Here is a 288,358-nt window from a genome sequence, read left to right on the forward strand (position 1 = left end):
CCATGGAACAATGCAACAATCATTTACGATAATAAATTCTCAGTCAAAAAGTTTGTCCGTATATCGATGACTCTGATATTTACTATAAAGTTTCATAGATCTCGAATTGAAGATTTGATTCCAATCGAGAAAAAAATGTAATATTACACCACCAATCGTCATTATGTTATTCCCCAAAATTATTCTCGTTTGAGAATGAGGCATTCAGTTCAATGAGCAAGGAAAGTTGTGTGTGTGTATTTTTTAACAAGTACTCAACGTTTCAATGAAATACACAAACATTATCTACAAACAATGACTGGCAATTTACAAGATATTTGACTGAATTATTTCAAACGCAAGCAGCTGATTGCCTCTAGAAAGGTTGTACTGAAACACTGCTTGGATTATATGAGGCGAGGTTGTCATTTTCACTATTTATAATCATGTAGCTTGTAGTTGCTGAATTTTTCAATCGGTCTGTATTTTGTTTTTGTTGATCCCGGCTATTGATAGCATATGGTGGCACACCATTCAGCCGCTATCCTTGACTTTGAAACTCCTGAGAGGCCAAAATACGCTCTTCCGAGTACGTTTGACAATTGGAAAAAATTTTCAATTATTTCTAAGAAACTTTCTCTCTTTCACCACCTTCTTATCTTTTGATGAAACAGAAAAGTTTCTAGGATGTCGAAAATTTCATGTTTTCTGCTTGAAATGTCTCGACATTGACGAACATAATCATCAATTAAAAAAAAAACTATAAGTCGAATAAAAATGATCCAGACACCAATAGAAGGGAGACATTCTCCCCGTTAATTTGATATATAATTATTACGCATTACGACGCCCCATGATTCAGAGAGAAGTGATAGTTAAATTCCCTTTTAATCCTTCAACCCTGATGCTTTTTGAGTACTACAAGGATATCGGGAATGATACTCTACATACAATTCTGATGTTGAATCGAAAATTGAGAAAGTTGCAATTTTAAACGATTTGGCAACCCTGTAATTTCTTCGGATGGAGGGCCAAATCTCAACTTATTCTACACAAACTATACACAATGATACAATTTTCAACCTTCTTTCTTACTTGGAAGCTGAGCTTTGACAGGGGGGGGGAAGGTACACTGTGAAGTTAGCCCCACCCAAGGTTTTTTCATGATAACTCCTGAACGGAACAAGCACTAACGATGAGGATTGGTGCATCTGACAGCACTAACGAAGCACTAACCAATAATACCATTTACGACCTTGTATCTTACTTGGGGGCCGAGATCTGACAGGGTGAGGCCAAATTCGCTGTGAAGCTAGCCCTACCCAAGGTTTTTTCATCATAACTCCTGAACGGGACAAGCACTAACGATGGGGATTGGTGCTCCTGCCAGCACTAACCAATGATACCATTTACGACCTTGTATCTTATTTGGGGACTGAGATCTGGCTGGGTGGGGCCAAGTTCACTGTGAAGTTAGCCCTACCCAAGGTTTTTTCATGATAACTCCTGAACGAGAAAAGCACTAACGTTGGGGATTAAAGCACTATTCAGCACTAATCAATGGTACCATTTTTAACGTTAGTGCTTTCATGGGTGGGGCCAACTTCACGGACCTTTTTAGATAGCTTGGAAAATAATTTGTATTGTAAACATTAATTTCTCCCATACGCTTTGGAACTCTATGCATTCCAAATCATATGACCAAAATTATTTATGTTTATGTTTTGTTTCTGATTCAAAATATGAGGAATATTTTTATTAGACACCCAAAGTTGTGCTTCAATGAAGCCGTTCAACTAAACATTCAAATCGTTTCTAATCAGCATACCGATTGGTGGTTTAAACGGCGTTTAAAATCAACTCTAGACGCAGTTTAAGGCCCGCCGCAAAGTAGTCCCACGCTAATCCACGCCGTGGGATGTTTTGTAAACCATTGCTAGGCTTCTCCAGACATCTGTGTAATACATGTAATGAATAATCCACTTGTCAGCTGATTGATTATAATTCTATAGAAATGGTTTACAAAACATCTCACGGCGTGGGTTGCTTTTCGTGGGTCTACTTTGCGGCGGGCCTAAACCGAGCATATGCATACGGACTTAAAGTATATTTCAGAACTATTTTTATCCGAGACAGTTATAAACGTTTTTCTTCTATGAAACTTGTGGTATCTCTAAGTTTATTTATTGAACAAAAAACAGTCATACATTTATGTAACAATTTTTTAATGCATTTGAAATTATTGTTTCCTATTAAACTTTTGAGAAGTTAGTTGTTTTAAAAACTATAAGGCGATTCTTTCGAAAAATTGTATTATTTTCATTTCTAATAATAATAATAAATAAATTTATTTCCTTTAAAAAATACAATAGGTCTATAAAAAAATATGGAATTTAATTCTATTGGAAATTAGCCTACTCAACTATGCGAAACCCATGTACTAGAGTAGGTGTTAGTAGTAGTTATAGATTCTGTGTGGGTGTGCAAACTGCAAATACGTTGGGTAAGTGAGCTCACTTATTGTTTGAGATTATGTTTTCTATGATGTCTTCCAGTTGAAATAATCCAGTTCTTAGCGGCAGTTTTGAATCTTCTTGGGTTTTCTATTGTCTTGATTTGTGCAGGAAGTAGAGTGTGGAGTTTTGGTGCTAGGTGGTTGAAGTGTCGTTGATATGTTTGTTTCAATGACAGCTGTGCTGAATAATAAGTTACTAAATTTCAGAAAAGTGGAATCATAACCTCATTTTGGACTTTTGAACTATTATCTAAATTTGGGAGAGAAATAGTACAAGGAGTATCCTTAGTTTTTCTCTCCCGGTCAGTGCTTCTTGTAAAAATTATAATGATAAAATAATAAATAAATATTGCCTTCCTAGCCACGTTCGTAATAAGAAGGTTTCTGTTTCTTGTGTTATGACTGATAATGATACTTTTTTCTTAATACTGAATATTATAAAACAGAATGAAATATAACGGTATTATCACAAAAATAACGCTTGAAGAAGCTTGGTTTAAAAAATAGGGAGTATGAATTAAAATCTCAAATCTCTTATTACAAACTTAAATTATTTATTATCAAGTATTTTAAATACAAGAATTTGATGGAACATACACAGGTGTTTGGATTAGATTTTGTTGAATGCTGCAATATCAACTGATTGAACAAAGTCTTCGAATGCTTGGATTTCCTCGGTGAGCAGATCAACGGACACCTTCTCGTCTTCAACTACACACATAATCTGCAGCTTCTTGATACCATAGCCGACAGGTACCAATTTTGCTGCAATTACAACAAATGCCGTATGTTAATGAATTGAAAATAATACCAACCAGTCATATTACACAGCAATCTAAATTCAATCTTACATTGATGATAAAAATTAGTTTTATACATACTATATTATGTAGTGTTGAATTTATCGAACAAATATTTACAAAGTGAATCATTTTATAATCTGCAGCTTTTTGATACCATAGCCGACAGGTACCAATTTTGCTGCAATTACAACAAATGCCGTATGTTAATGAATTGAAAATAATACCAACCAGTCATATTACACAGCAATCTAAATTCAATCTTACATTGATGATAATAATTAGTTTTATATATACTATATTATATAGTGTTGAATTTATCGAACAAATATTTACAAAGTGAATCATTTTAAAGAAGTAGAAAAATACTGAGAATTCTCGTGCAGTAAATCATAAATTTGAACGAACATTGAAAAATCTGGGTGAAGATATACATTTATTGGAAAATTCACTAACTCGTTCCTAAAAACACACAGTGTTGAAATTTTCATAAATTTCAATACAGTAACAACACTTTATTGTTTCCTTCGCCACATTTAGAAACACAAAGGAAAATTTATTCTTAATTGATTCAAAATTTTATATAAATGGAGCTGGAATTATTTTTCATTCAAAAAAATAATTTTTTGCTGTTCACTGAATTCCGGTTAAAAAAGAGAACTGAGAAAATATAGGAAACTGCTGGTTGATACTACGGTGAGCTAAATAATACATTCACATGATGTAAAATGTGTAGGATACAGTTTTTCTACCTTATAAACTAGGCCATTTGTGCCTAACACAGCTCCATAATGCGCATGCACAGGTAATGTTTTCTTTGGATCAGTTTCTGTGATTACTAAGTAGTACGGTGACTGAGCGTAACGGTGGCTTATGGTGAAGCAGATGATACGCGTGAGATTTATGTTTATTGTTTATTACAGTTAATTATAGAAATACTTCTAATAGTATCAGCATATTGCCATTTAAAAGCAAAAACCTAACCTACCCGTTCAAGTTTGAAACATCAAGAAACTTTTCTCCTTTACTTAGTATTTGGTACTCGGTATGGTAGGTCGCAATGATGTAATCATTATACAACTTCTTGATTTTCATAAGACAGGCCAGTAGGATAGTTAAGGTGATAAAATACTGTAGTTGAGATGAAGTTTGAAGTATTCAAACAATAAGAACATTAAATAATTTTACTTCACTTTTTAAATTTTCATATTCTGTTGAGAATTTCTTTCAAATTGCTTTGAGAATTATTTCTACGCTACATATTATAAGTTGAAGTTTGAACAAACAAAAGAATAGATCACAATGATTGATTTTTATTGATGTGCTTTGTCTGGGAAGGCCCATTGCACAAACAACAGCATTACAATATACGAGTTCAAATAATATGTTAAATAAAAATAGTACACTATAAATTGAAGTGAATAGGCTATATGAACAAACTTGGAAATTATATTATCTAGAAAAATCAGCGAAAGGAAGATAACATATGAACTAAGCATATTATTATTAAGAAGTAGTAGTCATATTAATTTGTAAGTGAATTTTGCCATTAAAAGAATTAAAAAAAACTGTAAATGTCCACAAATAAAGATTTGTATAAATTAAATAATTCAAATTCAATAAATTAAGACAGTATACTCACAGGCTCCCCAGACAAGTCCGTCCATTGCGATGGATCTAACTTTGGCCTCCATTTCTTGCATGTTGGTTTCGTCATCCCAAGGCTTTACATCCATCACTATACTTGATTTCGCAATCAGTGTTGGCTTTTTCGATTTCTTCTCAGAATACGCTTTCAACCTTTCCTCTCTAATTCTCGCTGCTTCCGCATCCTGGTAAAGTATAAAAATTATTTGCAATACTGTTTTCAAATCTGTATATTGATAAAGGAAATAACATCGAGAAAAACAAATTAAAAAAAGAAAAAGAAACTAGTTCAGATTAAAATTCCAAAAAAATCCTCAATCTCTCCCGGTGAACGACTCATCAACCACACCCTATTAATTTAGATTTAAAAGAAGCAATACCAGCTACACTTTTGACTTCAGTGGGAAGACAGTTGAAAAATTTCGGGCCCAAAAAATGAAGCTCTTCTGAAACAAAGTAGGCTACAATGAGAACGAGGCAATGTTATGAACCCCCTCTCAGCATTCCTAGTGTAATAGGGTACATTAGGTCCATGATTACCACTTTTCTTATAAAATAGTGCCAGAACCTTGAAGACATACAGATATCTCAATGGCAGGATGGATCTTGCTTTAAAAAGTGGGAATAAGTGAAACCGCTCACCCTCACCCCAAATTACGTATTTTGTATCAGGGTTTTTCTCATGAAATATGAAATTGTAAAATCCACATTGTGTAAAAGTCAGATCGATATCTCGACAGAATAGATATTCATCCAACATTATCAAAATATAATTATGTAGGTATGAGACTCAAAGTAATGCTGAATCTCACTATTAATTAGTGAAGTTGTCTCACCTCTTCATCGTCAGATCCGAACAAATCGAGGTCGTCATCGTCGTCCTTGTTGGCAGCGGGTGCGGGGGCGGCACCTCCGGCTGAACCAAAGGCGGCGGGCACTTTCTTCTCGCCTGGCAGCTTCTTCTTCTCATCGTTGTTGTACGACTTGATGTGTTTGTACCACCTGAGTGCGTGGGGTGTTGTCGAGTCGGGGCACTTGCCCAATCCATCGAATACAGCGACATCGGCTTGTGTGGCTTGGTAACTGACAACAAACATTTAATTGATAAATTGGTTGGCGTTCGTTAGTTCGCTTCGCTTACTATTAATAGAGTGATTTTTTAATCCTGTTAGTAATAATTACCCTATTGTTCAAGTGTGTGGTAATTTATTTCTAATAAATGAAAATTTTGTTTTGTTGCACAAATTTGGTACACCTAGTCAATCAGTAAACACACGTCAGTGTGAATTCATTATCTTTGAGCTGTTCAACATTCTGTGTAGATTCCGGTCATCTTATGAACAGAATGTCTTATACCAAAGAACATGAATATTATGAAGTGTCAAAACGTGTATAACAATAATGGATAGGCATTTTGAACATATTCTTTAATAATCTTTAGTAACTAGTGACCTCCCCCCACGTGCCTGAGTACTCGCTCAGATTTTGAAATCTGAATTATATTGTAATGTGGATCAATGGAGGGAGCTTTACTTGATGGAGCTTCTCCTGAATGGATGAATGGAGATTCTTGTTTAATCTCGCTAACCCTAGTTCAACTAAGAAATTATATATATATATATTATATAAATTTTAATAAGCCTAACAATTATTATAAGCTTATAGGATCTGATCAGATCGATTTAACCGGGTGTATTTTAATTACCGCTATCTACTGTAAAATACGGTGGAATAGAAACAGTGACAGCAATCCAAATGACTAAAATACCTATATAGATAGATATTGAATGCGGTCAATAAAAAAGTTTTTTATTGAGCTTAACGCCCACATAAGCTTTTCGCTTGCGCGTGAGTAGCGGAGAGTTATTATTTGATGGGATGATCACACGTCCATGCCTGCCGGCGGGATTTCAACCCACAAGGTAGCGCTAGCAGACGCCTTAGTTGACTCGGTTATTCCGGCTGGTTATTATAACTGTATAACACAGGATTTTTGAATAATAATGAATGTAAAGTTTCTATTTTCATGATAATTTTAGTTGAATTAAAAACATATATCTTGATTTACGTTTATTATAATTAGAAAGGGCAATGACCTTAATATTATGTCTACATAACCTCCATTTGGACAATTTATCAACCTTAAAAAGTTGAGTAGTTTAGTCTCTCGTAGATCAATCAATCACCATTCATTAGTAATTTTTACTGATGATTATAGCATCATCATGAGCCAACGAAATTTTTAAGGGTAAAAGGTACAGCCGCAAGCTAATATCGAAGCCGGAATCTAAAGATGAATACTGACTTAGCATAAAGAGGAATGATACAGTTATATTACATCAAAAACTATAGTCTTTGCAATAAATACCAGATACTATTAAACCATGATTGCAATTGATTTGAAGTGGAAACCAATATTTTATTATTTTTCAAGAAAACATTTACGGTACTAGGTTATGTGACACGTGGTTCATAGAATGGTTAATGTTTTTAATTACCCTTCAATATAGCTCCTATCTTGAAGATAATTGTTAAGAGCTTCAACTCCTTGCTTTGATTTTAAATCTCCAATGGCCATTTTTGTAAAAAATTAATAACTTTTTGGCTACCAAGACTCAACACTTTTCACAACCTCACAATCTCCAGCAAGTCCCAAAAAAGGAAGAATGAGAAGGGGAGCGATGAACGAGAAATGGAATGTTTCGTTGTAGTAGATAATAGACTGGGTAGCTTGCTCCGTGGAGAATTTTGATACTAACGTGTTCAAAAGCGCGTATTAGTCTATGCTGTACAAACTCTCCCAAAAGTGGTTGATCGGTTTTTCGTCTTGGGAGTTGACTACATTTTGATGTACCAGAAATAATTCATATACAAAACTACAGTTTTCCTTGGACAACAGAGGAAGATGAAGACTTCTATGATAGTTTTCAAAATCAAATCCAAATTAATAATATATTTCTTCATTCTTAACTTATTGTTCCAGTTTTTGTTACAACTACTCTATCATCATACTGGTTGGCTGAAGACGGTTGAATACCGGTTGGCTGGTGCTGGTACATTATGCATATATTTTTCTAGAGACTTTCATTCGTTAATTCTTTTTGCGAATGAACATTTTTCTGGTCATATCATAGCTGCTATATTTAATAATATACTTCAAATGTTCCAATATTTGAAAACTAATAATTAATAATTTAGTATATTCGACATGTCTGTTAATTTATAATACTTTACTTTACTTTTCTTTTTACCACCTATATCATTGAGATCAGGTGCACGTCAGGTAAGGTAGGAGGGTGATGTCAGGGTATCAGTGGAAGATCCGTTGAGCGCTTAGCTCCATGAATTCTTGTATTGAATACAGGGGGTTCTCAGTCAGATACTTTTTGAGAGCCTTTTTACTTTCCTTGCCCTATTACAATAGGTAAGGAAAGTATCGCTTTCCAAAAAAAATTAAGGTACCCTGATTTCAAGTTTTCTATACGTTTCAAGTCCCCCTGAGTCCAAAAACATGATTTTTGGGTGTTAGTCTGTGTGTGTGTGTGTATGTGTGTGTGTGTGTGTATATGTGTGTGTGTGTGTGTGTTGTGTGTGTGTGTGGTGTGTGTGTGTGTGTGTGTGTGTGTGTGTTGTGTGTGTGTGTGTGTATGTCTGTGAACACGATAACTCCATTCCTAATCAACCGATTGACTTGAAATTTTAAACTTAAGGTCCTTATACCATAAGGATCCGACAATAAGAAATTCAATTCAAGATGGCGGAAAAAATGGCGGATAATTACTAAAAAAACATGTTTTTCTCGAAAACGGCTCTAACGATTTTCTTCAAATTCATACCATGGATAGCTATTTACAAGCCCTATCAACTGGCATGAGTCTCATTTCTGGGAAAATTTCAGGAGCTCTGTAATATTCTTGAGAAAAATGGCGGATAATGACGAAAAAACCATGTCTTTCACGGTTTTCTCGAAAACGGCTCTAACGATTTTCTTCAAATTTATACCATGGATAGCTATTTATAAGCCCTATCAACTGACATGAGTCTCATTTCTGGGAAAATTTCAGGAGCTCTGTAATATTCTTGAGAAAAATGGCGGATAATGACGAAAAAACCATGTTTTTCACGGTTTTCTCGAAAACGGCTCTAACGATTTTCTTCAAATTTATATCATAGATAGCTATCTATAAGCACTATCAACTGGCATGAGTCTCATTTCTGGAAAAATTTCAGGAGCTCCGTAATATTATTGAGAAAAATGGCGGATAATGACTAAAAACCATGTTTTCACGATTTTCTCAAAACGGCTCTAACGATTTTTCTCAAATTCATACCCTGTATAGTTATTTATCAGATCTATCAACTGGCATGAATCTTTTTCCTGGGAAACTAATGGGGGGTCCACCCTATCCTTGAGAAATGGACTTTGTAACCTCCATCTCGTGCATGAGGTAGGTAGGTAGGTAGAGCAATTTATAAAAAGTACACAGTCATAGTCAAGATATTTCATCTGTAGAACAGCTGTTTTGACGACTTCAAAAAAAATCATCTAATTTCACAATTTCTCTCTCTCTCTTGGGTTAACAGCCGTAGGGCTGGTTGGCAGCAGCTCTCCATGCTTTTCTGTCGTCCGCTTTCCTCTTCAGCTCGTAGTATGATCCACATCTCATATCCCGTAGCAATTGTTTCATATACTCCAGCCTAGGTCTTCCTCTCATATTCCTTCCCTCAACCATTCCCTCCATTATCCTTGTCAGTAGAGTGTCATGTCTGATGATGTGGCCAATCAGCTGTGCTCTTCTTTGCTTGATCCACTTCAAGAAGTTCCGGTTCTCTCCCACTCTTTCAAAAACTTGCTCATTTGTAATCATATCTCTCCAACTGATCTTCATCATTCTTCTGTAGCACCATGCCTCGAATGCAGCCAATCTTCTTTCCTCTCTCACCCCCATTGTCCACGCCTCACTTCCATATGTTGCAGTACTCCATAGGTACATACGTTTTCAACATGTTTTTTCTTACGTCGAGACTTATGTTTTTTGAGGTGAATAGATTTTTCTTCTTATTGAAGGCAATCTTAGCCTGGGCAATCTTAGCCTGGGCAATTCTGCTGGCAATGTCCTTGCAGCTTCTTCCATCACTTGTGATTTTGCTACCCAGGTAATAGAATCTATATACCATAAGGATTAAGTTATTAACATTTTGTTAATAACTTTGGTGTAATCCCAGCTTTACATTGTTATACTGTGAAAATCTTTCAGTTATCTTTGATCTAAGAAAATTTAATATTTCCTATTAATTTATGAAAAATTTCAACACTCGGCCTCTGCGCTCAGGTTTTCTTAACCTTGCAGAGACCCTTCTTATAATTATGCAGTATTATATAATAACTTATTATACCTACTATTTAACTATTATGTTATGTATTTCATACTTCAGTTTCAAACTTTGTAAGTTATTCAAGTAAATCTAATATCATTGATGATTCTTCTTAAAATTCATTGATTTTATTTCAAATATTTTTTATTCATCAAGAAAGTATATTCTGTAGTGATTCAATTGAAATTTTCATAATAGATAACATTTTTTGTAGTTCATTATATTTCTATCCAGTTCACAAACGAATAGATATCTTGGTGTGAAGTTGAAAAATGATACAGCTACTGTATCTAATGAAAAATGTTCTCATACATTTTTTAAATTTTCAACATGATTGAACCAATCCTTTGTGATATTTTATGTTCCAGCCACTAAAAGGGTGCACAATAGCACAGCTATCAAGAAAGAAACGAACCCTATCATTGCACCTTGGTTTGTGGAAGCAAAATTGAGGATCAGCAGGAGTAGCAAGTAAGTTGACAAATTAATTTCAACCAGCAATAGCCTATTTGTCACTTTTGATTTCCTAGTTACCATTTTTGTTCAGTCCTAATGGTGCATTTTTTAGTCCTAATGATGCATTCTTCAGTCCTAATGATGCAATGGTGTGTTTCTTAGTGGGCAGGCAGTGCAACAAGCTGGAAAAATTTCTAATTTACAAGCTATAACAATAAAAAAGCTGAAAGAAAAAGACGTTGATGTCAATACCACTATATTCGTTAAAAATTATTCTACATTTCAGAACCAGGTTTCATGGTAACACCTACAACATCTTCACCACACATTCCTCCAACCACTTCCCCTCAACATATTTCCTGTTACCATGAAACCTGGTTCTGTAATGTAAATTAATTTCAAACAAATATTGTGGTATTGACAACATCAATGTCTCCTCCTTTCAATTATGGAGAGAGAAATGAGAGAAATTCTACATATCTTACCATACAATCAAATTATTGAATAAAAAAGTTTTCTCCGATTAGTAATTTTTCAGTTATGAGCTTCTAAAGTAAAAATTTTTGGGACAGATCATTTCAAATTCGGTAAAAAATGAATTCATGAAATGATGAGGATACATTTTTCATGGTATTGAAAAAAATGGTTGATTGAATAAAGTGAAAATTTCCTGACAATATACATTTTCGAGAATGTTATTGCATTCACAAAAAATGCCCGAAAATAGCTCAACTGAAAGATACTTATATAATGGAAGAACTCTCTCAAAAAATGTATCTCTTACCGAATTTGAAATAATCTGTCCCAAAAAAATGAAACTTTAGGCGCTCATATCTCAAAAAGTGATAATCAGAAAACAAATCTTATCCTGAGAAAACACTATACCTACCGGTATTTCATTTTGATAGCTTTCTATTATGCTAATCGAAAAACTTAAAAAGTTATCACCATTAAATTGTTTTTTCAGCCTGTTGCACAGACGTAAAAGCTTGATGTTTCATTGATATAATTATAATTTTCAAGTGTAATTGAAGACTGTCGGTGATTCACTTTTGTTCAAAATACCCTTGGATCTTTTATACATTAAATTTTTATGTTTGTTACTCTTTTCAAATTATATAATTAAATCGATTTAATAATTCATCCATGCTCATATTCTATTGATTAATTATTATTATCCTTCAATCCTCTAGCCCATATATATTATAATATTAACATTTTCAAATTGTATTCTGATACCTGTAAAGTATAAAACTACAAAAATGTAATAAAAAAAGTTACTGTATGTACAAGATGATACATAACTGATAGGTATATAATGTGTACATTGTTTACATATCTGGTACATACCTGATCTATATCAGTCTGTTATGTATCAGATAGGTAGAAATGTCCACTTTTGTGATATGTACCAAATGAGTATCAGTGATACATATCAGTTATGCATCACTGATATGTAACCGATACTTATCAATGAAACATATCAGTTATGTATCACTGTTACATAACCGACATGTATCAATGAAATGTATCAGTTACATATCATTGATACTTGTTTGGTACATATCACAAAAGCGGACATTTCTACCTATCTGATACATAACTGATATATATCAGATATGCATCCCTATGTTTCTGATATGTATTGTAGGTTTCAAGGATACGTATCTGATACCCATCAGATACCTACATAACCGTGCTGAGTGGGTATGTATAGGGATATTACAGTGAGGATCCTATCCTGTATGAAGTATGGTTTGCAGTGTGTATCGTGTGGTAAACCATTTATTATTTTTATTATTTTCTTTTGGAGAATCAGAACTTGCACAATGTAGGTCTGCGGGGCTGCTCCCCTTGCTATAATCCCATAGCCCATATGTGATGCAAATAGAGAGTAGTAAGCTATCAGAGCAGATTTTTTGTCAGCTATTGCCTTTATACGTTTGATGGCATAGAGGGCTGAGGATAGTTTACCTACCAACTTTTCAATGTGTTTGTCCCATGTCAGGTGTGCATCAAGTGTAATTCCCAAAAATCGAGCTGTATCTGTCACCTCTTCATCAGTATTTAGTTGGTTTTCGGTTGATTTTTAATGGCATATAACCAAAGAGATGAAACGAATACTATGTATTAATAAATACATAATAGATAAATTGCTATAACCTAGGATTAAACTTCGTGGTCTTGTTCACTTTAATTTACTTACAGCGGTATTTTGTGACAGCTTTGTTTGTAATTTTACAAGAATTGACTATTGAATCTCGGGTCATAAATTTAATAATGTTCCTATTATAAGAACACTATAGGATGAGATACCAGAAAGACATCAGTGTCACAGCAAATATGGTACTGAGGCAGTAATAGATATATTATACCGGTATCGCTTATTAGCCTACACGGTACACAAACGACACCGGTTCTGAGACACCACTGGTGTACCAGTCCAAGAAAAATCACAGAGCATTGGTCAGAATTGCTGCTATTGTAGCTTAATTAAACGCAATGCAATTGAGCCTTCACCCGCAATTGCTGAAATATTGCTAAAATGCAAGGCATTCTCAAGAAATTCTTTTTTGTTTCAAATAATTGTATATAAACATTGTCACTCACTCACTTTTTTCAACTTTCATTCAGGTTGTGTCTTTGTAATAATTAAATATCACATTTCGTATTGTCATAGAATACCATAGTTTTCAGTAGAACTTGTGATTAAAAAACCTTAAATATACAAAACCACACCAGCAACAAGAAACAAACACGAAAATTAATCTTTTCATCGGTAAATAGTTGGATACTTGACAATAATTATATCGCTATAATTAAAAGCACTGTACAACATTTATCTGTTATTTGGAATAACATACCCATACCTGTAATTTTCGATTAATTTAAGGCTTGCCACTAACAGTAGAAAATGCATGATACATTTTTTTTGTCATCACAGAAAAAGACTTTGGGGTTAGGTTTTTGTATCTCCAATTTCTTGTAGCTTATTTTTTCTTCATTGCTTCATTTGAGGTTAAATCATTTTTCTATCATCAATTTGTAATTTTCCATTGGTTTATTTATTTCAGTTGGTTGTTCATTTTATGTCAAAAGCCTCTCTCTCACTTATTTGTATGTACATACATGTTTATCATGCACATACATTTTTATCATGCACACACATTTTCATCATGCACACACATGTTTTTGGTTGTTTATCTTATGTTAAAAGCTTCTCGCTGATGTATGTAGGCTACATGTATGTTTATGATGTTTTTGGTTGTTTATTTTATTTTGAAAGCCTTTTGCTGATAACAAAACATACATGTGCCTACATGTACATGTTTATTATGCATGTTCTACCGTAAGTGGCCAGACTAATACGAGTTATTAAAACCCAATTGGATTCTCATTAGACCTATACATTTATTTGAAGTGTGAATTTAGTTGTATCAATAGATATTCAAGATCAATCAATTGTTGAGTCGATATGTGTGACTGACTCTAATGAAATAATGGGTGTGTCCTTGCTCCAAATTTTCATCCTCAAATTACAATAGTAGTAGTGTCCGTGAATAATCTTCTCCATTACTATTTATATACTGACGATTTAGTTCAATTTCCCTATCAGCTCTCAACCTTTTTTCATCTCAAGAGAGGGATATTAGAATAATAAAGGCTACTTATATAATGATACTCATGAGAAATGAAAGGACAATCTAAAAAAATCGGAGATTGTTGTTGAATATATTTTGTACAATTAGTACCGTATGTCTACAAAATATACCGTAGTATATTGTATATCAAGTTAGGATATATTAAGTGTAGGAGAAAAATAATTTTATATCTGGGTGTTTGAATTTCGATTCTGGGATCATTTGTAAAAATATATGAGATTTTTATACTCAATAGGTACACAAAATTACAATGAGATGCGCTGTTATGTAGTTTTCAGTAATGGAATACTTTAATGGTACGGCGGTATTCGAATTTATTTGTGGAATTACAAGTCTGAACAACGACAAAGCACGTTCAATGCCAAAAAGAAGAATATTTTTTCAGGTCAATGTGTGGGCCTGATGATGAGTGGACCTAAATTTTTAGGTGAGTTTCGAACCACTTGAGAATGATTTGCAGCTCATAAATGATAAATGTCTGCTTGTTAGCAAAACTGAGCCCAAGCAGACAGCGAAACAAAATAGCACCGGTAGACCGGCGTTGGCCCGGTTCATCAAACAAAGTTCAAAAGTTGGCAGATGTGTGAAAATGTGAAATTTCAACTTTCTCAAAAAATGGAACTGACTCAACCAAAGATCTGTAGCGTATATATTTTCCCCCTACATTTGGATGTTTCAAGAGTTGCCGGTACTTTACAACTTTGAAAATTCATATAAATTCAATGAAGCGTGCGTGGATGTATGTTTGTGTATGTTATTGTGTTCCATTTCGCAGTGAGTGGAAATCTCATGCTCAGTCATTTTTATCGATACTGTATTTGTTATCAAAAACTGTTGCATTTGATCATGCTATTTTTTATTATTTAGATAAAGATATGGGATGTTTGAGCACCCTGCTCAGGTCCAGAAAAAGCCTCTTTTAAAAGCCACTTTTTTATGCTCACTTTCGCACTATCACACAAATATTCTAATAGAAACTTGAAGTCTTCACCTTTAAACACCAAAACCAGCTCTGTGCCTTGTTCCATTGAATTGATATAACTTTTTAACGTTGCGAAGTTACTTTTGAAACTTTCTAAATTTCAGTAGTGATGAGAGAAGTGTTAGGGTTAAAGGGTTTGAAGGACGTGATGTTTAAGTACCTGCAGTAGGTGGGTTATTCATATCAAAATAAACAGAGATTTTTTCCTATTGGTATCTAGGTATTTTAATATATTGGTATATCTAGACCAGAGAGCCAAAGCTGGGATAGGTATGCTTATCCAGAAAAAACTTAGAAGGTTCATAAAGTCATGGAGCGAATAATTAAGTAGAGATGGAAATTTATGGCAGAGAGATAGTAATCCTGGGAGTATTATGGTCCTAATGATGACAGTCTAATGCAAGATAAAGAAAAGTTTTTTGAATGCATGAGAGTAAACATTGGAAAAATAAAGGTGTAGCATTTTTGAAAAACACGTTTGACTCAAAATTCAAACAGCCCAGAAATAAAATTCGTTTGTTTCTATTACAGGCCTACCTATAAAACTAATTTTTTCACTAATTGAACAATATATGAATTAAAAAAAAACTTCTATAGGTTGTCATTTTATTTCTCATCCTTTTTATGTTCTATCCAGTTCTATCTGAGAGTTGGCTAGAGGCAGTCGCTAATCGTTTCTCTCTCTTATCAGCTACCGTTCAGGTTATGAATCGTTCGGCTTCAACGTCCTGCGGGGAGTTCATGTATCGATCACTTTTTTGAAAAAAATGATAGAAATATGGAAGTAAAATCTGCAATCATGGAAACAGCTATAACTGACCATTATCCGACATTTATTCAATTAGCTTCCGGGGTGCCTGTAGACTCGAACAATTGTTGGCCAAACATACCTACATACAGTGACCCAGTGGAATAATGTTGCGGCCGATCTGTTAGAAAAAGATTGGGGTGGTATCACTGCTGTTACAGACAACGTTGATTACTGTGCTGATACTTTCATAAATGAAATTACATCAACAATCAAACGATTTACTCAAATTAAATTAGTTTCAGCCAGGAATAGAAAGATTAAACCATGGATTACACAGGGGCTTATTAATTCAATAAGACATAGAGACAAATTGAGCAAAAAGGTGTTGAGGCAGCCGTTTAATGTAGGATTAAAAGAGGAGTACAGGATTTATAGGAATGCACTCAATGTCGCTATAAAGAATGCTAAAATACATTATTATAAGGATAAGGTGGATAGTGTAGGGGGTGATTGTAGAAAATTTTGGTCTATAGTTAATGAGCTGGCTTGTAGGCCAGGTTCAGCTGAGCGATTCCCCTTGCGCAGTTTCATCAGGGGGGCGCACCTTCTGATTAAGAAATAAAAGAAATAGGTAACTCCTTTAATAATTTTTTCCAAATGTAGGTGCTGGATTGGCTGATGCAATTCCTGAAAGGGGCCCTGAAGTGGTAAATGATGATGATTACATTGTTAATTCCACTTTCAGGCTGCAACCACTTGACGAACAGGACATCCGGGAGATCTTGAAGGGGATGCGTGGTGGCTCTGCTCCGGGGCTTGATAACATTGATTCAAAATTCATAAAAGAACACATTGACGTGGTGATTGAGCATCTTCTTCACATTATTAATGTCAGTATCCGAACAGGCCAGTTTCCAAATGCTTTTAAAATGGCAAAAGTCATCCCTATTTTTAAATCTGGTACTAAAAATCTTATAAGTAATTACAGACCTATTTCTATGCTAAGCATATTTTCAAAGATCCTCGAAAAAGCAGTGAAAAACCAATTACAGAATTATTTAGAAACAAATAACATCATAGCAAATAATCAATATGGCTTTAGAATGGATAAAAATACATCACATGCTCTGTTTGATATAACAAAAGAGATCACGCAGAGGGTGGAAGATCGGAAACATGTTTCAATCACGTTTCTAGATCTTGCAAAAGCATTTGACTCTGTGGATAGACTGAAGCTTTTGAGAAAAATGGAGCTCTATGGAATCAGAGATGGTTCATTGAGGTGGTTTGAGAGTTACTTCCAGAGCAGGAAACAGTCAGTTTATATAAATGGAATTGGTAGTGACTCTATGCCCGTTGATTATGGAGTTATACAAGGAAGCACACTAGGTCCTATACTATTCCTAATTTATATAAATAATATAAGTAAATTGCAGTTGAATGGCAAACTGTTCCTGTTTGCCGACGATACTGCATTGGTTTCCTGTGGACGTACTTGGCGGGACGCTTTCAGTGAGGCCTCAAAATACCTTTTACATGTGAAGAAGTGGCTCGATCAAAATAAACTCACACTCAATGTTGTTAAAACCAAATATTTGCCAATATATTTTATGAAAAATAGTATGCCAGTTCAAGAATGTCTCAAGCTTCACTCATGTAATGACCACCTGTCACTTACCTGTAATTGTGAGATGCTTGAACAGGTGGAAAAATAAAAATATCTTGGAGTCTTCATAGATTGCAGGCTTTGTTGGACTCATCATATGGAATACCTCAAATGTCACATTCGTAGACTAATATATGCCTTTCGACAGTTGAGGGAGGTTCTTTCAGTCAATCAATTGAGAAGGACATACTTCACCTATGTTCAATCAATTATAAATTATGGAATCCTGGCATGGGGTGGAGCATCCTCGTTCACTTTGAGAGCTGTCGGAATTGCACAGCGAGCAATCATAAAGACTTGCTTGAACCAGGATAGTCGCTATCCGACAGAACTGGCCTATCAAGAATTTCAGGTCCTTGATGTGCGACAGCTATACATAAAATCACTTTTAATTTTCATCCGAAGTAATAAAAATGCAATATTTAATCCTCTTATCCATCCCTATCAAACACGAAATATGAATATATTTGGAATTCTACAACCCAGATTAGTTAGCAATTGCAATAGATTTAATAGTCATTACATGCCACATTCTTTATAGAAATATACCCGCCTACATAAAGCAAATAGAACCCCTTAGCCTTAACATATACAAACGATTTTTAAATATGTGGTTATTTGAAACCGGCAGGGATGTCGCTGATCAGCTCATCTACTCCTCTTACCGATTTTGATACTATGTTTATATTTTTCTTGTATTCATCATCATATATATGAAAGTATATTTATCATCAATATATTGCTCATAATTTATCATTGTTCAAGTTCTAAATTTTATTTTGTGTGCCATGTTAAAGCTATATACCATAATAGTTACATAATAGTAACATATACTTTCTCCACTACATTTAATCAACTTTTATTTTTCAAATTATACTGTATTGTAAATATTTATAATTTTCTTTTTAGTATCAAGTTGTTTTTCATTAGAACTCTTTCCCCACACACATACTTGTCTATGTGGGGAAAATTCCCCACAAAGCATTAAAGTATTTATATTATTTATACATGTGTACTGTATTTGTAATGATTTCTGTGAATAAACTCAATTTGAATTTCAATTTGAATTATATTAAGCGAGCAATTTCTGTATTCATATACTGTATCTGGTTATTTTTATATCTGGCTATTTTTATATCTGGTTATTTATGGTTGTTTTATATCTGGTTATATATCTGGTTGTTTAACGGATCTTGAAAACGGCTCTAACGTTTTTCACGAAATTTGGAACATATAGTAGATTTATGATATGAAGATTCGATTGCACTAGGTCTCATCATTGAGAAAACTCGCTGAACGATATTTAAAAGGATAATTAATCCTTGGCTGAAACAGCTGTCGATAGTAAAAAAGTGAGTATGTGAAAAATCAAAATATCACATCCCCGAAATTTATAAGATGATGTATATAGCCACCTGTGAAATATAAACAAGATCATTTTAGAGAATTATGTTCTGTTTATCAATAAATAAAAATAGCGAGCGAAGCTCGGTGCCCCGATATTATTACCGTAAGCGAGCAATTTCTGTATATCTGTTCATATTTATCCTATACTATTAAACGAGCAACTTCTGTTTATATCTTTATATGCTTAGATGTTTATATGTTTGTATTTCACCGATCTCGAAAACGGCTCTAACGATTCTCATGTTATTCAGAACATAGTAGGTTATCTCGAAAATGGCTCTAACTTTTTTTTTAAATCAGGAATATAGTGGATTTGCGATGAAAAAAAATATTCTGTAACAGGTCTCAACTCTGGGATAATCTGCTGATGTTCCTTGAGAAAGGATTATTTGTCCCTCAAGTAGCAGCTGATCAAAGAAAAAGTTTCCATACTCTGTTGAAAACTTGAGAAAGAGTGGGTGAGCAAAGTGAAAAAAATTATAATAGCTGTAGTTGAATTACCAAATCTGTCGACCTTATTTTAAACATTGCAGTATCCATGAACATCTGGAAGAATAGGTACGGGAAGTGACCGGATAATAGCAAAATAGATTTAAAATCGATCTCTCCAAATATATGGTAGTTGAATGTAATATTCATGTTGAGGTGATAGAAATGCGACTAATTTCTTCAGCTTCTTTTCTATTGGTTCCTATGTTGCTCTATGTTTGTACGCAGCCATGGCCTTGAGAAAGGCCCTGTGAATTCCTAATCCGGACTAAATACCACAAAAACCAATCAGAGAAGCCTTCTTTAAAAAAAACCCTGCTCTGATTAGTTCTTATGGAATGTAATCATGATTAAAATTGAACAGGCTTTTGTGCAACTGGGCTTAATATTTTCATGTTCCAAAATCAGCTGAAAACTAAATCGAAAAAAACACAATATTCTATCAGCTGGTCCTATTACTTTCATGATGTCATGACATAAGACAAACCTGTTAATACTAAAGTTGTCAATTTAGATGGAAATCAAATTATGTTAATTTTTAACCCTAAGCTTTTGGTTTCAAGCGAAGATTGGAGAAAGAAATCATATAATGGTAGTCAATAATCGATTGAGTAGAGTGATTGAATAAACTCTATTCAGAATTATGCAAATTCACATTAAAATGATCCCACTTCGACATTCATGATAGTAGATTTTGGGACATAAGAAATCAGCCACAATAAATGTTTTACTAACTAATATGAATGGACTCTTAAGTATAAATGTACTTCCATGGAAGAAAGAATCAGTGGATTGGATGCTTTCACACTTTTGAATAAGTGAAACGAAGAGTAAGCTATAGGCTATCTGAAGATGCCTGAAATTCCAGAATAAGCAAGAGATCCATGGATACCAGAGTCAACAAATTCCAAATAGACTTTATTTGGAATTTAATTTTTAATTGCATCAAGCAAAAGCAAAAATAACATGATCACTGCTAATTTGATAACTGTCAATGGGGAAAATTGATTGACAATGGTTCAAGTCGAGGTCAACAAGCCCCGCCCAGTATTCCACAAAATTTGCTGTAATTAGTCCTACTATTCTACAAAGCACTTCCAACACATCAATTTATTCAAATGATTTGACTCAATAATTTTCATGTCAAGTTATGGCCTAATTTCTTTATTTATTGCCGATAGAGGGTAGATCATAAGATACTCCTAGCAAATAGTGGGTTGGTGATACAAAAATTCGAGCTGAGTCTCATCTCTGAGATAACTTGAGAGGAAAAATTGATCCTCCAAGTGGCAGCTAATTGAAACAGAAATTTCCATCATTTGTTAAAAACGAAGGAGAGAGGAAAGGGAAAAATTAACGGCTGTGGTTATATTACTTTCCTTGCCCTATTACTATAGGTAAGGAAAGTATTGCTTTCCGAAAAAAATTAAGGTACCCAAATTTCTAAATTTCTATACGTTTCAAGGTCCCGTGAGTCCGAAAAAGTGGTTTTTGGGTATTGGTCTGTGTGTGTGTGTGTGTGTGTGTGTGTGTGTGTGTGTGTGTGTGTGTGTGTGTGTGTGTGTGTGTGTGTGTGTGTGTGTGTGTGTGTGTGTGTGTGTGTGTGTGTGTGTGTGTGTGTGTGTATGAGTGTATGTGCGTCTGTGTACACGATATCTCATCTCCCAGTTGACGGAATGACTTGAAATTTGGAACGTAATGTCCTTACACTATAAGGATCCGACACGAACAATTCCAATCAAATGAAATTCAAGATGGCTGCTAAAATGGTGAAAATGTTGTCAAAAACAGGGTTTTTCGTGATTTTCTCGAAAACGGCTCCAACGATTTTGATCAAATTTATACCTGGAATAGTCATTGATAAGCTCTATCAACTGCAACAAGTCCTATATCTGTAAAAATTTCAGGAGCTTTGCCCCATCTATGCAAAGTTTGATTTTAGATTCTCAATTATCAGCCTTCATATACAATTTAAACAAAAAATTTCAAGTGGAAAAGATTGAGCATGAAAATCTCTGCAATTAATGTCCAGTAACATTTCCACCTAGAATTGAAAATAAGCTTGAAATCCGAGAAAATGTGATTATTAAAGTGCAAACTGTTGGCAACTGTTGGTTCTATTAAATCATTCACTACTAAGAGATAGCAGACCTCGTGTTTTTCCAGCGTTATTGACCTATCACCAGCTGTCTCATATCTTTGAATTGACTTGACTTGACTTTGACTTGAGATGCGCGAGTACACTAGCGTCAGGTGATCAATTTTCATAACGGCAAGGAAAGTTGTGTGAGTGCGCCACACCAGATTTTTTTCTATGTAATTCGAAAACATTGCATGATTCAAGAAACATAATTATTCTCTGATGTCAAAATGAGAGCAACTGGGTGACACCATAAGGCGTCGCTAACTTGGTTGCTTTTTAAAATACACAGTTGAATCTATATCTTTCAACAGTGTCGAATGGGTTCAAAGTGAGGTGATAGCAACGCAACTAATAATCACACTTACTGACCACGATTTTTGGATATTTGAATGAAACTTGAAACGGACCTATATATAATGACATTTTCATCTAGGGAGAGCACCTTTCCGGATACGAAATTCTATGACAGTGACGAGACTATATCTATTCATTATTATAGTTAGGATATTCAGCAAGCAATTTATGTTTGTATGATGGATCTCAAAAACGATTATAACGACTTTGGTAGAATTTGGTAGCGAAGCACGGGTGCCCTGCTAGTCGATAAATAAAAATAACGAGCGAAGCTCGGTGCCCCGATATTGAGTATTATATGAATAAAATAAGTATTATAACTCATCTCTTTTGAGATGAAAAATGTGTCAAGATTATTCACGGACTCGACTACTATTACTACTGTTATTTGAGAAGGATGAAAAATTGAAGTAGGCCTAAGGATACCCCTTTTTGAGCATGCATCGCCTGTAATGTCTAAACTCTACAGTATGTGCGATATACGGCGGTAGGCTACAGCTTGCAAGATTCCTAGAAAAAATGACGATTAAGATGATCCTTGTTCCATAGTTACCATGATATTAATACCCAATTCAATATATCTATAATCCATTATTATCAGCCTAATCTTGAATACATCATTCGTGTTAGTTATAGTTTAATGAATAATAAATTATAATAACTGAGGAATGAAGCATCAAATAAGTTGAGTAGCCCAACTATTTTAATTGCATACACAATAGGCTACAGCACGAATTAATTGAGGACTGACAAAAATGAGCCACTTTAATAAAAACGAATATAGTCTCCATTCGAATGAATCGGATGGTGAGCATGCATTTTTGACAAAAAAGATTGAAAATTCAATAAAGATGTGTAACAAATTCAAATGCTTCGAAAGATGAACTCATTCATTCAGTAGTCAGTACTAGGCTCTGATACTTCAAGAGAATGCGGGGCACCATTTAAATATATCCCACTATGTTTATTGAGGACTGTGACTGAGATTAATAAGACTCCATAAAAGAATACTCTGTAAAGAAAAACTTCATAAATAGAAATAGACTCCCATCCAGATTGATAGACTCCATATAAATAAACTATCGAAAACTCGTTCCAATTGATCTATATCGTATTACACATATATCGAGGACTGAGGATTGATACTTTATAAAAAGTTGTGCATAATAAGATTGCATTTAATAGTGCACGCATTTATCGAGGACCGAGGAGTGAAGACCACCTCCACCACAACCTGGAGGCAGCAGGCAGCAGTGACCATTGACATGACACCGGCCGTCCTTGCAGGTTGGAGGTTGGAGGCTACTGTTGGCGAGGAAGGAAGTGGCGCGGACAGTACAGAGCAGCGACCTTGGGAGTGGAGTGTAGGCCTACATCACCCGGAAGCGCACTAACACTACAAAGGCACCAGCGGAAACGTTTCCACAGCGGCCTGCCACCATATATATATATATATATATATATATACACCCTACTACAAATAGTTTTATTAATATAAAGAGAAAAATATATATATGTTATGGTTATGAACATATATCTGTGCACATACTCGAATAGTTCTATAAATCTGTTTTCAAAGCTGGCTGCCCTACAACCATAATATGCAATGACGTTGAGCTTAGCATATAGCTACATTCATATATGAATAATAGCTAGGCCCATATTATGAATAATCCTTGCTACGTTTTCATCCATTTAAAATATATGTTTAAGTAGGCTAGTGTGATTTGAAACGCTTGTTCAGAGATATTAGTTATTGAGAGGGGGGGGGGGGTTAGCGAGACGCGATACCTCATCTTACAGATCTTGTAATAGAATTTGAAAAGTAAATGATAAGTGAGATGTGGTAGTAATAAAATCTGATAATAGTAGCTGGTGATAACACACACACGCTGATGATACACGAGGAACGACGAGGTTCGAAAAACATGCTTTTTAAATACCGCATTAATAGAGAATGTACTGTAGCCTATAGTCTGGTCCACGTTATAATGGCAGTGAATAAAGATAGAAGAATAGCGATGCCGATTCTCTGCATTAACTAATTATATTTCTACACTGTCAAAAACATAATATTGTCATCGTTGTGGACCAAGAAAAGGATAGTACCACCGTCTTTGTCGAATGATAGACAAGGATAGCAAAACCAAAGTTGATCAAATACTGTCATTATAACGTGGACCTCACTATAAGTATCGGCGCAAGTACATTATTTCATCCCCAGGACGCATGAATTGAACGTATAGTAGGACTATAATGGAATTTGTACGGTAAAAACTGAGTTCTCAATATTCAATGTGTGACAAAAGAAAATGAAGGAAAATGGGAAAGTCCAGTAGACCTATTTAAATAGTGACGAGAATGTTTTAAATTCTATCATCAGTACGGTAGTCTAATATTTATTCAATCTGCAACTTTTTTCAACCTCTTCAAACTGTCTACTACCCCACATGATTCGTTTTATTGTTATTACATTTCTGAAGAAAAGGAGTTTCTTGTAAACGACTGTATGGATTAAAAATTGTGAGGGACCGTCTATGTTGAGATCGAAGTTCGAAATTAGTTACATAATAGTGGAAACTTCATGTGGAGAGTAACGATTCTAAAATTGTATAAGGGACAAGGTAAGCATTCTTATTTAGGGGATTTCGCTATTTGTAGGTTCGTTAGATAGAGGTTCAATTGTAGTTGTGTAGTAGCTGTGTTACCTCTGCCCCTCAACCACCCCTACCATCAGCTCGCACACGGCAGCACCATCTCACCTGTGGGCTATGAGCTATGGCTCACCTCTGTGGCTGGAGTTGAGTTGTGCTTGTGAGGTGAGCTCAGTTCGCAGTTGTTGCGTCAAGTCACACCTATGGCTCTCCTCTCTGGCTGGAGTTGAATTCATGAGTTGTGAGTTCAGTCAGCAGTTGTTGCGTCTAGTGACTGATTGAGTGCGCGATGGCGTTTGCCCGCTTCAGATGTCGTTGGCTGCAGCTGGTAGGCTGCCTCAGCACCGGCGTTTTTTTGGCGGTCGCTATCTCTGTCGGCGCGCAGGATCCATCTGTCGTATTGCGTCAGGGTCCTCTTAGAGGGGTGAGTTTTGTTACAAATAATACAATAATAGATGTGAAATATTATTGCATAAAAATATATTGTATAGAATAATATAGCAATCGTTAACATTTTATTATATACATATAGATGATTAAACATAGCTAAAATACCAATTGATATGTCTTTAACCACCCTACAGACTTCAAAATTCAATAAGGGCTAACTTGAAACCCAAGAGGCTATGGATCAGCACCTAGGATGATTATTGATTAACAAGAGCTAGTTTACCTCTTTGCACTTTTTGTATTTGTTTTATTGGATTCATTTAGCTTTAGTTTAAAATTTGTGTTGTTGTCTTCAAGTATAAATTATCTGGCACTTTCAATGTTGTTGAGTGTTAATGAACGATAATTCAAATAATGAATAGTCTATCAACCACTTCAAAGACTTCGATGACTGCAAATATATTGACCACAAGGAGAAAATATAGGACGAATAATTTTTGGAGAATAGCGCTCATCAAGTTTCCTTTTAGCTAATCTCTCTCTAGTCGAAATTTGCAGTCGCAGAAGTCTTCAGGGTGGTTGATATCATATTCATTTGGATTTGTGTTTGAAATTATCATTCTTTGTTATTTATCATATTCATTTGGATTTGTGTTTGAAATTATCATTCTTTGTTATTTTATAATTATGAATATTATTTCATTTTTAATAGAACAATAAAATTAATGTGTCTTTGAGAAGTATTTCATCATGAGAGATGAGGTAGGATACACAGTAGATCTCATCATTCAGAGCAAAAAAAAAACACAAACAAAAAAAACACTACTTACCGTACTATTAGGGTTAACAGGCATATGTAAACACATGAATATATAAAATAATGATAGGACAACTATCTAAAAAGATGATTCTCATTAATACTGTTCATTTTGAAAATATATGAATACTTAGAATGATAAAATTTCTATCTTCATGATTTTGAAATAATTATATGAAGAATAAAATATGAATACATGCATGAATATCGCCAAAATGAATACAGTATTTTGTAATCATCAAATGATTCTCATTATTTGCTCAATATACATTTACAGTTACTGTATTGTACCAACCCGTATTGTATTAGTCATAATATGACCTGCAGAAATTCATCCAAATAATTAATTCCTAGCTTTCATCTCATGAATAAATATTATGAGGGATTCTTATATGCTTGAAAAAGTGGCAAACAACTCACATCCCTATCTAATAACAATTAGGTATTGGATAAATGACGAGTGCGAATTTAATACTAGGTAATATGGATGGAGTTGTCGTAGTAGGCTGGGTGGTCGTCGGTCTCGACTGTCGCGCCCCCAGGCTAGGTACTTCCAATGTCTGATGATATTGTTATGCATGTTATTACATTTACTCTCTCATGCTATTGCCTCAATTAAAAACACTACCGTACTTCTTTTATGATGTTTACAGCAACCATATATTTCCTCAATAATCAGTTTCACTCAATCATAATAAGGCTACTTTCTATTCTTCAAAATTACAACACTACTCTGTATTAATTGTATCATTCTGATGATATTTTATGTTCTCTTTCGAAATTGTTATACCGTACCTATTTGTATATATTTTGATATTTTGTCTCAGTTAATCTTAATAAATCTAAACAGTTGAGAACATTCAGCATCGTATATGAGTTCCTAAATATACAATAATCACGGTAATCATTAAACCTGGCTTCACTGGTAGGCTAACAATAAGTTTAGTGACTTCTACATCCTGCATGAAAAAGTAATAGGCTAGTGGATGTGAATCTCATGAATTTTAATCACGTTTCTGATTATCTCTGAAATTAAAAGCATCGGTAATAGAAACGTCGCAAATATAATAAGGACATCTTCATAATATCGTACCGTATATTTAGGATTTCTCTAGCACTGGCCTAACTTGTCAATGACCTGAAAAAACAGCTTTATGTTATGAGACGCTGTCAAAAGATTGATTTGTATTTTTATTTTTGATCCTTGAGGTGTCCTCAAAAGCGCCTCCCTTTGGGAAATCTTGAAATTAATGCATCTATCGGGTGGTTCTGATAGAACATAACTCATCTAAATCAATGTGATCGAAAATATTGATTCGATTGGTTAGGGAGGCCTTGAAAAGTTACTACAATGAAAAATGTGTATTTTGGCTGCAGGACATGGTTTTCTATTTTTGCTACTATTTCCCCTCCCCCAAATACAAAATATAAAAATGTACGGTATATGGAATCTTTTTCAGAATTGATTGTACTTCCACATGATATGTGATTTTCAATCATTACTTTATAATACTCCAAATTGTATAAGTTGTATAGAGTAGAAGTACTGATTTTCAAGAATTTAAAAAAAACCTTGAAAAATACTCCTTTTTTTGAAGATTTGTAGCTCCAAAACCAGAAATCATAGAATCCTGCGCGATCACTCGTTTTATTGGAAATTTTATTTTAGAGAATGGTTTTTCTTGATAAACCCGAGGTTTTCGAAATAAATGGAAAAATTGAAAAACATCATACAATTTGGGGGTTTAGGGGTGAAGCCGCCCTTTGGCGTGTCAACAAATTCCAGATTCGAACTCAGCGCCCCAAATATACATATATAACCATATAAAAATTCTTTCGGGGCTGTTTTCTGAAAAATGACTATTTTTGACTATCAATAGTTTATTCAAATAGGTACTTTAGTATTAGCGAAAATGTTGGTGTAATAGGTAAAATTCCTGAATTATTATTCTCAATAAAAATACCTTTTCAAGTTGGTCAATAAATGTAAAAATGAACATCAATGAAAATTAAACTGCCTACCTCATCCTTATTCATTTATAATTTTCCCTGTCAATTTCTCTTGTCACAAAGGAGCATCCACCATCGACTCAAATTTAATTATGACTCACCTTTGTAGCAATAATTATGTTGTCCCATATGATTGATTTTAAATAATTTATAAGTTGATATGAATAACCAAATGAATTTAATCCCTAGATTAATTTCGATTAATCCCCTGCTAATTTAGAGATTTCTCAAAATAGTTACTGTGTTATTTATTTATACAATTACCTCACAGATATGCCTCCACCAGTTATTTTTTTGTCTGTGGAAATCCTTTTAAAATGAACAATTCTGAGTTACACAAGGTATTTCAATTTTTAGTGAAAGGATGGAATGAGAAGATAAGATTGGAAAGTAAAAATTTAATCAGATTTTATTAAAACAAAATTTGCATTATTATTTCGAACAAATTAAACTGGTACAGAGTTAGGTGAAAAAAATACTATGTCAATTAAACAAACAAATTATATTTTGAAACGTGTTAAGCCACTACCTCCATAAACAAAGCGGAGGTAGTGGTTAAGCCCTTCTTTCTTTCGAAACCTAGATATTTGAACTTTTACGAGTATAATAAATTACGATTTTATCTAATGTGAAAATCGAACAGATTTAATTTTTCTGCTCAAAATTTTCAAGTTTATTTCAATATTATTGAAACTTTCGGATTGTTTAGTGTTATTTCCGGCTCTTATCAACCCTTCGAAATTCAAAATTCATCAGTCATATCTCGAATACGTATTCTCTGAGTGTTAATCTTTGGTGAAAACAGAAATCTTAAACTTAACTTGACTTTGGACTATTTATGTGCCAAAATCAAGGAATTGAAGAAGTTTTGGGCAATTGCCTGTTTCTCTTTCCAAATATCGTGTTTGTGACTGTTCTAATAAATAAATAAATAAATAAACAGAATGTGATTGGAAAGTTACACCATTTCTTTCAAAACCGTTGGTTGATATATATTATAAATTTAATAACAAAAATGAAAATTATTGGAATTGGTTGTTTAGATAATAATATATTTCAACTCATTTTTTCCATGACTTTCCATTCCATTCCTCTCAAGCATTTATTTATTTATAAGGTTAGCAAAAAAATACAAGAATCGGAAAAGAAAAAACAGACTATTGCCTAAAACTTCTTCAATTTCCTAATTTAGTTTTAAATTGTCCAAATATTATAGGTTATGTCCATTCAAATTTCTACACCAAATCACAATCTAAAATATAAATTAGAATAAAACAAACAATTTCAAATTTGGATGGATTAATAATAAAAGTTTCTTAAAAACATGAAACAAACTAAATTCACAAAATAAAGAATAAAAACACTTAAATTTTGAGCTCGAAAATATCACATTCAATATCAAAATGTCTCATTGAGAACTTGAAAAGAGTAAATCAAACCATGTACATCGTCGACCAGTAGGCCTACCAAGCAACTCTCTGGAGCATCAGTCGATGTAAAATGTGAGTAGGCCTACTGTATTAAAAGGAGTCAGAAAGAGTAGGTCTATGAAATTTCTCCATTGTTTGAAACTTAAATAATTTCTCAAGGAGAAGTTTCTTTGATTGTGAATTAACACTTATCGAATGTACACTTAGTCCATATGAGAAAGTACATCAATCTTTCTGTAAAGAGAAATTAAAAACAATACGGTACATGATTGACCTTCAAGAGGAACAATTACGGTATGATATAACTAGCTCTGATTTTTATAGTACATCCATGAATTCAATCCTTTGTTCACATTGGTAGGCCTTTTGTCGCCTCTTTTGCGGTTTTGAACAATTACAAGTATATTTTACGCAATGTCAAAATGTCTCAATAACCTTCGACTGATATTATAATAAGTCAATTTAATCTGGTTATCTGATCATAATAAGAGTTTTCTATTGAAAACATAGCTGAAGATTTCATTTTATTTCGCCTATATCAATGTAATAGTAATGATATAGGCTACATTTATGTTATGTATAGTAACATAAATAAAGAACATTTCTACATTGAAACTTGAGGATGCAATGTTTTCACATCAAGATTTATTTATTCATAGACAATAGATACAATTCAGGTGTAGGTAAACAACAGGCATTCGCCCAAAACTGCTTTCAACCTTAATTTGAAATAAACAGTCCAGAGGTAGAGTGTAGAATAGAATTAAAGATTGACTGACAACATCTCTTTGCAGCTCACTGCTTAGCACTAAACTTATATAGCCCACCACACAAATCTAGTTTGATAATAGAATAATAGTCCTGATGGAGAAAATACAACTTATTTAGACTGAGAGTTGTGCGTAGGTAAGATTTTATTTATTTAATTTATGTGCTTTATTGATTTTCCAACAATATAAACAAAAAAAAATCTCTTCCAATACAATGCAATATCAAAAATGAAATTGAAGTACCGTAATATTAGAGATGATATCGTAGGTATTGGAAATATGTTTGTGATTTTCTCAAAATAAATAATAAGAAACTAACGGACAGTGTCTCAAGTTATAAGATCAATGTTCTAGAGAACCTAATAGAGCTACATAACAGTGAATGACAACCTATTTGATAAAAACAATAACCCACAGTAATAGCAACCTGGATTCTAGAAGAGATTCCTGTGTGAATTGAACGACAAAAAATATTGGGCCTGCCTACAACATGTGCTGGGATGTAATGTATGCACCTAAGTTCATTGTTATTCCAGTACCTGCTGAGGGTGGCCAATTCAATGAACACAAAACACATAAAAACACCTGCTGCAACTTCCTGCATTGAGTGTACGCGTGGTAGGCCTATGATAGTAGAACAGTGATTGTACCGGTAGGCCTATGCTTGTATCGCGTATACTGAATTCAAAAATAATTCCACATACATAAAGTGACCAGATTTTGAGGTACTGAAAACGGGACGGCCACATAACCATGAGGGGGGGGGGTTGGCTTGTTGGGGTTTGGTTGTGTTTGTTGCAATGATGAAAATTTGAAGAAAAATTTGAAATTCTCCTCCATTAATATCTCAGTAATAAAGCATTTTAGGACCCATACTTATTAGAACAGTTTTCTTTATTTTTATGCAAGGAAACTACTCACCAAGTTTGTCGGTTTGTTTCAGAAACACTCTGTATAGTTTTTTTTACCAAACAGTGTAGAAAATAAATTGAAAAGCCACATATAGTCTTCCACTTGAACTTCAATTGATGTGTACTCATGTCTCAATACATTTCTCATGAATGAATCTTCTTTAAAATGTCAGGTTTGTCAACTACTACTACATTCCCCTATTCCACTCTTTCTTCCAGCTTGTTCTAATGTGATATATGGTGTAAAAAGTCATTTATATAAAAAAATTAAAAACTTTGAAATTGAAGGTAGAAACTATAATATAGTATTTAAAAAATGATACTTGCAAGAGCAAAAATAACTCTAAAATGCTAAAACGGGACAAGTCTCCAGAAAACGGGACGTCTGGTCACCTTACACATACAGTAGGCTACACAGTATAACTTACGCACCTGCTGCTGTTTTTAAATTAATAAAATAGAATTTAAACACGGTATTAGAACTTTCAACAATACCGTACTTTCCTTTGCTAAATACAAGCAGTCTCCTATATAAGAAATATTTTACTCCCTAATATATAGCTTACAAGAGTAAGAATATTTTAATATTCAATTTGTTATATAGGACTTATATTGGAATAAAAATACTGCAAGGTACATTATTGCATGACATGCAGTCATTATAAAATGCCTTTTTGATTCTACCCTGATACTTTTTTAATTATTCATTGTTCTACAAAATATTGGCTATGGTACCATGCATAAATTATTATTGATTGCTGAATTAGTCCGTGAGCTACGTCCGCTCACAGGTGTAAATTTATGGCAAAGACAAAATACCGGTTGTAAATCAGTTGCAACTGAAGACTGCAACTCAACGGCCCACAGTTGTATGCGACTGGGTTCAGACTGATTCGAGACCGATCAAGAACTAAAAGGAGATGCATCCTTTGCATCTCTCCACTCAAATACCTACATTGCCAAGTTTGCAAAGCAGTTGCGATGATTTGAAAAATTACGGTACCAGTAATGAGTTTATATCTTACAAAAAAAAGGTTAAATATATCAATCTGTCGCAGTTGCAAATTTGTCGATTAGAATGAGTTGAGTCAGTGCTTGCAGAGAGGAAACTTCGTAAGTTTAACATGACGCTTGAATACTCACTAGAAGTTAGAGAACGTTGGCCGGTTCAGAACGGTAACATCGCCGCCGTTCTATCCCTACAACCTTCCACTCTTTCTCTGCTGCGCATGTCCATCCCAAAAGTCAAAAGTAATTTTGCACAGAGTATAATAAGTTTATAAGATAAATAATATACCGTATAGTTTAAACAGAGTTTTTGAAGTTGACAGCCTCTAGTGAAAAAGTGTAGCATTATAGACGATGTTGAATAATTTAGCCTACTTTGAACCAGAGCAGAGTAGGCTACTTTTTATACTCTCCGGTTTAATTATTGTTCTAATTAGCATGAATTTAAATATTTCTTGTCGCTTTAAATCAAAATGTGTTATCTTAATATTATATAATCTGGAATTTATAAGGAAGAGGCTATTATAAATAAAATAGTTAGTGCAAACCAGATATCCCTTGATTGCTATCACGTATAATATTGAGATTGACTGTCGTTTAAAAATTTTACTGGATAAATTTAGATATTATCTCATCTTATTCATGTATGATAATATCAAGCCAATTTATTGTAGCGCATCAATTAGGTAGATATTCATATTGTACAGTATTTATAAACACATAATCTATTATTATCATGAACTGTACATCTACTGTACACACTGGTATCACTATCAAATTGGAAGCTTCAAATTTATGCATTTTATTCTAAATGCAGGCTACTCAAGCATTGTGGATAATATATGAATTAATCGGTTAATTAGGATAATAATGCTAAAGTACCGTATAATACTTACGGTATACTTTTATCTTTTAATCTAGATATCTGGAACATTATTCAGAAGGAACCTTTTCGAGAAATACCGTACCTATCTGACCTCATCCTTTGATTTTATTGTTTCAGATCAAAATCTATACAGAGTCGAGAACCAGTATAATTGCATATTTGGGAATTCCGTACGCAAAGCCACCAGTTGGTGAGTTGAGGTTTATGGTGAGTGTGAAAAAAGTATGGAATCAGGCCTGTGAATGAGTATTATTGAAAAAACAATCTCACGACTCATATTGTCTATAGCCTATAGCAGTCGCAGTGGTTCCCAATATTTTCTGGTCTGTCGCCCCCCTCAGAAGACATGAGAAACTCAAATCGCTCCCCTCCATTTCCCATATTCATTGTTATTCCTATTTCGCATTAAAATTTTTCTTGTCTGATGTAAAAGTAATCAACTTTGAGTGAACAAAACTTTTAGAACATTTAAAATGGAACATTATGAATCACCGGCCGGGTTGATCTAGTGTGGTAAGGAGCGCTTTGAACTTCGGTCTGCTTAGCACCGCCTGGTTCGTGAGTTCGAATCCCACCTATATAGCATAGACGCTTGATTATTTCATCAACTCACCATCGCACTTTCCATTACCCACACACAGCAAAAAAGCTCATGTAGGCATCATCCTCAATAATTTTGTTTTTATTGGAATGAGATTAATCAAATAGCCTATATAGGTTAAAATATAAAATTAATTAAAATGAGTTTATTTCGGAATATTGTAGGTAGGCTTTTGTCTTAAATCAAGTTACCCTGATTGAGTTAAAATGATAATTAAGGCTATTATTTTCTTCTATCTTCTTCTAAAGCCAAAGGCTATTGTATCCATCGCATGTTAAAAAAATGTAGGTACTAAAAACTTCACAGATTCAACATTCAAATAATTATCAATAAGATTGGAAAACATAGATTAGTTCACTCAAAATTGTGGTAAAACTGGAAATTGGTACAAGCGGCGGGACGTTGAATTTCTATTTTGAATAAATGTAACTTTTGATTGAAGGCTCCAGAGCGTCATGAAGGCTGGGACAGAGTTCTATTCGCTGCGAGTTTCGCTCCAGCTTGCTCGCAACCGGTGCAACAGCTCATGCCCAACCTGGCTCCTGTCTCTCAACAGGATGAAGACTGCCTTTATCTCAATATTTGGACGACTGAGGTGATCATTATCAAAATAAAAAATAGTTGACTCATTTAGTCAGTTGCATCGTTTATAAGTTAATCTGCTAGATTTTATCAACCTAGGAAAATTGCAATAGGCTAGATAGATAGATAGATAGATAGATAGATAGGCTGCCTTTATTTTAACCTGGAGGGCGAAGTTAGGGCGCAGCCGGCCCTCTCTCCCACTTAACCCTCCTAACTTAATACTGTAATCTTAGCCTACAGCGTAAGGCTACTAGAAAATATTGCTTATTTAACTTTTTCAAAACATAATATTATATACCGTAGGTACCGGTACCCATCATTTATGATATAATATAATACTATAAGGAATGAGATAGAACAGTATTATCATAGATATTGATGTATACGTAGCCTACTCACATTACTATTTCCTGAGAGTCACACTATAGTGAGGTCCATGTTATAATGGCAGTGGAGAAAGATAGGAGAACAACGTTGCCGATCCTCACTGTCTTGTCAATGCCTTCTTGACGGTAGCTGATACAGGTTAATTAATGTATAATATTAATTGTTCATTCTCGTTTAAAATAATCAATTATATTTTATTAAGCAAGAAATTTTATTTTTCAATAATTTCATAATGAATTTTCACAATTAGGTTGAAATATTTTTTTAATAATTAATTCTACATTGTTAAAAGCGGATCTGGCAATAGAGCAATGCTGGAGAGAGATAGTGCTATCCGCTTTGTTGAATGATAGACAAGGACAACAAAATACCATTGCTAATAAAACACTGCCATTATAACGCGGACCTCACTTTTTTTAATAGAACTATCTGTACAGCCACCTCCAATAAATTAATAATACCTTTGTTACGCTCTGGAGAATGACAAACGTTGCACATACTTGGTTCAGTAAAGCTGCCAGTTTAAGTAGAAAGCTAAAGCTGGTTGATGTCAGAGGCCCTGAAATTGATCAGCTGCGACCTGAAAACTCTGACACCAGACCTGAGCCAGCCAGGTCACTCGATATTATTATTTTAGTAGAAAGCTCTGAAAAGCGAGTGGTAAGTTCAAGATATAGCCTGAAGTGCATTGATTTATGAATTGAATGTCCCAGCTCATTTTAAACCTACATTTACTGTGTTGTCAGCTCATTGGGCAAGGCAATTCATTTGAGGTGGTTATGTGCTACTGGGCTATCATTATTAATCCTTTAAAGACTGAAATCTTGTCACGTTGTAATATATTATATTACAAGCAATTGTGAACAAGTTACTGAAAATTGAAAAATTTCAAACTAACTACATTCATTCACTATGGACTTTATTTTTTATCGAATTAAATTTCAATGTAGGCCTACCGTATTTCCATTTCACTATAGTCCACTTCCAAATTATATTATAGCTTTCATTCATGGTCTACTCTAATGGTTTTGAAACTACTTTATTACTTCACCTCTGTTTCAGATAGCTTTGAACTATCGCAATGCTCCCGTAGTAGTTTTCCTAGAAGGAGAGGGCTTCATTTCTGGCTCTCCGAACCGATTTCCCGGACAAGACTTGGCAGCAGAGGGAGTGGTCGTTGTCTCTGTTGGCTACAGGATGAATGTTTTCGGTAAGCTCCTATTACGGTTTATTGAAGAAAATAAAATATAAAAAGAAAACGAAAATGATATTCACCAAAAATTCCTAATTTAAAATAGAATTGTTCAAGTTGTGCGATTTCTCTCTGCCTGTGAAAATTATTGAAAAACAGTATTAATCAACTTGATCCAATTACAGGATAGCAGTTTCTTGTTGAAACCAACCTAGGCCTATACTGATGCATCTGCTAACTTTGGTGGCATCAGCATTTTCAGAATTTGATTTTTTAAGTATCCTCAGTGGATATTTTTGTTTATGTTATGTTTATGTTTTGAAGGGATGGATTCAAAGATCCAAAGGTTCGAAGAACCTCACACATCAACCGAAGCTTATTGTGTGTCCCAAAAGTATGTTAGTTAGGCAAACCAACTCCCGTGTTCTTTACAAGATCCAGGAGTTTCTTCCCTATACCTACATCCAATTCCTCACCTGGTTGCTTACAGCCAAACAGAGCCCTTCTTCTAGCTCAAAGACTTCTGCAATCCCGTATGATATGCTTAGCAGTCTCTTCAGAGACTGATTACAAAGCCTACACATCTGGCTTCCATTTCTGAGTCCAATTGTGTGGAGATGTTTCCTGAAGTGGCCATGTCCAGTTATCAGGGCAATTACCTGCTTGACCTGACCTCTACCCAGACTCACCAGCCACCTGATGAAGCGAGGGCATGTGTCTGCCAGCAGTCTTTTGCCAAGTGCTTGACCAGGGTGACCCTGCCATTGCTGGTGGTGCAATGTCCCTGGACCATTTATTTATTGTGTGGGAGGCAGTTGTTTTACTTAAGTCACAGCACGGCTCTGGGCCAAGGAATGGCATACTAGAACCCCGCTTAGCAAGCTCATCTACACGCTCATTACCTCCTATGCCTACATGGCCAGGTACCCAACCAAGATGCACAGAGTTGAGCGTTGCAAGCCTGCTGAGCGTTTTGTGGCACTCCCAAACCAATTTGGACTTGATTTCGTTGGAGTCAAGAGCCTTGAGGGCTGCCTGACAGTCTGACAGGATTACTATATGCTTATTGCAGTAGCGCCTGGCAATGCCTATGTTGGCACAAGCCATGATGCCCCAAATCTCTGCCAGAAAGATGGTGCAGTGTTGTCCCAGACTTGCATAGACTTGTGTTCTAGGTGAATCACTGTACACCCCGTAGCCAGATTTCCCTTCAATGAGAGAACCGTCTGTGTACCAGACAAGGCTGCCTCTTTTAGGATAGGGCCCTTCCTCAGACTTCCACTCCTCTCTAGAGCAGAATTTAACAGAGAAAGGTTTAGTAAAAACCAAATCCGTGCTCATGACATCTGACGTCATCTCAAGCACAGGGCTGTGAGCAACAGCTTTGGCGATTGTGCAGTGGCCTGTTCCAGACAGGCCTTCTCTCCATTGGCCTGCAAGTTTCAGTCAATAGGCTGATTTCCGTGCCTCTGTCATAATAAAAATGTTCAATGACAGTGAGCCAAGAGCAACTTGAAGAGTTGCTGACGGGCTGCTCGTGAAAGCTGCAGTGACTAGAAGTGTTTGCATCCTTTGTAGACTTGTGAGTTGGCTGTGGCTGTAGCCTGGTTCACCTTGTCCACCAGACTAGTGATCCATAAGTTACCTGAGGATCTAGGCAGATTACTGCCTTGTACAGCCACAGAGCTATGTGAGGCTTTATCCCCCACATGGAGCCTGCAAATCTTCTGTTCTTCATAAGCGCCCATTTGGCTTTATGCAGTGTATTGTTTAAATGATTGTTCCAAGTCAGCTTTGAGTCAATGGTCAGCCCTGAATATTTGACTGTACTTGATACTTCAAGCCGTGTAAATCCAAGTTTCAACCTGGAGAGAGACTCCAGATTATTTTTCCTTGTAAATGGAATGACTGCAGTCTTCGAGGGATTTATACTTAGTCCCTCTCCAAGACACCAGTCATTAACAGTTTTGAGGTTGACGTTCATGACGTCAGCAACAATGTTGGTGAACTTTCCCTGTACCATGAGGACTATGTCATCAGCATAGCCCTGTACAAAGACACCTTTACTTGTGAGTTCATTAAGGAGACCATTGACCACAAGGTTCCACAGAAGAGGTGAAAGCACACCTCCCTGTGGACAGCCCCTCGCAGGCGCAATCACCATTGACTCACCTCAAAGATCAGCCATGATCCGCCTGGAGCAGAGCATGGCCTCAACCCACCTACATATGGCAGGCTCAAGACCACGCCCCCGCACCGCACGGACCATGGCCTTGTAAATGACATTGTCAAATGCGCCCTCAATGTCCATGAAGGCACACAAGGTAATCTCCCTGGCAGCAAGGCTGTCCTCCACCCTGCTCACAAGCTAATGCAGGGCTGTTCCACAGGACTTGCCAGGCTGATAAGCATGCTGATTCCTGTGGAGAGGAGTGTCTGAAAGCACTCCCTTCCTTAGATGTCTTTCCACCAGTCTTTCCAGCCATCCCCCCCAGGAGATTTGAAGGGGCCAAACTTGGATATGGCCCATTTAACTTTGGAGAGTGTGACAATTCGCCTGGCTAAAGTCCAGCTTCCACGATCAGCTCTTGGCCATGAGCTCATTTTGCTGTTGCCAGACATGCCTGAGCAATCACTCTCGAAGGTACAATCTGGAAAGTGAATCTCAAGAAGAAGTTTGAGACTTCCATAAATTCCAGTGGTATATTGTCCCCCTGGTGACCTAAGAGTTCCAAAGGCCAATTGGGCTTGAAGCTAAAACACGCTGCAGTCTCACTGCTGTACTGAGACTGTTTACCTCTTGTGTAAATTGTCTCCAGGAGTTTTCTATAGCTTTCTTGATTGCAAGACTGTATTCTGTGAGTGCCCTGTGGTATGGCTCCCAAATACTGCTCCGTTTGCAATGGTTATGAAGCTTCCTTATAGCCGCCCTTTTGTGGTCAAGGTCAGCAGTCCACCACTTAGTATTGATGGGACTATTTCCCCGCCGCAATGGGCAACTGTCCTGAAAGCAGCTCATTATTGCATTCTGAAGGTCAGAAGCAATCTGATCAATGTCTGCAAAGCACATAACCCTCCTGCCCAGTGACCCAAGTTGAGACAGAAGGTCAGACTTATAGAGTGACCAATCTGTTTTCCTCAGATTCCGATAGCAGGAAGAGCTGCCCTCGCTTTGCATGTCGAAACAGACATACCTGTGATCAGACAAAGAGGCCTCATGACTTATGTGCCAGTTGTCAATGACCCTTAGGAGTCATTCTGAGCAGAATGTGATGTCAATAACCTCACTCCAGTTTCGTGTAATGAATGTCGGACGGTTTCCAACATTACAGACATAAAGATTCTTGGATATGAGAAACAAACTGAAGAAGAGCCTCACCTCGTGGGTTCGTGTCTGAGCTTCCCCATCCAGTTGTGTGGTAAGCATTGGTGTCAAAACCTACAAGGAGTTGTCGACCGCCAGCACAAGATGACTCCACCAGGAGTTCAAGTTCTCTTGATGGAGGAAGATCTCCAGAGTCATAGGGCAAGTAGGCTGAGCATGCAGTTGGTGCTCCATTTCTTGCCCTCATAGCTCCAGGTTAATGAGATCACAGTAAGATCTCTGGAACAGAATTCATTAAGAGTTAGGTAGTCCATACCCTTTCTCAAAAGTATGCAGGTTCTGACATTCTTGAGAGAGGTACAGTATATCAACCCACCCTTGGTATCACCCAGGCCTGCAACTCTTCCTCGGTGAAGCCATGGTTCTTGGATCAGTGCCAGGTCAAATGCCTCTCTGAGGAAGAACTGGCAGAAAGCAGCAGATGCTGCTTTACTGTGGTGGAGATTGATTTGAAGGACCCTGGGCATTATCCTTAGCTGGTGTTGAGATAATTGAAACCTGCCAGAGTCCTAGGTTGGCTCTAGAGTTGGCTGACCTGACAGCACTAAAGCAGGCCTCATCCAGGAAACAGACAAATCCATAACCTTTTGGGTCCGGCTTGGCTGGCAGGACATTCCACTCCTTCACCTTCAAGGTGGGGTTTTGCTTGTCGAGCATCTCAATGATCTTTTCTGGAGTTTTCTTCAGAAGCAACGAATGAGCTCTAAAGAACACCCTCACTGACCTCAAGATTTCTTTTCTCAGACCGACAATGAGTTTCGTTTCCCCAAACGGTTTGAGTCTGAGGATGAGTGCCTCCAGCCAATGCTTAGTAGCATCGTTGATGCAGGATATGATCAAGGCACCCTTCTCCATGTAGGTGCCTGCAAACGATGGAATGCATCCATCCTCAAGGGGTAGGAGCTCATCTATGATGGTTTCTTGAATGACTTCTCCTTGCTCTGCTGAAAGCTTAGACACCGAGACTGCCTTCCAAGACAATAGCCATTTTGGTGGCAGAAGTGTCCCTGTAAGAGGCTCCTCTATTGGAAGTCTCTAGATTCAGGGTTTGGTCCTCGTGACCTGCGTGAGTTCCACTCCTGACCTTTTTTGTAGGTCCTTCCACTGCGGGAGGGATCGCCAATTCACATCTAGGGCGCTTGGCCGCCCTCGTCTCAGCTTCATGACCCACGTTTTTGCCTGGAGTTTCTCCCCGCTCTGGTCTCTTAGGTTTTTTCTTTTTGGCCCTGCGAAACTTTGCAGGGTCAAAAGCCTCGCCCCTCTCATGAAGTTTAGCCTGAATGGCCACCCTTCTTTGAGCATTGGTGAGATTTGATCTCTTCACCCGCAAACCGCTCAGTTGCTGTATTGCATCCTCGAGCATTTGTGAGGGTTCTTGTTTTTCTGGACTTTTGAGGAGCTCATCCTCCTCCTCCAATTGAGATGGTGTGATAGAGCTTACCTCATCCATATTATGATCAGTAGAAGCCTTCTCAAGGTTAGCCTCTATGTAAGAGTGCAACAGTACCTCCTGTGTACCTGAAGCAACCATTTTGAGGAATCTGATTGAGGAATCTGCCCTGATGGGGCAGATCCCGATGGGTTTGAGGTCGAGGCAACTTCCAAAGTTGCCTCGGGGTTTGGTTTTGGTTTTGTAGTTTTTTCTTTGTCCATGTGATTCCCACGAGCAGCTAGGGAAGTACAGTCGACCCAGACAGAGCCCCGCATGTCCAGGCAAGGCTAGGCACTGCAGGAGGGCAACTGGTATCCTGCAGGCACCGTTAGTGGCACCATGTATAGAAGGCCTGGTACCATCCATCCATCAGCACGGTCCACATAACACCTTGGGTTGGCCTGAAACAAGAAAGAGGGAAAGGAAGAAAGAAAGAGAGAAGAGTGAATGGCCAAGGAAGGCCAACAGATGGAAAAGGTAGGAAAGAAAGAATGGCACACAGTTATTTTTAGTAGACTTTATATTAAAGAGGTCTCAATGGAAAAAGTGCCATTCTAGAAATTGACAGATCCAAAGCATACTAAGAAGGAGAAGAAGGGTTTTGGATGAAGGGCTTTTTGGTAAGGGGACCCCTTTTAGTCGCCTCCTACGACGAGCAGGGATACTGTGGGCAAATTCTGGCTTCAACAGATTCTTGAGTGCTATGTTCGACTCAAAGCTCCCCCAGTCCACAGGGGGTATATTTTTGTTAGTATTATTTCCAGTATCATATTTTGTTAGTAATCTAGTAGTTAGTATCATATTTTGGTTTTAGTAATTTGGTTAATTTTATGATAATTATTCATTCAATTAATTCTTATTCATTGAATTATTATTTGTATCAGGTTTCTTGTGCTTGGAGGACACCGAGGTGAGAGGTAATATGGGTCTGCTGGACCAGTACTTGGCACTGCTGTGGGTGAGGGAGAACATAGACAAGTTCGGTGGAGACAGCCGCAGCGTCACACTCATGGGCCACTCGGCAGGGGCCGCCAGTGTCCTCTTCCACATGATCTCCCCTCGCACTACTGGTTAGCATCACTCACATTCTAATTCAATTATACCTATTTTTGTGTGTGAATAGGCGGGCGTGTTTGAGTAGTAAGTTAGTGAGTGTAGCGAGCTCTACTGTTCTCCGAGCTACTAGTATTAAAGAGTTTGCAGCCAAGTAAGCTTCTGGTTTCTAATCAAGAGAAGTATAATTTATTCATCTATGGAAATATATATAAGCATACAGGATTTCTTCCAAAAATTGCTTCCATAACAAAGTAATTACAACTATTCGTTATACATAGTAAGATTACGAAAAAGTAAGAATGTTGAAAATAAAATTAAAATCATATAACGTTCAATTGAATTCTCAAATGGATTCAAATTGATGTGAGTTGTTAGCTTGCAGCAGACTTATCAAAAATCTGCTAATAATCAATATACCTATTAGTTTTTCTTTTTTTGTCTTATATATTAGTATTTGGGGTATTGGTATCAATATTTTCAATATAATAGCCTAATCGTTCAATATTCTAATAGCCCAATTATAGCCCAATTGTTCAATGAGTAACTTAGTCTCATTCAAAATTAAGATTCAATATATTGCTCCAACTCTAGAATAGATTCATATATGCTTGATCTATTAAGTTTCTATTAGTTATCAGCGGAGTTTGCTTATAATTTAACAATATTCAATATTATACACAATTTTTCAAACTTTGAACAAGTTTAGTCATCGACTTCTGTGAAGCATTTTCCACTTCAAAGTTTCCAAATTTTTTTATTATAGCATATTCTACTACAGGAAAAAGAATTGGATCAATAAGACAAAAAATATCAACTGCATGGATGATTGGATGTTTTATTTTTTCTAAATTTTATTTGTATTTATATTTCTAGTTCTTACTAGCCTACAGTTAAATAGTTATTAATACTGTAGCCTATTCCTTTTCTAAATCACTCTGCTTGTTTTTAATATCAAATTTATCAACCTTGATTTCACATTTTAATTAGAATTAAAAGGTGACCTTTTAAAGGTAAATAGTCACCTTTTAATACCGTAAATTTCAATATACAATAATTTATAATTTCAATATGAGTAAATACAATATTTCACTCAAAAGTGGTCTACTCCAAGTAATTACTTCTGAATAATGGTACCTATAGACAATTTGAATTTGATTTCGAATTTTTCAATTTGATTTCAAAATCATGAATTTCATTTTCATTTAATGCATTCATCACTCAATCAATCAATAGTTCTCAAAATGTATTTTTCAATCTGTAATTTAGATTCTTGTTTCAAGTTTTTTTTTCAAATAGAATACAGTGGGACCCCGATTTAACGTATTTGAAGGGACCAAGAAACTCGTACGTTATGTAGGGGTTTACTTAAAAACAAGGCAAATACGTTATATAGGGGTTAGTTATAACCTCCATATAAAGTATATTGAACACGTTCAACCTCTATTTGAAGTAGATTTTTAGGTATACAGTTTACAGTACTGTACAAATACTGTACTGTAATATGAAACTTACAGTACAGTACTGTACTGCTACAGAAGGTGGAAGAGAATAGGATATTGAAATTATTAATTGCTATTATATAATAGAAATACTGTATTGAAAATAGCAATTAAATAAATGCTATTATTTAATAGCAGTTTATAATTGTAATACAGTACCCATTTTCCTTCCACCTTTGTAACTAGCCAACTTGGCTTCTTAAAAATGAATGCAGATTTGTTAACTACTCTTTAAAGGTGGAAGGAAATAGGATACCGGTATTGCAATTATTCAATTGCTATTGAATAATAGAAATACCGTATTAAAAATAGCAATTGAGTAAAAAATGCTATAATTCGATAGTAGTTGAATAATAGCAATACTGTACTGTATCCTATTTCTTTTCACCTATACTGTATAGCTCAATCAATTAGGAAATTTGTTCAGTATATATTTTCAGAATAAAATATGCATACAGTATTATTTTCAATAGTTTTTAAATAGCAAGTTCAATCAATCAAATTAGCAAGCAAACAAAAACTCACGTACGGCTGCTGCCTGGCCCAAAGTAATCAATAATTTTTGATTGTGTATTTGCTGTATAGAGTCTCACTTGGTCCAATGCACAGTCTAGCTTGGTGATGGATTCCATAGTATTTTCGGATACAGCACTCTTCTTTAAAAAGAAACACTTGAACACGTTCAGAGCTTGACGAGCATCTTCTGAAGAAGGGTCCGGTCGATCGGCAACAGCTGCATCAGCTTGGACGTCTTCTTCTTCCTCGCCTTCACCGTCATCATCTGCCTCTGGATCTGCGGTTACTTTGGAGATGATTTCATAATCAGTAAGCTCCCCACATACTGCAACATCTTCATCAAAGTTTGCAAATTCCTCAAACTCGATGTTGATATCCAATGCTTCTTGAATTCTTGGCCAGGAGGCTTCGACATTCAAACCAGGCTGTGCGGGTAACGGGTTATCCAACTCCTCTTCATCCGTGGCTTCCTCTTGCACACTGAGTTTGAAACCACTTTTTTTGAAACAATTTGCAATTGTTTGTTGAGAAAAATTATTCCATGCTTTCATCACTATCCACATGGCGTCGAGAAGGTTGATGTTAGTTGAAGTTTGGAGATCCATGTCGTTCAGGTATTGTCTAACCACTTCCCGTCTGTAGAGTGTTTTGAAATTCTGTATTATCCCTTGATCCATGGGCTGAAGTTTTGATGTTGTATTACACGGCAAGAACTGGAGATTAATATGGGTCAACTTCGGGATGTCCTTGTGGGCCAAACAGTTGTCTATAAATAACAAGATTTTCTTCTTTCTCAGTTTCATTTGCATGTTTGTTTCTTTTAGCCAGTTGCTGAAAATTTCTCCTGTCATCCAAGCTTCTTTATTAACAACGTACTTTGTTGGCAGAGACGTAATTTTTTGATTTTCCGATTATTAAGGGCTTCAGCTTATGTGTACCTGATGCATTAGCCCCAAGCATCACCGTAAGCCGTTCCTTGCTGTTTTTCCCTCCACTGCAGGGATCACCCTTGAAAGTCAAAGTTTTTTCTGGTAGGCATTTGAAGAATAAGCCTGTTTCGTCTACATTGTGAATATCATCTTCATTTAATCCTTGAGTCAAGTATATCAGTTTTTTCTTCCATTCCGCGCACACTGCATCATCAACACTACCGCTTTCACCAAACACTTTTTTAAAAGTTACTTCATTCCTCTTCTTGAAGCGGTCCAACAAGCCATTGCTTGCTCGAAAAGAATTATGGCCCAACTGCTCGGCAAATTGTTGAGCTTTTTCCCGAAGTATAGGTCCCGAAATGGATACGTTTTTGTCACGACACTGTTTAAGCCATAACATGACAGCAGTTTCAACGTCCTGTAATTCGGCTGGTTTAGCCCTTTTACACTGACCACAAAGTCCACCTTCGTCTTCATATCTGTTTTTATTTCTAAGAATTGTTGAAAGAGTTGTTGGTGTAATGTTGAATTCCTTTGCAATGTCCACTTTCTTCTTATGAGGGTTTTCTTCTATGAATTTTAAAACTTTACGTTTGAAGTCAACACTCAAAGACTCTTTTCTTGGCCATGACGCACTCAAAAACAAACTTGCAAAAAAAACACAAAAACACACTTTCAGTCACACAAAAACTTTTCATTCAAAATCTGCAACCGTACACTTCACTGTCTGAGAATACACAAGAATACATAGAACATTACAGACAGTACTGTACTCTATTATGGGCGGTGAGCGGAAGGGGGGTAAATGAAAACTTTCATGTTCAATCATGCTCAAGTGATGGCCTAGATAAGAATAAAATACTTTATACAGGGGTCTGAACCGTAGGAATACGTTATATAGAGGTTATCTACGTTATGTAGGGGTTTCTTAATTTCTATATACGTTATAATTTCTATACGTGATTAGATTTCTAGACGTAATTTCTATACGTTCTTAATTTCTATATACGTTATACACTAAAAACACACCAAAAATATAGTTATCGTTATATAGAGGTTCTAATACGTATTTTGTACGCTACATAGGGGTTAGTTTTCTATTAAGGTTTACGGGGTTTTCAAGGGACCGGAAAAATACTTTATACCGGGTTATTCGTTATCGAGGTTGCACTGTATTGTTATGAAAGGTTTATAGGGCCATTACATTATAGAGTTTATAGACATTACATTTTGGAAACTACTGTAGACTATTGATGACTTCATTACAGATGAAAGAAGAACTTTTTTAATTTGTTTGGTGATTTCAAAATTATGTCTTTCAATTCGATGAGGATAGAAGAAATGTGGATGATTTCATATTATTATTGAAATTAATTTGAAAATATAATCAATTATTATAATCAATTATTGATTTCATATTATTATGGAAATTAATTTCATTAATTTGAAAATATAATCAATCGAAAAATAAAATTGAAGTAAATTGATAGAATAATATTATAGACGAGTAGTCATAGAATAATATTATTAAAATCACTGGAAGCATTAAAATTGTAAGTAAAATTAGTTGATCAAAATTATTCATATTATAATCAGTTACTGATTAGGATACCAACATGTTTCGCAGGTCTCTTCCATCGAGCCATCCTAATGTCAGGAAGTATCACATCACCGTGGGCGCACTCCCAAAACCCAAGTAATGCGTCTCGAGCCATCGCCCGCAGTCTCGGCTGTCACACTAGTAACAATTCAAAGGTTATAGTAACTTGCCTTCGAAATAAATCGACATCAGAAATACTTAGGGCGTATGAGGCGCAGTATATGGTAAGAACATTGAATGATTAAATGGTTTCATACTTCATTCAATAATCTTTAGATCATCTATTACCATATAAAGCCGGAGACACACTTGTCATGCAGCTTTCCGATCCGACTCATGTCCGATTTTTTTTGTGGGATGGTAATAGTACAGGTCATATGATGGATTGCAGCATTCGGTCTGTATGATAGGAGTGGGATAGGAACGCTGCATTGAACAGGTGTGTCCCCGGCATATATCGCTGTAAAGACTTAGTTGTGAACTATTTGATGCTTTGAAAGGAATTCTTGTACACTATAAAAAGCTCTATCAACTAAATATTTTTTAATTTGTTTTTTGAAAATCTTCAAATCATCATTACTTTTCAAGATTTGAGATTTGAGGTAGCTTGTTATAAAATTTCCTACCAATATAATCTGGTTTTTGTTCAAATAACCTACTATTGTGACCCATTATATGATAATCTGCTCTGTTTCGCGTATTATACTCATGAACATCTGAATTCTGGATCACACCACTCGTTTTCACATGCATTACAACTTCATATACATACAAAGATGGCACAGTTAATAGACCAAGCTTTTTAAATAAAGGCCTACAAGAGTCTAACCTATTCACTTTCTCTATACATCTGAGTGCCTTCTTTTGAATCTTAAACACCCTGTCCATATTTTGTTGAGATGAATTACCCCATACTAAAATAGCATACCTAATATGAGATAGTATAAGTCCATGGTAAGCAGTTAACAGTAGTTTTTTATCATTCAGCCTAGCAAGCTGCCGCAGGACAAATACCCCAGATGATATCTTATTACATATCCTCTCAATGTAAGGATGCCATGTTAATTTCCTGTCCAATAAAATTCCCAAGAATGCTACTTTCTCTTCTTGGTCTAATTCATTTTCCTCTACAAACACATTTATTTCTCTATCCTCTACTGAATTATATTTACTTTTGAATTGTAGGAATTGACATTTCTTACTATTTATTGTTAATTGCCTTTGCTTCAAGAATTGGACAATTGACTGTACTCCAGTAAAAGCATTTATTTCTAGACTATCTAATAAATAATTGTTAAAGATAAGCGATGTGTCATCAGCAAACAACAGAGCTCTGTGATCTTTTAACTCTTTTGGTAATTGGTTCACATACAACAGAAACAGTAAGGGACCCAGAATTGAGCCTTGAGGTACTCCAGCCTGGACCTCCAGTTTTTGAGATTTAATTTTTACTATTTCATTCCCATCCACCTTGGTAAGCTCAACACACTGGTTTCTACCTATGAGATATGATTCAAACCATTTTAGTTCTATACCATTCACACCTACAGTTTTTAGTATTTCCAATAATATTCTATGGTTCACACAATCAAAAGCTTTGGATAAATCAAGAAATATTGCGGCTGCCTTCTCACCTGAATCTATTATATCTATTAGTCTTTCAACAAGGGATACTATTGCAGTCTTAGTAGATTTCCCTTTCTGGAACCCATGCTGTTCATCACATATGAAATTAATTTCTTCCAGGTGCATCAATAGCCTATTTAAAACTACTCTTTCAAAAATTTTACTTATTACATTTAGAATACTAATGGGTCTATAATTTTCAACTCTTTCAGAATCACCGCTCTTGAAAATTGGCAAAATTTTTCCTTGTTTCAGATCATCAGGGAAAATACCCTGCTCTAGTGAAGTATTAAGGAGATGCAATAAAGGGTCCAGTAATTCATTTTCACATTCTTTTAAAATTTTGCTTGAGACCCCATCCAATCCTACTGTTTTTTTGTTATTCAAATTTTTTATTATTCTTGACAACTCATCTCTTGATAATGGATGAAATTTAAATACCTTTTCAATTGGCTCAGCATTTAATGTAGTTGTATTATAAGTATTAGTGTTCAGTGACTTTTGGAGATTATATGCAACCTGTTGATAATACTTATTGAAAAAGTTACAAATGTCTATACTATCATCCATATAATTTCCATGTTCATCGATTATCCTAGGGACATTAGTAACTGTATCTTTTTGAGCTGCTCTCCTATTTCTATTAATTACCTCCCAAACAGCAGAGTTAAAATTGGTACTAGTTGTTAATATTTCAGCTGTTTTCTTACACTTAGCTTTCCTCACTTCTTTTGCATAGTTTTTCTTTAGACATTTGTATTTGACTTCACTCGGAACATCCCTCACTAATTTAAATTCCTCATAAGCTTCCCTAACAATATTTCTTTGAGTAAGAATATCTTCAGTTATCCATTCATCTACTTTGTTTAATTTACTTTTTACTTTGACTTTTTTTATTGGACAGCATACACTAATGTGAAATCTTAGAGTATCAATGAATTGCTTATATTTGTAATTTAGGTTACAACTGTTATAAACACTACTCCAATTTTCTTGAAGCAGTTCCTGCTTCAAACAATTTATATTTCCTAGCTCATATTGCTGAATTTCTTTCACAAAAGTTTTTTTCTGCTTGGATTCTGGCCCTGCAACTTAACATCTAAAATTTGATAGTTATGATCTGATAGATCTGAGCTACCTAACCTGACATTACAACCTTCTATATTTGTGAGGATATTATCAATAATTGTCTGTGAAGTTCGAGTTACTCTTGTATATTCGTGGACCTTAATTTCTAAATTATTCATATTAATAATATCTCTAATATCCTCTGTCATTTTATCCTGCCTGGCAAAATCGGTATTGAAATCTCCTACTACTATAACATTTGTGAAACGAGCGGTTGTAATTTCCAAAAGTGTATGGAGCAGCTCACAAAATTTTTGCCAGTCTCCATTTGGTGACCTATAGATACCTAACACTGCTACCTCAAATCGATCATCAATTTTTAACCTTAGTCCCGTCACCTCTAAATCCATCTCAACAGAAAATCTCTTAACAAAATCCAGTTCATAAGTTTGGGTATGTTTAGCATTGCTAGTGAATATACATACACCACCACTTCTATGAGCTATTCTACAAAATTCTGATCTCAGTGAATAGCCTGGAATCCTAACTTGATTTATTTCCTTTATTTTTAAGCCATGCTCTGTGAAAATAACAATGTCAGGATCCTCCTGTTTAAGAAATACTTCTAATCTGTCAATTTTGTTGCGAAGATACTGAATATTTTGATGATAAATACTAAAAACCTTACCATCTTGTGCTACTCTATCTCTAGCATTTGTAGCTATTTCCCTTTCCCTGTTTTGAGCCAATTTACTAAAAAATCGTTATTTGTTTTTTTGACTGTTTTTAAACCAGAGGATTGCAAACGGCTTTCAATCAGCTCTGCCAATCTATTACAAAAGATTACTTTGCCAGATCGATTTAGATGCAACCCATGATTAGTGAAGTTATGTCTTTTCAGCCTTTCATTTAGAAAACAAATCCCCAGTTGTTTAGAATTCTTATTTTTTAGGCTGTTGATTGTATTATGGATTGATTTGTTTGTCGAATTGATTGCTTCATTTAATTCTGGCCTATCAAACCTATTAGGAATAGTACTTATTATTAAGTTTGTTTTTTTGCTGAGTGGCACAATTTCCTTGATTTTTTCTGTTACTTGAGGAAGATGATTCAAGTTAGGTTCATTTATATTATTTGAGCCACCCAGTACAATTAGATAGTCATTTTCATCAAAGTCTTTAGTTTGTTCCCTAGCTGACTCTACAACTGCATTAATTGATGCACTTGGCTTGAAAAAACATTGGACATCAAATTATTTTTCAATCTTTTATCAAGGAGATCACTGCAATCACGTCCATGACTGGACGTCAGTAGCAGAACTCTCCCTTTCCTATCTTTATTTCCCTCAGCTATATTTTTGGTTGCTGTCTTCAAAACCTCACTGTACGTTTTATTTCGACCATTTTCAGAGCATTTCCCATCATTTAGGTTAGATTCTATTTTTTTGCATTTGGACGGAGGTTCTATCATACATTTAGTATTATCAAATTTAGATTTTAGTTTCTTTATTTCCTCCGACATTAGACTACATTGATTTTTTAGATTTAGTATTTCTTTTTTATGGTCTTCATCTTGTAATTTTATAATCAGTTCCAAAGATTTAATTTCTTCTACCATCCCTAACCTTTCTTCCTCAGACGTTTTTAGAGTTACTTCTAATTGGTTTTTTAAATTAGTGTGGCTACTTTGTAGTTGAGCAACTTTTTCGGCTAAAGTAGTTTGAGGAACTGGGGTTTTTGGTTTTGGCGTTTTTGAATTTTGGTTTTGGGAACGCGTAAGTACTCCCGCTATGTTTACATTTCTATTAATAACCTTCGGTGTTCTACTTGAGCTCATCTTCCTATCTAAGAAATTATATTACTTGCAATAATAATAATTGATTTATAAATGATAGGATTTTAATTTGGTTATAATTTTAGTCAAGTAAACTATCTATGTTTATTTTTAAATCTCGAAAACCTAACCTCAAAATAACCTCTAAACGATGTTTGGCTTATAAAATAGAATTAAGAATTAAAATCTAAAACAAAATGATAAAACGTGATCAAGAAACAATTAATAATGAAATTAATACAAAATTTGTACTTATCCGTGACTATTTATAACACAAAATCTTCCAAAACCCAGGAGCGAAATTATGTATGACTTTCATTCACAACCTCAAGGTCAGATATATAGGTTTTGAGCAATGCAGTATATTTTTGAATAAAATATTACGAAATCATGATCACAGTTTGAGCAGTGATAGCACTTTAAATTTGTTATGATGAACTGGATAAAGAGTGCCCACTCCCTACAAGATCATACCCATGGACGCACCCCCCCTCCCAGACCCTAATTTAAAGAAAATAAAAATAAGCTTTCACCCTCCTTCTCCCTTGAATTGGGATCCCAAAAAATGAAATGTCTTCAGTAGCTAGTAAATTTAAAATATTAAACACTGATGACTTTTTTGGGACGCCCCAAGATTTGATTATTTGATTTTGAGCCACCACCAACGAATTTTAAGGACACAATCTGCGTCCTAAACCCCCCTGGGAGCATCCCTGGCTTATCTATTCTGTTTGTATTTTTAGAAATACAAGGTAGATATACAGTATTTGGAAATACTAGAGATAGAATCATAGAGAAAAGATAGCGTAAGATATACTTGTATCAGTTGTCTCTGATAGAATACAGTGAAATATAACTATTTTATTTGTAGAATGGAAATTGGAGTTTCCTAGCACTGCCGGTTATCGACTCATTCCTTCCAGAGATCGAACAGTATCTGCCAAAACAACCAGAAGAGGCTCTGGCGTCCGGATTATTCTTGAAAGTTCCAATTCTAACAGGAATAACTAGTCATGAAGGAAGCATCGCTGTATGTGAGTGCTAACATTTTTTATTGTCAATTCGTTACTATTTTATTATATCTTGAACGGCAACAATCAATTGTTCTTAAGTCAGTTATTTCAGTGATAAATAGGCCTCCTTGTAATTCAAATAATACCAGTAACATATTGATAGGAAAAGAAAACAGGTCTATCCAATATGACAGAAATTGCAATTGAAAGTCTGTAATCTGATGATAACTGATGAAACATAAAGGAAGACCTTATCAGTTCTGGTTAATATTGTAATAGCTTTCAAATAAAGGATCTTGTTGATATTATAAACAATAAATTATTGCGTGCGATTATGAGGAAGACGAACGTTTTAAATTATGTTTTGTTTTTACTTTCCTTGCCCTATTACCGTAGGTAAGGAAAGTATTGCTTTCCGAAAAAAATTGAGGTACCCCAATTTCTAAATTTCTATACGTTTCAAGGTCCCCTGAGTCCAAAAAAGTGGTTTTTGGGTATTGGTCTGTATGTGTGTGTGAGTGTGTGTATGAGTGTATGTGTGTCTGTGTACACGATATCTCATCTCCCAATTAACGGAATGACTTTAAATTTGGAACTTAAGGTCCTTACACTTTAAGGATCCGACACGAACATTCTTGATCAAATGCAATTCAAGATGGCGGCTAAAATGGCGAAAATGTTGTCAAAAACAGGGTTTTTCGCGATTTTCTCGAAAACGGCTTCAACGATTTTGATCAAATTCATACCTAGAAAAGTCATTGATAAGCTTTATCAACTGCCACAAGTCCCATAACTGTAAAAATTTCAGGAGCACTGCACCATCTATGCAAAGTTTGATTTTAGATTCCCAATTATCAGGCTTCAGATACAAATTAAACAAAAAATTTCAAGTGGAAAAGATTGAGCTTAAAAATCTCTACAATTAATTTCTGGTAACATTTTCACCTAAAATTGAAAATAAGCTCAAAATTCGAGAAAATAAGATTATTCAATTGCAAAACTGTTGGCAACTGTTGATTCTATTAAATCATTCACTATGAAGAGATAGCAGACTTTGTGTGTCTGCAGCGTTATTGTCCTGTCACCAGCTGGCTCAGATCTTAGAAAAGTAGACTTGAGATGCGCGGGAACACTATCGTCAGTTAATCAATTTTCATAACGGCAAGGAAAGTTGTGTGAGTGCACCACACCAGATTTTTCGAATTGCTTCCTATTCTATTTATCAAATATACAGAGTGAGTTCTACTACTCATATAGGATAACTCATAAATTTCAAATTTCATTCAAAACTTTATTATGTTGAAATATTCATTATAAATGAGTACTCATATTTCATGTTATATTCAAATATAAGACGTCTCAAAATACTTTCCACTTCTTGATACAGGATCATTAGATTACAAATGTAATATTTCTTTCCAAGCGAATCAAATAAATAGTATGAGTTGAATTGATAGAGAAACTGCTTGTGATCGTTAGTTCCAACAGAGTACGGAAGCTGAATTATTTTTAATTATATTAAACTTATAACTGACTCTTATGATAGGTAGCCGATAAAAAATGTAATGGGATATTATAAATATAACTTTTAGGTTTGCTTCACTGTTTTTCAATTTTAGTTAACAAACACAAGTTCACTCAAATCTTCTTTATACATAAAATAACTTGTTACATGTATATAAAAGTGAAATATGGCACTGATTCATTCACTCACTCACTCACTCACTGATTCATAACTAACAGAACTAATCTACTGAACCAAATACGTCCATATTTGGCATGTTCAGTTGGTCTTCTAGAGGCGTACGCGAACAGATTAAAAAAAACAACAAACAATTGTACGCTCAAAATCTGCGAAATCGGCTTTTTCTCAGCTGAGGTGTAAAAGTTTTTTATTGGAAGGAGTTTAAAATAACGCCAAAAATCTGCCCGAAATTGGCTGGTTTTGAGCGTTTTTCCCGTTTTTTAGACTTTTTCAAGAATTAATTATTGACAGCGAATGTTTAAATTTTGTACAGGAGTCTAGCCATAAGGACTAGCAATTCTGTCTTAAGAGGACTTTTAGAATCACGCTGAAGATAGACGGTTTAAAAGCGTTTTCCTAGCGTCCCCTAGCGGCTTTTTGCGTTTTCTTAGATTTTTCAAGAACTAATCGAGATAATATGCTCAAATTTGGTACGTAGCTTCAGCTGAGATGTACAGAGTTGTATTAGGTGTTGTTGTTAAACGACTTGAAAATTACCTACGTCAACGATATAAGGCGAGCGAAACGAGCCTGCCAGCTAGTAACATGAAAAATGTAACTTATATCAAATTTTCAGCTCAACTGGGTGATTTGCTATCTCAAGGCTACTCACAGATGAAACAGTTCATAGTGTCATCAGTGATACCGTCCATCCTGAATCGCTACGGATTCACCAACCATCATACGTTTCCCACGGTTGCTGCTCTTCTGGAATGGCAGTATGTGGACAGCGCCCCCACTGGAGATTCCAACGCTCTTTTGTCCCAACTTTTAGATGTGAGTTCAACTTTTTTCCAATTGTCTCGCTCAACAATTGATGAACTACTCTCGTATACAGAGTGAAGGTGAGACAACGGGTGTTCTCTTATATTGAGTATCCCAGTCATTGACTATATTAAATGTCATCAAAAAATCTTGGTAATACAAAACTTATAACTATAAATAGTGGCACCACACACTGATTTTAAATTTTAATAAATTCACCTCGTAACTTAATGTTTTCTGATGTATGTAGTGGCTACATTTGAGAATTAAATTAAAATCTAATGAAGAAATTAAATATATATAATATTATGATGCTTGAGTCTACTGATTACTCAAGACAAAATTTAAAAAAGTATTTCGATTTTATCCTACCCTTATTTTAGTAGGCTTATTATGATATTAAGAAACTGTTGACGTTTTGATTGATGTTACTATAATCATACAAAATGATTTGAACAGTTATGGTCTCTAATATTTCCATGGTAGTGAATAAATTAATAGTAGACTATCAAGTCAACTTTTCTTTTAAAGAAATACAATAGTACTAAATAGTACCTAATAAATAAATTCTTTATTGTTGTCTTCCATCACGAACTACTTACCGTACCGTGTTTTCCATCACTTTTTATTGTTATTGAATAGAACGAATAGCAGTCAAATTTCTATAACAGAATTTATTTATGACAATGTCACAGTAAGTGAATTAATTCATTTATTGAAGAAATTTGACTGCTATTCGTTCTATCCAATAACAGAAAAGTGAAATAAATAAATTGAAATCCTCCCAGTGCTGTTAACTACTCTGATGAGGACTTTTGTTATTATTTCCAACTTTTGGCAAACTACAAACTAGTGGACTATGCGTAAAAGAAGGTCTTTTTTTTTTTTTTTTGACTTTTATTTACACTTTACAATAAAAGTGATGTGGGCGAAATTGAGGCAATAGAAGCCCCCTCTTCCATTTAACCCACGATGATGAGTACAAAAAAATAATAATATACATTACAATTTGAAATTAAATGGTAATTAAAAATTATAAGGAAACTACTAAATCAATTTGCTACAAATTGAATAAATTAAGAGGAAAAAAAAGAGAAAACTAAAAGCAAGAAATCTTAATAGTGAAAAAATCTCACTCACACAAAACATTCACACACACACACACACACACCCACACAATCACACTTACACTCACACCTCTAAAGAACATAGAGTAAAACCGCCTAGTTAAGCCCTCCCCCCCTGATCCACGCCACGACAGCCGCACTGAACCGGCGTTGACTGTCAAGCAGCCTAATATGAGCTGGCAGTGAATTCCATAATCTAATCGCACTAACATGGAATGACTTATTATATAGCTCAGTTCTGTGAATTGGAATGGACAATGAGCAAGCTCCATGACGCGTCCCACCCCCGCCAACATCACCCATGAAGCAAAACCCTGCTGCCAAGTAATTGGGAGACCGAGATTTCAAGAGTTTGAAGAGGAACATGAGTGCATGGAGACTCCTGTATTCGTGCAGTCTTAGAAGTTTGAGCTGTCCAAAGTATTGAGTATATGTTCGTCGCGTCGTAAACCAAAGATGAAGCGCACACAGTAATTCTGAGCGCGCTGCAATCTCTGAGTAAGTTGAACAGTCATGTCCATAGTCACTAAGTCACAGTAGAAAAAAAAGGGGAATACCAATGTTTTAACTAACATGATTTTAGTAGGAAAAGGTAAAAGGTGTCCAATCCTTTTCAAAGAGTTAATCCCAGCTACAACTTTGTTACTGGTCGAGTTTACATGGTCTGTCCAGTCGAGAGTATTTGTAAAAGTCAAACCAAGATTCTTCACCCTGGTGCTGTAGTCAAGTTGAACATTGTTTATTCTTATGCGGGGTAAGTCATTAAGGCTTAGTCTAGTCAAGAGTCTTGAGTGACCTACAACCATGACCTGCGATTTGCTCTCATTAATTTTTAAACCATTATTCTCCGTCCAGGTTATCACACGGGCAAGGTCATGGTTCATGTTACTCACAGCTGTCGCCGCATCACCAAGCTTGAAATGCTTATACAGCTGCAAGTCGTCAGCATACAAGTGATGCTCTGTAGTATTTAGTACATGAGTCAAGTTGTCAATGTATGCACTGAATAGCAGAGGATCCAAGATTGAACCCTGAGGGACACCTCATCCCACTGGTCGCCAGCGCGAAGAGGAACCCCCAAGTCTCACACACTGACGTCTATTCTGCAAGTAGGACCGCACCCATGCCACCGTCGAACGAGAGAAACCCATACCCTCCAGTCTGTACAATAGGATGGGATGGAACACACAGTGAAAGGCCTTGCTGAAATCAACAAGGACAATGAGTGTGAGCTCCCTGCCATCCATTGCTCTGCGAACGTCATCAGCCACCTTGAGAAGAGCAGAATTGGTGCTGTGACCAGACCTGAATCCTGACTGGAAGTCGCTAATAAGCCCCCTACTGCAAATAATTCACTCATCTGTTTGTGGACAATCACCTCTAGTACTTTGGAGAGCACAGATAGTAAGCTGATGGGTCTGTAGTCTGAAAGGGAGGACGGGTTGGAGTTTTGTTTAAGGGTATGACTATAGATGACTTCCAATTTTCAGGAAAAACGGAAGTCATGAGAGATGTATTTATGATGTGGGTGATGAAGGGAAGTATGAGGGGAAGCATAATTTTATGAATTTCAATGGTAGATCATCACCCCAATAGCATTGCTCTTTATTTTCAGTACAGCGGCCAAAACGTCACTTGCTGAGACACCTGAAAAGTAGAATGGCTCTCCAGTTACTTGAGCTGGCAAAGAGTTGATGTAGTCATGGGCACGATCCAAGCCAACTGGTATGTCAGTAAAAAAGTTGTTCAGATCGTCCAGTGAGTGAGACACAACAGGCCCGCCCCCCTCTCCACCAACTCCAACAGACCTCAGTCTACGCCACTTACAAGCAGATGAACCAGCAGAGGAGATCAGATTTTGGAAATATCTGGATTTGGCGTTTCTGATGGTCTGCTTGCACAAATTTCTCATTCGCTTGTAGCTATTGAAATCCACAGAGCTCTTTGTGCGTCGTGCAACTCTACTACACCGATCGCGCTCGGCCATAATCCGACGTATTTCTCTTGAAATCCATGGAGCAGGATCCCTTGTCACTCTGCGCTGCACAAGTGGAATATACTTATTGAATAAATAGGATACACCATTATGCAACTCATTCACCATGTAATTAACATCATTAGTTGCGTAAATGGTTTGCCAGTTCAATGTCATCCCCTCATTGAATAACTCATGGTAGTTGATGTTTTTGTAATCTCTGTATTCAATGATTTTCGGCTTCTGTTTGGGACTTTTTAAGCCATATACATGTAAACCATATCATGAGCAGACAGTGCAGGGAAAGGGATCTGCCCATGGCCAACAGCCGACCGCTCATCACAAACAGCAATCAGGTCCAAGAGCGTATCAGACGTAGCGGTATGATGAGTCGCCTGGAGGGGGAGCAGGGTCATGCCACCAGTATAAAACATAGTCGTGAGTTGAGTCTTGTCATAGGTGTCACGTCCTAGTAAGTCAGTGTTAAAGTCTCCCATTACAGCTATATGGCTGTACGGCAGCATGAGACGCAACAGGGTATCTCCAAAGTCACTCATGAATCCTATATGAGGTGGTCGATAACATACTCCAATCAGCATTTTAACATTATGAGATTTAATTTCAAGGAACATGTATTCGGGTCTATTTGGAATCGATGAATCGGATGAATACTTATGACTCGGCAGCAAGGTGCGCTTAACAAACGCAGCAACACCTCCACCGTTTTTATGTAAGCGATCATTACGAAGGAGTACATACCCATCAAGTTGCACAAGCCTATTTGAAACGTCAGGTTTCAGCCAAGACTCCGATACCAAGACAACGTCACAATCCTGGCCTCCGAATACATGCCTGAATTCGTCGATGTGACAGAGGAGGGATTGTGCATTCACATGAGCAATCTTCAGTCGGCCGGGAAATGGAGTGACCGCCCGCCTAAGCAGCTCGCCGTTGCTCAGCGCGGCAGCATCGTTATACTGCTGTGTCATTCAAGTTGTAGAATAGATTGGGCATTAATGACGCAGAGAACAAGAAGAAAAAGGCAAAAACTAGGCAGCTTAAAATTAAAAGATTCAAGTTTAAAAAAGATCTATGATAGAGTATAAGTTAATATATTCACATGATATAAATAGAAGAAACATACCTCGTCATTAATCTTCCATTACTCATCTCAATATAGTACTGTCTTGATCTTGTGATGAATTAATAAATATGAATCTACAGATAGGAATTAATGAGAAATTATATTTATTAAAATGCTTATTAATGAATAATAATTATTAAACGAAAATCCAGATTGAGCTGCATATCACTTTTGCTTCTGCAAATATTGACAACATGGCTAACAGCTAGATGGAAATTCGATGAGTTTCGAAGCTGTGGCTTCGTATAAAATGAGCGCTGCTATCAGGAGATTGTCAGTTTGGTGTATGGGCAAGTTTACTTGACTGGCAATTGAGATATAACCTATAATTTTTATCCATTCATAACTCTACCTTCATTGTAGTATCATTCATCTCATCATCACCTAGGCTTAAAATACTTCTTGAGAGTCGCCATTGTAAAATAATAAATAAATAGATTCTACCGGATAGATTCCCGGGCTGGCAAATGATATTTTTGGGTAGTGGCTCTCATAGAACTCCCATCTAGCTGTTAACCTTGTTGTCAATAGGGTTCAGAAGTATTCGGGGTGATATGCAGCATTCAATTTGGATTTTCGTTTGATGATAATTAAATATGAATTTGTTACAGATGTACTCTGACGCTCAATTCAAAGCACCCCATGAGAAACAACTGAAACTGCTTTCTCATTCCGTCTCTGATCAAGTGAATTTTGTTTATGCCTATCGATTTGAACAACAAGGCGTGGATATGTATGCTAAAACACTGAATGTCTCAGGTGAGGTCTCAATATAATTTCAATTTCTATCTAGGCCTGCTTCATAGCCTTCCAATTATCAGAAGAGAAAATTAGTAGGGCAATCAGAGAATATTGAATCTCATACATGTCTTTCATAAAAGCATCATGAGAAAGTTTTGTTAACAAACATAATTATTGTGTGTGAAGATTTTTCAACAATATGATACAGTAGTCTGTAGGAAGTTGATACAACAAAAGTTGACAAACTTTAAAAACCATCATTATTCAAGAAATTACCGGACTTTGTCACCACATAGTCTTTCACTATAGATTCTATGACAGTGGAAACTAGTTAAAATGAATATAATACGAATGTCAATAGATTTAATCATGATTATATAAAGTTCTAGCTCATCTCTACTTAAGCTATTGTGAGATTCACTTTAAACTGTCAGCATTGCTTGAATGGGAGAGATATTGATGTTATTTATATAAGGAGTGATGGCAGTTTGCAGAAAATCTCAAATCTCACTACATACTCTATATTGTTTTTTGTAGTTTGTCATGCAACTCTTGAAAAATTCAAACGATCAAATATTGTTTTTAACTTATAGTAAGTGAAATCTATTCCCATCTTTAACACTTTAACAGTATTTTTTCAGATTCCTGAATGTATCCATTAATTTCATTTTTGTATGATTTATTAGTATCTTTGAATGTGAATATCTTATTGGAAATGGTTTGAGATATCGATTTGTGATTTTCGCCATTCATTTTCCCTTGAAATTCTGTATCGATATCATGTATCTCATTACCATCTTGCACCTTCCTATTTAGAAAAATGAAGTTGAATTCAATATGGCGGATAATCTATCCCAAACTACTGTTCATTATTGCTCGAATAATGGAAGGAAGATTGAATTTATTTAGAACTGTCAAAGTGATTAAAATGAGAGAATTTCTTGTATTCTCTTTCTTTTCTTTCATAGTATCTCAATCCAAGGTACCGTACCTTATATTAGGATGATAATTTAATTCCAATTATATTGTCTCAATCTATTTGACAGTGAATTCCATATTCCATCTGTTCTATATAAAAACTAGACCCATATTAGTGCTGATAATACGACAGCTTGGAATTGAATTAATATTTTCTGGTTCTATTTTTAGAAATCTAAGCCCCAGTCCGTATGGTTACGGTGTAACTTGGCGGCGTTACACTCCTGAGGAAGGAAATTACATAATTCTGAAAACTGACAGCACACAGCCTCCCCAGCAGCCGGTGCTGTGGGCCCCTCCCACCAATGCTAACTCCAAGTACCAGATACGCTTGTGGAACGATCTGCTGCCTAAATTCACAAATATATCCAATGCCTTCGCTTTGAGGAATTTCAGGGCAAATATCACTGATCTTCATCTTCCTAATGGTAAATATTTGCAGTGGATACCTATAGTTCGTTATTAGACAAAAAATGTAGGTATCGTACCACTTTGATTTGTAACGGAATGTATCGATTCTTAGTGAAAAAAGGTCAAATAAGTGAAATTGATAAGTTATTGTTTTCTGTCATATAACTTTTTCACCATGAAGCTTGGAATATAGAGCCTACATTAAACTTGAAAGTGAGAGTTTGAATAAGATGAGTCTTATGCTCGCTCACACCTCACAAATATCTTATTGAATGAAAAAATACATTAAATTTTCTTATTCAAACATAATGATATTATGTGATTTCCTGAAGATATCAAATGCGTCTTGGGTCTTGTTTAACAAATTATGAATAAAGTACCTATAAGGTTTGCCAAAGTTACATAATTATCAATGGAAATTAACAGATCACTATCGGACACACCTCTTTTATGACGAAAATGTGATTTATTGTTATAAAATGTGACGTGCAGCGTGCAGGTGCCGGTAGTGGCCATGAAAAAGTTGAGAATCAATTATTGATGTCAGATCTATAGCCAGACAAATATATTTTTTTACAAAGCTGCAAACTCAATAACAGAATCAAACTATTTTTGGATCAAATATATATCAGTAGGGTTATTGTTCTTGCCAAATATAATCCTTTCAGCAAATGAATCAATAATTGAGGGTCAAGGATTATCTGAAGCTATATAACAAGCGAAGGTTTTAGGCTATTAGCAAATACATTACTCAGATAATCACGATTTATGTGGCCCAGTCAACAATAAATTTATCGCTGACTCAATGAACTCAGATAAACCTGGAAAGCAATATTGTTCTGATGAAGATAAGATTTTAAAATAATTAATTGAGTTTGGGAGTCAATATACATAAACATAGTATAGCAAAGATATAATTTTTAGAGTGATTTGAAGATTTCCACAAAAACTTTATGTCGTAGTTAATAATATTTTTTATGGAAAACCACGAATGATGTAATATGGGTGTCCGTTACATAAACGGTTTTTCAAATTTATTTTTAAATCTCACGTTGAAAAACATGTTAAATAGAAAAAACTCATTATCAAAATATTAAAAAATTCTCACTGAAAGTACCACATGAATTCAAACGATCCACTTTGTCTTCCCTGTTTGTGCTTGAACGTAATAATTTAATATAGCCTAGTTAGTTCTTATTATAAATAATTTATCCATTAAAGTTTTATTACATTCCAGTTTAGATCATTCACAGTTTTTGAAATATTGTGATTCCATTCTATCATCAATGCATGATACAATTCTTCATTTCTGAAAAGTGTTGAATTAATTTAATTATTCATTTGTATCTATCAATATAATATTAATACCGAAAGTTAATTTTCTGAACTGAATAATAAAGGTGTTGGGCTTCATCATGTTGTTTCTTTCCGCAAGTGATTAGTGATAAATGAATGAATAAATTGGTGTAAATCAATTTTAATGTAATATCTTGCAAGTTCATATTCTTTGAAAATAAATAATAAATGTGATGTCTCTGTGTTGTTGCGCACAGATCAACCGTACAGGAACGCCATGTACACACTGATCGCATTTGTGATAGTGCTGTTGATACTGTTGATAGTGTGCGTGGTTCTACTGAAGCGTCGAGCCAAAGAGAGGGAACGAGACCTTTTTTGACAATCAAAAGGCAGATCTGAAGATAAGACACCGACAGGGGAAGTGACGGGGCCGGCTGATTCAACAGCAGCTGGCAGTATTGTGCGAATCCCACCTCATGCGTGGCAGTACAATCTAACGGCTAACAAGCTCTGACAAAATTACAAAATTGAATAAATGTACTTTGAGCTTTAATGGTAGGCAAGATAATTAATTATTATTATTCAAGTACCAAATTTACTCATTTTTCACAAGACTTATTGAGAGAAACAGGAAATTATTGACAAATTTCCAAATATCCAAAATGTCTAAACTACAAAAAAATCTGGTGTGGTGCACTCACACAACTTTCCTTGCCGTTATGGAAAATGATCCCCTGACGCTAGTGTTCCCGCGCATCTCAAGTCTGCTATTCAAAGATTTGAGCCAGCTGGTGACAGGGCAATAACGTTAAAGACACACGAGGTGTGCTATCTCTTCATAGTGAATCATTTGATAGAATCAACAGTTGCCAACAGTTTGCAATTGGATAATCACATTTTCTCGAACTTTGAGCTTTTTTTTAATTTTAAGTGAAAATGTTACTAAACATTAGTTGTAGAGATTCTCATGCTGAATCTCTTCCACTCGAAATTTTTTGTTTAAATTGTATCTGATGCCTGATAATTGGGAAACTAAATTCAAACTTTGCATAGATGGGGCGGAGCTCCTGAAAATTTTTAAAGATATGGGACTTGTGGCAGTTGATAGAGCTTATCAATAACTATTCTAGGTATAAATTTGAACAAAATCGTTGGAGCCGTTCTCGAGATAATCGCGAAAAACACTGTTTTGACAACATTTTCGCCATTTTAGCCGCCATCTTGAATTTCATTTGATCGAAATTGTTCGTGTCGGATCCTTGTATTGTAAGGACCTCAAGTTACAAATTTCAAGTCATTCCGTTGATTGGGAGATGAGATATCGTGTACACACACACACACACACACATACAGACCAATACCCAAAAACCACTTTTTTGGACTCAGGGGACCTTGAAACGTATAGAAATTTAGAAATCGGGGTACCTTAATTTTTCTCGGAAAGCAATACTTTCCTTACCTAGGGAAAGGAAAGTAAAAAATCTGTTGGGAATGATAGACATGTGTTAATTTCATATGATTCAAATGCTGATAAAATTAGAGAATTATATTTCTTTCTTTTTTACTAGCAAATTTTATAATCCAATTTCATTTCAAATCTTAAATTCTTATCAATCAAATTTTGACGAATAATGTGAATTTGTCATTGTAATTTCAAATAAAAGATGGCTTATTTTAGTTGCTGTTTTAATACAGATAAGTCCCTATAATTCATAAACTTACACTATTTGCTGTTTAGACTTGAAAATTCTATAACTAAAGTAGAAGAACCTATAAAAATTGAATTAAAAAAAAGAATAAATGATAAGAAATTGAACTGAAGTGAGTGTAATACAGGCTACGCTTTTATATAAATTCATCCTGTTATCAATTGAGTAGACAACTAAGGATCAGAGAATTGCTTTGAAATTCTGGGATCTAAGACAGCAACTATGCTACTGTAGTTGAAGAAAGATAAACCTTCCCAGGTTGAATTTCAATTATATCATGAATTTGAAAAGCCATTAGGAAACATAAAAATCTGTTAAGAATATTGCGATGAGACCCTTGAAAGGTTTCCCAAAGTTTAAACACGTAGAAACCTATCAATAAATTTTCAAAAAATATATTTAATCAATAGCATTATATTAGACGATTCCTGGGTTCTTATTCTATTACTGGAGTTCTCCAAGACTCAAATTATAATGTGAATTACATTGAATTTTAGATGTCACTCTGGAATGTTTCAACCCTATTATATTGATAAATTGTTTCACACAAGATTGTGAGAAATCAATGATAGGTGAGTTTGATGAGCCAAAACCCCTAACTATCTCATTCTTCAGATCTTCTTGACGATATAGTCTTCTATATTATTCTCTTTGTATATTATTTATGTAACTAGCTGTGTGACTATTATAAACTTTAAAAATTATTTACCTATTGTAATAGTACTTATATGTATAATAATAATAATGACATTAAAATGAATCTTAATGCTATTTAAGATTTGCAAAACTTTACAAAAAACCAATGAATAGAATTGAATCTAGTATTAATTGGATAATTCACTCATTTGATGATATTAATTCATAAATAGGCCTATAATAATTATGTTATAGTTCATTGAAAATTTTGGTATGAATAATTTTTATATCCATTCAATAGCAATTAGAGGGGTGCCTCCAAGGCCAAAAGGACGCACCCCCCCCCCGTAAATATACCAAATTTAGTACTAGCCGCCCGTCTAGTATTTAGCGGTCGTCAATCGCTATTTTAAATATTTGTAACTTTTTTTGAACCCCGAAAAAATGTTTTGAACCCCTTCCCCCCTGTGGGCACCCCTGACATTCATCTATCTATGAAAATAACATATATGTTGCTAATTTACCGCCTAAAAATATCGACGTGTTTCCAAACATTTGTGTAGATACTATCAGTGCAATCTTTCACAACAATCATTAATGTTAGTAGGCTACTATATAATATTGATGATGACTAAAATTTCTATACTTCACATTTGTATTATAGTGATGAAAATTATTCGATTCAGCTGGCCTAAATTAGACTATGTTTTTCTAATAATACCATAGATGAGATATTATCTTTTGCCTAATCTATGATAAAAAACTTTGGGAAACGTTATTATGGTAATCTACCCACCTTAAACTCTTGTGAATAGCTATTATCATGATCATAATTAAGATTTAGATTAATAATTATAAGACTTATCCAAAATCGTTAATGTAAATTCAAACATTATGAACTTATTCCAAGATTGAAACACCAGTGTACCAGGAGTTATACATTTTGTTTCTTTATTATAATTTTTTTGTCGTACCTTATTTGCTATAAGATTGAATAAGTTTATCATAATGAATAGAAATTCATTATATATAGTGAGAAATAATTATTTGTAACTATGCCCACGTTATTGTTATTTATTTTGTTGATAATAAATATTGATCTTAATTTTTATGTTATTTCTTTTTCACATCATCCTTTGTAAAGCTATTCACAGGCTATAAAATGTGAGAAACTCCTCTTAAAAATTCACGAGAATGCCCGTTGTAAAATAGATTTTACAAATAAAGCAATAATAGCAAATGAGATAGTTTTCTAATTAAAAGTACAGACAGTAGGCCTAGCTACAATAATAATCAATCTATTAATATGGCGAAGGCTTGCTTTGCACGGGGGAGAATGTTGTGTAGTAAAATGTAATCTCCTTATGTCCAGGAAACATAAAACATAGAATAATTATTTATATTTTGTCAGAATTAAGTAAATAGGCTTAATCTTCAAGAGAGTTGAAAATTCTCAGAAAAAAGAGTTTGATCGGTTTCGAACTAGCAACCTACGATTCATGAGCCGCGTGTGCTACGAATCACGCTAGGAGTCACTTGGAGAAAGCTCTGTTCTGTTGGGTTTTTGCTGCGTAAACTTCGAATCACAATTTGAATAAATTCGTTTCGATTATTATTAATTGGTTAATAGCAATGAGAATGAGCCTACATCCTTCCTTGGTAAATTCAGAATCTTTATGTAAAATTGCAAGTTAATCAGTACATAAGTGATATTGCGCCAATCCCGTACATATGTAAGCCAATTACCTTCCTTCATAATATTATACTGTATATTATATATAAAACCTAAAGCAAAGTATCATGAACTGGAAACTTGAAAAACTGAAAACCTGACGGATTGTAAGCTTGAAACTGAAAACTTAACATATTGGAATCTTGAAGAACTGAAAGTAGGCCTATAACTTAGGTACTATTGCAAAATTTCAAGCTAAATAGTTCATTAGTTCAAATGTGAGGATGCGTCATTTGTGTATTTCCTATCCTTACATGTATAAGCCGATTCTTCCCTTTATAATACTCGTATTATAGATTATAGAAATGAATTAGTTGAGTATGTGATGGAATAAGATGCATCAGATTGGGAGAGGATCCTAAAGTTCTCTCAGGCATGGTATCAATAAATTAATTGATTATGAGGCCGATAATATCATGCTAGAGTTTTCAATTAGCCTAGGCTTTGAAAAACATCATCTTGCTTGGAACATAATTTATAAAGAGTATAGGCTACAATTTGAACATCAACATGCTTGAATTGACTATTCTCAATGGAACTCAAATTTCTAATCATGGGTAGCCTACTTGTTAACAGACTAGTTTATTAATAGTTTGAACGGACATTTCTTAAAAAAATATTAATCTTACTTCTATTGTTTGATAATATTGGCAATAGGCAGTATCGAATTGATTAATTGATGCTAAAATGAATGGCCCGAAGAGACGAGGTTTTTTCAATCAACATGATTTATGATAGCTGAAATATAATTAATTATTTCTCACGAGAGAAACTCGTGCTGATATTACAAACGGTTGAATTCTTCAATTATCCCATATTTAGAACACTTGATAAAAATGAAAATGTGGAATCATCGAAATCCAAGTAGTTTGATTTGTATTCTAAATGGGTTTCTTCTTGTTTCAAAAGTGGCATAACCCAATCTACTGACCTTTCTGATCCCTCCTTTATAGGAGCAATAATATTATTGAACCAATCTGATAAATACCGTACTTATGAAACAGAATTTCAGATAGGATGTCTATAATATAACGGAGAAAACATATTGATTAATTTTACGTCATTAACTGTAATGTAAATATGAACTCACGTGTATGGGAGGAATTTCTTAGGATATGAAACTCTTTTGACACATTGAGATCAATTTGTGCCACATAACGCTATTTCAACTTGCGTAGTTATTATTAGTTTCCCAATCATGATTGAGGAAGGAATATGAGAGAAAGATAAGTTTTTTCCGATAGAGTGAGTTTTGTTCAATTAGATTATAATCTGATTTTAATATGTCCCTAGGAGCCAAGGGAGCACTTGATTGGTTTTTTTATGAAAATATTATTTGAAATTTAATATTGATCTGTCCTACCTAAAGGAAGGCTTACCATTCCAATAGCTCTCCTTTTCCATAAATCAAAAGTGTTTCATTTTTGAATCACTGACTTGCATTGAATACCGAATCACTGAATCATTGCATTGGATACCGGTAGGCCTACATTACTATATATTCTCATTGAGTAGTCTATGGACTCATTGCTATACATAACTGATTTTTCAAAAAAATATAGGGATTAAAAACTACCCACTTGGCATTATGATAGTGCAGGCAATCAATGCTCAAAAAAAGTATAGAGGGGAATGTTTGGGCCACAATGATTGACTTGGAAGCTTTGTTTGGGATGGTTAGGAGGTCCTTGGGAATTTTCAGATTATTTGTACCTTATAAAATTCTCACAATGTATAGAAAAGTATAATGGGCGTGTAGATTATTAAGTTCTTTATTAATATGAATAATAATTATTGCACAATATTTTTTTTTAATTTTTCATCAGAGTGTTGAGTGGAAAATCTTATCTCCAGTTTTGCAACAACAAATCAGTAGAGGAACAATTTCAGAGGGAATGTTATACGGGATAAAATTTTTGACATTAAAGCCTTATTGTTTGAGCTAATCAAAGGAAGTGAGAGAATAAATCTCCTATTCGATGTTTAAATTGCCATCAATTTGTGTTCAGAAATAAGTTTTCTTAATTTTAAACTCTATAAAATAGAAACTCAGGAAGTGAAAGTGCAAATTTTTAGTGAGAATACATGAAGAACCCAATATATAACCTATAAACTTATGAGTGTTAATGGGAAATGATATTGGGTAATACGGCAATAAGGCAGAACATCCAAAAGGATCTCTCTGCCGATAAAAGCCATATGAATAATTAAATAAATCGCCATCAATCAAAATAATTAAAGCAGGAATGCTTTTTCTTTAAAGAGTTAATGTTTCACCAATAATTGGAGTTTTCAGAGCAGTCATTTCCTTGATTGAGATTATTGAAAATTCTGGCCCTTTCGATTATGTCCTCACCAACTCCGAGGATAAGTTCCCGATAGGTGGCAGAAAGTTATCAGAGTTGGATCAATCAGAGTTATCAGTTAGCGGTTGTGTGAGGTGACTAGTCAGTAAGAGAGTACCAGGTTTAAACTCAACTGAGATTGTTTATCGTACGGTACTAAATGTATGTGTAGTAATATTATTCAGATCAATATTACTCAATTATACTGTGGATTCAATATATTGTACATTGTAGTAGGTATATTTCCAACAATATTATTCGTGTCTATATTTCGTCCATAGAAGAGCATTTTCTAAAATTATAGTTGATGAAACTCAGACGAAAGGATTCCTGTTCTAATATTTTTTATGGATTCTTAAAATCTTCTCCTGCTGGAGGTGTGTCAGTGAAATTAACTTTCAGACTCAGCAACTCACTACGATGGAATTTGAGCAAGTAGCTGGCTAACAAAGAAAATGACGCAAGATCCAGTTCAAAATGCAACAGGTCAGCGTCATTTTATTCTTGATTACAGTTGCTTCAAGCAGAAAATCCGAGGAAGAGCAAGATCTTCCCAGATTGGCGTCGAACTGTCAGCAATCCTTCAAAATAACAGAAACGTTTCTCTTCCATTCAACCTATGCTGACAGCTTGAAGTGAATCTAAGCTAATATGTATTTGCTCATTGTTCTAGTAAAGTTATACGCAATTCCGCATGAACGCACGTATAATATTGCTTGAAAAATACATGTTAACAATGCATTTTTTGCTCAAGTTTTTTCTACGTAGTCATTAAAAGATCCGTTAAATGTGTTCAAGGTGATGAGTGACGTTTGCCTACATCATAGGGGGCTCGCCTTCCACCGGACTTTAAACTGGTTATCGTGTAATATCGCTCTCATTCATAGATATACCCATTCATATCATTCATTCATTAATGAAAAATAATCATTGGAACGTCAATGTGGATTTATAAGTCGAAACCCATAAGTTATACAGCGACTTGTGTAATTGTCACTATTCCTCAATAATGTAAACTACTAGTATAACAAATAAATTTTGCAAAAAAATCAATTGCGATTGAAGGTGCATCCTCATTATCTAATTTCCAATCAGGAGTTCAGTAACCTCCACTCTTCAGAGAAGCAAAAATTGTTAAATTGTTAGTCTCACTGGTCATTGCTAGAAAATTTGTTCAATAGCTCCAACAAATACTTGTGAAAAATTAGGAATAAATACAGTATCACAAACTCAATGGCACAGGCTCAGTTATACTCGTAGATGGTTCAACCGAAAAATACTCGGCCATTTTGCCATTAAGGCTGCTATGTTAGGCTTTTCCTCGTGAGTAAACCCCCTCCTCTCAAAAGATAAAAGAAGCAATAAATCGTAGGATTCTAAACATATTAACATGAAGAGAAATCCATAACCGTCGTCTTGAATCTTAGACCTCACTTCGCTCTGAGTTAAATTTCTAAAGAAATTAATGTCTTCTCTCAACCTCTCTATTTGAAGATGCTTGAGCTTCGACAATTTATTTTGAATGGGAAATTGATCCACCAATTGTTATCTAGAAACTACAGAATTTATTTTTTTTAGAAAGGATTGAACACAGAAAGGTATGCAAAAAACTCATGAAGTAAAATGCCTCTCCTCAAAAAGAAAATTAATATTCTTCAATGTTGTTTTCCATCACGAACTGCATTTTATTAGATCACTTTTTGCTATTAAAAAGAACGACTAGCAGTCGGATTTTTTACAATAAATGAATTAATCACTCACAGTGACAACGAGATCTTTCGGCAGGTCCGCCATCATTCTTTTTAATAGCAAAAAATTAATATGCTGATGGAAGAATGAAGATGGGATATTCTAAATTAAGCAAAATACTTGGGATAGTCTCCTCGATGTAGGAGAAAACAATCTGATTTTATAGGATAGAATGGTTCCTCTATTTTTGGAGATTATAATGAACTCAATGAACAATACTTTTTATACAAAATGGTTTGATAATAATTGTCATTCAGTTAGGGATCTAGAGCGAAATCAGGATTATTAACATGTTCTTATAATTCTTTTGTAGGCATTTATAGGCTTACTCAGAACGTTTTCCTGTTGTAAACTCACATTGTTACCGCTCTGGTCAACTTACAACGTAGTTATTGCAAGAATTCAGACAGTGATTAGGCTACTATCACGCCACTTTGTTCTAGCAATTATTATTATCAACGTCATACTTTGAGATCAGGCGATATCATATTTAATAATGTTCTAAGAAATCTGGAGGCTCGTCTGTAATGAGTTCAACTTGTTTGTTTTCAAGTTCAACTAGATGAGGGAAGAAATACATGATGAAAAATTGCCAGTGTGTGTCGATAAGGTAAACAAAAGTCCAATGACTTAATCACTCATTTGATCTATCAGATCTATCGATAGATACTAATCTAGATAGTTGAGGAGTGCAGAGAAGATAATCGAAAGTTATCACTTTACTATTCTGATGAATATAGATTTGATTTTACATAGTTTATCTATAATATTATTCAGTTTTCAGTTAGGTCACTCCCGAGTTTTCGTATGGCCAGGTTGAGATGAAACAGTCGTAAGGCCAATTGACGGCCGAAATGATCATATAAAAATTGACTCCTCACAGAAATAAGCCATACGAATCACTTTTCTTAATTATTATTCGAATATTGATTCTGAGAGGATTCAAAAGATAGACTGATTACAATCATTCATGGACAAATCATATCATCGATTGTTTGAATAGAGCGTAGAACCCCATAAGCCCATATCAATAATAATAAAGCTGCGGATGTGATGATTTCCTTGACCAGGTACGGTGTGAATTTTTATTGAAGAAGATAAACCACACACTTATTTCCGCGAAGATAATCAGGCTCATTGATTTCCTTGTTTCTTCAGAATTGTTTACGGATTAGAAAACTAAAAAAAATGTAGCAAGTTTATCAAAGTTTTCATAACATTGCAGTACTTTAGCTCAATTCAGTCCGAGCAGGAAAATAAACGCTGTATGTAGCTTTCCAATGGGATATGGACCTACCAAAAACGTTAGGTTCTTTCACCATCGATCAATATTATAATATCAAGTTAAATGGGAGTATTCCCGATATCATGATGTAATGTGATGAAAAATAATAGATAAATTATATATTGAATATATAATAATAATATATCAATCAATAAGATTGATGAAGGAATATGAGAGAATCTGGTGGGAAAATGTCCATGAGCAACGTAAGCATAAACTGCATTAAAAGAATTGATTTTACTTTTCGATGTGACATTCTGTGATGTTATTGTGGACTTTGATGTTGACGATGGGGATTGAAAATAACGGAAAACAAATTAACAATGGGAAGTACCTGGCAAATGTGAGAAATGTACAGAATTTTTCACAATTGAGAGATAACAAGACAAAGTAACACGTAAACGAGGCCCTTGAGCTTTTGAAAGCGAAAAGTCACATGCTACAAAACTATGTATTTCATGAATAGTTTTCAGTTAGTCAATTCTTCAGAATTTATTTGAAATAATTATCCTGAAGTTGATTTTATGATAATAACAAACAAACAATTAAAAGTATTGAATGTGGCGTGACTCAAATTATTAAGGTTTTTGTTACAATATTAATGACGCTAACCGTGTTGACGCATGTAATCTACAATATTCAAGTGTTTTGCAAAAACAATATAATTATTTATGTTGAGCGTTATTCTTCAGCTAATGCATGCAAGTTGAAAACATCCATACCCAATCATCTTCTACTTAGTACACTCATTTTCACGTCAGCGATTAGATTTGCAAGCTTCAAACTCCAAGTTGTTTGGATCCTCAACTGTTATGATAGCGAGTCTCACCTTATCAAATAGAATCGCTAGCTATTGAACTATTGTGACATAGTATGTTTTCAAATGTACCGTATTAGTGAGATTGAAAATTGATGATGTAATGAAAAAACCCTGATGATTTCAACACACACAACATTTTCTATTGAACATGAGCTGAAGTTTTAATTGCCTAGCAATGGTACAATGTTCAATATTAATAGAAATATGAATTATTATTTAAATTAATATTAAAAATCGTGCATCAGTTTGTGCATTACAGCATCGGTCACTTCCGATAAAAGGAAACATAGAGTTTCTGGTAGTGGGGGGGGGGAGCAGTAAGGAGGAGCAAGGCCTCTGGTTTCAGCTTGACCTTTTCTGATATAAATTTTGACATTCAGTCATTAATGTCCAACAAACACTATTTATATCCATTTAATGAACCACAAATGGATATTTAGATAAGCCACTGATACAGTACAGGTCTTTTCTAATAAAGGTGATAAAATATCTATTATCTAAGAGATAGTGGATGAAGTGAAAGATGACCAGAAAATTTATAAAAAGTTCAATGGGGGATTTTTTCAAAAAATATATATATGAAAGAAAGACAGGCGCCAGCTCTTACACGGCTGGTGTAAGAATGGAATCATGGGAAAATGAAGAAAATCAAAGATTATTAACCCAGTTTAAGAATGGGATACTTTTATTACTATAGTATGCTACTTTTTCCAAGTTTACCACAAGCTCCAAGAGCATACGAAGCAATCTTTTCTGTATAGGGCTACTTGTAATATAAATATAAAGAAAATAAAAATCTCAGTACCCAAAATGTCCGAAACATGTGATAAAATATTTTAAAAAAGGGTACTGAGATTTTTATTTTCTTTATATTCATACGAAGCAACTATAGGCAGTGTTCATGTTGGTTAGCATGGTAGCCTACACAGCCCCTTCATTCTTTTCACTCTTAATTCGAAAAAAACGTTCCACTTATTTTACCACAACTCTTTAGTTTGGTAAGATATTTTTTCAGAATCATAATAATTAAGTTGCTGATAATAAAAATATGAGAAGTAGAGAGTTAATGCTCAGTGAGGTAGACTGTCACAAGCTCATGTTTTGCTTACTTACGTGCCTTTGGAAAATAATGTAATGTTTCATGAGATCAAAAATCAATGATGTAATGTAAAAACCCTAAAAAAAATCTATTTAACTAGAGTGAAGATATTTGGGTAATTCATTGTTATCTCTAGTTGTTAAATGATGCTGTAAAGAAGGTTCATTAACATGTCCTTACTGGGATTGGAATTTTTAGGCTACTTTACGGTGTGTTGAAATAGAGATCGGTCAGGTAGACCTATTCCGAGTTCTGCGGTCCACGTTCTTACCAAGGACTAATCACAAGCGTTCCATTTAGATTCCTCAATTAAAGATAAATTGAAGTAAAACAATATACTATCAGGCAGAAATTATCTGTATCTTCAATTGAATAATATACAGGGTGGGTGAAGATATTCACATTATTAATCAATACCATGCAAATCAGAAAATGAATTACATAATTGTTATTTATTGATTTAATATGAATATCTTCTAAACGGTTTGAGTTATCGATGTGCGGTTTTCACCATTCATTTTTTCTTAGAATTCCGTATCGAAATTATGTATAGCATGACCACCTTCCTATTTGAAAAAATAAAGTTACATTCAAAATGGTGGATCCAAGATGGTGGACTAGATTTCTAAAGTCATAGAAAAGTAGTATTTTCAATTTGAGAAGGATTCCCAATCACACCCACCTTGGAATCAATTTTTTATGAGATACTAAGCCGTTCTCAGACTTTTTCTCTCCTTTCTGCTTTGAATAGTATTGATTAATAATGTGAATATCTTCGAAACGGTTAAAGATATCGTTATGCGGTTTCCGCCATTCTTTTTTTATTGAAATTCCGTATTGAAATAATGTATCGCATGACCACCTCCCTATTTGAAAAAAAGAAAGTTGCATTCAATATGGCGGATCCAAGATGGTGGACCAGATTTCTAAAGTCATAGAAACGTAGTTTTTTCAATTTGAATAGGATCCTCAATCACACCCACCTTTGTGTATGAGATATTAAACCGTTCTCGGACTTTTCACCCACTCTGTATGATAAAGCGTATCTTTCTGGTACTAATATAATTTTCATGTATTCAGTTTCCAAGGATGTGGAACTCGGAAGCCTGGCCGCTGTCTGTGTCTTAATCGTACCTTCTTTGGTGGGATAGGCTACTTTTTCAACTCCTCTAAGTACGGTCATATTATTCAAGTAATTCTTATATTCAAATTATTTTGAGGAATACAAAGTTTTAGTTCAAACATTAAACATTTTTTCACTTACGTGATCGACGACGATAAGCTATTCGAAATAGAATACCGGTACGGTTATGATTTTGGGAAAAGGCTATACGGCACAGCCTATTCTATTTTATTAGGTCTCGAAATAAAGGAAAAATATACAAATTGGGGATTAAAGTTCTATTTAATCCGAGATAACAGTTATTATTCAGCTGACTGTTCGGATACAATATCGTCGACGATAATTCGGTAATTATGTACTGGATAATCTATTTTTGGGTGATTCCTGACTTTAAATAGAACTGTAACGTGAGGGCATACAAGATAAGAATGCCAAAGGACAGATCACAGGCCAACCATAATCATTTATCACTTCAAATGAGCTCCATCATCACCAGATAGCAATAATCAATCAATTTGATTTTATTGAATCGTTATCATGATTTTTTTCCCAAATAGTGTTGTAGCCGATGATCTGAACACATTATTGTGTGCTGCGTTACTCAAGCACACGTTTCAATTGAAGGGTTCTACATGGGGTAGAAGGTCAATGAATGAATTAATGAAGGAACAAATCGTCAATCCAAGTGAAATATTACCGGTACAGCAAGAGCTTGAAGAAATAATTAACCAGCTAATCATCTTTAGCGCATATTCTATTATATGAAGCAACAAAATCATATTCTGATAACATTTGAAGCTATAATAGAAAGATGATACAATCAATTATATAAATTATGTATTTAGTATTGAGATCGCCATTTATTCCGAGTAGACATTAAAATTTCAATTCTCCAAGAGAGTAGAATTCAACTAATAATATTACTGCATAATGATATACAAGAATCCCTCTTTTCAAAATTTGATGGCCTTCAAATGACAGTTTTTATAGTTGTTGAAATGATATAAAATATATTTCATAGCAGAGTTTAGTGTGTTCAAATTCTATATATATATATATATATATACCAAAGAGAATGAATTTCAATACAATAGAGTACAATATATACAATGAATTAAAAGAAACAAGAATAATGTGATTAAAAGTAGCCCAGTTATCAAGGATGTATTTTTCTTTTGTCCATTTGCGATATTGAGTCAGGGTCAGGCGCGGATCCAGGGATGGGCGATCCATCACACCCCTACCCCCCCACCACTTAGCAAGTGGTGTTTGAAAAACAATGTTGTAGAAATAAGTATCATGACATTGTCATTTGAATGAACAAATCGAATATTAATATTAGAATATAATTATAGCCCCCCCCCCAGGTCAGATTCCTGGATCCGCGCCTGATTTTAGAACACTCCACCATGAAGCCTGTTTTTGTGCTTAATTAGAACTTTATTTTTTATCGTGATTTTTTGTATTTTGATTTCTTTTATGTATATTGTGTTGAATTAAATAAAATTATTGATTGATTTCAGGTGTCACTGAGCTTCAAGGTCCCTCTTAAGCAAATCCCCTAGACCTATGGTTACGGTTTCGCAAATCACACTCGAAGATCATTTTCTTGAAATTAACATAAATAGTGACTCCCTGGGGTTGGAGAACTCGCTCATGAGCTGTTGTAGCCTATATTGTAACCCGCAATAATAATCTTTGAAACTCGCAACTTTTAATTAGAAGTTGGAGAAAATAATTATGAAAGCAGCTAAATATTTCTTTTACAACAATAATTTGACAATAGGTTTCATTGGGGTTCATTTGAGATGAAAAATTACTCTCCAAAAATTACTCTGTCGCTTCAACATCTTAGACCATCATATGAATTTAAATATTTTTTTTTTAATGAGGAAATGGCATGATCATGTGTCAATCGTGAATTTCCAATCCCGTACATGTATGAGCCAATACCTTCCTTTATAATATTATAGATAGATGAACACTCAAGCAAAGTACCACAAACTGGAAACTTGACAAACTGAAAAATTGACGAACTGAAAAATTGACAAACTGAAAAACTGACGAATTGTAAGCTTGACAAACTGTAAACTGGACCCACTGAGATCTTGAAGAATTGAAAATAGGCCTATAACCATCCACAGTAAATCTATATGCACGGAATCTATATGCAAAATTTCAAGTTGATCAGTCCAGTAGTTGTCGTTCAGACGTGATGGTGCGTCAATCGTGAATTTCCTATCCCGTACGTATATGAGCGATATGAGCCACTTCTTTCCTTTATTATAATAGTATAGATTAACAAAGTATCCACTATTCTGAAGTAGTATATTCATAAATACATAACTTAGTTCAATCGCAGTATATACAAATAAATAATATAAGTATTTTTAAGACCCAACTCAATCATACGTTTCTATATCCAAAAACGTGAATCGGTAATATTGTTCGACCAATACTGCGTACTTTACACACAGAATCAACTGCACCCAGTGTTTTAATTATGCAAATATGTAGTAACTTGTGGATATAAAAATGCGAGTGAAGCATTTTCAAGTCGGTCTATTTTGATCTCATCCGAAGCGAGCCAATAAGCAACATGAAGCGATTTTCAGACGAGTTGAAAGGGCAGGAAGCTCTCCGATTGGCTGATCATTGGCTGATTTACGAACGCCAATTCAATCAGCCAATCGGAGAGCTTCCTGCCTGCCGACTCGTCTGAAAAACGTATCATGTGGCTCGGCCCTTATTCCAGGAATTTGATGTTTCAATGACAAATTGGAATATGCTTTTCACACCGCATTTCCTATTTGAGTCTCTTTAGTTCGGGCGCAAATGTAATTCCGTGGTAATTTTCGGGTAACAACCGTGGAAGATGTCTTAATTTCTTCCTTAGGACTAGTATAATATGTGAAACGTAATGATGATCAGTCGAAATCACTGGCAAACACCTCGAAAACAAGATGACCGCCAAAATTTTCAGGGTTCTGTTATATCGGTTGTATTTTGATAATCGTTCAAGATATTCCACCGTTTTTTGCATGAAAATATTTGGAAAGCCTTCCTCTACAATTTGTTTTCCATGAAGGTTTCCTCTTAGACGTATATTTTATTGGTTAGCCTATAACATTCTAAAGCTCTAAAAAAATTTCATTCCATTTTCTCACTAATGCAATCAGCTAATTAAAGTTTTATTCAACTTAAAATTTTGAATAAACATTCTCAATTTACCAAGGATCGTTAAGGTCTATTTTAATTGTTATTAATCAATTAATAATAATTTCAATAATTGAAACAAAACTAGTATGCAATTCATGATACATAAATTGAATGGATTTGTAAGATAAATAACCGAATAAAATGAGTTTTCTATTGTATATTGTTAAAGTTATTAAAACTTTTAATATCAGCATGGAACTATAAAACTCAATTCAAACTATTTGTGCTTTTAACAGATCCTTGCGGAGTACGGGCAACACCTGCTCATCTTATTATAGGTGTTCATATTACCATCTTTCTATAGACTATAATCAGTTATCTTTTCTCTTATCCTTTTTCTATGCTCTTTGTGGGCTTGCATATATTTTTACTCTATTTGTGTACTCTCCATGCACAGTCTCCTCCTTTCTAAGCGCGGTTGCTCTTCTTCATATTTGCCTTCTTCCAAAACCTTGATTGATGTGCCCTGGGCTGGGAAGCTTGCCTTCCTACAATTTATGATAATAGGAAGAGCATTCACGATTCACCAAACTTTCTGGAATGCTGAGGCTTGATCTAACAGCGGAGATTAACAGACAACTCATTTTCCCCCAGATTACTCATGTACAATCCAAACCTCTGAAAAGTGAAATGATTCCAGGTGAATACAGTAAGGTAAATGTGATGAGTAGTGTCTGATTATGGATTCGATCAAGGATAAGTTGCTCAATGGCCAATTAATAGATTGTTACTGTATACCATTACCTTTGATTTTTTTCCTAGCCTAGGCCTATCACCCAGTTTTCTGAGAACTGGGAGGACGCTTCAGGAAACGTAGACAATTAAAATCAGAAAATTCTCAAGTCAGAAATATGTCAATAACACTATTTTAATCCAATTCTGTATTGACCATGAGCAGAAAACGTCAACTAGATCATTATTATGGTATCTATTGTCTTAGCAAGGATCGAATGATAGAGTACGTACGTCATGTAGTAGCCTCCAAACATTCGTTGAGGCAATCAGCATGAAACAGTGTCATAAAGAAAGCCTCCAAAAGAATATTTAGGATGTAGACAACAAGCGTGAACCATAAACGTTGAAAATCGGTCAAAAATAGATCGTCAGTGGTGGGTTTCAAGGAAGGGTGATCGTCATTGTTTAAAAATAAGGTCTGTTTGCCAGGGCTATTTCTAGAGTGCGTTTAGATAGAGAATTTTCATAAAACGTGATTATAAACAAATTGTGTCATAGTTGACGAGTCACGTGAGATGTTGCTCTGTTGGTGCGGTCACGAGGGAAGCGCCTCTTATCTGAATGGAAAAACACTACGGGCTAGATGCGGCATGAACTTTCAGCCGATTGTCTTTTTTAATTGAATAAAATTTATGTAATCGGCCGTTGCCGATAACCCCGGTTGCCAATAACATTAGTCATTAATAGGCCGGGGCACGAGCTGTCATTTCATTAAGATAGGTTATTGCCGAACCCTACTAACGCATGTTTTTGCGTAGGAAAGAAGGGTGACGAGCGACCGACGCCTAGTGTGTCGCTGTCGTCGACTACTTTTCCCCCTCCACCGCACCTGTTTACCACGGCATCGCGTCGTCTGCCGATTAAAGGAAATCGACGCATCGCTCTCCCTATATATGTTGCGGGAAACTCGAGCATTTTCATTCAAGCAACAACTACTTACGGAATTAGGTACCTAAGCAACTCATCAGCCTACTCCACTTGGAGCGCCTGCGCCACCATCATCAAGTGTTTTCAATTGTTTATCTTCTCTCGACCAACTAGTTCTGTGCAATCATGAGGGACCTCACCAAAATGATGATGGTGAGTTGATACTACTTTTACCTTTATACGTATTCATACATGGAATCAATAAAACATTAATAAAGAAACAGAAAATAGGAGAAATATTTTATTGTTGTAATATTTGAAGTACCTTACCAGTATAGAATATTGATTCTCCTTTAAAATTAAACGAGAATACTCACATAGCCATTAACCATTTTGAATTGTATTTTGTTATCTCAGAATCATTTATCCACCTAAATTTTCTTTTCAGAAGTCTCTTCTTTCAATTTTTGTCTTTTTAGATAGTTAAAAGTTGTTTATGAGACATCAAGATCAGAATATTGAACAAAGAATTTAAATTTCTATTGTGGGAAAATAATTATCATTAAGTCCACTAGTGTTTTACGAAATAAGCTTTCTTGTGAAAATAGAAGAATTTATCATTTATCCATGATTTATAATTGAAATTTCCAAGAGCTTCTTTTTTGAGTGAGAAATTCAAGATAGTCCAGTCAATATAGACATAAAAAAGGGGGTGTGCTTGCAATTTATATTGTAGTTCTGATTTTTTAATATATTATTTGGGTACATAAAAGAAGTCCAGAACCAATTTCTCCATGCAAAATTTCCTTGTGCTAGATACAGGGTGGCCCAAAAACCTCGTATTTTCGGCTCATTTTCCAGTTTTCAGCTATTTCTGCCAAATCTCGTAATCGGACAGAAAAATTTACACTCACCTTTTTTCTGTCTTTTTTCACTTATATGAAATTCTGAATAGAATGAGATAATTCGGAACTCTCTATCTCCAATGAGTACTGAGTTATGATTTTTCAAAAATGAGTGAAATTTGAGGAGAAAATCAATTCTGGATGAATTTTAGATTTTGATCAACAATATCTTCCGATTGTTACCATTTAGATGTATAATTCAAAATCCCTCTGGGCGTATTTCCATGTACATCTGACAACAATGCTCCTTGTATTGTGAAAAACACAAAATTTTCAGCTTCAACCATCATCACCATAGTCATCACATTGATATTTCGCACAACGAAATAATTTCATGAGATTATGTTCTATGAGAATCACCCGTTAGATGCACTTCATTTCAGTATTTCCTAGTGGAGAGGCGCGCTTAAGGACACCTCAAGGATAAAAAATTCAAACACTTATAGCTTCTGACACAATGCTCAGATTTCATCGTACTACACTTCATTCTTCTCGGCTCGTCAAGGCGGTCCAAAATCATGCACATTAAGTCAAATTCGAGCGAAAAGTGGAAAATTTATTGTTGAGTGTACTAAAGCCCATATTCCAATACACAAAAAATGGCCAATTTCTATATTCAAAGCTATGTATCTCGGTAACCCCTCATTATAAAAATAATTACTTGATCTTGAAATGTACAATATAATCTCCTCTTTTACCTGCTGTGAACGATCTATGGAAAAATATTTTCGTAGAGTGAGATTTGATTGTTGAAAAAAATCCGGAAATTGTAGATACTTTTATCATATATTAACGGTTTTAGCAGTACTATGGTAGGGAAAAGTTATTCAAGATGGATTGTAGACAGCTGAGCTCGTAGAGGATGAATTTATCTACAATTTGGAATCAATCGAGAGTTTCTATGATGTATCAGACTCGTTTTAGAGACTTGATCAAAAGTAAAATCACGGAAAAAATGTGAAAACTGAAATCACCTTTTTTGAAATCTTCTGTAACTTTCGAATGTTATTGGAAATGGAAGTATTATTTATTGGAGTGGGTAGAGGGGGACAATTTTCACATCCTCACTAGATTTGGAAATTTTATAAGAAGTATTTCAAAAGATATGCAGCTTTGAATATAGAAATTGGCCATTTTTTGTGTATTGGAATATGGGCTTTAGTACACTCAACAATAAATTTTTCACTTTTTGACCGAATTTGACTTATGATGCATGATTTTGGACCGCCTTGACGAGCCGAGAAGAATGAATTGTAGTACGATGAAATCTGAGCATTGTGTCAGAAGTTATAAGTGTTTGAAATTTTGATCCTTGAGGTGTCCTTAAGCGCGCCTGTCCACTAGGAAATACTGAAATGAAGTGCATCTAACGGGTGATTCTCATAGAACATAATCTTATGAACTTATTTCGTTGTGCGAGATATCAATGTGAAGACTATGTAGTTGGTGATGATGGTTGAAGATGAAAATTTGGTGTTTTTCACAATACAAGGAGCATTGTTGTCAGGTGTACATGGAAATCTATATGAGATAGAGCGCTTTACCTGATCTCAGATTGTAGAGCACAAAAATACGCCCAGAGGGATTTTGAATTATACATCTAAATGGTAACAATCGGAAGATATTGTTGATCAAAATCTAAAATTCATCCAGACTTGATTTTCTCCTCAAATTTCACTCATTTTTGAAAAATCATAACTCAGTACTCATTGGAGATAGAGAATTCCGAATGATCTCATTCTATTCAGAATTTCATATTCTAGAAAAAAGGCGAGTGTAAATTTTTTTGACCGATTACGAGATTTGGCAGAAATAGCTGAAAACTGGAAAATGAGCCGAAAATATGAGGTTTTTGGGCTACTCTGTATCTAGCACAAGGAAATTTTGCAAGAATAAATTGGTTCTGGACTTCTCTTATGTACCCAAATAATATATTAAAAAATCAGAACTACAATATAAATTGCATGCACCAATGTATATAGTGACTGGACTAAGAGTTCTTGTTCAAATAATAATTTGTCCCAGGAGATAAAATACTGTTGAATGAAAAAGACTAAGAAGTTGTCAAAAAACCACTGATTCATTGATAATTAGAAAGACCGGTTTCGGTTATTACACCATTGTCAATCTCTGATAAACTAAAACTAAATACAAGAGCAGCAGAATTTATACTAGTAGGCGAGTACTGCTATTGGTCGAGGGCATGAACGCCTGCCATTGGCCTAGCTAGACAGTCTCCTCCCACTCAACGGTGTGACAAATGGCGGCTTAAGCAACAGAATCGCCATGATAATAAAATTACTTTCAGTACAAAATAAGAACCAAGAAAACAAGTGTGAAAGATAATAAAACAAATATGTAAATGGAGAAACTATTGACTAATGTATGCTTACAATTTTATGATAAAACTAAATTCGTAGTGTTGTATTGGTTGAAATGAATCTGGTCATTTAAACTATACTGGGAATTTTCCTTAATTACTCTTGTTATTTCTAAAGCCTCCAAAATATTCAAAGATCTGCCTTTGTTATTAACATGCAGAAACTCAACATTCTCCTTAACTGTGAACTTGTGATTGTTATCAAATGTTCTGCAAAGTTAGATTCCCCATATTTTGTTTATTTCAATCTCTGATGTGTCCTTTAATTCTACTTTTGAAACTTTTACCAGTCTGACCCACATAACAAACATTACAATCATCACATTTAAGTTTGTACACCCCGCTTTTATCCCAAATATCAATTTTGTCTTTACTCCAGCTAAATAGACTATTTAAAATCGGTTTGGTCTTGAAAGCAACATGAAATCCATTCCTCTTCAATTCCCTACCTATGTTATCAGATACAAGGCCTAAATATGGGATTGTTATCCAAGTCTTCTCCTCACAGTTTGAGCCTACAAAGCTAGAATTGATTGAAATTTGTCTATTCATTTTACTCAATAATCTGTTCACCATACTTTCATCATACCCATTTGGGACAGCTATCTGTTTAATTTTAGTGATCTCAATATCAAAATCATGATGGCTCATAGGTATTGTTAGTGCTCTATAGACCATGCTATTGAAAGCAGCAAGTTTGTGAGAAAATTCCCAGTATCGTTTAAATGACCAGATTCATTTCAACCAATACAACACCATACTTTCATCATACCCATTTGTGACAGCTATCTGTTTAATTTTAGTGATCTCAATATCAAAATCATGATGGCTCATAGGTATTGTTAGTGCTCTATAGACCATGCTATTGAAAGCAGCAAGTTTGTGAGAAAATTCTTAGTATAGTTTAAATGACCAGATTCATTTCAACCAATACAACACTACGAATTTAGTTTTATCATAAAATTGTAAGCATACATTAGTCAATAGTTTCTCCATTTACATATTTGTTTTATTATCTTTCACACTTGTTTTCTTGGTTCTTATTTTGTACTGAAAGTAAATTTTATTATCATGGCGATTCTGTTGCTTAAGCCGCCATTTTGTCACACCGTTGAGTGGGAGAGACTGTCTAGCTAGACCAATGGCAGGCGTTCATGCCCTCGACCAATAGCAGTACTCGCCTACTAGTATAAATTCTGCTGCTCTTGTATTTAGTTTTAGTTTATCAGAGATTGACAATGGTGTAATAACCGAAACCGGTCTTTCTAATTATCAATAAATCACAACTTTTTATTATGACACCAATCTTATAAATCTGGTTTTTTGACAACTTCTTAGTCTTTTTCATTCAATATGATATTTTGATTGCTCACACTGTTGGAAGAAAACTAAAAGTTTCAGGCCAGATTTGATCATTAGTCTATTAGAGTTCATTAATCAATGATAATATTGAGAAAATTCCATAGTTCAATGCATCCATTTATAGAACCAACTCAAATTCTACTTAATTAGCAATGACTTTATTATCTCAATAGGAAACTGTTTTTTGTTGTCCCAGGGATTTAATCATAAAGATGACAGCAAATTGAGTAATTAGAGATTAGTATCTCCAGTATCTAAATTTCAATCATGAGAAAAAGTTTACGGTAGCTGAATATAATTTCATCATTTTACTCTATTTCAGAAAAGGCGCGAAATTTTCGATCCCTCAGAGCTTCTGAGGCCCGAGCCAAAATTCGCTGACAAGCCAATTTCAGAGTTCAGGGACTACAGCATCAACGAGAATGATCCGATGAAGGAGAGAGTGAGGCAGACCTATTTGCAGATGCATACTCATCAAACTGTCGGATTCGTTCAGGGTCAGTAACTCCAATAATATTGTTGATAACAATCATATATTTGAATAAATAAATCACATAATTCTCAATTAATATTTTTTAGAATGAAATCATTCACGTTAAATATTCAATTCGACTCGGGAAAATAACGTAAGGTTCTTTACTGTGGAAATAGGGATACTGTACTAGGGGTTCTTTGGAGAATTGATTTCATAATTTACTCAAAATATTAGTGAATCAGTGAATTTTTTTATTCTGTATTTCTAGTATTTCAATTCAAAAAATGGGAAGGAATTAAAAAAAATTATTCCGTTTTTTATTAAACTGGTTCCTACCATCTCAAAAAAATAATTGTAAAATATTTTAAAAAAGCTATTATAGCCTACCATGCACTATAGAACTTCTATATATTGTCTCTACGATTTATATTGCTCTGTTGACACAACACACTTAATTTTGATAGATAGAAGTTTTTGTTATTTAGGATAATCCTGAAACATTTCGGGGAAGGGAGTATAGAGTGTATGAAATTGGTATGAGAAAAACAAGTTTTCATCCAATGAATGTATGCATTGGGTTAAAAGAGTTACAAATGTGTTTCTCCTACCTTTATCATTGTAAAACAAAACTCAATATCTCTGCATAACAAATCTTGATACCTCAATATTGTAGAAAAAACCTTGATATCTCACTTGCAGAAATATAAAAATTTCAAATTCTGTATAAATCTCATCGTCGACAAATGCAACATATTTATTTCGGTTTCGACTTGCAGGAAGAATGGACAGATGGCTGAAGTTTGACACGTTCGAAGCGACCATAATGGAGGCTCTGTTCAAGCTGAATGATCTAGTGGATGAGAGTGACCCTGACGTGGACATCCCCAATGTGGTGCATGCCTTCCAGACAGCCGAGCGAATTAGGGCAGAGCACCCTGACGACGACTGGTTCCACCTCACAGGACTCATCCATGATCTCGGCAAGGTAATCAATTGTTCTTAATCATCTCAAATTTACATTGGAAAAGATAATGTATTGGTTTTTTAATATTTTTCAATTAGAGGCTTTTTATTAAAAAAAATAGAACAAGGCTTTTTTGAGGTTTTTTATTTAATCTCAGGAGGTCTCAACCCTCAGATATTTCTGTAATGGTGTATTTTAAATTATACATTGAAAAGAGAATATAAGCTGTGCACTAGGTCTGCTGTCAGATTCATATATTCCAAAAAATTGTAACTCATACCGCGAGTTATGAGTAAAAATAACTTTATAAATAATACATATTAAATATTAATATTAGTTATATTTTGTGTGAATTCAAAATACTTATTCCAAATATGTAAAATTGCACTATAATAAAATAAAAACATAATTCACATTTTCATAAGCATTAGGCCTTCTAATTTTGTATAAATTGAACCAATAAAAATATAGAAAAGCATAAGCAACAAGACAAGTTATTGTGTTTTTTATCATATATATTTTTAGCCGAACATCTTAAATAGATTTCCAGGAACACAAAATAATAGAGATTGAATAATGAATTTAACCATTACTTAATCATGATAGACATTGAATCGTAAATATACTTTTATGATAGTGTGCGGTATATCTGTACATGGATAAATTCCGTTGATATGTTTTGTTAGTTGTTATTATTTTAAGTGAATATTGAATTTGTATGTTTTTGGTTTGCTGCAGGTGTTGGCATTCTACGACGAGCCACAGTGGGCCGTGGTGGGAGACACATTCCCGGTCGGCTGCGCCTGGGCTGACAGCATTGTGTACAGGGACACCAGTTTCCAGGCCAATCCCGACAGATTCAATCCCAAATACAAGTGAGTAGGCTATCAAGTGTCACTTCTAATGAACATTATCATAACAGACTTTCATTGAATATTGCATGTGTTTTCCTATGACTGTGTATGATGCCATCATGAGTTTAAGCTTGTGTGACGAAAGGCTGCATAGGCCTACTGTCAGTCTTAAGACCAGAATGATGAATAGCCTATAATACGTGAGTAGATTTAAAGTTTTGGGATATTGGATTCCCGTTTACAGCATTCACGGTGCAATTCAAACCAAATTGATCTTGGCTGAGTGGAATGCATGCATTGAATACTTGATTGATCGAAATGAATCTATATATACAATTAGCTTGGTTTCTTCAGCTTATCTCTCAGTCTTTGTTTAAAGGTAGGTTGGAGATAGATTATGAATTATTCAACAAACAATTTAACCTGCAGAGAAAAAACAGTCAAAATTTCACTCTAAACTTATTTATTTCTGGATATCTCCATGAAAGTTCTAAAGTAGGCCTATGTAAAAACTATCTAGCTCATGAGTAATAACAGTACGGTATATAAATCTGAATGTCTACCAACATCTATGTAAAATATCTAGGTATTTTGTTAAATCTCTTCCAGATTTCTATATAAATTTAGAGGCGAGTATTATTGATAACTAATTTTGTTTTGTTTTTCACATTTTCAGCTCCAAGTACGGAGTTTACAAACCTAACTGTGGCCTGAATAGCGTTATGATGTCTTGGGGACATGACGAGTACATGTACAGATTCCTCAAGTACAACAACACAAGGCTACCTGAGGTCGCTCTCTACATGATCAGGTAGGTTCATTTAAGTCATTCGATAAAAAAGACAAAGTACCGTAATCACTTTTCTTCTAAGGGCTACTGATACTATTGGAACATAATGTGTATTATGGAATGTAAAAAAATAATAATAAAAGTTACTTGATAAATTTTATTGTGTTTCAAAGACGAAGAAATATACAATCGATTATTCACTGAGTTGATTGCTTCAAACTATACATTAACATTCCTTCTCAACTAATTTTTGCTAGACAAAGAATTAAATTATTTCTCAGGACTTTTCCAAAGTAATAGGCCTACATCTGAGTCTTCGATTGAACGAGTTTAACTTCTGATTCGAGACACGTATCAAATGATACATCTTTATTTTTAATTATATCAATTTAAAAGAATAGAAATCTTCCACTGCAATAGTGTGATGGACTTCCAATACACTGAGGAATGAGCCTCTATTACACAATTTGCTTCTCAATAATTCTCAAGTTCAATAATTTTGCTTCATTTTCCCAGGTCTCGACATAGAAATGCATTGTTTTTTTTAGAAATTATTTTACTTATTTGTTCGTAGGATATGTATGTGATAGGATGTATAATTTTAATTTGTTTGCCTTTTCAGATTCCACTCATTCTACCCATGGCACTCAGGTGGAAGTTACGATTACCTCTGCTCGGAGAAGGACTTGGAAATGAAGAAGTGGGTTTTGGAGTTCAAGTGAGTACATTCTCTCTGTTCATTGATATATTATTGCTATTTAATCTAGGAAATTAATGATGAGAAATGAAAAATAGAAAAAAGTATGATGACTGTATTGAAAATTTAGGTGTGTAGGAGTATCGGTAGGACATTGAAGAAAATGCCAGTAGTTCTCATGGATCGCCGTTTGCATTGAACAATGTTCAGGAGAATCGAACAGAAAATGATATTTATGTGATGATTTTGTGAAAAATTAATGATGATTGTCGAACAGGAAATTTAGTCGATTAGAAAAATGGGTGTGACTGTCCAGATCAAAATCGAAATTACAACTGATTACTTGTCCAAAATTCAAATAGGTACGGTACTAATTTGTTCTTGTTTGATGGATTATGATATTCGCTTTCAATTATTGATAAATGATTAAGAAATTCACAAGTTATAAAGTTTTTCAAATAAAATACCTTAGGTAGGTCTACTCAAGTGGAGATGTTCAATTTTAATTCACTGTAATCTAGCTACAGGAATTTATTATTACAATCAGCTCGAATTCTTCATGAAAGTGATTCCAAACCTTTATGTATAATATATTACAACACAAATAAACTGACTATCGTAATTTGTTTCCACAGCAAATACGACCTCTACACGAAGAGCACAAAATTGCCAGACATCGAGTCACTGATTCCCTATTACCAGGGCCTGATTGATAAGTACATTCCTGGTGAGCTGAAGTGGTGAAATACCCTCTTTGTTAAGACCCTAGTAGCTCAACACTGAAGCTCTTCCTATTTGTATCAAATCGATCACTCAGCATATATATGTTTCGCAACATATAGTGATTATTTTTGCTTATAGCAAATGTATTCTTAAAGTATTATAATGGGAAAGTTTTCCATTAGTAACAACTACAAGCTTTGCTGTTTATTATACTACTAAAGCCACGTTTACACCATACTGGTCAGCAATAAAATAAAGTTGACGAATGGTTTTCTTCAAAAAAGTTGTGAATTTCTCTGTAGAAAACAAGTTAATGCTGCTGTGCTATTCAAGAAATTGGCTACAAATTGCCGGAGTTTGTTGAAATCTCAGCTAATAGCTGTGGTTTAAGCGTGGCTCAAGTGTATAATTCCTATTTAATAAATTATATACTACTGTATGATATCAGATTAGTTTATGATAATTTATTATTTATAGGCTACCTAAAAACGATTAGAAAATCGTTCTATTCAATAACATTATTTTCACTTGTAAATGTAACAGATTACTAGTGGAAGTGTATTCACATATGAATGTAAACATAATATTATTCTCTTAGAATAGAATTTAACCTACTTACAATCTATAAGCTATTATGCCAATATTATTATGTATGTTATTTGCACAGTGATTTTCTACTCGCCTATTGTTATCAAACTGGAAATTTTATTTCTATTAAGTTATTATTTGAAAATGATTCAATATTGTTTGAAACAGATATTCTTATTAAAAATGTGATTCATCTTCGCATTATGTATTGTACCAAGTATTGAAAAGTTTGATATTGCACAGTTGAAGTAATTCATTATGATTCATGAATGAATTATTTCAGCTTCGGGAAATTCTCCTAAAAACTTGTTATAAATTGAATATATTTGTATAGAGATGGAATGATTTTTTCATTATTGACTCGTGCAAGTTACAAAGACCCTGAGCTGTCATTCTGCACGTTGAAAGCCTTATTATTATTATTAGCCTTTATTATTTTTATTATTATTAGCATTATGCAGTTGATAATTTGAATAACAATAATTTATGTAGACAGACATTTCTGTCATAGAATAGCTTATAATTTTTTATATTGTGAATGCTATTTTTATAATAAAAAATATCTGAATATACAATAATGCACATTTCCTTTGAAAAACCTCATAACCAAACAATTTGTAAACATGTGATCAACTGACATTGACCCACATTCTCCTAAAAATAGTGAAAGAGAGCAGATTGGAGAGAGTTACAGCCTTTTCATTAAGCACAGAAAATTGTAAAATGATTCAGATAAGTTGTTGGAGAAGAGTTGCACCAAATTGAAAAAGAAAAACATTGATACTGGTTCTTATGAAATGAAAAGTTGAAGCTTCTATAGGTAGCAATTTTCAATTATGCTATTGCTCTTGAATGATATCAACTTCCATTTTATTATGGTACTATACCGTGGTATAACCATCCCTTCTTTTTCATCAGGCCTAGAAGGCTGGAAAAGTTGATAACTAGAAGCCAGCTTATTAAATTGAAAGTCATAAGGGTTGTAAAAGCATATCATCAACTAGGCCCACCCGTTGATTTCAAAGTTTTTATTTCTAGTCATGTAATAATGAAAGTATTTTTTCTTCCATGCTTCTAGTTAGTTAGCATAGATTGGAATCGATCCAGGAAAAAGTTTTTTTTATCAGGAAACTGTATAAGAAACTGGAAGATACGTTATTTTGAGTGCCTTTAATAGAAGAAAATCATATGTTCAGAATACATTAATTATTAAACTGTTCAATACAAGCTGATCAAACTTCTGACTCGCGGCAATTTTCTCTGCACCAAATTTCAAAACACATTATTTTTGAGGTTTTTGGTCACACATTTGAAAAAATAAATGTAAACAAGGTATGACATTTTTTCTATATCAAAGAAGAAGGCAGTCAACATTTATAATTTTTGTAAAATTTAGTAAAAATCAAAAAGTTTACGATCGTGAATATTAAAAAAAAATCCTTTATGCAAAACATATTAATTACAATTGCACAGAAATGTAAATAATTGAAGTTTACCCTTCTTGCATATTTTTGTTCCAAGGTACGTTTTTAGAACTCCATTCTGCAGTTGTTCAAATACAATAGATTAACTTTGAATTTTAATTTAAGGCAGTTACATAAAAATAGATAATATATTTATTCATGAATAAAAAAGATAAACAGATCTTTTAACTAAATCCTATAGTATTACGGTGCACAATATTCAACAAATTTAGTTTTTACGATTCTTAATTTTATGATTTTTATTTGATAATTCTTTATCAGTATACTAAATATAGCCTACTATAACTAGTTTATTTAGTAGTATTTTTCAGATTTATATATTGTAATCTTTTTTATTGGCACATCAACTGAAAAATTAATTGCTAACTCAGGCTAGCTAACTGATAAACTGCTCATAGCTAGCATAAGAAATTAAGCTATGAGATGATTATGTTGAGGCAAACGATCATCTCTTTTATCTTGAAAGCCTACATTGGAGATTAGCAGAGCTGCCGATTGTTGAATAAACTTGATAAAGGCCATAGCTTACAGAATCAATTACAAAATTGAATAGATTTTGGTTTTATCTACACTGTATTTTACTGAACCTATTAGCCGAAGAATAAAACACTTGGGTAAACCATTTTTTTAAATAGTAATAATGGCTTGACAGTAAGTTTTCTGCCTCTCATTTTTTCACTCTTCTTTTTTACATCATACTTCATTTTTCCATATCTCTCATTTCAATCTTTTCCATCTTTTACATAATTATATTGTCATGTTTGTCATTATGTTTACTTATTATGAACTTTTTAGATTGCTACTGTTTCCTGCACACATTCATTTTGCTCATGCATAGAAAAAAATGTTTATTATTTTTATTTGAAATGTATTTGGTTTGTAACATGAAATAAATAATGAATGAATGAGTAAATTAGCGTAAGTTACTTGAAATAAATATTGAATATGATATATTAAGATTTGTTAAATGCCTGCTTAAAGTTAATAATAGTCTAATAAAAACTGTTTTAATTTGTTAATATTTATCAATTACTGTATTCATCTATAAACCTCTTCAATAATAATATATGATGTTTATAAGATATCCATAAGAATTTTTTTTCATTGCGAAAGATGCCTAAATGACCTTTTAGCTTGTGGATGGGTAATGGAAAGTGCTTTGGTGATTTAATCATCAAATGATCAAATTAATGTCTATGCCTACAGCGAGATTTGAACTTACTACTAGGTAGCGCTAGCAGACTATAAAGGGTGCAACGCCTAAGTAGTATCGGCTATCCTGGCCGGCAATAGTTTTTATGTTTTATTATGATCATATTAAATGATAATTTCGTCGTGACTTGAAATATTCAAAACTCTCTTACGAATTTCAACAGAAAAATAAATGCGGTGCTTTTATTGTTGCCAATGGCTTGCTTATATGTTGATCAACTTTTCAGTAATGGCAAATAAATACATGGATGAAAGAAAGTACCTTCAGAATGGTGGCAAGTATGACTGCCAACAGGCTTCAAGAGGATACAGGCAGAGTCAAGATACAAGTAGACTCACTGTGAAACAGAGAACGAGCCAAAAGTCTTCAGGTGACATCCCTTGCCCTTCACCAAATCACGGCAAAGAGCACGGTGAGTTGATTTGATCACGATCCCCTCCCCTCGCCTACTAATCACATCACCTAACCAACATTTTCAAATAAATGAGAGAATAAGGTTCAAAAGTATATAATAAAGATCAGAAAATAATGATAGTTTCCAATAAAATAGAATAATAATTTCTTCTAGATTGACATTTTTTTATAACTTTATGCAAGACTAATTTTGCACAGAAAACAAATAATTATTGCAGTATTAATGCAAAGAGATAATTTATTTCTATTTTGGATTAGAGCAATGCTGAGTGGATAAATCTAGATACTTGATCTCTTACGTGTTTCTACCCAGAGAAAGTAGTATCATAGAGAAAATATATAGAATAAAAAGATGTCCCAGGTATAGGTCGTTCCAAATTGCATAAGATTTTTTTGTTTATTACACTATTACTGTTATGACCGGGTGAGATTGTAAGAACGGCAGTGTGAGATTATCAGTGTTTCATAGCTTCTCAAAAAAGAACTACAGTAGAACATCGATAATTCGGATCTCTATAATTTGTAATTCTCTATAATTCGTAGTGTATGTGGTGAGAGGAAACTTGGAAAGTTTAAAAAGAGGACAAGGTGGTTGTCAGAAGAAGTGAAGAGAAGAAAAAGCATATGAGAAATATATGATCCCTAAGAGGCAGCAAGATTTCAGAACGTATGTGGAGACATGGAATGATGCTGAAAGAAGTGTTGGATTGGCAAAGATACAGGCTTGGGAAGAGTTTTATATAGATCTACAGGATCAGCATCGACAGGATAATGGCCGAGCCTCCTGGAAAACAGAAAACACCTGAGAGGAAAGTTTGGAAAGAAGCTAAGAACAATAGTGAATGAAGATGGGATACTGGTGTCACAGATGGATGAAGTATTGGAGAGATGGAGAAGATTCGATGAAGTTAAATTCCGGGAGAATAATGAGCATATGGATGAAAAAATGATCAGAATGAAGATGCCTATGCTGAACGAAATTGAGGGGATTACATCAGACATTACCAGAGATGAAGCTGAAAAATCTTTAAAGAAAATGAAGGTCGGTAAGGCAGCAGGGGGCGATGGAATTGCTCCAGAATTGATGAAATAATGGAGAGGGGATATACTGACAGGAAAACTGCTGATCTTGTTGAATTTAATATGGCAGCATGAAAGAGCTCCTTCACAATGGAAGGAAAAAATTACCATTCCTCTCCAAAAAAAGGCTGCACTCCAGACTGTGAAAACTATATGTAACTAGCTGTATGTTTGCCCCAGCTGGGTATGAAGCTTTACACAGTCATTCTGGAGAAACACTTATATGTTTAAACACTTATGAGCAGGGTGGTGGAACAGGATATGGAAGAGGAACAAGCAGCGTTCAGACCAGGTGGGCAGACCCAGAAGCATATTTCCTCTCTCCGAAATATATGCTCGAAATTCATTGAGAGAGGGAAGAATGTTTACTTGGCTTTTCTGGATCTGAGGGCTGAATTCGACACAATTCCAAGGAAGTGGATATGGAAGGTATTGAGTAATAGACGAGTACCTTCCAAACTTGTGAAAGCCATCAGAAGTGTAAATGAAGGAATGTCAGCCAAAGTACGAATTGGAGGAGATGTATCAAGAGCATTTCAAATGAAAAAGGGTGTGAAACAGGGAGACAGCCTCAGTCCTCTTCTATTCATCTTAGTGATGGATGATATACACAAGATATGCAGGAGGACACAGAACATGGTAGTAGGATATTGGAATATGAGGCCAATTGGTACAAGAGCCCTCCTATATGCTGACGATATTGTCCTGATCTCTGAGTCTTTAGAAAAACTCCAACAAGCTGTGACGGAATGGTCAGAAGAACTAAAAGGAGAAGGAATGGTAAGGAAGAGCAAAGTGATGGTGGTCTCAAAGGTAGGAGGAGAGAATGTGGAAATTAGGGTTGACGGAGAGGTGCTTGACCAGGTGTCGAAATATGAGTATTTGGGTGCATGGTTCTCAGAGGATTGAAAAATGGATGTTGAGGTGCTGAACAGGGTAAGGGAAGGTTTACTGGCTTACTATTCCGTCAGACTGTATATTTGGTAAAAAAGAGATCAGTATAAGAGGATAAAGAACTAGGTATACAGATCAATAATTCAACCAATCTTACTGTACGGGAGTGAAAGCTGGCCCATGAGATCATGCCATGAAAATAAAATAAGAATGGAGGAAATAAAATGTCATAGAAAAACATTGGGGGAGACAAAAAGGGATAGAATCCGAAACACCAGAATAAGAGAGGAAGTTGGCATGAGAGATGTAAGTGAGAGGATTGAAATGAGGCAGCTTAAATGGTAGTATGGACATATACAGCGGATGGATGACAGTAGAAAAGCGAAACAGTAAGTGAACTTGAGAGTGCAGGGAAGGAAAACTGTAGGACGACCGAGGTACTCATATGAGGACAGAATTTGGGAGATTGGGAGGAGGAGAGGGCGATGAGAAGGATGGCGATGGACAGACGGGTATGGAAGAACTGGGTCCAGGCTACCCCAACACTACAAAGGAATAGATAGTGGGGGAGACAGAGACGAAGAAGAAGAAGACAGTAGGATAGTTATACGGAATAATTGTTGATTTAAATATAAGGCTAATTATAATATTATTAAGACATGTTAAAGCTCCAAAACTTAATTGCAGTTTAATTGCTGAATGACTGCGTTAATGACAGTAGCAAAAGAAAACGTTTACATGAAAGGGTATAAAGTTGATGGACCAATGAAACTTATTGGTTTTATTCAACATTTCTTGTTTTCAAGTTTTTTCACTGAAAACTGGACTCAAATTCAAGAGTAAATGGAACCATAGAGTGAAGAAAACGAATTGGGTTTTCTGTATCATTGAATGAATTCATTCAATATGCTAATAAATAAGCATACATTTTTTCTGGACTTATACGGTACTCTCGTAGTTTTTATAAGTGGAAATATTATCTGCTGTAATTTATTTTATAAATAGAGTTACTCCTGTAACTCTAAAATAAATTGTATGGGATTCTTCTCGAATCATTTTTTTTAAACATATCTGTTCCTAGCAGAGTCCAACCAAGAGAATGATAAACAATGTGAATACCTGAAGTACCCTTTACCACAACCTAGAGCACAACCAAGAGGCAAACCCTCAGCAGCAGCAAACTCTCATCAATGCCAAGTGATGGTCAACACTCCAAGGTATTGTAATCATTCCAAAGTCATGACTTTATATCATTACTGTCAATAGTCTAAAAATAAATATTACAGAAAACTTTTGAATCTCTTATATCACTGGTTTGAAATGAATAGATTATCTATATTATATTAAAGATCAAATCAGAACATGAAGTACACATTTTCTTAGAATAAATGTGAAAATATTTGAGAACTAGAAGATTTAATTCCAATTTCTGAGTAGAGACATATTATATGTTCTGTCTTTTGAGTATTTTCATACATGGTGCCTACAATACTGTAATATAGTATCACCGTGATTTGTGGTGTTGTAGGCTACAATAATATATAGTAACCAAACATTGCATATATTATTGCAACTTCAAATATTTTCCAAAAAGTCTATTGGAGGGCAACTATCTACAAATTTTGTTCAACTAGAAATTCCACTTGTCTCCCCTACAGTATATTTCGAAAGCCTTCAACTTCAATTATGCGTGATAAGATAGAATAGGAATTGGGTATCAAAAACAGGTTTGGATAGCACTTTATAGGCCTCGGTTTTAAATTATTTTAAACTAGCCGACAAGCCCGCTTTGCTCGTCTTATCCGTCCAGCCAGGGGCCCAACCCCCTGGACCCCCAGCTGAATCATCCAGAAATAAAAAACAGCAGACTCGCTTTTTTTGCTTCCTGCCATCAAATAGTAAAATACAGACTTTCAGGTACGATTCAATCACCAGTTGACTGAAAGAACACAGAAAAATGTTGGAAAACGCCGATTTTTTGGTCGTTTCACTAACAAGCTTTCGAAGCTCTCTCTACAAATAAATGTTTAAACCCTACTAACTAGCTGAGCCTCGTCTGTACGTTTCCGTACAAATATGAACGTTCCCTATGCATTGGTCCACGAAAAAGTTGATATTAGCTATGTAGGGCTGAAAAAATTCTGAATATGAATATAATTTTCCACATAGAAAAGTCTAGTTCACTAAAACAAATAATATACAGAACTTATAAAACATTCATATTTACCCTTTTAAGTTCCAATCCACCTGAAAAATCTGGAAGAATGCATTGGAAAACTGAAGTAAAGGGACCCTCTAAATTTTCAATGCACCACGAATACCTGAATAAAACCTGTGTATCGAGTTCAGTCTTGACCACCTCTCTAAACAAACTCGCTAGGCTCTATCCTCTGTAACAGGTCTAAACGTATTCTGTTTACTTGCTCTAGAAGCCGAAAGGAAACGCCAGATATTTGTTCTAGAAAAGTGCCTATCATCTTATTGAAGTTCCCAATTATTTCCAAGCGCTTTTAATATCACTTTTCAATAGCGCTTTTTGGTACCACTGTACCAACTCTTCTGTCAATCACTTCTCCTCATACTAGGAAAAACAGAAAACGCCGAATTCAGTCGTGTCTTCGGCGAAATTTTAAAACCCTTCTAACATGAAATTTCTAGAACCTAGCTCAAAATATGTAGGCCTACCAGATTTCAACATTTTCAGTTCATTTGCTCTTAATAAAGCTGAGAAATGCAAAAAAGGCTTAAAAGCACCAATTCATGGCGTATCATTATCTAAACACCAATATCACGGCGTTTACCACATTATATACCTCAGGTGGATCCGTACAACATTTGAGCATTTTATTCTTTGAAAATTAAAAAACCCAGAAAAAACGCTGCAAAACTGCCTATCTTGGCCGTAGTTTTGAAGTCCTCTCAATAGGTACAAAATATCTAGACCCTAGCTGGATGAACTTCTGTAACAAATTTGAACATTTTCTGTCATTTAGTTCTTGAAAAAGCAGAGAAAACGCAGAAAAACACTGGAAAAAAGATTTGTTTCGTATACTTGGAGATTTTTCCAAATCCGTTCTTAACAGTGCAACTTCAGAAAGCTAGCTTAATAAAACTGTCAAATTTGAACGTATTTGGTTCACTCGGTAATGAATCAGTGAGTGAGTGAATGAATCAGTGCCATTTCACTTTTATATATGGTATAGCCTTTTTATTCAAAACATTTTAAAACTTTAAAATATTTCAACAACTAGTTTCGGCCTACTTTGGCCATTTTCAAGTTTAAACTTGAAATGTTTTAAATAAGAAGGGTACTTAACGTTTTATTAATTTTAATAAAGTAGTCCATACAAATTATTTTACTGTATAGCCTATATAGATTTTTAAACCTACCATGAGGGTACTAGGGTATTAGTTTTTGTAACTAATTTGATTGCGGGGATTCACATGGCACATCAAATTTTGCAGATATTATAAGCCGAAACCTCATCGCCATCCATCAGCTCTATCTATCCCACTGCTTTCCAGACCCGAATCAGAAATAAATTTGAAAGCAAGGTGAGAGATTCATCGAAATTGTATATATTTTCAATATGTGGAGCTGATAAATATCATTTATAAATCCATTTGGTATAGGGTTTGTTAAAGGTAGAGGTGAAAAATGAAATGATCTAGAGAGATTACGGTAATGATCTACATTACACAGTACCTATGCAGTTTCATGCTGAGGATGAGTAGACGCTTCTTATTCTTTCAGAGATAATAATTATAGAAAAACTAGAAATATTTTATTCATTTTTACACTTAGCCATAAATTCATAATCTTTAGGTTGTCAAACAAGATTGTGCTACCTGCCACACAACCAAATATTCAATTAGTGTTCCCCTGTTTCCTTAGTGAGATTGCTCACCAAACTGTGACTTTTCTGTTGCCCAGTAAGTAAATGGAATGCAGGAAGTATATAAGATGACGATATTTGCTTTCTCCTACCACGACAAAACACACGACTGTATATTTACAGAGTTATCAAATTCACTGCCGCACCCGTTACTTGTTGAACAATACTCATACTAGTCTCTCAGTCTATTCATAAAGGAGATAACTATCTTTTTGTCAATAAACCCTCGTACATTGGCCTGTATACCAATACCCTTGTACTATATTCTACTTAAGTACTGAGTTATGAGATGAAATTATTCAACAGAAGCAGAACAAAAATGACTGATGTATCATCAGTGAAAGATAAACGAAGGAGAGTCAATAAGCAACGCACAGTGACGGCCAACAAGCATGGAATGAATGAGGCGACTCAGAAGCAGAGAGGAATGCAGCCGACTGATGCGTCTTCAGCCAGTGACGAGGATGACCTGCGCAGTGTTAGCTTGAGAGCTTACTCCAGGTGAAAAAATAAACATTCACACAGCCAAATTATTTCTTTTTTATTATTACTATTTGTTGAGAATATTGTTGACATACTAAGGGCACGGAATAAGGAAACCAGTGTTCTTTACTCCGTGCTCAGGGGAAGAATACAGATGAACAATAAATTATGATTTTTATAGAATATGCAGAATAGGCAACACGTATTTCACTTCTGTGAAAATGTAAAGTGAAATAAAAGCTTATCATATTTAGTGGCGTAGCCAGGAAAAAAATTCGGGGGGATCATAACATTGGAGTAGAAAGAACTTAAACTTTGAGGGTGAAACTGGGGGGTGTGGGGGGTATGGAATAGTTTTTTTGGTGATCGGTAGGCCACTTATTATTTTGATTTTCCCTTGAAAATTTCATAGACCTATTGGTTTTTGATTTAATAACAAATAGAATGGAATGGAGTAGAATTTTATTTGACATTCAATTATTAAAAAAAATAGTGATTTTGTAGAAGGCCTACTCATTATTGTTCTGATAACAAGCTAGATTGCTTAAATTTTGGCTCCAATGAATCACTATTTCAACCACATTTATAGGCTTAGTTTTAACTTGATTAACAATTTTTTCAAATTTACTTCATTCTTACTCGAGTATTCAAACTTAAATTGTTTTGGGGGGGACATTTTTTTCAAATATTGAAGGGATGTGTCCCTCCTGTCCACGGTAGAAACTACGCCCCTTCATCATAACTGTGAAATTGTCGGGGGTACTCTCTAGAAGAAGCTGTTGGAGCTTTGTTCAAGGATATGCATGAAACTGAATAAACTGTAATCTACTAGAGCAATATAAGCTATATTGAATTTCTTTATATTAAAGTAGATGGTGAAAAGTTATCTAACTTTGAAGTGCTATCTGTATGTTTCTCTATCCCCTGCTATCTAGTCCCTACGCACTAGACTACTCATCACTGAAAATATCTCATTATTATTATCATCATTGCCATGCTATTCTCTCATCCCTTATATATTTCTCAACTTGCATGGTACAATGTAACGGAAATATGGTATTAGATGCTAATTTTTGTGGCTGACCCAGCCACAAAAAAAAAGGTTCCATTTCGGGGGGGGGGGGGATCTGCATCTCCATGTTGTTGCATGTTTATAAGCTTCAAGGCGACGCGCAGCAGCAGACAGACGGACGTTTCATATGGACGACTGAGTGCGTTGCAACATTCGACCATATAGGGAGAGTTATTTCTCAGTCTATCTGTTGCTGTGTGCGTTCGCCTTCAGGCTTTTGCGTGAGTGGAGGTGGGCATTAATAGAAGCATTGTAAAGGCATTGAAAATTCATTCGCTTTCTAAGGCTTTGAAAATTCAAAGGCTTTCTCTTGAAATTCACTTTCGATTTTTAATTCACTCTTGTTAGGATTTCATTGTTCCTTACAAATAGAATAGGAATCAAACAATTATAATTTTCAAAAATCATTTCCCGGTGATTTGAAACCCACTGATTCTAAATCGTGGATACTCGTAAATCGATTCATCTATTCTCATAAGGGTATCCAAGATTAACGCTGATATGGGATAACATTAAGACATGTCCTCATTTATTACGGTATGTGTCATATTCCAAGTTTAAAACAACAGCTGGTCTATCTTCGTTTGAATTGAGATGGAGCCCTACATTATTCAAAAGAATAAGACACTGCTGCATCTCATAATATGAAAGTATTAGTAGAATGTTAACTTATCAGTGAACAAAATTGGTTGAGAAATATTTGACCGAGCGAAGTGAGGACTGGGTATCCAAGATTAACGCTAATATGGGATAACATTAAGACATGTCCTCATTTATTATGTGTCATATTCCAAGTTTAAAACAACAGCTGGTCTATCTTCGTTTGAACTGAGATGGAGCCCTACATTATTCAAAAGAATAAGACACTGCTGCATCTCATAATATGGAAGTATTAGTAGAACGTTAACTTATCAGTGAACAAAATTGGTTGAGAAATATTTGACCGAGCGAAGTGAGGTCTAAGATTCAAGTCACGGTTTTGCATTTCTCTTTATATTTATATGTTTTTATTTTTGTTTATATTTATGTTTTCATGTTCCGCATTTACAGCGAAACGCAGCGATAGATTTTCATGAAATTTGACAGGTATGTTCCTTTTTGAATTTCGCGTCGACGTATACATACGGTTTTTTGAAATTTTGCATTCTAAGGATAATACAAAAGGAAAAGGAGTCTCCTTTGATCGACAATATTACCGTAAAAATCAGACTTTAGAATATTATTCATCATAAATCAGCTGTCTAGTGGACTATAATACTACCTGTTCAAAAACATCGAGCATCTTGAAAATGTATCTTTCATCAACATTGTAAACAGTTGCAGCCAGTCCTGATAACAGCGCTCACACTCACATTCCGTGACGACACGTCACAGTACGATAGGACAGAAATCTCTATGTTTATTTAGGATTTTTTCTAGACATTTTAAATTGATAAATTATTTATTAATTTTTGAGAAAACATAACAGGTCAATGTGACTTACTGAGCGCCAGGTCTACTGTTCACAGAACTACTAGTTATATCATAAGAAGTCATATTTAGAATATCAGTATTATGTATTGGAACTGCATCTCATGTAAAGAAAGTTAGTAAAACGTCAACAAATAAACTTGGGCCTATCAGTGATCAAAATTCTTTTAGAATGATCATGATAATAGATAGCATAGATGGAATATCATTTTCATGTATAGTACATTTAGATATGAATGTGACACAAATGCTAGTTCAGATAATTGAATAAGATTTGCTTTTTTGACAGTGGATGCCTATCGGTGGACATTTCCAGCCAAGTAGGAGATTTGGTCAAAGCGTTCAATACAGTATCAAAACGGCATAAAGTGAAGAAAATCGTTTATGAAGAGATCGAGCCTATTTACCCAAAGTGTGAATTGCAACAGCTCAAGCCACAGAAAAAGAATTCTCAGAAGATAATTAATGATAGACATTTGCAGACGGTAGGCTATGTACAAGATTTCTCTAAGGAGATTAAAAATACCATGATATGTTTTATGTTCAGATTTCTGTTGAATGAGGAAACAGCTTCTTCCATTTCGATGAATGCAGTTAGGCCTGTATTTTTCGTTTCCCAAAACGGATATGTTTGTTTCCCAAGACGCCAAATCCAGTAATCGGGTATAATACCGCTCTCGCCTTTTTTTAAATTCTGAATAAAATGACATATCATTCGGAACTCTCCATCTTCTATGAGTATAAGTTACAATTTTTCAAAAGATGAAAATTTCAAGAAAAAAATCAATTTTGATGTTAGTTTTTGATCAGCAATATCTTACAATTGTTAACATTTAAATGTATGACTCAGAATCTCTCAGAGCGTTATTTTGTGCTCTTCAACCAGAGACCAGGTAGAGCACTCTTATCTCATATAGATTTTCCATTCCCAGTACACCTGATAACAATGCTCATTTTGAAAAACGCTGAATTTTTAGCTTCAACCATCATCACCAACTTAATTGTCCTAACTATAAGATTTTGTACAATAATATTTGTTCATAAGGCCATGTTATATATGAGAATCACCCGATAGATGGCTTCATTTCAGGATTTACTGGTGGAGAGGCGCTCTTAAGACAACTGAGTTCGTAGAAAATGATTCTTTAAAATTTGGAACCAATCATGAGTTTCCATTATGTATCAGACTCATTTTAGAGACTCTTGATTGGCAGTGACATAAAAAAAATTAGAACAGCATTTTTTTCAATCGACTGTAACTTTTGAATGGTATTGGCTTTTGCAAGAAGAGACCCATTAAAGGTATGTTTCTTCCATCACAAGAGGAACAAATGAAAAGATGGGAGGAGCTCTTTGAAGAATTAATAAACAGATTTATTGCAGGTGCGGAGCAGGGTTTTGCTCAAAATGATAATATAGCTCTTGAGATAAGTGTAGACCCTCCAACAAGAAATCACATCATTGAAGAAATTAAGGCATTGAAAGCCGAAAGAGCAGCTAGAATTGACAATCTCCCACCAGAAGTGTTCAAACTAGACTCAGAGCTGACAGCAGAGATTTTGGAACCCCATTTGAGGATGATTTAAGTTTAGGAAGTAATACCCAAGCAGTGGAAAAAAGGTATAATTGTGAAAATTCCAAAAAAAGGAGACATCACAGAATGTGACCACTGGATAGGCATTACCCTACTGTCTACTGTCTATTGTGAGCAAGGTGCTGACCAGAATAATTCTTTGTAGAATAAAACCTTCAATTATTGAACTACAACTGAGAAAAGAACAGGCTGGATTTGGAGAAAACCGTAGCTGAATTGATCTCATTAATACTCTGAGAATCATCATTGAACAGAGTGCAGAATGGCAGAGTCATCTATATTTAGCTTTCATCGACTTTGCGAAGGCTTTTTATTCCATTGACATAGAATGAATGAGGAGGATTGGAGAATTCTGTCACCTATCCTCTTTGTTACTGTGCTGGACATGGTCATGAAAACATCACTGAACAGAAGGAGAAGAGGTATTCAATGGGGGTTGCAAAACAGACTTGAAGACTTGGATTTTGCAGATGACCTTTGTCTTCTGCCACGAAGACACAGTGAGATGAGAGAAAAGCTGCTGGCACTGAGTGAGATTGCTAAAAATGTAGGACTGCAGATTAATGAGGCAAGAACGAAAGAGATGGTACTCAATGTTCATGGAGGGGAAAGTTTTGAAATAAATGGGAAGAGAATAGAGAGGGTAGACTCATTTGTTTATTTGGGCAGCATGGTAAATCCTGAAGAAGGATGATGTCAAAACTTGCATCAGAAAAGCAAATGAGGTCTTTAGCAAATGAGGTATGCAGGAGCAATAAAATCTCGAAACAGACTAAGCTACAAATTTTCAATTGAAAATATGCGAAGTCTGTCCTCCTCTACGGTTGCAAGACATGGAAAGTAACAGCTGAAATCTGTAGAAGACTCTAAGTCTTCATCAATCGGTGCCTGTGAAAGATTGAGTGCATGTGGTGGCCAGATATGATTTCAAATGGAGAGCTCTGGCACAATACAGGACAGATACCCATAGACATTGAGATCAGGAAGATGAATTGGCCATACTTTGAGGGAAAGAGATGGAGCAATAGAAAAGGATGCTTTGCAGTGGAATCCTAAATGAAGAAGAATAAAAGGAAGACCAAGCATTTTATGGTGGCAAACGGTGGAGAAAGAGCTTGGCAAGGTGGGAAAGACATGGCGAGAGGTGAGAAGGATGGCAGATGATAGAGATGGATGGCGGCTATTCGTGGATGCCCTATGCTCCAACTGGAGTTAAAAGAATTAGGCCCAGTACTGTTTATTGTTTTTGAAGGGACGGATTCAAGGATCCAAAGGTTTAAAGAATCCCACACATCAACTGAAGCTTATTGTGCTCCCAAGTTGTATGTTTGTTGGACAAACCAATACCTGTGTCCTTTACAGGAACCAGGAGTTTTCCCAGTACTAACATTCCATTCATCACCTGGTTGCTTGCGCAATCCAGTGTGATATGTTTGGCAGTCTCTTAAGACTGATTAGTCCTCGTGACCTACATGAGTTCCACTCCTGGCCTTCTTTGAACGTCCTTCCACTGAAGAAGGGGTGGTCAAGTTGCCTCTAGGGCACCCGGCCACCCTCAACTCAGCCTCTTGACCCATATTTGTGCCTGAAGTTTCACCCATCTCTGGTTTCTTGGGTTTTTTCTTTTTGCCCCTCCAAAACTTCACAGGGTCAAAAGCCTCACCTCTCCCAAGAAGTTTTGCCTGAATGGCTGCCATTCTTTGAGCAGTGGTGAGTTTTGGTCTCTCCCCCCAAAAACTTGTGACCTACGTGAGTTCCACTCCTAGCCTTCTCGTAGGTCCTTCCACTGAGAGAGGGGACGCCCGGCGCCCGGCCACCCTCGACTCAGTTTCTTGACCCACATTTGTGCCTGGAGTTTCACCCATCTCTGGTCACTTAGGATTTTCTTTTTGCCCCTCCGAAACTGCCCTGATGTGGCAGATTCCGTGGGTTTGAAGGCAAGGAAACTTCTGGAGTTGCCTTGAAGTCCCTTTCAGTCGCCTCCTTCGACAAGCAGGGATACTGTGGGTGAATTCTGGTTTTCAACACATTCTTGAGTACGATGTTCGACTCAAAGCTCCCCCAACCCAGAGGGGGCTAAGTCGAGTAAGTCAAGTATAAATGGATCCGATTATTGTGTCAAAATTTATAATTTTTTGAACTTTTGATCCTTGTGGGGTCCTTATGCGAGCCTCTCTACTAAATTGAGTGCATCTGACGGGTGATTCTTATAGAATTCTGGTGGTTATGGACATCTATTAAGTATCTAAACAACATATTAGAAAATCAGAACTACGATATAAATTGCAAGCACCAATGTTTACTGGTCTATACCTTTCTCTATTATATTGTAGAAGATAGACTAGAAATGAAAATCTAGCTATAACTATCCTCGGTATCTTTATGGAATCTTTATGCAAAATTTCAAGTTATTCGATTATTGTAGTTCAGACGTGATGATGCGTCCACTCATGTATTTACTATTCCGTACATGTATAAGCCATTTCTTTCCTTTATAATACCATTTCATGTCTTTTATCAACTTTTCTTTCACTTATCTCAACTTTTCAATATCATTTAAAAAGTACTTTTTCTAACTTTAGTTTAGTGAATTTTGTTTTGAATACGAATTGTACTTGTCTTATTGTGATGTTAAGGGAGCATATTTTGGTTTTTACCTGTTGCTCCCATTGTGAAATAGATAAATATTATAGATAACGGTCTAAGTTACTAATAATGCTATTATCTGTTTGTAGTCAGAGCCAAATTACAATTTCAACCCAGGCCTTACTGAGGTACCTGAAACTGAGGAGGAGTATGAGAGCAAATGTACTTGCAATGAACAGGTATTTGTATACGATTCATGTCTCCTATCATCAAGTACCAATGGGTTTTTTCAAATCATATTATTTTAACAAAAAACTATTCACATGAGTGTACCCTCATAACCTAAGTAGAGTAGGTAGTAATATACTTGCAATATGTTTATGGTATAACAAACATCACTTCTTCTATTGAATTCATGAATAGAACGATTTAAAGCATCGATTATGTTAGAATAGTTACTATGTTGTTCAATTGCAAGAACATAATTTTGATTAATATTATCGATTTGTTTCTAATGTGGAACAAGCCTAATGCATCAGTTTGGAAATTTTTCGCTTGAGATGAATTTGTCACTTTAATGGGCTTAATAAAAAACTTAAAAAATTATAAAAATTTCAAATGTTCAAGACTTTTTGAAAACGGAGACATTGGTCAACAATTTATTTCGGCCAATAATTATAATCAGATGTGGTGAAACAAGTGATACTTTTGAAATTAGTGGCTCTTCATGAAAAAAGAAAGTCGCTCACAGCTTACAGCAGTGTATGTTTAATCTATGCATTACTTTAACTCTCTTTGTGATATGATTATTACAATAATATAAGAAAACAATGAATTAAATTCTAGGAAATCCTTATGAAAACTACTATAGACCAAGGAATTGGCGACAAAAAAGACGTGGATCAATTGGAGAAATTGTTTCTTGAGGTTTTTGCTCAGGGTAAAGTGGAAGGGCTGCCAAAACAGAAAAAGCTGGATTGCTTGCAAGATGCTTACAATCAGTATAGTGCTGCACTGGAAGACTTTTCAAATAACCAGGAAATCGATTCAGATGGTTGTATACTTCCACAACATCAAAGCCAACAAAATTACAGTAATCAGACTCCTCAGTACGTCTCTTCAGGAAATTGTGAAGGGGGAACTGGGCACCAATTCAATGCTGAGAATAATTTGAGGGCAAGAAGAAGGTACAGAAATACGCGGCAAGTGGAACAGATTCCCAATGAATTGATTAACGGTGATGAACAAGAAGCAATAGATGAGACAAATCAAGAAGTGATGCAATGTACTTGTAATCACGAAAATGATAGGTCCAATGATAATCAATTGACGACAAATGAACTTAATGTGAATGTGGATTACACAAACTTTCCTTCTTCTCAAACAGATTTTTCTAAAATGCTAACATACCAGAGGCAGAATAGAGTTCTGGAGAACACTGCTGAGAGTAGCTTTGAAAATACAATCAATGACCAACAAGATGCGGAGCGATTTGACGAAACTTACAACTGTAATCGATCCAACTTGCTGACTCAGAACCAAATCGATTCCCAATTTCGTAACAGAGAACACACACTCGTAGGTGGAATAGATTGTAGGAGAGACTCTTCGTCCTTAACCCCTGATTCGGGTATCGCTAGAACACTGAACAGTAAATTATCAACGCAATTACATGAGAATGGCAAAGCATCAACCCCTCATTCCAGCATACCTTGTCCAGCCCCTCCTAAACTCTCAATATCTGACAATCATTTCCGGCCAGACAGTCGAAATAATTATTGCGGACATATTCAGTGCTTCCAACGATCAAAATCGAAAGGAGTGGAAATTGCCAATATGGGTAAACGACAGATGATGAGAAACAAGTCGAGTGATAGAGACAGTTCAGAACCACAAAATTTGGTGTACAATCAAGAAACGCCAATCATGCAAAGTGATTTCCCGAGTGAGGTGCCTAATGCAAACAGAAGTAGGGCTGAAGTTGAAAGTGGGCCTACAATTCTACAGCCACGAAAACCAGTCAACTATGACGCAGAAGTTAGAAGGGCAGAGATTAATGGGTGTATCAACAATGCTTGTAACAAATCTGTAAAAATTAGCAACTCCAGCCCACAAAACAACCCTAACAATCAAACGGGAAATGACAGCATTGGGTTCAATCCTTTCTTGAACTTTCTGCTACAAAATGACTCAAATTACAATATTGCCAACATAGTGCCTCCTGAAGAACAAAGCGTCTACTTTTGTGATGTAACGCCCGATCTGCAACATCAATACAATATCAAACAGAACGTTGACGAGGAATGTGATGACCAAAATACATACACCAAAAATCCATCAAAAGCTGATTTGATCTTGAATGCACAATCGAGTACCAAAGGCGCTAAATGGCACGACATGAACAGAAACAAGGCTGAAGCTAATCCAATGTGTACTATCACTGGAAATGAGAATAAATTGAACTATCGGACTTCGGATGATTATTCGCAAAACACAAGACGAGTTTCAGACGGAGTTAGAGAGAGCTTGTCAATAAATTCAAACGAGAAAAGAAGTTTGAAAGCAAGGTCAGTTCAGAAACAATTGATTTTGTAGTTTATATTAAATAATGATTCGATGTAGAGATTAACTCTGAGTTCATTGCATGAATAGTTGTAGATTATTTTATGGGGAGCATTCATGAAACTGAGAGTAGTTGAATGTGTCAGAACTATATGATGACATGATGTAATGCGTCGACGCATTAATATTTCAAATATATGAAGATTCATTCAATTTATGATATTGTTATAATAAAGTTATTACGTTATAAAATGTGTACAGTAGGTAGTGAAGTAAATTAATCCATAGACTGGCGGGTAAAGTTTATTTGTCAGTCCCGGCTATCAGTATATCAATCGTGAGGCTCATTGTTGGCCAAACTATGTATCAGGCTGAGTTGGGCCTTACCAGAAAAGGGTCTACCCTTCAACAAAACGTCATATGAATATTTTCTTCAACATCTTATAACATTATCCTGACATACTGCAAGTGACTATCATTTCGCCCTTTCATGTGAAAGCATAAAATGATACTAAACAAAAATCTATTTATAATCGTATTTAAATATATACTAGTGACCCCCTGTGTTGGAGAACTCGCTCATAAACTGTTGTATTGTAATCTTTGTGCAATAGGGCTTCTGTCTGATAGCTTCCAAATATGCCTGTGGTACTTTTCTACTGTAAGTTGTGTAATTCTGAATGATTAAATAAATAAATAGCCTAGATATTGTAGAACATACAAACAGACGGACAACGACTTTGGCCTTCAGTAAGTCAAAAATATAAGAGCTCGCTAACGCTCGTTCAATAAAGAAATAAATATGTACCTATTCACATTAGACTTTAGACTTCATATTATACATCAGGCAGTAGAAATACAATATCAACCTTCAAAATTATTATTATGGAAAAATAGTGCATATTATCTTGTACCTAATAATTCATTACCTCTCGCATGTTGTCCGCAAAAATTTATTGGATAAAAACTCTTTTTCTACATGCTAAGTGATAGTTCATATTCTTGGAACTTTTGAACAATTTATTTTTATTGCATAATTTTTTCATTTTCTAGTGACTGCAATTTTGATCAGATAAACAAGACCTGCAGTGATCAGTCAAGCTACAAAAACTACATAGAAAGTATTATTGATCATTCAACTGAAATTTCGGCTAACAATGCACAAGCTTCAGCTCCCACACAATCTCAGGTACCATAAAGACTTTCAGTTATTGACACAAGATCTAATTAATTAGCCTATTTATTGATTAAATATGTTCTCTATTTGAACATACAAGTACATTTACATGATTCATTTACATTCTTTAATTTAAGTTACGGTACTCTTGACCAGCAGAAAAATACAATTTTCAATACCGTACAAAATAAAACTCTTCAGAAAAATCAAGAATACAATAATTTTGAAACTTTCCGTTGAAAATTGAATCTCCACAAGTTTGTTGTCATTTAAATACTATTCTATAGATCCTTCTTCATGAATGCAAAATTTGATATTTTTATGGGTAATTCGTAGAGACTAGAAAATAGAAAAGAAATATGAATTTTAATAGAAATAGGTTGAATTTATTTGAATTATTCGCAATAAACTGTTGCATATAGTTTGCCTCCTATTTACTACATCTCTCTTGAATTTACAAATTCGAATGATCATTCTAGAAGGTTGAAACTTTGCCATTGTTATCATAATGGTAAATTAGATGATAAATGAAAATGTGTTAATTTCATAGTCCACGTTATGTACTTCTCAGTGAATCGTGTCATAGTTTACTGGTCCAAACTAATTCAGATACAGTTCGAGTGAAAGCCCATTTAATAGATGAATTAGATTGTATTCTTAATACTATAATTATATGAATTGTAGTATTTTTAAACAATTGTGTTGATAATAAAATGGAAATAAATATTGAATTCACTAATGAAGAGTGATATGTTTTACAGTATTAATTTCAAACTATAGCATATTATATTTTTAAACTATATTAGTATATTCTTTGATATAGTACATGGGAGCATCTCATTTTACAATTAATATTAATTTCTTGAACATTTTTTTTTCAAATTATAGAGGTCAAATTGCCAAATGGATACAACAGAAACAGCCACCGATTCAGCAGCCAGTCAGGTCGATTCAAAAGTGAACCAAGAGATTTCACAGCGATTGACTGACAGACTTGTCCAATCAGAGAAAGCAATACCACCAGCTAGTCTAGTCACATTGGGTGTGTAAATAAATAAGGCTCAATTAAGCTTCAAATTCCAAGTAAAACTAGAATTTTAGACTAGACATACATAATCACATAGCATAACTATGATTTATATACAGATTTTGAAAATTGAACTCTCTCGAATCAATTGTCTGAAACGATTTCCTTCTTTGAAATGTACAACTCAAAATACGGTCTAGATAGTTTGACTTAGTCTGTATGTTTTACGTCATTCTCAATTTTTTTTGAAACATTATTTCATATATTATAACTCCATAATTATTAAATATCAGGGCACCGAGCTTCGCTCCAGAGTACAAAAGCATAGTTTATATTTATTTATTGATAAACAGAACACAATTCTTCAAAATGATTGGGGAAGGACTAACAGGCACAGCCCAAAACTGTTTCTTCCCTGAATTTTGATCTATAAACTATAAATAGTCCAAAGAGTAGTTTATGTTCCATACACTTGAGTTCAGTGGCGTAAATAACGCCAATGCAACCAATCCAAAAAGTAGTTTATGTTCCATACACTTGAGTTCAGTGGCGTAAATAACGCCAATGTGGTGCATTGGGGCGCAATCCTTCAGGGGGCGCAGGCCTAGGGGGCGTGATACACTGATATTCTAGAAAATTATAACAAACAAGAAATTGAAGCAAAACTCTTTGTAGTTTATCGAAACACTTGGCCACGGAGAGAAACCACATCTTTAGTTAATCTAAATTATTGGCCTATCCAATCTAATTCCTATTATCATTCCTATCTAAATCTATTTGGCCACGAAGTTGCATTCGTTTTACGGTATACCATAGAGAAAGAATAGATTTAGTTCATCTTTGGTTATAATAACAATAGCATAGCATGGATTATTATTATATTTAATAATATATAATTAGACTAATTATATTTCTTTGACTAATCTTTCTCCAATTGGATAGAGATTGTATAATGATTACTCTAGGCAATGAATGCTCAAAAAAGGCTATAGAGGGAAAAGTTTGGAAGACAATTTTTGACCCTGCAGTTTTGTTCAAGGAAGTGAGGAGGTAAACATATCAAAAATTTCCACCCCTACCCCCTGTGCTAAGGTGGTGAGGGTGGTTTAAAAGTTGAATTTTTCAATGTTTTGCTTACACTTTTATATCTTGAGAAAAATGCGTTCAACTGACAGGACTAAATATTCAAAAATTAAGCTTGATAAATTGTCTACAATTTTTGTTCAGCAGAGTTTTATGATTTTCCCAACAGTTTTTGAGATATACGCTCTTGAAAGTGTGAAATTGTTAAAATAACAGCTTTCAATCCAATTTTTTGCTCTTTCAGGCCATATAAGTCTTCAGCAATGCATTGTAAAAATGAATGCTTAACATAGAATTGTAGAACATTGTTTTGTCTCCCATTTGAAGTATTATTTCACTATTTCATGTTTTCCTCTCATTGTCATAGCAGTTTCAATATGGGGTGGGGGGGGGTTTAAATTTTCAACTCTGCAACAAGTGCTAACTTAGCAGTTCCATAACTTTAACAGACGGGCTGGAGATGCACATTTTTGCCATGTTTACCTCCCAACTAGTCTTCATTTACCTCAAAAATGAAAAAAATTGTACCAGACATTCCCCTAAAATTTCAAATGATCATGTTACAGAATAGGAAACTTCACCACTACGTTGAATCTGCTATAACAATGAAAGGAAAATATGAAATAGTGGAATAATACATAAAATTGAAGAGAAATCAATGGCTCTACAAATCTACCTACTACAAGCATTCATTTTCACGATGCATTGTTGAGAAGTTATACGCTCTGAAAGAGCAAAAAATGGAATGAAAAGCTGTTATTTCAACAATTTCACATTTTTAAGAGCGTATAGGTACCCTATCTCGAAAATTGTTGGGAAAATCACAAAACTTCATACCGGTACTAAACAAAAATTTTAGAGAACTAAACAAGCTTCTTTTTTGACTTGGCTAGTAACTAGCTAACTAGACTAGACTAACTGTTAGTCATGTCGGTTGAACGCATTTTTCTCAATATATGTAGGCCTACATGAAGGCAAAACTTTGAAACATTGTGATTTCGACTTGATCATCATCAAGATCCTTATTATGCTAGACCCAAGGAAGAAATCGAGACATCTGCCACGGCTGTTACCCAAAAATGACCACGAAATGATATTTGCGCCCAGACTAACAGTATTTTTTCAATTACCGTAATTACTATGTTCATCCATGTTTAAACATTTCAAGCAGAAAACATGACATTTTTGAGACATGCTATAGTTTGTGTAAAACAAGTTGAGACTTGGCCCTCCATCCGAAGAAATTACAGGGTTGCCAAATCGTGTAAAATTGCAACTTTCTCAAATTTCCAATTCAACGTCAGAATTGGATGTATAATATCATCCCTGATATCCTAGTAGTGCTAAAAAAATTCAGGGATAAGGATTAAAAGGAAATTTAACTTTTATGATAACATCGCGAAGATTTGTTTTTCTTTTGAATATCACTTTCCTCAGAATCATGTAGCGTCGTAATGAGTACGGTAATAATTCGATATCAAATGAAGGGGGAGACTGTCTCCTTTCTATTGGTGTCTGGATCATTTTTATCCGACCCATAGTTATTGTTCAATTAATAATTATGTTCGTCAATGTCGAGCAGTTAACATGAAATTTTCGACATGCTGGAAACTTTTTTGTTTCAAAAGATAAGTAGGTGGTGAAAGCGGAAAAGTTTCTCAGAAATAATTGAAATTATTTTTCCAATTGTCAAACGTACTCGGAAGAACGTATTTTGGCCTCTCAGGAGTTTCAAAGTCAAGGATAGCGGCTGAATGATGTGCCGCAAAATGCTATCAATAGCTGGGATCAACAAAAACAAAATACAGAACGATTGAAAAATTCAGCAACTGCAAGCCAGATGATCATAATAATAGTGAAAATGACAACCTCGACTTGAATAATCCAAGTGGTGTTACATTACAGCCTTTCTAGAGGCAATCAGCTGCTTGCGTTTAAAATAATTCAGTCAAATGATCTTGTAAATTGCCAGCCTTTAGCATACAATTTGGTACACAATGCATACCATGCAGCCACTCTTCTAACTTCAAAATTCCTTAGAGACCAAAATACGATCTTCCGACTACTTTTGACAATTGAAAAAACAATTTCAATTATTTCTGAGAAACTTTCTTGCTTTCACCACCCACTTATCCTTCGAAACCAAAAAGTTTCCAGCATGTCGAAAATTTCATGTTTTCTGCTCGAAATGTCTCAACATTGACGAACATAATATTAATTAAAAAATATCTATGGGTCGGATAGAAATGATCCAGACACCAATAGAAAGAAGACAGTCTCCCCGTTGATTTGATACAAAATTATTACGCATTACGACGCTACATGATTCTAAGAGAAGAAATATTCAAAAGAAGAACAAATCTTCGCGATGTTTCCAATTTTATCATAAAAGTTAAATTTCCTTTTAATTCTTCAACCCTGAAACTTTTTTAGCACTACTACTATATCGGGGATGATATTATACATCCAATTCTGACTTTGAATTGGAAATTTGAGAAAGTTGCAATTTTACACGATTTGGCAACCCTGTAATTACTTCGGATGGAGGGCCAAGTCACAGTATACATACAGTATGGAAACTTGGCTAGTACCCTGTCGCGAAAATTCGCCATCTTGTTATGAAGCGCCGCATTGTAATAGTATTGATTGTAGGTTCGGATCACTTTAATGATCCGGATCAATATTGATCTCGTTCACTGCTACGAGCCAATCAGAAGACCAGGATTGGAACTTCCCAAGGTCACGTGACGTGTCTAGTATTTGCGTCATGTAAAAAGCATTGGTTAGATAGGCGTTTTATTGACTGTTTCCATTCTGTACCTATTCTGTGACCAAGTCTCAATTTGTTTTACACAAACTATAGAAACATTTTTTAAAGAGATAAGTGGATTGTAGAAGCGAGAAAGCAGCTTCTAAGAAATAACTGAAATTATTCTTCCGATTGTAAAAAGTAGTTGGAAGAACGTGTTTTGGCCTCTCAGGAGTTTCAAAGTCGAGGATAGCGGCTTAAGTAGTGGGTGAAATTTTCAATATTGCAACAAGTGTCAAATCAGCGGTTCAACATCTTCAACAGAGGGGATAAAGATACGCACTTTTGCTATATCTACGTACTAACTAGTCCAAATTAAGTAAAAAATGTGTCACAGACACCCCCTTCAAATTTCATTGTCAAATGATCAAATGTCGCAGCATTGAAAATTTCACCCACTACATTAAAGTTGCTATAACAATGAAACAAAAACTTGGAATAGTGAAATAATACATCATTTCAAAGAGAATTCAATGCTCTACAAACCTACGATGAGCATTTATTTATACTATGCATTTGTTGGAGAGTTATAAGCCCTGAAAGAGCGAAAAATTTGATAAAAACTTGTTATTTTAGCAATTACACACCTTCAAGAGCGAATATCTCGGGAACTGTTTGGAATATCACAAAATTCCACTGAACAAAAAGTGTAGAGAATTTATGAAGCTTCATTTTGAATTGTTAGTTATTCAATGCATTGTTCTCAAGATAAAAGCGTGGAAGCAAAAGGTTAAAAATGCAACTTTTAAACCACCCTCATCCCCTTAGCACAAGAGTTAAGAATGGGGACTTTCGATAAGTTCTCCTCTTAACTAGTCTCAACAAAGCTGCAAAGTCAAAAATTGTGTTCAAAACATTCTCTCCAAATTACTTTGTCAATTGGTTCATTGTTGCAAAACTGGAGTTTTCACACTCAACACTAAAGCTGCTGCAACAGTTGTAGGGAAATGCATAAAAGTGTGAAACTATACATAAAATTGAAGAGAATTTAATGCTCCAGAAGCTCATAATCAGCTTGTATTTTTACCATCGATTTAAAAATGTTATAAGAGAAAAAATTGGAGGAAAACGTGTTTTTTCAAAAATGTTACACCTTTAAGAGCGGATATCTGGAAAACTAGAGAAGATATAAGAAAGTTATGAGAAGAATATTGTAGGAAATTATGTAAGATTTAATTTTGTAAGTAACAGTTATACATAGGATACATAGTTTTCGTGTTATATGCGAGAAACCAAAAAATGGTACCTTTGAACCACTCCCACCCCCTTAGCACATGGCTAGGGGTGGGGACTTTTGATATGTTTACCTCCTTACTACCCTAAACAGAACTGCGGGGTCAAACATTGTCTTCAAACTTTTCCCTCTATAAGTAACCCTTCCTTGACTGGACTATTAGCATACAAATTAGAACACAATTCATACCATTCAGCCTTGATTTCGAGACTCCTGAGAGGCCAAAATACGTTCTTCCACCTACTTTTGACAACTAGAGAAATAATTTTAATCATTTCTGAGAAACTTTCTCGCTTTAACCACCCACTTATCTTTTAAATCAAAAAAGTTTCTAGCATGTCGAAAATTTCATGTTTTCAGCTCGAAATGTCTTGACATTGATGAACATAATCAGTGGCGAATATTGAATATATATTTTTTTGGGGAGGGGGCCAAGGTTAATGTAAGGTTGAGTGATTTCAAGTAAACATCCCATGATACTTGTATCAGTTTTGCTGATCATATTCAGAGGGTAATTTGCACTGAATGCCCTTTTTACTTTACCGTGAGGCCGTCAAAAATACATTTACCATAAAAAATTCAGATTACTGTACTTATTTTTCTTTATATTCATTATTTCGGGAAGGGGGCCCGCCCCCCTGGGCCCCCATTATGAATGCCCCTGTCATCAATTAAAAAATTACTATAGGTCGGATAGAAATAATCCAGACACTAATAGAAAGGAGACAATATTATCCTTGTTATTTTGATATAAAATTCTTATGCATTACAAAATTATGCAATTAAAAAATTACTATAGGTCGGATAGAAATAATCCAGACACTAATAGAAAGGAGACAATATTATCCTTGTTATTTTGATATAAAATTCTTATGCATTACGACACCCCTTGATTCTGAGAGCAGTGATATTCAAAAGAAAAAAAAATCGTGATTTGTCAGATTTCATCAAAAAAGTTAAGTTTCCTTTTCATCCTTCAACCCTGAAACCTCTTTAGCACTTCTGAGATATCGGGTATGATATCTACATCCAATTCTGACATTAAATTGGAAATTTTAAAAAGTTGCAATTTTACACGATTTGGTGACCTTGTAATTTCTTCGGATGGAGGGCCAAGTCTCAAATTATTTCACACAGACAACAAAATTATGGATTTCAGGACATTTCACCCATAATTTCTCTCTTTTCATATCTAATGGTAACTGTAGGAAAAATTTAATGTGGAATACGAGCGCTAAGTTCCTTGGCTTCACTCAAGAAAACGTTTCGTTCAGTGCAGCAAAGTGTCACTTGCTCACTAGTTGCACAAATAACTAATTCCACTCTTTTCCTGAGAAACGCTGCGTTCTGGATGGTCAAGAACCTGTACTGTAATGTAGAAACCATTGCATAATGTGAAGGTTATAGACAAGTTTTGAAAATCCATTGGGATAAGGAAGGGATTGATTGAGTGTAATGTTTACATTATGACATGGTCATAGATAAAATTTATGAATAAGTAATTCTTCAAAGTGTTGAAGCCTATTACAACACTCATCAATGAATAATATTAAATATTAGGCTATTGAAGTTTTTTATCGGAATTTATGAATTTCGAAGTTTTAAGGAAACTCATAGATGTGAGATTGAAAATAACTTTTTTGTAAGGTTATGAATAAGAAGAAAGACTCGTGCAAATGAATGGAATCAGCAGATTGAATGAGATTAATATAAAATTATTTTAAATCAAAGTGGCCTCCTAATAAATATTAAAAACATGACAAATCTACGGCTATTCCAAAGCTATTTCATTACTTCAACATTAAGGATATTTTATGGAATCCAGGTAAGGCGAACTTAATTCATTTGTTCTATCTATTCCAGAGGAGCCAGAATATCTTCAACATCTAAAAAAACTGAGATGGGATCATCTAAGGCACATTTCACGAGAGGTTCACAGATTAGAGAATTTGGAAAGGTAAATTATACAATACTGAAGTGTCACAATTTAACTTGATGTCAACCTCTTAAAAAGAGAACTAAAAACTAGGGATAATTATCTACTATATGCATGAGAAGGAGAAGTTTTTGAATTAATGACAAGTTCCAATGACTAAAACCGAATATTTTTGGGATTTTGATGAAAAAAATATTCTTAAAAGAATGAACTTTGAAGAGCATTCTATAACTCAAGCTGCTACTGTAGTGATGTAAAGAAACTATTTGCTTTCAGTGATACAACAAACCAGTTGAGATCAAATATATGATTTGATTTGGAAATATTTCACTAATTGATCTATTACTTTGCAAAGTATGATTTATTGGAGCTTCGATCCAATAGAATCCATATTTCATTATGGAGTACACAGTTACAGTGCTTGATCTCAGAAGTAGACTACAATGAAATCTTTGAAATACCATACAAATCTATCGTCTGTTAGTTGCTAATTGTGACTTCATGAGTTAATTAATTGTACAAGGGGGAGTAAATTTACACATTAACACAACACAATGTATGAATGAACATTATATATAATATTACATCATTTTAATAATATATCAATCATGAGTGATAATTATTATAATTATATTACAGTATAAGAGTGATATTATGAACATGGCCTATTAACAGATTGATGAAATAAAACATTACATTCTAATTTTGCAGATTTTTGGACTCTTGTGGCTGTGGTCATATGATGATCCATAAAGGAATGACATAGGCCTTGTAATTTACAAAACGGTACTTAATTACTTATTTGGTATCATTCGAAAATTCGTCAGCAAGTACATATAGGAAGCAATAGCGAGGAATGAGGATATTCAATACATATTGATTTTGAAAATCTAAGTTGAAATTCGGTAGATATCAAGACAGTTCGAAAATCCAATATTTTTCTGCGCCTTATCAAGTCATTTATGCATTGTAAAGACGATACTAACTTCAGACATAAAATTTTTCACAAACCCTATCAAACTTGTTATTATGCTACTTACTATAGTTATAATAGTATAAATAGTTTAGGCTGGAAGAGATACTGAAGAGAAGCAGTCACAACATTTTTGCAACTGAAAGGCTTTTTTTACCTGCACACTGGGAAAATAGTAGCGTCCACTAGTAGCCGATGTTAGGGTTAAAACGCCATCACACGGCCAATAGATGGAATATAGTGAGGTTTACGTTATAATGGCAGTGTAAAATTGACAATAGTGTTGCTATCCCTGTCTATCATGCAACAAAACAGTTAGCGCTATCTCTCTCTGGCTTTGCAATGTCTGTTTGCCAGAATATTTTATTTTTACTTTTGACAGTGACTGTACAGAAGTAAACAAACAATTCTCAGCCATTTTTTCTTCATTCAACCAAAATACTTCAGTACACAAACACAAGTCGTATGATTAATTTAAAATTTATTTTTGAATAAATAAAATAATTTTTATGTATTAAGAGAAACACAAATACTTCAAATGACATTTTTAAAGTTGATAGCCAACCATCCTAGACTTCATCCATGCTTCTGTTAGCAGGCGCGGATCCAGGGGGGCCCACTTTCCAACTGGTGTTTGAGAAAACTACAGTTACTATAGTCCAGTCAATATATATATGAAAAAGGGGGTGTGCTTGCATTTTATATCGTAGTTATGATTTTTCAATAAATAATAACTATTGTTTCGATAAGAGAAGTCCAGAACGAACTTTTCATGCCAAATTGCCTTGTGATAGATACAGAGTGGCCTAAAAACATACTATTTTCAGTTCATTTTCCAGTTTTCAGTTATTTCCGCCAAATCCTGTAATTGAAAGGAAAAACTTGCTCTCGCCTCTAATATTTTGATGAATCTTGGTTTTTGATCAATAATATATTCTGATTTTAAATTTATAATTCAAAATCCTTCTTGGCGTAATTTGTTCTCTATACAAATTGAGACCAGGTAGAGCGCTATAAATCATATAGATTTCCAGGTATACCTGACAACAATAGTGTTTGAAATTTTTATCCTTAAGGGTGTCACCAATTGCATCATACGGGTGATTCTCATAGAACACGATCTTATTAACTTATAGGCGAACTTGCAGCGAAATCTCAATGTGATGACAGTGGAGTTGTTGATGATAATTGAAGTCAAAACTTAGGTGTTTTCCAAAATACAAGTATCATTGTTGTCAGGTGTACCTAGAAATCGATATGAGATAGAGTATCTGGTCTCAAATTGTAGAGCACAAAATTACGCCCAGAGGGATTTTGAATTATGAATTTAAATGGTAACAATCGGAAGATATTGTTGATCAAAAACTAACTAAAGTTCAGCAAAATTGATTTTAATTATTGTAACTCAGTACAGATTGAAGATAGGAATGATTCCAAATGATCTAATTTTATTAGGAATTTCATAATGTAAATGAAAGGCAAGAACAAATTTTTCTGTTCGATTACAGGATTTAGCGGAAATAACTGTAAACTGGAAAATGAACCGAAAATACAAAGTTTTTGGACCACTCTGTTTCCATCACAGGGGAATTTTGCATGAAAAACTTAGTTTTTGACTTCTCTTATGTATCGAGACAATATATTAAAAAATCAGAACTACAATATAAAATGCAAGCATCAATGTATATATACTTTGTCCAAATTAACTTCCGACTTGGGATGGACATGCGCAGCAGAGAAGGCATAAAGCGGCAGGGATACAATGGCGGCTATGTTGCCATTGTTTATCGGCTAGCGTTCTGTTTCCAGCGAGTATTCAAGCGCTCATGTTAAACTTAGGAATTTTCCTCTCTGCAATCACAGACTCGACTGTCTCTATTTGACAAATTGACAACTACGCTTCCACCTATGACTCAATCCATCACTGCATTTGGCTGATCTGCCTCCATTTCTCTGCGCCGCAAATTCCTCCAAGTCTGAAGAAGATTTGCACGAAGTATAGAGACTGGAGTACAACTGTAGTGGCAGAAATAAATATCATGACATTGGCATTTAATAAACGAAATAAAAAATGTAATTAATTCTAGCAAAAAAAGCTCTGCTGTTTCCGATTTAAAACTCTCCTGGACGACCACCCCAATCACCCCCCCCCCCAGGTTAGGGTACTGGATCCGCGCCTGTCTGTTAGCCTATACACTTATAGGTTGGACCTACTCTTACTAGTATAATTAATATTGAAAGATTATTTCAGAATTATTTCCATTGAAATTACTCATTATAAATATGTTTTCTATTATTATTAAAGAAATTGGAATAGGATACCTACCAAAAAATTAATTCCTGTTGTTTTGATGTTCAGATTGATGTATCAAAGCTTTTTAAATTAGCCGCCATTTCAGGATTGTATGAAAATAGAAATCTGATCTCAGTTATGAGGACAAATTTTTCAATAAAATTATGAAGAAAGATATTGTAGTGATGAATTTTATTAATTTGACATGAAATTGATTATTTTATAAAGGAAATTAAAAGTAATATCACGCCAGATTTAATAGGATGAATTGAGTAACAGCTGTATACATTCTGTGGCAAAATGGAGAGACTTGGCAATGTTGTTCTGCTATCTTTCATCACTGCCATTATAACGTGGAGCTCACTATAGTATCTGACACTAATGGCCAGGTCTAATGAACCTGGTTACGATAGGTTTTCTACTTCATTATGTATTCTTATATGTTTTTTCATATAACTTGCATCAGAGCATTTGTAGTCACAAAATTTGCAGCTGTAAGGTTTCTCTCCTGTATGTGTTCGGGTATGTCTTTTTAAATCCGTTGAACGTGCAGTTTTATAGTCACAAAATTTGCAGCTTAACGGTTTTTCTTCTGTATGTGTTCTTAAAATATGTGATTTCAAAAAATATAAAGTAATACATTCATAGTCACAATATTCGCAGCTGTACAGGGTTTTTCTTTTATGTTTTCTCAAATTATGTAGATTCAAATAATTTAAAGTAGTACATTTAAAGTCACAAAATTTGCAACTGAATGATTTTTCTCCTTTATGTGTTCTCAAAATATGTGATTGCAAAGTTCTTGGATTAGGACATTTAAAGTCACAAAATTTGCAGGTGAGAGGGATTTTATCTCCTGTATGATATACTCTGATATGTTTTGTCAAATAAGCTTTCTGAGCACATTTATAAGAACAAAATTCACATCTGAAAGGTTTCTCTCCAGTGTGATTTAAAACGTGTATTTTTAACGTATAGAGCCAGCGAGTTTCGTAGCTACAATGAGCACAGCTGTAGATTTTGGGCTTGTTGTCGAGTCGACTCACTTGTGTTGCATCAGGGCCAGATATGCTGCACATGGAACTCCACATATCCGGTTTGCTCTTTACTGAAGCCCCATCAACCTCTTGTTCAACTGCAAATATTAATAATGCGAATTGTAAGTGATAAAGGCCAAATCGAGATGATCAACTAATGAAAAATAAGAGAGAAAAGAAGTTAAGAGAAAAAGGAGCAAGACTTCAACAAGAGAAAGAACTTGACAATAACTTTGAATTACAAAGGGAAAAATACTGTCGTTTCATGAAGATACATAGGTAATGGGAGAGTATTGGTTGTAATTGACAGACATTCCAGAAAATTAAATTCATAAGTTTAAGTCGAGCATTTTCAGATTGAGATATGATGAGAATTCAAGAGAATATTTAGAAGGGAAGTCATGCCCTGGAAGTCTGGATGTAAGGTTGGTAGATTGGTAGATGTAGAGAGAAGTCGTCCAAATGAAATTGGCTAATTCAAATTCAACTACTCCTGTGGATGAGTAGAGAATTATATTTTCAAATTTAATCAAGAGAATTGAATAAGAACTGTTGAAATGGCACAGCCTTTTAGACTATTCAAAAGTGCACCATGCACAATATAGTTGTATTGGGGGCAGAGTAATGATACGTATTACTGCAAAAAAGAATGAGCATCAGGTCAGATCTTGGTTATTCAGTGGAACTGAATGTTTGATAATAATAGTAATTTTCAATTTCTATTTAATATTTTGCATTGAATGGTATAGACTACACACAGTAATAATAATAATATCGAGTGACCTGGCTGGCTCAGGTCTGGTGTCAGAGTTTTCAGGTCACAACTGATCAATTTCAGGGCCTCTGACATGACCTAACAGTCATACAGTGCTATTACTCCTCTAGCTTAGAGCTAATTGAGGAACATTCAGGCCTGGTTTCCTAGCTCGGGATCTATACGTTTTGGACTTACAGAGTCCAGGAATAAAATGAGCTCTCTGGTCTAAATCAACTTTCTGAGTCATGTGTTCATCTTCTAAACTCCGGGGTCTATTAAGTTCTCGACTTATTTGATCCAGGACTTTAACGCAGTAAACATGAGGGAAATTCTCAATATTTTGCTGTTGTATTGTTGGCATTAGGCATATAGAAAAACAGTTGATTGAAGTGGGATAATTCAAATGAGCATGCTCTCCAAACTATTTTGTAACAATTATTTTGTGAAAATACGTTTTGATTTCTTTGTATTGTGTAGGTCTATGAATTCAAAGCAAAACCTAAACTTTTGAAACATGGATAAAAAATAAACATTTCATTTTACATTATGCTATTATTGATCCTTGCCATTGATTTTGGGTAAAAAGAAAAAACCCTAGAGACCAGTGATGGGTGAAAAACCAGGCACAAATGTGGGTCAAGAGGCTGAATCAAGGGTGGCCGGGCGCCCTAGAGGCAACTTGGCCGCCCCTTCCTCAGCGGAAGGACCTACAAAGAAGGCCAGGAGTGGAACTCACGTAGGTCACGAGGACTAATCAGTCTGAAGAGACTGCCAAGCATATCACACTGGATTGCGACAAGGATTGCAACCAGGGGATGAATTAAATGTTAGTATAGGGAAAAACTCCTGGTTCTTGTAAATGACATAGGTATTGGTTCGCCTAACTAACATACTACTTGGGAACACAATAAGCTTCGGTTGACGTGTGGGGTTCTTTGAACCTTTGGATCCTTGAATCCGTCCCTTCAAAAACAATAAACAATATCATGATTGACAAATTTAGAACTGTACGATTTAAGTAAAAATAGCTTCTCATCTGGGTTCCTATAAAAAGTATAGCTCACATTTTTTATTGTAGCTATAAAATTATCTTCTGTTTGTTTTATGATATCAATCAGAGTTTGTAATTAAAATTGTAATCTCCAATATGCTATTATAAGTTTTAGATAGCTAGTCTATCTGTAGTGAGATTTATTCAAACTTTTAGTATTCCTTAAAGGTAAATCTTAAAGCTAATCTTTTGGAGAATTTTGTTTTATCATTGTGTATGAGCAGAGGTAGTTGAAAATGAACAGTAATTCAGTATTTGATTTAATTAATGGCTAATTTGGTTAAAGAAGACTGTCAAATCTGAGGGACAGTGTTTAGTGCTTTTGATTAGGTCATCAAAACTTCTGGAATTATTGTAGAAATTTTCTGTTTTCAAATTCAGAATAGATATTGTAAACCAACAAATGAATCGCCTAATGCCAAGAATCTCAAAGTTAGGGCCAAACGTGCTTGTGAAGTTATTGCTTCCCTCATAACGGTATCATTTGTTTGGATAACTAGTTGAATTAGATTCAGTATATTATCAAAATAAAGTTTTGACATCCTAATTAAGTTTGAATTGTCAATCTAATGTCATGTAGCAATTTATTTCCTTACTTCAATCTATTAACCTACAATCGTTCAACCCACCAATATAGTTTGTTAAGTTTTATTTTTGATTTTATTAGACTAGTCATTGAAATAAATGATACAGCTGCATTTTGTAATTTTCTTCAATGATGGAATGACACCATTATTGCCATGATTTGGGAAATTTACATCTGCCATGTCTTCGTGTCGTCTGCAAATCAGATAGCTTTTTGAATGCCGAAGCATCCTACGTGGAACGTAGCATCCTACGTGGAACGTGGCATGACTGTGTCCATACGATTGTTCGCGCGAATCTATACGTACATCTTCTGTACAAGCCTTTAAGCTTGTACACAAGGCTTGTACAAGCCTTAGGCTAGTTTCACACGACAGAATCCCGTCTCCTGAAGATCATAATTCATATTTCGCAGCTCTCCTGTGCTTTCACATGAGGATATTAAAATTCAGCTGATGTTTGCTCAAAGTATGACTCATCACTTTTTCTTAAAGTCTAACTTCCTTAAAAATATAGATAGAAGATTTCTGGATTCGGATTTGGGTTGAGCGACGCCAGATTCTTCAAAACGGAAGTCCCATTTTCGAAAATACCCGAAAACAAGCTTTATATTATCATATGATAACTATTTTTTTTATACTGGGTGTCCCACCAAGACACCATAACAGTCGTTGACCATAGATTCTACTCAACATTTCTGACAAAGAATTTTCAGTAAACTTTTTTCCTATCGACCTTGGCTTTCGAGATATATTGATTTTTCGATATTTTCAGACTATGCCTACTTCCGGTCATTAAATACTCAATAACTCGAAAACTACTAGTCGAATTTCAATTTCAAGGGTATTGTTGGAAGGAGAAACACATTTCAAACAAGATTAATGCAATTTTATTTGTTGTTATATATTTTGTAGTTTTTTATTAGGGCTTCAACTTGAAAACATTATATTCTTCAAATTCAAAGTCAAATTTCAAACAGTTTTTTCTCGATTTTTCTTCGGGTAATTATAGTGGTTTCAATAATTCAAAAACTTCTTCAAGCTTTCGAATGAGTATAAATTCGAAAAGGTAGGTTCCATGATAAAGTGTTCAAAACTGCTAATATCTGGAATGAACACCTTCAAAATGAGGAAATTCACAAACAGCATGCATCAAGTGGTGATCCTAAGGGTGAAATCACCTGATTTCTCTCTGAAAAAATATTCACACGTTTTAATCAACATTTTAACATTCTACAATGATATGATTTTTTCAATAACTTGCATTATTTCCTGTACCATAAATCCTGAATAAAATAACAAGAAGTGTATGTTTTAGCCTATTTTTAGTATAGTTTTCAGCGTGCTTTCCAGTTCATTGGCATGATCGGTTCTCTGGCTAGTAGAGAAGTGTTAGCGTTCATTATCATCAGAAAAAAACGGTTTGAAATTTGACTTTGAAGAATATAATTTCTCCAAGTTGAAGCCCTAATAAAAAACTATAAAATATCTAACAACAAATAAAATTGCATTAATCTTGTTTAAAATGTGTTTCTCTTTCCAACAATACCCTTGAAATTGAAATTCGACCAGTAGTTTTCGAGTTATTGAGTATTTAATGACCGGAAGTAGACATATTCTGAAAATATCGAAAAAATCAATATATCTCGAAAACCAAGGTCGATAGGAAAAAAGTTTACTGAACATTTTTTGTCAGAAATATTGAGTAGAATCTATGGTCAACGGCTGTTACAACCTTGGTGGGACACTCTGTATAGTAAAAACGTACCAAAACAATAAGATAATAATTATTCTGCCACACATAAGGGACAGGCAAAGGTTTTCAGAAGTTTTTAACACTTGAAAAGTTTAAGATTGAACAAAATTCAGGTCCCAGAATACCACAGAGTGAAAAAGATGCAATGAAAAGGCGTCTCAGAAGAGCACTGAATGAGTGTGGTGAGAGATCTGCATTTGTGGACCCAATTCCTTCTGAAGAAATAATTGAAGCAATTAGTAGAGAATTAAGAGAATCAATTATTAGAGAATCAAGTGTGGGAAAGCACCTGGAGCTGATGGTGTACTGCCGGAATTTATCAAACACCTGGGGCCACATGCAATCTACTGGCTGTCTCAATAATTGTTCACAGCAATCATTGATCAGGCCAGAATACCAAGAATGTGGGAGAAATAAAAATTTGTTACTGTACTGAAGCCAGGGAAGGATAAAGAAGACCCATCTACCTACATACCTATGTCTCTCCTGTCAGCCACACATAAACTCTTTGAAAGGATAAAGGATTATCCTATTAAGGATAAGTGGTAGAGTGGAGGAACATCTTCCAGTTGAACAGGCAGGCTTCAGAGGAGGTAGAAGCTGTGGTGAACAGGTGCTATCAGTTGCCACATTCATTAAGCATGCATTTGAAAAGAAATTGAAGTCAGGCGCTGTTTTTTGAACCTGAGCTCAGCTTATGACACAGTATGAAAGGCCGGGCTACTCACAAAGATGGCGCAAACTCTGAAATGCCGAAAGTTGATGAGTCTCTTTAGAGCTCTTTTGAGTGACCGAACATTCAGAGTGAGGCATGGGGGAAAAGAGTTCCTTGAGGTTTTTAAAAAATGGACTACCTCAGGGTTCAGTGTTGTCACCCTTGCTTTTCAATCTCTACACTGCAGACATTCCAAACTCCAGGGCACGCAAGTTCATCTATGCTGATGACATTGCTCTTATAGTCCAGGGACCAACATATGAATTGATGGAGAGAGAACTGAACAATAACCTGAATGTTCTAAGGAAGTATTTTGCTGACTGGAAACTTGAACCATATCCAGCTAAGACGCTGAGCACGGAATTCCATTTTAATAACAGAGAAGCTAATCGTCAACTCAATCTTGTCTTCTGTGAGGAGAGAGTAAATCACTGTGAGGCCCCTCGCTACTTGGGAGTGAAGCTGGATAGAACTCTAACCTTTTGACAGCATCTTGGGAGTCTCAAGAACAAACTGAAGACTAGGAACAACATTAAAAGTAAGTTGGCTGGTACAAGCTGGGGATGCAGTGTGAAGGCTCTAAAAACATCTAGCTTGGCTCTAGTATATAGTGCAGCAGAATACTGTTCATCAGTATGGGAGCACAGCACACTAAGAAAATAGACATCACCCTGAATGAGACTAGGAAAATAAGTGATACCATAAGACCCACTGAAACTGAGTGGTTGCCTGTCCATGCAACATTGTTCCACCAGCATTGAGAAGAAAAGAGAGGACTTATCAGTTGATGAACCGCTTATCCTCCAGACAAGAGCTCCCACTAATTTATTTATTTACAATGTCAAGGAAGACTACAGGCATTACGCCCAAATCAGTCTTCACTACTATTTACCAAAAAATTGAAAGTGTGAAAAATGAAAAATGAATAGTAATACAATGAAAGATACGGAAGATAATTATGATACTACATTCATACAGTGTATGCTGTGGAGCAATTCACATAAGGTATAAATATAAGCATGGTGAATGGAAAGCGTTTGAAAGTAGAAATTGATTAAAATAAAATTAACTGGAATTAATACAGAAATTAAATTATGTTGAATGTTATTTAAAGCTACGGATAAATAAATTGGAAAACATTATTATGAAGCAAAGAAAAGAAAATATTGAGGTTAACAAGTCAAGCTATACTAAATATCTGTGGCTTGGTGCAAGAACTACCTAAGTCAAAATATCAACTTTCTCACAAATCAGCTTGAAAGATCACCTTGTATTTTCGAACTACGGCATTTCGATACGGAAATGCGAGTGCTAGAAGTGTAGAAGTCGTCATTGGTAGTTATGGCACGGAGTATGAATGACAATCTAAAAACAAATGTCTTCATTGGCAGAACGTATACTAGACCACGTGGAAACAGACAGTTCACTTAGAACGGCGGTCCAACAGACATGCTTCTCTGTTGTATCTACTGGTTTTGTTGTGTTTGTAGTGGTTTTTATTTAAAAGTGGCTCTTCTTTTCTGAGTTTGATATGGAGCAGCTTATTGAAGAGGTCCGTACTCGTCCAGTGATTTGGGACTCCACATCAGAGTTGTACAGAGACAACACATTAAAGAATAAAGCATGGGATGAAATCGCTGAAGTTTTATTAAAAGACAAGCACACTGATTCATCCCGTCCTGAAACTGGATATTTATTTAATCCCATTGACCAAACCTTGTGGCAAAATATTTGAAATTTAAACAAAGATTTATTTTGCTGTTCTTTCACTTCTCATTTCTAATTAAGTTGGATAATTTTTTACCTCAAACAAATTGCTAGTCGCTCTCTGCTACTAATTGCCTCCCTGTAGGTGGTATTGGTCTTCCTTATGTCACCATCAACCATCGACAACACTTCATTAAACTGGTCACAACTTAACCTAAAATATGTACAAAATTTATCATTGTCAGCCTCAAGGTCGCGCATTAAATGATGGAATTCGCCATAGGTCTTCCTTTTTTTATTGATTGGATGTACCCACTGGTCCCGTGCTGTCACCGAATACAATAAAACCAGCTCATTATCACTACTACTGCTGCTGCTGGAGTCATCAAACCAAGTTAAGCCACAAGAGGTCTAGGCATTATCTCAGACTGGCGGAATATGAGAGACAAGATATTAAGGAATTGTGGCTGCAGGAATGGTTTCAGGTCAACATTAAGAACAAGACGTTGATGGAAGACCCATCTGTGCCTTCGCCAGGAATGAATTTGAAAAGGAAACTCTGGTGCAGGTTGAATCGCTTTCGTATGCTCAAGCACAACTGCTTGGAGCATAGCCACTGACCCCCACTGCACTTGTGGAGATGTGCAGACGATGCAGCATTTGGTGGAAGACTGCCCACTGTATTCCTATGAAGGGGGACTCAGGGGTATTCACCTGGCGGATGAGCGTGCCATGTCATGGCTGGAGGGGACTGTGGGAGAGCTTGGCATTTGACCTCCCAAAAATGAAGAAAACCAGACGAGTCATATTTATGTTGAACATTATAAGCCCTATATGTACTTTTATTCGTTAGTTTGTCTATTTGATGTTATTTGTGTATTTTATTACTGAACTGGGCCTGAAAAAAGCATAAGCATATATATATATATATACTCCACTAGCAAAAATTTGTTCAATCTCCCCGTTGCTCTTATTCTCCCCAATTAGCGAATTCAGCTCTCTCCAACTATCCGTAGCATTGACAAAGAAGCACTTTGTCTTCCAAACATTTCCCTCTATACCCTTTTTTGAGCATTCATTGACTGTACTATAATATGTCCATTAGGGAAATTCAGACTCCCCAAGGCCTGACGTTTCATGCATAGTACACATAAACTGTGTTCTATAGTATAGGTTATAATACATGATTTTGAAGCTCTTGAAATGGGCTACAACGTTCATTTGAAACATTTTTTTGTTCAACACCAAACATAACATTCCTGAGGATTGGAAAATTATCATGTCGAAATTTGAGGCTTCAAAATTCTGCTTTTTCACACTTTATTTCGCAACATAGTCCAGGCAATGAATGCTCAAAAAAGGGTATAGAGGGAAATGTTTGGAAGACAAAGTACTTCTTTGTCAATGCTACGGATAGTTGGAGAGAGCTGAATTCGCTAATTGGGGAGAATAAGAGCAACGGGGAGATTGAACAAATTTTTGCTAGTGGAGTATATATATATGCTTATGCTTTTTTCAGGCCCAGTTCAGTAATAAAATACACAAATAACATCAAATAGACAAACTATGTTTGGAAGACAATTTTCAACCTCACAGTTCTGTTAAGGTAGTAAGGAGGTAAACATATAAAAAGTCCCCACCCCTACCCGCTGTGCTAAGGGTGTGGGGGTGGTTTAAAGGTATCATTTTTTGGTTTCTCGCATAAAACTCTAAAAACTTTGTATCTTAAGGAATTGACTGTCAAATAAGAAATTGAAGCTTACATAATTTCCTACTATATTCAACCTACAACATTTTTATATCTCCTCTAGTTTTCGAGATATCCGCTCTTGAAGGTGTGACATTTTTGAAAAAAAAATTCACGTTTGCCATCAACTTTTTTCCATTTTTGCTCTCATAACTTTTTAAAAATCGACGAGAAAAATCCATGCTGATTATGAGCTTATAATGCATTGAATTCTCTCCAATTTGATGTATAATTTCACGCTTTTTCGAATTTCCCTACACCTTTTGCAACAGCTTTAGTGTTGAGTGTGAAATCTTAATTTATGCAACAATAGACCAATTGACAAAGGAATGTGGAAGGAATGTTTAAAACAAAATGTTTGACTTTGCAGCTTTGTTGAGACTAGTTGGGAGGAGAACATATCAAAAGTCCCCATTCCTAACTCATGTGCTAAGGGGATGAGAGTGGTTTAAAAGTTGAATTTTTCAGTGTTTTGCTTCAACGCTCATATCTTGAGAACAATGCATTCAACCGACATATCTCACTATTCAAAAATGAAGCTTGATAAATTCCCTACACTTTTTGTTCAGTGGAATTTTGTGATATTCTCAACAGTTCCCGAAATATTCACTCTTGAAGGTGTGTAACTGTTAAAATAACAGGTTTTCATCCAATGTTTTGCTCTTTCAGGGCTTATAACTCTCCAACAATGCATCGTAAAAGCTTATGCTTATCGTAGGTTTGTAGAGCATTGAATTCTCTTTGAAATTATGTATTATTTCACTATTCCAAGTTTTCCTTTCATTGTTATAGCAGCTTCAATGTAGGGGGTGAAATTTTCATTCATTGCATGCATTAAACAGAGTTTGGAGAAGCCGGTGAACAGGTGACACCAGATACTTGTGTATGAGAAAACTGCGTGAGGTCTACTGTTCACAGAACTACTAGTCTATGAGTAGAAAATTGGCTTGTTCCGAATTTGTTCCCTCAAAGGATTTTTTTCTTGGCTCTCATTGACTAGATTATTACTGGCCTAGAATGCGATCAAAGAAAATTATAATTACATTGTACTTGCTTGGAATAAAAATGAAACAAAGGAACATTTTCATAAAATCAACTTACCATTGCTTACTGTCCTATGTTCTACTTCTTGTTCTTCCTCAGCTGGTTTCTCTGCTTCCTCTCCATGTACAGAGACACAAGAAGCAGAGGCTTCTTCTACTGCTGTTTCTGATCCTTCTACTCGTTTCTTTGCTTCTTGTTGATCTCTGCATCTTTTTCTTCTTTGTCTCTTTGGTTCTCCATCTAATTTATCTTTTATCGTCTGTGGTTTCTTCTCTCCAAAGGCATATGGTACCTGAAAATGTGAAACTCCAAGTCAAACACCCATGAAATTCACTTTCTTGGTAAGGGCTACTCTTAGACTATGTATTTGCATAACAATTTAAAATCAAAGTAGTACTTAGTTAATAATAGATTTTTTACCTCAAACAAATTGCTAGTCGCTCTCTGCTACTAATTGCCTCCCTGTAGGTGGTATTGGTCTTCCTTATGTCACCATCAACCATCGACAACACTTCATTAAACTGGTCACAACTTAACCTAAAATATGTACAAAATTTATCATTGTCAGCCTCAAGGTCGCGCATTAAATGATGGAATTCGCCATAGGTCTTCCTTTTTTTATTGATTGGATGTACCCACTGGTCCCGTGCTGTCACCGAATACAATAAAACCAGCTCATTATCACTACTACTGCTGCTGCTGGAGTCATCAAACCAAGTTAAGCCACAAGAGGTCTAGGCATTATCTCAGACTGGCGGAATATGAGAGACAAGATATTAAGGAATTGTGGCTGCAGGAATGGTTTCAGGTCAACATTAAGAACAAGACGTTGATGGAAGACCCATCTGTGCCTTCGCCAGGAATGGATTTGAAAAGGAAACTCTGGTGCAGGTTGAATCGCTTTCGTATGCTCAAGCACAACTGCTTGGAGCATAGCCACTGACCCCCACTGCACTTGTGGAGATGTGCAGACGATGCAGCATTTGGTGGAAGACTGCCCACTGTATTACTATGAAGGGAGACTCAGGGGTATTCACCTGGCGGATGAGCGTGCCATGTCATGGCTGGAGGGGACTGTGGGAGAGCTTGGCATTTGACCTCCCAAAAATGAAGAAAACCAGACGAGTCATATTTATGTTGAACATTATAAACCCTATATGTACTTTTATTCGTTAGTTTTGTCTATTTGATGTTATTTGTGTATTTTATTACTGAACTGGGCCTGAAAAAAGCATAAGCATATATATATATATATACTCCACTAGCAAAAATTTGTTCAATCTCCCCGTTGCTCTTATTCTCCCCAATTAGCGAATTCAGCTCTCTCCAACTATCCGTAGCATTGACAAAGAAGCACTTTGTCTTCCAAACATTTCCCTCTATACCCTTTTTTGAGCATTCATTGACTGTACTATAATATGTCCATTAGGGAAATTCAGACTCCCCAAGGCCTGACGTTTCATGCATAGTACACATAAACTGTGTTCTATAGTATAGGTTATAATACATGATTTTGAAGCTCTTGAAATGGGCTACAACGTTCATTTGAAACATTTTTTTGTTCAACACCAAACATAACATTCCTGAGGATTGGAAAATTATCATGTCGAAATTTGAGGCTTCAAAATTCTGCTTTTTCACACTTTATTTCGCAACATAGTCCAGGCAATGAATGCTCAAAAAAGGGTATAGAGGGAAATGTTTGGAAGACAATTTTCAACCTCACAGTTCTGTTAAGGTAGTAAGGAGGTAAACATATAAAAAGTCCCCACCCCTACCCGCTGTGCTAAGGGTGTGGGGGTGGTTTAAAGGTATCATTTTTTGGTTTCTCGCATAAAACTCTAAAAACTTTGTATCTTAAGGAATTGACTGTCAAATAAGAAATTGAAGCTTACATAATTTCCTACTATATTCAACCTACAACATTTTTATATCTCCTCTAGTTTTCGAGATATCCGCTCTTGAAGGTGTGACATTTTTGAAAAAAAAAATTCACGTTTGCCATCAACTTTTTTCCATTTTTGCTCTCATAACTTTTTAAAAATCGACGAGAAAAATCCATGCTGATTATGAGCTTATAATGCATTAAATTCTCTCCAATTTGATGTATAATTTCACGCTTTTTCGAATTTCCCTACACCTTTTGTAACGGCTTTAGTGTTGAGTGTGAAATCTCAATTTATGCAACAATAGACCAATTGACAAAGGAATGTGGAAGGAATGTTTAAAACAAAATGTTTGACTTTGCAGCTTTGTTGAGACTAGTTGGGAGGAGAACATATCAAAAGTCCCCATTCCTAACTCATGTGCTAAGGGGATGAGAGTGGTTTAAAAGTTGAATTTTTCAATGTTTTGCTTCAACGCTCATATCTTGAGAACAATGCATTCAACCGACATATCTCACTATTCAAAAATGAAGCTTGATAAATTCCCTACACTTTTTGTTCAGTGGAATTTTGTGATATTCTCAACAGTTCCCGAAATATTCACTCTTGAAGGTGTGTAACTGTTAAAATAACAGGTTTTCATCCAATGTTTTGCTCTTTCAGGGCTTATAACTCTCCAACAATGCATCGTAAAAGCTTATGCTTATCGTAGGTTTGTAGAGCATTGAATTCTCTTTGAAATTATGTATTATTTCACTATTCCAAGTTTTCCTTTCATTGTTATAGCAGCTTCAATGTAGGGGGTGAAATTTTCATTCATTGCATGCATTAAACAGAGTTTGGAGAAGCCGGTGAACAGGTGACACCAGATACTTGTGTATGAGAAAACTGCGTGAGGTCTACTGTTCACAGAACTACTAGTCTATGAGTAGAAAATTGGCTTGTTCCGAATTTGTTCCCTCAAAGGATTTTTTTCTTGGCTCTCATTGACTAGATTATTACTGGCCTAGAATGCGATCAAAGAAAATTATAATTACATTGTACTTGCTTGGAATAAAAATGAAACAAAGGAACATTTTCATAAAATCAACTTACCATTGCTTACTGCCCTATGTTCTACTTCTTGTTCTTCCTCAGCTGGTTTCTCTGCTTCCTCTCCATGTACAGAGACACAAGAAGCAGAGGCTTCTTCTACTGCTGTTTCTGATCCTTCTACTCGTTTCTTTGCTTCTTGTTGATCTCTGCATCTTTTTCTTCTTTGTCTCTTTGGTTCTCCATCTAATTTATCTTTTATCGTCTGTGGTTTCTTCTCTCCAAAGGCATATGGTACCTGAAAATGTGAAACTCCAAGTCAAACACCCATGAAATTCACTTTCTTGGTAAGGGCTACTCTTAGACTATGTATTTGCATAACAATTTAAAATCAAAGTAGTACTTAGTTAATAATAGATTTTTTACTGAAAGTCATGTACCTAAACTTTCAATAAAGATAATTGTAGGATAATGTATCCCAAATATTGGTTATTTTTAGGTTGGATACAATAAAAAAATGGCGAAGAAAGATGAATTCGTAGTAATTCATAAGATTTATAATATTTGGCCTCAATAAATCTATTTTCTTTTCTAGTGTTACTTTATGGTAACGCTAGGACAATCCACTGCTATTGGAAGGGATCTATAACCTATATAATGACAATTGGAATTGTGGGTAAGGCAATTGACTGTTTTTTCCAGCTACCTTACAAACATACAGCAATATGTATCTATATTTGGGGCAGAGGGAGGGAAGTCACCAATAAATTTTTGAGTGGTTCAGGGAAGTACCCTTGGCCCAATACTTTTTTCAATTTATATTAATAATAACTCAAGATTAACTTTGAATGGTGAAATCTTCTTTTTCGCTGATGATACTTTAATACTTGTTCAGGGAAGCACTTGGCTTGAAACCAAAAACAGAGCTTTATCTGATCTACATATTGTTAAAAAATGGCTTGATCAAAATATATTATCACTAAATATATCTAAAATCAAGTTCCTGCCAATTGTATTAACTCATTCAACGGATTGTATAATGTATGTATTATGTTATGTATGTATTATGTATTGTATGTATTATGTATTGTATTATGTAACAGTTAAATGTATTAACATTTAACTGTTACAGGTTTTATATTACCTGTTGTCGATGACTACTTGCAAGCTCTTCCCTCTTCATGCCCCAGTAGTCACCAAAGTCGACATACACCACTTTCTGCACTGGGGGTCCATCTCCATTGCGGACAAGTACCACTTCTTGCTTCATCTGCAAAGAAAATCAACACGCTGACAGAATCACACTGTATGGGGAGACTGAAGCATAATTTATATCCCAGAATTCCAGTTTTACTCTTGAAGAGCACTAGGCAGTTTAGTGAGTATTCATTTGATCCAGTGTTGAGCGCCTCCTACATAGATATGCCGGGGAAGTCCAAAAATGTTAATTGTCAGCTTAGGAATAGAGTCCCACACAAGGTGAGCTTGCTAAGCCTATATCTGTGTGTAAATGCATTCTGCCGTCAAGGTGTATAGGGAACAGAATAAAGTAGCATTAGTGAAGATGAATAAGGATTTTGACTGCCATTTGCAGTCTTCAAGTGAGATTTAATTGGAAGTTTACTCTGAGTTTACTTGTACTCTGAATAAAGATAGTTGGACTAGAAAAACCAGCAGACCTTGTCAGATTGCTACTCTTTGTATCTTTCCTTTTCACAGGCACTCAACCTCCAAACCAGATAAGCTCCATGAATGACATCTTATGAAAACTGGAATAACAAATGTATGTAATTGTAAGAGCATTGGCGAGTTCTCACTTTTGACTCACTCTAGGCCAAAGTCGTTGTCCGTCTGTTTGTATGTTCTGAAATAACTTTAGAAAGAATTTGATCAATCAGCTTCAAAATTTGAACATGTATTTTTCAAACCTTTTTACAGGTGAAGTTCGTTGGAAAAAAATTGAATAACAATGAAAGTAATTAAGGAAAAAATTGGCTTAGTGATAAAGGAAATTGGCTTTCCAAAACGGGGCGTGGTCGCAGTTTTTATGATGATCTTTATTTTCTCATTTTTTTTGAAGCGACACAAAGAAGTTTTTTTCAATTGGAATAGGATCCCCATGGAACCTACTGTCATATCATAATTGTAAAATAAATAATTAGCTGATACAATAATAATTCTCAGCAACTCCGTATAATTACAAGTTGTGGATTTCTTAGATCAATACAACAGTTCATGAGCGAGTTCTTCAACCCAGGGGGTCACTAATTGATAATATAGTTTACTATCAATATTAATAATATAAAAAAACTTGAGATTTTTCAAATGCAGACTTGAAACACCTGATTAAATTCTAATCTTAGGCCTAAATATGTCACGTTTTTACTACAGTAACTATAATTATACAGAGTGAGTCATATGTATGGGAGCCCTTCAATAAGTTGGAGACTGTTGTAGATATTATAATACTGTAACTTTCAAGATAAGTTATTGGTCGAATACTCTACCTTTTGATGTACAACTGAATTTCAACCCCTCATAAGGGGGGTGATTTAGTGGTTGTAACTCGAATATTTTAGATGAAAACACACATTGTGTGCTACATCATTTTGAAGGTCTTTTTGAAACAAGAGAGATGGCATCAATAAAAATGTTCTATGATACTTGTATCCAAAATGGCGGCTGATTGAAGTTCTAGTTTTTGAAGAAATGAGGGGTAATAACTCAAATATTTTAAATGTAAACACCCACTGTGTGGTACATCATCTTGAAGGCCTTTCCAAAACGAGAAAGATGACATCAATAAAGATGTTCTATGACACTTGTATGAAAAATGGTGGCTGATTGAAGTTTTTATTACTTTACAAATGACTCCTTTAAAAACTAAAAATTTGAATCAGCCACCATTTTGGATAAAAGTATCATAGCACATTTTTATTAGTGCCATCTTTATTGTTTTGAAAAGGAGTTTGAAATGATGTACCATTCAATGGGTGTTCATTCAAAATATTTGAGTTACAGCCCCTCATTTCTTGAAAAACAAAAACTTCAATCAGCCGCCACTTCAATCAGCTGGATAAAAGTATCATAGAACATTTTTATTGATGCCATCTTTCTTGTTTTAAAAAGGCTTTTAAAATTATTTTCACCACGATGGGTGTTACATTTAAAATATTCGAGTTACAACCCCTGAGTCAACCCCTTATTAGGGGTTGAAATTCAGTTGTACGTCAAAAGCTGGAGAATTCGACCAATAACTTATCCTGAAAGTTACAGTATTATATCTACAACAGTCTTCAACTTATTGAAGGGTTCCCATACATATGACTCACTCTGTATAATAACCACAGTATGGGCATTGACTGTCACGTGGTACAAATCCACCATTAAGATTCCAAGCAAACTTTATAGTTCTATCTTATTGCATTGGAAATTTGGGATTTAACACTTCTTTTACAGATTGGAAACATATTTTGAGCTTCCAACGAGTTTATAATAACATTTTCAAAGGGAAAATTATTATACTTTAATATAGATCAATAAAGTTGATTTAAATAACAGTTATGACGCTTGAAACGTCTATTTATCTTCCATCGGGCTCCACGCGGACCACTTTCAGAGCCTTGAATATTAATTTTTCCTCCCTTGGGCTCCTTGTGGACCACTTTCAGAGCCTTGAATATTAATTTTTCCTCCCTTGGGCTCCTTGTGGACCACTTTCAGAGCTTTTGCGGGCCACTTTTTGGGAACCACTAATCAAGATAAATATGCAGAAAGGTAGATTTTAATCTTATTGTATTTCCTTATCCAATTTATTGGATTGACCTTCTAATAATCGAATTTCGAAATATTTTGGTGGCTCAATTGAATAAAACATTTAAAGAAATATGTAACCGTGATCAAGTGCTGGCGTCTTTACTTCTAACTTGAAAAACTGGAAACTTGACGTAATGATATTTTGAAGAATTCAAAATAGGACTATAACCATCCTTGGTTGATCAAGAATAAAAAATTAAGAAGGAAAGTATAATTTTTTTTTAATCAGAAAAGCTGAGGATATTCAAGGTAAATTGAAAATTGAAGAATATGCTATTATTTTTTTTAAATTTAATTAATCCTCTTAATCTTACGATAATAAGAGTAATTAATAATATGCAAAATTTCAAGTTAATTAGTCCAGACGTGATGATGCGTCAAACATAATTTTGCTATCCCGTACGTGTATAAGCCAGCTCTCTACTTTATTAATATTATAGATATATAGTTAACGACTGCAAGAGATAGGACTGTGGAACAGAATAGTGGTGAAACTATGATAGCGCCAGAAGTGGCTCAAACACAATAGTAGGTATAGTACTACATGAACTTTTTGAAAGTGATTTGAAAAAAAAAGTTAAAACAACAGAACTGAAAGTTGTCAACCTTATCATTCTACCTCCATTCATTTGAATGTAAATCTATATAGATAAAGATGAATGTATGTTTGTGTGTTTGTTTGTTCCATATAGACTTGAAAACTACTTGACATAACAGCATAAAACTTTGGGAATATGTTGTGTGAATATTGGAGATGGTTTCTGAACAGAAATTTTAATAGGGGGGCTAATAATAATTATTTATTGATCTATTTTACAGACCTATGTTTTCGAAATTGTCGGCCGAGCGGCTACTGAAGAACGGAAAGATGATCATGATTCAAGATCATATTGTGATAATATGATTTAGCATCTAAAGTTTACCAGCTGTAATAAACATGTCACCCTGTGATAAATTGTGTACTGGTATTGGAACGGTAGTTTGGAGTTGAAGTGTAGTTGATTGGTACCACTGTTGAGATAATGGTTCCTTAGAAGACTTATATGAATAATTATCATTGATAAACTGGAAAATGTTGAAAAAATTATTCACCTCATGAAAGAGAGTTGTTCATATTGCATTCATTGATTACTGAAGAATGGAAGAATAATTTAAATTTTTTTTGAATTTAGCTTAGCTTTTATTCATCATAAAATGGAAGATGGAATAGTTATATGTGCAACTGGTGCGCAAAGTGCCACTTTGCTGCACCGAAAGAAACATTTACGCACGAGCCATAGGCGGGTGCGGAATGATGGTTTCTTGAGTGCAGCAAAGAAACTTTGTGCACATATTGCACATTAAATTTTTCCTACAGTTACCATAGAACTTCAATCATTCAAGTCACTGTTGAGTAAACAGGATATTATAAATCCAGTGTTTTTGATTACAGTATTCAATAACATCTATTCTGTATTCTGTTTCTAATTCATCAATGGCATTCATTGAAGTTGTTCTATGAAAATGTGAGAAGAGATGTTTTGGGGAGTTGAAGAACTAAATAACTTTTTTTGAAGTGTAAATATTTATGTTTCAAACCTAATGGATACATTATTGTTTTGAATATATTACAATCACAACCTTAGTATCAGTAACAAATGAGTAACCCAACCACAAAAGTAAATAAATATATGAAAATACTTGATTCCTTGATCCTAAAAATAGTCAATAAATGTTTCCAATGTCTTCCAGTTAAAAATATAGGCATCTCACACATGAAAAATTGTTCATAATAACTTAAATAGAAATTAAATACTGATATTGAATACTATCAAAACTTCTTGTTTATTTACTGTTTGTTATTAAATATCTTGCTTTAATAATCAGCTGTTTTACAAAAATTTCCAGCCAGCAACATATTCAGGTTTACCAACATTTCTTTTACTTTGCCGCACTCTTCAGTCATAAAGTGTGTTAACTATTTTGTGTTGTTATGTTGCAATTTGTTGACAAAGTGTTTGCCGCACTCAAATCTACATTCCCGCACTAGGTATGGGAATAAGGTATTTTGCGTACTATAATTGATGCGGGAATGAGCACTTTTTCGGGTAACTGTAGGAAAAGAATATGGAATTCTGTGTGAATCATCATACATTGCATATTTCCTGGACAATCAACAACTATGAAAACATTGAATTCATCTTTGAAACACTGATTTAACCTATCTATTTTTTTTTAATTCAACACTTTACTAATAAATATTACTACCAATTGATTGAGAAGAATATGTTTTCGGAATAATGAATGCTGCATGAATGTGAATGAAAATATTGATTGTCAGATAAATTTCATGATTCACCAAATAAAGTCAAGTGTGACATGAGATACATTGACATTTTGGGGTACAATGTTTGCCGGGTAATCTATTTATAAATAAAGCTTTATTATCAATAGTCAAAGCTGAAAAAAGACAGGCTTAATCACCAGGAATACTATGAATTCTATGAGGGACCAGTAAGCCATTAATTCTCAGTAGTTCAATCACTTCCATTATGGACACTGGATACATTATGGGCAATCAATACATATGAAATTTATTAGCCACAGAATAAAAATCTCTCATCAACTCATACTTTTTATTCACAAAATATTAATGAAAAATATATATGTTATATTGAATGAGCTCACGGCTAGTACTCAAATTTGTCTTTTTCTGGCCATGCTACAAATAAATGTAGGTATATGTTTGTAATCGTGTTGTCTATTATGAAAGTTTTCAATGTGATTTTTGACAGCAATAAAATTTGAATTTGAAAAGAGAATTATCAACAAACTCCTAACCAAAGAAAATCTATGTGCTCTTTTCTAATCAGAATGTATGAGACTCCATATACAGCTGATAGAAGGCACAAACCGAACTGGCCAAGCATACAACAATGGAATACACATGTGGCAAGCTCGCACTCTCAACACAAAATTAATTTGATCAGCTGATTGATAAAATTATTCTAAGCTTTCCAATGATTACAACATATTATGTTAGAATATCATGTGTCAATTATCTAAGTTCCATATGGCGTTCACCTTACCATGTTCATAACCTTACTAAATAGGATCCTTTTTCATCCTTTGAAACCCTTAGAGGCAAAATATCTCAAAATCTGTTCTTAGTGTGCGTCTAGCATGATTCAAGAATATTTGTGCAAAGTTTTAAGTCTGTAGGCCAATTAGTTTGACCTGTAATGTGATTTTACGTCGAAAATTATCGAAAAATGTCCTCTCCTTAACCCCCCTGTGCTCCTGATCAGAGTTTGTCTGCATAGATCTCATTTTTTTTCGGGGGTTAGCTGTCGGGGCTTAGCCTTTTATTGACCGAGCAAAGTGAGGTCTAAGATTCAAGTCGACGGTTTGGCATTTCTCTTAATGTTTAAATGTTTATATGTTGTGCATTTACGGGGAAACGCGGAAATAGATTTTCATGAAATTTGACAGGTATGTTCCTTTTTAAATTGCGCGTCGACGTATATACAAGGTTTTTGGAAATTTTGCATCTCAAGGATAATATAAAAGGAAAAAGGAGCCTCCTTCATACGCCAATATTAGAGTAAAAATCAGACTATAGAATTATTCATCATAAATCAGCTGACAAGAGATTACACAGATGTGTGGAGAAGCCAGTCTATTACTGTATTTGTATAAGGTCTATAGTTTCAATCAAAGACCTTAAAGAGGTATGCATCTTTAAGCTGGGTTTACACCAAAGTTATCAACTTAATCCTTATAGATTCTATTAGATTGTAGCCTATTAGATTGAACGGAAGTTGACAAACACACATCTTCATCATGTGTATGATAATTTATGTTCAATCTAATATAATCTATAAGGATTGAGTTATTAACATTTTTGTTAATAACTTTGGTCTAGTCGCAGCTTTGAGGTCTTTGGTTCCAATATTTTGTTTTGCAGTCATGGTATTATTATGCGTGCCCATTAGTATCAATATTCTCACCTTCAAAAAACCTAATTTAATAGGTGATTAAAAATAAACAAATGAACTAAATAATGCTGGAGAAATTATAACATTTTTGATTGTAAAAAATTAATTTCCATCAGATAGAAAGATTATCACGGAACTGGATGAATTACATCATATGGAATACAAATTCAAACGTGAACTGAGTTTGTTAACATTTAAAACAAGTGACATCAGGTACTTGTGGATGAGAATACTGCTTGAAGTCTACTGATTACAGAACTACTAGTAGATATAGAAGATAATGGGTTTTGTGTTTCCTTTTCAATAATTGCTTGCATGTTTATTAAACTCATCAAGTTGTACTATGGCTAGAACAGTTGACTCTTCCATAGTTTATATTCAATGTTGTGCTTTTAGCCCAGTCAATGAAGGTCCAAAAAAGCAGTTTCGATCCGAAAATTAAATAAAAGCTGAATTTCCCACCATCGATAGAACCCTCCCAGAGGGCCATTCTCCCAAAAGTCCCAAGAAATCCCCTTGGAGCATTCCGCCCCAGCCCCCTAAAACATGAAAAATGCAGGTGAACACGGGAAATCAATTATCTCTGTAACCATTGATTGGAAACAGTTCTATTATATGTCATTCGATTCGTTACATTATGGACTACAATATTAGTTATATTCATTTTTTTAATAAAATTAACAGATTTCTTGATAAAATAATATATATGTAAAAATTTAGGGGGTTTGTGATTTGATTTTTCTGTTTTCTTCGATTAAAATCGAAACAAGTAGTTTTACAGGAAAATGAGCCAAATAATTAATGTAGCCACTGTCATTGCAAATCCATTGATGTATATTTTTAAGTATTTGCGATTCGATTTGACGCCGTGGAAGGGGAAACAGTCGACGCGGAACGGCGCGGCTGACTCTCTTAGCCATAGTAAACAGCAAACTGGAAATCAATTATCTCTGTAACCATTAATCGGAAAAAAATCTATCATAGGTCAATCGATTCGTTACATTATGGACTAAAATATTAGTCGTATCCATTTCCTCAATAAATCAAACAGTTTCCTTGATAAAATAATATATATGTAAAAATTTAGGGGTTTTTCGATTTGATTTTTTTTCTCCGATTAACTTCGAAGCAAATAATCTGAAGAAAATTAGACAAATAATTAATGTAGCCACATTCATTGCGAATCCATTGATGTATATTGTTATTTATTTGCGATTCGATTTGACGCTGTGGAAGGGGAAACAGTCGACGCGGTACGGCGTGGCTTACTCTCTTCACCATAGTAAACAGTAAAATACAGTAGTAGGCCTACTGCTTTCTAAGTTGCATCTTATTCACACTATGGCGCTCGAAACAATCAATTTTGTCTATTGTTTTGACATGTGATGAAACTAATATTTCACATTTCAATTCTCTAAATTCTCTAAAATCATTTTGTTGTTATATATGTGCTAAATCATGCATTCTATGACAGACAAAGATATTGTTTGCAACCGATAAAATATTCATACTATTACATGATATAATACATATTTAAAATATGTGTGTATGATCATAATTCTATGCTAAAATTTATCATAAGTTATGAATGTCAAAAACTGAGATAAATCATAGATTACAATAGTGTTAACAGTGGCAATTTCCTGAAAAATCATAGCGTGCAGTGTTTGCTGTTTTCTACAGTTAATATTCTCCAAGCCAGGTTGATAATATACCTTCAGTTGAGCAAAATATATATGACGGCTGAGGCATAAACAATTTATACATTGGGCTTGTTGAGTTGAAACTTTCTATGATTCTCTCTGTAAAGTAGCTTATCTTCCGTTCTTACTAGTTGAATCTACATTATTTAGACAGTCCAATATGAAAATTCAGTAGATTCTAAAGATGAAAGCCATGCAAACATACAAATTAAGGAAGAGTAAGCATGCATAAAAGGTAGGAAAATCATGAAAGTGTTTCACATTTGTGATGATATTGAATCATCATATGACTAGTGTTTTCTTCTTATGTTTCTGTTATCAGATGTTGAACTATTTATTCTAATTTTGAATCTGTTATGAATTAATTACTGATCAATAAAGCCTAGAATGCAGAGGTTTTTCATTACAATTTATTGATCAGTAATCTAAAATCATCAATCAATTCATCTTATCAAATACGAGTCAATCAATTTCTATTCTCTATTTCACAATTTCTATTCAACAACAAATGTATAATCTTCAAATCTTTTCTGGAAACGAAAACTGAAAATTCGCGTTACGATGGACAAATTTTTGAAACCAGACAAGTTTGATGGTGATCCGAATTCTCCAACAGCTCTACAAGAATGGAACTTCTGGCTAAAGACTTTTGAGAATTTCATCGCATCTTTTGACGAAGAAGACATCGATGATGAAAGTAAGTTGCGGTTGCTTACCAACTTTCTATCTCATTCTGTTTATCAAACAATTGCCGACAAAAATTCTTCGGCTATTGACGCACTAAAATCTGCATTTGTAAAACCAATAAATGAAATATTCGCTAGACATAAATTGGCAACTAGAAAACAGTCTTCAGATGAGACAATTGACCAATATAACCAAGCTTTACAACAACTGAGTAAGAATTGTGGGTTTGCAGATGTTGATTCTGAAACTCATAGGAAAACATACATTCGTGATTCATTTATCCGGGGCCTCAGCTCTCATCAGATAAGACTGAGACTTTTGGAGTTTGACAAGCTAACTCTTGATGAAGCTATTGAAAAAGCACGTGCCTTGGAATCTGCCAGAAATCAATCAGCTTCTTACTCTTCTGAAATAACTCTTAATGCCACTTCAAATAATTCTTCAAAAAATTCATGTAAAGAAACAAATTTGTCAGCTGTAAAAACTGGAAGCTCAAGTTTTCAAAAATGTTATTTTTGTGGTCGTCAGCGACATAAAACACGTCAGCAGTGCCCTGCACTAAATGACTCATGCGAAAAATGCCAGAAAATAGGTCATTGGAAAAATGTCTGCAAATCTATTAAAACTTCTTCATCTTCGGCGCTTATTGCAGCCTCTACTGTTCTTGAAAATGCTACATGCTACAGTACAAGCTCAGGTAAACAACATTCCTACTTCTGCTTTGATAGATACAGGAAGCTCTGAGACATTTATTTCACACTGTTTTGCTAAAAAATGTGGACTTGAAATGTACCCTACAACTGGTACAGTGTCCATGGCTTCAACATCACTAAGAAAGAACATTTCCTTTTATTGTGTAGCTCATTTAGAATTTTCAGGTCAACATTACCCCAAAACAAAATTCAGTGTATTGCCTGATTTGTGTGCTAATGTTATTGTAGGACATGACTTACTTAATCAACACTCTGAACTTAGAGTTTCATTTGGAGGAACTAAACCCCCATTGACTATCAATTATCTGGCTCCAGCAAAGATAGAACCTCCACCACTTTTTGAGTTTTTAACTAAAGACATTAAACCTATAATTACTAAATCCCGAAAGCATTCTCTTGAAGACACTAGTTTCATGGAGAAAGAAATTGAGAAACTGCTAGCTGATGGAATTATTGAAGAAAGCAGGTCTCCCTGGAGAGCTCAAGCATTTGTAGTGAAGAACGAAAATCACAAAAAGCGAATGGTAATAGACTATTCTCAAACTATTAACCGATACACACATCTTGACGCATATCCCCTCCCTAGTCTTGAAGATATTGTTTCTAAGGTCTCAAAAAACTCTGTATTCACCACTATTGACTTGAAAAGCGCTTACCACCAGGTACCCCTACGAGAAAAAGATCGACCTTTCACTGCATTTGAGGCATGTGGCCGTTTGTATCAATTTCGAAGGCTTGCTTTTGGTCTGACAGATGGTGTACCCACTTTTCAGCGAGTCATTGATAATGTTATTAATAATGAAAAACTTGAAAAAACGTATGCATACCTGGATGATGTGACAATATGTGGTAAGAATCAGAAGGAACATGATTTGAATCTCAAAAAATTCTTAGATGCAGTACAAAAATATAATTTTACAATCAATACAGAAAAAATCAAATATTCACTTACTTCAATAAGCTTGCTTGGCTATAAAATTGAAAATGGGACAATTTCTCCTGACCCTGAACGTCTGAAACCATTGCTCAATCTTCCACCCCCAGATAATAGAAAGGCTCTTGAGCGAACAATTGGAATGTTTGCACACTATTCCAAATGGATATCCAATTATTCAGATAAAGCTAAACGGCTTCTTACAGCAAAGACCTTTCCTTTGACTTCTGAAGCTATAGCTGACTTCAATCAACTCAAAACTGAGATTTCTAAGGCAGTAGTTAGTACAATTGACGACTTTGAACCTTTTGTGGTTGAAACAGATGCATCTGATTTTTCAATTTCAGCTGTCCTATCACAGTGTGGAAGTCCAGTAGCATTCTTTTCTCAGAAGCTGAATGATAGTGAGCGTAAACATTCATCCATTGAAAAAGAGGCTTTTGCTATTGTGTGTGCTCTTAAAAAGTGGAGACATTTCTTACTTGGAAGATTCTTCAAAATTATCACTGACCAGCGCTCTGTATCATTCATGTTTGATATGACTCATCAAAATAAAATAAAAATGAAAAAATACAACGATGGCGATTGGAGATGTCATGCTACAATTACGAAATAATTTACAGACCAGGAAAGGACAACCAAGTAGCAGATGCACTTTCCAGAGTGTGTAATGCAACTCAAACCGATAAATTACACTCCCTACACTGTGACTTGTGTCACCCTGGAGTGACCAGAATGATTCATTGGGTAAGAACTCATAATTTACCCTATTCAGTTGAGGATGTCAGAAAAATGACTTCTTCATGTCAAACATGTAATGCCATAAAACCTCAATTTTTCAAGAAATTGAAATCTACTCTCATAAAGGCGACACATCCATTTGAAAGATTAAGCATGGACTTCGAGGGTCCTCTTCCATCAAAAACTAAAAACAAATATTTGTTGACAATAATTGATGAGTACTCTAGGTTTCCGTTTGCATACCCTTGTCCGAATATGAATTCATCAACTGTAATTCAGTGCCTTGTGAACTTGTTTACCACATTTGGTTTACCTTCTTATGTACATACTGACAATGGAACCTCTTTCAAATCCAGAGAGCTGCAGGAATTCCTTCATAATCAAGGAGTAGCCACTTCCATGTCATCACCTTATAACGCACCAGGAAATGGCCAAATCGAACGAGAAAATGGTACAATTTGGCGCACAGTGTCTCTTACATTGAAGCATAGAAATTTGGATGTATCCGATTGGGAATCTGTGCTCCCAGATTCTCTACATTCTATTCGATCCCTATTGTGCACGGCTACTAATGAGACGCCACATGATAGGATGTTCCGACACTATAGACAAACATCTAATGGTGTAGCACTTCCAACCTGGCTTGCCCCTTCAAACAAAGTCCTAATGAAAGTACCTATACGAAGAATTAAATTCGATCCATTGGTCGAGGAGGTGGATATTCTTCAAATCAACCCAAAATATGCCAAGGTACGGCTTAGTGATGGAAGAGAGACAACTGTATCATTGAAAAACCTTGCCCCTCGAGGAGAAGAGAGCATTCAAGAAGATAACGATAAAAATCAAGATGATACAAATGCAGGATCAAGCCTTAGTGATCACGCAGAGCCTGAGAACAATCAAGAAAATTATCATGAAAATCAAGATGAAACAAATACAGGATTCCCCCTCAGTGATGAAGAAGAGCCTCCTGATGGCACCCTGCGAAGATCTTATAGAGAGCGCAAAATGCCTTCTTATTTGAAAGACTATTCATTGAATTCCTAAAGACGGGAAGAATGTGATGATATTGAATCATCATATGACTAGTGTTTTCTTCTTATGTTTCTGTTATCAGATGTTGAACTATTTATTCTAATTTTGAATCTGTTATGAATTAATTACTGATCAATAAAGCCTAGAATGCAGAGGTTTTTCATTACAACATTTAACCACAAAGTACCCTACCGTATAAGATTAATTGAAAGATGATTCATCATCTTCTATTATTTTTGTTAACATATCGATTTTTCACCTCCACTCGCATCTTGTCATTCATTACACAAGGTTGGCGGAAGCTTTTCTCTTTGTCGATTAATGTTGAATGAAATTGATTTTGATTAGGGCACCAAAAGAATAGATCACGTTCTATTTGAAGCATTCAAATTAAATCTATTGAAAATGATTTCTTATGACTTAGCATTCACAGATTCAGTTGGGTGAAGCTATTTGAAAATTGTACCTGATTATCAATTTCATTGTTTTTATACCATTCTAGTTCATTGTGATCATTGAAGGGTTGAAGTGATGAGTTAGTTCAAGTGAATTCTAGTACACAAGTATATTGTGCTTATAATGGGCTCTTCTTTATTTTCTATCGATGTTTTGCTCCAGTAGAGAAAATTTAAAATGTTGTTTTACATTTTATAAGCTTTATAAATAATATAAGTTAACGGTAATATAAATTTTATAAGTCCAATATTAAATTAATCGATGTTGATTTTCATTGTATCGCTTTGTATCAATGTTACTTGCACTGTTTGCAATTCATCACTATTCTCTCAAAAATTAGTTTTTTATGAATTTCATGATGTGAAAATTAAAATTCAAATGCTATTTGGATGACCTTCACATTCCACTGTTTTTTCTACAATAATTGTTACGTTGAAGAGTGAGGCAATTCAATCCATTTGGAAGTAAAAGGAAATCACAGTGCGATTTGAACAGTGGATAGTAACTTTGAAATTCAGTTGCTCAATTCATTTCGGCTTGATACTATCATTTGTAATTATAGTTCATCAGAAATATGCATTGTATATAATGTTTATATTTCAGTTTGACTATTCTTCTATCACAGTCTCGCTTTCATTCATAAACATGATAATCTAAATACGTTGATTACCTTAAAGATGTAGCTTACCTTACGTCGAACAATGTACAATACAAACAATTTTCATTAAATTACTATTATGATGATCATTGGAATTTCTGCCTGTGAATGAGATAAGTCATTTTATGAGCCTTGAAATTCGTACCTGGAAAAAGTTGCATTATTACTAGAAATTTTGTTATTTTTACTATTTATTATAGGTACTGTACATTGATTTTTGTGATTATAGAGATCAACTACTTTATTCTGAATCAGGATAAGGATAAATAGGGAGATTGTGAGATGGGGATAACATCCATAGTTACATAGCATCAATTTGAAAGCTCTGATAATAATGATTTGAACGGAACTGCGATTCTGGCTTGGTATTGCCTCTTCATGTTCAGTGAGCATAGAAAGCTTCAGAGTAATTCGTTCTCACTATATGTGATAATATTGGTAATATTTGGTAACATTTATTAATATTTGAACCGAATGTGCAAAAAATTAATCTACTTTCAGCTTGAAAATTTTCAACTTATCAGGAATACAGTGTTATCATATAGTATCTCAGGTAGGCCCACCGTTTTATTTTTTTGTTCACGTGATCTGATGATATTCATTCCATTATCAAGTGTTTAAATTATAAAGAGTGATGAAACAAGATGAAACACAAGAAAAGCTGTGCAAAGAAATTCTGAATCTTCATTTTTCACAAAATAAGGATAAGATGAAGGAGTCGGACACACAATATATCATGAAACTTCGTTGAAAAACATCAATATCTGAAACTAGAGTTATCAAATTGTGTTACCTCTGACTCGTATGGAGAAGGCACACTTAAAATTAAAAAAATAACTTCTGTGAGCGAACAACGAAATCCTGATTTTTATCATGAGCATGGTTAAATCATGAAAATTGTAATATTTTTTAGAGTATTGGAAAGTGAAAATCTATATACAGCGCATGTCAAAACAATAGACAAAATTAATTGTTTCGAGCGCCATAGTGTAAATGAGATGCAATGTAGACAGCAGTATTATTCTGTTTACTATGGTGAAGGGAGTCAGCCGCGTCGGCTGTTTCCCCTTCCACAGCGTCAACTTGAATCGCAAATACATAACAATATACATCAATGGATTCGCAATGAATGTGGCTACAATAATTATTCGTCACATTGTTCTTTAAAATTACTTACTTTGAAGTTAATCGGAGAAAACAAAAAAATCAAATCGCAAAACCCCTAAATTTTTACATTATATTATTTTATCAAGGAAACTGTTCGATTTATTGAGGAAATGAATCCGACTAATATAGTAGTCCTTAATTTAACGAATCGAATGACATATGATAGATTTTTTTCCGATTAATGGTTACAGAGATAATTGATTTCCAGTTTGCTGTTTACTATGGCTAAGAGAGAGCCGCGCCGTTCCGCGTCGACTGTTTCCCCTTCCACGGCATCAAATCGAATCGCAGATCGAATCGAATATACATCAATGGATTTGCAATGAGAGTGGCTACATTATTTATCCGGTTCATTTTTTTTTTAAACTACTTGCTTTGAAGTTAATCAAAGAAAACAAAAAAATCAAATCGCAAGCCCCCTAAATTTTTACATATATATTATTTTATCAAGAAAACTGTCAATTTTATTGGAAAAATTAATATAACTAATATTGTAGTCCATAATGTAACGAATCGAATGGCATATAATATAACTATTTCCGATCAATGGGTACAGAGATAATTGATTTTCCGTGATTACCTGCATTTTTCAACTTTGAGGGGGGCTAGGGGGGAAGCTCCAAGGGGATTTCTTGGGACTTTTGGGAGAATGACCCTCTGGGAGGGTTCTATCGATGGTAGAAGATTCAGCTTTTATTTAATTTTCGGATCGAAAAAACCTTTATTGACTGGGCTATTTATATTTTCGTCAGACTTCTTGGCTGTCACCAAATAGAAAAAAATGTATATAAGTATTATGTTATCAATTGTCATGAGAATTTCATCATATTTCTACAAAAATAATTGAGAACTTGATAAATTTTTGTCAATGAAACAAAATATATCACAATATCATGTCATATTTCAAAAGTTTAATATCGGGGAACCGAGCTTTGCTCGTTATTTTTATTTATTGATAAACATAACACAATAATTCTTTAAAATTATCGTGTTTATATTTCACAGCTGGCTATAGGTCATCTTATGAATTTCGGGGATGCGATATTTTGATTTTTCACATACTCACTCGCTCACTCACTTTTTTAATATTCACAGACAACAAAAGTCTCAGCAGTTTCAGCCAAGGATGAATTATCCTTTTAATGTCGTTCAGCGAGTTTTCCTAAGGATGAGATCTAGTGCAATTGAATTTTTATATCATAAACCTACTATGTTCCAAATTTCGTGAAAACCGTTGGAGCCGTTTTCGAGATCCGTTGAACATGAATAACCAGATATATAAATACAGAAATTGCTCGCTCAATATAATAGGATTAGTAATTTTTTGAAGTTTTACTCACTATTATCTACCATTTGATAACACTAAATTGGGAATATGAAAAACTTGAAAGAGATTATGTGGAAATAATCACGAAAATATGACATATGAGTGAAGGCGAGTGATTTCACTTATAATTCACTATAAGCTGCATTATAAAATACAAATATTTGGAATTTTCATGGCGGTGGTGGCAAAAAAGCTTAAAAAAATATTTAACCGTGATTTAAATATTATATAAAATCTTATATCCAATTAAACCACAAAAATATTTTGAAAATAGATTATTAGAGTTCGATCCAATAAATTGGATAAGGAAATACAATAAAATTGAAATCTATCTTTCTGCATATTTATCTTGATCAGTGGTTCCCAAGAAGTGGTCCGCTAAAGCTCTGAAAGTGGTCCACAAGGAGCCCGAGGGAAGAAAAATTGAAATAAGATTTATTAGTGATTATTATTAAACGAAATTTCAAATTAAGTGCTGAATTTTTTTTATATTTTATAATTTTTTATGGCTACAACAGACTTGAAAATAGTGCAATCTTGAAATGTAAAATGAATCCAATGAAACCAGTTTCAAATTCTTAGCTTCAGTAGTTTTTAAGATATTGCAAAAATTGCAATTTGTTTGCTTGAAAAGAGGTTAACTTGCTTACATGGTGATTGATAGATATTTAAACTAGTGGGACTTTGTATAATGATGAATTTGAGTTAGGCTGGATTTGTTCGAGAAATTTTTGTTCTGATTTAAAATAGGTTAGAACAGATTTTGTTGTAAGTTTGGGATGGCTTAAAGATAGATTGGCTATGGTAAGGTTAAAAATTATTATATTGGAAATATGTAGTTGGACATGGTAAGTTTAGGTTGGAATCGATTTGATTAGGTTGGGTTGGTTATAATTAGATTGGGTTGGGTTTTTTTTATAACCAAACCTAAAAATGTTTAATGTGACCAAACAACCTTACTAAGCCTTAAGGGCCCCACACCTACGGATTTGGCCTTTGGCGGCCTGCGGATATGGCCTGTGTCCTTGAACGACTTGGAGCAAAATCTCTACACACTAGTAGTGAGCAACACGAGCCCGGCCTGCAGTACTTTTCAAGGCTTTCCTCTCCACCAAAATCTAAATCGTCCAATAATGGAGATAGAGGAATTTTTATTTCAGATTTGAATTCAGCGACTACTAATTCTTTAAAGTGTGAGTTCCATTTTCGAAAATACCCAAAAACAAGGGAGTTATGGCTGTTTTTAATATAGCTTTCTATTATCATATTGAAAACGTACTAGGTTAATAAAATGATAATTTTTTGCTCAGAAAGAGACAGGCAAAGGTTTTTAGATGTGTTTAAACCCTCAAAAGTTTAGGTCTAAACATGAACATTTTTAAAACTTTTTTTAATTTTAAACTTTGAAAAGATGAAACCAGATATGAAATCAGAAAACTTCTCCCATTATCACCTAATAAAATAAAAGATAATTAAATTTCTTCATAGAAATAGAATTCTTTATTAATAAGTTGGATGGAATGTTTTCTTATCAGTTTGTAATTTCTTATAGATTTGTGACATCCAAAGTTTAATACTGTAAAAGTATTCTTTGGCCAAAATACTAGTGCTGGTTGGTTTTATTTAAGAGTCTTCAAATATGAAATCGGCAACTTAGGACAAAAATGCAAGAGTACATTAGTTCAGGCTGAATAAGAAGTAACAACGATAAAAAACAAGGGTTTCTGAAGGGTGAGAACAAGTGCATGGGATTTTTGACTTCAACTCTGACCATTTTCACTCCCATTTCCTCCTTATTATAATGTTATCTGTCTCTCTACACATTCTCTCTCCCTTTCTCTTTCTCGGAACTACGGACTTTCCACAAACATGTTATTTCCTGATATTTTTCTATGAACTCGCTTGAAAATTCCGGATTCAAGAATATTTTTGAGTCTTGAGACATTTTTCCACGAAAACAACTTTTAAAACTTACTGGAAACTGAAATTCAACTATCGGAAACTGAGAACTGTGGTGTGTAGGTGAAGACTGATACAGACCAACTGACTTATACTGGGAGAGTATTCATTTCGCCTCTATTTCTGTTATGTATGAGAAGCTATGTCGACCTGTAAATTTTTTTTGTGAGTGTGAGGGTGTGTTTGAGAAGTCATTCTAGGTTACTAAATAGGTTTCCCCTTCACGTTGTCATCGACCAGAACTTGTCTCTTCACAACTGGTCGTTCACTATTCTATTCATGGTAGGGTGAGTTTATAACATTGTTGCTGTTTTGCAAACAAATGAAGCTTTTTCTTAAGAATAGAACCACCTTCCGTCATTGGCACACACATACTGTACTTGTTTTCTTGTTGTCAACTGGTATTCTCTAAATACATTGTGTCAAATTCAAGCCAGGACCTCGGAAATAAATACTGTAAAGCCTCAACCAGCTCCCAATAAGTATGGTATATAACTCTACATCTTGTGTAAGATAGTATTTAAAATACCATACAATTCATTGATTTAAAAAGGTTGTCAATGTCATACTCAATATTATCCTGTAAAAATAGAGACAAAAAATTGTGATTAAATTTCAGCTTCCTCAATAAAATTTTACACAAGTAGACAAAAATAATATAAATATAAGTTCAATTTTATTGAATAAAAAATTGAAATATGTTCATTCTACAGCTAATAACAATTTTGGGGAAACACTGGTATTATTATTGTACAGTACTAGTACTTTCTTGCTATAGGTTCAACCAAATTCTTCATAGAAATAGAATTCTTCATCAATAACATTAAAGTGCTCACAGATTTTTTATTTTCGACTATTTTAGAGTTCCTGTCAACCATTTTACTGATTCGAGGGCGTTGAATCCGAATCTGAAATCAAAATTTTGCTATCTCGATTTTTAGGCGATTTAGATTTTTGGTAACTACGCGTGCCCGGCCGGGAGAGCCTACATACTTACGGATTTCACCCAAGCCGAGCCGAGTCGCGCCAGTAGCCCTTGACAGGTTTGGCCTGGCTTGGCTCGGAAGAAATCGCCTACACACTCATGGATTTCGCCCGAACGGAGCCTAGACAGGCCAAATCCACGAGCCAAATCCGTAGGTGTGTATATAAACTAACATGTCCTAACCAAGTCTAACCCAACCTATCCCAACAATAATAATACTAGAATTCACCTAAACATAACCAACCTAACCTAATCATACCCAATCAAACTTAACCAAATCTAATCTAACCTAAACTAATAAAGTTTGTTCTAACCTAACTTGAGCTAAGCAAGACTAATCTAACCCAACAAAACTAACTGTAATAAATAGAGACCATTGAAGAGCTAGAATAATTGCTTTTATTGACTAAAATAAACTGAGATAAAATAACAAACATTCTGATGATTTAGAATAATTCAAACAACTGATTTATGACATATGATTATCATATCATTCTTCCCTCCCAGTAGTGGAACCTACCGGGGCCAATCTACGAATGTTGACAGAAACTTCTCTTCCATCAGAAAGTCTTACTTGAGCAACATGAGGGTTCAAATGAATAATTTCTACCTTTTCAACTTCAGGATCATGCTTACTGCGTCTTACAAAGGTCTTCATCCATGCCTTCTTGGCGTTGATCAGCCAGGATGGCAAGTTTGTCATAGATGTGGGATTATGAGGCTGAATGAACATTCGCTTGTGAGGTGTGCAATTGATGGTTGTGCAGAGGAGCAAGCGAATGCTGCTTAGTGATTATAAGAGTACCTTTTCCCAGTGAGAAGTATCCATGTTCCTGGACTGTAGGGCTAAACGGATTGTCTTCCAAATTATTCTATTGTAGCGTTCCACCTGTCCATTACCTTGAGGGTTGTAAGGTGTTGTGGAACTGGTAGCTACACCCTTGGACATCAAGTAATCTTTGACATCTTTTGATAGAAAACTGGTCCCTCTATCAGTGTGTATGTATGAAGGATAGCCATATGTGGTGAATAAGTCATTGAGATTTTGAATTACTGTTTCTGATGACATGTCTCGATAGGGATAGGCAAAGGGAAATCTCGAATATTCATCCACAATAGTGAGGATGTACTTGTTTTTAGTTGATGATGGCAGGGGTCCTTTTAGTCAATGTTGATCCTTTCAAAAGGCCAAGTTACTTTTATCATCCAACTTATTAATAAAGAATTCTATTTCTATGAAGAAATTTAATTATCTTTTATTTTATTAGGTGATAATGGGAGAAGTTTTCTGATTTCATATCTGGTTTCATCTTTTCAAAGTTTAAAATTAAAAAAAGTTTTAAAAATGTTCATGTTTAGACCTAAACTTTTGAGGGTTTAAACACATCTAAAAACCTTTGCCTGTCTCTTTCTGAGCAAAAAATTATCATTTTATTAACCTAGTACGTTTTCAATATGATAATAGAAAGCTATATTAAAAACAGCCATAACTCCCTTGTTTTTGGGTATTTTCGAAAATGGAACTCACACTTTAAAGAATTAGTAGTCGCTGAATTCAAATCTGAAATAAAAATTCCTCTATCTCCATTATTGGACGATTTAGATTTTGGTGGAGAGGAAAGCCTTGAAAAGTACTGCAGGCCGGGCTCGTGTTGCTCACTACTAGTGTGTAGAGATTTTGCTCCAAGTCGTTCAAGGACACAGGCCATATCCGCAGGCCGCCAAAGGCCAAATCCGTAGGTGTGGGGCCCTTAAGGCTTAGTAAGGTTGTTTGGTCACATTAAACATTTTTAGGTTTGGTTATAAAAAAAACCCAACCCAATCTAATTATAACCAACCCAACCTAATCAAATCGATTCCAACCTAAACTTACCATGTCCAACTACATATTTCCAAATATAATAATTTTTAACCTTACCATAGCCAATCTATCTTTAAGCCATCCCAAACTTACAACAAAATCTGTTCTAACCTATTTTAAATCAGAACAAAAATTTCTCGAACAAATCCAGCCTAACTCAAATTCATCATTATACAAAGTCCCACTAGTTTAAATATCTATCAATCACCATGTAAGCAAGTTAACCTCTTTTCAAGCAAACAAATTGCAATTTTTGCAATATCTTAAAAACTACTGAAGCTAAGAATTTGAAACTGGTTTCATTGGATTCATTTTACATTTCAAGATTGCACTATTTTCAAGTCTGTTGTAGCCATAAAAAATTATAAAATATAAAAAAAATTCAGCACTTAATTTGAAATTTCGTTTAATAATAATCACTAATAAATCTTATTTCAATTTTTCTTCCCTCGGGCTCCTTGTGGACCACTTTCAGAGCTTTAGCGGACCACTTCTTGGGAACCACTGATCAAGATAAATATGCAGAAAGATAGATTTCAATTTTATTGTATTTCCTTATCCAATTTATTGGATCGAACTCTAATAATCTATTTTCAAAATATTTTTGTGGTTTAATTGGATATAAGATTTTATATAATATTTAAATCACGGTTAAATATTTTTTTAAGCTTTTTTGCCACCACCGCCATGAAAATTCCAAATATTTGTATTTTATAATGCAGCTTATAGTGAATTATAAGTGAAATCACTCGCCTTCACTCATATGTCATATTTTCGTGATTATTTCCACATAATCTCTTTCAAGTTTTTCATATTCCCAATTTAGTGTTATCAAATGGTAGATATAGTGAGTAAAACTTCAAAAAATTACTAATCCTATTATATTGAGCGAGCAATTTCTGTATTTATATATCTGGTTATTCATGTTCAACGGATCTCGAAAACGGCTCCAACGGTTTTCACGAAATTTGGAACATAGTAGGTTTATGATATAAAAATTCAATTGCACTAGATCTCATCCTTAGGAAAACTCGCTGAACGACATTAAAAGGATAATTCATCCTTGGCTGAAACTGCTGAGACTTTTGTTGTCTGTGAATATTAAAAAAGTGAGTGAGCGAGTGAGTATGTGAAAAATCAATTAATATATGAATACTAGGAAAGGCCAATGCCAAATGAGAACAATAGGTTCATAATCATACAAGATTATATTTTGATGAATCAAAGATTGGTGCAAGATAAAAACTTGAACATACAAAAGTTCTAGAAGTGCAAGTAAACATATACTGAGTCAAGAATGAATGACAATAATAGTAATTCAATTGATGAAATTCAAAAAATTAATATTTACACTTTAAAATGTGATGTTTTTTAAATGTGAGCAATCACCAAACAATGTGATGCTAAAATTTCTAAATAGTTCTGAGTTGTAGTTACAAATAAGCAAAATTTCAAATAAAATAGATGAGAACTATAGTATTGGAAAATATTAAAAGATTGAGTGTGAAAACCTTCTAATAAAAATTGATATAAGTGATGTTACTGAAATGCAATTTTAATGAGAAATACAATACTGATAATACAATCTTAAAAGTGACTTATAGTGCAGTTAATGAAAGTATAATTGAATCAAATTTAATTGTAAAACATGAATTAATCTTCAAAATTAGATGTAATATTTGAATACTGAGATACTAAAGATAATATGTAATGTTACAAAGATTCTTGTGAGTCCAGATTGGAAAATAGACTTCAGAACAAATTGATTGAGGCTGTTAAAATTGAATTGATTAACTAGAGTTTGTAAAAAAGGCTTGGAGTTGCCAAACGTTAACATTTATGATAAAAATGTACAACTAGTACCAATTTTAACTCTGCTGTTTGGGAGGTAATTAATAGAAATAGGAGAGCAGCTCAAAAAGATACAGTTACTAATGGTATCTTTTTGAGCTGCTCTCCTATTTCTATTAATTACCTCCCAAACAGCAGAGTTAAAATTGGTACTAGTTGTACATTTTTATCATAAATGTTAACGTTTGGCAACTCCAAGCCTGTTTTACAAACTCTAGTTAATCAATTCAATTTTAACAGCCTCAATCAATTTGTTCTGAAGTCTATTTTCCAATCTGGACTCACAAGAATCTTTGTAACATTACATATTATCTTTAGTATCTCAGTATTCAAATATTACATCTAATTTGGAGATTAATTCATGTTTTACAATTAAATTTGATTCAATTATACTTTCATTAACTGCACTATAAGTCACTTTTAAGATTGTATTATCAGTATTGTATTTCTCATTAAAATTGCATTTCAGTAACATCACTTATATCAATTTTTATTAGAAGGTTTTCACACTCAATCTTTTAATATTTTCCAATACTATAGTTCTCATCTATTTTATTTGAAATTTTGCTTATTTGTAACTACAACTCAGAACTATTTAGAAATTTTAGCATCACATTGTTTGGTGATTGCTCACATTAAAAAACATCACATTTTAAAGTGTAAATATTAATTTTTGAATTTCATCAATTGAATTACTATTATTGTCATTCATTCTTGACTCAGTATATGTTTACTTGCACTTCTAGAACTTTTGTATGTTCAAGTTTTTATCTTGCACCAATCTTTGATTTATCAAAATATAATCTTGTATGATTATAAACCTATTGTTCTCATTTGGCATTGGCCTTTCCTAGTATTCATATATTAATTAATTTTCCCCAAGCTACCATTAATCTAGCTACCAGTAACTTTAATGATAGTTTTGCATTCAATTCTGATCAATTTTGAATGTACAACAATCATTTAAAACTTTATGTATGATTGGGTTAGATTCAGAAATAACACTCTTAGTTGTTTCATTAATTTATTACCAAAGTCCACTGCTCTTTTCATCCAGATCATGCACTAGTAAATTCAATTACCTATAGATTAGTACCTGATATTTCAAGATTGGACCAATATTAACTGAGATATGGCAGCTTTATTGATAGGACACGGCTGGGGGTTAGTTGCAGTGTATGCAAGGCATGTGGCTAAAGTCTGCCACAACAATGCAACAGTCTCCGGGGAGACTGTTGCATTGTTGTGGCAGACTTTAGCCACATGCCTTGCATACACTGCAACTAACCCCCAGCCGTGTCCTATCAATAAAGCTGCCATATCTCAGTTAATATTGGTCCAATCTTGAAATATCAGGTACTAATCTATAGGTAATTGAATTTACTAGTGCATGATCTGGATGAAAAGAGCAGTGGACTTTGGTAATAAATTAATGAAACAACTAAGAGTGTTATTTCTGAATCTAACCCAATCATACATAAAGTTTTAAATGATTGTTGTACATTCAAAATTGATCAGAAATTGAATGCAAAACGATCATTAAAGTTACTGGTAGCTAGATAGCTTGGGGAAAATTAATTAATATATGAATACTAGGAAAGGTCAATGCCAAATGAGAACAATAGGTTTATAATCATACAAGATTATATTTTGATAAATCAAAGATTGGTGCAAGATAAAAACTTGAACATACAAAAGTTCTAGAAGTGCAAGTAAACATATACTGAGTCAAGAATGAATGACAATAATAGTAATTCAATTGATGAAATTCAAAAAATTAATATCTACACTTTAAAATGTGATGTTTTTTAAATGTGAGCAATCACCAAACAATGTGATGCTAAAATTTCTAAATAGTTCTGAGTTGTAGTTACAAATAAGCAAAATTTCAAATAAAATAGATGAGAACTATAGTATTGGAAAATATTAAAAGATTGAGTGTGAAAACCTTCTAATAAAAATTGATATAAGTGATGTTACTGAAATGCAATTTTAATGAGAAATACAATACTGATAATACAATCTTAAAAGTGACTTATAGTGCAGTTAATGAAAGTATAATTGAATCAGCGGCAACAATGTGACTATTAGTGGTTAACAGCTATGATGCAGTAAAGTCACAGTGCAATGTGATGCAACAGCGAGACAATCTTATGTGAAGAACTTTGAGCACAACTCAAATTTGTAAAAAGTGGGTTAGAATTGCAGAACAAATGTTTGAGAGATGCAATTTGATTGAAATTCATTGAAACCTGAGTCCAAAGTAACTTGGAAAAAACACTTGAGTAGACATGAAACATGTAGTTGTGACGCACTGATTTGAAAGTTATGAGAATTTAAGACTTTGAAGTTTAAAACTCAAGATTGATTGTTGACTTGATTGTAGACACTTTATAACATTTGAAAAGTGATCTGAAGATTGATATTGAGTGCAAAAAAACTGTTTCAAAACTTGAAAAATGCAGAGCTACATGATCCCTGGACAAAGCGAGTTGGAGCGAAAAACGAACGAACAGAAAAACCAAGTTTATGAGACACAAAGCAGGGGATAAAGCTGGGTTGTATGACGCAGAATCAAAAAAACAAGCTTTAAAAGTTTAGACCTGAAAACAACCTAATTAGGACAATCGATGAAAATCTTTAAAAAATATGCAATGTATTCTAAAGCTATAAATGAAGAAAGAATGACGAAAAACAAGAACAACCAATAAGTCAGCTGATTAAAGTAAAGTTGGCAGCGGAAGCACACCAAGATTCAAAAACTGCCAGTGCGACTACTACAAAGAAGCTGAAGTGAAGAATGGACGGCATACAAAATCTAACAACTAGAAAAAGTAATTATTGTAATTTTTTGTAAAACTAACAGTTTCTGAGTTATTCAAGAAACAAAATTCTGAACGACCACCATTTTGTTTTATGAATGTGAAAATAATCATAATTTTTTGTAGCTTTGTCTGGTTGTTATAAATGATTGTGCAGAGTTTCAATTTCGTATGTTGAACCATTATTAAGAAAAAAAATAATAAGTGAAAAAAGCAAAATGGCCTCTGTGTGAGTAACTGAAGACTTCTGGATAACCTAAATATGATACAGTATATAGATAAGTTTCTTACCCAGGAACAATGCCCTAGATTGGTAGGGAGTTCATAAACACCCTGTATATATTATAATATATGTATTATTGCATTACAATATGATATATATATATATATATAATATATATATATATATATATATATATATATATATATATATATATATATATATATATATATTATATATATATATAATATATATATATATATGTAAGTTAATGCATACTTCTCTGTAGTCAATAGTCTAATCTTTCGATCTCTCCATCTCACTGACAAAAAAAGCAAAGAAGAGGAGATCAAGACAATGAAATCCATACTAAACAGTAATGGTTACAATAGTAGTATAATTGAAAAATCTTTGAAAAAACAACTGACACCTCCAAAACCTGAAGAACTCAAGGAAGAGAGAGCATTTAAAAAAACCGTCCCCCTTCCATACATCAAGGGTACCACCGATCGTATTGGAAGAATACTGAAAAAACATCAAATCAAACCAGTCTACAAACCTTCCAAACTATTTCAAAATTTCTAAAGAAACCCGTCCAGAGATTAGAGCTAGAAAATCAAGGCCTTTACAGCATCCCCTGCCAGAATTGTGACAATATGTATGTAGGTCAAACAAATAGAAGAATATCAGCCAGGATAGAGGAACACAAACTACATACTACAAATTACATCTAGATTCATTTTTTCATGATCAACCTTACAAGTATCATCTATTGATGTCTCTCACGTGATTTTTCAAATTTCATTCATGGGATGAATATAAATAATATCAAATAGCTTAATGGGCCTCCAAATTTGATACTCTTTGCAGTAGCTCAAAAATACCCATAATCTTCTATTTGATTTGTATGCAATCTGTGAAAAACCAAGTTAATAACGTGTCAATGAACTATAACTATCAATTTCGAAGGGTCTCAATTTAAAAAAGTAAGTCAACTAAGATAAAAAAGAGGTGTGTTCATATTATAGCATTGATAATAATTGCTAGAATTGCAGAAACTAATGGGTGAAATGATGGAAATTCATAAAAATTATGATTTAACTGGCATAGAAAATGATAATAAATAAATATAATAAGGCAAACACAGGTTTAGAATATGTAGAGCTTGCTAAAAAATCTTATTGTGAATATTGATGAATGATGTGCTTTTATCATTTTTTAAATACTCTCTACTAATATTATAATCTAGTTTGAGCATATTTCCAACTATAAATTTATAATTTAAATTGTCTACAACGATAATAAGCAATATTTTAGAGCGAAGCTCAAATGAATAAACTATTCAGTCAAGACAACATGGGTTACGCATAACCACAAGGGATTTTTTCACCCACTTCTGACCGACTTACACAGCTACTAAATCATGTGTGCAGGAAGTAGATTTACTATGAAAAAAATAGTAAGAGAATTCAAAAAATCCCAGATCTACAAGTTTACTGCAGCCAAGGTAACAGAAAATATAATGGACTGGGGTCATGCATGACTGTGTGACCCCTATTGTCTGTCTAGGGTGAAACATAGACCTCACTGCGTTTGGTCAATTATTATGTACTATGGAATAATTACATTTTATAATGAAAATATTATTATTATACCATACAACTGAGTGAGTTAATTATTTTTATTAGATTTGTATATCGAGTATCAATACTGAACGTTGTAATATTGATAAGTCGTATCATACATTTATATCGAATGTGTACTATCGATTGTTGTTGTTCCAAGCAAGATGGTGACCAAGAAATTCTTATGTTGTAATGCTCCTAAAGTTTTTGCTTTTTCTAAATGTTTTTCCAAATAAATATTGATGAAAAGTTAAATTGTGTTTATTTCAATTTCCAACATGGTAGCAGAGCGTGGTTTGAAAGATTTTAGTGAACAGAAACTCTGTTTGAAGAAGAAATAGTCGACGTGCAACATGGCTGAAAGGAAGGAGCTTCAACATGGCCGAAGGCAATGTGAATATTCCTATATTCGACGGACAAGAATACTCTTCATGGAAGAGACGATTAATTATGTTCCTAAAAATGAAAAAGTGTGACATTGTCCTAACTCGACCTAAACAAGAATCTGACAAAGACAGTGAATGGTTAACCATGGACATGAAAGCTATTAACTACATTTATAGTGGGATCACGAACAAGCAACTTGATTTTATTAGCGATATTGAAACTGCTTATGATATAATACAGAAATTTCACCAGATGTATCTCAAACAATCAACCACTCTTCAGATAGTGTGCCGGAATAAACTTGACAAATTAAGATTGAGGGACTACAGTGATGTAACTGAATTCTTCAGCGATTTTGAGAAGACAGTAAACGAACTTAAAAGCGCAGGTGCGACGGTCACAGAAAAGGAAAAACTCAATTATATATATGTTGAGAATGTTACCGGACTCTTACTCATACATCGGCAATTTAATTGACATTTTAAAAGAAGAAGACCAGATGGTGGACTGCGTGAAAAACAAAATTACCCTGATGAACACTAAAACAAGAGACAATCAACCGAACTCGAATGTGTATACAGTGGAACATTCTGGACACCCGAAATTATTCAAGAAAGAAACAAGGACCTGCTTCAATTGTGGAAAACTAGGACACCTGAAAAGAGACTGTAGGCAGAAGAAAGACAACAACTGGCAGCCGAGAAGAAGGCCTGGCTCATCCTACCAAAAATCTCATAAAACAGGAATGAATAACTTCAATGTAGAAGTACAAAATACAAAACTTGAAAACTACCAAGTAAGTAACTCACTAGGTAAGTTGAAAATAGAGTGGCTACTGGATAGTGGCTGTACTGATCATGTCATTAATAACGAAAAATATTTTTATGAGAGTATTGAATTGAAAAATCCAATTGATGTCAAGGTAGGTGATGGTAGAATTCTAAAAGCAACAAAAGTAGGTACTGTAGTAAGTGATTTCAAAGTTTTCAATAGAGAGGAAAAGATTAAAATGAAAAAGAATTATGTCAAAGACATGAACAGAAATCTAATTAGCTATTCAAAGATTACCAATGAGCATAAAATTATTTCTTGTGGTAATAATTCTAAAATATTCAACCAAGAAAATGTTCTAATAGCTATTGCCTGGAAAGTTGACAATTTGTATAAGATGACCAGTACTATTAAATGTGAAGAGAGTAGAGTAAATAGTTCAGAAGTTATTGACAAAACTGTAGATTCAAGTTTAAAGGGAGAACTGCATTGTTTGCTAGGACATGTAAACTTTATTTATCTGAAAAACATGTGTGAAAATCAGATGGTAGAAGGTTTGCTTAAAGATTTGGGTAATGAATTCATGAAATGTATGATTTTTATTGAAAATGAAATGCACAATTCGCCTTTCAATAAAAGTAGAACTAGAGCTAATGAAATACTAGAAATAGTACATACTGATTTGAATGGACCACATACTACTACTGTATATTGTGGTGCAAAGTACTTTCTTACTTTTATTGATGACTTCAGTAAGCTAGGTAGGGTGAATACAATTAAGTCTAAGAGTGAAGTGTATAATTGTTTTGTAAGCTATATAAATGAAATTGAAAACCTTACTGGTATATTAATTCCAAAATTTTTGACTTGGCTAGAGAGAAAGGTATTGTAATAAATGCATGCCCTCCATATGTACATGAATTGAATGGGACAGCTGAAAGATACAATAGATCTATCATGGATATGGCAAGATGTTTGTTATCAGAAGCTGGAGTTCATAAACGATTTTGGCCAGAAATAGTTTGTACTGCTGCTTATCTCAAGAATAGGACATTGGCAAACACAATCGAAAAAAGACCCCATATGAAATAGTATTTGGCAAGAAGCCAACTATGCAATATTTGAAATTGTATGGTAGTAGGGTATTTGTTAGAATTCCAGAAGCTAAACGCATTTCAAAGTGGGACAAGAAAGCTGAGTTAGGAATACTGTTAGGTTATAGTGATGTAGGATATGGAGTTTTACTGAACAATAAGATCATAGTTGCTAGGCATATTGATATAGTCGAAGAAAATGTAAAATGTATTGATTTCAATGATGAAACAGAATCTGTAGAAAGTAAATGTGAGGATAATGCAGGAGAGGATAATGATGCAGATTCTACCTAAGTAGAAACCAAACCTCAGAGAAATAGAAAACCTCCAGTGAAACTGAATGACTACTATGTATATAATAATTCTCTTGATGCGAACTTTTGCAGTATTGGCCCTGTTAGTTATATTATAGTTAAGCAATAAATTCTGATGAATAGCAAAGGTGGATTAAAACAATGAATAAAGAGATGCAATCATTAAGTGAAAACAAAACCTGGATAATGGTTGACAAACCAGAGAATAAAAAAATACTTGATGTTAAGTGGGTATTTACTAAAAAATCAGACAATAATTTTAAGGCTAGACTAGTTGTTAAAGGATTTCAACAGAAAGAGATAGTGGATGATATATATTCTCCAGTTGCTGAAATGATGTCATTGAAAATATTACTTTCCTATTGTTGTAAACTAGGCTTATTTGTAGAACAAATGGATATTGAAACTGCTTTTCCAAAATGGTAAAGTTATGTCAGAAATATATGTAAATCAACCTGATGGTTATGAAGATGGTACTGATAAGGTAGTATGTAAATTAGAGAAATCTTTGTACGGTCTAAGAGAAGGGCCCTCGGGCATGATATGAGTGTTTTGATGATTTTATTAGACAGATTGGTTTTGAAAGAAGCAAGCATGATTACTGTTTGTATCTTATGGATAAGGATAACGTAAAGATTTACTTGATTATGTTTGTAGATGATATCTTGATTTGTGGCTCTGACAAACAAGAGATAGATAATGTCAAACAATTACTGTCAAATAGATTCAGGATGAAAGATATGGGTAACATAAAAAACTATTTGGGGATTAATATTGAGTATGACTACAATGAAATGGAACTGAATCAAACTTCATATATTGAACAATTGGGAAACAAGTATAACATTGTCAATTCCAAACTGTATAGTACTCCTCCACCTTGCATGAGATTCTACGAAATAAATATGATATGGAGATAAATATGATAAAGACAGAAGTAATGGTCTGCTCAAAAGTCCCAGAGAATGTGTCCATTAAATTAGATAATTACGCCCTGAAGCAAGTAAAAATGTTCAAATATCTTGGAAGCATTATATCAGAAGATGGAAAAGATAGACTGGATATAAAGCGCCGAATCAGAGAAGCTAAGGGTATGTTTATTAGTAAAAGGCAGCTTCTTTCCTCAAATAGTCTAACCTTGGAAATAAGAAAGAGACTAATAAAGAGTTGCATTTGGAGTATAGCTCTTTATGGGTCTGAAACGTGGACTATTGGTAAGGCTGAGGAAAAGACTCTGAATGCTTTTGAAGTGTGGTGTTGGAGGCATATGCTCAAAATAAAATGAACAGACAGTTACGAATGAGGAGGTTTGATGAAAAGTTAAATTGTGTTTATTTCAATTTCCAACATGGTAGCAGAGCGTGGTTTGAAAGATTTTAGTGAACAGAAACTCTGTTTGAAGAAGAAATAGTCGACGTGCAACATGGCTGAAAGGAAGGAGCTTCAACATGGCCGAAGGCAATGTGAATATTCCTATATTCGACGGACAAGAATACTCTTCATGGAAGAGACGATTAATTATGTTCCTAAAAATGAAAAAGTGTGACATTGTCCTAACTCGACCTAAACAAGAATCTGACAAAGACAGTGAATGGTTAACCATGGACATGAAAGCTATTAACTACATTTATAGTGGGATCACGAACAAGCAACTTGATTTTATTAGCGATATTGAAACTGCTTATGATATAATACAGAAATTTCACCAGATGTATCTCAAACAATCAACCACTCTTCAGATAGTGTGCCGGAATAAACTTGACAAATTAAGATTGAGGGACTACAGTGATGTAACTGAATTCTTCAGCGATTTTGAGAAGACAGTAAACAAACTTAAAAGCGCAGGTGCGACGGTCACAGAAAAGGAAAAACTCAATTATATATATGTTGAGAATGTTACCGGACTCTTACTCATACATCGGCAATTTAATTGACATTTTAAAAGAAGAAGACCAGATGGTGGACTGCGTGAAAAACAAAATTACCCTGATGAACACTAAAACAAGAGACAATCAACCGAACTCGAATGTGTATACAGTGGAACATTCTGGACACCCGAAATTATTCAAGAAAGAAACAAGGACCTGCTTCAATTGTGGAAAACTAGGACACCTGAAAAGAGACTGTAGGCAGAAGAAAGACAACAACTGGCAGCCGAGAAGAAGGCCTGGCTCATCCTACCAAAAATCTCATAAAACAGGAATGAATAACTTCAATGTAGAAGTACAAAATACAAAACTTGAAAACTACCAAGTAAGTAACTCACTAGGTAAGTTGAAAATAGAGTGGCTACTGGATAGTGGCTGTACTGATCATGTCATTAATAACGAAAAATATTTTTATGAGAGTATTGAATTGAAAAATCCAATTGATGTCAAGGTAGGTGATGGTAGAATTCTAAAAGCAACAAAAGTAGGTACTGTAGTAAGTGATTTCAAAGTTTTCAATAGAGAGGAAAAGATTAAAATGAAAAAGAATTATGTCAAAGACATGAACAGAAATCTAATTAGCTATTCAAAGATTACCAATGAGCATAAAATTATTTCTTGTGGTAATAATTCTAAAATATTCAACCAAGAAAATGTTCTAATAGCTATTGCCTGGAAAGTTGACAATTTGTATAAGATGACCAGTACTATTAAATGTGAAGAGAGTAGAGTAAATAGTTCAGAAGTTATTGACAAAACTGTAGATTCAAGTTTAAAGGGAGAACTGCATTGTTTGCTAGGACATGTAAACTTTATTTATCTGAAAAACATGTGTGAAAATCAGATGGTAGAAGGTTTGCTTAAAGATTTGGGTAATGAATTCATGAAATGTATGATTTTTATTGAAAATGAAATGCACAATTCGCCTTTCAATAAAAGTAGAACTAGAGCTAATGAAATACTAGAAATAGTACATACTGATTTGAATGGACCACATACTACTACTGTATATTGTGGTGCAAAGTACTTTCTTACTTTTATTGATGACTTCAGTAAGCTAGGTAGGGTGAATACAATTAAGTCTAAGAGTGAAGTGTATAATTGTTTTGTAAGCTATATAAATGAAATTGAAAACCTTACTGGTATATTAATTCCAAAATTTTTGACTTGGCTAGAGAGAAAGGTATTGTAATAAATGCATGCCCTCCATATGTACATGAATTGAATGGGACAGCTGAAAGATACAATAGATCTATCATGGATATGGCAAGATGTTTGTTATCAGAAGCTGGAGTTCATAAACGATTTTGGCCAGAAATAGTTTGTACTGCTGCTTATCTCAAGAATAGGACATTGGCAAACACAATCGAAAAAAGACCCCATATGAAATAGTATTTGGCAAGAAGCCAACTATGCAATATTTGAAATTGTATGGTAGTAGGGTATTTGTTAGAATTCCAGAAGCTAAACGCATTTCAAAGTGGGACAAGAAAGCTGAGTTAGGAATACTGTTAGGTTATAGTGATGTAGGATATGGAGTTTTACTGAACAATAAGATCATAGTTGCTAGGCATATTGATATAGTCGAAGAAAATGTAAAATGTATTGATTTCAATGATGAAACAGAATCTGTAGAAAGTAAATGTGAGGATAATGCAGGAGAGGATAATGATGCAGATTCTACCTAAGTAGAAACCAAACCTCAGAGAAATAGAAAACCTCCAGTGAAACTGAATGACTACTATGTATATAATAATTCTCTTGATGCGAACTTTTGCAGTATTGGCCCTGTTAGTTATATTATAGTTAAGCAATAAATTCTGATGAATAGCAAAGGTGGATTAAAACAATGAATAAAGAGATGCAATCATTAAGTGAAAACAAAACCTGGATAATGGTTGACAAACCAGAGAATAAAAAAATACTTGATGTTAAGTGGGTATTTACTAAAAAATCAGACAATAATTTTAAGGCTAGACTAGTTGTTAAAGGATTTCAACAGAAAGAGATAGTGGATGATATATATTCTCCAGTTGCTGAAATGATGTCATTGAAAATATTACTTTCCTATTGTTGTAAACTAGGCTTATTTGTAGAACAAATGGATATTGAAACTGCTTTTCCAAAATGGTAAAGTTATGTCAGAAATATATGTAAATCAACCTGATGGTTATGAAGATGGTACTGATAAGGTAGTATGTAAATTAGAGAAATCTTTGTACGGTCTAAGAGAAGGGCCCTCGGGCATGATATGAGTGTTTTGATGATTTTATTAGACAGATTGGTTTTGAAAGAAGCAAGCATGATTACTGTTTGTATCTTATGGATAAGGATAACGTAAAGATTTACTTGATTATGTTTGTAGATGATATCTTGATTTGTGGCTCTGACAAACAAGAGATAATGTCAAACAATTACTGTCAAATAGATTCAGGATGAAAGATATGGGTAACATAAAAAACTATTTGGGGATTAATATTGAGTATGACTACAATGAAATGGAACTGAATCAAACTTCATATATTGAACAATTGGGAAACAAGTATAACATTGTCAATTCCAAACTGTATAGTACTCCTCCACCTTGCATGAGATTCTACGAAATAAATATGATATGGAGATAAATATGATAAAGACAGAAGTAATGGTCTGCTCAAAAGTCCCAGAGAATGTGTCCATTAAATTAGATAATTACGCCCTGAAGCAAGTAAAAATGTTCAAATATCTTGGAAGCATTATATCAGAAGATGGAAAAGATAGACTGGATATAAAGCGCCGAATCAGAGAAGCTAAGGGTATGTTTATTAGTAAAAGGCAGCTTCTTTCCTCAAATAGTCTAACCTTGGAAATAAGAAAGAGACTAATAAAGAGTTGCATTTGGAGTATAGCTCTTTATGGGTCTGAAACGTGGACTATTGGTAAGGCTGAGGAAAAGACTCTGAATGCTTTTGAAGTGTGGTGTTGGAGGCATATGCTCAAAATAAAATGAACAGACAGTTACGAATGAGGAGGTATTCCAGAGGGCAGCAGAAAAAAGATCTCTTCTTAATTTTCTCAAGGCCAGATGACATTCTTGGATTGGACACATGATAAGGCACGACGCATTTATGTCAAGTATTCTGGAAGGTACAGTTGATGGACAAAGGGGTCGTGGGAGACCCCGGCTACAGTACTTAAGAGAAATGACGAAGGATCTGGGTGCTATAAACTATGAACAATGGAAGAGAGTAGCAATGGACAGATTTAGATGGAAGGCTGCCAACCAATCAAACGATTAAGCTGTAAGAAGAAGAAGATAGTACTCCTATGGAAGCTAATCTCAAATTAGAGAAAGCAGATGGAATTACTGATTTGAAGTACAGAAATTTAATTGGTGCTCTGTTGTATATAAGTTCAGGTACAAGACCAGATATAAGTCACAGTGTGAACTATTTGAGTCGATTCCAAAACTGTTGTAATGAAACTCATTTCAAATATGCATTGAGAGTTTTGAAATATCTTTATTTGACTAAGAATCAAAGTCTTACTTTTAATAAGAATGATGAAAATGATGATTTGGATTGTTTTGTTAATGCCGATTGGGCAGGAGATTCTGTAGATAGAAAGTCAACTACTGGTTACATTATTAGGTTATATGGAAACGTTGTATTCTGGAAATCAAAGAAACAAGGTAGTGTAAATAAATCATCTACGTTTGCTGAATAATAATCATCTACGTCTGAAGCAGTAACTGAATTGAAATTGGTGATTGAGTTAGTATTTTTCAAGATGTTGAAAAACCAGTTAAAATCTATTAAGACAATTCTGGTGCTGTAGCCATAGCCAAGTACAGTAATTTTACTAAAAATTCAAAATATATTAAAGTACATTATCATTTTGTACACGAAAACGTTTCTAATGGAACTGTAGAAATTGTGAAGGTTAGTTCTGAAGATAACGAAGCCGATATCATGACAAAGGCTCTTCCTCATGTTACTTTTGAAAAATTCAAGAAGTTGATTAATTTAGTGGATTAGTAATTTGATAAAATTTTTTGATGAATATTGATTTTGTATTTGCTTTGTATTCTGAATATTTCTTTTGTAATTGATATCATTGTATTTGTTTCATTATGATATAAATGTAAGGACGGGTATTAGATTTGTATATCGAGTATCAATACCGAACGTTGTAGCCTAATATCGATAAGTTGTATCATACATTTATATCAAATGTGTACTATCGATTGTTGTTGTTCCAAGCAAGATGGCGACCAAGAAATTCTTATGTTGTAATGCTCCTAAAGTTTTTGCTTTTTCTAAATGTTTTTCCAAATAAATAGTGATGAAAAGTTAAATAGTATTTATTTCAATTTCCAACAATTTTTGACACCCAGACATCACTGCAAAACCATCTACTAAAATTGCAACTGTAATAATAATTAGTATAGGCTACCTATTTCAAAAATAATTTAATAAATGTGTACAAATAGTTAACTTACAAGTCCTATTGTGTCCATGGATATTCAAATTGAGAAACAATCCCAGCGTTGAAGGAATAAGTAGTAAATTTTTTAAACATATAGAAATTTGCCAAGTAATGTTCAATGTAATATTATTGAAGTTATACCTAGTGGAGGAATAGAATTAATCATCCAAGGGCAAAATGCAGCAAGCACAAGCACATGGTGTCATGGACTATCATGACAAACCACTCCTTGTCTCAGACAGCACCGTATCGCGCATGCGTTAGCAACGGGTTTTTCCCGTTCCATTCAGTCAGATCTTTGAATGTAACGTTCTTTGTGATGATGGTTACCGAGCACTGTAACTGGAGCCAATCGTCATTCTATTTGATGAAGATATTATTATCCAATGATGATTTATCATTAAATTCAATATAATAATTAATTTATTATTATTTTATTTAATAAAAGAAAGAGTACTTTTGAAAAATATAATTAATAAAATATAACAGTTGTTATTTAACTGATGTTAAAAAACACTATAACTAAGTCAGCATATTGTCATTTCAAAACAAAAACCGAACCCTCAACCTCCCCTTTTACATTTAAAACATCAATAAACATAACTATTTGAAAAAACTCTATTCCCTTCAAGCATATTGCAATTTCAAAGCAAAATCCTAACCTATCTATCCACCTTTGAAATATCAAAAAGCATTATTCCACCTGGACCCTAGCCCTTTCTAGCATATTGCAATTTGAAAGCAAAAACCTAACCTAACCTTATGGAACATTATTAAATATAATCCAGAAAAAACCTAACCACTAACCCCTAACCCCTTCACATTCAATAATTTAGATTTCAAAGCAAAATCCCAACCCCCTAACCTATCCTTTCACATTTGAAACATCAAAAAACATAACTCTAACTGCACCCTAGCCCCTTCTAGCATATTGCAATTTCAAAGCAAAACCTAACCTATCCTAATAACACATTATTAAATATAACCTGAATAAAACCTAACCTCTAACCCTTTCACATTTAATACTTTGGATTTATTCGTCATCTTTAGAACAAAACATAAACATGTGGTTCATTTCATGAACATGTTCACAAACATGTGGTTCATTTCATGAACATGTTCACAAACATGTGGTTCATTTCATGAACATGTTCACAAACATGTGGTTCATTTCATGAACATGTTCACAAACATGTGGTTCATTTCATGAACATGTTCACAAACATGTGATTCAAAGCAAAATCCTAACCGCCTAACCTATCCTTTTACCTTTGAAACAGAGAAAACTCCTATAAAACTCCTTGTAATTCTGTGCTTTGAAACATCAAAAAACATAACTCCACCTAGACCCTAGCCCCTTCTAGCATATTGCAATTTTAAAGCAAAAACCTTATCTATCCTAATAAAACATTATCAAATATAACCTAAATAAAAACTAACCACTAACTCTTTTACATTTTTGTTGAACGAGACAAGGATAGCAACACTATTGCAAATCGTACACTACCTTTATAACGTGGACCTCACTATAGATACTCAAAGAATACTTTTGTATAACTGTGACTGTTGCTGGCCGTTACTCTGTTTCTGAGACAAAGAGAAGCTCCTCTATCATGGACATGGATAGTTTTGCAGTCGAGGCTCGCTGTAGAACTGCTCCTCTCTACTGCGCAAGCGTATTATCTGTTTTCGAGAAACACATTCGTTGGAGCAGTTTGTTACCTGCAACTTGGAAAAATAACTGTTACTTTGTTTTCGTGAACCAGTGAACGAATCAGCATGTACATTTTACAGTCGGCAGCCATTGTGAATGAGTGAACACGTGCAGCCATTATGTCTGTGAAATCATCTAATTTTAATTGTACTTTATGTAGAAAACAATTGTCCACTAATTATAATTTACAGCGACATCTGCAAAATGTCCATAAAAGTAACAGGCCTGCAGAAGAAGGAGCAATATGTCCATTCGAAGACTGCAGAAAAGCTCTAAGCAGTCAACATTCAGAGTTAGTGGGACACTTGACAGAGGAGGATAAATTTCAGCCATCAATTAATGAATTCACGTTTGCTTCTGAAGATGGTAACTTGCTCATGAATAGTTGTATTTTGATCATTAAAACCCGTATTTTTCAACTATACAGAGCTGGTGAAAATTATGGAAACAGCTCAAAAACAAAAACCGCACATTATCTCGAACCGCTTCAGTTTGTTGATGTAAATTATGTTGCAAATTAAGCAACTGAAATCATTTGTTAGCATCTGTGTAATAGCTCCCAAATAGCCTTAGTTGATGTTATGAATTAATGAGAAAAACTGTAGTAATTGCATGCAATTAATTCTTCAGCTGACTGAATCGCCTTTTTTTTGTATGGGAATATGGGTTGAAATACACTCAAGGAGGAATTTTCTATTTTTTATCAAATTTCAATTTCAATTTATTCTAGACTTTCCATTGGTCGACGGGTGAGCGCAGCGCTCACTTTCATATCATTTTTGGTATAGTTTTACAGAGGTTGGCTGCACTGTCTTGAATCTTCAGCTAGCTGCGTTCTAGGATGTATAGAGGGGATAGCCGTTCAGCCATTCCTCCATTTCTGACTCAGTTGTGTCTAGATGGTTGATTGTCACACAGGTACACTCTAGTGAGCACAGCGCTCACCCGTCGACCATTGATTTATTGTTTTTTTTTACAAACTCACTCTTATTGGCTCATTTTTCAAGTTTATTGTTCACTAGAGAGTACTACGGAGTTTGTAGTGTTGGTGTTAGAGTATTTAGGACTAGTTTATAGTGATATACAATGAATGAGGAGCAGATAGCTCTGTGGCTGCAGGAAGACACTGATGAAAATTATCCACTTCAATATCCGATGGATATTTGTCTTCTGATCAGGAAGAAGATGCTACATACAACAGTGAACACGACTCCAACAGTGAACAATCTATTGAAGACAGTGAAGAAGATATTCATGATGGGCAAGTTTATACAGGCAAGGACAAAACTACAATTTGGAACGTTCATCCACTCCATCAACAAAGACGGAGGTTAGCTAGGAACATTATTTTGCATCAACCAGGTGTGAAGGGAGGTGCAAAAAATTGTAGAACAATAAAAGATGCTTGGAGTCTCTTTTTCTCAGATTTGGTTCTTCAGGAAATAACTCATCACACAAACATTCACCTAAAAAAAATCAGGCCGAATTATAAAAAGGAGTCTGATGTTGTCAATACCAATTTTGAAGAAATCAAGGCTCTTGTTGGTCTCCTCTACTTGGCAGGAGTTTTGAAGTCATCACACATCAATCTTATGGACTTGTGGGCTAATGATGGGCTATGACCTGAAATATTTCGTTTGGTTATGACCTACAGACGCTTCTATCTATTGCTACGTGCTCTTCGTTTTGATGATGAAACCACCAGAACAACCAGAAGGAAATTGGACAAGCTAGCACCTATCAGAAATGTTTTTGAAGGATTTGTGGAACGTTGTATGGGAAACTACAATGTGAGTGAGTATGTGACATTGGATGAAATGCTGGAATCATTTAGGGGAAGATGCTCTTTCAGGCAGTATATGCCCAAAAAAAACAGCAAAATATGGACTCAAGATGTTTGCTTTGGTTGATGCTAAGACAACATACACATACAATTTAGAATTGTATTGTGGTACCCAGCCAGCAGGACCTTTTTCAATTGACAACAGGCCTCATGCAGTTGTGAAGAGATTGACAGCACCGATTCATGGTTCTGGGTGTAACATTACCATGGATAATTGGTTTGCTTCCATACCAGTGGTAAATGAACTAGTAACTGAAAACAAGTTGACAGTGGTGGCTACACTGAAAAAAAACAAACGAGAATTGCCCCCAGAGCTTGTGAACACAAGACACAGACCTGTCAAAAGTACCTTGTTTGCTTTTGGTGAACAATCCATGATATTATCCTACATCCCAAAAAAATATAGGAATGTGATACTGATATCAAGTATGCATGATTCTGATGAGATTGATGAGGACACCGGTGACATGAAGAAACCCAAAGTTATAACATTCTATAACAGCACAAAGGGAGGTGTTGATTTGGTTGACAGTATGAAAGGAGAATACAGTGTTGCACGAGTTTCGTTTCGATGGCCTCTTCGTATCTTCTACTCTCTGATGGACATTGGGGGAATTAATGCCCAAATAATTCTTCACTCCAACACAGGGGAGAAACTCACCAGGAGGAAAGTTCTCAAAAATTTGGCGCTAGAACTCATCAAGCCCCACATGACTCTTAGAGCCTCAATGAATGGCTTACAAACTGATCTCAGATTGAAAATTCGTGAATACTTAAGAATTCCATCTAAAACACCAGAGTGAGCTGTTTACAATACTGATCGTGTAAAATGTGGATTTTGTCCTAAGAAGAAAAATAGACTGGCAAAAGCTAGGTGTGCTAACTGTGAGACGCCAGTGTGTGGGGAACACAATGTAACATTGTGCATGCAGTGTAAGAAAAATTGTACTGAGAATAGATCTGACTCAGACTAGGCAATGTTCACATTACATGGAGAAAGACTAGACAATGGTTCTATTTGAAAAATATCAATTTTTATCAGTACAATTTTTTTGCTTTTATTGTAATAATATCATCAAACTACTATTTCTATGACTTATTTTGATGTAAAATAAATTTTTTGTGCTATGAATATTGAGGTTCTATTATAAAAGTAGTTTTCCATGCAAAATTACATGTGAAATTGAAAATATGATTGCAAAAATCAATGGTGAGCACTGCGCTCACCGTCGACCAACTATGTGACTCATTTGACTTCGACCAACGTAGGGTTAACATAGATATTTAAAGTCTAGCAGGAGCTGGATGATGATGATGGTGCTAGAGATGAAGAGTGAGTTACATTGCCACACTAATGTGATTTCTTGTGATGTTCTTTCATGTGATGTGTGATTTTTTAATCATTGCTAGAAAAATATCCAAGTTGTATAGGGTGGAAGTTGTAGGATTGAAAAACCCTTTGAAAAAATACCCATTTTTTGAAAATTTGTAACTTCATACCAAAAATGGTAGAATCCTGCACAACCACTCAATTTATTGGAAATCTTATTATCTTTAATCTTGTAGAAAATGCTTTTTCTCGAAAAACTCAAGGTTCTCAAGATTAATGGAAAAATTGAAAAAGTCCAAAATTTTGGGAGGTTTTGGGGGTAAAGCCGCCCTCTGGCATGTCAGCTAATTTGAGATTCGAATTCAGCGTCCCAAAATATGTATAGAAGCGTCTAGAAAAATTCTTTCTGGGCTGTTTACTTAAAAACAACCATTTGGCTGTGTGTACTAGAGGTTATGTTACAAGTTTTGATTTTGACATAAAGAGGTTATGTTGTGTTTTCGTGCATTGGCGAATCAGTTGCAGTTCCACTTAATGCCAGTCAGAGCTCAGTAACAGATATCACAGTGAACGGAGCTGCTCTAACAAATACATTATCAGCGCATGCGCATTCTTCTCCATTCTAGAGGAGCATTTCTACAGCGAGCCTCACGTGGTTTTGCATGTTTGGTGACCAGTGAACTCTAAACTAACTGGAATGTACTAGCAACACAAAAAAGTGAGGCAGCTGGTAAAGATAGGCAACCCGCATTGCTGTGGGATTCGTTCATTTTGTTACGCATTGGCTCTTATGGGAAAATGCATTGCACAATCTCAATTTCTATTTTATTTCTATATTGTATGTCTTATTCCACGGAAGCGTTATTTTTCCTTCATTAAGCAGTTCATTGTTAACTTTTTGAGAGCAAAAATAATGATATAGGTTGAATATTAATAAAGAGAAGAAATTTTTTTATTTGTGACTGCAGTAGTTTTAGTATTGTTAACTTTTCACAAGCACGGGAATAACTTTGGGCCAGATTTAAGAGAAGCCTATTATTTATTTATTTTTATTTATTTAACAAGGACAAATATAAACTGTCATGAAATGATTGGGAATAAAAAAACAGGCTCATAGTCCAATCTCATATTTTTCACAATAAAAGTAGGTAAATAAAATAAATTATGTCATCTCATGATGATAACACAGAATTATTAATCATTATTGTAAAGCTGTGTTTACACAAAATTCATTATATGTTTATTTTTTCGTACTTATAGATTCTATTAGATTATAGTATTATACTATCAGATTCTATTAGTATATTTATGCTGCTACTTACACTAAATTTATATTATACATTATACATAAAATGTATGATACGCCTACTGTACCTACATGATATACCGTATACAAATATTATGATAAATATACTATATTATTATTATATGCTGATGCTTAACACCAAATTTATATCCATAAATTACATCATACATAGAATATGTGATAGAATGAATGATAGTCTTTGTAGGGAAACGTTTACAATTTCTGCATCAGATATTATTTATTCTTTTTTGAATAAGGATTAATTTGTTCTTCAACTATGTTTTTTATTTTAGATGCTATAAAGTAGGCTGAAATTTTCATTAAACATAGAAACTATCACAGTACGGTATAACTTACTAGGGATATAACCAAATTTGTTGTTTAATTTTTGGTCAAATAAACTGATCAATATAGAAAGAAGTATTGGAAATGTATGTAAAACAAAAAGATTTCTTCAAATTATTTAACAGAATAAAAATGTTCGACTTACCTGTGAAATGGTATTTCATTTCCTTTAACATGCCCATTCTTGCATCCAAATGCAACACAATACATCACCATTTTTCGGTCGTATTTTTATTCAATTCTACGCATTTCACTACAAATATATCACAATATTTAAGAGAAAAGGTTGTGATCTAATACTAATAGCCCTAATACTCATTCAAATCCGTTTTTAAACTTTAAAAATGAAAAATCGTACTCAAGAGCTGCAACAGCCTGCTTGAATGTATGAGTACGAGAGAGAAGGGAACCCCACACGGTATGCCTGTCTCACTCACTCCGCCCTACACACTTTTGGTTGTAGCTAAGCATTGGACAGCCCGTTCCAGTTAGTTTAGAGTTCACTGTTGGTGACTGGTGAGGCACGCACGTCTCGCTGTAGAAATGCTCTAGCATAGAGAAGTATGCACATGTGCTGGTAGCTTATTTGTCAGAGCAATTCCGTTTACTGTGACTGGCATTCAGTGGAACTGCAACTGATTCACCAATATTTACGAAAACACAACGTAACCTCTTTGACTTAACTTTATATCAAAATCAAAACTTGTGAAATAACCTCTTAAATTATTAAAGTCGGAAATTACTTTCATTTATTCATAAGACCCTAAAAACATTGCTGGGTTTTCAAGTTTATTGTATCAAATTTGTAAAACTATTCACCGGCACTTTTTATGCTCCAACTTCTGTTGATGGCTATGATGCAATTTCTTGTTCTATGTTCTATTTACTCATGTTAGAATAAAAAATTGAATACTGAAAAAAAAGAGTTTCCTTCTTGTAGAATAAGGCTGCAGTGCAATAAAAGTCCTACATGTGAAAAATGTTCTAATTTGTTGATAGGCTATCATCAATCAATCTATTCCTAAAATGATCAAATACATTTTGATTATCGTCACTTTAAATTTTGTCATATTTATAAAACAACACTTTGAAAGAAAAATTAAACACAGTCAATGTAAAAATAGGCCTACTACAAAATTACCACCTACTGAACATATTCCTGAAAGGATAAGGAATACAAAAGCAATTGCACTAGATAGACCTAGTCCTTCAGATTACGGTAGCTTTTCTTTTTTACTTTCCTTGCCCTACTACCATAGGTAAGGAAAGTATTGCTTTCCAAAAAAAATTAAGGTAGGCCTACCCCAATTTCAAGTTTTCTATACGTTTCAAGGTCCCCTAAGTCCAAAAACATGATTTTTGGGTGTTGGTCTGTGTGTGTGTGTGTGTGTGTGTGTGTGTGTGTGTGTGTGTGTGTATGTGTGTGTGTGTATGTGTGTATGTCTGTGAACACGATAACTCCATTCCTAATTAACCGATTGACTTGAAATTTTAAACTTAAGGTCCTTATACCATGAGGACCCGACAATAAGAAATTCAATAAAATTCAATTCAAGATGGCGGAAAAAATGGCGGATAATTACTAAAAAACCATGTTTTTCACGATTTTCTCAAAAACGGCTCTAACGATTTTCTTTAAATTCATACCATGAATAGCTATTTATAAGCCCTATCAACTGACATGAGTCTCATTTCTGGGAAAATTGCAGGAGCTCCGTAATATTTTTGAGAAAAATGGCGGATAATCCCTAAAAAACCATGTTTTTCACGGTTTTCTCGAAAACGGCTCTAACGATTTTCTTCAAATTCATACCATGAATAGCTATTTATAAGCCCTATCAACTGACATGAGTCTCATTTCTGGGAAAATTGCAGGAGTTCCGTAATATTTTTGAGAAAAATGGCGGATAATCACTAAAAAACCATGTTTTTCACGGTTTTCTCGAAAACGGCTCTAACGATTTCCTTCAAATTTATACCATGGATAGCTATTTATAAGCCCTATCAACTGCCATGAGTCTCATCTCTGGGAAAATTGCAGGAGCTCCGTAATATTTTTGAGAAAAATGGCGGATAATCACTAAAAAACCATGTTTTTCACGATTTTCTCAAAAACGGCTCTAACGATTTTCTTCAAATTCATACCATGAATAGCTATTTATAAGCCCTATCAACTGATATGAGTCTCATCTCTGGGAAAATTGCAGGAGCTCCGTAATATTTTTGAGAAAAACGGCGGATAATTACTGAAAAACCATGTTTTCCACGGTTTTCTCGAAAACGGCTCTAACGATTTTCTTCAAATTTATACCATGGATAGCTATTTATAAGCCCTATCAACTGACATGAGTCTCATTTCTGGGAAAATTGCAGGAGCTCCGTAATATTCTTGAGAAAAATGGCGGATAATCACTAAAAAACCATGTTTTTCACGATTTTCTCAAAAACGGCTCTAACGATTTTCTTCAAATTCATACCATGAATAGCTATTTATAAGCCCTATCAACTGACATGAGTCTCATTTCTGGGAAAATTGCAGGAGCTCCGTAATATTATTGAGAAAAATGGCGGATAATCACTAAAAAACCATGTTTTTCACGATTTTCTCAAAAACGGCTCTAACGATTTCCTTCAAATTTATACCATGGATAGCTATTTATGAGCCCTATCAACTGACATGAGTCTCATTTCTGGGAAAATTGCAGGAGCTCCGTAATATTTTTGAGAAAAATGGCGGATAATCACTAAAAAACCATGTTTTTCACGATTTTCTCTAAGGAAAAAGTACTCTGAAAACAATAATTATAGTCTATATACACATATTCAGAAGTTTGATCGTAGTTTCAAATATGAGCAAGGAAAGTTGTGTGAGTGTACCACACCAGATTTTTTTATATGTAACTTACTATTGACTTTAAATTACTGGGCAACATATGAAAATATCTATTGTTTATTCTACCTAAAGTTTTGCTTTTCAAAATTATGTTTCTGGACTATTCTGCTAGATCACTTATGATATAGGCTACAAGTGAATTATTACTTCTTTGTTCAAATTCAGTACCTAGTTTTTCAAAAGTAGGCTCACATGATAACATCATAAATGTGTTGCCCATGAATTGTTAGAATGCTGAAAGAAAGATTAGCAAACTTTAAATCACAGACGGGACATAGGCTCAAAACATTCCACTGCTCACACATTCCTCTGCAGTCTTTGAATGTCTAACTTTTTTCCCGGGGAAAACTGATTTTATTGCATTCAAATATGTAGAAATCAGGATTGTATTCTACTTTTACTTATTTAAACTATCTAATTTGAATAATGCATTTCCAAACAAAGATGTAGATGACGTTTGAGAATATGTAATTATTGATTTTCGATAATTATTATTTATCGATGTATTGATGATATTATATCGACATTTTGGGTCTATCGATAGAATGATCATGATGACACGATGCACAAGCACAATGAATTTTGCAAAGGACCGGCAGGCTTTATTTAAACTTTTTCCAGCAAGCAATTGATTCATTTATTTATATTAACAGCTTTATATTCCAATTTAGAAAAACTATCGGTGTAGTCCTCTCATTTTGGCAATATATATTTTATATAATAAGAAAGAGTGAGACTGTGTGTTTGCAACATGTGTGTTTTCCAATTTTCTAGTCAAAAAATATTATTTGAAATATGTTTAATTATAAGTAAACTTTTGTTTCATCTCTGATAGGAGCTGTGGTGATGAAATTTTCCAACACAAAATAAAAAGACATAGAAGCAGTATGGTAATCAAATACTGGCTGAAGTCTCCAAAAACTCGGTTCACCAGCAAAGAGAAATCTAAGTAAGTCTCAATTTTGATTAATTTAAAACAGAATATGAAGTCAAACAATTTTTTTCTATGGGTGATGTCCACATGAGCTCTAGGCTTGTGCTAATCATTATAAGTTAGTAATCATACCAGGTGAGTCATATGTATGGGAACCTTTCAATAAATTAGAGACTGTTGTAGATATAATACTGTAGCTTTCAGGATATGTTACTGGTCAAATACTCTAACTCTTGACATACGGTACAACTGAATTTCAACCCCTTCATAAGGGGTTGACTAGGTTCAGAATGTATAATATGGTGACTCAAGAGTTTTAACTGGAATATTATTAATGTAAACGCCTATTGTGTGGTACATTATTTTGAAGGGCTTTTTAAAACAAGAAACATAACATCAATTAAAATGTACTATGAAACTTGAATCCAGAACGGTGGCTGATTGAAGTTTGTAAAGAAAAGGTTTGTTCTTTACATCATTATAAAGGCCTTTTTAAAACTAGAAAGATGACATCAATAAAAATCTATGATACTTTTATCCACAATGGCGGCTGATTGAATTTTATCAATTATTTCTTTAAAAACCAAAACTTCAATCAGCCGCCATTTTGGATAAAAGAATCATAGAAGATTTTTATTGATTTCATCTTTCTCGTTTTGAGAAGGCTTTTAAGATAATACACAATGAGTATTTACATTCAAAATCTTTGATTTACAACCTCTTTATGAGGAGTTGAAATTCAGTTGTATGTCAAAAGGTGGAGTATTTGACCAATAACTTATCCTGAAAGTTACAGTATTATATCTACAACAGTCTCCAACTTATTGAAGGGTTGAGGACTGTGATGTTTTAATAAATTCAATTTCAATATAAATTATTGTTGTTTCATCATTTTATTAAAGCAAAAATTTCCCTATTGGCCATCCAAACATTTATGGTTTTTCCCCATTGGTGATGCAAAGCTAATACAAACAAATGGCTGATACAAAGTCCAACAGCTGAAAAAAGAAGCTTACATGAAACATTTTTGAAATTTGTCAGCTGTTGAATGATTACAAATGAAAATGAGCTTTCTTTTTGTAATTATAGTGTCCAGCTGTTAGATTGCATAATATATCACTACTTACTAGGAAAAATCCATTTGTCTGAATAGGACTTTATAGTTGAATTTAATTTTTATTTAGTTTTGTGTAAATTTATTGTAAAGTTAGGGTAGAGAATTTACTTCACATTATATTGTGGTTATTCAAAAGTTTTATAAGATTTATAGTTTTTTAATGTAAAAATAAAGAATTGAAAAGGTTATTCATTCAGAATAATTAAGGTAATCCTTCTCCATCTTTTCACGATAAAATATTGTAAAAATGTATTTCAAAAACGTTATTTTCATGTGAATTTTTGGAAATTTTCATGCGAAAGAAATGACCAAATGTGGGACAAGAAATGTAGAAAAAACCGTTTTATTCATGTTCTTTTCTGAGTTCAGTATACATGTTCAGTATAACGTGAAAATGTAGAAACAAAAAAACGTTATTTTCAAGTTTCAGTTTCACATACTTTTCACGTGAAAAGTTGGAACATTTACACTTTTTTCACGTGAAAAAAATGTGATTTTCTCGACTTTTCCACCAGAATATGACGTTATAATGTAAAACTGTGAGGACATAATTTTCACGTGAAAAAAACGCTCTTGTGTTATCTTGAACTTTCCTTTCAGGAGAGGAAGAGTCATGCATATTTAAATACATTTTTAGGTTATTAAATAAATTTGCTAGCAGATTAATTCAGAAAATAAAATCCTTATTTTCTAATTTGTAAAGATTGTATACTTTGAACTGTTATTTGTTCTAGAAATGTTCAAACACCGGATCCTGGAGGAAAATCTGAATGCTACAAAAATTGAGATTGAATTGAGGTACAGTAACATAAACCAGTATGTAGCTCAAAAAATTGCTACTTTAAACAGGAAGAGATTAAATTATTCTGGAGCACCACAATAAGGACGTTTCTTAATAGATAAATGACATGCATATGAGTTATTTTAATAAACAAACTTCTCACATTATTCATGTCTCAACTATTTACATCCCTTAATTTTTCATCAATATGTCAATAGACATCTATTCACTGAATCCAATTCACTTATATTAATTATAGATAATTAAACAGGTATACTCTCTTGTCTGATGCCAGTTGCAGCTGGGTTGAAATATTATAATCCTTGCACATGTTATCTTCATCCTAAGCTGCTCTCCTAGATTTAAAAGAGGATTATTTTTTCTATAAAGGAGACAGGCTGCTTATAGATGGCTATTGATCTGTATTGATATCAATACAGCTGGTTATGTATTGTTATCCATGGCTACCTATTGATGTGTATTGATATCATTAGGTATTTGATAAGGAGGGAATAGATTGATACTCTTTAAAAAGATTTAAGTTACCTATAGTTTGTGTAAAACAAGTTGAGACTTGGCCCTCCATCCAAAGAAATTACAGGGTTGCCAAATCGTGTAAAATTGCAACTTTTTCAAATTTCCAATTCAACGTCAGAATTGGATGTATAATATCATCCCCGATATCCTAGTAGTGCTAAAAAAGTTTCAGGGTGGAAGGATTAAAAGGAAATTTAACTTTTATTATAAAGTTGGAAACATTGCGAAGATTTGTTTCTCTTTTGAATATCACTTCTCTCAGAGGTTGAATCTACAATATTATTAAGGAACTAAGAAATAATTAAAGACCAGGAATTGAAAAAAATAGTAATTTAATCCTTAAAAAAAAATAGCCCACATGATCTCTAAACCACTATTATTTTCAATAAATGTTTTTAGCAAGGCTACTTTCCTAACCACTTGAAAAAAGCTAAAATAAAACCGCTTTGTGATCCCTCAGACCCAACTAACTACAGGCCAATTAGTCCTATCAGTAATTTAGCCTTAGATTTTTGAAAAAATCATCAAGAAAAGACTTGAGCAAGCATAATAAAAAATACAAAAAATGCTATAGTACAGTCTATAATGCAATATGGGGAGGGGGGAGAGTGCTGCAATTCCCATTTGGAAGAACACTGTTCATGATGCTGAAATTAATCATTTAATCTATTTTAAATAAACCCACATTTTTCCCGACAAACCTTATATTTGATGAATTCAATGTTTTAACTATTAGACAGTTAAATGTTGATAATTTTATTAAATATTTAATAAAAATAGAACTAATTTTCCATGCACGAACAACTCATTAAATGGATCTACTTCAAATAATTATATGATATACTTATAATATTAATATTGAAACAATTAGACAGCAACTTATTTATCGAAGTACTATAATAATCAATAAAATTCCGGATCATCATCTAAACAATGCTAAAATGACAAAGAAAATGAAGCAGGATATCATTAATTGGATAAAAAGCAATTATTTTTTTAATCTTTGAATTATTGTAACTGTTACCTGTATCCTTATTTCACATCCTATCTACCTTCTTCCAACCCTGTCTATCTACCACTTTTTTCCACTTCCCTGTCACATCTTTCCCTTTCTGTTATACCTACCTGCCTATTACATGGAAAACCATAGTTGGCAAGGTATTTTTTCCCCTCTTTCTTCCAGCACACACCACATCCTTTCAGCAATATTTATACTGTAATTTATATGCTATTTGCATTGTTACTGTTATTGTAATAATTTTATTTCTTATTGCTTTTTCTCATTGTATTTCTGTGTACAGATACAGACAACAACAATTTTAGTTCTGAACAATATTTATCATTGTAAACATTTCTTTAATCTCCAATTTATTTTAGAGTTAATTTAACCTTGTAAAAACGTTTCTCTATTCTAAAATGTATATAATCTATTGTAGTTTATCAGCTACAATAATATTAATATTTGCAACAAGTGTCAACTCAGCGGTTCCACACAGTCAACAGAGGGGATGAAGATGCGCATTTTCGCCATGTTCACCTACTAACTTGTCCAAATTAGCTGCAATGTCAAAAAATGTGTCACAGACACTCCCTTCAAATGTCATTGTCAAATGATCAATTGTAGCAGCATTGAAAATTTCACCCCCTACATTAAAGTTGCTATAATAATGAAACGAACGCTTGGAATAGTGAAACAATACATCATTTCAAAGAGAATTTGATGCTCTACAAACCTACAACAAAGCTGCTAAGTCAAAAATTTTGTTAAAAACATTCCCTCCAAATTCCTTTGTCAACAAGTCTATTGCTGCAAAACTGAAGATTTCACACTCAGCTGCTGCAACAGTTGTAGGGAAATGTGCAAAAGAGTGAAATTATACATCAAATTGAAGAAAATTCAATGTTTTATAAGTTCATAATATTGGCATGGATTTTTCCCATCAATTTTTAAACTAGACCATTATACCATAGCCACCTCTAATACAAGGCCCCGGCCTACGATATTGCAACGTCGCAGTGTACGGTAGGCCTAGAATCTAATAGGTAGGTACATGATTGGTGAGAAAGATAAAAAAAAATACTAGCTGATCTTTTTCACCAATCATGTATCTAATTCTAGGCCTACCCTGCGACGTTGCAATATCGTAGGCCGGGGCCTTGTATTAGAGGTGGCCTTGATTATACTAAACAAGCTACAGCACTCAGAATGGCACAGTGCAACTACCACATTATGTTGAATTTGGAAAAAAGAATAATTTACAATAAGTTGCGAGTTGAAATAAAAGAGCTTGAGATTAGACAGTTCAAAATTTGTGTGAAAAATATTTCAATTGACTGCTGTCCTTAAAGTATGAATAACTTGATGTAATGTAAGTTTATGACCTGTTTATATTGATGTTGATAAATTTGTTTTCAATTGACTGCTATCCTTACAGTCTAAAATACTTAATAATTGTGGTGTAATTTTATGACGTAAGATATATTGATGTTAAATTTGTGACTGCTTGAGCATTTTTTATGTTCTGACAATAAACGAATCTTGAATCTTTATTTATTCATTAATTATTATAAGAATTGAATTATTATATATAATAGATATATCTATATTTGAGCTTTGAATAATAGAAAGTTCAAGAAGATTTCATTCATTCATATAGGCTATACTAAAACATCAACTTCACAACACAGAATTTTCTGTTAAATCAATCCAACATTGTTTTAGTATTTTGCTAGAAAAATGTGCTTATAAGTTAAAGCAAATGGAGAATTTCACCTTCAAACTTGAATTAATTTGCTGATTTACCATGTCAATGAACATGTGATACACAATGGAATAACTTTTTCCAGTTCCAGAGGATGTTAACTACTTGAGCACTGAGATTATGCGAAGGTGATTGATTGATTATTTGCCTCTATTAGGGCAGAGTTAGGACTCCTGGTCCTCTCTGCCACACAACCCTTGATCAAATGATGTAGGAGATGAGATGAATGGCTACAGTTTAATTGGGAGGTTCAACGGGAAGTGGTTCCGAGTGTTATAATTGTATATTACTGTATTAATTTAAGCCTAGCTATTCACAAGCAGACACTGTTACAACAGTGAGGCCCGGTTGTTCAAAAAATGGCTTCTCTGATTGATTCTCGTGGAATTAATCACGGTTAAAATTTAACCGGCTGTTGTGCAACCGGCACTGAAACCTAGAAAACTACGCTTAGGCTGTGCAAATGGCTAATAAAAGTCATTACTCATGATATTTTTTGAAGGTATTCGATTTGTTGACAATCAAGCTACCAAAATAGAAAAGTTTTCTTAGGAATAACTTTTGGTTGTGTTATTTTCGGTACGGTATATATATATTTTTTTTGTAAATAACACGTGGTTGTTATTTTTAGTATTTTTTTTTAAATGAAATAACTTATTCAAGAATTTTTGTTTTATTCAATCAACAATACCTTGAAGAATCAATCCTCACAATTTCATGAAATTATCTCTCACGTAATTTGAAATGATCTGTCCCAAAAATTTAAACTTTAGGCGCTCATCTCAAAAAGTAATGATTATAATTTTTTCCTGAGAAAACGTTTTTAAATGGAAAAACTTTGAAAAATATCACCAGTGAATAGTCTTTTTTAGCATGTTACACAGCCCTAATTTATTCGTGATCTGTGCAATGAGACACACGCACAGTAGGCCTACTGCTTGAAAAGACAATCATTCCCAATATTCTATCATTCAAGATGTGATAACTTGCGTTTCTTTTATGATGGCTATATATTATTATCTACTGAAGTAACAAAACTATGAATCATTATAAATAGCTATCAAAAGTGTAGTTGAGTACAGGTTGAGTATTATTAAAAACACTGATATCATTAAAAGATCAATGCCAATTTAATTATTTTATAAAAATAAAATCAATACAAGGCTGTCTTGAAAAGGAATCACAATAGTCCATTACTACTAACACATTTTCTCACCAAATAAATACTAGTTGTAAGCTTGTTTCCAATGTAAATAATATATCATTATCAATATTCAAATTGCATGGCCATGTCTGTTAATAAAAAATCAATTATTATTGATAGTACTTGAATTTATTATTTACTAAATGCAGTAATTGATGACTAGTTCATTGAATCGATGCAGAAAAACAAACAAGTAAAACATTTGAAGCGGCTAACAATAATATTCCAGAACGCAGTAAATAAGGAGCTTATAACAGATATATTAAACATTTAGTTTTTATACAGCTTCTGCACAGAGATAAACAATGACTAGATAACAGACTGCAATGTAAATGAACATTCAGAAAACACAGATTTGTTGGAAGACCAGTTTTTAAGAGATGAAATACGCTTTTTAGGGAATAATTTTACTAGTTAAATGGATAGTCTTCAACTTGGAGAATAAATTTGGTGAGAATTATGATAAAAATACAATATTATAATAGGATAATTAAAACAATTGTAAGATTATACAGAAATTCAATTATAAAATATAGAATTATCCTACTTGTTTTAATAATGATGTAGGTTTATAGCAGAAAATAATAATGAATATAACTACCTATTCAACATTGCCTATCAGGAAACACCAGTCCTTGGCAATGCACTCAAGTAAACAATGGTGGATTTGTAAAAAGTATAAATTTAAAAGGGAACGAGAGCTTGAATAAAATTTTGCGTTTTCATAGCAATGTGGACAGAATTCAATGAAAAATGAATCGCAGAGCGTCAGTCACAGTTGATTAAGGTAAAAAATTGCCTCATATAAAAGCATAAACTCTTTAAAATAAAATTTCTTTCATAATAATATTATACTTTAAATAATGAAGATCTCTGCAAAATTACATTAGAGAACTCTATCAATATAAAAATTGTCTATTAAATTTTAATTTACATGCCCTCTCACTATAGGCCCTACACTAATTTTTACAATCATAGCTTTATTAACATTTTTCAGAGATATTCACATTAATTGCAGTCGTTCTTGATAATATCTAGTAAGATAAGAGTTAAGGAATATTGAAAGGGACGACTAGTTCTTCCTTGTGTTCCACCTTCAAGTTATCAAGAGCCAAGGTTGCTTTTTCAACAGTTGACTTGATGAGAACAAAATTGCTAGATGAGATTGGTGCTGCACCCAGCAAACTATCAGGAGCGGGGATGTCGACTAACAGACACGGATTGGCTCGAGGCTGAACCCACTTGTGGCTGACAGCAGCAACTGTCTGCAACTTCTGATTGTAATGTTTCATCCGTTCCACATACTCGTGCTGTTCAAGGTTGTGTGCACCCAAGGCAGCGACATCAATCACATTGTTTGCTGTTTCTTGCAGTATCCTGTTTAGCGCTGAAATCTGGTCTGTTTTCTCCGGAAGGGAACTAGGATACTGTGAGAGGAAGTCATCGCTGTGAACCCTCTGAATATGCAACGTGTTGATATTACTAACTGGATCTGCCAAAAGATGTGTTCTTTCGGTGGGATCGCCACTTTGTGAAGATTCTTCTTCTCTACAGCTACTAAAGCAGCAACCCATGACTAAAAACTTGCAAATACAAATTATATAGTTTGTTTTTAACTGTGGTTTATTAAACTGGATCAGAATAACTTCAGTTATTTTAGCACAGCTCAGTCACCTGGTGTTTTTATAGTATACTGTTCTAGAATCAGAAAAGATGTAGTGATAAACACCATAGTATTCTAATGATAAGTGAATAAGTTTTTCAAAAATTTTCTAACACTCCTTAGCACAAAACTATACATAGGCTACATACGTGGTTGCATGTATGTTGAAAGTATCTTCTCAAAGCAATGACGGAAACTATTCTAATAAGTAAAACAGTTCACTACGGAGAATTAGGCCATATTAGGCACAATACGATTAATGATTTAACAACTTATACGTAGATACGTTTTACAAAATGCACAATTCCATCAATCAAAAACTTGCAATGGAACGACGAAAAATAGGATAGCCTAAAAATTCACAAATTGAGAAAATAGAAAACAGCTGATAGCGTAGAGGAGTGAAAATCAAGAAGATCATAAGCTCACGTATAGCCAAACTTTATAATAATAAACATAATCTGAAGGATGATGGAACCTGGAAGGTTAATGAGAATTTTTTAGGTGGTCAAGTCTTCGCTTTCAAATGAAAATATACTGATATGATTTTATATTTTCTGATAATTATTAAGAAGCAGGAAGCTTACATGTTACATCTGAAAACATAATTTGTTTTATATAGTTTGATTATACGTTACCGTATGATTTTCGGGGATGCGATGTTTTTCCCTTAGACCATTTATAGAATAGACACGCCGGGAAGCCTAGCCTCTGAAGCCAACATCTAACCTTAGACCATTTATAGAATAAACACGCTGGGAAGCCTAGCCTCTGAAGACAACATCTAACTGCCAAATCCGCCCACCTCGACGTCACAACCAAGATTGAATAACAACAATGTAAGTTAAACACCACAAACACCTACACAACAAACTTTTGTGACGTCAAGGTAAGCGGATTTGGCAGTTAGATGTTGGCTTCATCGACTTTCAGTATGAATATACAATGGGCCGTGTCTAATCTATAACTGGTCTAAGGTTTTTCTCAAAGAGATGCGTATGTCATAGAGTGGTTGCCAAATATAATGTGTCAGTTGTTCATTCTTTATTGGAATAACCAGTTTGATTATCAAGTTATGTGAACTGATCAAAATGGATATGATTTGAAGAAGGATCAATTAAATTTTCTTCTTTTCAAATGTTCAGATTTGTTTTTGATCATGATGATTCTCTCAGATTATCTTATCTGAGCGCAACAGAAGTGACAAAGCTAAATTCTCCGTTTTTAAATATGACCGTTTAGAATTGTACTTTGAAGGTATATTTCACACAGAGCTATAATGAGGTTCACGTTATAATGGCATTATTTGATTAGCAATGGTACCGCTATCATTCAACAAAGCGTATAGCGCTATCTCTTTCTTACTTTGCTCTGTTGCCAGATTGTCTTTCAACATTGTAGAATGAATAATTAATAAACAAAATATTTTATCTTAATTATGAAAATTCATGATGAAATTATTTAAAAATATAATTTCTTGCGCAATAAAATATAATTGATTATTTTTTACGAGAATGTACAGTTAATATTACATCAATATACCTGTATCAGCTATCATCTATTATAGAAGGCATTGACAAGACCGAGGATCGGCAACGTTGTTTTCTTATCTTTCTTAACTACCATTATAAGGTGACCTCACCATATGTTGACACTCACTATGTAAAGTCCATACCAGATTAACAATGCTTTCCTATACTTGTATGTCATTGAACAAATCTACCTCCTTTTGGCACTGATGCCAAATTGTTTGTTGACTATGATGGAAAATAATGAACCGGCAAAACATTTTATCTCAATTATGAAATTTCATTATTATATCATGAGTTTTATTCTCTTGACAAATAGAATATATTTGAGATGGGGTTAATCATCAATTTTAAATTCCTTATTTCCTTCTTCCACATCCATGACCAGTTTACTGGATTGATTGCATAAAAAAGCAAGATGACAAATCAAACTTTACTGTCCTTGTGTGCATCAAAATATTCCCTCTCTGAGTGGAATGGATTTCTCTCCAGTCAGCTCTGAACTGGGTTTCTAAAAGCAATGCCCTGCAGGTTATTCATACTAACAGGCATTGTAGAAGCGCAGTCTAAAGATAGGGAAGAAGTCCTTTCTGCAGCCAAAGTTGGTTCTGCAGCCTATGTGTCAATTTCAAGTCTCCTCCTTGTGATACATGCATGAAGATCGAATTCAAATTCTTCATTAGCGATTTCGTTCTTTACATCATATTTACAGTAGCCTACGTAGAGAATTTCAGCTTTGCCAATATACAAATTAGAATCAACATAATCAATAATAATAGTCAATAAATAAATTAATAACAAATAAGAGTAAAAATTCTAGAACTAGAACTAAAACACACCTGGATGCCTTGAATAAGTTAATTTTATTAACAACTTAGGTAGGGCTACTTGTTGAATCTGACTACATTGAATTAAGTATCAATTTTGTATCAATTGGTTGGGTTTCAAGAAGTTAAGCTTTCAATGGTCATCTAAAAACTCTCGGACTGAATAAAATGCTTCAGGTGTCAAATAGGTCAAAACCTTTTCCTTGAATTTAGATTTTGAATTTATGATTCTGGTTTCGTTTGGGAAAAGGTTGAAGAACTTAATTGATTTGTATAGTGCTCCCTTTTCAAATTAAGATGTTCTGTGCATTGGGTAAAATAATAAATTTCGAGTTCTAGTTTCTCTTACATTCATTTTGTGCAAGCTATTGAGGTTTTTGTTAGCTAACATGAGAGTCACATAAATATAAATTGAGGGAACAGTGAGATTTTTATTGTTTTTGAAAATATCCCTCTATGGGTGTCTCAACCTCAAATTGAATTTAGACTCATCTCATTATATTTTGTTGAGCTTTAGAAACTCTGTCTGATTGAGACGAAGCACCCCAAAATACTATCCCATATTTGACTAAGCTCTCAAAATATCCTCTGTAAACGTTCAATAAGACACTCAGACTGCATGTGTCTTTCAATACATTCAATGCATAAGATGCAGAGCTGAGTTTTTTTAAAAGCTGCTGTATGTGGGTATTCCATGACAGGGACTCATCTATAGTAGCTCCTAGAAATTTTGTATCTGTGCCAACAGAAATAATGTGATTAGGAGCAGAGAGTTAATTCTGAACCATTCAAAGGATTCATAGTCTGTGATGATAGAGCAAAGTTCATTTCGGTCGTTTTAGAGGAATTGAGAATAAGGCCATTTGCTTTGAACCAAAGGTTACAGTTTTCTAATTTTGTGCTTAAATTAGAGAGGAGAGAGTGTTGATTATTGCCTTTTACTAGCAGTGAGACATTGTCTGCTTACAATCAAGATGAGGATACCGAGGGGTCATAGTAGTTATTTAAAATTCCAACAGTTTGCTTCCTGTTTGTGAGAATAGACTCAATCCACTCCACCACAGCTCCTCTTGTTCCTTAGTGTCTAAGCTTCCTTATCAAGAGTGTTTTATCAACACAATCGAAAGCCCTGGAGAGATCACAGAAGACTCCTATTGTCATCTGGGATTAGAGCCCCCAAAACTGTGCATGTAAACCTAAGAATGGCCGACTCGGTGGATTTTCCTTGAAGAAAGCCATGCTGAGAGCGGTTGAGTACATTTGATTTGTCAAGAAAAGAAGTCAAACGGATTAAGAATATTCTTTCAAATATTTCTGACAATACCGCAACAAGTGAGATCAGTTCTCAGCATACTGTCCTTGGTGTCCTCGACGTGCAGCAGACTGGACAGTGTATACTGATTGAAGACCATAAGGATGCCCAGCTCAACAAAGAGTGGCCTACAGTTTTCTCAATGCCCCATTGAGGTGATCACTCAGTGCTTTCTTCTGGAGCATCTCCATACTCTTGCAACTCACCACAGGTGCCTATACAAAAGATGGGAATTTAACACCATCACCAAATTTTTCTGCTGAGGAGGGCTCCAAGTCTAAGCAGTGAGTAGACTACCCATGACAGCCCGGTGCAAAATTTATTGGTGTGGCTTGGAATCAATAACAAATACCAGGAGTTTTACTGGTGATTTATTAATTCAGTCAGCAAGGCTGCAAAGTCTGCAGACTGGATGCTGAGTCTTCCCCTCATTCGAGCAGAGCCTATTTCTCTCAATCAACTTCTTTACAACTACTTTGAGTTATCAAACACCTGCTGAGCCTGCAAACCAGCCTGTTCAACCATCTGTCCTCTGGAGAAGATTGCTGTAGTGTCATCCACAATCATCAGCACCAGTCCAAGGAGTCCATGCAGGATCTTGACCAGGAAAAGTGGGGGCCATCACCAATCCCTGTGGCTTCAAGAAAGCATCTCTGATGGATATGATCTGCTTCCTTTCCAGTCAAGTAGTACTTGTGTGTCACAAGCACCCCACCACCAAGTCCAGACCTATCAAGCTTCTTAAGAAGGATTTTATGAGGTACACAGTCAAGGCATTGCTCAGATTAGCAAGATCCCTCTTCTCAAAGACATCAACAATATAATTTATCGTTTCTGAGACAGCTGTAAATGTGGATCCTTGGCTTCTATAGCCATACTGTGCATCATCAGAGAAAAGTTAATTTCACTGGAAGTGTAACACAAGATGTTCCTCCATCAGGGTCTCAAACACCTTATCCAACGTAGGAATGATTGATGTAGGTCTATAGTTGTTCATAGACTTGAGGTCACCTTGTTTAAGACAGGAATCATGTGGAATAACTTCAGGACATCAGGAAAAAAGCTGTGACATAAACAGACATTGAGCATGTGAGACAGAGGCAGAGAAATGTATTACATCCACAAAACATTTAAACACACCAACTGTATCTCCATAGATGTCTGGAATGTACCTAGGAGTTCTTGAAACTGCAAACAACAGGAAAAATATCTATGCTGGCCTGATTTCTCTCCACCTTTCAAATTCCACTCGGTTTTGATTGCAACCAGGAGCAACATTCATTTATATCATTTATAGAAGCAACATTCCTTTCCACCTCTGCAATAAAAAGCCATTGAACTCATCTGATGCTGCTTTACATTTTGGCTTTGTACCAACTTTGGAGATCCAATTTACAAGGTCCCAGGCAGCTTTACATGGGACCCACCAATTTAATTCTGTTCATGTTTCTGCCCTTTTTGCAGTATCAACCTCAGCTCAAAAAATGCTCTTTGCTCTCAGGTAATGGTTTTGGAGATGAAGTCTATTGCCCTCATCATTAGTGATCCTAATCCTAGCATGAAGAGCAACAATCAAATTTCTGGTATGTGCCAGCCTTTTGGTGTGTATCATGATTTATCATCAATAATATTTCAGACCTTCCAGGATTCCTTACAGGTTTCCTGACATGATTATTTAGAAGGTCTGGATTTCACAGGAAAATGACTGTTGAACCCCTCACGAAGTTGTCAATGAAAGCACAAAATACATTCTCAGGCTGAGGACAATTCATAACACTGTTTCAAAAAACACTATTGAGAGCAGTTTTGAGGAGAGGCATTTGGTCTGCCCCGATAGTTTGATATGTATTGGCCCAATGTCAGACTGTCCAGCACCAGAATCAATCTCCAGTTCCAGGCAAAGACCTTACTGAAAGAGATATAGACCCACAATGCCTATGCCTTCCCAATGATAGCTCTTACTTGAAATTGAAGGCCGCCATTGAGGTATTTTAGCATGAGTTATTTTATATAATATATTTGTAATACTATAGATCACAAAGGCATTGGTGGCATTGGTATGTAATAATCTTAAGGTTAAGGTTAATCTTAAGGTTGCCCCCTCAATGGCGGATTTCAATTCCAAGTACAACACTAGCGCTGCATGTGAGTCTATGCATCTTTGAGGTCTTTGGTTCCAGGCGCAGGTCCATCACCACTGCATCATAGTAAGCAATAACTGGATAGATCACGGTGACTTCATACTCCCATGTGTTCAAGGAAGTTGCAATTATTGTGATCCACACAGAAGCCACCATGAGTCAGTTCATGGTTTGTGATGAATAGACCTACAGAGTTATTGTAATGTAGATATGTGTAATGTAGACATACAGAGCTATTAGAAATCATAATAAGAGCTCAACATTATTTCTTTTACAAGGGTACAGTAATTTGGAATAAATGAGAACATTGAAAATCTGAATAAAATATCAAATTTTATCATTAAAAGTATTAACAAACACTTAACTTATAGTACCATCTACTTATATATTTAAAACTATTAAAATGAAGTCTGATCTGTGAAATTTCTAATGTAGCCTACCTACTCATTTATTTTTTTGTATAATTGATCTTCCTTCTATATTTCTATTTTCCATCTTTCCATGGATTAATAAATTTATAGGCATTCATTATTGCTTGCAGACTCAGAGTATTAAACTCTCAGCAAGTATCATTCATTAATCCTAATTCATGGATTAGTCCTGATAGTAATATATTCCAAGTTTTGGTCAAAAATTATTGTTCAATAATTAGTTATTAGATAGCTTACTCAATAAAACTTTTAACTTATTATTTTCATCTCGTTGAGCTGTGTGATCTTGTTATCTTCTTGCTTGTAATTTGTAAATATATAATATATTCACTATGTCGTATGCGGAGATCGCCCACTATGTAGAGAACGCCCATGAATGACGTCATGCGTAAATGACGTCACACCTATCCTATCATAACTATGACGTCATTGAGGGGTATTTCTCTCCCCACAACTCCGCTCCCTCCGCTTGCTCGATACCCTTTTTCTCTCTCGACACCATGCTCAAACATCACTCTCACTCATTCTCTCTCATAGAAGACTTTGCTCTGTCAAAGTTTCTTCCTCTCAATCATATACATTCCCTCTTTCTCACACATGTGCTCCCCTCCCACCGCTCGCTCAGTACAATCATTCTCTCTCGACATTCACTCTCACTCATTCTCTCTCATAGAACACCATACACAATAGTAATATTATAAGGAAAAAATAATAATTCCGCGCGCGCGCGCGTACCTGATGCTCTGTCAATATCTCTTTCAATCAATTCTATACATTCCTTCTTTCTCACACAAGCACACACGTCTATACAGTACTTCTCTCTCACACTCTTGTTCACCTACTCTCCCTTACTATTCACATAAATAAATAATTTTTTTTTATAGAACAACTTTCATTATAGAACAAGAGCTTATATTTATTATGTATTCCAACGCTGGTGAACAGTGAGTAAATACCGATTATACAGATATAATCGATTATATCTGGCTATGCAGGTTAAGGAACTATAAAGACTGGGTATACACAGTCGCCATTTTGAGTCATAGCATAGCATTCCTTTCAACTGCTTGTATTGCTTTGTCAGTAAAGGGTACTATAATTTTCTATTTTATAAATACCCAGTTACTTTTTTTCACTAAAATGAGTCAAACCGTTTACAAATTAGTTTACAACGAAGCTGCAACTTATACTATAGTAAATATTACCATAGTAATATTAAAGATTTACTCAAAGATAATGATATTTTTTTCAAACTTTAGGTTTCAATTTAGGAGAAGTGAGTGAGATAGATGTAGTTAACGCTTTCACCTTTCAAATATTTGAAGAATGATAGAAGTAGTGGTTCAGATGGTACACCCATTATTTCATCAAAGAATTGAAGAAATAACTAATTTTACCATTATTGTAAATATTATTCATTTGTCAATTAGAACCAATGAATTTCCTCTCATCTGGAAAGAAGCTAAAATCACTCCTATTTATAAATCAAGCAAAGAAAATGAGATAGTAATTTTAGGTCTGTAGCCATTAGTGGAGCTAAAGTCATCAGTTTCAAACAACATTCAGTTCCAAAATTATTGGTTTTTTGAAAAGGTGCTTGAAAGTGTTTGAGCAATTAAAGTCTTGTACGTAACAGTTTAATTATTTTTTTAATAGAATATCACTGTTACTAGTAATAGGACTAACGATCAGTTTATTTCTATCCTAAATAATTACTTCAATTCATTTTACAAGAAGAATTTTGTAATAGCTTCTCCTTGTTGTAAATTAGCTCATTCATAATAACTGCACTAAATAGATATGTTAATTTTTTCCACTTTCACTAAGCACTCCTGGTGGTTTACACCAGATCTGTTGGCTTCTTCCTTTTCAATCTCCTCATTAATGTTGAGTTGTCCAAAAGCTGGATTGCCTCAACATTTTTGTGGTCATTTAGAGCCTCTTCATAGGTCCTTGCTGTTTTTACAATCATCTCCTTGACTGTCTCCACCTGAAGGTCTCTATGAAGGTCGGCATTCCTGATGAAATATGGAAAATTGACAGCGTTTCGAAGAAACTTGTTTTGGAATCGATGGATGATGCTAATATTGCTCTCTGTTGTACAGCCCCACAGTTGTGCACCATACAACCAGACAGGCCTTAGAATTTGTCTGTATTGTAGGTTGATAAGCTTGAATTCCTTCCTATCAGCCAATACATTCTACGATACTGTACTTGTAGTTGAGCTCATCCAACTTTTTCTCAACATGGTTTCTCCACTGAAGCTTGGCATCCAGAGTAATGGCACATATTTTGCCTCGTTTGCATATGGTATCACGTGGTTGTTGATTCTGACTGGTATGCAATCATGCGGTCTGTTTGCGAAGGTCTATTTTCTCATTTTTACTCTTACATGAGCTGTTTGTGAGCATTATTATATTGATTTGTTTCTCATGAGTCAAAGACACTGGGTACGGTACTGTCCAGGTACTTTCACAAAAATTTATTACTCGCTATGTTGAAAGCTTTTTCTATTTTACTAATTGATCATCTCAAAACAATATTACATGGATAATTGACATTATTGTAATGTGAACTTACAAACTGTAGGCTACCATACCTATTATAGGGTACCTAATATAGGTAAGTGTTGAAGCTGAGCAGTAGCTTGGCTTACAATATTATTACTACCTACCTAGTTTATAGGCTTACTTACAAATTCTCCTTGATATCATGAACTCACTATAATGAATATTAATATTGTCTTAAAAAAATACCGATCCTAGTGGCTTAGAAGACTCACTATTACAATACACTAGTAACGGCGAGTATTCTAAGCTTGTGCAAGCTACAGTAGTAAAGCCTAGGCCTATATCTTTTTCTCATCCAAAATCGGACTGATATGAATAATTTACTGGCCTACTCTGGTATTGATAATTTTTACATCTAATAATAATCCATGCAGTAGTGAGTAGACTATTAATTATGATTGATAGAAGCTTTTTTCTGAAGACTGCACCTTTCCAAAACTAATAATGTTGAGGCACAGAGTTGAAGGACTGTAGCTGGACTAGTTTTGTAAGGTACCAGGTTTTGTTTAATTTCATACAAATCATTTCATTTTGTTCTGAACAATACTTTCATTTTTTGAATTTATCCTTTTCAGAAAAATATTCTCATCAATTTTATAAGCCACTTCAGTCCTTCAGTGATGTCAATTATAAATTCTGTCCAAAACCATACAATATAGCGTACGGATGTAATTTGAATTTGGCTCCTTCTTCTTTGACTCAAAATGGCGACTGCGCGTACCTGGTATTTATAGTTCCCTAAACCCAACGTTAGTAGACAGTTAGTCTACTAACTTTGCCCTAAACCACAGAGAAGAGATATCTCTTCTCTGTGCCTAAACCTACACAACAAACTTCTGTGACGTCAAGGTGGGCGGATTTGGCAGTTGGATGTTGGCTTCATCGACTTTCAGTATGAATATACAATGGGCCGTGTCTAATCTATGACTGGTCTAAGTATAAAACGGTGTACACACGTACGTTTGCCTCGGGTGAGCATACGTGCGTGTATGGGCTTGCATTCGCACGCCTGGACACTGTTCGCTATGCCTCAGCGTGGACCTCAGCCGGAACCCTGTCGGTATTTTGGCGTGCTCAAAGGCGCCTCGGGCGAGCATTGAATGTACGTGTGGACGCGTTTTTGCCATACGGGTGAGGCAAATCGTAAACATTGAAGGCGTCATAGCCTAACTCCAATGAATTAGGTTAATGAATGACAAATCAAATTGTGATCCAATAACTAATTGTAAATTGTAGGATTTTTGTAATTTTGTAGGATATGTGGATTGTCAAATATTTAAATAGAAACATGCATGGAGTATAATTTATATCATGATTAACAAATTTAGAACTGCATAATTTAAGTGGAAATAGCTTCTTTACAGGGTTCCTAGAAAAAAGTATAGCTCACATATTATTTTACTGTGGCTATCAAATCATCTTGTGTTTGTTTTATGTTATCAATCAGAGTTGTTAATTCGAATTGTAATTTTCAATATGATATAACACGTTTTAGATAGCTAGGCTATCTATAGAGAGATTTATTCAAACTTTGAACTAGTATTCCTTGAAGGTAGCCTAAATCTTGAAGCTAATCTTTTGGAGAATCTTGTTTTGTCATGTGTATGATCAGAGTTAGTTTAAAATGGGCAGAAATTTAGTATTTGATTCAATTTATGGCTAATTTCATTGAGGAAGACTGTCAATTTTGTGGGACAGTGATAAGTGCTTTGATTAGGTCATCAAAACTTCTAGAATTATTGTGGAAATTTTCTTTTTTCGAGATTCAGAATACATATTGGAAACCAACAAATGAATCGCCTAATGCCAAGAATCTAAAAGTTAGAGCCAATCGTTTTTGTGAAGTAATTGCTTCCCTCATGATGGTATCATTTGTTTGGATAACTAGTTGAATTAGATTCAGTATATTAACAAGATAATTTTTTTGACATCCTGATAAAGTTTGAATTGTCAATCTCATATCTTATGTCATGTAGCAATTTATTTTCTTACTTCAACCTACAATCGTTCAACCCACCAACATCGCTTGTTAAGTTTTATTTTCAATTTCATTATACAAGTCATCGAAATAAATAATACAGCTGCATTTCGTTCAATGATGGAATGACGCCATTGTTGACATGTTGTGGAATAGTATATTTCGCACCTAGGGCCGAAAATGAGACTTTTCTGGCTCGAAATCGGTTTTCAAGTCCGAGGCTGTAGGCCGAGGACTAGAAAAGATTGAGAGCCGGAAAAACATTTTTGCCCATGGTGAGAACGTAATTTTTCGCCACACAGAAAAATAAACAATATATATATGAGAATAATAATTATTCTCATTGTCTATTATAAGCACTTCCGAAAGCAAAAGTGGAAGGTCATAGCTCTAGCAAATCTGAATATCAAGAAATTGTCCAAGTATTTTTATTTTTTATTCTGATTTGTCTAAATAACCTAAAAGATTATGTTCAATTATGTAAGAGGTTGAGTTTATACTTTTTATTCTTCCAAATGACAATAAGATGATATTATTATAAATGTTTTAATTATTGAATGATAAACACAAATAATGAAAAGTTTTTGATCAGCTGGTTTATCACACTTGAAAAAGTTTTTGATCAGCTGGTTTATCACACTTGAAAAAGTTTTTGATCAGCTGTTTTAGCACACTTGAAATTCGGCCAATCTGATGTGATCTGAATGTCAATGGAAGTTTAGGTTAGAAGTTCTATCCTTCTATGAAAATCGAATTATTTGAATAGTTTATAATATATATCTTATCTGTATTTTATTCATTTAAATAAAATGATAGTATATTATTACAGAATACTTCATTGAATTCTAGAAGCATAAAATGATTCCGTTTATCCACCATGTTCCATGATAAACGCTGTACTAGGAGGTTTGAGGTTAGATTCTATTATACTCTGAAAATTGAATTTGAATAGTTTATAATATCTCATTTGTATTTCATTCATCCAAATAAAATGATAGTATCTTATTGCAAAAACTTTATTCAATTCTAGAAGCATAAACTGATTCCGTTTCATAAACTATTTTGTAAACACATTCACATCAAATCAGAATCAGCTGACTTCAAGGTTATTTTACAGCCCTAGGGCCGTAAAAATTTTACCGGCCTGGTCAGAAAACAATCACTTTCGGCCTCCATATGACGCACATAAACCAGCTCATTACATCCAAGTGGGGCGAAATAGTATATTTCGCACCTAGGGCCGAAAATGGGACTTTTCTGGCTCGAAATCGGTTTTCAAGTCCAAGGCCGTAGGCCGAGGACAAGAAAAGATTCAGAGCCGGAAAAACATTTTTGCCCATGGTGAGAACGTTATTTTTCGCCACACAGGAAAATAAACAATATATATATGAGAATAATTGTCTATTATAAGCACTTCCGAAAGCAAAAGTGGAAGGTCATAGCTCTAGCAAATCTGAGGTAATCTGAATATCAAGAAATTGTCCAAGTATTTTTATTTTTTATTCTGATTTGTCTAAATAACCTAAAAGATGATTTTCAATTATGTAAGAGATTGAGTTGATACTTTTTATTCTTCCAAATGACAATAAGATGATATTATTATAAATGTTTTGATTATTGAATGATAAACACAAAGAATGAAAAGTTTTTGATCAGCTGTTTTAGCACACTTGAAATTCGGCCAATCTGATGTGATCTGAATGTCAATGGAAGTTTAGGTTAGAAGTTCTATCATACTCTGAAAATAGAATTATTTGAATAGTTTATAATATATATCTTATCTGTATTTTATTCATTTAAATAAAATGATAGTATATTATTACAGAATACTTCATTGAATTCTAGAAGCATAAAATGATTCCGTTTATCCACCATGTTCCATGATAAACGCTGTACTAGGAGGTTTGAGGTTAGATTCTATTATACTCTGAAAATTGAATTTGAATAGTTTATAATATCTCATTTGTATTTCATTCATCCAAATAAAATGATAGTATCTTATTGCAAAAACTTTATTCAATTCTAGAAGCATAAACTGATTCCGTTTCATAAACTATTTTGTAAACACATTCACATCAAATCAGAATCAGCTGACTTCAAGGTTATTTTACAGCCCTAGGGCCGTAAAAATTTTACCGGCCTGGTCAGAAAACAATCACTTTCGGCCTCCATATGACGCACATAAACCAGCTAATTACATCCAAGTGGGGCGAAATAGTATATTTCGCACCTAGGGCCGAAAATGGGACTTTTCTGGCTCGAAATCGGTTTTCAAGTCCGAGGCCGTAGGCCGAGGACAAGAAAAGATTGAGAGCCGGAAAAACATTTTTGCCCATGGTGAGAACGTTATTTTTCGCCACACAGGAAAATAAACAATATATATATGAGAATAATTGTCTATTATAAGCACTTCCGAAAGCAAAAGTGGAAGGTCATAGCTCTAGCAAATCTGAGGTAATCTGAATATCAAGAAATTGTCCAAGTATTTTTATTTTTTATTCTGATTTGTCTAAATAACCTAAAAGATGATTTTCAATTATGTAAGAGATTGAGTTGATACTTTTTATTCTTCCAAATGACAATAAGATGATATTATTATAAATGTTTTGATTATTGAATGATAAACACAAAGAATGAAAAGTTTTTGATCAGCTGTTTTAGCACACTTGAAATTTGGCCAATCTGAATGTCAACGGAAGTTTAGGTTAGAAGTTCTATCATACTCTGAAAATAGAATTATTTGAATAGTTTATAATATATATCTTATCTATATTTTATTCATCCAAATAAAATGATAGTATCTTATTGCAAAAACTTTATTCAATTCTAGAAGCATAAACTGATTCCGTTTCATAAACTATTTTGTAAACACGTTCACATCAAATCAGAATCAGCTGACTTCAAGGTTATTTTACAGCCCTAGGGCCGTAAAAATTTTACAGGCCTGGTCAGAAAACAATCACTTTCAGCCTCCATATGACGCACGTAAACCAGCTCATTACATTCAAGTGGGGTGAAATAGTATATTTCGCACCTAGGGCCGAAAATGAGACTTTTCTGGCTCGAAATCGGTTTTCAAGTCCGAGGCCGTAGGCCGAGGACTAGAAAAGATTGAGAGCCAGAAACACATTTTTGCCCATGGTGAGAACGTTATTTTTCGCCACACAGAAAAATAAGCAATATAAATATGAGAATAATTAAATTGTTTATTAGGCACTTCCGAAAGCAAAGGAAGGTCATAGCTCTAGCAAATCTGAGGTAATCTGAATATCAGGAAATTGTCCAAGTATTTTTATTTTTTATTCTGATTTGTCTAAATAACCTAAAAGATTATGTTCAATTATGTAAGAGGTTGAGTTTATACTTTTTATTCTTCCAATTGACAATAAGATGATTTTATTATAAATGTTTTGATTCTTGAATAATAAACACAAATAATGAAAAGTTTTTGATCAGCTGTTTTAGCACACTTGAAATTTGGCCAATCTGAATGTCAACGGAAGTTTAGGTTAGAAGTTCTATCATACTCTGAAAATAGAATTATTTGAATAGTTTATAATATATATCTTATCTATATTTTATTCATCCAAATAAAATGATAGCATATTATTACAGAATACTTTATTGAATTCTAAAAGCATAAAATGATTCCGTTTATCCACCATGTTCCATGATAAACGCTGTACTAGGAGGTTTGAGGTTAGATTCTATTATACTCTGAAAATTGAATTTGAATAGTTTATAATATCTCATTATTTGTATTTCATTCAACCAAATAAAATGATAGTATCTTATTGCAAAAACTTTATTCAATTCTAGAAGCATAAACTGATTCCGTTTCATAAACTATTTTGTAAACACGTTCACATCAAATCAGAATCAGCTGACTTCAAGGTTATTTTACAGCCCTAGGGCCGTAAAAATTTTACCGGCCTGGTCAGAAAACAATCACTTTCAGCCTCCATATGACGCACGTAAACCAGCTCATTACATCCAAGTGGGGCGAAAAATTTATATCCACCATGTCTTCGTGTCGTCTGCAAATCAGATAGCTTTTTGAATGCCGAGGCATACGTGGAACGCCACCACAAGGACGTGCAGTGAATGCCGAGGCATGTGTACATACGATTGTTCCCACGAATCCGTACGGACGTGTGTACAAGGCTTTTAACTGGTCTAAGATCTGTACGCACCTCAAATAAGCGAGGGAAAAGTAGACATCACATGTTTGAGGTTCTAATTCTAAATTCTAACTAACCTCACTTTATTAAAGTAAGTCAGGAGTCAGGATAGAATAATTGGTGCATTAGTTCAGTTTTTTACAATTTAATATATTCTTACTACTGTATTAATAGAGATGTACCTGTGAATATAATAATATTGTTCCTAGATATAATATCAATTCTCATGCGTAACATTAATATCAGGATAATAGTAATATGTTTGATCCAGATGACAATGATTTCGACTTGGATGATGTAAGTTAATTTGTGTACAAAATTCATGTGTCTGATTTTATTAATGGTTGTTTCAATTTGAGTCAGTAAAGAGAGTTAATTTACTGCTAATTTAATTTAATTTACTACTCTATTTTATTGTGTTATTTACGATAAAAAAACTTAATTAAGTTAAATATTATTTCCAGGTTTTGATAAATGATTTTTCGGATTTTGAAAGAAAATCTGCATTTGAAAATAATAACTGTGATCTGACTTCAAAGAAAGATGTGGACCCGAAATATTGTTCCAGACTTGGAACATTATCAGATTGTAAGTACAGTTCTATGAATTGAAATTATAAGTTAATAAATCACTTTTCATTACCCATTGACAAGCATCATCCGCAATAAAAATAAGATTATAAAACGAGGTTTTAAAAATATATCTTTAGCTCTCTGCATAGGCTATGCCTACAATGAATTTTTTCCTGTAAGTTAGCCTTTATTTTTGCTATGGTTTTTTAAAGCCAATTTATAACTGTATAGTAGCCTACCTACTTAATTAAACTTCATAGTACGGTACTGGTTGTGATTTAATCCTTAACATTGCAGTGTATCCTATGGGATTCATCACTTTTATTAGCTATTATAAATTATCCCACATTATTTTGAGGTTCCGTGTCGCCAACCTCAACTACCGGGTACAGCAGCGAAACTTCTTTTTTTAAAGTGTAATGCCATCCAGTCAGCTGATGTCGTATAAGAGCGAAATTGGTCTCAGAGAGGTCAGAATATAAAGTTTCTTCCATCAATGTCCAGTTACCTCAATGCATTGGAACCATGAGATGCGCGCATTTGACGTTGAGACGTATTTTTTGAGTGGATGTTCTGTGATCAAAACCCAGCGCGCATTTCTAAATCACTTTAATTCAGCCCCTTTGGCTACTGTCCCAGACCGGAATCAACTTACGTGGCTCATCACATTCAGACAAACTGCAAGTGCGACAAGACGAAGAACTAAAGTCCCTCGGCTCATTAGGTTACCTGAGAACATTTAGGTAGTGTGAGTTTCGATGTTGTGATCACCACAGCGTTCTGCGTGCAAACATGCGTCGGCTCTTGGACTTTCCGATCGTTCTGTAAGACGAATTGGATGAGGAAAGAAATAAAAATAGACTCAAAACAACATTATTCGAACGTACAAAACGCATTACTGCTAATTCTGAGTATGAAAATCAATATTAAGTTTATTGGAACAAACTAAATAAAGAAATCACATATGCTAAATGAATCTATATAATAAAAAACTCTAAAAACAACATCAGGAAGAATTGGAAGTGTATTAATGGAATTTTAGGAAGAACTGACGTCTCTGATAATAGAATACTTGAAGATTTCTCTCACAAATTTTCAAATCCAGTTTAAATTTGTTTAGCTTTTGCCGATTCCTTCTTATAAAATATTAGAAATACATCTCATTTTATCCCAATAACTCTTGATGACTCTGTTTCAATCTGAGTCAGTAAAGAGAGTTAATTTACTGCTAATTTAATTTAATTTACTACTCTATTTATTGTGTTATTTACGATAAAAAAACTTAATTAAGTTAAATATTATTTCCAGGTTTTGATAAATGATTTTTCGGATTTTGAAAGAAAATCTGCATTTGAAAATAATAACTGTGATCTGACTTCAAGAAAGATGTGGACCCGAAATATTGTTCCAGACTTGGAACATTATCAGATTGTAAGTACAGTTCTATGAATTGAAATTATAAGTTAATAAATCACTTTTCATTACCCATTGACAAGCATCATCCGCAATAAAAATAAGATTATAAAACGAGGTTTTAAAAATATATCTTTAGCTCTCTGCATAGGCTATGCCTACAATGAATTTTTTCCTGTAAGTTAGCCTTTATTTTTGCTATGGTTTTTTAAAGCCAATTTATAACTGTATAGTAGCCTACCTACTTAATTAAACTTCATAGTACGGTACTGGTTGTGATTTAATCCTTAACATTGCAGTGTATCCTATGGGATTCATCACTTTTATTAGCTATTATAAATTATCCCACATTATTTTGAGGTTCCGTGTCGCCAACCTCAACTACCGGGTGCGGCAGCGAAACTTCTTTTTTTAAAGTGTAATGCCATCCAGTCAGCTGATGTCGTATAAGAGCGAAATTGGTCTCAGAGAGGTCAGAATATAAAGTTTCTTCCATCAATGTCCAGTTACCTCAATGCATTGGAACCATGAGATGCGCGCATTTGACGTTGAGTCGTATTTTTTGAGTGGATGTTCTGTGATCAAAACCCAGCGCGCATTTCGAAATCACTTTAATTCAGCCCCTTTGGCTACTGTCCCAGACCGGAATCAACTTACGTGGCTCATCACATTCAGACAAACTGCAAGTGCGACAAGACGAAGAACTGAAGTCCCTCGGCTCATTAGGTCACCTGAGAACATTGAGGTAGTGTGAGTTTCGATGTTGTGATCACCACAGCGTTCTGCGTGCAAACATGCGTCGGCTCTTGGACTTTCCGATCGTTCTGTAAGACGAATTGGATGAAGAAAGAAATAAAAATAGACTCAAAACAACATTATTCGAACGTACAAAACGCATTACTGCTAATTCTGAGTATGAAAATCAATATTAAGTTTATTGGAACAAACTAAATAAAGAAATCACATATGCTAAATGAATCTATATAATAAAAAACTCTAAAAACAACATCAGGAAGAATTAGAAGTGTATTAATGGAATTTTAGGAAGAACTGACGTCTCTGATAATAGAATACTTGAAGATTTCTCTCACAAATTTTTAAATCCAGTTTAAATTTGTTTAGCTTTTGCCGATTCCTTCTTATAAAATATTAGAAATACTTCTCATTTTATCCCAATAACTCTTGATGACTCTGTTTCAATCTGACCCATTTACAACTTCCACCTCATAAAAGCTACTTTTTGAGACATTGAACAAATGGGTCATAATATGGATGAAAAAAATTTCCTGAATATGATGTTATAGGAGTATTGGAATAGCAAACTCTTGAAGTCTATCTCTGTACTTCTCTCTACCACATAATCAACCAATCTATTTTAAAAGGCATTTCCCCGACTCTCTGCTGATTTCAATAGTTGAACATATTCATAATTATGGCGCACGTGATAACTTCAGACCAATCCTAAATTCTCAGTACCAGAAATATTTATTTTGGAAACTACTTATAAAAAAATTAAATTAATACTTACTCCAGAACAAAATTATTTCTAATCATTAATTATGATTCCAAAATGGAAAATACACTTACACACTTCTAGTGAACGCATAAAATACTCTTCTAATAGTTTCACACTCATGCGGTTCCATTAGGTTCAATTCGTTTTCTGTTTGTTACCGAAAACGAATGAGACTTTTATATGTAGGGCTGGTTCCCGAGCTCGAGATTTAGCTAAGTTCTAAACTTTAACCAGTTTTAATTCTGGAGTTAGAAAATTGGCTTTCCGAGTCAGGGCGTTAACGAAGTCGAGAGTTAAGTGATTGGACGACATGACTGAGTTTTTAAAAATTGAAACTTTATTAACACTACAACTACAGAAAATACCGAATTAAGGAATTTCGGGAACCGAACATTTCTACAATTATTTTGTAAAGAAGTTACATATGTAATAAAGTTATATAATTTAAATACAATAAATATAATAAGAATAACAATGAAACATATAATAAGAATCCAAATATAATTAGTATCGTCTTTTGCAATGCTAAGTTCTTCTATTGCTAGTAGTGGTTCAATCTTGATATTTGCTTCATGAATAATATCAAATGAAAAGTTTGTTTTCAATTTACGAAATGGAACTTCAGATGGGATTGATTTATCACTTTTCCAATAAAGTGAAATAAAGTGAAATAAAGAGTTTTGAAATAATTAATAATTTTCAAATTATTCGCATGAATCTTTTTCACATCAGCATTAAAATCGTCAATGAGCCGATACGCAACATGTTTATGTAACCGGTGGAGGTATTTTTAACCCTACACCACACCTGACATCATTTCTGCAACCGGTGACATACTTGTCTCTATTGAGTTAACCTTCCAAAATATGAAATATATAAGAATAAGGATAAGGGAAGGATATTCATGAATGGTGGTAACTTCAGTATTACGATAAACAGGATAGGATAATAAGAAGAAGGTTTCATAAGTAGGTGATTCTAAAGGGAATTCTATAAAGTAGATATATTCAATTAATTCAATCTATACATTTTGGGAACCTGCTAACTTGCTGCATTTGAATTTGGGCCTCGGTCATTCTATGAAACTAAATTTCGAGCTTAATAAGAAAAACAATAAAAGTTCGGCACTCACCATTTTAACAATATTCAAACTTGGATTCTTCAGAAACACTCACATACGCTTTAATAAAACTCACTATACTTGCTCACACGCACAAATAATTTTCTGATTCTACACCTACTAACTATATAAAATTTGGTTCCCTATTCAACTAGATAAAAATTACTGATAACTGAAACATAACAATTTGTCCCTCTGAATGGGAAATGGGTCCATTCAGAGGACCGAGGCTCGCACACCGTTACATGTTTTCTCAGTTACGTCTCAATTCCAACTGTGGCCTTTTCACTGAAAATTATTCCCTCTCCACGAGCGTTGAGCATAACTTCCAGTGGAAAAGCCAAAGCTGCAAAAAGGTCAATGCTCGTACAATTTTCAAATACAGTGGCTTTTTCGACATGAAATTGAAACTGCACATGGAAACTGCACGAAAATTGTTTTAATTTTGACAACTGAGCAACAAGTTAGCAAATTCAATCAAGACAGAGTCAATTCTCACACTAAAAACGCAGGGTTCAACAAACAGTAAAATCAAAGTTAATTTCAGTTCAAAAACCTGAAAAATAATATAAGATACACACAAACAACTACAATAATACCCACTCAATATCACACTATTACATTTACATTAATATTATGCATGTATGTGAAGGTTTCATTTATTACGAATGAGTCCTAAATTTTGATAGGAGTGATGGCTGATGTTTTACTTAGATGAGTCAATCTATATCTCGGGTTTGCTGGTGTTAGCAACGCCACAGCATCAGAAGAACAAACATTGTTACCTGAAGCATGTAAATTAAACCCTAATAAACTCTAATAAACCCTGGGAATCTGGATGTCCCGGTGTTATATAATAAGGTTCTATCTTATATAAACGCAAAAAATCTCAAAGTCCAGCATTGTCGAATTCACGACCATTATCCATTTGGATTGTCTTAGGGCATGGAAATAGAGAAAAGTAATCATTCGAACAAGACTGTATTTCAAGTTGGTTCAAACTTGTTAGTGGATATGCCATGAGTTTTTTCGAAAAGCAATCTATTATCGTGAGGAATTTAATTCTACTGTATTGAAACGTGTCAATCTGTGATTTTTCGAAAGGTTTGTCAGGAGTTGGGGTAATTTTGTATTCAACTTGAACTGGTCTTCTATCATATTTCACTCTAGCACATACTGAATTCCCAGGGTTTATTAGAAAGAGCACACTCGACACTTATTGAACTCCTTAATGCTATACAAATGGAAAATAAAGACAACAAACCCGAAGATAATATGAAACTTGCAATTATCGCATTCAATAACACAATAAATTCAACTTTGAAACTAACTCCTATGGAAATGACTTTTGGTGTATCGAAAAATCCATATTATGTTGAAAAATAACGGAAGCCCTTATTGCTGAAGAAAGAACAAACGCCTATCTAGAAAAACTGAAAACTATTCATAAACTAGTAAAAGATAAGGTAGGACAAGAAGAACAAAATAGAACTGATCGCTTAAATCAAACTAGAGAAAAAGATTTTGAAATGTCTAACGAACCCTTCATAAAGACTACGTTTAATAAAAAGGACAAACCCAACTTTTTCAAAGTGAACTACAATAAGGAAACTCAATTAGCCATGAATCCAAGAGCGATTCAGAAACAGCTCTTCAAACTTCACCCAAATCGAGTGAAGCGAGCTCGAAAGAAAAAGAAATCAACCAATTTATGTGTTTGAGGTAACAATGTTTGTTCTTCTGATGCTGTGGCGTTGCTAACACCAGCAAACCCCTCCCTCCCTATAGATTGACTCATCTGTACAGCTAAACGATTTCTGTTGACGAATTCAATTTATGAAATAGAAGAGTTCTATGACGTAGTTGACAATATGCTTGGTTAGGAACTAGGTATTCTTATGAGTGAACTAGTTATATTATTATGTCTTATGAGTGTGTTTTACTTTATATTGTTATGAAAATAAGTATATTTTTATATTTTGTAATTTATTGTAATGACTTCTTCTTGTAATTATGATTCAATCTATCATTGACATTATTGTAATGCAATTGATGTTCTCAATTAGCTGCTGCAATAACATATTTTGACTTGACTTGACTTGACTATTAACTATTCACATTCATATATGCACCTAGGTGTCAACTAATATTGTCTCACAATATGTATAAACCACGGTATTTAGATGAAAACGGTAGGGTACACGAAATGTGTGCGCAGTGGCCAGCCAGCTATATTACGTCATCGCTACCAACCGAGGTTTTTAACACCTATTGGCAATTTATGAAACTTATTTAAAAAATCTGGTGTGGCACACTCATACAACTTTCCTCGCCGTTAAGAAAATTGATCACCTGACGCTAGTGTACTCGCGCATCTCAAGTCTACTATTCAAAGATATGATACAGCTAGTGATAGGTCAAAAACGCTGGAAACACACTATATCTGCTATCTCTTCGTAGTGAATGATTTAATAGAACCAACAGTTGCCAACAGTTTGCAATTTAATAATCACATTTTCTCGGATTTCAATCTTATTTTCAATTCTAGGTGGAAATGTTACTGGACATTAATTGCAGAGATTTTCATGCTCAATCTTTTCCACTTGAAATTTTTTGTTTAAATTGTATATGAAGGCTGATAGTTGAGAATCTAAAATCAAACTTGGCATAGATGAGGCAAAGCTCCTGAAATTTTTACAGATATAGGACTTGTTGCAGTTGATAGAGCTTATCAATGACTATTCCAGGTTTAAATTTGATCAAAATCGTTGGAGCCGTTTTCGAGAAAATCGCGAAAAACCCTGTTTTTGACAACATTTTCGCCATTTTAGCCGCCATCTTGGATTGCATTTGATTGAAATTATTCGTGTCGAATCCTTATAGTGTAAGGACCTTACGTTCCTAATTTCAAGTAATTCCGTTAACTGGGAGATGAGATATCGTGTACACAGACGCACACACACACACACACACACACACACACACACACACACACACACACACACACACACAACACACACACACACACACACACACACCACACACACACACACACACACACACACACACAGACCACTTTTCGGACTCAGGGGACCTTGAAACGTATAGAAATTTAGAAATTGGGGTACCTTATTTTTTTCGGAAAGCAATACTTTCCTTACCTATGGTAATAGGGCAAGGAAAGTAAAAAGATGATTTGATATCGAATGACGTCAGCTACACCGGCAATTTAGCACAAACATGCGCTTGACACCTACCGTCTTCTTCTATATACCGTGGTATAAACTATTTTATACCTACTAACTATACTCTGACGGCTTCTGTCGGTTTTTCGGCTATACTCGGGTTTTCTCGAGTTTTTCGGCTATACTCGGCTTTTGTCGAGGTAGCCATGTTCCACGCTACCGTGGGTTCACTTTGCGTTGACAGTAATCCACTTGTCAGCTGATTGATTATGAATAATTCTATAGGAATGGTTTACAAAACGTCCCACGGCGTGGGTTGCTTTTCGTGGATTAGCATGGGTCTACTTTACGGCGGGCCTTAACTCTTGTTCAACCAGCCAATGCTCTATGATACATAATATGTCAACATTCTGTGATTTACATAGAATTCCAAGTTCATTAAATTTGTTTCTTAAACACTGCACATTTATGGAGCATGGATTCAATTGGAATTTTTATTATTATTTCTAGACGACTCTAAATTAGGGCTTGACTCATTTACATGCATATCAAAACTTACAACTTAGATCACTCCTAGGGGCGCCAGGTCGAACCCTAAAAAAAGGCTGACTGAAATCAGACAGTGATTGCTGACCTCCAGAAACATTCAGACAATCCCTTCCATCCTCAAACAGAGTGTCCACACTTGCATGGTTCGTCAGATCGAACTCTAGAAAAGGCTGACTCACATCAGACAGAGAATGCCGATCTCCAAATACATTGAGATGATCCTCCACACCAGGGCACAATGAACTGCCAACTGCCAAACCATCATCATTCAAACCAGGAGAGACTGATACACTTGACTGCATTGCCTTGGAAGAAAATGAGGACACTCTTGAAGAGGGGTGGTTGATACATTTGCTGTCAACATTCCTAATAATATCATTTACTTTATTAGCAATGAGTAATTTACCCATTCCATTCAGATGAAGTCCGTGGCTTGTATGGAACTGTCTCTCCAAAGTCCACAATTCTAATATATGAACTGGATACACATCAGTTGAACGTCTTATAGCAGTGTATTTATAGCAGCTATAGTTTTATTAATATGTGAGCTTCCATGTAAATCATAGCGGTAGGGAATATGATTATTTTACTCTCTATATATGCTTCAATCACCTTTGCATGAATGCTGACTTGCAGATCTCATCAGAGTTATTATTATTACTATTAGTACCGCCCAAGATGACGACTCAATCTTTTTGTTGGCAATGTTTGACCTCATTTGGGGAGAGCATCCAGTCAGTTAGAAGCTTCAAGCCTTGCCCCTGGAAGAATGTGGGCAACACACGAAAACTCATTAGGCAGCAAGGAGCCCACACGTTCATGCAACCCCCTACCATGACTATCAGCCCACAAACTAAACTTCTATCTAAACCAAACCCACTAAGCGAACTGCAGGCAGCATTAATCAAGGAGCATGATCTGCGGAAATTATTCAAAGCCAGTTTCGCCAAACCAACATTCTTTCCCAAATCTGTCAATAGTTTTTCATTTAATTTCAAATCATTTGCTAGTTTAGAGATCTTATTAAGAAATACATTTTTCTTATCAAGCTTATCACAAATATTTTCCACCCACCTGCCTCCACCGCTCTGCAGCTTGACAAGACAGCAGCAACAGAGTCCTCCCCTCCCTCTTTTTCGTTTCTTTGTGTCCCAAAATCAATAGTTTTCTTATCATTCAACTCCATAATAATTCTATCATTAACAATCGACCTATCTATTGCAGCATGCCACTGCACTAACAAACGAGCATTTTCTTAAGACAATGCCTGCATTTTCCTTTCCAACTCCCCAAAATTGAAAGAACATTTATCACAAACATTATCAGAATTGTTCCCCTCATAACAAACACTTCCATCGAGAGAGTGAAGTGAATGTTGTTCGTACTCAAATCCAGTAGACGGTTTACCATTATTATCATATACCAGTGTAGAAGATAAGGCAGTTTCGGATGAAGCCAACAACGGGCCATCTTGTAACTAATATATAACTAGGGGGCTTTCTCGATCAGTATCCTCATCAATGATTACTGATAAATCAACATGTTCAACCTTTTTATTATTACATTGCGGGGGATGGTTATGATTATGTGAGGCGGCAGAATCTATTTCGATTATTTTAGCATTGCATTATCAGTTTTTAGAGACGCTTTGCACGACTTTGAAACACAACGCCATTGAATCTCACCAGAAAGATTTTCAAGCGATTTTCTGTAGGAAAAGTCTAGGAAAATAAGCTTGGTGTTACCTTTATTTGTTAGACTGAGAATGAAAGTATCCATTTCCCAATTGAGTAATTAAGCAGAAAGAAGGACGTAATTATTATAAGAAGTAATTATTCTAATAAGGACGTAATGTTGTTTGTTTGTTATAAAGTTTGTTTGGAATCTTAATGGTGGATTTGTACCACGTGACAGTCAATGACCATACTGTGGTTATTATACAGAATGAGTCATATGTATGGGAACCCTTCAATAAGTTGGAGACTTTTGTAGTTTTAATACTGTAACTTTCAGGATAAGTTATTGGTCAAATACTCTACCTTTTGACGTAAACTGAATTCCAACCCCTCATAAGGGATTACTTAGGGATTATAACTGGAATATTTTAAATGTTAACACCCATTGTGTGGTACATCATTTTAAAGGCCTTTTTAAAACAAGAAAGATGGCATCAATAAAAAAGTTCTATGATGCTTGTATCCAAAATTGCGGCTGATTGAAATTTTAGTTAAAAAAAAAAAATTAGGGCTTGTAACTGAAATATTTTAAATGTAAGCACTCATTGTGTGGTACACAATTTTCAAGGTTTTTTCAAAACAAGAAAGATGACATCAATAAAAAAATGTTCTATGATACTTGTATCTAAAATGGCGGCTGATTGAAGTTTTAGTTTTATTTGAAACTTCAATCAGCCGCCATTTTGGATACACGTATCATAGAACTTTTTTATTGATGTCTTCTTCCTTATTTTGAAAAGGCCTTCAAAATTATGTACCACACAATGATTGTTTACATTTAAAATATTCGATTCACAATCCCTAAGTCACCTCCTATGAGGGGTTGAAATTCAGTTGTACGTCAAAAGGTGGAGTAGGCCTATTCGACCAATAACTTATCCTGGAAGTTATAGTATTATATCTACAACAGTCTTCAACCTATTGAAGGGTTCCGATACATATGACTCACTCTGTATTATTGTTTTGAATATTGTGTATAAAATATTTGATTTTTTTTTATCTTGTGATCTGTTATTTCTCTCATTAGTCTAACATATTAGCAATGTCTGTAAAATCGTCATAAGAATTTCTAATAAGTAATGAGTGTTTAATTAAAGTAATCAAATAACAACACACTAAATTATATAATTTCGTTTGTTTCATAAATTTCAAAAATACTTCAATTAGCTTGATTTATGTTTTATAAATTACACCGTTAGGTAATTAATAGTAATACTCTCTATTTCAGCATCTTTTCAGTTACCCATTCCAAAACACACTGAAAAAATCGCGGAACCATCCATATCAAATTCCAGTTGTATAAGGGCTCGTAGAAGAAAATTTCCTGGACCAGCAGGAATACTGCCTGAAAGGGTAATTATAATTTACTTTTTATTATAAAATCTCATTTATCTAATTAGTGACACCCTGGGTTGGAGAACTCGCTCAAAGACTTTTGTATTCTAATCTTTGACACCCGCAGCTTTCAATTATACAGAATTGATGAAAATTATGGACAGCTAAATATTTCTTTTGGCTGAATAATTTGAGCTGTAGGTTTCATAAGGGATCCTATTCGAAATGAAAAATTACTCTGTCGCTTCAACATCTTTGCCCACCATATGGATCCAAATTATTTTTTTTTTTAATTGAGAAGATGGTCACGTGATACATGATTTCGATATAGAGTTCCAAGAAAAAATTAATGGCGAAACCCGCACTTTGATATCTCAACCCGTATCAGTTTGTTGATGTGAAAGTTGTAGATTATCTATATATATAAAAGCGAAATGGCACTCACTCACTGACTGACTCACTCACTCGCATAACTAAAAATCTACCGGACCAAAAACGTTCAAATTTGGTAGGTATGTTCAGTTGACCCTTTAGAGGCGCACTAAGAAATCTTTTGGCAATATTTTAACTCTAAGGGTTGTTTTTAAGGGTTTAAAGTTCGTCTTTTAGCATGTATATTCTTCTTCTCCCAATCTCTTAATTATAATTGAAATTTCCATATCATATGTTACTATAGAACTATAATCTAGATAGAGTACCTCTTCGAAACAGTTGTTAACTGGCAACTAAATTAATAATTTTGTCAGGTTGGCATTAAGTTGAGTTGACTTTGTTAGGTTATCACCAAGTTGAAGATTTAAATGCATTTATCGCGGAAAAATTGATTGGGCACTGCTACTTCAATCCTGGGAATATTATATTTTATTACTAACCGTCAGGCTCGCTTCGCTCGCCATATCCGTTTAGCCAGACTTTTAGTCTGGACCCCCGACTGGATTGTCCTAACATGATAAAAATGCAGCTGCTAATCTCATTCTTGGACAATCCAGTCGGGGGTCCAGGGGGCGGAGCCTGACGGCTAGTGTTGTATATTAACCATCTGAAATCATGTGTCAACGCATGAAGGTCTGTCTGTGTGATAGTTTCCAAATAGCTTCAGCTGATATTATGAATAAATGAATGGAAAAACTGTTGCATGCAATGAATTCTTCAGATGACTGAATGAGAAATCAAAGCAAAATTTTTCTCATGTACTTTCAATGTTATTCGTTATATCCTGAGAGAGGACGAAGGAGTGAGTCAAATTTGTTGTCCAAAAACTTGACCTATAAAAAGGTTGGAAGAATACGTGTTTCAAGCTGATTGATCAATTCTTTCTAAAGTTATTGTAGAAATACAAACGACTTTGGCCTTCAGTAAGTCAAAAGTAAGAACTCGCTAACGCTCGTTCAGTTGAGCACAGTCTTGTTGATATCAACTCTGTCATAATTACAATGGTGAAGAATAGATTTGTTTCTGGCTTTGGCATGGAGAATAAAGAGCTGCTTGCCTCCTTCAGTGAACGAGTAAGTTATTCATTGAACATTTTCAATTAGTATCAAGATTTTTCATTTAGTAGAAAAGTTTCTTCCAGTTTTTCAATGAGAACTTTGATCGTTTAATGCTGTTTCATCAGAATTGTTACGAGTATTGGTCTGAATCTAGAAATCTTACAATCAAAAAATGAACTATCGATTTAAATGTGATCGGTCACTGATGTATTTTCAAATTAAACCGTACATCAATTGTAGAAAATAACTCGTACCCTCCTACTTACTTTCCACTAGTACCCTTGAAATAATTATTCTAAGTTATACACAAATAGTTTTCGACATACGACATTTATGTAATTCACAAGTAGTGTTCTTTTTCATTTGAAAAAATTGTACCTTTCATTTTCTACAATTGAACAATCAAGTAGCCTTATTAAAATATTTTATATTAAACCATACATATTAATTCCTAGTTTCAATTGGCTTGAAGAAGACTATTTACACAAAATGTCGGGTTTGTATAATTGTGGACTGAATTTAGACTCAAATTGACAACGTAATAATGTAATATAATTTGTGAGACTAATATGATATAATTTTCATCAAAATATAAGAATATAATAGTTATGGGCTGAGTCCAATCGTTTCTATTACTATGATCCATGATAAAATTAGTTTATCATTGAATGTAGGCCTATAGATAAATATATAAATTTGAGTTTGGTCATATTATTCTATTTAATATATGATGAAATGGTTGATGCTCAATGTTATTAAGCACTTGGATTTATTTGTGTATATCTCGAATCTTGAGTCAAACATATTAGGTTTCGATTTCATTGCATTAAAAAGAATTATTGAAACTTATTATTTTACAGAAAAATATCTCCTTTGTTGCTGATAATGATGAGTCAAATGATGAATGCGATCCGTCAATGTTGGAGGTAAATATGATTTTCCTGTGAATGGTCTAAATTCAATTTCTGACCATAGAAATCGCTTGTTTACTAGTAGTTAATTAATAAATAAAAGTATAATCAAAACGAACATTCTATAATACACTTGGCTGGGCGAAAGGCAGAAAATAACACCCATACAGAGTGAGTCATATGTATGGGAACCATTCAATAAATTGGAGACTGTTGTAGATATAATACTGTAACTTTCAGGATAATTTATTGGTCAAATACTCCATCTTTTGACGTACAACTGAATTCCAACTCCTCATAAGGGGGGGAGAGGTTAGTTTGAGGTTAGGTTTTCGAGATTTAAAAATAAACATAGATAGTTTACTTGACTAAAATTATAACCAAATTAAAATCCTATCATTTATAAATCAATTATTATTATTTCAAGTAATATAATTTCTTAGATAGGAAGATGAGCTCAAGTAGAACACCGAAGGTTAATAATAGAAATGTAAACATAGCGGGAGTACTTACGCATTCCCAAAACCAAAATTCAAAAATGCCAAAACCAAAAACCCCAGTTCTTCAAACTACTTTAGCCGAAAAAGTTGCTCAACTACAAAGTAGCCACACTAATTTAAAAAACCAATTAGAAGTAACTCTAAAAACGTCTGAGGAAGAAAGGTTAGGGATGGTAGAAGAAATTAAATCTCTGGAACTGATTATAAAATTACAAGATGAAGACCATTAAAAGAAATACTAAATCTAAAAAATCAATGTAGTCTAATGTCGGAGGAAATAAAGAAACTAAAATCTAAATTTGATAATACTAAATGTATGATAGAACCTCCGTCCAAATGCAAAAAAATAGAATCTAACCTAAATGATGGGAAATGCTCTGAAAATGGTCGAAATAAAACGTACAGTGAGGTTTTGAAGACAGCAACCAAAAATATAGCTGAGGGAAATAAAGATAAGAAAGGGAAAGTTCTGCTACTGACGTCCAGTCATGGACGTGATTGCAGTGATCTCCTTGATAAAAGATTAAAAAATAAATTTGATGTCCAATGTTTTTTCAAGCCAAGTCCATCAATTAATGCAGTTGTAGAGTCAGATAGGGAACAAACTAAAGACTTTGATGAAAATGACTATCTAATTGTACTGGGTGGCTCAAATAATATAAATGAACCTAACTTGAATCATCTTCCTCAAGTAACAGAAAAAATCGAGGAAATTGTGCCACTCAGCAAAAAAACAAACTTAATAATAAGTACTATTCCTAATAGGTTTGATAGGCCAGAATTAAATGAAGCAATCAATTCGACAAACAAATCAATCCATAATACAATCAACAGCCTAAAAAATAAGAATTCTAAACAACTGGGGATTTGTTTTCTAAATGAAAGGCTGAAAAGACATAACTTCACTAATCATGGGTTGCATCTCAATCGATCTGGCAAAGTAATCTTTTGTAATAGATTGGCAGAGCTGATTGAAAGCCGTTTGCAATCCTCTGGTTTAAAAACAGTCAAAAAAACAAATAAAGATTTTTTAGTAAATTGGCTCAAAACAGGGAAAGGGAAATAGCTACAAATGCTAGAGATAGAGTAGCACAAGATGGTAAGGTTTTTAGTATTTATCATCAAAATATTCAGTATCTTCGCAACAAAATTGACAGATTAGAAGTATTTCTTAAACAGGAGGATCCTGACATTGTTATTTTCACAGAGCATGGCTTAAAAATAAAGGAAATAAATCAAGTTAGGATTCCAGGCTATTCACTGAGATCAGAATTTTGTAGAATAACTCATAGAAGTGGTGGTGTATGTATATTCACTAGCAATGCTAAACATACCCAAACTTATGAACTGGATTTTGTTAAGAGATTTTCTGTTGAGATGGATTTAGAGGTGACAGGACTAAGGTTAAAAATTGATGATCGATTCGAGGTAGCAGTGTTAGGTATCTATAGGTCACCAAATGGAGACTGGCAAAAATTTTGTGAGCTGCTCCATACACTTTTGGAAATTACAACCGCTCGTTTCACAAATGTTATAGTAGTAGGAGATTTCAATACTGATTTTGCCAGGCAGGATAAAATGACAGAGGATATTAGAGATATTATTAATATGAATAATTTAGAAATTAAGGTCCACGAATATACAAGAGTAATTTCACTAGAGCAGGGTATTTTCCCTGATGATCTGAAACAAGGAAAAATTTTGCCAATTTTCAAGAGCGGTGATTCTGAAAGAGTTGAAAATTATAGACCCATTAGTATTCTAAATGTAATAAGTAAAATTTTTGAAAGAGTAGTTTTAAATAGGATATTGATGCACCTGGAAGAAATTAATTTCATATGTGATGAACAGCATGGGTTCCAGAAAGGGAAATCTACTAAGACTGCAATAGTATCCCTTGTTGAAAGACTTATAGATATAATAGATTCAGGTGAGAAGGCAGCCGCAATATTTCTTGATTTATCCAAAGCTTTTGATTGTGTGAACCATAGAATATTATTGGAAATACTAAAAACTGTAGGTGTGAATGGTATAGAACTAAAACGGTTTGAATCATATCTCATAGGTAGAAACCAGTGTGTTGAGCTTACCAAGGTGGATGGGAATGAAATAGTAAAAATTAAATCTCAAAAACTGGAGGTCCAGGCTGGAGTACCTCAAGGCTCAATTCTGGGTCCCTTACTGTTTCTGTTGTATGTGAACCAATTACCAAAAGAGTTAAAAGATCACAGAGCTCTGTTGTTTGCTGATGACACATCGCTTATCTTTAACAATTATTTATTAGATAGTCTAGAAATAAATGCTTTTACTGGAGTACAGTCAATTGTCCAATTCTTGAAGCAAAGGCAATTAACAATAAATAGTAAGAAATGTCAATTCCTACAATTCAAAAGTAAATATAATTCAGTAGAGGATAGAGAAATAAATGTGTTTGTAGAGGAAAATGAATTAGACCAAGAAGAGAAAGTAGCATTCTTGGGAATTTTATTGGACAGGAAATTAACATGGCATCCTTACATTGAGAGGATATGTAATAAGATATCATCTGGGGTATTTGTCCTGCGGCAGCTTGCTAGGCTGAATGATAAAAAACTACTGTTAACTGCTTACCATGGACTTATACTATCTCATATTAGGTATGCTATTTTAGTATGGGGTAATTCATCTCAACAAAATATGGACAGAGTGTTTAAGATTCAAAAGAAGGCACTCAGATGTATAGAGAAAGTGAATAGGTTAGACTCTTGTAGGCCTTTATTTAAAAAGCTTGGTCTATTAACTGTGCCATCTTTGTATGTATATGAAGTTGTAATGCATGTTAAAACGAGTGGTGTGATCCAGAATTCAGATGTTCATGAGTATAATACGCGAAACAGAGCAGATTATCATATAATGGGTCACAATAGTAGGTTATTTGAACAAAAACCAGATTATATTGGTAGGAAATTTTATAACAAGCTACCTCAAATCTTGAAAAGTAATGATGATTTGAAGATTTTCAAAAAACAAATGAAAAAATATTTAGTTGATAAAGCTTTTTATAGTGTACAAGAATTCCTTTCAAACCTAAACTAGGTTGAACTACTTAGTGTTAGAATTATTATGTAATAACATGACTTGTCTTATACTCCATGACTGGAGTCTTTAGGACGTAATCTTAGACTTAGGGGTTGTAACTCGAATATTTCAAATGTAAACACCCATTGTGTGGTACATTATTGAAAAGGCCTTTCTGAAACAAGAAAGATGGCATCGAAAAAAATGTTCTATGATACTTGTATCCAAAATGGCTGCTGATTGAAATTTTAGTTTTTAAAGAAATAAGGGGTTGTAACTCAAATATTTTGAACGTAAACATCCATTGTGTGATACATAATTTTAAAAGCCTTCTAAAAACTAGAAAGATGACATTGATAAAAATACGTTTATCAAAAATGGCGGCTGATTGAAATGTATCAATTATTTCTTTAAAAACACACGTGTGTGTGTGTGTGTGTGTATGAGTGTATGTGGTATGTGAGTCTGTGTACACGATATCTCATCTCCGAATTAACGGAATGACTTGAAATCTAAGGATCCGTCACGAACAATTTCGATCTAATGCAATTCAAGATGGCGGCTAAAACGGCTAAAATTTTGTCAATAACAGGGTTTATCGCGATTTTCTTGAAAACGGCTACAACGATTTTGATTAAATTTATACCTAGAATAGTCACTGATAAGCTCTATCAACTGCCACATGTCCTATATCTGTAAAAATTCCAGGAGCTCCGCCCCATCACTGCAAAGTTTGATTTTGGATTCCCAATTATCAGGCTTCAGATATAATTTAAACAAAAAATCTCGAGTGGAAAAGATTGAGCATGAAAATCTCTACAATTAAAAATGTTCAGTAGCATTTCCACCTAAAATTGAAAACAAGCCCGAAATTCGAGAAAATGCTATTATCCAATTGCAAACTGTTGGCAACTGTTGATTCTATAGTGAGGTCCACGTTATAATGACAGTGGATAAAGATAGAAGAATAGCAATGCCGATTCTCTGCATTAATTAATCATATTTCTACACTGTCAAAAACATAATTGGCACCGTTGTGGACCTAGAAAAGGATAGTACCACCGGCTTTGTCGAATGATAGACAAGGATAGAAAAACCGAAGTTGATCAAATACTGTCATTATAACGTGGACCTCACTATATTAAATGATTCACTATGAAGAGATAGGAGACCTCGCATGCCTCCAGCGTTATTGTCCTGTCAACAGCTGGCTCAGAACTTTGTTTATAAGTAGATTTGAGATGCGCGTGAACACTTGCGTCAGGTGATCAAATTTCATAACGGCAAGGAAAGTTGTGTGAATGCGCCACACCAGATTTTTTCAATGGTTCTGTATTTTGTTTTTGTTGATCCCAGCTATTGATAGCCTATGGTGGCACACCATTCAGCCGCTATCCTTAAATTTGAAACTCCTGAGAGGCCAAAATACGTTGTTCCGAGTACGTTTGACAATTGGAAAAATAATTTAAATTATTTCTGAGAAAGTTTCTCGCTTTCACCACCTAGCCTACTTATCTTTTGAAACAAAAAAGTTTCTAGCATGTCGAAAATTTCATGTTTTCTGCTCGAAATGTTTCGACATTGACGAACATAAACATTAATTAAAAAATAACTATAGGTCGGATAAAAATTATCCAGACACCAATAGAAAGGAGATATTCTCCCTGTTAATTTCATATAAAAATATTACGCATTACGACGCTCCATGATTCTGAGAGAAGTGATATTCAAAAGAAAAACAAATTTTCGCGATGTTTCCAATTTTATCATAAAAGTTAAATTTCTTTTTAATCCTTCAAACCCGGATCTTCTCTAGCACTAATAGGATATCGGGGATGATATTCTACATCCAATTCTGACGTTGAATTGGAAATTTGAGAAAGTTGCAATTTTACACGATTTGGCAACCCTGTAATTTCTTGGGATTGAGGGCCAAGGCTCAACTTATTTTACACAAACTATATGTATCACACAATGGGCGTTTACGTTCAGAATATTTGAGTTACAACCATTCATTTCTTTAAAAACTAAAACTTCAATAAGCCGACATTTTGGATACCTCAAGTGGCTATTTATGGATGTATCTCTTCATTCCATTCACATTACACATTTATTTGCTAGTAGATTTGTTATTATTTGTCCTTCAATTCAAGATGGGTGAATTCCTTTCATATAAATTACTTGAGTTCTTACCAAGAGTTAACTACGGTATTTCTGCAACCTTAATGAAGGCCTAGTTGTAAAAAGTTCTATAATATCTGCATTTTTAAAAATTCGGTAAGTTATGTGATTCTACTTAGGCCTATACATCCAATAAATTAGAAAAAAAATTAAACGAGACAAAGAAAGGGTTCAACCAAAAACTATTTCTCCCGAACATTATAAAGTTATTTGATTATTTAACAATCAGTTCTTATATCCATTCTAATTCATGATAAAACTTTCAGATTATAAATATCCAAAAACTTGTCAATTTAGACTTGTATTAGAAATAAAAATAGGAAATTTCACCATTGTACCCATACCAACGAACATTATAACCAACCATTGTTTTGATCAGAACCATAGAACCATAGTAATGTTTATCAGACTGTGACTTTGATAATCCCCATACCCAATTACAACCTCCCCATACTTCCATCCTAAAGTACATCTTTCAATTTACCAACGCATGATACAAGGTTCTCAATAACTTAAAATAACATACTGAACGTAACATATATTCTTATATATTTGATTAGTTTATTCCTCAAATATGAAACATGTTTCTTCCAATTTGGTTTATTATCCAATCAGAGACCAAAGTATTTGATTTGATCAACTTGTTCAAGGCTGAGGCATTCACATTCTTTTAAATCAAGTGTACAGTCTGTCCTGTGATACTTGATTGGTGCTTCAAACACGTGCTTCTATCTGAGATTTAAAATGATGTATTTAGTCTTAGAACTCATTACCATTGAATTAGTTGTGAGGGCATTAATACCATTTCGCATACTAACTTGTAATTCTGGTAAGGAGCTCTGTAGAAAAGAGCTGTATCGTCAGCAAAAGCAACCAACTCATCATGGAATGACCATTACATAGACTATTCAAATAGATTAAAAAATAATCCAGACAGTACATAACTCTTGGGAATACCATCGCTCTGTTCACCGATACAACTATAAATATTAATGTTTTTCCAGTTGAATAAGATTGGAACCACTCTTGTGCGACACCTCTGATACCAGCTAGTCCCATTCGATACAGTAATAAATTATGATCTACTGTATCGAAGGCCATCATAACATCAATAAAAACTCTAGCACACACTTCACCCTCATTAGTTGCTGTTACTAATTTTTCTTTTAATTTTGAAAAAAATGATAGTAACAGAATGGGTTGGTAATTTGTTGTTTTCAATCTGTCACTTTTGTTATATAATGTTCAGACGCCTTTTTAAACTCTGAAGGGAAATCACCTGTACTCTGCTGTACTTGAACTGAGATTGAAACCGGCATATTGCATATTTGCAGGTATCATCGCAAGGGGTGGCTTCTCAGAGTGTGTTGAACGACGAGCCGTGGCAGCGGCTGGTGGCTGATTTGGACTCGCACCCGCCTCAGGTGCAGCAGTTCCTCAGCAGCTGGACTGTGGCCGCCGTCAAACGCAAGGCCAGCGCCAGGATGCTGCCCGGCCACAAAGTGCCCTACCTCGCCGCCATTCTGCACAGTGTGCAGTGCTCCTCTCCCGACCCCTTCCTAACGCTCAGGGACTCCACAGGTCAGTGAAAGTTGTCCCACCCCTCAATAGGTTAAGTAAGTAAGTATAGGTTTATTTTATAGTAATAAACATCTCAATAAGTTCATATTTCGCATAAAAATGGCCTGAGTTTTTTTTGAAGAAGCCGAAAGAGAAGTTCAACTGAAATATACACTTGTCGAAAACAATCAAAGTCCACAGCTCTTATAATTTATTTATTTTATTTAATAGAAAATATATACAACTCAGTTGTAAACCAACAGGCATTCGCCCAAAACTGCTTTCAACCTTGATTTAAAATAAACGGTCCAGATGTTATGCAGAGTTCATGATTTATTCTACATACAATTTTAAATAAAAAAATATTCATTAATATTATTTAATACTTCAAATTTATGTAAGGTATAGCAAGTGATCTAATTGTTAAAATTGCAGGTGAAATAAGTGGTACACTGCACAGAGACGTGTGGCAGCAGTTTGGAGACGATATAATTGTCGGCTCAGTGCTCGTACTGATCAATGTGGGTCTACTCAGTGTTGGCACCGCTCCCCGTCGACATTACCTCAACATCACCGAGAATAATCTCGCATCTATCTACTCTGCTAGACACGGTTAGTTACCTGCATTGTGAAGATTCCCTTTTCTAAATTTAAAAAGTGATCTTTTTAATTAATTCACAATTTTATTCTTTTATGTTAGCTTGACTAGGGTATAAATGTGGGTTCTTTACACATTTCGTACCCTATCAAAATTAGTATTTTTCTTGAAATTACAGATCATACTGAGAAATATGTTAGGATCGTATTTTTCCATTGGTTAGTTGATTTGGAGAGAGGATAAACATAGAAAAAATTACAGAGAACTTGAAGAAATAAATGGAGTGAATGTTGAACAACTTCTGTCTGTGAAATTTCTGGTTGTCTTGCTGGACCAGAACTTGTCTTGGGATAACTATATTGATCAATTGTGCTGTAAAATTTCATCTGGAGATTTCAGGATTAAGTACTGGAAACACTATCTTAACATGCACACTTTATCATGCCCTCATAATGTCGCATATTCGGTATGCAATATTGGTATGGGGAGGCTCCAGTCTCCAAAATTTAGATAGAGCTTTTAGAATGCAAAAGAGATCTGTGAGAGCAATAAAAGGTCTTAAGCCATTAGAGTCCTGCAGAGATTATTTTAAAGATCTAGGACTACCTACTAACTGTGCCTGCTCTATACATTTTCGAAGTGATTATTTATATAAGAGATAAAGAGTTAATAAGAAATTGAGACATACATAATTATGACTCAAGAAATAAGAGTAAATTTCCTGCACAATACCATAGGACAGCTCACTATGAGAAAAAGCCTTCTTATATGGGTATCAAATTTATGAGTAAATTGCCATCAGCTTTGAGAGAAAATGAGAATAAGGATATTTTCAAAAAGACGATTTCCTTTACTCTGTCAAGAGTATACGTTTTGGTAGAGAGTTAGTGGGAAGGATATTTTTAAGATTCTTTCCAAAGAATGGACATTGATATGTCCAAAGCTCTGCCAATTTATGTAGATGTATAACAATATAATTATCTATAGCTATTACAAATTGCTTTATTTATATCATATACAGTTCAATAATTATTTTCTTAGACTATATTATGTAAATTCATCTATAATTTTGATGTATTGTAAGCTATTGTATATAATTGTATAAGCCAGTATATATTGTAATCTACATAAATAAAGTACTCAATCAATCAATCAATCAAGAGTCTCTAGGAAGAAAATTTAATCTAATCTGATGCAAAAGGATGAAATGAACCTTTAGACACTCTAGCCCAGTCAATCAATACAATGGTTCAAAATACTTGCGAAACTCTGAACATCTTTGATTTGTAACCGATGATCAAAGACGATTCAATTTTATAAATCGTTCAAAGTCTACTTAATTGTTCGTTTCGACTCCATTTTGCGCTCCACATCATTGAATTTAAAGTGCTGTTTTGACTCTTGATGAATATTTTTTTCAGAACTGAATTATTTTTTTCTACATAATCAATGTGAAAATAAATATCATTATCTCAATTGAATGTTAAAATTATCGAAAATAACTGTTTAAATTAGAAAAAATAATTATTTTTACTAATTTAGGCACTGTATGATTTGATCGAAAATGAGGAAAACCAAGTGCAAATAGATGTCTGAAAAATATTTTGACATTCTAAATAGGATAATTATTACTAATAAATGATCCAACATAATTTTGAGAATGTAACAATGAACCAATAAAACAACGAACAATATCAGGGATAGTAAAGATTGAAATGAATGAATAGCAGTTGGAAATATATATCTACTCACCTTATTATCACTATAACTCATAATCTATAAACCTATCATCCTATAATTTGACTTTCATCTTCACAAACTCAGGAAGCAATAGGAGATATTATACCAAATCAAGGATTAGCCGGCCAGATAGCCGAGTTGACTAAGGCGTTGCACCCTTCAGTCTGCTAGTGCTACCTGGTCGCGGGTTCGAATCCCGCCGAATCCCATCGAATAGGCATGGACGATTGATCATCTCATAATTCACACTCGCACTTCCCATTACCCACGAACAAGCAAAAAAGCTCATCCGCAATAAAAAAATGACAGTTATTAAAAAAATCAATCAAACACCAAATCAATAGATTACAGTAATTAATAGCTTTATTAGCAAATATTTGCTGTCTGCAGAAGTCTTCAGAAGATTCTTTCAACACTTATCTAGATTTTCATACAATTTGTTATTAAGATCTGTACATTAGAGCAGACTGTATTGCGGTTTGATTGTGATTGACAGGTGATGTACGCCTGACAACATTCAAGTGCATGACGAGTGCTGATTTCATAAAGACGATCGATGATTGGCAGAAGAACAAGATGCAGTCGCCGCAGCCCTCGGCACCATGCTCCAACAGATCGCCTCTCTTCACTTTCCCCTCCAACAACAGCAGTCCGGCTCCTCAACCTCCCTCGCTGTTCTCATCATCATGTCGAAACACCTCAACTCCCGTCAGGAGCAAGCCATCCAACTTCAGGAACCGGGACGCTATCACTAATCTGGTGTGTGGTAGAAGTGACTCTGGAGGAACCAGCATACCGTTCAATAAACCTGGACAGTCCAAAGAAAATAATAGTGGTAATAATAGAACAGTTCCTAAATTTTTGTCGGGAAAGTTGGCTAATAAGTTTGGTGCTTCTGGTGAAAAATCTGCTGCAAATAGCTCTATACATAATAGCAACGATAATACTAACCTATCAAGATCCTCTCATCAAAATTCCGCTGGTTCTAAGCTACAATTTCTATTCCAGCCCAAAGGCTTTCAAAGTTCAGCGTCTCCTTCTCCCATACCCACCACATCAAGTAGAAATAACCATCATCAATCAAATAATTGTCAAAATGATCTCAGATCTGTGAATGGTTTTGAACCAAATAATAGGACTGTTGTAAGGAATGGAGAGAAAAGGCTGATAATTGATAGTAACTGTATGAAGGATGTTCAATCTTGTGATAGAAGTAAGTCGCTATCAAACACGGGTATAAATCTGTCGAGTAGCAGTAGTGTGTATAGTTTAGATTTGGACTCAGAATTTGAGAAATCGCAAGTTGAAGATGTGCTTGATGGTTTGGATGCAGAAAGCCTGTTTGGTGATTTTGATTGAAAGTATATTAATACCGGTTGATGAAAAATTCAAGAAAGTTCTATTGCATCACTGGAAAGCATGCAGAATCGATGATTAGCAATTTTCAACCAATTTGATTATATATATTTTCTTCAAAGCTCTGTGCTTCCATTCTGTCATTAACTGATAAATTTCTAACCAAACTAATTGAATGTTGCAATATGACTGTCAGCTAGAGTTTCAGAAATCGATGATACATAGAGCAACAGACATTGGTTGAAGAATCGATCATGACTTTTTTATAGACGTTTTTTTTGAGATCCATTAATATTAGTTTCTGTGATTGGAAAATTTAAATTTCATATATAAAAATTAATATTGTGATTCAATTTTTATTTCCACGAGAATGGTGGTTATTATTGTTTCAGTTTGTATTCTCCAATGAACTGCATAATTATTAAAATGTATAGATGCTGTACAATAGTTTGCTATTTTTATATTGTTAGAATGATTAAATATTTTATGAACTATCCAATTTTATTGATGTCTAATTACGGCTCAAAAGAAACCATCGTGAAATTCTCTCTAATATTGGGTTAATACACAAGCCGGGATTAATTGAACACTTGATTCAGTTACGCTTACTAGGCATCGCACTGATCCAGGATTGAAATTTATTTTGAAGGAAATATTTGGCTTCAGTTGTGATCGAAATTAAACTGTATTGACAGCTATTCCAATAAATAAACGTTGAAAAAACAGAGCTGCATGTTTGAAATAGATATACATTCAGCTCTGTTTAGAATAAACAGTAGTATGAAGGCATACTACTCATAAACCATAATGTATCATGGCTATCATGGAGATACCATTATACCCTACTTGTGTTGAAAAAAAATATTCATGCTCTAAAATGTTGAAGTATTGTCTGCATATTCAACTACTGTACAAACTTTTGCAAGAATCAAGGTTCTCAAGTAATTTGTGTCTCAGAAGCGGGTACAAAAATAATACTTGTTGAGTATTGGGATACTGTATTTCATTTTTTTTTCTAAGAAATATTTGGATACCGGTACTATATTTAATTTTTTTCTAAGAAATATCGTAAACAGTACATCTTAGAAGTAAATTCAATTCATCAAGTAATTTGCAAACTTTCTTAAAGTTCTTATTTTGTTTTCACAAGTTCAACATTTTACTGTTTCTATGATAATTTCTTGTTCATTTCACATCTTCATATTCGTCTGTAATCTAACGTGATTTCCTGGTTTAGAGATAGCATGATTCAGTTCTAGCACCCTTCACTCAAGATCATCTGAGAGCGTCTGCATCTGGAAGGGATGAGTTGATGAATTATTCATTCATGTAACTTCCTCCTCAACTACCCATCGCATCACATTATACCCCCACCGCTAACCACCTATCAAATGGGTAGTGAACATCTAAACAAACTAACTAAGCGCTTGCGCGATTTTTTTTCAAATTGTGAAATTTTATCTCCATAATATTGAAAAGTGAGCTATTAATTGATCAGTTCGAGGATAAATAATAGAATTTGCTTTACATTATTCACTAGTGACCCCCTGGGTTGAAGATCTCGCTCATGGACTGTTGCATTGAACATTGAAATCCGCTACTTGTAACTATACAGAGTTTGTGAGAATTATTATGGAAATAGCTTAATATTTCTTTTACAAGTATGAAATGACAGTAGGTTCCATTGGGAGCCTATCACAGTTAAAAAAAAACTACTCTATCGCTTCAAAGCTTTTGTCCGCCATCTTGGATCCGTCATATGGATCCAACTTTTTCGAATCCAGCTCAATTTTTAAACAAAATTCATTTTTTCGAATGGGGACATGGTCGTCTGTAAATGATTTCGATACACAATTTCAAAAGAAAATTAATGGCGAAACCCGCACATCGATATCTCAACCCGTTTCAGTCTAAACGGGTTAAACTAAAAATTAGTTAATTAAAACTAAAGTTTAATTTAAGGGAAATTTACTGAAATAATTCCAGCTGACTAAATGATAAATCAAAACAATTTTTTTCTTATGCACTTTCAATGTTATTTTCATATACCGATACTAAAAATCTGATTATCACATTTTCTCGAATTTCGAGCTTATTTTCAATTTTAGGTGGAATTGGGAATCTAAAATCAAACTTTGCATACATAGAGTGGAGCTCCTAAAATTTTCACAGATATGGGACTTGTGGCAGTTGATAGAGCTTATCAATGACTATTTTAGGTATAAATTTAATCAAAATCGTTGGAGCCGTTTTCGAGAAAATTACGAAAAACCCTGTTTTTGACAACATTTTCTCCATTTTAGCCGCCATCTTGAATTGCATTCGATCGAAATTGTTCTTGTCGGATCCTTATATTGTAAGGACCTTAAGTTCCAAATTTCAAGTCATTCCGTTGATTGGGAGATGAGATATCGTGTACACAGACGCACATACACTCATACACACACACACACACACACACACACACACACACCACACACACACACACACACACACACACACACACACATACAGACCAATAACCAAAAACGACTTTTTTGGTCTCAGGGGACCTTGAAACGTATAGAAATTGAGGTACCTTAATTTTTTCGGAAAGCAATACTTTCCTATGGTAATGGGGTAAGGAAAGTAAAAAGGACGAAGGAGTGAGTCAATTTTGTTGTTCAACGAACTAGACCTGTAAAAAGATTCGAAGAATATGTGTTCAAAATTTTTAGATGATTGATCAATTCTTTATAAAGTTATTGTAAAACATACAAAAAGACGGACAACGACTTTGGCCTTGAGTGAGTCAAATTTGAGAACTCGCTAACGCTCGTTCAATTACAATGAGCTCGATTTATGCGTTTTGGAAACTCAAGTTTGAATGAATAACACGAATGTTCATCTCTTTCTGACTTACCAAATACATTAGCAGTCGAATATTAGTCGATATACTATACAATGAATTGAACGTTTGTGAATTCTCATCAATAATTATTTTTGTGCTTCTACAAAAATAATAATATTTTCAACTTGATGTGGTAACACAATTCCACTTTTGTACATTCCACAAAAACATTTAGTAATAAGACTTGAAACTTGAGTCTCCAGCTTATTTTTTAGCTTCAAATTTGAATAAGCTTATGTAGATCTTTTGGTTAGTCTTGTTTACTAATAGTCAGTCTGATTTCGAGAAACTCATCGCATTCTTAAAATCGTACCTATAGTGAAAAAATTAATTAAAAGAAAAAAACATTGGGAGGAATTAAAATTCGAAAAAAATACTTTACTGTAATTTCCAAAGTCGAGGACTTATAAACATTATTAACAGATACAGGCGATGTGCTCCCCACGAGATCTGATTGCACGCAATAGAGTGTCTAACAAAACTAATAGCTAGTAGTAGGAATACATTGCTAGATCAGCATTGTCTAGGGGTTGCCACATGCATATGTAACAATGAAAAAATGAATAAGGACAAAAAACATTAGGATGAATAGAAATATAATAAATTAACTCAAATGGAAGTTCCATTACATCTGAACAAACTCTGATCGAAACCTTATTACTTTACGAAATCGGCATACCGTACATGAAAAACGCTACAATAACGTTTTTACATTCGATATGCCTCTCTAGATGCAAACGTTGTGTTTGCTAGTGACGTTGGTTGAGTTGAGTGGTGTGCTGTGTGATGAGAGTGTGAATCTACCTGGAAAAACTATTTTTGTGAAGCGTATTACAAGGGCCTCCCCTTTATAAATCTTGGAATATCATGCAGAACTGACAAATCCAAACCACTGACAGAGACGATGTGACATGAATGAAATATGTCAGCTTCCTTTTTATATTTGCTATTCCATATACAAAAGAAGTGGTGTCAAAAAGTGATGAGGTTGTGGTTAGGGGGAGTTGAGGGACGTGAAGACGCAATTTATTGCGATTGGTGATTTGGTGCGAGAAAGATGGTCGAAAGGTGGTAGGGTGAGGGAGAGAGAAGGTCGTAAGGTGTGTGGGTGAGCGCAGAAAAGCAGGAAGTGCATGAATGTTTGATCGGTCTGCAAGGCTGCAGGGTTGCAAGGGTGAAGCTGGAGGCAGCTGTGAACCTCTCTCACCTCACCCGTTTAGACTCGTTGGCTTTTTTCACACTCTTCATTGCAGCATTCAACCATGCAAATATCACAGAAAGTTCTAGAATATTTTATTATATAAAATATTACAACTCTCGAAAGAGTTGACCATTGCAGGGTGCGCTATCGTATGTTTCATCAAGGGCACCTCAACATTCTATAATTACCAACTACCGGAGTTTCACATGGAAAATTGGCTAGCAGCTTGTAGTCATTCCTGAAAACACTGTAGTCAGGATAATAAGCTCAGTAGCGACTGTCACCAAAGAAACTCAAAAACTTTATTTTCAACTGTCAATGAGAAGATTAAGAAATTTGTTGTAAAAGCTAAGAAGAATAATGACTTTTGAAGGATATTACCCAATAAGATCGAAGATTGTGGTAGACAACAATTTTATTATTACAGCAAAATAAATATTCAAAAATATTTGAAAATCCTGTGCGCAAGTAAGAGTTGCTAATATTGCAGAAATTACTGTAAATAATAATCAACTGCCAAGGAGAAGATTAAGAAATTTCTTGTAAAAGCTAAGAAGAATCATGGCTTTTAAAGGAAAGTACCCAATAAGATCGAAGATTGTGATAGACAACAAGGTATTGGAGCAAGTTTCTCAATTCACATATCTGGGCTGTGACATTAGTTATAAAGATGAATTGGATGTGGAGAAGAAAATAGGAAGGTTCCAAATGATTTGAGGACATTGGGGAAGAAAGCTACCACAAACACGATAATGAAATTTTATAAAACAATGGCAGCTCCACTATTAGTCTATGGTAGTGAATCGTGGGTAACATCAAAACCACTTGAGAGTAAAGTCCAGGCAGCTGAGATGAGATTCCTTCGCAAAACTAAGGGCTGTGACAGAAGAGATCACATCAGGAATGAGGATGTAAGGAAGTAGCTAAATATCTTCTGCCTGAATGAGAGAGTTGCATTGTATCATCAACAATGGAAAGAACATCTGGAACGAATGTCAGCTGATAGGCTTCCATTGAGAATTTTCAAATATCAACCGATAGGCAAAATAGGCATAGGCAGGCCACGGAAAAGGTGGCAATAATTATTACTGATTATGATAAATAAAACAGTAGATTATAGTGGTGCTTATAATGATAGTGACGTTATTAGATTAGATTATATTAATGTTATTAGTTTATACATTATTTATTTTTTATTTTATTTTTTATTCTAATAAGCTGAATGTGAGTCGGAATAGGCAATAGCCTAATCCCTGTTTGAAAGAAGAAGAAGAAGAAGAAGAAGAAGAGAAGAAGAAGAAGAAGAAGAAGAAGAAGAAGAAGATGCTAAGAAGAAACAGAAAATTCCATGACTGAACAAGCTGCTGTCTTACAATTAGTGCAGGCAATGAATGCTCAGAGGAATGAATGCTGGATGTTGTCTAGAAATACCACTTTTCCATAATATATATCGCTCATCGTTTTCGAGATATTTGAGTCTCAATTTGTGACGTTTTAAATAAAAACATGTTTTTCCTCTTCACTACCCTGAACAGAATTGCGGTTTCAAAAATTCCCAAACTTTTCCCTCTATAACCCTTTCATTGACTATCCTCAATATCAATATTGGATATAATAAACTAGCTAAGACTTAAAATACATATTAAATATATATTACATTCATTTACCAGTTAACACTAGTCAAAATGAAGTTCAACTTTCTGGATTTAGTCGCACTGGCTTGCTAGTATGATTGATCGAGCGAAGTGAGTCTAAGATTCAAGTCGACGGTTTGGCTTTATCTTAATGTTTGAATGTTTATATGTTGCGCATTTACGGCGAAACGCGGTAATAGATTTTCATGAAATTTGACAGGTATGTTCCTTTTTTAATTGCGCGTCGACGTATATACAAGGTTTTTGGGAATTTTGCATTTCAAGGATAATATAAAAGAAAAAAGGAGCCTCCTTCATACGCCAATATTAGAGTAAAAATCAGACTATAGAATTATTCATCATAAATCTGCTGACAAGTGATTACACAGATGTGTGGAGAAGCCAGTCTATTGCTGTATTTCCATAAGGTCTATAGTTTCAATCAGGTACTTGTGGATGAGAATACTGCGTGAGGTCTACTGTTCACAGAACTACTAGTATGTTTTTGACCGAGCGAAGTGAGGTCCAAGATTCAAGTCGACGGTTTGGCATTTCTCTTAATGTTTAAATGTTTATATGTTGCGCATTTACGGCGCAACGCGGTAATAGATTTTCATGAAATTTGACAGGAATGTTCCTTTTTAAATTGCGCTTTGACGTATATACAAGGTTTTTGTAAATTTTGCACTTCAAGGATAATATAAAAGGAAAAAGAAGCCTCCTTCATACACCAATATTAGAGTAAAAATCAAACTATATAATTATTCATCATAAATCAGCTGTCGAGTGGATTATAAATCGCATTCCATGACGCATGCAATTCAATATCTCAATGTAAATTGGTAAAAAATCAGCAGCTGTGTAGACTATAAATTGCATGCCTCATTGAATGCAATTTTTATGCACTATTAAATAGGATGCAGAGAACTTATAACAGCTTGTCTGGGCGCCTAGATGTCGTCTGGTTTTCTCGCGCTAAATTCCGGAAAGCGTTATTATGATAATTTAAATCTTGTATAAGCATGATCAGATCAAATAAATAGTTGGTGTATCAGTGTGGATGTGCATATGGTTTGGGACGTCGTTCAGTTATAAATGTTATTTATTCTATTGATAACATTTTTGTTCATTATTTGTTATTATATTCTTTAATTTTTATAAATTTTGAATTTCCAATTTGTTTTATTTTTACTTTTTTCACTAGTATTTGAAATCTTTGTATTTTTCATTTTTGAATTAGGTGGTAATTTTGTTGTTTGTATTATTTATTATTGCATAAGTTCGTATTATTTTTATTTTTCTGTACAATTTTTATTGTTAAGGAGACATATTTGGGGAAACTCGTTGTCTCCATTGTGAATAAATAAATGAATGAACTATTGATTGCGTGCAATAACGCATGCATTTAATAACTAAAATAACATAGTATTGTCTCTCGAACTTTCACTGCTTTGAACTTGGACTGTCCTGTATGTCTTGAAGGAGATTAGCTTTTGATGTTAGCATCTTTGATACACCAACCCCAACAGCCATTAGCCGTTTTCACACCGATATCTCGCCGACAAGATTTACACGATAGGATTTACTCTGATGGACAGTATAAGAGGAGGCTGCGGTTTATAACTGCGCGATGTCTACTGTTCACAGAACTACTAGTTATATTATGATTTGATCAAATTCTATTTGAATCGTTGATTTTCATCCAAAAATTATAGAAGATAGATTTTGCTTTCAAAATTTAATTAATCAAGTCTTATTCTTATCATTCAAAGCATTATGGTTGTTTACCTCAATATTTCGACTGCCTATTGATTTAATCTTGAAGTAGTTTTTGCAGGGGTGCCCAAGCCTATGAACACACCTCCCATTATATAGGGAAATATTCAGCCAGTCAACCCCCCCCCCATTACCAAGAAATGTTGTTTCATCACTGTATATTCTCTTATAAATAGTTGACTATTCAACAAAAAAAAATTGAATTAGAAAAAAATATTTTCTTTTTGTTTAAGGTCTCAATAAAACTACCATTGCTGTTGATTTCAAATGCATGAATTCTCTTAGCTTGCATATTATATTATAATATCATCCACCAGAGATTTTATTAGTTGAGTTGATGTGTCGTAAGTGGGGAGTAGCGAAACGCTGAGAAAAGGGTGTCAGATGCAGCCAAATCGCGTTGTTTCGGCATGCATTCCCCGTAATTTGATAGTAACCCAGCTCCTGAGAGAGCTATAGTATTGTTCGGGTTCAAATGGGGGGGACAGTGGATGGAACTCGATTTGGCTGAGCTGTGGCAAAGTAGGGGTCATGGGGGGCTCTGATGTTGGGTGAGGCGCGTCGCGATTGTGTGTAGGGGGTGTCTAAGCGTCGGGGGACTTGCGCGCAGCTTCAAGACCGGCACACGTGTTGTGTGCTGTAGCATCGTTACTTCGTCAGTAGCGCGCTTATCACTCTCTCAGACGGTCACACTCGCCAACGGAGCAACCCTAACCATCCTCTTACAAAAGTCGTGGTTGAGATTAATAACTAAGTTGACGGCCGGTGTGGAAAAGTGCTGAAAAATTGTTATGTAAAAATATAAAGTGGCTGAAACTCTTAATTCTGGAATACGTTGAAACATCCAGTAATTTAGTAACTCGTTTGCTATCACAACTTTTTTTTTGTTGAAAAATTTCCCCCAAAACAAGTACAAGTATAAGTTAAACTTGTACAAGTACAAGTTTTCATTGAACAAGTATATCATTTATCATCAATGTGATATTAGGTTATCGTTATAATCTTGTTATTAAAGCTTATTTACATTTGAGTATCCTATGAAGTATTTTATAGTGATCTAGTTATTTGAATTCAATTTCTATTATAAATAATTCTGTATCAGCAATTCATGATAGGAACTTGTATAGTTATTGTTCATGGTATGCTGAAAAATGTGATTACCGGTACCGTTACTAATTCCCATTTAAGATTCCCATTCTTTAGTTAGTTTATTTTCAGTGAGTCTATCCTTCACATGATTCTCATTTTCAGTAACAACTGATTTCGAAAAAGTAAAATAAGATTGCAGAATGCAAAATATGCTATTGTTTAATGGTATTTAGTTTGAGATTTTCTTGAATAGGCTGATTAGACATTTTAGTTGAGTTGAGTTTTTAAAGCATCAATCTTATTTGTATAGATAAAGTATTTCTGTCATCTATAAGGTATCATTAATTGAAATTAGAATTAGAAAATTAGAAAATAGTACTAAATTATAAAACTGAATTAGAAATTATTTATTCGTGGACAGAATCACAAATCATATAAATATGATTAGGAAGGAACAACAGGCTTGGCCCAAATCTATTCCATTCCCAAATTTTGATAAATTAATAAAATGTCCAAAAAATAGAATTATTGGAACAAATAAAATTAAAAAAGATCGATGATAAACGATCATATAAAAAATGATCAATCGAAAGAATGCATACATAATAATACAATTTGATAATAACTGATACATTTGATTGTATTAGAATTCAAATAGGCTAAGTTATTATCGTATTTATCTCGTATGAAATGTAGGGAATGCTCAGTTAGCCTACTCCAAATAAGTTTGTTGTGGAGTGCCAATAAAATTTTCACCACATTCTAGAATAACTTTCATTCATCACTCTTTATTATAAATAACACCGTTTTCTAGAGACTTGTACATGATCATATCAACACTTAAAACAATGAAATTTATTACAATAATAATTTTAAACCTTGATTTAGATTTTCAACCTTCGAGTTAAAGATAGATAATTTTTAAGTTATCAAGCGAGTGTTAGCCAATGGAGCAGGAGGCGTCACCGGCACGCAGCGTGGGGGAGGGGTGCGTGTCTCTGACGGACGCTGAAGTCGACGAGGTCCTGCAAGTGGACACTGCGTCTAAAACCAGCGATCTGGTCGTCATTGACGGCTGGCTCAAGTTCAGAGACTGCAAAAAGGTAAGATACCATCTATTTTATTAATAATCTAGAGATTTTTGATCACATTCGTTTTAGTACATCTGTTGTTAAGGAACACTAGGATCGCACCCACCATGCAGTCTTGAGAATATGGTTATGCCGTGGATGCACGACAATGTCACGCTTCTACATCTCTCTCTACTTGAAATAGAAAATCGGACCCATGGTAAGCTCAGCTTGCTAAGCTCATACCTATGGTGTATACGTTATGCTGTCCTTTATGGAAAAAAAATTGTATGCTATTTTTATATTTTTTATGCGGATCAGCCGATATTTACTTAGAAATATCGTTCTTCAGTTATTGTGCTCAGTTATTGTAATCACAGAACAAACCTTGTGCTCATAGTAGCCTACCGTACATATTTTTAGGAAATTGGAATTATAAATATTGTTAGTGAACTCTGTCATGATTATGACAGAAAAACCGCATTCACATTCCACATTTTATTAGTAAGCTATCTTATTGATTTGTGACGGCACAAATATAAGAAAACTGCCTGTAATATTGTACGACTCTTATTTTCCAAAAACCCTAAACTCACTTTCTCATTTTCAAATTGTATAGACTCAAGTTATCCTATTTGATCGAAAACGATCAATATTTAGATGATTGTTTCTCATACTTGTAATTTAAATGTTTCAGTGGAAGCAGAGATGGGGAGTGGTCACAAAACTATCACCGGCTGCAGGTAATATACTGTATTTACCTTCTTATGTTGAATAATAATTATTTTTGAGAACTTGATTTGAACTCAAATATTCGATGGTAAGTTTTTTGGAATTTCTTTAAGTTCATTATAAAAAAATTAATCTTATAAGAGTTATAAACTTGTAAATATGAGATTTGAACTTCAATGTCTCATGCTACACACTTTTTTGATCACGTTTACAATGAAATATTGTCACTCTTATCACAATTATTTAATGAAATTGATTCTTACAATAATTACTCGCGTAAAAGCGATTTGAACTTCAAGTCTCATGACACCAGCCAGTTTTCATTGAAAATTACCGTGAGAATTGACTTTTTACATTCTAAACAGGCTTTTAATAGGCATGCCACAGGATTTGTTCATGCAAGCCAAGTTCAGTGGCACCTTAGCACACACGCTCGATTAGCATGCATCTCGCTGCAGGATCTCTCTCGAGGTCAATTACGAGGGCCGTTTTAAAATGATTTATACAGTTTAATCAAATTCGTATCGAGTAAGGTCCTAGCGCGACCTGTAATTTGCTCTTATCGCCATCACGTTGCATTCCGCCGGATTGCTATTAATAGGGCAGCGCAGCCCAGAGCAAACAGCCGTATTAGTATGTAAAACAATGCCTTATCGATACGCTTTTTAATCGCTGCGCGCCGTGGGTCGACGTCGAATCGAGCGGCGAACATGCGTGACGCGTGTAACTGTGTCAAACATCACGCCATCATAATATTTCAGCGGCGTTGACAGATCTCCTATTACCAGCAACTTTTAATTTGAATAGCCTAGATTTATCCTCCACAGGTTATATATTATTAGCGGGGCAAAGTTGAGTGACAGCTAACACAATCTGAGTAACGCGATCGTTTGTACGAATTCTTTCTCGATCTTGATAGAATAATTTACTTGTAGAAAAGTTCATGAAGGAGGGTGATTTGTTTTGTTCTACCTGAAGAAATGCCTTGTTTTGTTTGATAAAGTTACTGAACTTGGCATAAGGACGATAATGTAACCTTGTCACGATTTAAATAAAAATGTACGCACTAATATCGACGCATTCCAATGCCGTTTCACTAATTTCTTGAATGTCTAAAGATATTATTGGCATGAGAGAGGCATTGATGGTAGTCAAGCATAAAAAAATCTATTTTGTACGAGTAGTATACTATAGTATAATATTTTAGTAGTAATCCTATAGAGAGTTTTTATTAATTTGATTAAATCTCTCGTAGAATAGATTGACATGGATAATGAGTATTTATGCTGTGGGTTAAACCATAGACTTGTGCGTAGGTAATGGCAGGTTTGAGTTAATACAAACGGACTTGGATTCCGAACGACTTATGGATCGTTGGACCTATTCACAAATATATTTGTGAATAAATACATTGTACCGTTCTACATCAAAGGACATGCATTGTGGGACGAATTGGAATATTTTATTGTGAAAAAAAAGATCTTCTTCCCATATAAGCCTGGTTTTCATTAGTAGAGCTAGTGGTAGAGTTCCCTGGACAAGTTCTAACTATCTTGTGAACTCTCCCAATTAAAACGTTCATGGTAGAGTACCAGTTTTTAGTAGAGTGGTATAGCACCGTGGGATAGTACTCTACCACTTGCCTTCCCCCACCATCGCTTCTCACTCTACTCTACCTCTACTATATGTTAATGAAAACAGTCTCGAGCTAGTAAGTAGAGTCGTGCCGTAGCTATCAAGTTTAAGAAGTATTATCATTTATTAAAAATTGAAATTTAAATTAAAATTAATTTCCCAAATAATTTTACAGGCATATCTACAATCACAAAATAATAAATTTAACAAAAGTACAAAAAGTATACAGTACAATAAAATTAACAAGATTATGTGATTATATCAAGCAAAGTAATAATAAATTGTTTTTTAATAATTGAAAGTATAAATTTATTGAAAAGTGTTAATTTATTAAAGTGTTAAATTGTTTAAGTGTTAATTTATTAAAAATTATTGACATGTAAAGGTTATTTCTGTTCACTGGACAACACACTTTACCTACTATTCTGAATTGTAGTGAAAACAGTTACTCGACCAAGTAAGTTAAGTAGAGTAGAGTTAGCTCGGTAGAGTAAGTATGCCAGTTACTCGACCGCTAACTCTACTAGTGAAAACCAGGCTATAGTGACAGTTCTCCTGCATTGTCAAAATCAAATTTGTAAGTATCTTGGAATCTGTTATGAAGAGTATAATGTTGAATAGTTATTATTATACAATTTCAAGAACAATTTTACTCAAATAAATGATCATCTCAATAATTATGATACCCTTCTTAGAGATATTCCAGTCCCCCAAGAAATATCCTTTGTTTTCGTCCTCTCCATAGAATATTTAACGTTAATGTCGTCAAAAAATGGTTACTGAAAAGCCATTTGAATGGATTGAACTGATCCTTTATGTTTGAGGGTTCGGATTTTTACTATCCTGACATCCTCAGAAATCACACTTCAACTTTTTTATGCACGAATCCTAGGGGGTGAATAAAAATAGTCTTTTACCAGATCTACGTCGCTCAAATAGGTATCAGAATCAAATGTAATGCGTATGGAAATCATAAAAAGTGACCGTGTACAGTATAATACGATGTTTATCAACATCATCATCATTATTTATTTATTTATTCATTCAATGCTACACAAAACACAATAAGAATGAATCTGCTATGATTGTGTGAAAATGTCTTAAACGCCATTGAATTGAACTTCTTTCCAATTGAAATTGATAAGTGAAAAGCATGATCGTTTTTTTATCGTGTCATATCTCTGGTGCCAACTTGACACTTTCGTAACTGAATTGAATCTGAGTTGGTAGATGCTCGAAAATTACTGTTTTGCATGAGCTCTGAGTCTGACGAATTGCAATAGCGTGACTACCTGGAAACAATTTGGAAGTAGTTCATGAAGTTGGAGTGATTCAATGACAGAAAATACTGCAAGACTGAAATGCAATGTAATTTCCCGATCCGTCATTATACTGAGTTGATTGTGCACCGATTAGGCTATCGGCTCGTACGATACTATTAATATAATATTGTGGAGACTGAAAATTCAATCTTTACTGAACTCATACAGTAATCCCTTTTTAAAAAGAGATACATTCCAACTAGAAAATGTTTGAAACATATTACCTTAGTAAGCGACTATAAGGTTGAAGAAATCGTCTTCGAATTGTATGAAAAATATTAATAAGACAAGACAGATCTCTAAAATCTATCACGTATGATGTTTTTATAAACTTTCACTCAGCAACTCCTATTAGTTTCACTAACCAGAAACGACTCATCTCAAACTATGTTAACTGTCCTTGCTTCCTGGTGAACAGTTGATAAAATATTGTGGAATTTGGATTTCACGTCAATTATCACATTGGTATTGATACTTTATAAAATGATTTCAAATGTTTCTACCTACTCCTGAAAAAGAAGAAATTGTTACCGATGTCTTCTATACATAATGATAAATTGACTGATGGTCAATAAAAGTAGATTAAAATAATAAACAATACTTTTACTTTCGAGAAGAGGGTGGAGTAATGAATTATTATATATATTTTTTATACTTCCTCTTGTTAAAAATCCAAAGCATTTGTCATTACTCCAACATGATGTCATACATGACGTCATAACCAGGATTCTCTCAAGGTGGCTGCATTACAGAGGTTTGCTTCCTCCCTCTAAGCCCAATGACGCACCCCCCGCCACCCATATTCTAAAGATCATAGAAAAAACGTTATCAGTCATGATATTAAACACTTCCAACCTTTTTTCGACCCCTCCCCCTCAGAAATTTATCAATTATATCATTGATAACATGCGTTGATTGGTAGAGCTACATTATTTGTCATGACATTATACCCATTGAAAATCGAGAATATATTATCAGTCTATTGATAGGTATAACTATCATAGAAAAAACGTTATCAGTCATGATATTAAACACTTCCAACCTTTTTTCGACCCCTCCCCCTCAGAAATTTATCAATTATATCATTGATAACATGCGTTGATTGGTAGAGCTACATTATTTGTCATGACATTATACCCATTGAAAATCGAGAATATATTATCAGTCTATTGATAGGTATAACTATGAGAAATGGGTATAGCTGATCACTATCCAAATATTAATTATCATATCAGGATCGCTTCACTGGGTCCCAGGCTTCCGGGACCAGGTTCAAAAGCGAATTCTTACTCACCCACCGAACAACTTTATAGCGACTGAGCGACATCACTGAGCTCTGACCTTAACAAGGTGAAGAAAGAATAGCATAGATAAAATTAATTTGTGGAAATAGAGAGGGAAAAGTGAAATATGTAAAAGAACTACAGAGTATGCGAATTGGAAAGGGAAAGTGGAAAGTGAAATATGGTAGTTGCAAGCTCACTTCTCAGTAGTTGACGAAATTATTGTTTAATTAAAGACGCCAATTGCATTTGATTCTGACTGGACTTTTATTTGACAAACAAATGGAATTGACTACCTAGACGTGGAATATTGATCAATTAGTCCGGGCGCAAATGTCATTCCGTGGTCATTTTTGAGTAACAGCCGTGGAAGATGTCTCAATTTCTTCGTTAGGTCTAGCATAATAAGGATCGTGATGATGATAAGTTGAAATCACAGGCAAACACCTCGGAAACAAGATGGCCGCCAAAATTTTCATGGTTTTGCTATATCGCTTGTATTTCAATAACCGTTAAAGATATTCAACCGTTTTTTTAGAAGAAAATATTTCAAAAATCTTCCTCTAAAAAATGTTTGTTCTATAAAATTTTACTCTAAAACGCATATTTTTTTAGTTATAACCTACAAAAGCCAAAAAAAAACGTTTTTTTTTCAAATTTGTTCAAATTTCATTCCGTTATAACTTTTTTTGTGCAAGAGATACGGAGAAATTTTGAATCTATGAAATTTAGAGCGTTTTTTAAACTTTGAAACGATATATCTTTATGCGCTGTACGTCAAAAAAAGAGTTCTCCAGCGCCCTCCAAAGAAAACCCTGCATGATTTCTTGTGCGTTCTTCCATACGCATGAGGTAGAAATATAAAATCGATTTTTCATGACTACTTTAAGATAGAGACTTGCAAAAAATGGTCTCAATCTCTTCGTTACAACAAGACGAATAAGAATATTGATGATGGTAACAACGAAAATACTGCACACTATTGAAAAATACAAGATGGCTGTCATTATTGACAGAATTTTTTATATCGCTTGTTATTCAGTTATCGTGAGAGATATCGGATTGGTTTTATCACCAAAGTGTTTAGAATTAACCAAACAATCATGTTCGAGAGAATCATCTCATTTCGACCGCTCTTTCCATTATTTAATCAACTTCAAAAACTTGAAACATACATTTTTCGGGGACAATATTTCACTTTCCACCCTGTATATGTATTCGCAGTAGACAAACACTAGTATTATTGTCACAGTGTTGTAGAATATTCCTAAAGCTTCAAAATGAGATCTAGTTGGAGGTTGTAAGTCCATATTTTACGGCTGGAGCGTCATCGGAAAAAAGAGTAAAAAGTACTGTTTGCAGCGGATAAACGCTTTTTCCACCAAATGCCAATCCCAACAATTAGAAAACCGTGTAACTCATGACTCCTTGAAGGTACAGACTTGGAAAAGGTATCTATCTCTTTATAATGATGTGTAGGAAGAGATTAACCATGATGGCAATTTAAAAAATGTTTGTCATCATGGAAAAAACAAGATGGCTGCAAAAATATGTCGATTTTCAAGAAATCGTCAGTAATTCTAATAATGTCGAGGATATCGGATCAATTCAGCCAGTTGGAAGCTCCAAAATAATCATTCTTCTGCTACTGAAAATATTGACAACAGGGTAAACAGCTAGATGGAAATATCCGTGCTAATCATGAGCTCATAGAGCATTATATTCTCTATGATTTCATTATCTTAGGCATTTTCCTACTATATTTTCGCAGCCTTTATAGTGTTAAGTGTACAATATTCAGTTTAACAACAGAATAGATCATTGGACAGGGAAATTTGGAGGAAATGTTTGGAACACAATATTTGAATTCGCAGCTTTGTTTGAATTAGTTAGAATGTAAACATATCAGAAGTCCTCATCCATGTGCTTAAAGGATGAGGGTGGTTTAAAAGTTACGGTTTTTCATTTCTGGTTTACATGCATGTATCTTGGGAACAACGCATTTCAGCGACATGACTAACTGAACAGAAATTAAACAAGATAAATCATGCTACATGTTTTGTTCAGTAGAGTTTTGTGATATTTTCTTTAGTTCTCGAGATATTAACTTTTAGAAGTCTAAAATCTTTGAAAATACCGTTTTTCTTCCAACTTTTTGCACTTTCAGGGCTTATCACTCAACAACAATGCATCGAAAGAATAAGTTCTGAGCATTGGGAGATGCGCAAAATAAAGAAATAAATTATACATGAAATTGAAGAGAATATGATGCTCTATGATCTTATGAATAGTTCGGATTTTTTCAATCAATCATTAAAAAGCCATAAACATGGTAAAATCTTTTCTCTCTATAATCTTTCTTTGACTGGACTAATAGGAAACAACACCATTCAAAAATCTATGAGCTTTGAAGGAAATGTATCGTATCTGCACATTTCAAATTTCACTGCACTACATGAATGAGATTTACAAGTTGGAATCATGTAAACACTGGAATATTTTTGTGGAAATATTCAGAGTGCGATTCCAATACTACTTCTGACAATTGGTTTTATAGCAGCATTCAGAGTTTCACAACAGCGATAAAATTTTCAACTGGATAATGCTTCCCTAACTACTAAAGTTATTTCAAAAGTTTTTACGATTTTGGAGAAATCCTAAAAATCTACTTCAATGCAGCTGTGTTTTATTAGTTTCATTCCAAGGTTACCATTTATGAGATCACTCACCTCGTGGGCTTCCAGAAGTGAAAAATAAAATATAGGGGTTTTTCTGATTCACGTAATATATTAATATCGGGGCACCGAGCTTCGCTCGTTATTTATTTATTGATAAACAGAACCCAATTCTTCAAAATGATTGGGGAAGGACAAACAAGCACAGCCCAAAACTGTTTCTTCCCCGAATTTTGATTTATACACTATAAATGGTCCAAAAAGTAGGTTATGTCTCATACACTTGAATTCAGGTCCAATTTTGAGTCAAATATTTAAAAACAGAAAAGTTCTCATTTAGATTGTTTACAAACCAAATTGAATAACAAAATAACACTCACTAATCACTTGAAACTGTAAAATAATGATTAACTTGTCATGTCATTAACCATGTCATGTCAACAAATAGATTATTCTGATAAAATTTCTAGATAATATTTCTCGCGAGATACTCATCAGTATTAGTCGCATCTCCAGTTATCGACAGACGACGAAATTATACAGACATCTGTTCTTCCAAGGATGAATTATCCTTTTAATGTCTTTCAGCGACTTTTCCCAGGGATGAGACATAGTGCAATCGAATTTTTATATTATAAACCTACTATATGTTCCAAATTTCGTGAAAATCGTTAGAGCCGTTTTCGAGATCCGTTGAACATAAATAACCAGATATAAAAATAACCTGATATAAAAATACAGAAATTGCTCGCTTAATATAATAGGAATTACTACTTATCCGTCAACTCTTAATAGGTTTAATTTTTTAGTGTAAACCAATATGGGTTTCGCGAAGGGTTCAACACGGAGTGTTCCTTGGTTGATTTCATGGCAAACATCCACAACAACGTAAATAATGGATTAAATGTGAATGCACTGTTCTTGGATATAAGAAAGGTGTTCGATACTGTAGAACATACACTTCTTTTGGAAAAAATAGAGCGTTCTGGGGTGAGGGGTGTAGCGTTGCTGTGGTTTAATTCGTTTTTAAAGGATAGAACCCAATGTACGAAAGTAAATAGCCCTTTTCTAACAGTTAACACAGGATTACCACAGGGCTCAGTGCTCTTAGCCTTACTATTTATTATCTTTGTGAATGATCTGTGTGATGCTAAATTGAATGGGAAATTTTTTTGCTCTGCAGATGATGTTAGTTCGGGCAATTCATGGGAGGATTTGTTCAGCAAAATAAATGAGGATTGTAAGCTCCTCCAGAACTGGTATCTCAGAAACAGATTGGCAATAAATGTTGAAAAAACTAAATTCATCAATTTCTCTCTACGTACACCTAAAATTCTACCTCAACCAATAATTTTTCATTTAAATAGTTGTAGATATGATTTTCTATGCCAATTTCTATAAAAAATTGCTGCTAGTATAATTCTGAAACTATTAGTGTTTTAAATGTTGTATCACTCAAAGGCAGAATAAAGTTTATTTTCATTTTCATTTTTTTCAACTCGGATCACCTGTATTTTATATTGTTCTGTTGTACAACACAGTGTTTCAAAACAATTTTAGCGATACCTCACTCGGAAACTGAGCAATGTATCATATCATTCCATTTCCGAGCTTTCCGTTTTGTGAGTGTAACCGAATTCACAATTGTCAACCAGCATTGTAATATGATAATCTTATCGATATTTGACCCACATTCTCTATGCGAAATGGAATTCAACGTATGATTCATTCATTCAATGGATAAATGTATACATCATTGTATACAAATCTCACGACTACCTAGAATTACCTATCACGATTACCTATCTATGTAATGGTGCTAGATATGTATCGGCATACGCTTTTAAAAATAAATATGATCCTTGCCAAATAATCGAATAGTTCTCTGAATTCCAAAAAGTTCAACCCATAGCCCATTATAGTACAATCACATTTTCTGAATACCTGCATTGAATGAGATTGAAATCTGAAAACCCTTTATTCAATAATAGCTCAATGTCTGCATTGAATGATTGAAATTCTTATTCAATAAATAAAACTGGATCATAATTAACATAGACATTGTCTTGAGGGTAGGGAATACGTGAAAAATAATAACAAACGTTGTCTTGATCTTCAAGAAATGAAGACGCACGCTTTGGTCAACCGCAAGAAAATAGTCCGATGGAAATTGTAACAGATGATTGCAACGTTGTCATTATAGATTTGATCTAAGTTGACCACTGCTGATTATAAAAATAAGAATCGATGAATATTTTTATAATACATCTGACGGGTCTATACATCTGGCATCGTCTATTGGTGCGGTGGGGGGAGTGGTAGGAGGGACGGGGGTGGTGGTTAGGACTTAGGAGTAAATGAATAAATGAATAAATGATAAATGAATAAATGAATAATGAATAAATGAATAAATGAATAAATGAATAAAGAATAAATGAATAAATAATAAATGAATAAATGAATAAATGAATAAATGAATAAATGAATAAATGAATAAATGAATAAATGAATAAATGAATAAATGAATAAATGAATAAATGAAAAATGAATAAATGAATAAATAATAAATGAATAAATGAATAAATGATAAATGAATAAATGAATAATGAATAAATGAATAAATGAATAAATAATAAATGAATAATGAATAAATGAATAAATGAATAAATGAATAAATGAATAAATGAATAAATGAATATGAATAAATGAATAATGAATAATGAATAAATGAATAAATGAATAAATGAATAAATGAATAAATGAATAAATGAATATGAATAAATGAATAAATGAATAAATGAATAAATGAATAAATAAATGAATAAATGAATAAATGAATAAATGAATAAATGAATAAATAATAAATGAATAAATAAATGAATAAATGAATAAATGAATAAATGAATAAATGAATAAGAATAAATGAATAAATGAATAAATGAATAAATGAATAAATGAATAAAGAATAAATGAATAAATGAATAAATGAATATGAATAAATGAATAATGAATAAATGAATAATGAATAAAGAATAAATGAATAAATGAATAAATGAATAAATGAATAATGAATAAATGATAAATGAATAAATGAATAAATGAATAATGAATAATGAATAAATGAATAATGAATAAATGATAAATGAATAAATGAATAATGAATAAATGAATAAATGAATAAATGAATAAATGAATAAATGAATAAATGAATAAATGAATAAATGAATAAATGAATAAATGAATAATGAATAATGAATAAATGAATAAATGAATAAATGAATAAATGAATAATGAATAAATGAATAAATGATAAATGAATAAATGAATAAATGAATAAATGAATAAATGATAATGAATAAATGAATAAATGAATAAATGAATAAATGAATAAATGAATAATGAATAAATGATAAATGAATAAATGATAAATGATAAATGAATAAATGAATAAATGAATAAATAATAAATGAATAAATAAATGAATAAATGAATAAATGAATAAATGAATAAATGAATAAATGAATAAATGAATAAAGAATAAATGAATAAATGATAATGAATAAATGAATAAATGAATAATGAATAAATGAATAAATGAATAAATGAATAAATGAATAAATGAATAAATGATAAATGAATAATGAATAAATGAATAAATGAATAGATGAATAGATGAATAGATGATAGATGAATAGATGAATAGATGAATAGATGAATAGATGAATAGATGATAGATGAATAGATGAATAGATGAATAATGAATAGATGAATAGATGAATAGATGAATAGATGAATAGATGAATAAATGAATAAATGAATAGATAAATAGATGAATAAATAGATAAATAAATGATTGAATTAATAAATAAATATATTATCATATTCTGCTGCTATAATTCTGTAATTTTATCCGAGTTTACCAGAGATTGATAATGGTGAACAAAAATCCCGTGTTTATAATAATCATTCCATGTCTGTGAAAACTTCAACTGGTAAATTCTATTCAATATGGATAACTATTGAAATATCAACGCCACTATTACACAAAAAGTCTTATTAAAAGTACGAGAAGTACTTTATTAAATGTAGCACAGAAATAGGGAACTGTGAAACAAAAATATTATAAGTAGATTAAACCCAAGTGTGATTTTGTAGGTAATGTCACACCACGCTCTTGTATATTAATTGGATACGTGCAAGGTTGTTTAATAGCTGCAGAGGCGCAACAGTACAACATACTTTGGTAAATTAATATTCCAGACCTGGTAGAAGTGCTTAGCTTGAATGTAATAAGCGAGCAGATAATCTACAAAGCAACCTTCTGCAAATTTATAATCCGAATTCCTGTCATACAGAAGGCACATCATAAATAGTAGCAGAGTACCACTACAGTTGATGATATCAGCACTCAGGACCAAACAAAGGTTTCTACGGCTCCAAAGTGTTCAGACAACATCAGACTTGAAGCTTTTTGGTTTTGATACATTCCTCTCTCAAAGAAGCTTTCTCAGATTCTTGTAAGGACAACAGAATCAGAAAATGATCTGGTGTCCAAGGTGTTTCACTTGCATGAAACCAATAGAGAGATAAGTTGTTTTCAATTACTACATAACCCTGCATTCGGAAGTATCTTCTGCATGTGCAACGGACTCGACCAAATGCTGTAAATACTTATTACAAGTTGAAAAATATAGACTATGACTGAACAAGTACCGTATAAAAATTGAAAAAAAGTTCTGCTTTATTTGGTCCCAATGGGAAGCGTGTTGGGAAGAGCTTCATCAGGAGATTGACTCAACTAAAGCTGCGTTTACAACAAAGTTATCAACAAAATGTTTATTTTTCAGTTTTTCCATATTTAAAAAAACAAATTAATAACTTTGGTGTAAACGCAGATTTAGGCCTATCTATTTGAAAAGTTCATTTTAATATGGCTATTGATTAAGCATAGATCTGTAACCATGTTATGTATGGTTATATATTATATATTATAGATATAATATATAATATATAATATATAATATATTATATATTCATATGCTATGGATATCCATGTTACATAACATATTCATTATTAGATATGAAATCACTATCTCAAATCAAATCTATTTCCTTTCTACTACAATAAGAAATAAAATAGAATAAAATTTTACGGAATATAAGATATTTCAGTTAAATATTAGGAAAGAACCTGCAATAGTTATTTGTGCAACTAGTGCGCAAAGTGACAGTTTGCTGCACCGAAAGAAAAGTTTACGCACGAGCCGTAGGCGAGGACGGAATGGTTTCTTGAGTGCAGCAGAGGAACTTTGCTCACGTATTTCACATTACATTTTTCCCACAGTTTCCATTGAATATGAGAAGTGGTTGATAATGGGTAAAATGATGACTGAAATCCATCAAATATTTGTCTGTATAATTTTGTTATTAATAACAACTTTAATTTGTTCTAAACTTGATAATTTATTCAAATTAAGAATTAAATTAATTTGAAAATTTGAATAGTTTTGAGTTAATCTTAATTTCTAAATAATTTTTCAACCAATCAATTTATGAATGAAAAAAATATTATTTGAAATAATGAATAATTAATAATATTCAAAATGTATAATTTAATGAGTTCTCATTTTTATTAATTTGAAAGTCAGAAAAAATATAGATAGAAGAAATTCGCATTAAAAATACACGCCAAAAATGTCAACAGCTGATTGGGATGGCTGCAAGATAATACACAAAGTATTAAGAGTACGCAATTAATACATTGCGCACTAGAGCGGAAAAGTGATACAATGCGTTCTGTAATCAGTGCAGGAATGGTCACTTTTCGAGGTAACTGTAGGAAAAGGCATAAGCCTGAGCGCAGGAATACTAACAAAAAATTTTCCTGAACTATGATTTATTTAGGCTCACAGTAGTTAAGAGAATCGAGATACTTCAAAATTACTCCAATTCATCAAATAAGAAGCACTCGTTTTTCCAAATACATTGTTGAAGTACATGAATCTCGACGTCATCATCATCATCGTAGTCATCCAATTAGCGCTGCAGCCTGTTTCAATGTGTATCGATGCTCCTCGTCAAGACTGGCTGAATATTTCATATTATGTCAGTTCGGAAAATACCTGGGAAATATTCATATTAAGCTGTATATGTCGGCTGAAAGCCGGTCGGCATTCATTTTGCACAGCTGGCAGGATGGTGAGGGTTCGAGGGAGGGAGAGGATGTATTATGTGTTCAACTTTGAACTGGGATGAAAGTGGTATACGTCGTTTTTCAGTGAACTCGGAAAATATGCGGGGATTTTTCCCGGCCGGGTGAATGGCTCCCTTCCAAGTTGGGAATAGGCATCGACTAACAATGAATGACTTTGGTAATTACCGTGGTAAATAATGGGCTGCTTTCCAAAGCTCAAAAGCAGATCCTCCCAACATATTCGAATATACACTGAAATCGTCTTATCACGTACCTCACCGAATTTTCTCTTGTTGGAGAATCATCAGTTTTGATATTGGACCGCATTTATGAGCATATATGATGCCTAACTTGTAACCTGAGATAGCATTTTTTTTTCAATAAATAACAAAAAGATCATCTTCCCTCACTTCATACACTCCAATTTTCCTCTATATTATCGTTTATGTATAGAGAGCTTTCCAATCACTGACTTACTGGCACTCACCGAAAATGGTAATGAAGTAGAATGATAATTCATCGTTGTTCGCGTGGAAGCAGATAGAAATATTGTTTTGAAATCATTGAATGATCCGGGCTATTCGCGGCTTGCTGATATTCTTTAGGTTTGGATAATCTCTGTTCCTTTATAAAGCAAGTAATGAAAGATCTTGGGATCCAGAGCTACATCCAACTGTAAAGTACAGCTCTGGATAGTAAACGATGGAAAGCTGCCTACCAATTGAATGATTAAAGCTAGAGAAGAAGAATCTCTGTTCAAACTATTGTCCATTGCAATTTCGAACAACAGTTTATTTGAAGTCAAAGAGTATTGCATACATCATGTTTTCTTTTTTTCATCAGATTTGATAATTTTTTCGCTCTAAATAATATAACGCTTCTTGGGGTGGTATCGATAATATTTGAGAAATGCCCCAGAAGGAGACATCACATGTATGAAAAATCTTATACTGAGTCCTCGGTGTTATAACTTTAAATTTGTAAGTGTGTGAATGAACACTATAAAAACACCAGATTGAGTGAGTCAGTACAAGATTTAATACAATCGTCCAAATCGCAGGAGGCATAAGCTCTTGCACACCCTTGATTCGTCCAATGACTGATTGTATGAGAATAATATTCTTTTGAAAATGTAGGTTACAGTGTAGCGATTGCTAGACACTGGGTTCGGTGATCTTAAACTATTACCTGTGTTGAAAACGGTACATAAAACCAGACAGGTCGTGCCAAAACCTGTGACAGAATCCAAAGTAAGGGCAGTGGACTGTAAATGATAGTTGTTATTAATACCTACAAAATAAATCTCTGGATTCTGTGCATAAAAAACTGATAGCATGAAGTGCTGGGAGTATGCTAATAAAAGACAAATTGAGTAAACAAGTTGAGATTTAATATCAATGAAATAATAGGCAGATGACCACATACAAAAACAAATGAATGGAAATTAAATCGAATAAAAATCTTTAGCTGAATTTTATGACAATATGAGATAAAACTGTTAGAAAATGAACAATTACAAAATTTGAATGAATGTAAATTAATGATACTAATGACCATTGAAGACTGACAACAATTGATAAAGTACTGTCAATGACACCTGAATTGAAAATAGAAAATTTTAAATGATACAATAATAAAGTTAATATTGAGAAATTCAATGTTAATGATTTTAAAAAGAATAATAACAAATGACAATGAGATGTAGATAATGCTCTATATATTGAAATAGTTGAATGTCTTGATTGACACTAGTACAAATAACCTTAGAGTAATTGAATGTCTCGGTCGACATTAATACCAATAAGTAAGTTCAGGAAAGAGAATGTCTTGGTTGACATTAACATAAGTAAGTTCCAAAATCAATGTCATACACATTGAAATAGGCGTCGGTGGCCTTAAGATAACGCTTGTAAGCCAAGACCGTTGACTGTTGACTCCAAAGACCTTAAAAAGAGATATAGACCCATAATGCCTATGCCTTCCCAATGATAGCTCTTACTTGAAATTGAAGGCCGCCATTGGGGTATTTTAGCACGAGATATTAAGCTGAAGTTGAAATTGAAGATCTATTCCCGGATACTAGAAAGACGACTTAGAGTAGAGGTGGAGGAGGGACTGGAGGAGGAACAGGCGGCGTTTAGAAGAGATCGTCAGGCCAGTGATCATATATTTACTATCAGACAAGTCATGGACAAAAGACTGAGACGCGCTTGTGACACCTACTTGGCCTTCCTGGATTTGAAAGCAGCATTTGATACTGTTCCTAGAGAGTACCTGTGGTCAGCCTTGAGGGAGGCGGGGACATCTTATGAAATAATGAAAAGGATCAAGAGCCTGTACAAGAATGTAACCGGAGTTGTGAGAATAGGAGGTGCTGTGTCCGGAGAGTTTAAAATGGATAAAGGCGTCAAGCAGGGAGACAGCCTATTGCACAATTAATGATGGGAATGGGTTTTTTTTATTTTTTTTTTATTTTTTTATATATTCCTTTCTTCTTCTAGAAGAACAAGAGGCGATTTACCTTCTCGTTGTACACACTTCAGATAGAGTTTTTGTTTGTTGAAATCCTCAAGTGTTTGAAGATTCAATACACTCAGAAATTTCTCAGGTAAGTAAACTTCGCAATAATAGTCACCATTGCTGTCATGATCGTATAACCTCATTATGATTCGCTGACCCTGTTGTGTTCTCACTAGTCTAGCGTGTACAACACGGTACCACGAATCATGGTCAAGATCTTTGAGTGAGACCGTTGGATATTCAGTTTTCGAAATATAATTGAATGACTTCATACTAAAAAGTCTATCATTTCCAGTGTTGCTTCTATGGTGTTCCATAATAATAATAATAATAATAATAAAAAGCTTACCGCGATCGTGTGCAAGAATAACAAAGCAGCTATATGCTTGCGTTGGTTGTCGGTTAAAGACTGAGCAAACCTGTTAAGCCATCAGCCCCCCACAACCGTTTCCTGTCGACTCCTTCCACATTCCTTCTGTTGACTCGTTCTCCCCTCCGCCACGCCTCCTCACACCTTTCCTTCTGTTGACTTCCCGCCATTCACCTTTCTACCTTCTTCTTCTTCTTCTTCTTTACATGTAGCCGCATTCCTTTCTTCTCACCTCTTCTTTACAGCAGCTAGTCGCTTCTTCTTCTTTACATGTAGGCGCATTCCTACCCACCTCTTCTTTACAGCTAGTCGCCGCATCTTCTTCTCCTCTGTTCACCTCTAGCGATCTTAAAATTTCTTCTTCAATTCTTATTAGCTTGTTTACATTCAAACTAAAGGGTCTGTAATAAGCTAAGTAATCACTGATATCGTTAATATTAACTGTATTTAGAAATATTGCTTTCAATTGTCTAGCAATAGTACTGTTTTTTGTCTCTATTGCTTTTTGACACAAATCATACCATTCAATGTAGTTTTGTAATTTAATTTCTAAACATTCTGGCGCATAAGACCAAGTTTGCGGATTCATTATAGCTCTTTAATCTGCTGCTGCTGCTGCTGCTAGCGAAGGTACACTAAATGAGTGGTACTAGAACAGTGAAATTTATTGCTTTTCGCTTCTCCCTTCCACCGCTACAGGTCAGACTGCATACTCTCGCTTTATGCGAAATCAAATCAAATCCACAATAAACACATAGTATGCTTTCCCCATCAAAATAAAACCTTGTCGGGCATAGTTGCGTTTTCGTTGTTTAGTTAACAGCTTACAATGTTTCATACTTTCCATTCTATTATTTTCGCATGTATAATCGATATCAGCAGCAGCATTACGATTCAATGAACTCATATTTTTTGTTGGCATTGAAGCAGCAGCACTATTCTCCTTTGTTTGCTTGTTACACATCAAGATTGTCAAATAATGATACGCACTGAACAACGCACAGCGGCCATTGGACGATTTGTTATGAATTTTGCATACACTAAAACACCAAGAATTTTCAAACATTGTATAGTCTGGTTTTTGAATATCCTCCGGCATAGTAAGCACATTGTCGTGTAACCTTTTCAAAAACTGTGTTTTTTCTCTTCCCTTTGTATAGATTGTGGTATAATTTTGCAAATATGAAGCAAGCAGCGCATCAGTGTAAATTAAGTCGCCTTGGTCCCATCTAATTTTATGATAGTTATGTTCAAGCCAGCTGACATCACGGTACATTTTTCTACTCAGTAATGTTTTCGGAAATGGTGATTTAAAGTGTAGCACAACATGACGTAGTTTGTAATCGATTATGGCTACCTCTTTAATAATGATAAAATTATCATCACTTTTGAAAAAATGAAACTCGACTACAGCAAAATCAATGTCATCATTTTTCCTGTCGCATTCTTCTTTACTCTTCTCCTCCTTAATTCTTGCTGCCTCCTTCTCCAATTCTTCTTCTTCTTTATCCAAGTCGCATTGTATGCCAAAGTCTCGAAATTTTGTTGATACTTGCTCATCATCGTCCATTTTCTGTTGTCCGTCGGTGCATGCACACATTCTATGTACAAATGCATCAAATTTTGCTTTTGTCAATGATGACAATGATGATGATAATGATGACAACGACGACGATGACGACGACTGAGGAATGTTATTATTCAAGCTATTAGAACACATTACAACTGAACACTGTATTGTTCATACACGCACTTTTATATAGCCCCCCCTCCTAGCGTCATGCATAGCTCGCTCTTGCGTCAAATTACTGTACTTCACGAACTAATGCGCTCAATGGTTTGTATTCTACTAATGTGTCACTTATCAAAATACAATATGCAGTCGTTAAATTTGGCACATTTTCTGTAAACTCCATTTCCAATCGAATGTCTGTTGACGATGTTAAATGATCAGCTTGATGTGAACAATCTAGTACAATTATTGGACAGTTATCAGTAAAAGTTTTATAATCTACAACTGTACCATAATCAGTATGAAGTCCTAAATTATAATAGCTGGGCGCAAATTCAATAAACATTTTGTACAAAATTTGTTTGTTTCCATTTATACGATCATACGGCAGATATTCACTATTCAGGAAAAGTTTAACATCGTGCAATTTGCACATATCAAATTTCGACATTGACTTTCCCATTACATTTTTCCTGTTTGTCTGAAATGCTAATATTACAAATCGCGGTGTATCAGCTTTTGAAGCCGTCTTTATAGTCCAAATCGTGCTAACACTGTTCGGCAGCTGAGGATATTCGTGGATATCCCATTTTCTGAATGCAATTTTCAATGGCCTATCCTGATCGACAATTTTCAGAAATTTCAATCTTAAATGATCATCTACATGAATATAGGGCACTTTCCAAAGCAATTTTGTTATTTCCAATGACATTGATGTTGCTTGCGGCGACTGAATACAATTAATATCTGTTGCGGATCTCAAAAGCACAAGCTCTTGTCTCATATTCAAAATTACATGTTGAAAATCTTCGAAAAATGGCAGAAGTAATTTTAACGGTACGCAATAAGCAAAAGTATTATTAGTTAGTGTTGATGCACTATCAGTGAAACCTGCTAAATCATATGTATTTTTATCATTTAGTTGTTTCACTAAATATGATTTAATAGTAGAAGTAATACCTACTAGTCGACTCTTTGCAACGACTGTACCTGCCAACTCAAATCGTATCTCATCAAACATATGTGCTACTGCATTTGAACTGAGCGTATATGCAGCCTCCGCCGGCGGATCATCAGGTTTGTCTTTTGCCGGCGGTTTTGTACATGTAATTTTTCCCTCAACAATAAGAAAAGATTTGCAACTAATGAAATAAGGTCATGAGACGATTTCGACAAACGTATTTCATCATTGTTATTAAATTTCAAATCACCATACGGCGCATGCGTATGATAATCAAATTTTGTTATATCTGAATAATAGTGTATGTCTTGTTCAACATTTAGTATGTCACTAATTGCTGCTGCCGCGTGTTTTGACGACATATTTCCAATTCACTTTAAAACCAAGCTTTTCTAAAAACCTTGCTCGATTATGTGTTATCAGTTTCACAGACTGATAAGTACTAACCGGTTGCTGCATGCTAAAAGCAGACCTACCGCCACCGCCACCACTCCGCACCCTCCTTGCGGCTAGGTTGTTATACACAACAAAACCCATTCTGTAGCGCTTCTCTCGCTTGTGTTGTTTGCGTGACTAATGCTCACATCATTCTAACACGATCCATCACCGCCTCTCTCTCTCTATTCCTTCTTTCTAATGTGTACTCTTATTGTTATACTATCGCCGCGGAAATCAACTAGTTTACCATTCTGATCAACTACTTGAATTACAATAGATTGAATTCTGTGCGTGTTTAATGGAAAGTAAATAATTGGCGATGTTGATTCATTTATTAGAAAACCAGGTGCAACCTTTGGTAGGAATTCGAAAATTGTATGAACCTCTTGCCCATTTCGATAACTGCCGCATGCAATATTACAAGTAACCTGGAACGATGTTATATTTGTAATGGATACTAAACGTTTAGAATAATGCCATTTATTTGCTGCAAGAATTTCTCTATCAAAACCGAGTATATCGGCTAGTGATGTGTTCATTGTTAAATCAACATCTTTATCCGCTTTCAATTCACATAGCATTGTTGTATTATTTCCTTGTATAATTAGATTTGAACTATCAACGTTCAATTTTCTCTTTATTTCATTTATTATACGATCAATTTCGTAGGAGCCTGTATCCAAATCAATCAAGCTATCACCATACTTAAAAGATGAGTTGACATTTTTAATTATATTCGGTACACTATTGTATGTCATAAATTAATCAAACAATTCTCACTTTCTTCTGGAATCTCTTTTAAAGAATGGTATGAAAAAAATGTAATAAATATAGGTGAAAAATCTTAGGTTTAGGTGAGTACACCCAGAAAGAATTGTAGATGTAGGTGAGTACACCCAGAAAAAAATGTAGGTTTGGTTACCCAGACCAAGAACAATTCACTTTAATGAAAAATCTAATCTCATATGGATTGCACTATATCATCACAGTCAGTATTTTGCTTTGAAAGAAGCTGATAAATTGAATAATAATATGAAATGCTTTAAAATTAAATTTGATGAAAATGGTTGAGATCAAGACAAGAACAATTCTACAAATCAATGGGATGATACTGAAGGTAAAATATTGATACATTTGTAGATAATACTTTTGATTTGAATATTGTCTAGTTTTCGTTATTTTATAGAAGATTTATAATACTCTTTTTACTGTTCCACTCAGTGGTGTATATTCAAACTCATTATCATAGAGGATTAAACAGTAGGCACTGGTTTTTTCTGAGAAATTATTTGTTGTTTCCAATGTCAACTTTATGTCTATTGCACCAGATTTCAATAGTTCATTTTGCTTACTACAGTCTATAACAACCAATGGTGCATATTCATCGAATGTTTTATAATCAATTGATGTACTGCTGTTATAAGGATAGTATTCATTTTGGAATTCAGAGAACATGTGATACAATAAATGTTTATTACCAACAATATTTTCATAGAGGAATGATTGAGCATTTAAATAGAGATTAACATTGTTCAGATTAGAGAAATCGAAATGTGACCTGTTAGCAGTTATAACATTTTTCCTATTCTTTTCTAATCCAAGAATAATGAATCTAGGTTTCAATATGTTTGAAGTTGTCTTAACTGTCCATTGAAGATTAGTAGTTTCAGGTAATTGTGGAAATTCATGCAATTCCCATGACCTGAATGGAATGGTAATTGGTATATCACTATGTGTTAAACTCAGCAGATCAAGACGAACAGTGTCAGAAGAAGATGTAGGGTACTTTCCATTGTAGTTTTGTAATATCAATTTTCACCGATTTTGCTGTTTCTGATTCAATACAATTTAAGTCTGATGATGATCTTTATAGAACAATTTCCTGACGAACATTTGATAGAACTTTTCTATAGTCTTCCATTACACCTAACCACATACCAAAGGAATGCAAAAGCAGAATTTATCTAAACTTTTCCATCCAGTCAACTTCCATCCTGCATTCTCCATAATTTTTCATTGAGTTTTGATTGACGTAGATAGTTTTCATGGTTGTTGTCAATCCTACATTACGTGTGCGATCAACTTCAACCCCTCCCAATTCATATCTGATTTCATCAAATAGGTATGCAACTCCATTATTGATAAGTGAAAAGTCCTTGGTTTCAACATCATTCTTATCTTTCACTTTGATTTCGCCTTCAATTATGAGAAAACTTCTACTTGGAAGTGAATAAATATCTTCTTGTTTTAAACTAATTCGAATTTCATCATTATAATTGAATGTCTGTTGAATATATGGTGTGTGAGTGATATACTCATATTTGGTAATACTCTCATCAAGATGTACACTCTGATCAACAAGTAATATATCCGACTTGACTTCTTTCTTATACATTTTTATTATATATTTTTTCTTCTCAATACAACCTGAGGTGAGTTTTCAAGTAGTTCAAGCTTAGCTGGTTAAAGGCAGAGGGTCAAGCCCCCCCAACCCCCCCCCCCTTGTGGGGGGGGGGGTTTAGTGCTGAGGTTTAAGAAAGGGTCTCAACAAAAAAATGCTTGTTGCTCAGTTTCAGAGTTAGGATCCCTTGACAAATAATGGATTTACTGAAAAAAATTATTCTTAGTTATTCAAGAAATTGGATCTACTTTTTCCATATTTTCTGTTCAATCTTGACAAATGGGGTGTCAATGGATTCGTTATTAGATTTACTGGAAAAAGTTATTCCTGTAAATTTTTTGTAAAATTAATGGTTTCTTAGTTATTAAAGAAATTGAAAAAAGCTGGATCTAGTTTTCCCATGAGATCCTTATTTTTTGTTCAATATTGACAAATGGGGTGTCAATGGATTCGTTATTAGATTTACTGGAAAAAGTTATTCTTGTAGATTTTTTGTAAAATTAACGGTTTCATAGTTATTGAAGAAATTGAAAAAAGCTGGATCTAGTTTTCCCATGAGATCCTTATTTTTTGTTCAATCTTGACAAATGGGGTGTCAATGGATTTGTTATTAGATTTACTGGAAAAAGTTACTCTTGTAATTTTTTGTAAAATTAACGGTTTCTTAGTTATTCAAGAAATAAAAAAAAGCTGGATCTAGTTTTTTTTTCCAAAAAAGTGGGAAATCTTCATTTGAGGTTTATTGTGAGATTAGGGGTATGGCTAGGGCAGGTTAGATCAGATTACATTGGATTGGGCGAGGTTAGAACCAAGAATCAGATTTGGGGCAGATTTGGGGGCAGCTTTTCTCCAGCTTTTCTCCAGAACTCTCACTTTACCCCTACTGATTTTGATCAAATTCATACCTGAAATAGTCATTGATAAGCTATATTAACTTCCACAAGTCCCATACCTGTAACAATTTCAGGAGCTCCACCCCATCTATGCAAAGTTTGATTTTAGATTTCCAATTATTAGCTCTCAGATATAATTTAAACGAAAAATGTTGAGTGGAAAACATTGAGCATGAAAATCTCTTCAATTAATGTCCAGTAACTTTTTCACCTCAAATTGAAAATAAGCTTGAAATTTGAGAAAATGTGATTATTCAATTGCAAACTGTTGGCAACTGTTGATTCTATTGAATCATTCACTACGAAGAGATAGCAGATCTCGTGTGTAATCAGAGTTTTTGTCCTGTCACGAGCTGGCTCAAATCTTTGAATAGTAGACTTGAGATGCGCGGGAACACTAGCGTCAGGTGCTCAATTTCCATAACAGCAAGGAAAGTTGTGTGAGTGCGCCACACCAGATTTTTAATGTTGTAATATTAAAACAAGTAATCGAATAAATAACCGGATTGATTACAGTGAATATTATAATTCGATGTAAAAGAATTTCAAAGATGACCGATAATTGTATAATTCAACTAATAAATTAATATCAGTAGCATTTCTACAAAATCGTTCATTCCACGTTCCTGGCTCGTGATAAGTTACTTGTTTCTAAAACAGGTGTTGTTAAACAATAGTGAAGATCTTGACATTTGCATGAACGAATCCATCCAAAAGCTCCCAACCGTGGATTCGAATAATTTGAACAAGTTTATAGTTAAGAAGAGATTTTAAAAGCAATTATTATCTATTATAAACTAACAAGATTATGTCATGAACTGATAACTGGAATATGGGTAAGTGAGGAAATGCCGGATGAATGGAAAAAGAGGAATAATTTGTCCTATTTTTAAGAAAGGGGACAAACTCATGTGCAATACTTATAGGGGAATAACACTGCTCAACATTGCCTATAAAATCTTCTCCACAATTATTTTTAAGCGAGTGACGTTATATGCAGAGGAAGAACTCAGCGAAGTTCAGTGTGGGTTCAGAAACAACAGAGGGACAACGGACCAAATATTTGTAATGAGGCAGACAATGGAGAAGTGCTATGAGTTTGATGTAGACTTGCACATTGTATTTGTTGACTTCCGGCAGGCGTTCGACAGTGTAGACAGGAAGCAGTTACCTACAGTACTTACCAGGTGTGGTTTACCAAGAAAGTTGGTAAAAATGGCCTTACTCACAATGGAAGGTGCAAGAGCTTGTGTCAGAATAGATAACAAGTTAAGTAAAGAATTTAGAGTGAATAGAGGCGTAAGGCAGGGTGATGCACTCTCGGCAGTTATCTTTAACCTGGCACTTGATGTTATTCTTAAAGCATTGCAGACAAGCGACAGTATTGTAACTAAGTCGAAGCAAGCATATGCGTACGCAGATGATGTGGTGCTTATATCAAGAAGCAAAGCTGGTGTTGTTGACATGCTCCAAACTCTAAAAAATGAAGGTAAGAAGTTGGGTCTTGAGATTAATATAGAAAAATCTAAATATCTTATGATGTCAGCAAATGAGAGAAGAAGACATGTTGGTGATCTGGAATGTGGGGGAGGAGTTTGGCTTCAAAATGTGAGGCAGTTCAAGTACTTGGGTTCGCTTCTCAATAGTGAGAACAAGGTACGAGCGGACGTGGAAAGCAGGATTTTAGCTGCAAACAAGGCGTACTTTGTCCACATGAAACTAATGAAGTCAAAGCTCTTATCACGCATGTCTAAGCTGCGGCTCTACAAAACACTGATCAGACCAGTGGCCACCTATGGTGCTGAGACGTGGACGCTGACTAGTAGAGAAGAGCAAGCATTGCGTGTTTTTGAAAGAAAAATTGTAAGGCGTATCATGGGACCAGTCAGGACAGAATATGGGTGGCGTATCAGAAATAATGAAGAGATTGCCAATTTCATGGGACCAGAAGATATTGTACGAGTTATAAAGGCGCAACGTTTGAGATGGTTGGGGCATGTCCAGAGAATGGAGCACTGCAGACTACCGCATAAGTTGTTAAAAAGTAAAATGATTGGTACGCGTAGAAGAGGAAGGCCCAGGAGGAGATGGCTGGAGGATGTGAGTGCCGATTTGCGTGTTTTGGGCTTTAGAGGATGGGAGAATGTGGCGGAGAGGAGAGACGATTGGAGGCGAATTGTGCAGGAGGCCAAGGTCCACATCGGACTGTAGCGCCAATGAAAGTAAAGTAAAGTAAGTATTATCTATTATATTTTTCCTTTGTTACAAAATTTGGTCCTCTCATAAATACATTGTGACAGTACATTTGATGCTCTTTCTAACCTTAACAATAATAATATCTTCTATTTCATTAATTCATTCCATTTCATAGTTTTCAATAAATTCAAAATGTCACAATAATCATCAAAATTGATTTATTTTTTCAACTGAGTATGTGTTTAGAAACTGTTTTCAATGATTTTGTATCTCTTTGTATGGCTTCAACTCAATGTGAGTATAAGGGTACGTGTATAATATAGAAAGTGACATGGGTATATGGCAAGGCAGACCATTCGAAAGGATCTCTGTCAAAAAAGCCATAAGAATGAAAAATATAGAATAAAAATGATTTTATTAGAATATTAAAACAAGCAAAACCAGAAGCATATAAAAGCGGAAGTCTGTGAATCCATCACATGAGGAGATCAAATTGTCCAATTATGTTTTGTCGCATTGGCATGTGCAGTGCATGTAGAGTGCATTGGAGTCGTGCCCAGTGAGTTCCTGTTTTCCACCACTCATTCACGGTTCCTTCCTCCAGCAGCCGCTCAACCTCGAAACATTTAAGCTTTTGGTGTTTGCCATTTTTTCATATACCACAGCTGTGCGGCTGTGAAATTTGTTATGTTGAAAACAAAAACATTTTTCAGGCTAGAATATTAAATATGGTCTTCTATTATCACTTCCTTTTTCACTGTACATCATTCTTTAATATTGGTGGAGTGAGTTTTCAGTTACCATTGAGGATACTAATGGAGCTAATACTTGTATGATAATGGATGCAGAACTATCATCACGGATAGTATATAATATATCTGTTCTAATATCTGTGCTATATCGCCAGCTAGGTCATATGATATTATTATTAATATAAAATATATGGCATAATATTATAGAATACAATTGGTTGGGAAAAAGAGGCTTACAGCTTGGAGCCTTCATCATGTTGAAAGTATATTGTTGTGAGCCTGCCATGTCATGATTTTATCATCATGTTTGTACTAAATACCTTTTTTCTATTTCAAATGAAGTCAGTAAGCTCAGATTCAACATCTGTAGCTCAGCTCTACCTCCGTAAACAAAGCCGTAGTGCATTCGTGTGACGTCAGCTCCTACACCAATAAAAATTCGTTGATTTCAGCTGATCTATATCAGCTATAGTTGACCAAGCGAAAATGGGTCTCTCAAGGCCACTGCAATGTTGCCACTGGTTGCCACCCCTAACTCGACCAGTCTATATACATTGACTATATTTCTACACCCTGAACATCGCTCTTTCCTTCTCATACCTTCCCTCTTCCTCTTTTCCGTCACTACCTGTAACAAATTCTTTTGAGCACGTCAGGTTCAAAAGTTCTATTGTGTCATTCTTTGAAGTTAGAACAATAACATCCCCCGTTACCTCCTCCCATCATCCGCTATATTCTTCAACATCATGAAATGAAGGAAAGAATATTGTTATGTATAATGTATAACTCTTTCTTGAGTCATGACATCAAGAAATCCAATTTTATAATGATGATTAGATTTTTCTTTATAAATGCAACTATTTATAAACTGAGCTATTACTTCATAAAGGTTACTTGAAGACTTTTATAATAATCAATTGGAAGTGGAGTGATGTAATTTTATTTATTTTAGTCAATATTCTTGTAGTGCCCACTTCACTCTGCAATGAATTCTCATTTGATTCCCATCACACTTTATCCAGGCTTTGGACAGATAAGACAAACAATACTCCTCACAATAACAATACTTCACTATCACACCCTCTCTCACACACATTCACTTTCTCTCTTACTAGCCACCCTTAGTACAAAGTGGCAACAGTGTTGGTAGAGACGGGTGGTGGTGTCAAGAGCAAGCTTTGACCTTGAGGGACCCATTTTCGTTTGGCCAACTATAGTGTTTTTATTGGTGCAGGAGCCCTACCTGTGCTGACGTCACACGCACTACGGCTTTGTTTTCGGAGGTAGTGAGCTAAGGCGAGCTCATCTTTATATCGATCAAGCACCTGAATGTGATACAAAATTCAACACCTTATTTTTAAAGATCACGGATATTTTAATGTAATGTATCCCATTTCATACTCCATAAAATCCATCGAGCGTAAAATTAGCTAAGGCTCTTGAACAAAAGCCCGAAATACATACTGGACCTTCGGCACAAATCCACATCCTAGTTTGTTAGTTTTGGAAAACGTATTATAGAGACCCCTATGGAAACACATTTCAATTTTACGCCCGGCTTCCTCGGAACTCGAATATCTATTATAACCTTCAAAATATTCATCCAACTTCCTGCAAATATGTAACCGTTGTCGATACAACGTTAGCCAAGTCAATGTTTTGAGTAACAAGGCATGCAGGATTGAAACAAATAGAGCCGATTAGATGCCAGTTTATAGCTATTCTCTCAACTATTAAAGTTGCTGCTACTATCGGAGGCAACTGTGTAATGGGATTGCAATGATTGAATCCTACTGGTTCTCGTCCTTCCATTCAACAAGTTTACGACTGCCATAAACAAGCTGATTCGCATTGAGGCTTATATAATGCTTACAGCTTATAGTTTTTCATTGAACCAAAGCTGACACTTTGAAGTGAATCTTACTTCACGAATTGCACGGTTGGAATGGGATTCGATAAATTGAACGTTGAGGAGCTCCTATGTAGCTCTTTATCAGAAGTCATCACTATTGCTAGGAAAAGCGATATCAAAGTTGTTGAGAAACCTTCTACTTCAACAATATTTATTTTATTCAATTTCAATTGCTCCATCAATGGATACAGATATTGTTCGGGCAATGAATCCAGTAATAGTTTACACCCGATGTGATCATAGAGTTCAGCACTTTAAAGTTTGAATTGATTGGAGATTGTTCTGTAATCTTATTGAGGTTACTAAAATTTAGCACCAAGATTCGAACTCGAAAACAAGAAATTTACTTGTGATTTAAGGAAGATCAATCATACTATACAATTGAAAACCATTGACAATAATGAAAACTAGAGCTTTTCTCATGGTAAGCCAACTATATAGTTGTTTGTTTAGTTGTTGTTTGTATAGTTGTTTGTTTCTTCATAAAACATACCAATGAGAATTATCTCATTATCTCTGACTGGTTCAATTTCTGAATATAATGCATCCATTTGTGAATGGAAGAGTGTCTGTGCATGGATGGTGGAGTAAATTGATGAGAAACTGAAAAATAATTATATCAATTGAAAATATAAGACTTTTTATATGAGAAAGCTGGATAAAATAAAATCCACAACCTACTCAAAGAAACCATAGATCATACTCAATTGAGATTAAAAGTTTCTCTTGAGGTATTATCAATTTTCAAGAATAACCAGCTTCAAACTTTTGCTCCAGTATTATCTTCCACTTACAACTTTTCATACATCAAGAAAGTTTTTAACCCACAAATTTGACACCTGAATCATATTTCGTAATCACCTCATCATATTCCGAGACACAATTTAGAGAAATTGCAGAGAAAAGTAAATTAGGTTTTTAACATTGCAGTAAAATTGAAATTCTCCAAGAATTTTCGTTCTGAATTAACGTTGTTTCTGCTCTCTAAATTTCCAACTCCTCATAGAGACACTTCAAGCTCTCCAAACTCGACTGTTATAATATATTGAATTGGTCGGAGACAGATGGTGTGCAGTCCAGAGGACAAGATTTGCTCTAAAAATGAAAATAAAAGTAGCCATTATGAAAACAAGAAGGTCATGTTCACATGCCGGAACCCTGATAGTAGCGTGCTGTTGAAGAATGCTATTCTTTGCAGCTCTTTCACTCGGTATGCGGGAGCCATTGTCTTTACCGAGTGAAATATTGAATAATAATGTTTTCATTGAATAGAAATGAGGGCAGTTCTCCCTTTCACGGCTCAACCCCTGTTATCTTTTTGAGGAGGAAAAACACATGGCATGAGTTATTACAGGATTTACAACTCTTTTTCTGCTCCTGAATTACTGGTTATATCGAATAGAACAGGGAGAGGCTTTTCCCCGCATGTAAGAAAATTTTTCCAATAATTTTCATGGAAATTCATAACTCTACTTTACGCCTACTAGAATCTTCTACATAGGCTATTCTATGCATTATTCAAGCAGAGATTGTGCTGAGCATTCATTTTTACAGAGGCTCATGAAATTCAATAATAAAAAAAGAACATTCACGTATAATTTCTATTTGGGAGGGGTGAATTACATTTATCGGATAAATAAACTAATATGGGAACTTAATATGGTTTATTATTCTAAATCATGTTCACATACGAGAAAATCACATAGCAAATCTCATAATTTGCAAGACATTTTATCAGAAAGAAGAAACATACTGGAAATACGAGTCAACACAACAAATTCTAATTCTCACCTACACAGTAGTTCTTTACAGTAGTGATTTCTTTACAGTAAAAATCTCAAATTAGCCTTGAGGATTGATTGTGATTCCTGCTTCGAATAGGCCGAAATAAAATGTTTTAATCCGTTCATAGACAATAATAAATAACATACTTTGTGAATAAATTTCTGGATTTCAGTATCAAAAAATATCATATTCTAATTATTATATTGCTGAATGTTAAATATAATATCAACAAATTGCTATTGTAAGGTATGATCTATTGTTATATTATCCTATTATATTAAGCAAGCAATTTCTGTATATCTGTTTATATTTCTCTATTTTTATATCTGGTTTTATGGTTATTTATGTTCAACGGATCTCGAAAACGGCTCTAACGATTTTCACGAAATTTGGAATATAGTAGGTTTATGATATCTGAATTCGATTGCACTAGGTCTCATCCCTGGGAAAACTCGCTGAAGGACATGAAAAGGATAATTCATCCTTGGATAAACAGATGATGGTTTCGTCGTCTGTCGATAACAGAAGATGCGTGTGCCTGTGTGGGAGATTAGCTTACCGTATCTCGTGAGAAATCTAGTAATTTTAATTGACTCGATCAAGATACAGTAATCTGATTTGTTGACATGAGATGGTATATATCATAATATTCAAAGTTAATAATTAATATCGGGGACCCAGCTTCGTTCTGGAGTACAAAAGCATAAAAAATCTATTACGAAAGAAGAAATTATAATAACATTCATACAGAAATGTTCTATCTAATCACAGTGAATTGAGATTAATTCCAAGAGGAATGCAAAAAAAATCCCTCACAAAGGCCCAGTTACACATAAGCCGGTTAAATTTTAATCCTGATTAACTTCACGTGAACCAAATCAGAGAAGACCATTTCAAAAAGATGGATCTACTGGAATTAATCAGGATTGAAAATAACCTAGTTTTTTTGCAACCGGCACTAAGTACCTGATTGAATGATTACAAAAGTTTAACAGCTGAGTCATAATTTTGACACAGTCCCACACACATGAACTCGCTCACTCACTTCCATCACCAACAGACGACGAAATAATTATTATCAGATGTTTTCCCAAGGATGAATAATAACTATCCTTTTAATGTCCTTCAGCGAGTTTTCCCTGGGATGAGACCTAGTGCAATCGAATCTTTATATTATAAACCTACTATGTTCTGAATTTCGTGAGAATTGTTAGAGCCGTTCGAGAGATCCGGTGAAATACAAACATAAACATATAAACATTTAAACATCTAAACATCCAAACATCCAAACATATAAACAGAAGTTGCTCGTTTAATAGTATAGGATTTTTCCAGTTCCAAGTGATTAGTAAGTGTTATTTTGTTATTCAATTTGGTATGTAAACAATCTAAATTAGAACTTTTATGTTTTAAAATATTTGGACTGAAAATTTCACCTGAATTCAAGTGTATGGAACATAACCAACTTTTTGGAATATTTATAGTGTATAAATCAAAATTCGGGGAAGAAACAGTTTTGGGCTGTGCCTGTTAGTCCTTCCCCAATCATTTTAAAGAATTGAGTTCTGTTTATCAATAAATAAATAACGAACAAAGCTCGGTGCCCCGATATTTATATATGACGTCGTATTGCTTGCAGTTTATTAGTTTCAAATACATACCACATGTTTAAAAAAATGTCGGAGATCGGAACCTTTTTTTTTATTGTCAATACTATAGCTATCTAGTTTGGAGACTAATGAGCTAATTTTTTCTACCCTAACATACTACTTGAAAATGTTAACAGCGAATATCTCATTAGATATTCTTACTGATAATGATTGTTTAATTAATATGTACACTTATGACTGTACTATAGAAGCTAGATTCACTCAATCACTGCTCTGCTCTTTCACTGGACACTACTTGAACAAGCACTACACTAGTTCAAACTGTTTCCTCCTTTTGAGCATCCGCACCAACCCTCCATTGTCTAGCAGCTGGATCGCCTCGACGTTGTCATGTTGGTGCAGTCGCCCCTTGTGCCTCTCCGCATGCCTCTGGATCTCGGTGGACACCAGGTCGACGTGCAGGTCTCTATAAAGATCGCTGTTCCTGACATATTACTGTATACTGATAATATGGCTGTATCGTCTGCAAATGTTGCTGTAGTATTCTCATCAAGGCTGGGAATATCGCTGGTATAGAGTAGGTAGAGAAATGGTCCTAGAACACTTCCTTGAGGAACTTCTGCTTTTATTTCCTTCAAATCAGAATATGAATTTCCTTGCCTGACTCTAAAGTATCTGTCAGTCAAATAGGATTTCAATATATCTGTAAATTGCTTTGGTAGCACTTTTTTTCAGTTTGAAAAGAAGACCTTCATGCCACACTTTATTAAAAGCTTGCCCTACATCAAGGAAAGCTGCTGAACAAACTTTTTTCTCTTCTAGGCTCTTCTCTATTACATTCACAATCCTATGCACTTGGTCTATTGTTGAGTGTTTCACTCTGAAGCCAAATTGGTGATTTGGAATTATGTGCTGTCTCTCAATTATTGGTGTTAGCCTACTCAGTAAAATCCTTTCAAACAACTTGGCAAGCACAGGTAGCAATGATATTGGCCTATATGATGATACTTCATGTGGCTCTTTACCTGGCTTGAGTAGCATTATAACCTCTGCTACTTTCCATATTCCTGGTACAAATTTGAGTCTGAAAGAGGCATTCAAAATGTGTGTTAATTTTACTATTGCTTTTATTAGTAGGTGCTTGAGGACTAAGCCAGTTATCATTTCGAATCCAGGGGTCTTTTTATTATTCAGATTTCTTATTTCTCTTTTCACCTCTTCTACTGTGACACACATTATTTCTTGATTTGGCTGTAAGATCCTCTGCTTCTAAAGTGTCTTCTTCAGTTGTGTTGTTTGGTTGAAAAACGTTCACAAGATGATCTGCAAAGGTCTGTGCTTTTTCATCACTACTCCTTGCCCATTGTCTGTTCTGCTTCCTGAGAGGAGGAGATTGATGAATGGGTTTTTTCATTTTTTCAGCTGCCTTCCAGAGTGAGTAGTCTGTACTGCGTTCTGCTGTTAAGTTTATCAAGTAATTATTGATTGATTCATTCTTGATACATTGAATCTCTCTCCTTAGTTCTTGAGTTAGATTGTTTAAAACTCTTTTGTCTTGAGGAGAACGTGATTGCTGCCATCTCCTTCTTGCTTTTCGTTTTTTCACAATCATTTCTCTGATTTCCGCAGGGTAATCATTTCCAGTGGTTCTTCTTCTGAATTGTGGAGTATTACACCATGCTGCCTGTTGGATATCAGTAACAAACTTCTCTAACTCCCGATCAATCTGTTCTTCGTTTCTTAATGGCGAGTTCAACTCTATTCTTTCATCCAGCATCTTTTGGAAACCATCCCAATCCGTGTGGCTGTTGACTAGCGCAGGACAAGCATTTTCCTTCTGTAGAATTGAATCACTCCAAGTTTTGCCAAGATGAGCTGCAAAATATTATTGTTATCTCCTACTTCACTTTTTGGCTCTCCCAATTTTGGTCTATCTTCTCTTGAGACCATCTGGGCGAAAGTTAATTTCTTAACCGCGCTTTCATTGTTTGGATTGTGGGTTTGTGTATTTTCTGTGATTTTTGGTGGAATTTTCTTCTAATCGGAACCTGAATGATTATTAAACTTCCTTGTACGAGTTTCACATAAATTGAACGATCACATACCAGTAAATTGAGAAGTCAAACCTTTTAAGATAATCGTAGGGCAATTAGCCAAGCTTGATCAAATCCTTACTCAGTTCTCGACTAAAAGTCAAGTTAGTCATGTTTTGCGTGAGCCTATGGTCTCAGTTTCAATACATGCGACGCATCGCTTCTATTCTCCAGGCTACAATATATTTTGAGGCAACACTTCTTTCAATGCCCAGGTGAAGTTCGACTGCCGTGATATTTCACATTTGATAAAATTGGCAGTCGCCGGCTTGGCAGCAGCTATAAAAGCCGCGCCTCAGGACGGCAATAAAGAGGCGAGCGGCGAGGCAGTTAGCTGTGAGGAGGAGGCTAAACACCTCTCACCTCACGTGGTGTGTTGCTCCGAGGCGAGATGCTAGCTTGGCCTGTCGCAGTGCGGTTTCCGACTCAGCCTCAACGCGACGTGAGGGGCCCGAGTTACGTGTTTAAAATTCCAACTTTCACGAGGCCACCACTGTGCGAAACTTCTTCGGCTTCTGTCCAAAACTATGAACAACTTTTCTTTATCACTTAAAGCATTACCTATTTGCAGCCGTCCCACTTTTGAACTGAGACAATTACTGTGTACAGTCAGTTTTATTGTATGCTTCAGTATGCTCCCAAGTTCGTTGGATCAGTACTGAAAACTGTACAGTATATATCAGTATCAATGCTTTGAGTATACTGAATCAAGCCAAATAAATTATGCAGTTCTATGATGTTTACTCCGAAGATTCATGATTCGAAATAATTATTCATTTCTACCATGAACTTTAGTTCATAGCTAGGTCCTCTAGATACATCTCATTTTAAAGAAGATTACCACATTTCCTGCAAAAATTATTCCACAATACTTTGCGTAGTTGAGAAGTGGATATTGTGGTAATTATTCATATTGAATGAAAAAGACTAAGTAATTGTCAAAAACCACAGATTTATTTATACTTAGAAAGGCCGGTTTCTAAGAGATTGACAATGGTGTAATAACCGAAACCGGTCTTTCTAAGTATCAATAAATCTGTGGTTTTTGACAATTTCTTAGTCTTTTTCATTCAATATTCCACAATAATAATTCCTTTTCATTAGTATTTATTCGTTTGACAATTCTGCTGGATCTATTCATATAATAGAAATGAAATGCACCTCACAAAACCATAATATAGATATAGTCTCATCAATATTGAGCCAGACCAATTTCAAAGTAATAATCATTGGATTCTGCATAAAATTTTACTGCAATATTTGCAGATAAAAGGTCTCTACAGCACATAGTAATAATGTTCCTATGTAATGGAAAACTATAAGTTGTTGGAAAATAATCAAAATTGATCCGTAATAGAGCTCTAGAAAGTATATTTAAAAAATAGAAAATTGGAAAAGTCTATTTAAATTTTTTTTATTTAAAAAAAATTGAAATTGACCAATATCTGAAAATTCTACTACAGTACTCTCATTATGATAGCAATCGAAGCGATTATTATAGCGAAACGGTACATCAAATAAATATGCTTCTCATATAGAACAACTATATACTTCTTATATAGTAGTAGTAGAACAACTACTTGTAAAATTATAAGTTCTGATATTTTGTCAGGGAATATGCAGGCGAAATGTATTCATCCAGTACCATGCCAAATGAAAATCACCCGAAAAATGAAATTTGGGTTTTTGAGTTTTGAAATTACATGAAAAAATTAATGAGATGATCATTGAGATCATTATCGCCTGACAATAATATCGATTTCATTTTATAACTGTCAGCACTGTCAGAAGGACCTTGAACCTGAAAAAGCGTCAGCAGCTGAAACTGTCACATTCAATTTGGCGGATATGACAGTTGAATTCTCGCCAAAAAAGTGAAGGTGAATTTCCAATTAACGTGAGTGAGTTTCCAGCAGATTTCCACCTTACCCTGCTCTCTGACCCCCACTCAAATGATATGAATCAATTCGACTCTTTTTGCCGGCGATGGTTTACAACCCAGTAACGATTCGTGTATCAATTTGTAATAATTAAAATCAATAATACTCCATTTGTAATTGATTTCAAGATCCTTTAAGCGATTTCAGTTTGAAATAGCTGTTCCGTGGAATATTACCATGAGAAGGCTTATTCATATATACGTAGTGTCAAAAACATTACAATATTGTTATGCAATAGATAGTACCTTACTTGCTTTGATGAACATTTGAGAACATCCGTGTTATCGGATGGGCACGATAATGCCGGTCACGGCTGGATTAGGACAATGAAGTAGGAGCCTCAACTTATGGCTCATTGACGGCTTGAATTATATATTCAGGTGAGGTGGGACCTTCCTTCAAGTCATACCTCATCAACAAAAGCCATACGAATTTTCTTCATTTGAGAACAAATACAATCATATTTCAAGGTAAATTTCACTAATCTATATGATTTATGATAAATGAGTCACTTAAGAGTGACTCAAGTTATTCCTGGGGAGATAGAAGCCGATTATAAATGGTTTTAAATCAAATACGCTATACTTTTCTAAAAACCTCAATTTATTCTTCTTTCGAGATAATTATTGATTTTTAGTACTTGTAGGTCATAGCATATTGCGCAATAGCTTTCTTTAATTATCTTTTATGACGTTGACCATGTAGAAAATTAGTTGTTTGGAATAAAATGAATTTGAATTCATAAAAATTCTCTGATAATCTCGAAATTCTTATATTGCAGAAGTCTTGAACTATGTGATAGTATTGTGAGTAGTACAATAAATAATATGAAATAACGAGAGATGAACTCCAAGTGTTGGGCAGAACCTAGAAGCATATGCGAAACAGTAGGCCTATATTTGTTATAGTGCTTCCAAAGGTAGTTAAGAACTCTGTACACGTAGCAAAGTTGCAAAGAATGAAGATTATTGTTGGAAGCCTACTTAGCACACTTTTCCACTTTGAAAACTTTTAATTCTCGTGAGAATATAACCACATGCAGTTAACCCGTCTTCTCTCCTACTTCAAACTGGCAGCATTCCTCATAAATAGCACCTATGCTTCCCATTAAACAATTCTGACAATCTGAAGATAATCTCACTATAGTCTTCCAACTTTCAGTACGGTAGTCCACTATTCGTCCAAATCCTGCACCCCATTCCTAGAGAGATTTTTGTTTCGACGTTAAGTAGCTCAACGGATAAAGCGAGAGCTTATGAAGTCAGATAAACTGGAGGAATATCATTTGATAAGACATCAACCATGTCAGATATCTTGAGAATTTGGAGACTCGGAGTAAATGAAATAATAATCTTCCTTGCAACGGGAAGTTCGCCTATTGGTAGAACCAGATTCATTTGAAGAGGAATTCACTCGAATGATTGAAGCCCTTCCTCATTTTACGAGAATGTATTATTAATCTACTGGGAAATTGATCGAATCTACCTAATGGTGAGTGTATGTTGTAGTATAATTTACTTTTGGCAGAACGATGATAATTGAATCATGTTAGAGCTCCAAGTAAGTGAGAAGTATAGTAAATATGGATGGAATATAAAAAATTTACTCACTTGACCAAATTAACAATGAATACCAAATACTTGACAGCTTCAAAAAATATTAATATTGATAATATTATCATGTCTATATTGCTTATCTATAAGTTCAATTAATAATAAGTAAATACGAGGAGGTATGAAATTGTATGACAAAAAATAATAACTACAATAAAAGTAGCATGATTAGAAGCAGAATAAAAGAAAACTATTGTTCGCTGATCAAGCTATAAGCATTCTATTCATTTCCACTACAGAAGTGAATAATTCATGAACAGTTCCTTTCAATTGTGAGTTTGAGGACCGTCCACTTGAAGTAAATCTTTGTTGAAGTTGGGCTTGCAGTAATAAAGTTTTGCTGGAAATAAAATTTCTAGAAATAGCTCAAGTTGTGTGAAATTCTCAATTCCGACAAGAGTTAGTGATTTTTCCAAGTTGAAGCGATGAAAGAGCATAGATTTAAAGCACCGCAGTGCATGCAAAGTAGAATGAGTTACGGGGTATTGTTCGGTAAAGACAAGCAAGTTTACGGCTGTAGGGATGTTGCTGTTCGAGTTACACGCAAAGATACATCGATCACATCGAGCCAGCATTTCTGTTAGGAAACAGCTCTGAACACAAAATATGAAATACTTAAGAACCTAGTTGCACAGTGCTGCGTCTCGCCTGAAAAATTAATCGGACCAGCAGCACGAAAGTTTGTTGACTTGAAGAATAGTTTGGTAATAATTTTTTCATTCCTGGGAGACAAAAACGTGACCTTCCTGATATCCCGAAATATACTTTCTGGAAAAGCATCACCCCTCTTCCTTTGCCTACTATTCTGCTACTCCCTTGAAGATTGTAAGAGACTTTGAAAATTTCAGTTATTAATCATAATAATCTATGACGAGAGCAAATGGAATCATTGTTGAGATTTTGTTTCTCCGAAGGTCTTCTAACTTTTCTGAATAATTCATTAATTTAACTTATCCCAGTTTTTGAGAGATCCGCCAATCATTTTTGCTTGTTTGAATTTAATATGTTCTATATGAGATTCCATACAGTATGTCTAACTCGATGTTTTTATCATTGTGAATCAAATCCTCAACACGGTATTCCTTCAACTGATAAAGGAACTAGATGTATGTTTTTGTTCTCATAATATCCAGGATAAAATATCATGTAAAAATATTATGAAGAACAATCTGAAAGGGAACACTCAGTGAAGAATTTAATTGAACTAATAACTCTAAAGAAATTAAAAACATCATATCACAATTCTCTAAATAATAGGAATTTGAAAAAAATGTTCACCAAATAATATTAAATTTCCCTGAGAATTGCAATTGCTATTCCTCCCACTTGAGAGTATTATCATCACACTCTCACTTGAAATAAGAGTATACTTCCTTTAAATTTCAGTACAGATTCTTATTTTCCAGATTGCCATCACAAGACAATTATTTTGTGCTGAACGGACCAATGAGCTGGCATACACTCATGCGTTCGATATGTTGAGCGTTATTACCACACAATTCTGGAAGGGAAAGTTATATGGACTTTTTCAAATTAGCGAAGTAAGGATTTACGCCCGAAATAAAGGCGCTTTTATTACTTTGTTCATCCAGAGTTGAAAGGGTATCTCGTTAAAAAGAAATATTGCTTTGTGACGTTTGTTTTGCAACACCGTCGAATTTGAAGGTTTCACGTGCAGCAGCTTCCTCACGATATACGACGTGTGGTGAACTACACTGTATTCCTTAATTCGGTCAATAAAAAATTACAGCGGTTAATTCATCATTCCTTGAAAAATACACTAAATAAATATATTGGTTCAGCAATAAAATCTCAATAACAATCGCAACCGATAATCCAATTCAGTGGTTTGCACAATAAAGTCATATCGAATGAGGGGCGAATGATAAGTCTACTCGATGAATTGTTACAAGCTGATGTGGATCGGGATACAATGAAAGCTTGTGAAATATCATACTACTCATGTCATGAGGAATAAGTGATGAAAATATATTCATTACTTAATGATGTTCTCATGGAAAATGTCTAATGATACACAAATACGATAAACCGAGTAGGCTATTGTTATTTTCATTATTGAAACTGTCCAAATAAAATTGCTTCTACATAACTATTGCAGTTATTATTTCATTTTTACTTTCCTTGCCTTACTACCGTAAGTGAGGAAAGTATTGCTTTCACAAAGTTGGAAGTCGTTCAGGATTTGTGTACGTCTTGAGAATGACTTGAAATGCACAACATAGCATCCTTTATGTTGGACCAAGGACGCAACACGTCCGACCATGCGATACCAGTTCACTGACAAAAACGCCTAAATAATGAAAATACATTGTTATTTTGCTTTTTTATCAAAAACGGCTGTCATACATGAAATAATCAATATATTTCGTTGAATTTAATTTTGAATTCTATTATTTTGAGAGTTGGAAGTTATAGTTATAGTAGTATATTGATTATTGACGTGATTGATGAGCGATTTCATTTCCAACGTGTAAGATGGATAAAATGTGTATTTTATCACGTTCTGAAAGGTAATACATTTTCATGGCAAGGAAAGTTAGTACTAGTGTGAGTGTGCTACACCGATTTTTTATTATCAATCAGCACACATCGCATTACCTCCACTAAAGTTGATGGATGTGCATTACATTGGATTGTTTGTTTTGAAGAAACAAATAGATTGTTTGTTTCTATTTATATTTATTGAATGAATGGGCTGTTTTTCAACTGGAACATGGGTAATTGGGGATTATTTTTCTGCTTGATAATTCTCATTCTTGAGTCTGTGAATATTCGTAGTAAACTAAGATTAATCTAAGTTTCCTGTGTCATGATATTTATATTACAATACACTATTCACTTTATCTAATCAAATTTCATTTGTTTTATTTACATGCAAATGACACTAATGTAATAACATTATAGAAGATAAAATAATAAGGTAGTCCTTGTGCTATTTATCTTCCAAATTTATAGGTGACAAAGTCCAAGATAAGGTCGACGGAATTTAATGAGGTAAGAATTCCACGTGTACAATTTCTATAAAAATTAAGTCCAAAATAAACATGAAAACTATATTTTGAATTTGAATGGCTTGGATTATTAAATTGATTAGGAATATTCCATTTAATTACCACTTGTAACGAATAATATTGAGTTATTGAAGAAAATTTGGAACCATTGAAAAAACATAAACTTGTAAACACTGATAATAATGAATCAAAGTTATTCTTAAAATTGAAGATCATGATTGGCGTAAACAACGGCTAGAATCCTATAATTTTCAAGAGTGATGCTGAAACATAATAGAAATAACTCTCATATGCCAGAGTGTTTTAGCTTGCAAACCTGGGAAAAATCAGACCGGCAATCATCGTATATCCTTGTCACTTGCAGAAAAACTTGATTGCGTGGAAGTAAGCACACTTTGGAGTTTAGAGCTTATCAAGCTTCCAGAGTAATGCTTTCGAGCAATTGCGTTCTTCAAACTTTAAAAAGAACACACTTTTTGAACTTTCCACTTCCTCGGTTATTGCCAGGAGTCAGTGAATGAGGAAAAATTACTTCTCCTTCGAAATTGAACCACGAATGGAGAGGAACCACAATATCTTTACGAGAGATTCATTCATTCGAATTTCGATGGACTTGAATGGAGCAGGAGACGATAGGTGGCCTATTAAAGCAATAGGTGAATCCGAAACAAGCAGCAAAGTGAGCTCTTCTATCTGTCAGCATTCCTTGTGAATAACAGCAATGCATCTCATCCATCCAATGCTGACGGTTGCAAGTGAGCAGGTTCGTTGCGATTGTGAGTGAGAAGGAAAACGTCGGCATTGGCGAGCACATTTCTTTCACATCATTAAGTCTACTGCCAAGTTGAAAAGGCCAAAACTGTTCGCTTCATGCATTATTCAAATATCAAAAGCTGGAAAAGTAGTATGGTAATAATAAGAACTGGTGCTCTATCCTGGGTTGAAGAGCCGCAGATAAGATAGATAGTTCCATCGCATGTCTTTCTAACGCCTCAAAACAACACCTCTTTGAAATGTTGTACGAAAATTATATCTGTCTTACTCGAGCTCCTCGTACAAAGTGGAAAATAATTGAGCATATAGGCTGTGCTGAATGTCTCCCTTGTGCTCTTTTCCATAAAGTTTGCGTAAGTTTTACTTCGATCAATTTGTATAAGTAGTGGACGATGTTGGATTGTTTACTTCTCAAGATATCGCTTGTCTCCAGTAAAAAATCCCAACACGTGATATATCATTGATTTCTGTGCAAAGATGGGAAAAACATATATATCAATTTTACAACTTTGAAGTTGTTTTAAATGATGCCAGAAAACTTCTCTTATAGTTTGAGATATTCCTCATAATCCAATCTACCCTTTCTGACATCCCTTACATTCATCTGTGACAGGTTATGAATAATTGAAATTGGAATATGGACTTATTTCCAGGAATCTGACAAGACATTATTCAAACATTGTTTCAATAACATACAATGGCAACTTGACAAGCCAATTGGTAAACAGAAAATGTACTAAAGCTCAAGCAATGAATTGATTATTATTTTGAAGGCTTGTTTCTATTGTCCAGATATATTATCCAGTTCTAGTTTCAATTTATATTGTATCATATTACAATGATTTCATGCTTTTGGAACGTTTAATAGCTTGATAGGATCTAGTACCAAAATGAGCTCAACCTATGATCGTGAGAGTGTTTCAAGAATAATTTCCTTTAAACAAAAAGGTACAGCACTTTACAGGAGTTCCATAAGGGCACGAGCCCTTCACAAATCAAATTACACGATAATTATTGTCAAAGGATAGAGATCTTCCCTTTTCCCTCAGTCAAGTCATGACAAATAATGCTAGGAATGAATCTGGTGAGAATAGATCACAATGGTAGTACTGTCAGAAATCTAATAAGAGGGTTGTGTTCCAATAGAAAGTTGAACTAGTAATGTCCCACTGGAAGAGTTGATGGATGAACCAACTCGACCACTGGCTTGTAATTCAACCTCACTCCATTTTTTGGGAATTCAGCTCCATCTCTGTGGAATTCCTTTGGCACTATTCCATGAACGCCGCAATTGGGCTGACTGACTTTTAATCAGCAGAAGACATTCGCTCAGCCTTTCCGCGTAATCTCCAGCGGAAATCCATCATGAAAAAAATTATTATTAAAGTTTTTTCCAATTGGACATAGCGTATTTGACTACTAATTTTGTGAATAAGAGCAGCTTTATCTATTCATTCATTTGACAACTAGGTACTATTCATTTACCAACTCATACAGTACTTCGATCTTTTCTTCACTTCTTTTCTCTCTCAAACAGAATGCTGGCTCAATATATGAGTATCAGACAATTCAAATTTGTTTAATTCCACTATATTACAGAGACTAATCAGGAATTTATTAAGAATAAATGGAAGTGACGAGCTAAATATATGAATGGATCATATTCACTACATACTGGAATTAAAAAGTACCATTATTAAAATACTCGTAATACTCAACATACTAGTGTAGTAATATAGTACTCACAATGTACTACAATAGACCTCTTCATACATTAGAATTTCCTAATGAAAAATACCTACGAAAAAGTTCAAAAAAGCTCATGTGGTCAACACTTGCTGTAAAAAGTATCTACGAATCAAAAAATCTAGTGTGGCGCACTCACACAACTTTACTTGCCGTTATGAAAATTGATCACCTGACGCTAGTGTTCACGCGCATCTAAAGTCTACTATTCAAAGATCTGAGCCAGCTGGTGACAGGAAAATAACGCTAGAGACACACAAACCACTCTCGGTCTCATTCAGCAACGTATCGCCCATGCGTTAGTAACGGTTTTTCCCCTTCCATTCAGTCAGTTCTTTGAATGTAACATTCTTTGTTGATGGTTACCGAGCACTGTAACTGGAGCCAATCGTCATTCTATTAATTTGATGATGATATTATTATCCAATAATGATTTATCATTGAATTCAATATAATAATCAATATATCATTATTTTATTTGATAAAAGGAAGAGTACTTTTGGAAATATAATTAATAAAATATAACGGTTGTTATTTAACTGATGTTTAAAAACACTATAACTAAGTCAGCATATTGTCATTTCAAAGCAAAAACCTAACCCCTTAACCACCCCTTTTACATTTAAAACATCAATAAACATGACTTTTGGTAAAAACATCTAATCCCTTCCAGCATATTGCAATTTCAAAGCAAAATCCTAACCCCCTGACCTATCTTTTCACTTTGAAATATCAAAAAGCATAATTCTACCTGGACCTTAGCCCTTTCTAGCATATTGCAATTTCAAAGCAAAAACCTAACCTATCCTAATAAAACATTTTCAGATATAACCCAAATAAAACCCAAGCCCCAACCCTTTTACATTTAATACTTCAAATTTATTCGTCATCTTTAGAACAAAACATAAACATGTGGTTCATTTCATGAACATGTTCACAAACATGTGGTTCAAAGCAATCCTTTCACATTTGAAACATCAAAAAACATAACTCTACCTGGACCCTAGCCCCTTCTAGCATATTGCAATTCTAAAGCAAAAACCTGACCCATCCTAATGAAACATAATAAATATAACCTAAATAAAACCTAACCTCCAACCCTTTTAAATTTAATAATTTAGATTTATTTGTCATTTTCAGAACAAAACATAAACATGTGGTTCATTTCATGAACATGTTCACAAACATGTGGTTCAAACGTTCAAAGCAAAATCCTAACCCCCTAACCTATCCTTTCACATTTACCTGGACCCTAGCCCCCTCTAGCATATTGCAATTCTTAAGCAAAAACCTAACCTATCCTAATGAAACATAATAAATATAACCTAAATAAAACCTAACCTCCAACCCTTTCAAATTTAATACTTTAGATTTATTTGTCATCTTCAGAACAAAACATAAACATGTGGTTCATTTTCTAGAGCTAAACATATTTATTTTATGATGTGCAAGTTGAATCTTGCCGACATGCAATCAGCTGGTATAGTGAGGTCCACGTTGTAATGGCAGTGTAGGAAGATAGGAGAAAAGGGTTGTGAGATCTCAGCCTTGCGATCAAAACAGCTGATACTGGTATATCTGATGAATTTAACTGTTCATTATTTTAAAAAATAGTTAATCATATTTTATCTGTCAAATATATTTCTTTAAGTTGTGATAATAAATTTTCATGGTTGAGATGAAATATTTTGTCAATTAGTTGAATTTCTACATTGTTGATAAACGATGTGGCAACATCGCAATGCGTGAAAGAGATAGCGCCATCTGCTTTGTTGAACGATATACAAGGATAGCAATACCATTGCAAATCATAAACTACCATTATAACGTGGACCTCACTATAGATACTCAAAGAATACTTTTGAATAACTATGTGATAACTGTGACTGTTGCTGGCCGTTACTCTGTTTCTGAGACAAAGAGAAGCTGCTGGAAACACATGAGGTCTGCTATCTCTTCATAGTGCATGATTTAATAGAATCAACAGTTGCCAACAGTTTGCAATTATTGAATAATCAGATTTTCTCGAATTTCGAGCTTATTTTCAATTTTAGGTGAAAATGTTACCGAACATTAATTGTAGAGATTTTCATGCTTAATCTTTTCCACTTGAAATTTCTTGTATAAATTGTATCTGAAGCCTGATAATTGGGAATCTAAAATCGAGCTTTGCATAGATGGGGCGGAGCTCCTGGAATTTTTACAGATATGGGACTTGTGGCAGTTGATAGAGCTTTCCAATTACTATTATAAATTACTTATATAAATTTGATCAAAATCGTTGCAGCCGTTTTCGAGAAAATCGCGAAAAACCCTGTTTTTTACAACATTTTTGCCATTTTAGCCACCAACTTGAATTGCATTTGATCGAAATTGTTCGTGTCGGATCCTTATATTGTATCTTATTTTTTTCGGAAAGCAATACTTTCCTTACCTATGGTATTAGGGCAAGGAAAGTAAAAACTAGCTGATCTGATAGACCAGATTGTTCGATTGAACAAGAATTATTATACTTCAATATGTTTTTCGTTGAAAAACAGGACAAGGAAGGAGATACAACTAAACCTCATAAAATGAAAAGAAGAAGAAGAAGATGTTTTTCGTCGATAACTGAGTTTTGTTGGATGATTCCAGCTTCATATCGTCATTAGTCAATAAAGACTTCTCATTGACTTCATGGTGTTTTACTAGTTCGCTATTCAAATGTGGATGACTGAAGTCCCAGAATGATCAAAAATATATTATTTTGTTCTCTTCTTTTAACCCGGCACTGTCAAAGTTTGATGATCTTACCTAGTAAGAAAAAAGTCCTACCCTCTTATCTTCAACAGTTTGACCCTCTGATATTGTTAATATTTGAAAAAAAATTATGTATCCAGGGCTACTTATTTCTATTCATAAAATAGTATCATAGTACCCTTTTTTGAAATTAATATAAAATAATTAATTAAAAACACAAATTTGAACTACTAGTTTCAATGTTCCACTTCATTTTCAGGTTTTAAAATAAATTTCAAATAAACGTTTTACTAATTTTAGTTTTATTAATTCATTTTATTTATTACTATTTTTTAGTACGTATGATTTTATTTCAAATATCACCTTTACATCAAACTAATAAAACTATTAGTAAAACATTTAATTATTGAAATCTATTTTATCTGTAGATGATGTGGAACATCGGAACTAGTAATTTTAATTAGTGTCTTTAATCTATTATTTTATTTTAATCTCAAATAAAGGTACTATAATACTATTTTATAAATGATTTCCATCATCACCCTCATCAAATCAGTGTTCAGATTTGAACAAGAAAGTTTGAAAATTGCTGTATAAAAAATCTTTTCTAGTAAACTTTCACATGTACCACGTACAAGTTTTAGCATGAATGTGATTGATTCAGATGTGAGCGACACTTCTATTGTGTCTCTCCAGTAAAAGAAAAGTTCACAGCACAAGCCACGAGTTCTTCTTGAAAAGCCCACAGGAATCAAACAGGCCTGTTCGTATCCAGGGATAAAATACAGTTGACGGTTGAAATAATGTTATTTCCGACATCTCTTTGCACTCAACAAACTAGTGATTGTTGAGAAACAAATGTGGTATTTGTATTGGCTGTGACACAAGTTTGCCCAAACTATACTATACTATTAACGCCTGGGCTCTGCGCCGGGAGGTTGTTGTGTAATCTATTGTTCATTTGCAAGTTTGTTGATTGAAATAAGCAGAGTAGACCCTGCTGACTGTTTCTTGCCCCAAACCATTCGGGCAAATCGACCCTGATCAAACTTGCAGGTTTGAAACATCCCGCAACTCGGTTAACAAGAGTTATGGCTTCACTTTGAGACACAGTTAAGTGGGTATCTTCCATAAATCGAGGTGGAGGTCTCACACTCGGTTGTTTGGTAATTTGAGTAAGGGAAGAAAAACCAATACATTTCTATTGAAATCGGAGCATCACCATGTATAATATTATTCATAATCGATTTATGATCATTTCAATGATTATCAATAATATCTATATGTAATTAATCATTAATTGATTTTTCTTTTCTTCATTCTTCGTATTTCAATCATTCAATGAGAAAAAAGATAAATAATCGCAGAGAAATATTAGAGAAAATAGAGTAATTGATCAAGTAAATAATCAAGTAGGATTAAACCTAGATATAAAGGATCGTCAGTGTGAAAATGAGGGCCTTAAACTGTGGATGAAATTATAAATCACAAATACATAATATTTTAAATGAAACTCATATACTCAAACTGAGAGTTTTTTATTTAGTCCAGTCAACAGATGATTATAGAAGGAAAAGTTTGGAACACAATTTTTGACCTCTCAGCTCTTTTAAGGATAGTAAGTAGGTAAACATATCAAAAGTCCTCAATCCTACCCCCTGTGCTAAGGGGATGGGTGTGGTTTGAAAGTACCATATTTTGGTTTTTTGCACATATTTCGAACAATATGCGTCTTTCGAAAATTTTATTGGAATACAAAATTAAAGGTTAATATGGGGGACCGAGCTTCGCTCTGGAGTACAAAAGCTTAAGAAAATTATTACGAAAGAAGATATTATAATAACATTCATATAGAAATGTTCTATCTAATAACAGTAAATTGAGATTAATTCCCAGAGGAATGCAAAAATTTCCCTCAAAAAGGCCTAGTTGCACAAAAGCCGGTTAAATTTTAATCCTGAACTTCACGTGAACCAAATCAGATAATCAAATAATTATTATCAGCTATTTTTCCATGGGATGAATAATAGTTATCCTTTTAATGTCCTTCAGCGAGTTTTCACAGGGATGAGACCTAGTGCAATCGAATTTTCATATTATAAACCTTCTATGTACTGAATTTCGTGAGAATCGCTAGAGCCGTTTTCGAGATCCGGTGAATATAAACATATAAACATCTAAACATCTAAACATATAAACAGGAATTGCTCCTTTAATAGTATAGGATAAATTAGCCTACAAGTTTCATTTGTAACATTTTTCCATATCTCTTATAGTTTTCTAGATAATGAGCTCTCGAAGGTGTCATATTTTTTAGAAAACCCTTCCTGCTCCGATTTTTTATCTTCTTGGCCTTGTATCTTTTTAACGATTGATTGAAAAAATACGTGCTTATCAAAAGCTTATTGAGCATAATATTCTCTTCAATTTCATGTATTATTTCATTATCCTAAGCATTTCCCTACGATTGTTGCAGCCTTTAGAGTGTTGAGTGTAAAATCTTCAGTTTAAAAACAATACATGAATTGACAGGGAAATTTGGAAGGAATGTTTGGAACATAATTTTTGATTTCGCAGCTTTTTTTGGACATCTTGGAAGGTGAACATATCAAAATTCCTCATCCTTAACCTGCTTGAGGGATGAAGGTAGTTTAAGAGTTGCGTTTTTTTCGTTTCTGGCTTATACGCTTGTATCTTGAGAACAATGCATTTCAACGACATGACTAACTGAACAGAAAAATGAAGCTAGATGAATGTCCTAAAAATTTTGTTTAGTAGAGTTTTGTGATATCTCCTTCAGTTTTGGAGATATTCGCTTTTCAAAGTGTAAAATCTGTGAAAAAATAGTTTTTCTTCCAACTTTTTTTCACTTTCAGGGCTTATTTCTCAACAACAATGCGTCGAAAAAAGAAGTACTGAACGTTGCATTGTAGAAGATTCAATTCTCTTCAAATTGATGTATTATTTTAACATTTCATGCTTTCCATCAATTGTTATAGTAGCTTTACTGTTGAGTGTGAAATTCTATACAGCAACAATTGATCGTTTGACAATGTAATTTGAACAAAATATCGGGAACACAATTTTTGACTCTGCAGCTTCATTATGACTAGTTAGGAGCTGAACATATTGAAAAAGCTCATCCCTAACCCATGTGCTAAAGGTGGAGTACCGACACGTTGACACTTGTTGCTGTATTGACAATTTAACACTCAAATCTGCTATAACAATTTATGGAAAGCATAAAATGGTGAAATAATTTATCAAATTAAAGATGATTGAATCTTCTACAACCCAACGTTGAGTACTTCTTTTTTTAGGAAATTCATCCAGCTCAATTTTTTTTCAGTTGCTCTCAAGATACATGCGTGTAAGACAGAAACGAAAAAACGCAACTTTCAAACTACCTTCATCCCTTAAGCACAAGGGGTAATGATGATGAATTTTAATATGTTCACCTTCCAAGTTGTCCAAACAAAGCTGCGAAGTCAAAAATTATGTTCCAAACATTCTCTCCAAATTTCCCTGTCAATTGATCTATTGTTGTTGAACTGAAGATTTTACACTCAACACTATAATGGCTGCAACAATCGTGGGGAGATGCGTAAAATAATGAAATTATACATGAAATTGAAGAGAACTCGATGCTTTATAAGCTCAGGATTAGCACAGATTTTTTCAATCAATCGTTGAAAAGTTATAAGACCAAAAAGATGGAAAAATCGGAGCCCGAAGAGTTTTCTTGAAAATGTGACACTTTCGAGAGCTCATATCTAGAAAACTATGAGATATATAGAAAAATGTTACAGATGAAACTTGTGAAAACGATGTGAACTTGTAAACGTGGCTAATTTATAAGCTTCAATTTTGTATTCCAATAAAATTTTCGAAAGAAGCATATTGTTCGAGTTTTATTCAAAAAACCAAAATATGGTAATTTCAAACCACCCCCACCCCATTAGCACAGGGAC

At 34.2% G+C, this 288,358-nt stretch overlaps 8 protein-coding genes and 1 long non-coding RNA gene across 15 annotated transcripts in view; 6 read left to right on the forward strand and 3 right to left on the reverse strand.

Moving 5' to 3' along the window:
* Nucleotides 1-3,024: 3,024 nt before the first annotated feature.
* On the reverse strand, nucleotides 3,025-7,701 carry LOC111046040 (elongation factor 1-beta'). 2 transcript variants are annotated; one of them, XM_022331524.2, is made up of 4 exons: nucleotides 7,440-7,701; nucleotides 5,778-6,024; nucleotides 4,937-5,126; nucleotides 3,025-3,259 (listed from the first exon to the last, which is right to left on the reverse strand). In XM_022331524.2, exons 1-4 carry the CDS (start codon nucleotides 7,517-7,519, stop codon nucleotides 3,105-3,107), a joined length of 672 nt encoding a protein of 223 aa, XP_022187216.2. In that variant the 5' UTR covers nucleotides 7,520-7,701; the 3' UTR covers nucleotides 3,025-3,104. The 2 variants fall into 2 exon arrangements, with proteins under 2 accessions (XP_022187216.2, XP_022187217.2); XM_022331525.2 differs by having other exon boundaries at nucleotides 3,038-3,475; nucleotides 7,440-7,694.
* Nucleotides 7,702-25,052: 17,351 nt separating this feature from the next.
* LOC111046034 (carboxylesterase 1C-like) lies at nucleotides 25,053-65,585 on the forward strand. Its single transcript, XM_039435086.1, is given in 11 exon segments — nucleotides 25,053-25,305; nucleotides 33,221-33,310; nucleotides 34,147-34,299; nucleotides 35,739-35,886; nucleotides 41,570-41,755; nucleotides 46,316-46,512; nucleotides 51,687-51,849; nucleotides 54,150-54,349; nucleotides 59,195-59,385; nucleotides 60,369-60,730; nucleotides 62,267-65,585. Coding segments are annotated over 11 exon segments (1,950 nt in total). The 5' UTR covers nucleotides 25,053-25,170; the 3' UTR covers nucleotides 62,392-65,585.
* Nucleotides 44,641-171,392, reverse strand: LOC120352801 (zinc finger protein 878-like). 5 transcript variants are annotated; one of them, XM_039435059.1, is made up of 5 exons: nucleotides 171,177-171,377; nucleotides 148,416-148,530; nucleotides 134,810-134,935; nucleotides 133,729-133,963; nucleotides 117,641-121,484 (listed from the first exon to the last, which is right to left on the reverse strand). In XM_039435059.1, exons 3-5 carry the CDS (start codon nucleotides 134,933-134,935, stop codon nucleotides 120,754-120,756), a joined length of 1,092 nt encoding a protein of 363 aa, XP_039290993.1. In that variant the 5' UTR covers nucleotides 148,416-148,530; nucleotides 171,177-171,377; the 3' UTR covers nucleotides 117,641-120,753. The 5 variants fall into 5 exon arrangements, 4 of the variants coding, with proteins under 4 accessions (XP_039291004.1, XP_039290997.1, XP_039290993.1 ...); XR_005572110.1 differs by lacking the exons at nucleotides 117,641-121,484; nucleotides 148,416-148,530 and adding exons at nucleotides 127,976-128,053; nucleotides 131,168-131,284 and having other exon boundaries at nucleotides 171,177-171,389; XM_039435070.1 differs by lacking the exons at nucleotides 117,641-121,484; nucleotides 148,416-148,530 and adding an exon at nucleotides 44,641-46,426 and having other exon boundaries at nucleotides 171,177-171,389.
* LOC111046037 (inositol oxygenase) lies at nucleotides 78,748-89,644 on the forward strand. The gene is made up of 7 exons (XM_022331522.2): nucleotides 78,748-79,544; nucleotides 84,301-84,475; nucleotides 85,230-85,438; nucleotides 86,156-86,292; nucleotides 86,948-87,082; nucleotides 87,684-87,779; nucleotides 88,394-89,644. The coding sequence occupies exons 1-7, from the start codon at nucleotides 79,518-79,520 to the stop codon at nucleotides 88,500-88,502; spliced, it is 888 nt and encodes a 295-aa protein (XP_022187214.1). The 5' UTR covers nucleotides 78,748-79,517; the 3' UTR covers nucleotides 88,503-89,644.
* Nucleotides 89,786-118,098, forward strand: LOC111046033. The gene is made up of 12 exons (XM_039435042.1): nucleotides 89,786-90,590; nucleotides 91,993-92,178; nucleotides 95,239-95,371; nucleotides 97,620-97,709; nucleotides 98,357-98,551; nucleotides 101,365-101,560; nucleotides 105,405-105,494; nucleotides 106,102-107,822; nucleotides 108,871-109,006; nucleotides 109,883-110,036; nucleotides 117,011-117,104; nucleotides 117,795-118,098. The coding sequence occupies exons 2-12, from the start codon at nucleotides 91,995-91,997 to the stop codon at nucleotides 117,847-117,849; spliced, it is 3,048 nt and encodes a 1,015-aa protein (XP_039290976.1). The 5' UTR covers nucleotides 89,786-90,590; nucleotides 91,993-91,994; the 3' UTR covers nucleotides 117,850-118,098.
* A 6,866-nt stretch (nucleotides 171,393-178,258) lies between the features above and the next one.
* Nucleotides 178,259-183,593, forward strand: LOC120352817. 2 transcript variants are annotated; one of them, XR_005572113.1, is made up of 3 exons: nucleotides 178,259-178,366; nucleotides 181,430-181,543; nucleotides 183,380-183,593. It is a non-coding gene; the product is annotated as an uncharacterized LOC120352817 (long non-coding RNA). The 2 variants fall into 2 exon arrangements; XR_005572112.1 differs by lacking the exon at nucleotides 178,259-178,366 and having other exon boundaries at nucleotides 181,343-181,543.
* Nucleotides 183,594-187,833: 4,240 nt separating this feature from the next.
* LOC111051852 (ragulator complex protein LAMTOR1) lies at nucleotides 187,834-190,105 on the reverse strand. Its single transcript, XM_022338429.2, has one exon. It carries the CDS (start codon nucleotides 189,501-189,503, stop codon nucleotides 188,979-188,981), a length of 525 nt encoding a protein of 174 aa, XP_022194121.1. The 5' UTR covers nucleotides 189,504-190,105; the 3' UTR covers nucleotides 187,834-188,978.
* Nucleotides 190,106-204,607: 14,502 nt separating this feature from the next.
* Nucleotides 204,608-229,884, forward strand: LOC111051853. The gene is made up of 7 exons (XM_039435108.1): nucleotides 204,608-204,858; nucleotides 205,026-205,149; nucleotides 215,881-216,005; nucleotides 218,338-218,403; nucleotides 225,461-225,707; nucleotides 226,122-226,298; nucleotides 228,521-229,884. The coding sequence occupies exons 1-7, from the start codon at nucleotides 204,820-204,822 to the stop codon at nucleotides 229,381-229,383; spliced, it is 1,641 nt and encodes a 546-aa protein (XP_039291042.1). The 5' UTR covers nucleotides 204,608-204,819; the 3' UTR covers nucleotides 229,384-229,884.
* Nucleotides 229,885-237,277: 7,393 nt separating this feature from the next.
* LOC111049973 overlaps nucleotides 237,278-288,358 on the forward strand; it is a 385,365-nt gene continuing 334,284 nt past the window's right edge. Inside the window, exons 1-2 of the mRNA XM_039428861.1 lie at nucleotides 237,278-239,073; nucleotides 239,738-239,783. Of these exons, the coding sequence (XP_039284795.1) occupies nucleotides 238,918-239,073; nucleotides 239,738-239,783 (202 nt within the window). The 5' untranslated portion in view covers nucleotides 237,278-238,917. The remainder of the gene's footprint in view (nucleotides 239,074-239,737; nucleotides 239,784-288,358) is intronic.

The sequence above is a fragment of the Nilaparvata lugens genome, chromosome 1, assembly GCF_014356525.2.
Source record: "Nilaparvata lugens isolate BPH chromosome 1, ASM1435652v1, whole genome shotgun sequence".
NCBI lineage: Eukaryota > Metazoa > Arthropoda > Insecta > Hemiptera > Delphacidae > Nilaparvata > Nilaparvata lugens.

What these genes read in the sequence shown, in the direction of transcription:
- LOC111046040 (XM_022331524.2), bottom strand. Translation starts at nt 7,519, where the DNA reads ATGGCCATTGGAGATTTAAAATCAAAGCAAGGAGTTGAAGCTCTTAAC. An exon ending in TCGGATCTGACGATGAAGAG is followed by an intron (nt 5,127 to 5,777) that starts GTGAGACAACTT and finishes ATACTTTACCAG; the next exon opens with GATGCGGAAGCAGCGAGAAT. An exon ending in CGGACTTGTCTGGGGAGCCT is followed by an intron (nt 3,260 to 4,936) that starts GTGAGTATACTG and finishes TTGTAATTGCAG; the next exon opens with CAAAATTGGTACCTGTCGGC.
- LOC111051853 (XM_039435108.1), top strand. Translation starts at nt 204,820, where the DNA reads ATGTTTGATCCAGATGACAATGATTTCGACTTGGATGAT. An exon ending in ACTTGGAACATTATCAGATT is followed by an intron (nt 205,150 to 215,880) that starts GTAAGTACAGTT and finishes TCTCTATTTCAG; the next exon opens with CATCTTTTCAGTTACCCATT. An exon ending in AACGCTCAGGGACTCCACAG is followed by an intron (nt 225,708 to 226,121) that starts GTCAGTGAAAGT and finishes TTAAAATTGCAG; the next exon opens with GTGAAATAAGTGGTACACTG.
- LOC111051852 (XM_022338429.2), bottom strand. Translation starts at nt 189,503, where the DNA reads ATGGGTTGCTGCTTTAGTAGCTGTAGAGAAGAAGAATCTTCACAAAGT.
- LOC111046037 (XM_022331522.2), top strand. Translation starts at nt 79,518, where the DNA reads ATGAGGGACCTCACCAAAATGATGATG. An exon ending in TCATCCATGATCTCGGCAAG is followed by an intron (nt 85,439 to 86,155) that starts GTAATCAATTGT and finishes GGTTTGCTGCAG; the next exon opens with GTGTTGGCATTCTACGACGA. An exon ending in GTCGCTCTCTACATGATCAG is followed by an intron (nt 87,083 to 87,683) that starts GTAGGTTCATTT and finishes TTGCCTTTTCAG; the next exon opens with ATTCCACTCATTCTACCCAT.
- LOC111046033 (XM_039435042.1), top strand. Translation starts at nt 91,995, where the DNA reads ATGGCAAATAAATACATGGATGAAAGAAAGTACCTTCAGAATGGTGGC. An exon ending in AAAAGAAGTTTGAAAGCAAG is followed by an intron (nt 107,823 to 108,870) that starts GTCAGTTCAGAA and finishes TTCATTTTCTAG; the next exon opens with TGACTGCAATTTTGATCAGA. An exon ending in AGCTAGTCTAGTCACATTGG is followed by an intron (nt 110,037 to 117,010) that starts GTGTGTAAATAA and finishes TATCTATTCCAG; the next exon opens with AGGAGCCAGAATATCTTCAA.
- LOC120352801 (XM_039435053.1), bottom strand. An exon ending in CAAGTAGTCATCGACAACAG is followed by an intron (nt 133,964 to 134,809) that starts GTAATATAAAAC and finishes TCACATTTTCAG; the next exon opens with GTACCATATGCCTTTGGAGA. An exon ending in ACATAGGGCAGTAAGCAATG is followed by an intron (nt 121,485 to 133,728) that starts GTAAGTTGATTT and finishes TAATATTTGCAG; the next exon opens with TTGAACAAGAGGTTGATGGG.